At 39.7% G+C, this 288,358-nt stretch overlaps 6 protein-coding genes and 3 long non-coding RNA genes across 21 annotated transcripts in view; 5 read left to right on the forward strand and 4 right to left on the reverse strand.

The window, feature by feature from the left end:
- Positions 1 to 5,161, forward strand: part of lurap1 (leucine rich adaptor protein 1) — a 6,795-nt gene extending 1,634 nt beyond the window's left edge. The window contains exon 2 of the mRNA XM_048975948.1: positions 3,631 to 5,161. Within this exon, the coding sequence (XP_048831905.1) occupies positions 3,631 to 4,335 (705 nt within the window). The 3' untranslated portion in view covers positions 4,336 to 5,161. The remainder of the gene's footprint in view (positions 1 to 3,630) is intronic.
- A 27,517-nt stretch (positions 5,162 to 32,678) lies between these two features.
- On the forward strand, positions 32,679 to 120,510 carry LOC125708409 (collagen alpha-1(XXIV) chain-like). 6 transcript variants are annotated; one of them, XM_048975897.1, is made up of 60 exons: positions 32,679 to 33,321; positions 39,052 to 39,125; positions 43,203 to 44,497; positions 52,180 to 52,233; positions 56,194 to 56,247; positions 61,423 to 61,476; positions 61,650 to 61,703; positions 62,926 to 62,970; positions 64,107 to 64,160; positions 64,623 to 64,667; positions 67,680 to 67,733; positions 68,653 to 68,697; positions 70,266 to 70,319; positions 70,689 to 70,733; positions 74,358 to 74,411; positions 74,509 to 74,553; positions 75,871 to 75,924; positions 76,291 to 76,344; positions 77,408 to 77,461; positions 80,714 to 80,767; positions 80,859 to 80,912; positions 81,751 to 81,795; positions 82,165 to 82,218; positions 83,818 to 83,862; positions 87,084 to 87,137; positions 88,817 to 88,870; positions 91,747 to 91,800; positions 92,132 to 92,185; positions 94,032 to 94,085; positions 94,373 to 94,417; positions 96,134 to 96,178; positions 97,861 to 97,914; positions 99,353 to 99,406; positions 99,493 to 99,546; positions 100,163 to 100,216; positions 100,562 to 100,615; positions 100,738 to 100,845; positions 101,159 to 101,212; positions 101,537 to 101,644; positions 102,061 to 102,114; positions 102,665 to 102,718; positions 103,347 to 103,403; positions 103,922 to 103,975; positions 104,490 to 104,543; positions 104,736 to 104,789; positions 111,185 to 111,238; positions 111,589 to 111,696; positions 113,448 to 113,555; positions 113,705 to 113,812; positions 114,382 to 114,435; positions 114,532 to 114,594; positions 114,679 to 114,732; positions 115,148 to 115,183; positions 115,868 to 115,903; positions 116,080 to 116,106; positions 116,566 to 116,631; positions 117,227 to 117,416; positions 117,547 to 117,656; positions 118,945 to 119,160; positions 119,307 to 120,510. In XM_048975897.1, the coding sequence occupies exons 1-60, from the start codon at positions 33,266 to 33,268 to the stop codon at positions 119,457 to 119,459; spliced, it is 5,106 nt and encodes a 1,701-aa protein (XP_048831854.1). In that variant the 5' UTR covers positions 32,679 to 33,265; the 3' UTR covers positions 119,460 to 120,510. The 6 variants fall into 6 exon arrangements, with proteins under 6 accessions (XP_048831854.1, XP_048831856.1, XP_048831857.1 ...); XM_048975899.1 differs by lacking the exons at positions 111,185 to 111,238; positions 111,589 to 111,696; positions 113,448 to 113,555; ... (10 more) ...; positions 118,945 to 119,160; positions 119,307 to 120,510 and adding exons at positions 105,330 to 105,545; positions 105,600 to 111,173 and having other exon boundaries at positions 104,736 to 104,843; XM_048975900.1 differs by lacking the exons at positions 111,185 to 111,238; positions 111,589 to 111,696; positions 113,448 to 113,555; ... (10 more) ...; positions 118,945 to 119,160; positions 119,307 to 120,510 and adding exons at positions 105,330 to 105,545; positions 105,654 to 111,173 and having other exon boundaries at positions 104,736 to 104,843.
- On the reverse strand, positions 120,485 to 126,915 carry LOC125708443 (uncharacterized). Its single transcript, XR_007382477.1, has 2 exons — positions 126,689 to 126,915; positions 120,485 to 121,256 (listed from the first exon to the last, which is right to left on the reverse strand). It is a non-coding gene; the product is annotated as an uncharacterized LOC125708443 (long non-coding RNA).
- Positions 126,916 to 135,934: 9,019 nt separating this feature from the next.
- Positions 135,935 to 165,781, forward strand: LOC125708431 (N(G),N(G)-dimethylarginine dimethylaminohydrolase 1-like). 8 transcript variants are annotated; one of them, XM_048975953.1, is made up of 7 exons: positions 135,937 to 136,120; positions 144,405 to 144,473; positions 159,912 to 160,011; positions 160,449 to 160,522; positions 161,873 to 161,992; positions 163,475 to 163,618; positions 165,326 to 165,781. In XM_048975953.1, exons 3-7 carry the CDS (start codon positions 159,921 to 159,923, stop codon positions 165,437 to 165,439), a joined length of 543 nt encoding a protein of 180 aa, XP_048831910.1. In that variant the 5' UTR covers positions 135,937 to 136,120; positions 144,405 to 144,473; positions 159,912 to 159,920; the 3' UTR covers positions 165,440 to 165,781. The 8 variants fall into 8 exon arrangements, with proteins under 8 accessions (XP_048831913.1, XP_048831910.1, XP_048831909.1 ...); XM_048975952.1 differs by lacking the exon at positions 135,937 to 136,120 and adding an exon at positions 141,891 to 142,095; XM_048975951.1 differs by lacking the exon at positions 135,937 to 136,120 and adding an exon at positions 142,128 to 142,547.
- LOC125708427 (CCN family member 1-like) lies at positions 138,565 to 141,330 on the reverse strand. The gene is made up of 5 exons (XM_048975945.1): positions 141,063 to 141,330; positions 140,575 to 140,788; positions 140,003 to 140,344; positions 139,689 to 139,891; positions 138,565 to 139,566 (listed from the first exon to the last, which is right to left on the reverse strand). The coding sequence occupies exons 1-5, from the start codon at positions 141,108 to 141,110 to the stop codon at positions 139,264 to 139,266; spliced, it is 1,110 nt and encodes a 369-aa protein (XP_048831902.1). The 5' UTR covers positions 141,111 to 141,330; the 3' UTR covers positions 138,565 to 139,263.
- LOC125708442 (uncharacterized) lies at positions 147,584 to 148,327 on the reverse strand. Its single transcript, XR_007382476.1, has 2 exons — positions 148,197 to 148,327; positions 147,584 to 148,013 (listed from the first exon to the last, which is right to left on the reverse strand). It is a non-coding gene; the product is annotated as an uncharacterized LOC125708442 (long non-coding RNA).
- Positions 165,782 to 169,374: 3,593 nt separating the features above from the next.
- c15h1orf52 (chromosome 15 C1orf52 homolog) lies at positions 169,375 to 172,460 on the forward strand. The gene is made up of 3 exons (XM_048975958.1): positions 169,375 to 169,848; positions 170,337 to 170,550; positions 171,104 to 172,460. Exons 1-3 carry the CDS (start codon positions 169,546 to 169,548, stop codon positions 171,259 to 171,261), a joined length of 675 nt encoding a protein of 224 aa, XP_048831915.1. The 5' UTR covers positions 169,375 to 169,545; the 3' UTR covers positions 171,262 to 172,460.
- A 10,612-nt stretch (positions 172,461 to 183,072) lies between these two features.
- On the forward strand, positions 183,073 to 187,872 carry hykk.2 (hydroxylysine kinase, tandem duplicate 2). Its single transcript, XM_048975946.1, has 5 exons — positions 183,073 to 183,227; positions 184,362 to 184,672; positions 185,496 to 185,638; positions 186,539 to 186,719; positions 186,852 to 187,872. The coding sequence occupies exons 2-5, from the start codon at positions 184,369 to 184,371 to the stop codon at positions 187,307 to 187,309; spliced, it is 1,086 nt and encodes a 361-aa protein (XP_048831903.1). The 5' UTR covers positions 183,073 to 183,227; positions 184,362 to 184,368; the 3' UTR covers positions 187,310 to 187,872.
- Positions 187,873 to 261,468: 73,596 nt separating this feature from the next.
- On the reverse strand, positions 261,469 to 264,500 carry LOC125708445 (uncharacterized). The gene is made up of 3 exons (XR_007382479.1): positions 264,425 to 264,500; positions 262,170 to 262,252; positions 261,469 to 261,578 (listed from the first exon to the last, which is right to left on the reverse strand). It is a non-coding gene; the product is annotated as an uncharacterized LOC125708445 (long non-coding RNA).
- Between the last annotated feature and the right edge of the window lie 23,858 nt (positions 264,501 to 288,358).

Raw genomic sequence — 288,358 nt, forward strand, 5'->3', positions numbered from 1 at the left:
CGGTGATATATCAGTGGGCGAATGTTTGACAGGCTGGCAGGGGTGTGGATTTAAGCTATGGATGATGCTGCTGATAAATATGTTAAAGACTGAGCCCTATGTGGTCTCTTGCCTTTCAGGAGCCTTGACAGAAACGGCATCTTCACGCTGCTACGTGCCCGTAGCTTTCGATTGTCTCGCTGACGAAAAATGTGTGAAAACTCTTCTATTAATGCATGATGGGTAGAGCCTCTTGTCTTTATGCAGAATAGCATACGAGAGAGAGACGTGATGCTCCCCCCCCATGTCTCCGGTAGCTGAAAGGCAGAGAGTATGCTGTGAATAAGACTGCCAGAGAGATTTAATCAGCCATCGGAGTCAATTTGGCTCTAGTAGACACTATCGCTCTGTGTCCCGGCTGCCTATGGAAGTCTGACAGATTGTCTGCGATGCTTTTTCCTGTCTCAGTGCAAGTGCTGAGACCTTCGGAGTTGTGATCAGGATGAGCTGGAAAATGACAGATGGCTCCCACCCCCCCTCGGGCTGCTATTGCATGTTATTTGCAGTGCCCTGAAGGCTCCGCCCCAACAGAGACTACCTAGACCAGTTACTCAACACTGGAGAAACTCACCAGCATCCCAGTGTTCATCTGCCAGTTAAAACTGGGCTGCCTTGACTCTGTTATATCCGCAGCAGGCCCAAATGTCATTTTTTCTATTTCTTTATTTTTAGAATTTAGCCATAAAAAGACCCAATTTTGATGTGTTTTCATGTCATTTGGTACTAGGAGACCTAGACTTCTGGTTTTTGAATTTGTCTGCTGAGCTAATCAAGTGTGGAATATGATACCATCCACAGATTGATTCAGGTCCTTGTCCTGCAGTTGGGTTCCTTGCAGTCGGCTTGAAGTTCAGCTGAAATGCAGTCATTTGGATGGAGTCGTGGAAAATGTTTCGCAGTTTAATGGAGAATTAAGCAAGTGTTTGCTTGGATGGCTGGTCACCAATTCATTTCGACTTCACTGGTTCACCTAAAAAGCAGCCACATAATGTCATGTGCCATACCTCACTCTAGACTGTATATACTCAGTGGTCAGTTTATTGGGTACACCTGCTTTTTAAATGAACACAGCGTGCTCCTCCAAATAGTGAATCATCCAGCTGCAACTCAATACATACAGCACCCAGACAGGGTCAAGAGGTTGGGCTCAGTACTATGCTGCGTTCCATTTACCTCGGAGGTCAGAAGTCAGGGAATGATGTCACATCCGAATTAACTGCGTTCCAGTACAAGTCGGAAATGCCAGTTCTAGCCAAGTTCATTGTTAGCCATCGTTAGCAATACCAGTTGATAACGCATTATGTGGAATTTTGTGTATCCAAAAATGGTAGCAACATGTCCACAGGTGGAGGTTGGACAGTGCTGTGCGTACAACCGATTTAATGAAACACAAATAAATCACAAGTACTAATAAACAGTATATAACTACAGCTTGCACTTCTGTTGATGAAGAGCGCAGACATCTTGAATTCTGAGGTCAGGGTTTGGAGGTTCCTTTGACTTTCCGGGTTAGAACACCGACCCCAGGGGGCAATTCCAGTAGAAATTTCCAACTAGGAACTCGGAAATTCCGACTTCCCAGTTCAAATGGAACGCAGCATTTGGACAGCTGAGGTGCGTGAGCTGAGGGATTTTGAAAAGGTGATTGTTAGTGCTGTAAATGGTGGTTCTAGAATCTCAGAAAATAGCCACCTTTCTGGGATATTCATGTACTACACTGTTTAGAGTTTATAGAGGATGTTGTAATAAACAAAAAAACCTCCCACTTAGCAACAGTTTTATTGACCTTTGTCGATGAGAAAAGTCGGAGGAAAATGCTAAAGCTTATGGGAAGGATACAGGTGCAAAAATAACAGGACAGTACAACAGTGGTGTGCAGAAAGGCCATTCTGGATGCACAGATTATGTACCTTTGAACTGGTTCTGGAGTCAAAATTGGGTCCTATCCAGTAGCCACAGATCAATGATAGAAAAATAACTTCGGTAAAAATGGTATTATTTCAAAGCCTAAATGTATTTTCTCTTGCCGTACAGATTCTCCCCCACAACCAAGGAAATTTGCATTTAACTTATTGGGGCCACAGATAATCAATTGGGCTCCATTTGGTTAAATTATTGACTGACCTGCAGGGTCAGTAGGGTGCTGGCTGAGAAAAGAGGGGGTGCATATCTCTCTGCAAAGATCTTTCTGTTTGGATGCGATTGCAGTGTTTTTGTAGCACTAAGGACGTTCCTGGAACTCTTTAGTATGATTAGCTTGCCTTGTTAGCCTGCCGCATAATGACCTGATGTATTTCGGAGATTTATTTACCAGCCAGCTGGCAGTAGTACAAGCTTGAGGTTCTGATTCCCTTTTATGAGCTGTAGCTCTTGAACAAACCCCAGTTATAATAAGAAAAGTATCAAATAAGCAATCAGCATTAAACCGTCTAAGTGATTGTAGCTAATAAAAGTGTTCTGCTGTTTATTAAAATAGGCATTAAAGTCAGGTTTTAGTTAAATACTTGCGTTTTAGTATTTTAGTGTCTTGGGCACACTTCCTCTCTCAGTTCCTAGTGCTAATGTCTAACTAGCTTTAAATTATTTCTGGTTTATGCTCTTAAAAGTGACTTTGTACTTAAATGTGAAGCTTGATAAAATGGCTCCGAAAAACCTCAATGACTCTGTCCTCTGATTTTGTACATCTTTTTGACAGTAGGTCCAGTAGCCTTACATCCCAAGGGCGTGCGTGTGACGGGATTGATGCAGAATGGGAACAGGGCATCTCCATGGTGATAGATCCCAGGCAGTAAGCGCCCTGCTTGTGTTCCGGACTGGCACTGTCGCTTGTGCAGTTGGCCCTGACGAGGCACGTCGCTGCTAGCGAAATGCTATTCAGAATCCCATCACGTCCAGCTGGCGGAGTCGCCCTGGCGTGCTGGGACACAACCAGGGGTGCGGCCATCCGTCGTGGCTGCCTGAGGCCTGCTCTTTGAAAAAGGCCTTGTGAAGCTACATCCGGCCTTTGCTCCTCACGCCCTGTTCTCTTTCACAAATCTACGTGACTTACAGTCCCAGCCAGTACAACCACTAATGGAAACTTTGTCCTCAGCCATTCATCAGCCAGTTTCTGTTTCACCTGTATGCTTAAAGGTTCTGGTAAATTTCATTTACAGTCCATCGTTTTGATTTTTATTAATAATCAATCAGTCAAACCCAGAGAAACTGGAACAGGAAGACAAAGGACGCCCATTGAGCAACCGTTTCGCCATCAATCAAGTAATAAAAGTCAACTTAATGGCTATTTTAGAAATAGCAGTCATAAAGTATGGAAAAGGAAATTTGATGCTGGCTTTTAAACCACAATAAAGTAGAATTGCTCCCGTTGGTTTCATCGTGTAATTTATTACCTGAAAAATCTCAACCTAGCCGCGGGATCACGAACAAATGTGTTTTGTGGTCTTAACTGTTTTCAGTAATTCTATTTATTTCAATATCTTTAGTAAATATATAAATAAATAAACAACACGACCCGCAGTCCATGCCATTTATAAAATATGTCTGGTTTCGTTTAGGAGCTCATGTTTTGTCTTGTCTCCCTCCGGCCCGCAGGGTTTGTTGCGCTCGGCGGACGTGAAGATCCTGCGGCAGCTCCTGACGCTGCACGAGGGCATCGAGTCGCTCAAGTGGCTTGTAGAGGAACGTGGCACGCTGACCAGCCACTGCAGCAGCCTGACCGGCAGCCAGTATAGCCTGGCCGAGGGGCCCGACGCCTCGCTGCGAGATAGCTGGAGCAGCCTGCACGACCCCAACGACCGGCTGGACAACATCTCCATTGGCAGCTACCTCGACACACTGGCTGACGACCTCGACGAGTACTGCCCGTCTGGCTCTGAATCGACACACTGTCCCGCTCCCCTGGGCACAGAACTGTGTGGCCAGACTGGTGCCGGGTCGGGCAAGGTCGAGCGAGCCAAAGTCGAGGCTTCGGTCTGGACCAGGCCACCATCTGAGATTTCCAAAGCTACAGAGCCAGGAAGAGTGACCCCAGGTGCCAAGGAAGCTGGGCAGGCGCAGGTGGGCGAGAATCACGGACTCCCTGAGAAGAATGTCCAGCACGGGGCCAACCAGGAGTCTGCATGCGCCAGCCTAGCTGAGAAACGTACTCAAAGCCAGAGCCCCAAAGTCAAGCCCTACAAGAACGGGAAGGTTGACCTGGAGGCAAAAATGCTAAACGGACTGAACGGCAGAATGAACCTGGAGTACGATGCCCACTGGCACTGGGTACAGTCACAGGATGATGTGACTTTTCTGTGAAGAGCTTCTGGGGTTCAGGGGCCAGAAGAGGTGAGGAGCCCTTATAGAATGTCCTCTGTTACTCTCAACCTCAACCTCTCAGTCCTTAACACAGCTGAAGCGGCTCGTGGGCTTCGATCAAAAACACATCAACAAGAGGTGCACAGTTACTTTACGTTGCAGATCTGTTTCATTGGGAGTTTTTTATTAGCTTATAAGAAACTGTGGTCCACCTTTTGTGTGAAAACCCAATTATGCAACTATAAATCTTAATATCACTAGAAACTCCTAAATATACTGTAGTGATTTTAAGAAGAAGCAGAAACTGATAATTCTTCTTTGCAATGCAGTCTTTATTATTGAAAGGTTTTTATTTAAGTCATATTTAACCAACTAGTTCACCCAGCCAGTAAAGATCTGGATGCCTTAAGATTAACAGTCTAAAACCATTCGGATGTAATTGTAATTGGCTGTGTTGGAATGTGTTTTTTTCCGGAATGCCAAATTTTTGACACAGTCATGCTAATGCAGTAGGTGATAATAGCATAGGTGAAAATGCTTTTATTATTACATGTATGCAGGTACATGAGTGAAATTGTGGAGTTTTATATGATGCACAAGTTTTAATATAACTGAATATTGTAGTATAATGCAATTTCATAGTGATTATATTTAACAAATCTGAATGTGACTTATTGTAATCTTGTTAATTTCAGCGCAGTTGTAATCAACACATTCTTCTCATGTGATTATAATTCCAGATACGCGCACTGTTGTGTTGTAATCTGAAGTGTCCTTTGATTAAATTATGCCACTATTAAATAAACCTTTTTTCATGAGTACTAAAGCTCATAAGTGACTTGGGAGTCGTCTGAATGGCAGAATTAATCTGTATCCAGTTAGACATGGGAAACTCTTTAAATGCTAGTAAGTTTCTGATTAGGGATGTATTATAACTCGAAAAGATAATGGTCTTTAAGAAGAGCCAGTCATTTACATTCACATTTTTAAGTGTGGGTTGCAACATAGCCACATTATACCACAGAATACCACTATTTTGACACTAAGTACTAATAAATTAACACATAATTGAATCCTAATTCTCCTCCAGAGATCAATAAAGTATCATTTGATTTTATTTTTGTAGCACTGCTAGTAATGGGTGGTCCACAAATGGGTAATATTATGTCACAATATGGCCCAAGACTGAAAGGGGAGTGCAGCTCAGGTGTCTTGTATAATCTCCAGGTATGTCAGTGCCACTTTGGCACAAGCTGGCCAGAGAGCAGACCTAGTCTTTGCAAAAATAAATCTTATTGGATGATGGGAAATTCAATCCACTTATCTAGGACAGATTTGGGGTGACAGCTAGAAAGCTAGATCTACCAGCAGGGTACAAAGCAAGGAGCATCTTGGGTGGCATGACAGTCCATCACTGGACAGGCACACACACACACACACACACACAGGTTTTAAATTATATCTTTTTGGGGACTCTCTATGGGGAAAACTCTAATCCCGACATGACAACCTTAACCCTTACCCAGCCCTAACCTTAACCATAAGGAACTTTTTACAAGGCATTTTTAGTTTTTTTGATTACATTCACAGATCTTTGTGGGGAAAATGGTCCCCACAAGGTCAGAATAATAGGTTTTTATTACATTGTGGGGGACATTTGGCCCCCACAATGTAATATAACCATAATCCAAACACACACACACACACACACACACTATAGCCAGTTTAGATAAACCACAGACACAAATTAAGGGTGGAAACTGCAGCCCCAGTCCTGCAGGTGCACCACCCGACTAAGCCCCGGTGTCACTCTGACAGCAAAATCTTTAGAATCATTAAGTAAAAAGGTCAAAATTGATTGTCAGCCCTGCTGCCCTCCCCTAGTTGCCATGACGCTCCAATGTACAGCTTCATCAGCAAGGTCTGATTCTTTCCAGGGAATTTTCACCCCAGGCGTGGCTCCCCACGTTTGCGCTGCACGCTGCTGCATTTCAACACTGGCAGCCTTCCACCATCACTGCGACGTGCAGGAAAAGTACAGGCAGAGCTAGCACTCCACTTTGCCTCCATTCAGGCAAAGCTGTCACATGACAGCAACGAGGCTTGTTTATTGGTCAAAAAAAAAAATCCAGGTTTTAAAACCCAACTGGCTTCCAAGTTTAGAACCTGACAAACAACACTGAATTATTCAGCCATAACTGGCTGCCATCGATTATAATCTGTGAACTATTTAGTCTAAAAATGAATTAAGACATATAAATGCAACGTCTGCGATGGGCTGGCCCCCTATCCAGGGTTGTTCCCTGCCTCGTGCCCATTGCTTCCGGGATAGGCTCTGGACCCCCCACGACCCAGTAGGATAAGCGGTTTGGAAAATGGATGGATGGATGGATGGATGGATGGATGGATGGATAAATGTAACGTCTGCATATGCTAATGTTGCGCACTTGATGTGTGTTTATGTAATCTATCACCAATTTAAGTTTGCCTTAAATGCATGTAATGCACCATTTACTTCTTGTTGTTTATTATCATTGCATTGTTAAAAGATTGTTGTTCACGGATACAGGTTTTGGCCGTGTTTTCATTTTTACGAGAACAAAATAGATTTATCGTGCAGGATCTACAAAACATGCCATAGTTGTATTTATGTTGGGTAAAAACGTAGTTAATACACCTGCATTGTTTGTGTATTTCAAACAGCCGCAATACACTGAACATCCCCATAAATTAAATGTTCAGATTTTTTATTTTCTATTGGGCACATTTCAGTGTCTACCTGCACATCCTCAACATTCAGAAATTGGTTATATAAATATTATATAACGCAAAAACCAGTATGGCGTTAAGTAATTACTAAACTTAGTAAAAACTAAATATTTCTGTAGCTTTTGGTTAATGCAATGCTTCATGACTTTATGAGGTTCCCAGGGATGTCAACTTTGGTCAGCTGGCTGGCATAAGATTTTCCAATTTGAGAAAAGTCTGCACTTTCATTTACATGTATGTAACGGTTTTATTACCTTGTAAATAGTCTGTAGGGTTTGCAAACTACCCCAAAGCTTTTGATGTAGCTAATTCTAGGTTTATAATGGAAAAATATAGATTTACTGTAAGATTTGTTGCATGAGCGTGAGAGTCTGAAAGCGTGAGCGTCAGGCCAGAGCTGGTAGCTCTGGTTTCGTAGCTTGTATTGAGCTGAAAAGGAAACCTTTCCTCACTAAATACCACCTGCATATCACCCCAGCCCAGCTCTGGTGTGTGTAGGAAGCAGCTAACCACTCCCCAAGGGAAAAAAGATGAAGGTGTGTTGTTTTATCTCCTCTGTCTTAATATCCTCTCTTTAGTTACTGGGTGCAGTGTACCATGTCTCATTTCAGGTGTACCTTAAGAGTGTGCGGGTGGCTGAAGGTATGGTCATGAAGCACTGAACGTCACAGAAATGACACCGTAGAAAATTTTCACTTATTTTTCAAATATAAAATATTTTGGTTTTACAGTGTTTTTTTTCATTTATAACATAAATCTGTTTTGTAAAATGTGTATCTGAATCAAGGGCATAGATTTGGGTATTTACTGTAGGGGCACCTCCTTACAAAATATTGTGGGAGTACCGTGTGTGTTTAGGGGGGGTGGGGGGGTCAGGGCTGATGTGGTCCCTACCAATGTTGAAACCAAACTTACACCCTTGATCTGTATATGAAATGTGAACTGAAGTTTAAATAACACACCATGCAGTATGTAGGCTGGTTCGAAGCACGGTTATTAATGTTGAATCTTAGTTATGTACGGCTTTGAAAGTTTATTTTATTTCTGCAGTATGTGCAGCTTTAGGGCTTAAAGGAAACTTGCAGCTTAAGTCTTGGAAGTATAGTAGGAAATTGCCAAATTAAGAGAGAATTTCGGACGGCTTTACTCTTTACTTCACATTCTTCTGGGGTGCAACTGGAATGTCGTGGCTCCGTGTCAAATATTTCACGGCAGAGAAGAAAGACACACAGTCCAGAAAGACATTTCAAATCCTTACAGGCGTTAATATATAATTACAGATCACTGTCAACCCATTTTCCTCCTGACAATTTTACTGTCACTCAGTATCAGAAGTACTGATATAAAATGGTTTGTTCCCCCTGTGTGGATCTACCTCAGAAGTTGTGTTTCCGAATAAAGCTTTATTGCCCGATCAGCTTAACAGAGTCTGTAAGATGGGGTAGGCCAGGTCTAGAGAGCTACTATCCAGTAGGTTTTCTATCCTACCTGGCTTCTGATGAGCCAGATCTGTTCCTGGTATTTACCAGAAGAAGAGGTGTGACTCATAAAAAGCCATGTAGCTTAGAAAACCTGCTGGACAGTAGTTCTCAGAAAGTTCTAAGACTTTCTCCAGGACTGGAGTTGGAGACACCTGGGGTAGGACCATCCCCTAGTTGGCAGAATCAGCTGACAAACACTTGCTTTATTACCAATCGTATATCATCCTGTTTTATCTCTTACCATTAGAATATGCGGGAAAACACTGAAGGCCGAACTACATCATGCATTGCAGCCATTCTCAAGACCAAATGACACTCTTACCTACTAGTATTCCCCTCTTGTTGAAGCCAAAATAGATCTATTTCAGTTTTATCCAGGTTTATCACCATCTGGTTGAACATAAATATCTCATTCTTAATACTGTTGTTGTTCCCCATCCTGCCGTATGTTATTTTAATGAGGCTGCTTGATCCACAAGGCAGCCATTTTGACCTCTTTGACGAATGATATCAGCCCAATGTGCTGAGATCCTATCAGGGACTTTATTTATGAATCGCCTTTTCAGCGAAGAGCACAGAAGATCACTCGGCCTTTGTGTGTCTTGGCACAAGACAACATTGCTGAATTGTGTTGGAAGCGATCCCTGCAAACGGATGTATGGAAGTGTTCAAAATGAGTGCGGGGAAAGGCCTGCAGGGCAGAATTAAACTGAGCTGCATTTTTATCAAAGCAGTGATGCTCCGCTGAGGTCACAAAGCCCATCGTGTCTAAGGATTCTCTCCAATAACAATCCCTGTAACTGCATTCAAAGATGTTTGACTCCATCTGTATTCCAAACAAAACACAATTAAGTTATCGGCATATTCAATGAACAGCTATCAGTGGGAGATGTAACTGCTGCATTACAGTGGCTTGAGACTCTTTCAGCGGAACAGTGTGGGAAGAGAAAAGACGAAATCTCCTCCACCGTGGAGGGTGATAGAGGTCTCATAAAAAATTTGGTTACAACAAATGATCTCCAGATGGTCCTTCTGGTCTACACAGGGATAACCCTTATAAAGACACTGTCGGGGGAGGAAATTCTTGCACATTCCAACGGAGCTAATCCCTGGTGGAAAATCACTGCCTTGCAAAAAAAGATTACACTAAAAGAAAACAACACGGCCCCCCATGCATGCATGGCTGTGACACTAACTGTCAAAAACAAAATATATCATTCACTTTTTTTGTAAATTTTCACAAAAAAAAAAAATGTTTTTCCAGTGCAGAGCACTACAAATATGTTACACCCCTGGAAATATTAACGGTAAGTGGAGGCTAATCCTTGACAGAATGGCAACAGTGCTGCTGTTTGAATTAGGAAACTCTGGTCATACTTTAACCCCACTGCCTTGCAGTTTGAAGTTATTTCTAACCACAGTATTCCATTTTCAGACTCGGTTCCAGATTCAGCCCACAAAGGGGATAATGTGAAGGCTTTTTTATTTTGGATAACCACTAATATTTTTAAAATCATCTTTCGGGAATGCAATGACTTGGAAAAACCTTTTCATTTATTTTGCAGTAACTTTTTTACAGAAGTTTGCCAATAATCAGCTGCTTGTTGGTTTCCTTCAGGGAACGTTTGCATATTTGTGACATGCACGGAAATTAACAAAAGGGCTGGCACAGGCCACAGTGTTCTCACATAGTGATGTCATTGGAACAGTTTTTCTTTTGGGGGGGGGGGGGTTGGTCCTGGGGGGCTGGCTGCTGAGCCACCACTGGCCATGGCGCACTCGAGGAAACCACACATGCTTTCTTTCCCATGTGTTTCAGATTCGCGGGGTTGAGTATATATGTGTGTGCTTGTGTATCGCCATGGAAAATGGTCTCCTACTGTAGTCAAAATTTTGACGTGAAGCATATTTTTTGGTAGTAAATATTTCAATTTTTTTTTAACCTGAAAGTGAGATTTATAATTCAGCCATGGCCATAATATATATAATAAAGAAAAATTACAGCTGAAATTCGAAACAGAAAGATTCAGACTAATCTTAAGCCAAAACCCAGAGGTGATTCGTAGAAGCTTCAAACAGCTAAAGGGCCACATACGCGACCCCCAGCTCTTCTTTTTGCCTGATTATGGTGCCCAGATGTGGGATCTACAACCTGCTGCAATGTAGAGGCTGAACCCTCCCAAACAGAGAAGAGCATGCCCTGGCCGTGCTCTACTTTAGTGTTTCCCAACCCGTTCCTTGGGGACCCCCAGAAATTCTCCCACCTCCCAATACACTTGTATCAGGTGTTCCGTGTTCCTAATTGGGAGGTAGCTGAGTGGGAGCAAAAATGTGTCTCTCTGAGGGTCTCTAAAGACTGGTTTGGGTAAAACTGCTCTACTCAAACATGCACCACATGGTCTAAATACAACTTATGAATGAATTTGTAATTCTGTGCCTTCACCGAGTAATTGTTAGAATGAGCACAGCTGAGCTACCTGTGACACACTTTGTACTTATTACCCTAAACTAAATGGGTCTAATTCTTTCTACGATGTCCAGTCAGAGTTGAGAATCATAGTTAGCTGGTATACAGGGACTTATAGCATAAAGAGTGTATCAGTGCATGATTAAAATGACATTTCTCCACATATTCATGCAGAAATATTCCCAGGTGTCAAATTTAAGAGATTTACGGTGTCTTGCTGTCCCCCTGTGTACTACTCTTGCAGCATGCAGTATGTAGGTATAATCCTATTTGAAAGAATTCCACCCCCAAATGACCTGGTTTGTTTAGCAACAAAAACGTACCACAACAAGATCTATAAGAAGATTCACAACTTCAGCGCTTGCATTACAGTTGACCGTGCATATATCAAACATTTTATTCCTTGTACATGATACTGCAAGGTAAGCATGAGGAGTTACAATTCCTGAAAGAATAACTATTCACATCCTGGTCCTGGCAAGGAAATTTGGCTGGAACGGAGGGAAATAATTTCATGAACTGCAGATTCTGACACATGTAAATCAGAAATATACTTCGCAGGAGCAATGAATTAATAAACCAATGAATTATGGCTGATGACAGATCTGTAATGACAAGTGGCAATATTGTTTACTTATTTTGCTTATTGTAAATCCACTTGCTACCCAGAAAAATGGCTTTTTAACATTCCTTTGGATGCCTAAGATTTTGCACAGTACTTTATATGTATCTTTCCTTGTCTGATTCCAGCTCGGTCATTAGTGTGGTTGTAGAAGTTTTCTGTGTTAGTGTGCAAGTTCATTGTTGCTGTTTATCCTAGTTCTTCCCCTTGTTGGGCCTAGTCCCTTCCCTTTCGGTGTTCTGACCACTTGCCACCCTTTTGCTTGTAATTTTGTGTGCTTACATATATGATAAAGTCCCATTCAGTGCCTACCATGCTTTTGCATAGATTGTCCCTGTTTCATACATAACAGTATGGATGGATGGATGATTTGTGAAATTTGGATGCAATTTCTGCACAGCAAAACAAACAATATGTTCATAAAAATCTGCATTAGAAATTCACATGAACCATCCTAGCCATCTATTCAAACTCATGTCACACAAGGAGAACCCTATTAGTGCAATGAGAGCACTTGGTGCCCGAACGTAACACACAGCCAGAGCTGAGGAAGTTCTCCTCCTCTCAAGATTCTATTGAAAATTTCAGAGGAAGTGAGAAGCTTTCTGCAGTGTTTATTCAAAACAAAGACAAGAATGCATGGGAGCGACTGACTTGCGTAAGACCTTGATTTTTTTTTTTTGCCTTTTTATTTTATTTTCCCACTGCAGACCAGTAGGCCATAATGTTAGCCTCAGAACAACGGGGGTACTGGAATTTTATTTGATTACTAACATTTGGATAACCTCAATCAGCAGTACTTTCCTGATGAGGCGTTCTGTTTTCCCTGTGTTTGGGGTTAATGCAGCACTTTAACAATGTTATGCAGTACTTTATGGCCACGCGGATGATAAATTGGAACGTGTTTTCTTGATCCTTCGCGCCATATCTGTAGAATAAGTTACTCACATGTAATGTAATTACATGTGAATGCCTTAAGTTCTCCAATAACTTGATTTAGCATCTACTGAAGTGGAGAAATGGTTCATTGTCTTCTGTGCTGTTCTGTGCTGTGCCTAAACTCTGTAAACAGCTGTGAAATGATTATTATTATTTTTTATCCATGAAGACAGTGGTCTGGAGAAAAATATGGAGCGATGGAGGCCGAGCTAGTGCCCGCGCACAGTATATTTATAAAATTCTCAGAACTGCAAGAGAGGAATTTCACCATGAGAGGAAATAAATCATTTGCAGTGTATTGTATACTAGTCATTTATAATAATAAAAATTCAAAAAATATCCTTAATTGTTTATTCTCTCGTGAACTGCCTGGCTAACAATATACCTCATAAGGCTTAATATGTAATGCAGTGCCTTCTAGGGCTGCAGATGTTTTTTCTCAAGACACTGCAATGAGAAAATAGCTGTGGGTTTTCCTTTTTTTATGGATACATTGAACAGGTCAAGCGCTCATTATTTGAAACTGTAGCTGAGAATTTGAAGCTGAGGCAAACAAATACGATTTTTTCAGACTTGGCAAGTTGATGTCAGGTTCTAAATAGATAGAAAGCCCTTTGATTGTCTCTGTAAACAATGGCTTTTGAAGAGCGTAACTATGTAAAAAAATTATATAAAGTAACTAATATAGCCGCTGATCCTATGAATATCTGTGATGGGTGTTTGTGTATAATGTCAGGGTGTGTAACGGACACTTTTGTGTTTAATACTCATAACCAAAAAGTGCATAGCATCAGGTATAGAATTTCAGTGCCTAATGTCAAAAGTCCACATAGCAATAAGTCTGTGCCTGTAGTATTCTGTGGAGGATGTATACCAGTGATCTGTCTGTATACCAGTATTTCCTCTCATGTAGGGCTTCCATAGTATCGGGTGCTTTCGATGAACTTCAATAAACTGAGGTAGAAAAGCTACCCTGTCTTAAAAACCAGGCAGTGTTGAGTTTAACACAGTGTGTAAACTAATTTCTGCTGAACAAAAGGATAAGGATATTCTTGCAACAGACGCTTGATGCAGCAGAAATGATCAAGAAATTTTATCTCAATACTTTTTAAAATGTGAAATTAAAAACATAGTTTCCATGAAACATCGGACATAGTGCTGCATGCAGTAAGTAAATCTGCGTGACTGTATGAGTGATAACTTTCCCTTAAGTGTGTGTTTCTGCTCCTCTGAGTGAGTGGATTGACCATCGCAGGCTTTTACCGCCATCTGATTCGTCTCTAATGATACCCTGGTGTGTTGAGAAGCTTTAAACCAGAAGAGTTTCCATAGGATGCTTTTGGTTCATCCAATATTTATGTCTGGCTAAACACTTTATGCTTCAGTTATATGTGTTTGTCAAAAATCTTCTCGCAATACACTTATTTGACCTCCTTCTGCTTAATGAAAATAAAATCTCAGTAATGGGGTTCTTTTCATTGTTTCTCTACTATAATTCGCCCATTGAGTTAATTAAGTTAGTATAACTCAAGAGACTTTTTCTATACATTGAGCTTTAGCAGAATTGTTGGTCTGGTCATACGTAGCATGTATTTAGTTCTTAATATTCAAGTCTCAAGCTTGCAGTTTCAAGTTTCATTGTCACATGTGTTTAGAGGAATACAGTGAAATTTGTGAGCTACAGTTGACGGGTAGTAGGGTAATTAGAGACAATAGACAATAGAGAGTGGAAGACAAAACTGTCCAACACAAGAATGAGTACAAAAGTAATAATTAAATATCTGCAATGGAACTCCTGATTTAAATGGCAAATCGAGCACAGTATAGAAAAATAATTAAGGATATGGTGCAGATAAAGTGCAGATGGAATGTTCATTAACATTAACATATGGCAATTGGCAGGTTCTTCCAGTCATTTGGTCATTGTGTACTTAATGGAAATAGATTCTAAACAAATTCTATAAACAATTACTGACAATAGTAAATTATAGTGAATATTTGTCCTTACACTGAATTTTGCCTAACTTGTGCCTCTTGAAACCATGATGTCTTGTGTCATAGGGAACATTAAAACAGATATATTAAACAGTTTCTGTTGAGGTATTCTGCTACCACCAAGTGGCAAAATTTGTAATAGCATTTAAATGTTAAATGTCACGTATACACCGCAGGATAGGTGGGTGGAAGATGAATGGATGGATGAAGACTTCTAAAAGATATGTAAAACTCGTAATCATTTATAAATCATTTAGAGACATTTATAGCTTAATGTTTCATTGAGGTTTATGAGACATTATATGGACAAAAAATAGATTCATTTTTTTCACAGGGGTACAACAGCAAGGTCCATCCAAAGCAGTGTTTCCCCTACCATTATATTAGGGGGGCGCCTCGCCAGCCCCCAACGGCACCTCCCGCCGCCCCAATTAAAGTCAAGTTAATTGTATTTAATTTTATCTTCTATATAGCGCCAGATCACAACAGGAGTCATTTAATGTTACGTTGCCTATAGAACAGGTATATACATTATCCTTTTATTAAACAAACTAATTAGCCTTATGTTATTTCTCCTCTGCTCTCTGTATCGCGCCGATGCGCGCGCACAGATACGTACGCGCACACACAGGTGAGCACACTCCCACCTGCGGACAGAGAGCGCGCATCGGAAAATATGTCGCGTCAATCACCTGAAAAGCAGACAAAAATTAACAGGGTAATAAATACATTTCACAATGGGATTTTCTGCTTTAAACTATCACTATTTTAAGCTATCAGCTATCACTTTTAAAGCTAATGTATTTGCACAGTTAATGTATTTGAAGGTCAAGAAAAACATCCGCAATAGGCTGCAAGGAGACCATCTTGCAGTCTGCATGCCGATCTCAGTAAATGGGCCAGACGCTTCTGACTTCCCATATCAAGAGACTATAGAAATGTTCTTCCAGAAAGAACCAGAAAGATGTATGTCTGAAGAATTATATTTTGACATAGTATTGTGGAATATTCATACTTGTGATTCTCTCATTTAACTACTAATGATCCCGTACAGGATCTGCCATAGAATTAGCACCTAAAAGAAGTATAGAAATAAACCAAATTACCTGCAGTGTTATATGACATCAATATAACAAACAGATCTGGGTTTTTTGTATACACTTGCTGCACTGATAAATAGCTTTAAAAATAAGAAAATACAATAAAAAAATATATAATAGTACATATATTTTCAATACTTACTCACCTTATGCAGTTCAAATTAAAGTAAAATTTAGACACAGTATATCATTTATGAAGAGAGATTTGTAGAAGCTTCTAAGTATACTTCTGTGTATTTATGAGCAGTGTTGCAGTCTTTTTATGTACTTTTATGTGAAAGGATCGTGTTTTCAGGTGAACATGTGGAAAAGTTATCGACAGGAAGAAAAAAAAATAAAGCAAAAACAACACTGTCTAGACACAGAATGGATAGTTTGACTTCTCAGGTAAATGATTTTACCCAGGGTATCTGTTTCGGAAGGGAGGCTCTGGTCTAACAGCATGTAAGTTCATTGACACACATGAAGTGCAGCTTCCTTCCACGCTGATCTATATTGCACATGAATCCTGTGTGATTTGTGTTTCTCAAAACCCAACAAGACATCTAGCAGGCAAAATTTACTGTCCTTTGAATGTTATACTATTGCCATTACGTCTTATTACTAATAAAAAAAAGTTACCGCCATTAACGATAAACAACTGATGTAATGTTATAAAAACAGGAACAAGTACGCTAGCATGCTTGAGTGAATGATAGAGTACTATAGTCAAGCTCGGTGCCTCACCATCCCTGTCCTATGTGTTTGCCCCCGTTTGGCTAACAGGTGCTGCTGGCCATCCTGTTCCCTCTGTCATATTGCCCTAGTTCCTCCTCTCTTCCTGCTCTCTGGCTTATCATGTGGCTTGATTGTCTGAGTGAGCGTTGTAGAAAGCGACTCTCCTCTAGTTGTGGTTTCAAGGCTGGCCTGAGGTCTTCCTCAGCTTCTCTTTATTTTTCAGTTTTACTTTATCCTTAGCTTTTGGTTTTTCCTTGTATCTGTTATGTTTTATCTTTGCGTCTCTGTTTTGGTTCACTCTGCTTATACCCTGTGTTATTTTCCTCTGCTTGTGCTTATGTTCCCAGGTTTTCCTAGCGTTAGCCTCTGTGTTTTTCTTGTTTCTTGTTGTGCCTGTTTCTTGCTGTGCCTGTACTGATTGGTTAATTGACTTTTCCCCTGTCCTGTGTCCTGGTCTTCAGTGCTGTTAGTGCCTGCTTTGTTTCGCTCTTTGTTGGGTCATTGTGGCTGTTTTCCTGTTTGGCTCTGCGTTTGTTGTTGTGTGTTTGACAGTTTTTCCTCTGTATAGTTCTGTTTTTTCTCGGCATTGCTTCCTGCCTATGTTTCTCATCAGTTTTCTTTGCCTCCTCGTGAGCCCTTTTGTTTTCCCTTTCTCCCTTTCTGTTTGTCTCTGCTAAATAATGCCCTTTTCGCGGAGCCACCACGTGACTCATGCCTCTTTTGCTATGCCACGCCATAACAAGCGCACTTAAGTGCACAAAGACTAGGCAGTCGATGTACAAGTAGACAGAACGTTTGAATTAGTTCACATCATCCTACAATATACGTTTCTTTTTACAAACGTTTACATTGAACTACTATGGTTTATCAGAAGGAAACAGTGATTTCTCACCCTCTGTTTATGACAATATTGTATATTTCACAATCACTTAATATTCAGAAACCATGGAAAGACTACATACTTTTAAATATCAATTTTCACGTAATTCACAAATATTTATCATAACAAATGTTGCCTTTTTGCCTTACCTACGAGTTGCCCCAGGCTCGTGGGTTTCAATATTTCCAATATTTCCTTGTATTTTTTGTGTTTCACCACTAGGCGGCAGTCATATAACATTACTTAATGCACATAACACTTTTCATAGATTACTAATACACGTTTTACTATTTATGCCTACAGTGATGTGAAGATGATTTTTCCTTTGTTCTACCACTGCAAAACAGGGCTAAAAATGTGGTTTTGTATCTATACGAAAAGCTGCTGCATTCTGGGAAAGTCTGGATGATTGTTGGGTTTCATTTTATAGAATATTATGTTAAGGCAAGATATTATTTGATCAGATTTTTCCTAAATTTGCTTTGCACCATAAGAAAAAGGAAAAGAAACAAGAACAACATGCATGCCATATATTCATCACTCTACACAAATTGTACACTCCCAAATAGTGCACTTCCATTATGAAAGTCAGCTTTGAAACACCACAGTATTGTCATTATTGTTTTGACCATAAGTCATTAAAATTGCTGAGCCACACTGGTAAAGTAAGATATGAATAAATCACATTCAAAACTTAAATGCATTTGCCAACATTTTAACTTCAGGGCAGTTTTAACTACTACAAGTAAGGAAGCTACCATTCAAAAATGTATTTATGTATATTCATGTTCTCGCCGCTTTTCCTGGTTAGGAGATCCTAGTCGGCATAGTGCACACCCTGGAGGAGATTCCACTCCAGGACAGAGCAGCTACACAAACACACTGCAGACAACTTAGAGATGCCACTTCGGCTCACTGCGTGTCTTTGGTCTGCGGAGGAGTAATGCAAATAGAACTAAACATACCTATAAACAAATTGTAACTATTCTTTATTAACTTCCCCTTTGCGCAGGCTGCTTAGAGAGAGGTGTCTACATACATGAACGTGGCCAGAAGATAGAGTGATGGTTGGATGGATGATATATAAAAGCAAAATTTAATTAATAGAAACTTGGTCATCTTCTTTTAATGCATGCATGACAGAGTTAAACATCAGATAGGGTAACCACAGGCCCTGATTTCCAGCCTCACGTCCTTCTGAATATATTTCAGCATGAGCTGTCACGTTTCCATTAGCTGGAAACTTCAAAGAAACGTTTGGCAGACACGGTAAAGATTTACTGGTTGTTTAACAGTCGGCGCTCTGGGCCCCCCCTGTTTTCATGGCAACACATGATCACATGAGGAGGCGTAGTTCCATTGCAGCACTTGACGGTAGAATTGTCCTGGGAGGCCGGTGAAACACAAATTAGAAGTGACCATGACTAGCTAAAATACTAAATCTGCATTCATAAGCTTATAATCACAAGCAAAGTAATATCTGAAGATGCTGCTTGCAGAAGTTCATGTGTCACTTGTGCAGAGAGGTTAGGTTCTTTGTAAGCTGAACTCATCTTGAACTGGTGGTTTTGAACCACGAGTGTAATAAGTGTATAATAGGTATCCTTAAGCCTATTGCCTTTCTTGTTCTTCCTTCAGCGGATTCATTTCCTACTCTGATTTGCCCTAATTTTTGCTTTTAAATTGTTAACACCATTTTATTTACTCTAAGCGTACGAGTGAATATGACTGATGAAAAAATGCTCAGGAGCACGTTAACATTAACGTTTCTCTCAAATAACTCAGATAAAATGGCTCTACGTTTATTTGGTTGGTTTGAGTCTCTGATGTGAGAAATTCCTCATGTTACCGATAAACCAGGCCTTGGCATGTTACTGATTAATGTCAGCTAGCGTAATCATCTACACGCTTTTAAATCTACAGCACAGTGCCACCATTGTCAGCTCTTTCTAGAAAAGCCAGTATTTGAAATTCATGTTGTCATAGTAGATTAAAGCTTACCATAAAGAGGACAGTGTCCATCTGTAAGACATTGTATTATTTGCGTGTGACTTTCATTGCAAACAGTTCTTGAAGCTGAACTGGCAAATCCAACGGAAAACAAAAGCGACACTGCAGGCCTACCGATTTAACCACTTACCGACTTTCACTTTGACATGGACCCGCCGTGCCATTTTGTCACGTACATCATGCCATTTATTCATTTATTTTTTGGCTTTTCATTTGAGAATGAGGTAAAACTGTTTGCTTTGTATTTTTTTTCCACTGATAACCAAAGAACGCAATTTTTGGAAACAGGCATATCGTTTGAGACCTCTGAGAGTCGTTACGGACTCAGGATTCTTACAGACATTTATTGTCCCAGAGGACATAAACTGCACCACAGCCCTGCCATTGGCTTTTGTTCTTTCCTTTTTTTTGCTCCTTTTCTCAGTACCTTAAACAGGAAGAGGGACTTTTGCCAATCCTGGGCCCCAAAAGGCACCAATCCAGGGGTATGAACAGACATTAAGCACAACTGAAGCTATCAAAGCAATCAGTGAGAATTTTCAGCTTGAGTTTGCTAGTAATTAGTCCATCAGTTTAATTTTATAGTGTTAAGCTATTTTTTGTCACCTTAGTTGAGTCACTTAATGCCTTTAAGGATGTAATTGCCCTACGTGTGTCATTTAGAAATAGTAAACATCTTTTGTTCATGTTTTTTTTCATCGTCAGCTAAATTTCCTCCTCGGCTGTTAAGCTCGCATTCCTGTGTCTCCATCTGTCAAATGCCTTTTGATCCCAGCTCACTCCTCTCTCCCTGTTTACCCGTCAACGGCATTGGCAAAGACATACTGAGAAATGATAAAAGTGGAAGTAATGAGTCAGTGTCCCAGTAAGCAACCCTAAGATGGGGCAGATGAGGCCTGAGTTTTCTGCAGATCCCAATCAGCACCAGCTGAAGGTGAGGCAAACTATTTTTAATCAGTATCTTTTATGTTTTACCTGGTTACCCTTTGCTGAACGGAGATTGTGACTCCGATGAGGACCTACAGCATACAACATTTAGGTAAAACAAAAAAAATGTATTTGGGGGGGGGGGGATTGCGTAGATAATTGTCAGTCATGTCTGGGTTAAAGGCTAAGGGCCATGGAAGTTCCAGGCCTCCCCATGTGTAACGCTCCCCAGTGTCTCGCTCAGCAGATGTTCTGTCAGCCTTCCTGCTGTCTCCAATCCCCTCCTCTTCCAGCTGTTACGTGTTACTTCCTGCTCTGTATGATTTACACTGCCCACATAGTTCTTGCATGGTTACTAATCATGTTAATTTAACCAAAACTGTTGAGCTCTTCTGTACACATTAATTATTCATAACTGGCATTAATTAACAAGCAAAACAATCATTTTGGCCATTTTATACATATATCGATGTCATGACCGTGGTGTTGAATTCAGTCTTTAACATTGTTGCAGAATGTTGCATTTATTCCATTAACCAAAGGGTAGCTTATACCTACATTTTTGTCAATCAAAATCTGTGTTTTTCTTCAGAAGGTTTTAATTTTTACCAAAACAAGGATGACTCCACATCATACCCTTGTAAATTTAAGGGCTTCTTTTGTAAGGACTTTTCCTCTTGGCATTTCATTTGTCATAGGTCATGTGACAAATCGTGTTAAAGTGTTTCTGTTATTAATAACAGTGAAGCATTCTGATTGTTACCACATGTTTATTTCAGCATCATCATGGTAATTTAAAAGCACCTGGGTACCTTTCAGTATGTCTTCATGTGGATACCCATTTGCCTTTGTCGAGTAACATTACAATCCGTAGTTTATAATTTATTGCAATACATTTAACATTTTTATGCTGATGCATTTAACGGTGAAGTATTTCTTTGCCATTTACTGAAAACGCAGGGCAGCATGAAGGATGAAATGAACATAATGCTTTAATCACCAGTTCATGGCTGGCAAAGTACGGTACACTATCTAAGTGATGCCATATGGGGTGATTTCTTCAGGAATTAGATGTTACCTTCTGTCACATGTTAGTAAGTAGTAATGCTAGAGTTCAAAGTCTTACTCACTGCTTGTGCGAAACTGTATTGATAAAATACAAATAAACAGAGAATATTTGTATTTTTAAATCGTCATGGTTGGGCTGAAGTGCTAGTTTTGGAAGTGTGTTGACCTTGAATCCTGTCTTCTGTTTTTTTCTACGTTTTTTTCTTGTTCAGTTTGGAGGATCCCACATGTGGCCCAGCTCCACGGGCAACCTCCACGCTGTTGTGAAATGAAATCATCTATCAAAATCACCTTGTAAACGGGGCACCACTGATGCTACGGGAACCTCATTGCCAATGGTGGCGTGAAACTCTCAGTACACCTACATCTGTTGATGTCAAGCATCATGAAATAAGATTCCATGGCTTTCGTTTGCAAAGTCCATCCATCCGTTATCCATATTTTTTTGGAGGACAGGAACACAGGGCATAAGGCTGGGGTAGATGTTCTCAGGAGCACACATATAGACAACAATTTTTCATTGGAACATTTCTTATAAAAGCGCTGTGTCTGACGTGTTCATTTTTCTCAGGGTACCCTGGAGGAAACAGAATCCAACACAATTTGCAGATTTCCCTGCTGAAACGCATCTTAATCAATTAATCGGCAGGTTTAGTAGGTGTGATTAATCAGGGAAATCTGCAAACGGTCTTGTAAACTGGCCCTCCTGGTCCAGAACTAAGGATCCCTGCTATACAGTAAGAATCCATTACACTATAAAATTGGAGTATAACAGTAAATTATGGTTTTTATTCATTTCAGCCGTTTAAGACAGAAGAAAATTTTGCTGCTACCAAACTTATCTGCCAACATTCCTATATGTTTTGCATATTCTGTAAAAAAACACACACACGCACATTGTGAGTATCCTGCAACTGTAGCACCCTAGTGAATATGCGATTTCAGAGACATCTATCCTTCATTCCTGAAAATCTGAAGATGTTTGGTATGAGACAAAAGTGGGCTTCTAAATATAACTCGACTCAGCTTGACAGGAAGAGCGAGAGAGAGAGAATCGACAGACACAGCAGTAGCCTTGGAGACTGTACTTCTTGGCTCCAGGTTTAAACACCGTCTGAGATTTGGTTTATTCACTTCAGTTCAGGCCTAATAGTTTGTCCTCCAACCTTATGCGAAAGCATGAGTGTGCAAAATGATCTCAGACTCTGGCTTGTTGCTACTCAAACAATAAGCCTAATAAATTTACCCCCAAAGCGTACTTTTCACAGAAATCAATTTGCTGCTGCGAAAGGTCCAGCTTAGCTTTGCCGAATCTCTTTCCACTCCTTTCTGAAGTTCTCCACAAAATACGGCAGTTACCTTTTGCCCCGATTTGAGAACTATTCTCAAATTTCAGTTACATCTGCTAATGTCAGTGCTGAATGTATAGTTAGTTTGCTTTTTACTAGATACTTTATGTAACACGTCAGAGACACCAAGGAAAAGAGAAGAATTTGATAACATTTTACTAGGTACTTAAGAGTGCACACTTTTACTTGAAGTACTAATGAATTAACCAGAAACTAAGTTTGTTATGTACTGATCCCAAACTCGTTCATCATTAATCAGTCATAACAGATCACGTATTTCATGCAGTTACCATAATTGTTTTTAATTTATACTTACATAGTAACTGAGTTACTAAGTTACTTGTGCCATCTCAAGTAAAGTACACATATATTATAGCAGTAGAAGTGTAAATTTAACTTTACTGAAGGTTCAGAAGTATGAATTTGTAAATATCATGGATGGATAGAGTCTAAGGATCAAAAAGTAATCCCCTCTCCTACAGTCATCTCTTTCCTAACTATCTCCAACATCAACTCCAAAGCAAAAATAAATTCTTATTAACCCTGAAATCTAATGTTATGCTCCATTACATACGGCTGCTGATGTGAAACACCTGAAGATTCTTTTCAACTACGTTAACATTTGCCAACTGTGCTATATAAATAGAGCCATGAACACTGTAATATCAGAACTTAATCACAATTCTTTCACCACAGTAATGACTGGCAACTCCTTACATTTCTTTGTGAGTACATTGACTGTATTAAATTTGTATAAAATGGAAACTTGGTAGAGTCAGAACGATTTGAATCTCAAATATGTTAATCATTAGCACAGTGTATAAGGCTGGGATCAATATAAATACCATGTGAGTCTTTGGTAAGGATCACACAAACACTCACTCATTATGATAAATTTAATCACCTATTTTCCTGCAGGGCACATTTCTTAAATACAACTCAGCAGATTTCCACAGGCCCAACAGTAGGACGCCATAACTGTCACATACAGCATATGTTACCGTGAAGAAACGGTGAAGTACCTTTACGAGAAGATTACATCTGCAGGTGCTCCTGTCACAGTGAAATGGACCTGCCAGTGGATTTAGTGCTGATGCATGACATTCCATGTAAGCGTGCAATACAGACATTCTGTATACAACAACTCAGGTCTGTATCGCTCTGTTTGGCCTGGGGACTCAATAATCCCATGTCCTGCAGGAGGAAACGCACAAGTGTTTTAAATGATAAATCGACTATTTAAATAATAACAAAAAAGTGGAAGTGAAAGGGTGGGCATTTCGCTGAAAGTATTTTTAACAGGCAGCCTATATCTCTTATAGTTCTGGCTTCAGCTCACTACTCACGTGCACTACTCTAAAGTGTGGTATGTCAGTGACAGCTGTTTCATTCTTTGCCAGGCACTTTGGGATTATGAGGTTTGAGGTACAGTAGGTTCCATCTATATAAAGTTGAATTAAACTGAGTTTGATTGACCCGAGAGTTAAAACAGACCAAACTGTAGAAACTATTTAATCCTTTGAGAATTCTCTGTACCATGTAGGAGGATTTTCCATGTCATTCTGCTAGTGTGTGGAGGATGAACAAGATTTCCAAATCTGCATCCTTAAAATGGTTCAACTCTTAAATAACCACATAATTATGTTGAGGGGAGTTGCATCTCACCTATTTACATACATCATGTATAAAGAAGAGGATCAATGTGTTTAATGCATCATTTCTTGGAAGTGTTATACCAGATGTGTTATCCTGTAGATGTGCTAGAAATTGCATAGAGACCATACCGTGTCACGGTACGCATTTCCCTGCATTTTCCATCCTAAGGCGTGCTTTAATTGAAAACCAGCGCAAGTCTTCTCTGCTCAGATTACTTTCATGTGTCAGCAATAAAACTTCTCACAATGAGCTGTTTGCTCTCGCCAGTGCAACATTACTAGGGTGAATAAAAGCATTCCTATTATAACGGTTTTTCTGCGGACTGGAGAGCGGTCACCCACAGTGCCGTGAGCTCATCCAGTCCTTACCAGCTCCCTGTACCGACGACAGAAGGCTGGCATCGGTTGTGTGCGCTGGGGGGCAAAGATTAAGCTAGCTACAGACTCACAGAGTGGAAATACATTACGTAATGGCTGCCATGTGGTTCTTTGTGTACACCAGGGACTGATATGTAACCCCTTTTGCACTCATCCCAAAAGAGAACACAAAATCAAGCCAGAGAAAATGGGCAGTGTAATTCCAGCACAGCAACCTCAGGTCAAGCAGCAGCTGACTGGTTCAGGGACGAGGCCAGGCATGAGCTGAAAGATAAGCAGCCGAATTGGTCCTCGACATTTAACGTTTGCCATTTAGCAAGGTCAAAGCAATAATTTTACTTTGAGCTGTTGAAGTTTAGACCCTCTCTGTTTTATTTTTTCTTTTTGCAGAATGTATAGATAATTTACGATGAAATGTGTCAGACCGTACAATCAATGATGTATGAGAAAGTTTGATATTGAGGGTCAGGTCAGGTCAGGGAGCATGCACTGGTACAGCGCATTGCCACACCCACCACAACGAAACACCTCGGGGTACCAGTTAGCGACCCCACCAGGCTGACACGCTGTCCAGTCCCACCCTCCAGAAATGCTGCAGCCAGGTGTTATGTGGGCGTCCCCTTGGCCTGCTCCGGCCGCTTGGGTCCTCTGTGCCACATAGCCAGAGTGCCAGCATATTTGGGGGGGGGGACACAAAGGGTTATTTTTTAGGGGGGTGGGATGAATGAATCTAAATTAAATATAGCATGTATACACCCCCCCTTAGACTCTGCTTCCTTTGCCCCTGCATGGAACCACAGCAGATAGTTTTAAAGAATTTTGTTTTGAAGGTGACAGCAATGGAAATGGAAACTGCTTCTATCTGCAAGTTGGCACTTTAACTTTAGCTGGACAAATTAACTGAATGTAGAAAAAATAGCAGCTTGATTAAGTCCCTTATACATAAGTCCACATATGTAAGAACCTGGGTATGTTTTTAACAGCTTTCTTGTTAACCAGCACATTTCTGATGCATAATATACTTTTACCTTTAAGATTCTTGTTTTTAACTCTAAACTTACATATTCCACACGACAAGTAGAACCGTTGCCATTTCACAGCCTCCTGATTGGCTCTCGGCTATTTTCTCGGCAGGTGTTTTTAATCTGCAGCAGTACACAGTGTTTCACTCTCCAAAAATGCTCCTAGAACGAACATGCGATCTGCCCTTCATTGGATATACGATCAGCATGCATGCAAAGTGTCGCTGCAGCTGACCTAAACACCAGTTTACTTTAGAACATACTGAAAGAAAATTTGCCTAAAGCAAAATGATTTCCTGGAAAGTGTATCATACCGGCATTTTATTGTTTTATTTCTGTATGTCATGGCGGTACTTCTGTCTTCCACATGCATTCAGATTTTTTTTAAAACAAAAAACTTGTGATTTGACTCACTTTCCATTGCAAAGTTACACAGCACAGCTAAATTATTTATTATCTGGAGATTTTTAATTTACTCATAATTTATTGATATATGCTTTGCCAATCCGGGGTTTAAAGGGTTATTTAATGGAAATAGTGCCGACTGTCAGTGGTTCCACACAGACTCATTGATAATCTGGGCTTCATCCGCTAATAATGTGCGAAATGTGGCTTTAATCTGTACCATGTGACACTGGGGAAAGTCCAACATGGGAAACAGTGGAGTCTTGGTGCCAAGACAGACATGTGAAATACTTCTAGTGCTCTAAGTGCTGAAGAGGCTCTGGCAGCCTGGCGTTAACTCTCCCCTGGTGCTTTCATTCCATTCATGAAAGAACGGCTTGAAGCAGAGTAGCCACTAGGGGCCTGCCCTGTCTCGCATTGACATCTCTGGTTTGCTGCTAACACACCAAGTTCATTTGGACCTTACATTTATATTTATTCTAGACCTTTCTTCCTTAGGCATATAAGGATGATAATGGTCCAACAATGATATTTTAATAATATTACCTATACTCAATACATGTAGTACTTCATTCTTTATGCCAGAAAAAGAAATCTTTTTTAAAAAATCCTGCATTTAATTGCATTTAATGTGCTATATACCTTGCTTGTACATTGCTCTGTACAATGTATTCAAATGAATATTTCATGCAAATGGTCCAGCGATGTACAATCATCAAGCAGTATCTACATCAGCTGTGACACATAAAAATATGCCTAGTTTGCTTCCATAATATGTATCACTGATAGATATAGATACTTCCTATTTAATTAAAGCACTTATATACTAATATACCAATATATGATATGTTATAATATGATATACCAATGCGATATTTTTCAAGACGTCTTCTTACTCAAAGGCTGAAAACATGAGTGCAGTAACTGTCAAGCTGATTATGCACAATAGCATTACATTGAGAACTGGTTTAAAATGAAAGCAATTGGAAGAATATATATATACACACCCCAAAAATGCAAAATAAAGGGCTGGTGCACTGGTTAACACTGTTGCCTGACACCAGTCTCCTCCATGGATCTGTGTGCTGAGATTGCATGTTCTCCCCAAGTTGTAATGGGGTTCCCTCTGGGTTCTCCAGTTTCCATTACCTAGAAACCACTAAGATGAATTGGAGACTGGAAACTGTGACCCTAAACTGGACAAGAGGATGTAGAAGACTGATGGGCGTGGGGTAAATTTTGGGTGTGCATTCTTTTTTATGTTATGGAACACTGTAAAAAAAGAACTGGGTGATTAGGTACAGTAACAGTATATGCAATCTGCTTATATGGATTCCAGGAGCAGACCAAACTAATGCATCAACTTATTAACATTATATATTCTGTACCAGCATAGTTCAGAGCAAGGCATAGCAAAGACCAGGGTATTTCATAAACAGCACCATTCAAAACATTAAAAAGTATGGTTTTATAGTACGAGATATCAATGAAAACTTGGATCATTCAATATTCCATACAATTTCCTAGGCCTACTGATATTACAATAGTATAATATCACTCACTATTACTCACAATTATGCAAAGGGACTGTGCTTTATTTTAATGTTGTCTGAACATTACAACGGACATTAAATTTTATTTAGTGAATACTAAAAATGTCAAATAATATTTAAGGCTAATTGGCTTTTTCTTTCAAGGTAATCGTCAAGAAGATATCAGAGGGATGATTTAAGAATCTAAAACCATTGGGGAACAGAACTGGAAGTAAATCCTATGGAAAATGCATTTGTTGGAATGTGTAAGAGGTGTACTGGGATTCCATTTACTCTTTGAGCAAACATCCATTAACTGTCACGCTATAAAATACATTTTGGAGGGGGGGAGGAGTACCCCTCAGTAGATTTTGCTCACCCGGGGAGGGGTCCCCCTCGATACATTTCAATCAATCAGAGGCCTTAAGAAAATTTTGAGGGGGGTTCAAATTTGAATTTTTTGTTACTGACTGCATGTCTGATTGGCAGCTAAGTTTTTTTTTATTTGTGGGGGGGGGGGGGGGGGGGGTTCATACCTGTGATTTTACTCCACGGCTACATGCCTGATTTTGTGTTCTGTTCTCTCATAATGTGTGTCGGGTATATGTTCAATACAGATCTCGTTATTAAATAATGAATCTCTTTTGGTGATGGAGATTTCATCAGAAAATAACAGATATTTACAGGTGTCCTGACTTCCAGACCTGCTCACTCAGTTTTTGAAATATTTCGACCTTTCGTTGAGATGATCTGTTGTATCACATCGCAGCACAGAACACTGTATTGCGTACTTCTCTGTAATGGAAGTCATTTCCCCTGGTCCCATTATAAGAAAACGCATGCCAGCCCCTGCCAGGGGAAGAACAGGACAGCCTTTAGCCTCACTGCAACAGCTGGCTTTACTATTCTGGGATAGGCAGGGGTCTCAAATGCAGCCAGGTTGCTTGTCCTTTGACTCAGAATGGAAACTATTTTATTTGCATATTAAAATAGTTGAAAACATATAAATTGCACGCTAATTGTCCACAGTTGTTTGTTGATATACGTAACTTCAAAATTGTTATTCTGATCCCAGGAAGTTCACGGGGGGGGGGGGGGGGGGGGGGTTTCCACCACAGAAGGCAGCCAGATACCCAGCACCGCCTGTTAGTGTCATCTGGGGCAGTCTGTGTATTGTGACATGCCTGGACTTTTGACTGCTGGCCCGTTCCTTTTCCACTTGGGAGCACTAGCCAGTTACCCTCTTTTCTCCTCTCCACTTACCTTCCACTGAATTCTACTTGTTCTTCCTTCCAAAAATATCGTTTGGAGGCCATGTTCTTCATATTTCTGAAATATTCCCTTTTAACGATTTCCCCCCTGTTTTTCTGTAACTCACGTAGATTATTTTCAGCTAAAACACTTTAAGTCATTCCTGAAACGTTAAGGAAGACTCCTTCGTGAAATATTTATGCGTGCGGGATTTTAGTTTTTAGTATTTTTTTTTTTTGGTGGACTGTAAATAACAGAAATCCTTCTTGAATTATAGACATGTGCTTGAAAAGCAGGACTCTCTACATTTTCAGTGAAAACCACCAGTTTGACATGTGCTACAACGGTAAAGGCACCTAGAAGGTTTAGATTGCATATCGTCATGCTATTTGGTATAAAGGAATCTGTGAAAATCAATAGGATGTGAACCAGACTGAATATGCAATTAAATGTGATGAGTTCCTGTTTTGTTTTTATAGCATTCATACATCACAAACGGAAAAATGTTCACTGTAGGGTCCGTGGCCCTTTGTTGTGTCATTTCGTTTAACTGGAAACTTATTTAACGGAACATATTTAATCCTATATTCCCTGAGTTCAGTAAGTTCAGTTTATATAGCACTTCTCTCAGTACAGTTCTCCTGTTCAGCCTTGACTTCAACTTGACCCACAGAGACTGAGAATTTCCATAGGCCGACATTTACAAGCTATTACTATGAACTATGTGGCTGGAAGACAATTTGATGTTGAGCTACACAGTGTTTGGATTCAGCTTGGATAGAAAACCCCCTGTTTTGGTGCACAGATAACCCTGGACTGTACAGGAGAAGATGCATCAGCTATTTGAAGCTAAAAGCCAGATCTTCCCCCGTTTCAACCATTCATTGTACAGTTATGAAATAATTTCTCTTTTAATTACAGTACATTTTGTTGACTAGATTTTGAGCCTTTGTGTAGCTAACAGTCAGTGACAATTTGAATTTATGTTACTTTGTGGATTCAATCAGTTCATCACCTTGTTTAGTATGGTGTATGTTACAGTACAATGTAACGAAGCAATCAGAGATATAAGAACAATGTATGTGACAATACTACTGAATAGAATGTTTATAAAATGTAATCATCTCAGTTTCTTGAAAAGGGCATGTTAACGGTTCTTATTCACGTTACATATTTTACTGGAAGTTACTTTCTATCTTTAAACTGAGTCATGATTCGCGTACTAATTGCAATCATTGAGGTTCATTTCTTATGCAATATATCAGCCTGATAACAGATGCTCTATGTTTCACTATGACGTCTAGAACAAATGCATCTTATTTCTTGAACTTTGTAAATCAAAATATATTTTAAATGAATAAATATTGTATATAGGCTCAGCAGAACTTAGAACAGTAGGGTTTCTCTTGAAATATGACACATGAAGAAGTGTCATTGAACGTTGTTCATTGAACATTGTTGGTGATCAATGCAGTAAATAAATACAGTATAAAATTTTGATATACTCCTGGAAGCCAGACAGTACCCTACAATAATATATATTTTTTTCAAAAGGTTGAGGTGATGTTACTGCAACAGGGTAGGTTTTGATTGGTCATCTGTGTGTCTTGCTATACTGTACTGTGAATGCTTCCTCTCCAAAGCTGTTGTATGATACATATTCGGCCCTCTCCCACAAGGCAGCACCTTAAAGACATTGTAAGCCCCACACATGTTCACAGTATGAAATCTATAGGTGGATTACAGGAAACTCCTACTGTTCACTTGAGCACCAAAGATATGTGACCTGCTGTGTCAATGGATACTAAAGGCCATTTATATTTCACTATTGGACATTTTTTTATCACTTATATATATGACTCAATAAGCTATTGGTAGCAGTTGATTATAGTAAATCTTTGGTATGAAACCTAAGAACTTGGGAGAGTTCTGGTCACACAGCAAAGGTGGTAAAGTTTGGGTCGTATTGATGTTCAGTGGAGAATGATTCATACCTCAGTTACAGTCAAGAAAATGTGATATTTGACTTTTGTTCTTTTGATTACTAAGGATGAATCTAGATAAAAGTTTTTTTCCTAAACCACTGTCACTGTATGAAAGCGCATTTTGTAAATGATAATAAATTTTAATAAATTTCTTAAATTTCTCCCTGCGAACATTTTAAGAGCAAAAATGGAAACACATGCATGCTGTAATGACACGTCTTGTGTTTGACTTGGAGAGCAGTAGTTGTAGTTATCTCGCCAAGCTGAAGAAGCATTTTTGGCAGAAATATTTGTCATTTTTCTTCAAGTGAAATTAGGCTTTGTGGTACCCAAACTAATATACCATACATCTGCTCAGGGAATAACTCTATACTAGTGTTTACCAATCCAGTCATGGGGGGGGGGGGGGGGGGGGGCACAGACCGTCCACGTTTTTTGCTCCCTCCCAGCACCCTGCCAGACTGTGTACATTTTTGCTTCTGGTAGGGAGCTGGGAGGGAGCAAAAACATGGACTGTCTTAGGGTGCCTGAGGACTGGGTTGTGTAGTAACCAGTTTATAGTAAGTGTATAGTCATACTGCCAGTGACTATTAACACCCCCAAACCACCCAATTACTATTTATTTATTTATCAGATGATTTCATCTTAAGCAACATTTCATTTAAAGCAGGGTCAGACAGTCCCTTGCTCAGGGACCCAACGATGACATCAACATTCTTTAAAGACTTCGGGATGTGAACCAGCAACCTTCTGGTGACAGGCACACACTAAGCCACACATCACCCCAAGTATCCCCTGGAATAATATAAGCATAATATCACACCTCTATAACATGTATATAACATCATCATAGTGCAGCTACGCTGTGAAAACAATGGGACTGCATCACTCTTACTGCATATTAGAGTGGGTCTAACAAACAAATTATTGTTTTTTTTTTTTATTGTTATAATTTGTAGAATTTTGGCTGCCCATCATTGGGGAGCAGTGTATTTATTTTGCTTAAACAGACTAAGAATTTGCATTTGTTTTCCCCCGTGCCTGGAATGGAAAAGTATGACCTAGTCACTTAAATTTACAGCTCGGAATTGAACCCATTGTAGTTTTACCACAGCAAAGAAATAAGATTGGTACAGCACACCTACATTTCACAGCTATCTCCATGAAGTTGCACCAGATATCCAGATATGTGACGTGTCATACAAAGAAATGATCCTATATTTACCATTCACACAAAGGTAAGTACATAGGAATTGTTCTTTTCACATATCCCACGTTACTCTCTATCTGAGCTCAGAGGTTAAGGGCCGTGCTCAAGGGCCCAACAGAGATCTGACCAGAGTCATAAGTTGGGTCTGGGAGTAGAAGAGCTGTTTTTGGAATTTTATATACCAGTTTTATTCCATACTGAATATGTATTAAACAGTTAATTAACATTCTTAAGTTCTTGAGTATATGTTAATAACAGTGGTGTGACGACACAACTTCATTTCCCATGCTTGGTTGTAGGGCAAGCTATCAAATAAGTTACAACATAAAAACATTAAGTTTATGCTATATTTTTAATGTCTGATCACGTTGGTCACTTAGTTATGCTCCAGGGGTGCCTGGTAAAACATTTTTTTTCCAAAGAAGACCATGATGGGAGACGTGAATTTGAAATAAATCCGAGAAAAATACAGACTGAACCGGATAAAGAGTGAAAACTGACTCATTTGGCTGTCGCGTTTACGGTACATGGAGGAAATGTCCTGTATAGCCTGTCGATATCTTGGTAGATACCTGGTAAAATGTAATATGCGCGTCAAACCGGCGTATGGGCTCATTACCATGCAGCGCGCGTTGAATGAATGGTTGCATTAATGGTTGGACAGCAAAGATCGGATCTGATCTGTGATGTCACACGTCAGTAATGGGAGAAACTCAACACCAACTGGAGCCGGAGATGAACACGGCTCCCCTCGCACCACTGCAAGTTACGGCATCGGCAGAGACTTTACTGCCTGGAGGTAGAGCGCGGATCTGGGGCTGTCCGCTTTGCATGAAGTGTCTCAGTATCAATAAACCAATGAAGCCAACACGGGATTTCTGAAATGCATGCAGCACACAAACCTCACATATAGCGACCAGTTTGCGGCGTATGTGACTATTTCGCTGTCTTTTTTTTGAATCGCAAAGGAGTTTGGTAAAAAAGCTCAGTGAGTGGGAATCGTGCATTCTGGATACCCCCCTGCCATGAGGAAATTTTGAGTTTTTTTTTTTTATTATTCACTTAAATCCTGTTTAGTGTTTACCAAGGGATAGCTAATGAACCGGCGTCCTTTAGCTTGGAATACTTCTTTCACCTAGATCTCAGCTGCTTGGACAAATGCATACAAATGCATTTAGGAGCCCAACGGACAAGGAGTGGAAATATTTCTGCCACAGAAAAAACGTAAGTACTGCGTGTATATTGCATGTACATGACAAGCGAAGCGATTCACCTAAAGATGTCTGGTTCATATATAGATCATTATACCGAATATGAATAATCCCTCCAGTATAGCCATATCATGCAATTTAGATGGGACATCCTTATGAGCTGCAATATTTCCAGCACCGAAGTGTCATTTCTAGTTGCTGATACACTCGTTTGTCAGGGTCAACTTGTTAGCACTTGTTGGCCGCAGTTACTTAATCGGTAACCTTGTGCTTGCGATCGGTTGAGTATTTATAAGGAAACAGACGCTCCTCCGATCATTCACTGATCTCACGAAACGTCAAACTGCGAATGGTGTCCCTATTAAATCGGTCGTGACATTGACCTGTCACTCGAGCTTGAAGGGAAATGAGAAATGCAAAGTAGTGCCCCAAGTGCCTAGTAGCCTGCTTTGGCTACAAATATCAGACTTTAAATCAGATGTAATGAAAAGGGGGGGACTTCACGTGAAAAAATTAACCCCTATCGCTCTTGCATCTTAATAAAATCTATTAATTTGCAAGCACTGACACACATACATGTTAATAATTTATGCGATGCCAGTTCTTCTTTAACTTGTCATCTAAATTTGTAACAGCTGCTCTGAATGACTTTTTTTTAAGTTGAAATCGCTGAGACTTTGTTAGTCGTATAAATTAAGTAATTTATCTTTAAACAGTTTATCCGACTTTGTTAAATCACTTAGCCTCCACTTGCCCATGTACGAAAATGCGATAACTAAAAACCACCATTTGCAGAAAGAGACGTATTTTAACTGGGATTTTAACTTTACTATATCCTGGCCCAAAGCCCAGCCCCGACCCCCGCACACATGAAGGCAAGATCGCGTTTCATGAAAGAAACGAAGACGATGTGCGTGTCTCACTGACTCTGAGTCATATCAGCAAAATTCAGCAACAATATTGCATCTGCCAGCAAGAGCGTGAATGCAGATTTGAACTCGTTTCTCCTCGAAACGAAATGAAGGCAGATGATTACCTATAAGATCCTCATTCATAGGGATATTTTAAAAACTCATTTATTATAGCGTGCGACGTCCAAGTGGGGTAAAATGGTAGATCTATTTACCTTTATAGATGATTTAATAATAGTTTCTAATCCAATAGGGAACTGTTACGGACAATTTAAAGAAGCGCAGATTCTCCATATCTAAGCGCTCTTTGGCGTTTGGTGTCTGCAATACAGCAGTGACGTAGCCAACTTAATCAAAAACGAGTTAAAATTCATACGTACCGAAAACATTCAATTGATTATCATTAACACAAATTAAGGAATATGTCAGGATTTCAGTTCAAGAGACTGAAACAGTTAAGGTTTAATTGTGTTGCATAAGATTTGGAACAGTACCGCGATTCTTGGGGACTGATTCAGGGTACACTTGGATATTTAAGCAGACAAGCTCACTAATGAGTTGCATAAACGTGCAGTCAGAAAAGTATACTTATAGGTCTTAAAATATAAAGCAACAAAACCATGCCCTTTTAATTTAAATTTTTTTACAGGAAATCGTCATACATTTGGCAAGTCATAACTCCAAGGTTGCTAGAGGTCACTAAATGAAATTTGTCTCAATAATCGTGGGTTAGTCATAAGTCTATCTTTGTGTGTCTCGACTAAACATCTGCTGGTCTTCCTAAGGACTGGAAAGAATGAACCAATAAAACTCAGTAGAAGTTTACTCATAGTTCTTTGTCTGCTTAAGGTCTTGTGGACTAAGCAAATCTTTACTTTAGGCTATGATGACCTCTTGACTCCAAACCATTTTGAAAGCTTCTTCAGAGAAAGCTATAGTGGTACTAGGCTGTGTTTTATGCTCTAGCTAGGAATCAGGTCCGTAATATGGGTTGAAGGTTTGAACTGTAGTGTGCTGAAGTCCAGTAATCCTATCAGGAATACATCTGTTTCTTGATTGTATACTGACAGTCATTTTTTGATACATGTAAGGAGATAAAACTGCTAAGATCAATTGTGTTATATTCTGTACGTCATATAACTACCAATAGAAAAAAAAATATTACAGCCCCAGTAAGAATTATAGTATTAGACTATAATATGAAGAAATTATGTCAGCCAAGACCTTCTAAGCTATATGGACAGTTGACGATGATCACACGCCAATCTGTTATGACATGGTTTTAAATGCTTTGACCTACATGCCTGATGTTATTTTAGATAAACACTATTTAAAATTAGAAAGTTTTGCAGAGAAAAAAATACTGTAAATTTAGCTGTTGTACCTGCTAAGCAGAGGCTACACTTGGGAAATAGCTGCTACTACTGTATTTGTCATACTGCATTGTTAATTGGCTATTGCAAACCACATATAATCATTGCTTCTTTTTACTGTCACATTGTGACTATTTTGCATTGACTATTGTTCTTTGACTATTATATGTGGAAGTCACTTCTTTCCCGTGAGGAAAATTCTAAATGCCAATTCTCTAGATGCTGCTCTGTGGATTTTTTGGATCTATGGTGCTTAACAGCTTTTCCTATGTATTTGCATCTTGCTAAAAAAATAGACTTTTCTAAATATTTTCTAGTTAAATTTTCTTTTTCCAAACCTTCACAAAAATGTTTAAATGAGGTACAGTGATTATTTATGGCCCTCCCATAAATCTGATTATCGCCACAACATTGTGTGGTTTTGACAGATTTGTTGCCTTTTAAGATACTCCTCCAAGCCCAATGCCTAGCTAGTGTCTTTGGGCCTTGTGGAGTGTGTAAGAGTTTCATTGTAGGAGATTCATAGTTTATCAATAGCATGTTAACGGCTTACAGCAGATTATCCACCTCCAAATTTTTAATAAAAATGTCTTATTTATGTATAGTTGCACATTTTTATTTTATATATATTACACTTTGGGGAAAACATCTTTATTTATCTTTAGTGTCTTAATGTAATGTGGTACCATATGTGTTTGCATTTTCGTATTTGGCATATGCTTTCTTTTAATTGTATGGTGGTATCTGTCCTGCCTGCTAGTGTAATGTGGAGAATGCCTCACCTGTTTGTCACCCGAACACATGTGATGCAGTTCATTCATTCCCTCGTTTGGATTGCAGTTGGTCCCATTGAACAAAAAGTTTGGTCTTATTCAGTTGAGTTCATACGTATATTCTTATATAATTGAGGTGCATAGAATACTTCTCTTATTCTAACCCTGATGATATTTAGTTTTTCCCCCCTTTCTTGGGTTCTGAGTTGATTTTGACAGAGATTACGAAGGTGTTTTAATGCTTGTTTGTAAAAAAAAAACTGACCTGTTCCATTGCATTATGTAACTCAGAGAAATGGTCATAACCTACATATACATTGCAGAATAATGGTATTGGTACTGCATGTTACATATTTATATGTACTTCTGCTGTGATTAAGCATTTGATTCTTTGCAGCGGTAGAAATCAAGAAGTATTGTGTGGCTCTACAGTTTGCGCATCTGCAAGATATTCATCTGTCTGTCGCTTTTCGGCAACTGTTCAGTGACGGTCGTGGTGGTGTGGAGCCCATCCTTGTAATCAGTTTTTCATAGGGCTATAATATAGAAATCAGGAGAAGGAGCCAGTGTACCTAGAGAAAACTTAGCCGAATACACAGAGAACTGGAACAGGGCCAGAATAAGAACTTGTGAGCTGAAGCTGTGAGGAAACAACTGTACCAGCTTAGCCAGCACTGTTTCTCTGGAGATACATCTGTGAAAATTGCCCATTAGAACAAATTCCGTTTGAGCCAATTCTGTGTGGTTCTGTCAGCTGGAAGCTGTAAGGTTCGATGTGGTGATTCAATGGATTGAGAATCCCACTTCTGTGGCTGTGTAGAGCTTGCTTGTTCCACCGATGTTCCATGGACTTCTTCCTGCAGTTCGATGACATTTATGAAAATGAGTGTTTTTTATTTACCTTTGTGCGTCTGTACCCTGCTAAGAACTGACATCCCGACCTGGGTGTCCCCTGCATTGTGTCTTTTGCAGTTGGGATGGGTTTAAGGCTTATGACCCTGACTAGGATAAGTGATTAGATGATGGATGGATGGTTAATTCTTTTTGCTAAAGAGTTCTATTGTGAATACTTATATTTTTACCTTTTAAGAAACCTGTCCAGGACAAGTGATCTGGAAGATGGATGAAAGCCTTACATTTTTTTGGGGAAGAGTCATTTTAAGTGGCAGTGGACAGATGCTGATTGGATTTAAATTACTTCTGTTGATGGCAGCAAGTATTCTGGTTTAAATGCATATAATCCGTCTGCAATTCTTTCAAAGCAGAAGGTACGCCTAAGGTTAGGACAGAGATGTGAACTGCCTCTTCTGGTCGGTTGATAAAGGTGTGTTTCCCCTCAGAGGCCACGAGGGGAGGCTGACACCCTCCGCCGCTAATGGCGTTAGCATGATATTTTGCTGACGTTTAGCTCACAGGCCTTTCATCAGAGTCTGTGTTTTGGGGTGAGGAAATAGACATTATCGGCACATGCATGGCGCCACTACTGCTATAAATCAGCATTTTTCACATGAGCTTGTGGCACTATGGCAATCGTTTCTGGTTTTTGCTTGGAAAAAGATCAATCACTGACACAATTATCACTGTAATCATGCAATTTGTTAGCATTTCAGATTTATGTTTGCAGATGACCTTTGTTTATTTTTGGGTATGTTTGATACACGTTTTTTTTGTTCCAAAGCAATTTGCACTGTTTACGTCTAGTTCCTCTCCACTGTCTCAGCAAGGGACACTGATTGCCAGTGTTTAAAAATGTATGCTGCATGAAGTTTAACATACATGTAGTTTTTACCCAAAATAACAGGAACCATATGGCTTCATGATTAAAAACAAAGGCTGTATCTTAAGTACGAGGCCAAACGTTTGTACAGTGGCTCATTGAAGAATGTCTGCCTTGGAGGCATGGTCTGTTAGTGGGTTTTCCAAAGCTACTGAGGCATAATTACTGGTTGCCCAGTGGTTGGGGCTGCCTGATGTGTGGCGTAAATAAATACCAAAACATAAGCATGCACAATAAATCAGAGCCAATGTTGGGAAGGGTTCCAGACCTGCAGTGTTCCCCGTGTGTCACATTCAAAGCTAGCCCAGCATGTCTTGTCTTTTGTGCAGTGATCACATGCTTAAGCGGAAACTAATAAATCTGCGATGTTTCTTTTGGACAATGCATTTGGAAATCTTAAATCTCATTCTTCTCAAATTAAACTGTTGTTTGTATATCTGAATAAGGCAGAAACCCAACAAGAATTGCACTTAATTGTGATTTGGAAAATTTGGTTTAAGTCGTTTGGAACCAGTTTTTATGCAAGATTTTAGGACCTTCTGAAATCGCCTCTCATATTTGAATTCATTGAACATGTCTTTTCATAATGCAATATTTAGACATATTAGGCATTTGGTTAATTAATCCAATTTTCAATGCATGCTTAGGGTCAGAGGAGGGATGTTTTCTCTTAGTCACCTTCGGTTTACCTGTACAACAGGTCAACATGTAGCAGGAAATTCACAGAAACACAGGGGGAACATGTGAGAACTTTCATGAAGAAAGTTATGTTATGTATCTGTATGTGAAAATAATGGTTAATTTATGACCATTATTCTTTATCGCCTGTCCTTCTCCGACTCACATTGACTCGTACTGAATGAGGTATTTGCCCAGCCGCTAACTTTTGTGCTTCTCCTCCTTTTGCAGGAGAACTGTCCTCCTCTTGCTATTTACAATATGCACATCAGCCCTGTTTGCCAAAGGACACTCTCCGGTGCAAGGTGAGCACGTGAGCCCTCCTCCTACCTGCCAACGCTCGTCCCATGTTCACAGAACCCCAGCTAAGAGGGAACATTCCCAGAACTTAAGCTTATGTGAAGGTCTTCTCAAAGTTGGCAGAGAACATCCTTACAGTAATGTTAATGGAATGCTATTACCATACTATACGTTTTAACGAAGGTTCTGTCAATATTAGCATAATAACATTATTACCTGAAGATTATTTTAAAGCAATTAATGCTGAAAGATATTGTTTTATAATAAAATATTTCATAAAAGTGCCATATCTATACAGTGAACGTGCCATCCAGCCTTGAACCCATGACCTTTTAGAAAGGTAAAGTCACAGTTTTACCTACTGCCGTACCATGCCATTGTACTTTTAGTTTTACTTATAGTAGTAGTTATAGTAGTGGGATGTTCTGGGAACATCAGGAAAACTGGGCACTTTGAACGTTTCCTTATCTTAATTGTGACTCATTCATGAAACGTCTGTAGAACAAAAAATTGTTAGTGGGGATTGGGGGCGTACTTTCCAGGCTGCTACTTTGCATTCAGTAGCCGACATTTGTGGCAAGACAAGAAATCAACATTCCACGAAAAATCCATAATGATGAGGGTGACCTTTCCTTGCGTGGATGCAGACTAGTGATGGGTTGATACAAGGCATTTTTTCCAGTGGAGGGAGGCTGTTTCTTATGAAACACGTTGATTGTTGAAGAGCTTGGGTGGGCCTGGGCAATGACCTTTGAATGCCAGACACCTGACTTTGTAATTGAGGAACACATCATACAGTGCATTGTGTCCTTTGCTGAACTTTGTATTATTTTTCCCATTTAATTACTGCATTTTGGAAGGTGACCAGTACATAGTCTACATGTGTAACACCTGAATGAAAAGCGAGCATTGGTATAAAACCGGTCAGGCTTAACGTTATGGCCCTTTAGCTGTAAGATTATCACCTTCACTCGACTGAAAGATGTGAGCCTCTGTTGTATAGGTGTGTGAATGCTTTTGCGGCAAAACAAAGAGGTAAACTTTAGGATTTGTGAGGGTGGGGTGATCTTAAATCATGCATATATTGAATTCAGTCATGCTACCTAAATCCATCCATCCATCTTCCAACTGCTTACCCCGAGCAGGGTTGTGGAAGTTACAAAAATGATCAAATTACTTTAAAATACCAGGCAAGAGAGGAAAATACTGGAAACATAATGAAAACGGTATGTACTGCCCAGTGATTACACATAACCAATAAGTGTTTATAGTTTTAATACTGCTTATTGTCTAGTCTCCGCAGCCATATCTTTCCAGTGCAACGGTGTGTCAGTAATTACACGGTAAGTCATAGCTGAATGGAGAGGAGCAGAGTTATGGTGAGACGAAGACCAGGAGGCCTCCCAGTGGGACAGCTGCAAACGGGAGCTGCTCATCTTCTTTGCCTTTTTTAAGCACCTCTGCATGCCCACTCTTGTTCTCTGGATCCCAAAATGCACTTAGAGGCCGTCAAAGTAAAACCAGATTTTTTTTTTTCCTTCCGAGCCGTTAACAGATACTGACTCTTTGCTAAATCATTTCTTAAAGTTTAATCATTCAGATTGAGAGCGCAGATACATATGACGTACCGTATTTTTTGGCATTGCTTTTATATACTCAGGTGGTATAAATTACAATGGAGGCGTTCGGACTGTTTTTAGCACACAAAGAAAAGTGCATGTAGAGTGCCTGTCTGCTCATTCAAAGGCAGTAGCTCCTGGCTATGGAACTGCGATTAAACACACCTTTGTCTGGTCAAATCACCAGTCTTTTATTGTACACGGAATGTATTGTGATGATTTCTGTAATTAATTGTGTTTTCCATATTTTGTATTCATTATTTTAAAACGCTGGTTACATTGAATGGGCTTCCATAAGACCTTGGATTATTGATTTATTATTTCGACACCTGCAATTCTAGTAAACATAACCTTCCTGTTACCACTCTTCACGTTTGTCATATTGTACTTCCCATTTACTTGCTATTTTTGGGGAAAAACACTATTTAAAACCAGCCACTATAAAACTTGCAAAAGCCACTCTGATTGAAGTATCTAAATCATGAATATTTATACCTGTGTTGTTAATTAGCAAAAGGTATATTTCAGAATATGTTAAATTTATAATTTAACATTTTTTCATGCAGGTGCATGCACTGTTGCACGTTTGTACGTGAATCGAGATTTTTATTGATTCACTGTGATCAGGCGGAGTCCGTCCGTCACGACCGGCGAGGAATGTGGGTTGAAAGTTAAAAAGCTTTACCTCACATTGGAAACAGGCTACCTGGAATCCAGGCTGACAGTACCCCAGGCTAAAAATAGTTACGGACATTTCTGCATGTAGATCCACTGCAGATACTCTACTCCCCCGCAACACAGATGCTATTTAATCACAGCAGGTATAATATCAGCATCCGTAAAGATGCCTATAGACGTGGGGTGCCTGAACTCCATCCCAAAAACTTCCAGCTAGCTTCCCTTACATTCCACCAGTTTAAGGTGGAATGTCCATGAGTCAGTGTCTTTAATTATAGCATACTACAGTAATCCACCTTAAATTTTGGAAATTTATAGAAGGGTTAACTTCCCTGTCAGAAAAAAACTTGGGGACCAAGGATCAACTTTGGGTGACCCAGCAGGAGGCGCCTTATTCTTCCATGCTGGGTACGTTCTAATAGTAAAAGAAAAAATATTTTTGAGTATATATCGAAAAACAGTCAACATCGTACGTTTGTGTGGTGGTGACGTATGAGCTAACGTTTCATATTTGAATGAGATGTCAAGGAGGTATAAGTCAGATGGAATTAGGTTGGCTTATTTGCTACATGTAATCACACGTACTGCTCTGTGCTTCACGCTTAATGCATCCTTTTTATCCAAGTAGGGAAAACAATGTAATGTTGTAACATGATCGCTACAAATACATAGTTTTTTTTGGAACTTGGAACAGTGGATCTTATTTGTACAAAGTAGCAAATTGCTGTGTAATTTTAAAGTAACTTTAAATTAAGCTCTGGAGTTAAAACAGCAGGGCATAAATGTATAAACGGAATCAGTGAAAAGTATTACCCTGGCTTAGGTTACAGTATATAAATGTGTGGAACTTGCAGTCGAGCATTTTTCTCCAAGGTTGACCGGTTGCTTCCTCACTGCTCTCTCCTCGACAACAGCATGGCTGCTCCAGTGACAGTCTGAAGTAGATTAATCTGTGTACTCCTCTCAGAGAGAGCATTTACTGTCCCTTTATAAGGGGTGTTTAAGCATATAGCCTTTTGAGCACACGGTCTATACAACATTAACTTGGTTGATTTCTTAATATCTCCATCAATCATGACCAAATCTTTAGATTCCACAGAAATAAGTGAAAATGCACATTATTGGCTAAACAAAAAAGCAAACTAAATATGCATGATTCCACGAAAGTGTGTTGCTTTGCTTTCTTGTCGTTGAGTTTCACTTGACAGATCTGACTGGTAAAATGCACGGACTGCAACATTTAAGTTAGGGGTGGGCAATCTTATCCGCAAAGGGCCGGTGTGTGTGCAGGTTTTTGGGATAACCTTTGGGTCATCTGTTCAGACCCAGGTGTGAGGACTCTTCAGCCAATCAGTCTTCTAATTAGCAATCTAATTAGAGAGCTGCAGCGAAAATCCACATACACAGCAGCCCTTTGAACACCTGCGTAAAAAGCATCTGACGATATGATTCCTATAATAAAGCTGTTTAATAATGGTGTCAGATATTAATAAGACTGTATATACCTGTAACTCTATAGCCTGACGGTCTTCATCATGCCAGTGGTAAAACCCATATCTCCTAGGGATTATTTTTATGCTTTATGTTCTTTTATTAGCATTTAACCATGCCAAGAATGTCATTCTTGACATGGGATTCCACTTTAAATTCCTCCAAATCACGACATACCCGTAGTATGCTTGTATCACGCTTTCAGACTGAAACAGGTGAAATACGCCTTGGACTAGCTGAGCCATGAAGGGGTTAAATGGAGAAAGTCTGATGTAATTTTTTCCATTTCCGCAGGTGTAGATCTCCTTTATCCGCTGAGCCTTACAGGCAGCAAAGAGAGACACTCCAAGGAGGTGACTCCTCACCCATCATCCACTTCTTCACCTTCTCCTCAGGGCCTCCTCCTCTCAGGAGCTGGTGTGGTGCTCAGAAGCGGTGCTCACATTGATGGTCCCATCACTGGGCTCTTCCCCACTGGGATCGGGGATGACTTCTCCTTTGTTGTGTGTTTAAGTGCTTGGCGAGCGAACAATGCTTTCCTTGTCAGCATCACAAACAGCAAGAACAGACTACAATTTGGCATTCAGCTCCTCCCCAAGAAGGTGGTGGTGTATATCACAGAGAAGACGTCGGTCTACTTTAAATATGATGTACTTAACGGGCCATGGCATTCGTTTGCCATCGGCGTGCGCCCGCGCTCTGTGTCCTTCTATGCGGAATGTGGAGGCGTGCGTTACAGTGAACAAACGATCGCCAGACCTCAAGAGCTAGGCCCCGATAGCCAGCTCACCGTCGGAAGGATGAACCTCAAAGCTGTCCAGTTCGAAGGTGTCATATGCCAGCTGGATGTGTACCCCACAGCGCAGGCTGCTGCACACTATTGCGACTACATAAAAAAACAGTGCCGATTGGCCGATACATATCGATCACCCCCTCCATCCCTTGAGCAAGGATCAAATGACCCTCCCAAATCAGACCTCCCTCTTCTGGATGCCCAGGTTAGATCAACAGTGTCTACAGGTTCCTGGAAGCACAGAAATGTTTCCCAGTATGGAACAGCCTCCACCTCTGAGAGCTATCCAACAAAAAGTAAGCCCACAGAATCCAGAACTTCTGTAATTCCCGATGTAAGGAGTGCTAAAGAAAAAGCTATGCTGCTAAGCACCGTGGCAGACCGCTCACCCCCTACAAATGTGGGTGTTCAGGCTACGCTGGATGACACTGTAAGGAGAACCGCTTCATTAGTGGAAGAGGTCCATTTGTCTGATAAAAGCAAAGATGCCAAGGAGGTCTCCACCGCAGTCTCTCCTACGACGCCGGAGAGCTGGATCAAGGAGGGACTCATGTTGGCCAACACCAGCCAGCATCAACGACTGGCTGACAAGCTGACTCAGGTATTGTCGAAAACCAACAGCACGCTCTACAGGAACCCTGATGAGAACCAGATCCAGGTGGAGAATTCAGAGGAACGCAGTTATGAAGCGGAATATGACGCCTATACTGGGAATTATGACTATGGCTATGAAGAAGCTGACTTTTCCTTTGACTATGATGGCCTCTGGGGACCAAAAGGGGAACCGGGCCCTCCGGTAAGTGATGGGATGGGATTTTTTTGTTCTTGTGCCTTACAGAAATAATGCATTTTGAATAATGTGTGAGCTTTAAAACTAAATTGCACTTAATTAGCGTTAATTTTCTTTCTTGCGAATTGACCTATAACCCGTAATCCTTTTGTCATGTGTATACAGTGAACGTGCCAACCCATAACCCATTCACCTCATAGGTTTTATTATGCTCCAAAAATGAAATGAAAAAACTGGACAGAATCACTCGTTGATGTAGAAGCAAGGTGACAGCTAGTCCATGTGCTTTTATTTTTTCCATGTATCAACAGATGGTTAAAATATCACACGCTGTTTCACTTTTAAAAATACTGCTGGTCGCTCATTCTGTTGCATAAGCCCGGATTTATAACTGAACCTGTGCTGTACTGATGGTTTACACGTGGTGGTACTATTGAACAAGGTAACATTGTATGAAAAATTTAGTAGAATTAAAAAAAAATTATTTTGTCTTATACATTGTGCAATTTTGAACTGTGTACTTTTAAATGCAGTTCTGTTGCTGACCTCAAAAGCTTAAGAAGAGCATCCGCTCAATCTCAAAAAAAAAAAAAAAAATCTCAAAAATATCCAAATGAATCTTATGTTTTGCTTAGTTTGAGTTACAGTGTTATATATCAGGTGTTTAGCCGATTTGTATTAAAATAGGGATTCTACAATGTTAAGAATCGAAAATGAAAGTAACTTTTAGTTTAACTAGTTTGGTATGTTAGCATTGTGTTTTATGTGTTGCTAGCTTGGGTGTTAATTTCATGCTTTATTCATTTGTGCTTTGATTTAGAAATAAGTTTGGCCATTTAAGTTATAGTTGGCATGTATGATACATGGGACAAAAACACCATGAGCTGATCAAAGAATGTATTTTAAGGACTTATTCTACTTTTCGAAACACTTTAACATTTCATTTGGCCTTTTTCAGAGCCGACAGTGAACTGTTTTCACATAGCTAGCTATGATTATCGCAAGAAATTTTATCGTAAGAGTATATTTGAATACTAATGGTCTTTGTTGTGAGTAATTTCAGGGTGCCCACGCAGTGAACAAAACATGGATAGAGATAGTTTTACCAAACGGACAGACAGAGAACAGTAATAATTCTCTGTTGGCAGATTCCCAGCACATTGAAGCATTGTTGTGAGACAAGTCTTGATCTCGTACATGCAGGCGACTCAGGGTTTCCATCCATCCGCCCCCTCAACAGCGTGACTCATGTGCCGACAGCTGTTTGGGAAACTTTCTGTCTTTGTTCTGTCCAAGAGGAGAAAAGCAGAGGCGATGCAGCGGTCCCTCACCAGATGGGACAGCTCAGGAGTGGGTGTCCTTGAGGTGAAGTTGACACCGTGAGATAGAGACGGAGAGAGAGACATAGTACCCGTTCTCCCTCTGCTAGAGTGACCTGAAAAAGATATTAGCTGTTATTGTGTGCAATTGTGAATAGTGTGTATTTCCATGGATGGATGTTATGCGATAATTACTTGGCATTTATCATCCCGCGATATGTCTTGTTCTTCAGTGTGGTGTTGGCTTTGCACAAGTTAGCTAGCAGAACTTAGTAAATGACAGGAGATTAGTAGATACTAATTCTGTAATTCTGTTTCTGTTGCAATTTTTTTTAAAGTACTTTTATGCCACTTTTCAACTTAATTTTACTTTTTAAATTTAATTTAAACAAAAAAAATTGTGTGGAAAAAACATGGGATATTTTAGATGTAATATATATGGAAGGAGATTAGGGCCACCATGAAAATATTATTTGAATTCTGACTTTAATCTCAGAATTCTGACTTCATTAAAAAGTATATCTGTATTTTAATTGATTTTTTATCTTCAAAAAACTTGATATTATGTGGCTTAATTTACCTGAAGTAAAGTAACTGCAGACAGAACTTGTGTTGTTTGTCAGTGTTTAGGGCTTTGTAGTGCTTTGTAGAAACTTCATGTAGCTGGATTTTGTTTTTGATCGGCAAGTGGCAAGTGAGATACGGTGTAATGTGATGTGAAAGCACTGCAGTCTTAAGCTCTCTTCAGTGCTTCTTCTCTAAAAGCCACAGAAAATCTGCTTTTTATTCACCGGTGCACTCTCAGGTATAATGACCAGCAAGGCCTTACTTTAAATCCCCTGGCAGTGGCATTAATTTTAAGGATTCTTGCATATGCTTATAAATATCTACCAGTCTTTAATGTTTTTCTGGGATACTACAAACAGAATAAGAAGGTCTATTTAAAAATCTTTTAGGGGCAAACACTGTTCATGGTTTTGGAAAGAATTTTCTACACAAGGTTGAAAGGTATGGAAAGGCTTTCTGATGGATTGTAGCGTTTCAGTCTGGAAAAAGCTTAAGGCTGAGATGAGCGGTTACCATTATTCACCGTCACTGCAGACCAGCAATATCCATCTTCTGGAAACCCAGTAGGAATTTACTTGAGAGTATTATGCTCTTATTTATGTATTAATTAACCACAAACAGAGTCTTACTTGCATACTGATTTCACGTTTGTTCAACATTAAAGAATTGTGATGCATATTTCATCTCAAGGAGCTACCTTATTTAATTTTGTAATCCTTTGTGAACTACTTGAGCGTTTACTGAAGGAACAAGTAATGAATAACACAAGTAAATTACTGATCTCATGTTTGTTCATCATGAACGAATCGTGACACATCTTTTACCTCAAGTAGCTGCTATATTTCTTCATAATTTGTACTTTAGTAGTAATTGAGTTACTGCTAAGTGTTTGTCGTCCCTCAAGTAAAGTGAACAGAAACTTCTCATTATAATTATGCCCTTATTCAATAACCATGCATGATAACAGCTCCAATAAAGCAAAGTAAGATCCTGTGGTTTATATACAGTATACCAGTGGTGAAACAGGTTCTACTTTGTAGGCTAATTCCACAAAAGCCCAGACCAATGATTGAATGCATCCATACATTATTTGGCAGTAAAGAGACTGTTACTAATGTCTGTGACTGTCTGTGACGCATGCTAATAGAGATGTATCTATGTAAGAATGGCCGTCCCTGGACACACTGGTGAGATTATACCCTCCAGCAAACATTGAAAGATCTCGGGATTACCCAGAAGGAGCTGGAGTCTGTGCTTTCAGTCTAGTCTGACCTGCTTGGCATGCTGTCATTGTGACCTTCACCAGGAAAGCTAGATGTTGGATGGATGGATATATGGAAAAGGAGTTATTTAAGTTTAATTGGTAACACTTTACATAATACTTAGTAGTTACTTTCTTCATGATCTGTAATTCACTAGCTGCCGCTACAGTTAATGAATCAAGCAATGAATAATACAAACGAAATACTGATCTTATGTTTGTTCATCATTAGTGAAACGTAATTGAACTGAGCTGGTTGCATCACCAGCATCTGATTGGTCGAAATGCACTGAGATACCAGTGATCTGCGTTGATATGCGTGGATTATCTGAAAGAAAAAAGGGCACATTCTATATATATATTATACTAATTATTAGTAGCATCGCACATCGTGAAGTAAAAAAAAAAGTACTACGAACCGGCTGAATGCAATGGACTTGTAATGCAAATTTAGAGAAACGTTGATGCATCATCTGTGAGGCTACATCTGCTGTGACACCTGGTTGAGGAGCCAGGGAAGAGGTGGCACTGTAAGCATTATAAGCTTTTACTGTTCTCGGGTTGTATTACAGAAAAAAAAATCCTACGTGCATCAAGAAATTGAAACTACAATGTCCAGTGTGATCAAGAGTTTTTGTGAACCATGTGACCATGGAATAATTGAAATTTGAATGTTAATAAAGAGAATAACATAAGAATAAATTGTTGTTATTATTATTATTATTATTAATAATATTAATAATAGGGGCGGCATGGTGGTGCAGTGGTTAGCACTGTTGCCTCACACCTCTGGGACCTGGGTTCGAGTCTCCGCCTGGGTCACATGTGTGTGGAGTTTGCATGTTCTCCCCATGTCGTCGTGGGGTTTCCTCCGGGTACTCCGGTTTCCCCCCACAGTCCAAAAACATGCTGAGGCTAATTGGAGTCGCTAAATTGCCCATAGGTGTGCATGTGTGTGTGCCTGGTGTGTGAGTGTGCCCTGCGATGGGCTGGCCCCCCATCCTGGGTTGTTCCCTGCCTCGTGCCCATTGCTTCCGGGATAGGCTCCGGACCCCCCGCGACCCAATAGGATAAGCGGTTTGGAAAATGGATGGATGGATGGATATTAATAATAATAATAATAATAATAATAATAATAATCATAGTAATAACAACAATAACAACAACGATAATAATAATGATGATGATGATGATTGATGATGATAATAATAATAATCCCAGATATGAGGGTGCTGGTGAAGTAGTGGTTTAAACAAATACTTTAAATGGCGTACTAACCACATCATTGACTTAAACTCATTACTTAAAAACTTTACCTATGTACATGTGCCACTTTAAAACCATGGGTATGCATGTGTGTCATATCTAGGGCTAAGTCGTCATTTAGCATACTACAGCTTTTTAAACACAGCTTATGAAGAAACATGATTTGAATATATTTGCTAATTGTATTCTTCACATATGAAAATACGGAACAAACAGCGCTCAACATATGAGAAAACAGAACACACGATGCTCCCAAGTACTCTGTATCGATTTTAGTGATGTCTGATTCGTAAACGAGTAAGTCTTTTGAACCGGTTCTTCTCATGAATCCTTTGTGTTAGTACTGTGCCCACGCCCGGTCTGGTGGCCCTCCGTGTACCGTAATCCTTTGTGTTCGTACTGTGCCCACGCCCGGTCTGGTGGCCCTCCGTGTACCGTAATCCTTTGTGTTAGTACTGTGCCCACGCCCGGTCTGGTGGCCCTCCGTGTACCGTAATCCTTTGTGTTCGTACTGTGCCCACGCCCGGTCTGGTGGCCCTCCGTGTACCGTAATCCTTTGTGTTTTACTGTGTTCATTCCCAGTGGCTGTGGCTTGCTAACTCCCAACTCTGGCAATCGACACGTTTGTGAGTTTGGTACGTTTGGTTGAAGCAGTTCACTGTGACTTTGAGTAGCTCAACACTTTGCCGAGTTTGATCCAAGTGGTTTCTCGGTTAATCTTGTGAGATCCAAGTGACTGGTTCTGATTTTACCGGAGTCTGCTTGTTAAGAGACCTGGTTAGTGAATATGTTGATCCCAATAGCCTTTGCAAAGTGGTTGTTATATTCTGTATGTTGTGTCTTTGGTGTTGGTTTCTATCCTGTAATGAAAGCAATTTAGTTCACTGCAACAGATTACTAATTTGTCCCCATTCAGAGTCAAACATGTCATTTCCGTCCAGTATGATGTAGTTTCCCGGACTCGCGAAGGAGGTGGGTTTCTGGTTGGGCGATGGACTAAGAGGTCAGGCATATGGCTAGACCGTTACAGATTTATGCAAGCTAAAGCTAATTCTGCTAGTGTTTGATGCTAACATAACACATCGATTCTCACAGGTGTGCTCATGTTGTACATCATATAAACACTGCACAATTGTCTATTCTGTTTTACATCACTGTCGCCCTTCAGACTTGGCAACACCTTTACCGAGTCAGCCCTCCTGCAGTGTAAAATCGAAGTGAGCTGGAACTGCGCCGTAATTATAGGCGCTTTCTGGAACCTGGTGCCTAGGCTGTCTCTCTCTGGAACTTGTGTAGCTCTTGGCCACTTTCGTGTGTCACTTTCACACCACACAACAGGAACTGAAACCTTTATACAGGCATGGAAAAAATTGAGACCACAACACAATTTTTTGTTTCATTTCTCAATTCATGGGTGTGTGGATGTGAATAAGATATACTTTGTTTGCAAACTGAAGCCTGGTTCTTCCTTGTTTATCATTAATAAAGGGCTTCTTCCTCGCTTTATGGGATTTCAGTCCTGCTCCTAAGAACCTGATGCAAACTATCCTAGCAGTGCCTTTCACACCTGCACTTAATGTTTCCCATTCCTTTTGAAAGTCACTTAATGTCATCCTCCGATTCATGAGAAACTGTTGCACAAGTTAATGGTCATCTCAGGTATCAGAAAATTGCTTCTGCCCTCTACCTCTCTGGTTTTTGGTCATTTCCCATCTTTACCTCATTCTTGTGTACTGCTGTCTCAGAAATTTTGGACCTGGAAGCAACCTGCTGGTCAGTGTAGCCTTCTGCCAGCAGAACCAGGATTAAGCCAGGATTTAAAAATGCAGATTTATTTAAAAATATAGAGTGCTCTCTTATTTTTTTCAGTGACTGTATGCTAAATAATCACGGAAGGCGCCAAACGTTAAAAGGTTAAATAGCATACATAATTTGATATGAAACTACACTGCCACACCAATCAATGTAGGACAAATAAGTGGTTTTGTTACTAATTGGGGGAATCGATTGTGATCAAAATGTATTTATTCATATTTTACATATATGACCCACAAAATGTTTGTGATAAATCTGGCCAGCAGATCAATCTTATGTTTCTCACAAAATAAAAAATGGTAACGTAACGTTATCCCGCTAATAAGCAGTGGCAAGTTTCACTTCCAGTACTGGCAATACTAGACAAAAGTACATCGGTTATGAATCAATTTTTCAGACATATGGAGACACAAGCAAAAAATGTACTAATTGATGGATTAAATGTAATTGAGTGCAGAAATTATTTCATCTGCTCAATTATTGTTCCACTTCATCTTTTCTGCACTTCCTCATAACTTCTGTGTAAGTGCCGGTGCTTGTGGTCAGCAAGTTTATCTCTTGGCAAGACCGGTCTTGCTAACTTGCCTTCCAAGAATGAACGTGGGATGCAATGAGTCATGACATTGTTGGCACTTGGTGAGGATGCAGCCAATGTAATCTTGATATTTAAGCCAGAGCAAGACTAGATATTTTTCCCGTCCTTTGTATTTGTGTTTTTAGAATTGGAACTGGTCTTCAGCAATGAAAGATGATTTTAAATGGGTACATGAGAACGCAAGTACTGTCAAGTATGCATATTGAGATTCACCCCTAGTCTGAAGTAGGTACTAAGAAAGGGTTCCAGAACTTGCACTGAGGAACTACAATCTGTCTTACTGCTGTATGAACACGACAAAGGATCCTGTTTCTAGAAAAGGTTCTGGTCCCTATATGCCAGTGGAAAAATGTCAAACACGGTTGTATTTTTTAGAGGTTGTATATACAAAGAGGAATATTGCTGTCATACCTACCAATTAATATAAAACATTTTTAAAAAATATAGACTTGTGTTTGTTAAATCGATAAGTATAAGTAAAGTAATATTGCAAAGATTTGGACCATATTTGATAGGTTGAAGCGGACACTGGATGATATTTAGGATCAATATTACTATCCCCAGTACACTGCTGCTTGTTCCCTATGGCTGGAGTAGGCAATGGGCACAGTTGCAATGTGTAAATTTGAAAATGGAAATTTTATGAATACCTAGTTTTTTCCCATTAATACTTGACATGCATAAAAATATGTATCTATGAATTTCACATCCTGCTAGAATTGAAAGTACTGTACTTAAAAAGGCAGCGATGGCCAGTTAATTGCACTTCATATCATTTAGAATTTCACTGGCATTTTAAGTATGCTAGAGCCTAATGTAGAGTTTTGCTGTGTGATTGAGAAACCTCTGTTCTCCTTTCTTTAAGGGTCCTCCCGGTCCTCCTGGCTTGCCCGGGCCTTTCGGAAAACGCGGACCTCGAGTAAGTACCAAAAGATGTTTTCTCATCGCTTCATTCAGGGTCTTGAAAGGTTTTTTTTCCCTACTTGTGTTTCCCGTTACTGCCATTCCATATATTACGCATAAGTCACTCATAGGGCACGAGGAAAATTGTCAGTAACAGATGAGTGTGTTCATTACATTCTGCAGTTCATCTTCCACACCATTGCTATTGGATACCAGTAATTCTCTGGCTTATGTCCTGTAACTGATCAGGTGAAAATATAGTGTAAGCTATTCATTTGACCAGAGAAGATTGCTCTAAAGTTTCTTTAATAGCTTGGATTAGGACAAGAAAAAAACACAAAATAAGTTTTTGATTACATCTCCACGTGCACTCAAATGGTAGTAAACTTCATTCTTTTATTGATCTTTCCACTTAGAAGTTCTCAGTTTTCAACTCAAAGAAACAAAGCAGTTTATACATCAGTACACATTTTATGTTTGTTTCAGAAAGTGGATCAAGATAAAGTATCACCGACACATGGAAAATGTTGGTTATACATTTCACTGATGTTTGACTCAAACCACCCAATATTGTGACATAAACTATATCAAAAGACTTAATGACTAAAACGAAAGGAATGCTTTTCATCAGTTCTGGGGTACAACATTATCATCTTGCATGGTAGAGGGCCATCTTTTAATCAGAGTAGCATTTTAATGTCTCACCAGTAGAATTTAATATACAGTGTATGTACCTGTAACAACCTCCTTGATTGAGCATTCAATTTACTGCATGTAGTCAGGGGCAGACTTACAATAAGACAAGGGTAAGCAGCCGCCTCAGAATTTCCAGAAGTTACATTTAAGGGTACAACATAATACATCTGTTATTTGCATTTTTAGCTACAGTTTTCAGGCAAGACAATGTTGCCCCCCTTCCCAGCTGTAATTCACTATTGTACTTTGAGACTTTGTGCTGGTAACTTTCCCTTAACACTGACATACCAGTGAACTGGTATAAAGTACAGTTGTACCTGGTTATGTCGCCGGCCTAGGGGTTTGCCAAAAAGTGCTGAGATAACTGATGATCGAGATAACCGAAAACCAATATGGATGCAATGATGTGCATGATGTGCGTTAATTAATGAGAATGTACATGCACGGGTTTTTGGTGTTTTTTTACACAACAGCGTTGCTGCGATTTGTTTGATGACGCGATCGGCATGCTATAAAAATGTACACACTTGTTGGCTAACAATAACAACTAACTAACTAACACCAACTAACAGCAGAGATTTCCCAGTATACAATAAAAACCACCGTCAATTCTCGATATAAACCTTTCATTTTATTCTCCAACATTGCAAATACAAAGATCACTCACAAAATCGCAAAAAACCTGCGGGGTATAGTTCGTTTTCCCAAAAAGCTAACCAGTGTCAAAATTAAATTCACGAGTCATTTCGCTCTGACAGCTCTGAAAAGTATCGTACACGCGGTTACTATGGTTTCTTTACAAAGTCTAAAATGCTTTGTTGCATTTGCCTTTAACAGTCTGCTTGAAAACAAATGCTTCAGTATTATTTATTCTGTCTAAAACAGTTTCATCTCCTACAAAAGAACCACACTGTCGAATGTTTTGTAGCATTTCTACAACCTCACCAGCAGAGGGAATTGGTTCCAAATCTTCTTCATCTTCGTTGTCATTGCTGCATGCAGATATGCTTGCCTGTGCTGACTGCACACTTGATACACTGTCTTCATTGGTAATCACGCCATCAGTACATGTACTGTAACAACATCTTTGTCGATGTCTATGTAATCTCGGAATTCCAGGTCAGTGATGGCTAACTCCCGTGCCTCCTCTTCCAAGACAGCTGTAAGGCTTGATTTTTCCGCCACTTCCGCGAGTTCTTCTTCGGCTGCACGGCCTTGTGCCTGAAACTCATCATCGGAAATATCCTGAATGACGCAGTGCATCCAGCAGTTCGAGATTGTTTAGTTCTTCACATCATTCCAGGCTGATCTCAGGAAATTCATTGCATCTAGTAGGGAAAGGGTGTACTGCGCCTTATTTTCATCATGGAGCAGGTATTGGCGCATCAACATTTTCCTGTAGTACACCTTAAGCACTTGGATTATCCCCTGGTCCATTGGTTGGACCTTACTCGTTGTGTTAGGTGGGAGGTAAAAGATTGTAATGGCCTTGAGACCAGGAACATCCGGATGAGCTCTACAGTTCTCCATCAGTGCCACCTTCCTTTTTTCTGCTTGGAACTTTTTCACCCATGCACTGAATAGATCTCTTGTGGTCCAGGCTCTTGGCTGGCCATCATAATCACATGGGAGAGCTTTGGTCTCCTTAAAGCATTTGGGAATCTTGGACTTTCCTGTAATGTAGAGCGGGAGTTTTTGGCTTCCATCCATGTTAGCGGCAACTAGCACTGTAAGTCGCTCCTTCGACTTTTTTCCACCATGACAATCCTCCCCACGAAATGCCATACTCTTGTCTAGAAGGCATTTCCAAAACACTCCAGTTCCATCAGCATTAAAAATGTTCTGAGTCTCATAGGTATCCAAAAGTGTGCGCATTTGAGTCATGAATCCACCTGCTTCTGTTGAACCGCAGCGCTCTCTCCACTAATTGCTTTGAAGACAATGTTGTGCCTCTTTTTGAAACGATCCAGTCACCCCTGACTTACTTTAAAGTTAGGGTGTCCTAGCTTTGCAGCAAGGATGTCCGCCTTCTCCATCAGCAAGGGACCATTGACGGGAAAGTTTGTTGCATTGTCGACATCTGTTTTTAAGTTTTTTTCTTCCTGAATCAAAGACAGACTTTTTGTATATTTGCTTTATCACGTCGGCCTTCCTTTTCCATCCTGAAATGGTGTTTGCTAGAATGCCATGCTGACGACGAAGGTCTGCCGGTTTTGTTCCTTTTTCTAGCTGCAGTATGATTTCATACTTTTTCTCTATTGACTGATTGCCTAGTTTTCTCTTAACACCTCCAGACATTTTTAGAAGGAAAAAAATAAACAGAATAACTACAGCGTGTTATCCCTCAGACAAGATCAACAAGAGTGAGTGAACCGTCATTAGAGTGAACGATCATGTTATTGGTTAGTTCAAAGCTAGCATAAACGTAAGCATGAGCCATTTACACCTGGCCACATCCCCCCCACATTTTGATAGGGATTTACCTGGATCGCGTTTCTCCGCTGCGTTGTTCATCAAATTACCATGCAAATGCAATTTGAATACATGCTTTTAATTCCGTCGTTTCTCTTTCGGCTCCAAAAAAAATTACTCAAATAATTCAAGTCATACTGGGACCCCCAGAGAAGTTAGTCCGCCTCTGTATGTAGCACTAAAAATCCATCAAGTGGGAAGTTTTATGTGATTCAGTCTAAATGGTCTGTTGGAATCTACTGTTTCTCAGTTATTTGGTTCTTTAATACTGGTTCATTTGAAGTAGCAGTGATGAGTCACAATATTTAAGGCGTAAACGCTGTAAACAACCCAAGATGTCACTCAGTCATCTGAGCTTTTATCTCTTCCTTCTCCCCCAAAGCTGCCTCATGACTCGCACATATTACCTCAGAAGTGGCAAAGGGACTCTGGTCTTCCCTGGGTTTTTCTAGTGATAGGCTGTAGAAGAGGAGTCATGTCTGGCGTACAACAGACTAGACTAGACTGCACCAAAATATGTATATGAGGGTTTGTGAACAATGGATGTTGTAAATTAGATTAGATTAGATAAACTTTTTCTGATCTCAGGGGAACATTCTTGAAATAATCTACATATCTTTTTTCTGTGGATGTATGCTTTGTATACAGCAAAAACATACCTTTATTTCAGAATCATTATTTGTCCTTTTTATGTGGGATACCTTGTCTGCCTAAGTTAGTTCTCTTTAGTTTTGTTTTATATTGTTTTATGTTAGTTTTTCTGTAATTTTTTTTTTGTGCATGATCACATGATTGCTTCATCCTGCAGGGCCCACCTGGTCTGCACGGAAACCCTGGATTACCTGGTCTACCTGGTCCCAAGGTAGGTCTTAACAGTCTTACCTTTTAAAATGCTCAATATTTCCTTTGACTCTCACCAGGAGAAGCACTTACATGATGGATGGATGTATCACAAATATGCCTCTAGTAAAGTAAAAGAAATCCTGCATCTTTTCACATCCCCCTGCTCTACATTAATGACCCTTGTACATTCCATTAATGTAGTCGTGAAAAAAGAAATTAAGTATCATTCCAACAAGGAGTGTTAATGTTGTATTACATGAATGTTTATTGAGCTTTGGAGCAGAACAGTGCCTTGGGGGTTGGATATTAGACAATGTGTTATAGCGTGCTGATGAATGAGAAGAAAATGTCTTTTGTATACCTTTTCATGAAGTGCTGTCAGCTTTTGGGAGAGCGGACGTGAGATGGAAAGACACCTGGCCAGACATTGTGCTTGTTGGAAGACAGTGTGCGTCATTGTGATTTAAGCAAGTCGGCAAACTGATGTAACTGTTATCATCTGAATGGCTAAAGATGATTGAACATGCCATTTCTGATCTGCTCTTCCTTTCCAAATTTACAGTGGTTGTGTCCTAATATTTACTGCGACATCTGAATCCATATAACTAATGAGTTGACGCTTCAGTGTCATAAGTGACGTTTTTTTGGACAAGTGGTTTTAAATATTCCAACATTGTTGCTTGTTTTAATACATTTTATATTTTCATCACGTTTAACTAGTCACTGAGAGGATTTTGGCATAAATGTTTCAATTTCCACTGGTCAAAGAGCTTTTGTGTCTTCAGGCTGGTCAATCGAGTAGAACCCGCTGCACAGATGCAGGGCTGGCCCAGCTGTCTTGGGGAAAGTTTTGCATGTTCCTTTTGACTCTTGATGAATGGACCTTTTACGCATTCCAGCTAAGGAAAGCATCATGTCAGAGATCTGGCATCTGTCAAATTCTTGGAAAGTCGGGAGTTGTTCAATGTTCTCAGTGGGTTTCTAAGACATGCTTATGACACTCTCTATGTACAGCGAATGCTGAACGAATCGTGAGAGAGACACGTGGACATGGAGATCGATAGTGACATACACCCATGTACACGTGTGTGCACACGCACGCCCACAGCCGAGGGCTTAGAATCAGCGCATGGGAAAATCCCTGCAGGCCCTGTGGTTCACTGACATCACCAAGCAGTATGTCATAGTCAGCTATCATTACCAGGTGAAAAATGCCTTGCAGCTAGAAAATTTGTAATTTTGGCACAAGTGTGGAGGCCATCTTTACGTTGTTTATTCACAGTGTGGAATTCATAATTATGATTGAATTATTTATAAATTCCATGTAGCTATATGGTATGCATGTGACAAAAATCTTCAATCATGTAACAAGCGTATTGAATGTGGATGGTGAAGTTGCTGATAAAGAAAGAAAATTATCGATTGTTTTTCTTTCTGTAAAGATCAGTTCATAACCTTCCATAAACCTTTAAAAAAAGTAATTTTAATATATGAAGTAATCTAGATATTATTGTGTTAATTATACATACGTACTATGAATATAGCAAATTCATTATTTTTTCCCACAGTGCAAAAATTTATGTAAACAGCAGGCGTTTAATTGAAGCAATTTAGGTGCCCAGCCCAGGGGTAGATGAATTGAGTCCCACCTGGAAATTGAACCCTTGACCTTCTGAGTCTCTGTAAATTAGTGTGACCACTGCATCACATTTCGCTTTGCGTATATCATTTAGCACCTGAGTAAGGTCACAGTTCAGTGGAGATTACACATTGTGCACGTCACCTTCTGAAGAGCCTCCTGGTCCAGCCATTACACTTTGAAAATCGGTTACTTCAGGATTGAAGGTTCCCACATAGCTCTTCATGGCTGTGTCTTACACAGATATGATTTCCTGGCCCTGAAAGCAGTAAATGTCTCATTGATGACAATTATGGAGGGCTGTGTGTGAGTGGAATGCTTCCATTTACTCATTGTTGCACATTGCGTTTTTGCGTATTATAGTTTTATATTTAAAGATAAGTAGGATTGCCAGCAGAAATACCAGCCACAATCAAGTCCATTTTGAGAAGCTTTCCGAGGCAGACCCCCAACACACCTTGAAGATTAGTACAGTGAGTCCCCGGGTTCAGAATGTCTGACTTACGGACAACTCGTACTTACGAATGGACTGCCATTAAGCCTATTACCCTGCATAAAAAAATCCATTTAAATACATCCATCCATCCATCCATTTTCCAAACCGCTTATCCTACTGGGTCGCGGGGGGTCCGGAGCCTATCCCGGAAGCAATGGGCACGAGGCAGGGAACAACCCAGGATGGGGGGCCAGCCCATCGCAGGGCACACTCACACACCATTCACTCACACATGCACACCTATGGGCAATTTAGCAAGTCCAAATAGCATCAGCATGTTTTTGGACTGTGGGGGGAAACTGGAGGAAACCCCACGACGACATGGGGAGAACATGCAAACTCCACACACATGTGACCCAGGCGGAGACTCGAACCCGGGTCCCAGAGGTGTGAGGCAACAGTGCTAACCACTGCACCACCATGCCACCCCCCATTTAAATACAATGGTTCATAATAATGAACACATGCACTACATATGAAAACAATACATGGCTGAACAATTTGTTGGCTCAAGATATGGTATAGTACTACAGTATATGTAGTTACTTTTATTATTACTGTATAATTATTATTATTTACTGCAATATTATTGTTCTGACTTGCCTATAAATCTGACTCATGACTGCTATGTGAAGAAGGAGAGGATGGATGTCTGCTTCTGTCATTGACTTTCACGCCTTAACGCAATACTGCTGTCTGCTGTGGAAGTGTTCATTTAAAACTATTTCTTGTCATTCATTAATATTGTAAATACCAATGTTATTCATAGTTACAGTGAATCAAACTATCTCATGTGAAAAAATGGTGCAATAAAATTGGTGCCATGATACACATTTTCACGTTATACTGTATACATGCAGGGGGCGTAACCGCAACCGGACCATTTCTAAACTTTTCCTTCTAGAATGACAAAAGCCTATTAGATCAGACGTATAGAAGTATAGACTCTCATTTGTTTACTGATATTGTCTCTATGCTTTCGCAGAAGTACTTAATCTTGAATTGTTATTTATTTATAAATAGACAATTGTCTGATGAGCCAGGTTAAATAATTGGCAACTCTTTACTTGAGGGCGCACAAGTAACTCCCTAACTACTCAAGTACAAATCATGAACAAATATAATAACTGCATGAGATACATAAACTCTTATGTTTGATTAATGATGAACAAATATGGGATCAGTACGCAACAAATACTTATTTTTTGGTTAATTAATAAAAAGTAAGAGTGTACTACTATATTATTTGTTTCCCGTCAAGTAAAGTTTTACTGGACAATTAGATAAACCCGTTCTCTGTGGGTGCCTCAGTTTAGCTGGACTCTGCCAGTACCAGAGTAGAGAACAGAGAACTCGTCTCCAGGGTTTGGGGTTTGGATCCCATCTTGTTCTGTGTGTGTATAGCATTTGTAGGTTGTCATGTGGGTTTCTTCTGGGTGCTGCAGTTTCCACCCTATATCCAAAGACATAGTGTATGTTTGTGAGTGCATCTACCCTGCATTTGACTGGCATCTTGTCCAGAGTGTATCCCTGCCATGTGTTTTATGCTGCCTGAGATTGGATGCAGGCCCTCTCTTGATAAGTGATTGGATGATGGATGGGTGGTTGGTTTTTGTACAGGCTTGGGGTGTTAGAATCTTGGCCTCGTTACCTTATATCTGCTCTACAGCGGAGCCTTACCAACCCAGAGGAATAAATTCTGCATCTCTGCAAGTCCTGATTTTCGACCTCTCAGAAAAAGCTAATGAATCGTTTCCATAGGCTACCTTACTCTTGTCCTATCAAATCACCCATCATATCAGCTACAACTGAACCAGTCAAATTTAATCCACCTCCCTGCCAGTATTGCTCTGCACTTGTGTGTAAAGTTAGATCCTGTAATCCAGAAATTGAGCAGTGTCGTGCAGGAAAGAATGCATCGCATTTTTAACCATTGCATGGAAAGGTAGAGTTAAAAATGCAGAAATAATAACTGTAATCTCAAACAGTAATGTTGTTGAAGAACACAGGATAAGATGACTGTTAATTAGTGTTGCTTATCTAATACTTGGAATGTTGAATTGTGAAATTAGCTTATTTATCTTGAAGGGGGCAGAGGAAGTAGACGTTAAGTTACACAGCTGGTGTCCTATAAAAAGAACATTCCAGTGAGCCAACTGAGTCATCGTCTGTCATCTGATAATCCTGTGTGAAAAAAAAATTCAGCATTTCCTGTGCTTCTCTGGAGACTCTTTAGATTTGGCAAATCAAGGTGCAAAGATTAGTCTGTGCCGTGTAATGGGATTTACATCACAAATGTTACGTTAAAGCATGTTAGACTGATGAAAAGTCCAGACAGAGGGTGTGGTTTAAAGCAGATGAATCCCACTTTTAATCTAGTGAATGACTCATCAATTCAGCTGCCCGAATACAAATACTGTATCATCAGTATCAGTACTCAAATACAATATAATAAAAATTTCAGGCTACAGGCCCACGCACTGATTCTAAGCATGATATCTGTTTAAACTCTTTGGTGCAAAAACCTGTCATACGTGGTTGCTACATTTTCCTAATTATAGATTTATTTGTATAATTTTGTTTGTATTGTACGAATCATGCGTTACATTCAGTACATTTTATGTGACTTTAGTTATCGAATGATTAGCTATAGAATAGTCTGATTTGTTAATGTGAAATATTTATAAATGTTACGACTTGCTAGTATCTATGGAATTTCTACACTGTTTAACCCCTGACCAGCATTTGGATAATTAATTTGTGCAGCACACAGTGAATGTATAGTAAAGTCACTGGCTTTATACAGTGCAGTATATATGCTTTACTGGATCCGGAACACAATCCTTAAAGGCTCAAGGTACAAATAAGACCTTTACATGAAAATCCTAATGTAAGTGAACTGTTTCATTTGGAAGGAGACATTTTCTAATCCAATTATGCAACTGCTGTAGTCTCTTGTGACATTTACAGCATCGACTTTGCCATATTGTGAGTGGCTGTAGGGGAAATTGTGCAAGTCTCCACAATTACTGATTATTTCTTGAATCTGTGTGAAACAGGGTTCCAAGGGTGATCCAGGAATGTCCCCAGGTCAGGCACCGAAAGGAGAAAAGGTAAAGAACCCGAACCAGCAGTCAGTTACCCAGCATGCCGTGCTCTCTCGTGGTATCCTGTTGCATAGTGATATTTTTACATTGCATGTTTGTCGTCACCATTTCTATCGCAAGTGACATTCTTCACCGCTATTTTCAATATTTATTCTTATTATTTTGGCTTTTCTTTTCAGGGCGATAGGGGCCCCTCAGGTCTACCAGGTCCGCCTGGTTTACCAGGTCAAATGGTAAGTTTTTTTTCTGCAATCTCTTGAGTTAAATCATTTGTAAAATGCAAGATAAGATATTGCTTATATAGAAAAGATGAGAAAAGACATTGAACTTTCCAGTGAAAAACTAATACAGAACTTTCCAGACTCTGCCCCCCCCCCCCCCCCCAGTTTGGACGCTGAACACTACCTTTCATCCCCCAGGAGCAAAGTCTGCATTTGTTGTGGCTGAAGTGAATAACCAGCTAATGATGCCTAAGATTCTAGCTGTCAGTCTCCTTTGTAAATGTTTTGATCCTCCTCCAGAATCAGCAAAATTTAACTTTGTGATGTTTCCCAGACGTGTACGTCAGAGTTTACAGCTGTGAAGTTCGTTATCCTTTCAGGATAGGTAATAATGTCAAATAATTTATCTCTGTGATTTAGCAGAACACCCTTGTAGGATTAGATTGGAGCCAAGACCTAAGACTGAAGTACATAAAAGCAGAGAGATCCATGCATTTAAATATATGCTAATTATGCGTCATTCTAAAATAAGACTTTCTCTGTTATAAAGCTTAGCGTTACATTAAAAAATAGGCAGAAAACCAACTGCATTCATGCCAATTTTCTCTTGATTTAATAAGTGGCGCTAAACCATTGGCTGTGATGAGGAAGGCTTAACATTCCGTGTTTTTTCCCCAGTAATGGTTCCTGTTCACTGCACTATGAACTGCTATCTGGGGAACAGCACCCCTTTAAGAGACAGGCCACCCTTTAGTGGGTTACTATAGAAAACAATATTTAATGTTTCCATATTTGACAGACTGTAATTTAATTTTGTGTTATCTTTTTCCTCTTTCAATGGCATTTATTAAAAGGTATTGTTAGTTTTGTAGAAACCCCCCTGTGTAGATATCTGAAGCATCTTAGGGTAGAGAGGTTCAGTCTGACTGGTCCAGTAGTTCTGGCCCCTAATTTGATTGGATGACCATGATGCATTTTATTGCTATTTGTACAAGTATGACTACAGATATATAAGAATTCCCTGGTTCTTGCATGTCCCGTCATTCCCTCCTTTGAGACATGCACACACATACAGGTGAGAGCGAAGCTCGGGTCCGAGTGCAGGGTCCGGTACCCCCGAAACGTTTTTCAAGGCTCCCGTGAGAATCCCGGCCGCACTCTCCTGCAATCAGAGTCATAAAGGGAGGAGATCAGCTTTGTTCTTTGCATAAGTCGCGGTTTCTCTGACCTCCAGGGTCCAAAGGGATACCCCGGGTTGCCAGGACTGCCGGGCGAACAGGTAAGCAGCGCACGTTCAGACGAGGAACTGCCGAGAGACATGTTCAACCTGATATCATTTCATCGCATGTACGTTTAAAGAATAAGCTATAAGATATTACACCTCCTTTTTTAAAATTCCTTTTGACACCATTCTGAAGAAACACACGATATTGCAAGTATTTTCATTTAAACTATTCAAAAAACTTAATGGTGACAACTAAAAACCTACATTCTCTGTCAACCAACTCTACGAAATAGAAAATACTCGTCAGAGATTCCGCCTCAATATTATATCTTTAAAATGAACAGCAGGTCACCACCAGCATTGTATTCCTTTTTGGGCACCTGGAATTTTTTTTTCTAATTTCTTTCAGGCCTTTTTTAAGTAACTTATCTGTTCCAGGTAGTGTGGTTGTATTGTTATTGAAACGTGATAAAATGCGGAGTACACCTCTGACCTCATTGTTGACAAATTATTACTCACTTAGTCTCCTGTTCATTTAAACTACAAGTTCCTGGAAGGAAATCAGAGCAGCAGAAGAGTGAGTTACATCACAGGAGCTCTGATGGGCAGGAGGACGCATTGCTAAATAAAACAATGCACATAATAAAGTAAAGAGTCATATTTGGCCAAAATTACAATTTAAAATGTCTAGCTGGCACAAAATGCTTTTTTTTATTGGTTTTCTATTTTGGTTTTTCTTTGGTAGACTCATGATTTGCCTGCACCAGGGCTACTCAAATCACGGTCCTTAAGGTCCGAACACTGCTGGTTTTCCAGCCTTCCTTTCCCAGTGAGCCAGGTGTGAAGCCTCTGTGGCCAATCAGAATCAGTGATTATTAAACTAACCACTTGGGAGAACTGAAAACACAGCTAGGATTTGGAAACGGGGTCCAGATTTGAAGAGCTCTGGTCTATGCAATATAAAAATTAATTGTTCTGTTTCAAAGTATTATTTACAGTCAATTGAATAATTATTCTCCAAAGGGGAAACAACACAAAGCGTTCTAAGCAGGTTGTTGGACAGAAATGTATAACTGAGTCTGTGATTTCGAAACGAATGACCCCTGTTACCTTGCAAATTGCTAAGGCAGCCTCTTCCAGCCTTTGACTGGGAAAACGGACAAGAACATTCTTATTTTTTTCCTGCACAGGGTTTGCCAGGATTGCCTGGTTTGCCTGGGGAAGCAGGTTACCCTGGCAGGCAGGTGCAGTAACTAACTTCCAGTTTTTATTCATGTTTTTATTCAGCAATTTCAAGTTGATCCCGAGTAAATGGTTGTTTACTATCGTACTTTTGTCTGTGCTTAACTTCTCTTATTTATTCTTTGCTGATTTTTTTTTGTTATTCTTCAAATTACTTTAAGCTTAGCAAAAGAATATGTTTATAAATCTGTTAAACTATTATGACGTTTTCTAATATTAACAATACAATAACATCTTAAGTCATGTAACACCTTTGATAGTGAAAAAGACATTTAGAGAGTATTGTTTGTGATTTGTAATTGAATAAGTATTGCATGATCAGTAAGAAGTATTAGCCAGTATTAATTTGATTTGTTTTATGCTGATTAAAGATTTATTTGTATACACAATGTGATGTTTGTGATAATTCTTTTTACAGAATATATATATATATTGCAAAATTAATCCCCTACTTTCTGTTGCAGGGATTGGCTGGGCCAGAGGGCAACCCAGGTCCCAAAGGTGTTAGAGTGAGTATGCCCTAAATGCTGCAAGCGTTCTCCCTCCTTTGTGGCAAATGTGAATATTTAACTTCCTGAAAGCATTAGACAGCGACGGGCCCCAGGCGGTCTGAAGGCCTGTTTAGGCTGCGTGTCCCTCATCGAGCATTAGCTACACGCTGAACAGAGATTCCTCTGGGAAGCACAGCCAGGTCCCGCTCTTGTTCAGGCATGAGCCTTTGCTAGGGTTCAGGTTTGTGCCCATGGGGAGGCCTGGCAGACAGCGAGTGAGCTCGCCGCACTCAGCGCCGCTCTGATTTCTCACAATACATGATCTACGGATGAGTGCCAGGATACAGCGTGTTGTTACCAAAGGTTTAGCAGCGGGACAGGCAAGGCAGGCAGGCGATTGCCGGGGGCCCGGAGCTGGAAGGGGCCCCCCAAGGGCAGCTGATTACATTGTACATGGCAACAACAAATCTGCTTTGTTTGTGTATCAAACAAATCTGCTTTATTCTTGTTTTACATAAAAGTGAAAATAAAGGAGTTGTTTATTATTGTCTTTCTTGATAGTAAATTAGCCGTTGCGCTAAAATAGCGGTAAGGAATTTTTCCGTGTCGAGGGAGGATGAGGTGGGGGGGCCCGTACAGTTGTTTTTTGCATTGGGCCCCCAGAGTCCCTGGGATCGGCTCTGGTAGCTACTTGGCTACTTTCCGCACAAGACAGCTCAGAGCTATAGGATCCGCACTGGCAGACTCCCAGACACAGGAATGGGGAGTGATCGCTGTTGGCAAATAGAAGACAGCAGAGGACCAGGTGAAAAGTACAGAGGAAGGCCATGTTTCCTACGCACTCAGCAGGCGCCCATGCTGTGAACCGAGTGCAGGCCGCAACTCAGATGCATTTCATTGTTCTGCACTGTGGCTGGGTCTGAAAGATGCTGTTTGTCCTCAGGACACAGAATATGTGGCAGGACTTTGTGTGGAAAATTGGATCCAAATGAGACCAGTAGACTGGGATCATTTTATCTTCCAGTCACTGTTCATGTTGTATTTTTTTATGCTAGTGCATTTGAACCCTGCACCCTCCACCACCATATGTGGCCTCCCTGACCAATAATGATGTCCCATTCTGTGCTAGGACTGTTGGGCCTGATTTAAAATCATAAATAGCTGGAACATTGAACACGGCCTTTTTTATTCTTATTGTGATGCCTGGAACACAGTGTAGGAACCGCAATAGTGAAAACATACTTTTTCAGTATTATGTTAAAGGACAAGGCATGTGATTTCATTCATACATCATGCAGTCCATTAATAAAAATATGTACTCTATGATATTAACATTTTGTCATAGAACACAATAGATGAAGAGGTATGGAAATTAATATCACATACCAGAGCAGGTATATCTTGCATGATGAAGTAATAACTCAGAGGAAACAACAGAACAATTTACTGGAAATTAAATCAGCAATATGCCCAAATGCCTTGATCACAGATGTTTTTCCAATCTATGTATTTGTTTTCAAATAATTACACGTAATTATATTTTTCTGAGTGTTTGGAAATAAGTTTAGCAAAATTACATAGCCCCTGGCAAACCATTTGTTCACGTAGGCCAGTATATAATTTAATGGAAAATTTTATAGAGAGTGAAAAGTTACACCTTACCATGCGTAATAACGGAAAATGTTTTGTTCTACTGTTAAATATACCAGCTTCTATGGAACTCCGATGCTGTGACACACTGTATTGCCTAACTATGGTCAGCTCCAGGAGCCTGTATAACTTAACTTGTTTTAAAAGGTTCTCTCTGGATGAGGATCAGTCAACAGGTTGCATTTTAAACTACATCTAAATTTTATTGAAGACGCTGGCCCTTGTGTTATCGGTGCCTGGCCGCTACTGGAGACGGGTAATGGGAACACAGTAAAAGAGAGGAGTGTAGATATCAGAGAGTCATGATGTCATGGCATCTCACTCCTGACCCCCAAGCTTTGGTTTATGTGTCTCCTTACTCATAGCGTATACTGATTACAGGGGACCTTTAAAACGTGGGATGCCAGGCTCATTAGGTAGAATTTGATGGCATGAGTGAGGGGCTACTTACAGATGACATCCAATATAGCACAATGCTTTGGATTTTGACGGCCCTGATGGGTTTCTTATTAATAGCAAGATCAGTTCCGAATAAGGCAAAGTTTTCAGCCCTGAGAGTTCCATGGAATGACATGTATATTCACAAATGCAACAATAAACTGCCCTCTATGAAGTTTAAGGAAAAATATTAGTTAACTGACTGTTATTAAAAAGGTAATTGAGAAAGACATTTATACAATGAAACAGAATATATAAAACTTATAGAAACATTGGCACAAACTGCATGAATCACTTCCAACTAACTCACTCATTCTTTTTATTTTAAACAAGGAGCTGGGGGGGGGTTAGTAAGGAATAAATATGGAAAATGTCACTGAAGCCATGATTGCTGATGAATCTGTTGAAAGTTAATTTTGATTTTTATGCTTTTGTGGAATAGAGCAGGGGTGTCAAACTCCAGTCCTGGGGGGCCGGAGCCCTGCAAATTTTTGGGTTTCCCTTCATTTAACACACCTGATTCAACACTTCACACCTCCTTCTGCTTATTACCACACAGCTCTTGAGCGAAATCATTTGTGGTGGAACTGGGAAAGAACTAAGCTACACAGGACTCTGCCCCCCAGGACTGCAGTTTGATATCCCTGGAATAGAGGGTGTCCTGAGATGTTCTGGGATAGTATATCCTGAACTCACTTGTTTATACTGTACTTATAGAACTGCCTATGTTCAGCTGGGTATTACTAGAATATTATTAATAGATTGTTTTCCTGCTGTTATAATACTCTCACAGATTTCATACCTAATGTTTATGAATCATGTAAAAAAATGTCAATTGGATATGATAAATAAGGAATACTCTATTGATCCCAGGGGGCAATTCTTTACTATGTGTAATATGTACCCTGATTAAATATGGTGTGATGTGTGTATCTGTTTTAGGGCTTCATTGGACCTCCTGGTGTTGCAGGACCTCCTGGACTGGAGGGAGAAAGAGTAAGTTCTTTAGGTCACATGACAGAGATAATGTTACATGCGGTATTAGTTGGAAAGACCCTGTGGATGGCATGTCTGTCAATGCATTGTGAGGGTACAGAGGTGTATAGTGTTAATAGCATCTGACTGGAAAGCCCTGCTCATTTACAGACAAGCAGACCAGGCAGAAGTTCAGTTAATTTTTCTTTGTCACTTGATGCAATGCTATACCAACCACTGCTCCTCTGGGGGGGGGGGGGGGGCGCAGATACAAAACATCAGCTGCTGATGATTAACAAGCTTTCTATTCCACAATGGTACCTCAGATGCCTTAAGCTACTGTAGGATTCATTGTTTCCATGGCAGGAATTCTCCATGCTTTGAAATGTCAACGGTCTATCGGTTAGGGAATATTTAGATAGTACTTTATTCAGTAAACTGTAATATTTAAATCCCAACTATTTCCTAGCTTAATGTGGAACAGATTTTTTTTTGTTTTAACATTTTTTAAGATAAATTTTTTATTATGATATTGGCTTAGAATTTTAATATCTGCTTTACCCAATGCAATTGCCTGAGCATGTATGTTTATAATGCCCAGAGTGATTCTACTCCGTTGGGCCTTTCAGCAAAGGCCCTTAACTTGCAATTGCTTTGTCCTGGGTATGAGGTTAACCTACATCCAGCCCTGTAAGGAGGTCCTCCAACTTACAGGGAAAAACCTGGCAGGATTGGCTCTCCAGCCACCGGAAAAAACCTCACTCAGGTTCTCATCCCTGAGGTGGTTTGTCATGTGGTGGGTGCGATAACACACTGTAATCAGTGCATACTCCTTACCTTACCTTATCTCAGGTAAGGTAAGGTACCTGAGATAAGGTACCTTATCTAAAAAAAAACTGCATTTTTTTTACGATTCTGACTTTGATATCTTGCTTCCCAGGGGATTCCTGGTCCAGTTAGCAAGGAAGGACCCAAAGGAAGACAGGTAGGCTGTTTTCACCCTATAATTCAAGATGGATTATACAAATATATAATTAGCTATGAGTGCCTGAGATTCAGTTTTTTTTTATTTATTTTTTATAAATTTCCTTCATTGCCACTGAGACATGAAAAGAAAAATAAAATCCTTAGGGCACATAGAATGTTTTTGTATTTTTACTGTTTGTAAAATGTCAGTGTAAAGTGTCTGTTCTGTAGACATTCCTGTCTTTACAGAAAGAACTATATGAAGTTTATGTAGGAACCAGCCCACAGGATAAACTGATTTTTTTATTTATTTTTTTTATTTAGACAAAGCCTTAGTGTGGGAGGTTGTTTTGTTTTGTTTTTGTTTCGGTGGTTTGAGGTTAATTCTGTGTTTTTTGTTAATCTATCCATAAAATAACTAAATAGAAGGCATAATAGATATAAACTGGTATCGTGGAATTTGCCTCCAAGTTTGTTAAGCAACAAACTGTTGCCTAAATCTGAGATGGGCTCATTGCCTAGCCATCTGGATCTGTGTTGCATTACCAAAGCTTTGGGATTTCGAAAATGTACATAAATCACAGCCAGATACACAATATGGCCAAAAGTATGTGGGCAGCCCTATTAATTAGAGGAATTGCCTAGTTAAGCCACACCCATTGCTGACACAGGTACATAATTAAACACACAGTCACGCAATGTTCTGCACAAAACATTAGTAACAGAATGGATAGTCGTACAGAAGAGGTTAGTGATTTTCCACTTGGCAACATTACAAGATGCTGTCTTTCCAACCAGGGGCTACCCTGGTCAACTGCAAGTGAAGTGACTGTGAAGGTCAAAATGTCTGGGAGCAAGTTCAGTTGCGAAATAGTAGGCCACACAAACTCAGAAAGAGACTTGATAGGCCAAAAATACCCAAACTGAATGGCATAAAATCCCACCAGCAATGTTCCAACATCTAATGCAGTGGTTCTCAAACTCGGTCCTCGGGCCCCCACTGCCCTGCTTGTTTTCCAGCTATCCCTGCCCTACACGCTGCTGATTACCTGGATCAGGTGTGTTCAGTAAATCAGAAGCTGAAAGACAGCTGGGACTTGTGTGTAGGGCAGGGATAGCTGGAAAACAAGCAGGGCAGTGAGTCCCGAGGACCGAGTTTGAGAACCACTGATCTAATGGAAAGCCTTCCCAGAAAAGAAGAGGAAATTATAGCAGCAAAGCGTGTCAAACATGATATTGGTGCCTTCGCTTTTGGAATGAGATGTTGGACATGCTCAGTTGAGCTGGGAACAGATTGGAACTTAACTGTGAGACTGCTATGACAAAATAGATACATTCGCTTTATATTAACATGCAGTGGTTATAGACTTGATATCAGTGAGGCAAACAGTGTAAAGTTGCACTTAATGCAAGTAGAAGTTATCGAGGTCAATCATTGTGATTCATTAATTTATTTTTTCATATATACTGAATGTTTGTTTATCTGTAGTACTGCCTTAATGGCCATGTGAAGTAAATGAATCATCAGCTGAATGAATAAAATAGGATATATTGTGATCTGTAATCCACATCATTATTTCCGCTAAGGGTGTAGCTGGAGATGTGGGTGAGAGGGGTCCTCCAGGTCCGGACGGAGAAAAAGTAAGCTGCTCTTATCACAATGCATGCAATCCGTGCTCTTAAAAGCTCTGACCTACCTCGTCTCACCTTGTCGAACTTTTGTTATCATGCATTATTGTATTGCTTTATCTAGATTATTTGTGCACCTATTATTCTCACTGTGTAGTTGAATTACAAAATATAAGATATTTGTAGTCACCATGATTGTTAAATGCTATGGTGGCTACGGTTTGTATGTCATGACTTTATCATCAGCTAACGAAGCGGGCTTTGTAGTAGAATTCTGTGATAATAAATTCATGACAATGAGGGTTGAGTAGATCCACGGAGCCCATTTGTCACAGTGCTTGTCTATTACCAAGTCATACCGTGCTGCTTGCTGCCCCGTAGGGCCCTGTCGGTGTTCCTGGAATCGGAGGTTTCCCGGGTCTCAGGGTGAGTTTAATCACATTTAATCATTTCCTAATTTCCTAAGCTGTCACCAGTAGCCCGCATTTTTCTCCCTGTCTTTGTATGCAGTAGTGAGCCGTGCAGCATGTGATTTGATTAGAATTGGCAGCAACAGATGTAAACTCTTCTCCTTCTTTATTTTCCGTGTGGGCGATGTTGATTTTTGACTTTGTTATGCATTTGAAGCCAATTGATTTTTTTTTTCCTATTAAACGTTTCCTCTCAGCTCAGTGGCAAGCACTGTTGCCTTACACCTACAGGGTTGCGGTTCAAATCCTGTTTCTGCTCTCGGTGTTCGTGTGTATGTGTGTGTCTGTGTTTGTAGTCATTTCGCAAGGTGATAAAACCTGGTTATTTTGACCTTTTTGGGGCATTTTTTTGGTCCCCACTGGGGGAAAATCAGTTTGATTAAAATCTGTGACTACAATAAAAAAACTCTTGTATTTTGTTTGATAACTCATGGTTAAGGTTAGGGCTGGGTTAGGGTTAAGGTTGTCATTGTTTGGATTAGGGTTTTTCCTATAGAAATGAGTAGATGATCACCACACATACTGTATATGAACATACTGTGTGTGTGTGTGTGTGTCTGTGTGTGTGTGGATTAGGTTTATATTACATTTTGGGGACTGAATGTTTGTATGTTTTTAATTTACATAAAGGGACAGGACATGCTGCTCCTCCCAAAACATGTAACAAAGTAATACCGTGATATAACACCGTCACCATCCAAAAAGTGAAAAATACCGTGATAAATGTTTTAGGTCATAGCGCCCTCCCATAGTACCCTCCCCCCCCCCCCCCCCCCACTCTTTAGGAAGATGCCCAAAGATCGTTTATGACCTTTGAAGGACAGTCATTTTTTTTTATACAAAGCATTACCAAATAATCTTCTGAAACAAGAAAAGAAGTGTTTTCTTTTGTCGAAAAACTCATATAGTGGAAAAAAAGTGTAATCAGTGAAACAGGTGTCAACAAGATAATCAGCGAAATACCACGCAACCGTGAATAGTATGTATTTGCCAAGAAAAAACACATTTGCGTTTAACATTTTGCAATAAACTGGACTTAATGTTGTTCTCCTGTATTGCCTTTCAATGGCTTGTTTTTGTATTGACCAGTCTGATCATAAGCCAGCCATCACAGAAGAGAACCGGCTCATACGGTCTCCATACGGAAATATCTCTGGCTTACTTCCTCACCATGCTATATTTACTACAGTTATTTTCAGCCATATCCTCTTGGCCTGCGTGACATCCTTCTGGAGATGACTGTAATAAATCATAACATAACAGAATTTAAAATATGCTTTGATATTTTTTTAAAGAATGTGCACTGCATTAATATCTCTCAAGGCCATTTAAGTAGTGGTATGGCTTACATCATATTACTGCTGAGAGTGTTCATTTGGTAGGCTTTTGTCTCTAGGATACCGGCTGTGAGATGTGGCTTCCTGTTCTGACAGGACAGCAGACTGTGTACCTGTATAGCCCTCATTTGTATACCAGCTATTTTCTTGCTGTAGTTTGAGACAAACATCTTTGGAATTCTTCTCAGAATTGCCAGGAAATAAAACTGAAAAAAACAGTTACATTAAATGTGCCATAATACATTAGTACAGTGCAAAACAAATATTTTAATATAGATGCTTCCCTTATTTTATCTTTAAGATAAAATACACACTGAAGTCTAGCTTCCCTAGCATTCTTTAGCATGTGCGCTACAATGTTAAACATAATTTGGTTCTTAGCCTCTCTTGGCTGAATCTCCCATCATATTTTGGTACTTAGAGAAAGATAAATCGTTATTATAATTTGCCTTAATTTTTTTCTAGCTCAGTGGTACCAAGCAAAGCATATTAACAAGTGTCAGACGTATCAGGTCTCACCGTTTTACTTGTTTTTTTTCGCCCATGTACGCTTCTCATGACTCTGCAGTTAATATCTCACGGATGGTCATGTGCCCAAACCTGACAAAGATAAAATGACGACATGCATGCAGAGTGGATGTGAAAGGAGAATCTATCCAGTTAGCAAGTCTCACTGTTGTCCCCCTCCTACCACCTTTTTTGGCCACTTTTGTCTAAATTTTGCATGTTTTTATGACCCATCTCACCATTTTCACTGCAGCTATGTCAGTGGTTCTCAAACTCGGTCCTTGGGCCCCACTGCCCTGCTTGTTTTCCAGCTATCCCTGCCCTACACACTGCGGATTACCTGGATCAGGTGTGTTCAGTCAATCAGAAGCTGAAAGACAGCTGGGACTTGTGCATGGGGCAGGGATAGCAGGAAAACAAGCAGGGCAGTGGGGCCCGAGGACCAACTTTGAGAACCACTGAGCTAGGTTGACATGTATGCAGTGTACATTATGAAAATGTGCTAAAGGAACAAGATTTTTTTCTTTCCATGACAGCACTGGTCTGGCTTTGTTTAGATGAGATTTGTACATCCATGGAGATTACCAATGAAAATGGTGATTGGTCCATTATGTGGAATTTGTATTTTGGTCAAAACAGTCATTAGAACTGGAGAAATTACCCCTAAATCACTATAATGTGAAACAGACCATCAGGTTCTCTAGGCCACTTGGAACCTATCTGAATCAGCCTTTCCTGTGAGCAGCAGCTCTAGAAGATCATAAATGATGTCATTTCCTGTTTCGCTTTGTGTCAGGATATGAGCACTGACCTGTAGAGACGTGTGTCTTTCCTGTGTGCCACCTGTTCACGCCGCTCTGTCTGGCTAGCAACCCATTGTGTCAGGGCTGAGACTTGTCCCAAAATACCTGCGGGCAAGCAAAGTCACCGTGTACTGGCCGAGCGGAGATGTCGACACGATGAGGTAATGGTGTGGTGACATGAAAGAGCAGGCAGCAAGGCTTTAATTATGTCTCTGCCTTTTCACGTACACCAAGGCACCAGTACCTGCTGAAAGCATGAAAGGTATCATCCTGTCTCGCTGTCGTTAATTAGTCTATAGAGTTTTTGGGTAGGAGAACAGTGAGCATTTTTGCTAGTTTTATTCAGTTGTACTCTGTCTTCATATCGTTGCTGTCTGATGGAAAAACATGCATCTACAAAAATCCATCATTTCAAGAGCATGAAAAAATGCATTTTCTCAGAAACCACTATACAAAACAAATCTAAACGAAAGTAATGAGACACCATTAGCACCTCAAATATAAATAATTCTTTACAAGAACAGTTTATTGTTTTAAATGGACTTGCGTGGATTATTATCAGTGAGGCAAATATGGCAGTGTCAAGAATCAAACTAATTTCACCGTATATTTACAACTAACAATAATATTAGTTAGCTTGATATCTAGCTATCAACATTAAGCTATTAAAATTAGTGATATAAATGAATCCACTCAAATGACCATCATGAATATGAATGTTAACTAGTACAAATATAAATACTAGTTAAGTAGACGACTTCATAAAACATCTTTTCATTGGCCACTTAGTTGTCAAACACAGAAGGAAGAGAATGGGCATATTCCATCTATGATAAAAATGTCCCAGCTGTTAAAAAGTGAACATGCATGGTTTTCTTTGGATACCGATGATATAACCTTCCATAACTTAGCTCTTTCTCGTTCTCCACAAAGGGCGAGCTGGGGCCTGAAGGACCCCGGGGACCACCAGGAATAGTAGGACCTCAGGTACGGCAAACTTCAACTCTTAACCCACATGGGTGTCCACTGTCTTTACCACTGTGCTAACTTGTAGCCTAAAGACAGGCCGATTTCTCCCTCCTAGGGCCTGAGTGGACGTGCTGGACCACCTGGATTGAAAGGTGATAAGGTGATCTAAATATTTCTGTTATTGTTGTAAATGCCATAGTTAATACGGGGTAGAAAAGTGGACGGGTTTATATACAGCCGAGATTAATAGTGTGAGGTCTCACAGGTGTTATTTGGTCCTTTCCAGCATGCTTTTCTCAAATATATATTTTTTTTACCAAATATTTAAAATTGTGAATATGATTATTTGCCCTTCTTTGTGAAATACTTAGATGCAAATTAATTAAATGAATGGAACCACTGTTAGTTTTTTGTTCAGTGGGAATTCTACAAAAATATGACCATTTGATTGGTTGTTCCTTGTCACAAGTGGTAGGACCTACAACATACGTAAATATAATGGTAACACTTGAGACGGCACAACTAATATAATATTATGTTCTTATGTATTAATGAACTACAAACTAAGTCTTAGTTACATTCTGATTTCATGTCCATTCATCATTCATGAATTATGATGCATCTTTTATCTCAAACGGTCACTATATTTCTTACTACAGACACTTCCCGGGTTAAAATGGTTCATGTTAATAGCTAGGCTGGGATGATTGTTACACTGCGTGTATTAAAATGCATTTTTGCCTTACAATAGGTTTGTCGGAACGTTAACCCCCTCATAACGTGGGGAGAGGCTGTGCATTTAATAATTCTGCGATCCTTTGTGAACTACTGAAGCCTCAAATAATGAATAACACAATTTACTGATATTGATCTTGTGTTTGTTCATCATTATTGAATGCATCTTCTCTCGTGGTCACTATATTTGTTCCTGTTATTGCTAAGTTTTTGTGCTCCCTAAATGAACTTATTACCAATTTAATTTAAGAGAGAGAGAGATAGGTAGCTTTTTCAGTTTCATTGTATTCTATGGAGCATTTCATGTTTTTCTGTGACCTCATGTGCAGTTGTTCTGATTGCTGTAGGATGTCATTTACCAAACCACATACGGTATAATAAGATATATTAAAATATTAAGTAATATGGAACTGTGTGTGGCACTGGTGTGTCCTTGCATGGATTCCCATTTGATATTGCACGCTGTGTGCATTGCTTATGGGTTTCAATTCAATTCAGTTCAATTCCATTCAATAAAAAAAACTTTATTTGTCCCCGAGGGCCAATTTGAAAGGCATAGAGGAGCAGCGCACACACATAACAGTTGTAACATTTGACACAGCAGATGACACACAATAGACACACAATGAACTATGAACAATAATAAATTACTTTAAATACAGAGGCAATAAGGTGCATGATGTTGAAAGTGAGAGATGTCAGTAAGTGGTTTCCTCTGTTCGTCAAATGCTCTGTGATACAGGGGGATCCTGGATTTACAGGCGAGCCCGGAGACGGCGGATACCCAGGTGACAAGGTGAGGCAAGACAAATTTTGACCTTTCCTGAAAATGAAGAACAAGCTGGGAAAATAACAGGTTATCAATTCATGCTTTAAAAAGAGCCTCGTCTTCAGTAGTCAGTCAAACGGTTTCAAATTTTTCAGCATTTAAGCAAAAAGATAAACAGTTCATAATTTTTTTGCTAATGAAAATATAAAAGAAGATAGTGTGTGGAGTGAATTTTGTGAAAAATTACACTGGAAATAGACACTGAGCAAGAGATGCAACGGTCAAGAGTATAGTAACCAGACTAAAACAAAAATGAAAACGCCGCACATTGTCAACACATGTGGACAGTGATGTGGGGGCGTATGAGTTAATGATGTCTTGTCTCCTGTCTAGGGTGCAGTAGGCTTACCAGGACCACCAGGCATCCGAGGGAGACCTGGACCATCCGTATGTATCACCGTGTCTTAGTCTAAGTGTAGCCATGCCCCTCTTTTGAATGATCTTCTGTTTCAATACTAAGAATAGTTTTTGCTGTATAAATCATCCAGACACACTCCTGGGCAGACAAAAGTGGGCCAAATCAAAAGCTTCATTGGTCTCAACAGCACTTAGCCAGAAGATTTTCCTAGACGTGTTACTTTGCAATTTTTATCAAACATTTAAATATTTTCCTTATTTAATCTTTTACATGTCAGTAGGCTATGTAAGTGAATTTTCTTGTTTCCAACTGTTTGCCCCAATTGTAGCAACGAGCAGAGATGAGCCAATGGCAGCACAGGACTCAGAAATGCCTTGACCAATGATTTCTTGTTAAGATATTCAGTGTAATATTTTGCAGTTTTGGGTTTGGCCTATGTTCTTTGCTCAGGAGTATATATATCCATCCATCCATCCATCCATCCATCCAATCATATTCTACAAAGCAGTGTTTCCCAATCCAGTCCTTGGGGACCCACTGTCGGTTGCTCCCTCTGAGCTCCCTGCCAGTCACATTTTTGCTACTGGGAGCTGGGAGGGAGCAAAAATGTGGACTGTCTGTGGGTCCCCGAGGACTTGATTGGGAAACATCACTAAAAAGGCTTATTTACCTTTTCATTTACTCATTTTCCCATACTGGGTGGCTGTGACCTTGGAACTTGTCCACCGGACACAGGTCAAGAAACACCCTGAATGGGATTCCAGTCAGATATATTTGTTTAAGGAACTGTAATCAGTAAACAGTTTAGAGAATGGATAGATGGATGGTATAAAATATATATAAAAGCAGAATTACCTGCATTGTATAAGCATTATAGAAAGAGGATACAGTGGTATATAGAATGTACACATGGCCTTCAAATCACCCACTAGATGTATTCATGGAAATTTTGGCACCGTTACACTCTTATGAAAACTTGGCTCGACATCCACTGAAATGCTTTGATCTTTCAGTAGACAAGCCTCAAGTTGCATCATGCTGCCTGCTCCTAGTCATGATTGTCTATGTTGTCTCTATGTTCCCGTCGGAAAGGGGAAAATCGGCGAGCCAGGACCACCTGGGCCTCCAGGCCCACCCGGCCCAGAGGTGAGAACGTCGCCCTCCTGTCTTTTGGCCCGGTCCTGATAACTCGCGACCCACCCCTGATGTTCTGATGTTCACAGGAGGAAAACTCCTGAGACTCTTGCTTATCTGAACAGGAATAGATATGTTGATTAAACTTGACAATCAGTTAATAAGTATCACTAGCATGACACCTTGCATGAACATGAAATTGTCTTACAATTTCCATACGTCCATCTTCTGGCCCCTTGTTTTAGTCAGGGTCATGTACTGTGAAGCACAATGCAGGACTACACCCTGAATGGAAAGCCAGTACATCACAGGACAAATACACATGCAGACTCCACACATGCACCCCCCCCTCCCAATTCACACATAGTCCATGTATTTATACCATTGTGGGGACTCTCCATTCATTTCTATGTGCATAACCCTAATCCCAACAATAAGACCCTAACCCCTACCCAGTCCTAACATTAGCTATAAGTAAGTAAACAAAATACAAGACATTTTGCATTTTTGTTTTTTGATTGTAGTCATTGATTTTTACCGAGAAATGGTCCCCAAAGCGTCAAAATAACAGGTTTTTAGTATAAATGTCCCCACAATGTAATGTATACACGACCCACACACGCAAACACACACCCACAATCCCAACAATGACAACCTTAACCCCTACCTAGCCCTAACTTTAACCATAAGTGAGAAAAAAAATGTATTTTGGCATTTTCATTTTTTTGATTGCATTTACAGATTTTTATTAAATCTGTAAAATCTAATCCAAAAGGTCAGAATAACAGGTTTTTATCATATTACAGGGGCATTTGGTCCCCAGAATGTGATATATACATGTTCCATACACATACACACACCCAGACCCAACAGGGGTGATTCTTGAACCCCCCAACCCAGGAGGTGTGAGGCTACAGTGTTACCCATTGAGCTAAGGTGTCATCCTGGCCAGTGGTTTACTTTGAAGATATTGGGTGATATTTGTGTAAAGTAAGTGCCCATATTTACCACTGCTAACCTAAACAAATAAGCTACAATTTTCCATGTTGATTTGCTAAATGCTCAATGGGACAAGAGGTTACTGAAAATAGATGGATGGATGAAATATGCTTCTGTTTCCGTCATCAGTGGTTGTGTCAGTGGTTGTACAGTTGTGCATTGACTTTTGGCATTTGGCATTGTGTTCCATTTTTAACATTGTTCTCTTGGCTTAAAAACAGTATGTGTCTTAGGGTCTTTCTGAAACGTTAGGTTAGAAGTGGCTGACAGGACACTCAAATCATTTTTTTTTTTTAAATATTAAAAGCAATATTCACGAATTTATTTACAAATGCTGCTCCTGTATGTTGCCACGTGTTTTTTTTCCCCTAATGACACAAAGATCTGATATGCGCCTTAAGGCTGAAGTTTTGTGCTGTTATCTGAAATGGAGAACATAGAGTATAAATTCAATATGCAAGTTGTACATGATTTGATTTTTTTTTTTTGTAACTATAGCGATGATGTAACTTTAATTCTATATCCTGTAATATGTTTTATATACCTTCTGGGTGGCCCAGTGGCTCAGCACTGTGACCTTGCAGCTCCAGGATTGTGGGACTGTTCTTCATCTGCGGTTCTTAGCGTGAAAACTTGCACTTCTCCTCTCATGTTGAAAAACACATGATTAGTACATGATTGTGTGTGTGAGTTTGTACCTTACAATTTACTGGCATCCCGTCCAGCATGTCCCCTCTTTCGTACCCTGTGCTTCTTGAGGCTTGCACTGTCTCCTCGTATGGAAGTCAGATGGCTGAACTTAGTGTATCTTAGTGTACTTTCAGAAGATCAGAAGGTTCTTCTCATATATGTACACGGGTTAAACAAAAAACAGCACTTAGAATACACGTCTCTTATGAGCTTCTTTTCCATCAGATACGATGAATTATATCAAGTTCCCTAGATTGCTTTGAGGATCCAGAGAGCTGATGATGTGCTTGGAGCATCGGTCCAGTTCCTTAAATTGACTGTTTATAGTCTGCATTCTTTGGTTCTTGAGTGGGATTTGATTGTGCCTTTCGGTCTAATTCTAGCAGAAAGATGCACATGTGGATTTCAGATGCTGTGCGGGCAGGCTGTGCGATGGCTAGAGTGTGAAGCAGCTGAGTGACTATCTCAGTGCATCGACAGGGTGCATAAAACATAGCTGCTATCACAAAGAACATCTGAGGGAGCCATAAAAAACGAGATGGGTGTCTGCTTTTTGGAAAGGGTGATGGGACAAACCATTTGGTCTTTGTGTTAGATTTCCTTTATTCGGCACCATGTAGCCTGATCACCTTGACAAGTGGTACGCTCCGGACTCTAAAACTTGTTAGTGTTGGGATGGACTGGTATGTTTGTCCATCTTCCTAACTGCTTTTCCAGCCCAGGTTCACAATGAGCTTGAAAGTTATCCCACGATGTATAGGGCTTGACTCGGGGAACTTCCTGGATGGGATGTTCATTACAGAGCACAAAGCCACAATCACACACTATGGGCAGTTTATACACCTGACCAGATGTTTTTGGGATCCATGAACCGGGGGGTGCATGAAAACGCCAGAGCTGCAGAGGTGAGGGGGAAACCAAACTCCCGTCCGAGAAACAATAGTGTGACTCAGTGCTGGATCTCTTTATGAAGTGATCTTCTCCCATTCTCCAGCCTCAGCTCTCACGTCAAGGGCTGTTCTACCGCCTGACATCAATGACTTTAATCAGAATTTAGAATCAGAATTCGCTTTATTGGCAGGGCACACATACATGTACTAGGAATTTGTCTTGGCAGGATCGGTGCATTCCTTCAAAGACAACACAGAACATAAACTGAAAAATAAATCAATCAAAAGAAGAATTAAATAGATTTTTTTTAAATAGCCAAAGGCTGCACATGTGTACAAGTCACAGTCAATAAATTGATATGTAAATAAATAATTTTAGTTATGAAAAATGTATTAATTAAGGCTAATACCCAGACTGCAGTGAAAATCTGGACACTCGAAGGCAGCAGCTGTGCTGTATCTAGTTTTGGCTTTGATATGTCATGTGTTGTAATGGGATGGTGTTTTTTTTTTTATTTTGCTGTTTTTATGATGGTTAGTTAACAGCAATAATAATAATATTTATTTTATCCAGCATGATTTATCAAACTTGTACCGTCAGAATATAAGTTCTTCGGGATGCTGCATTCACTGCAGACACATCAAAAGGAAGACATTCTGTTTTTAAATGCTTTGTCATACTCAGGGTTTTCCTGGAGATATTGGAACCCCGGGTCCCAATGGCCCACTTGGAGTAAAGGTACAAAATATCACATTTTAATACATGAGGCTCTTTTTAGTACATGAGGAGGAGATATTGCTAGGTTCAAATGCTAATTTGTCTTTTTCAGGGTGTTCAAGGTGCTAGAGGCCCAGTGGGGCCACCTGGACCTATAGGACTCGAGGTAAACCTTAACTGGTAATATTTATGTGAACATTGCAATGGCTTTAAGCCCATGGGTTCAAAATGGGCCAAACAGCTCACATCTAAGGGGCTTCCCAATGAATGCTGCCCGTATGGTCACCAGGACTTGACATTCAGTTTATTTCATCTAAGAATAAAGAGACCAAATTGAGTGCAGAACAGAGTCTTCAGATGTTCAGCATTCATGACGGAAATGCAGACCCCTGCATGAGTACCGTTCGCGTCCAGTTGCTAAAGATAGCATCGTTAATCTATCCACAGGGTGTATTTTAGTCCTTATAGTCAGTTGTGTGGGTGTAACTGGAAATGTGAGTGAATGAATTGAGTCTGCCAGGATTGGAAATAAAGGAAGTCTGGGCATTCACACTTGCATCTACTTGTTTTACTAGTGCTATATGGTGCTGGCACCTCTCAGCACCACCCGAGGAGGAGAATTGCCATGGGTCTATGGCAGGAAGAGAAATAGTTTTACTAAAGAGTTGTGTCAAAAGGTGTTGAGGCAGCAGCCTTTTTTGTAATCAATTTTCCTGTCAGAAGAGACCACTCATCTGGGCAAGCAGAATCGTTTGATGCAGAAATAGGGACGGGTTGCTGTCAAAAACAGTAAAACTCAGCTGAGAACGTCGATGTCACCTTTATACATCAGTGATGATTTCCATGGTTACACTATTTGCATTAGGGATTTAGGCTATATATGATAAACACAGCTGTTCAGTTGATCCCTCCTACCATTAGCTCTTAAAGCTTGGTACCGTGAAGGGTGTCAATCATCAGATTAGTGTCTGTCCGAGTTGCTGATACTCTCTGTTGATTTTTAGGGAGACGAGGGACCCATTGGCCCACCGGGAATCCCTGGCCCAGTGGTGAGTCCCGTCGATCAAAAATCTGCGCTACTTTATTAAGCATATAAGCAACAGAAATGTGTATTGCATGTCAGCGGTGCTCGTGCAGGTGTGCCAGTGTTTCCGGAAAAGATGAGCAGCTGTTTAGAAATGGGACATGCAAGTAGGTTTTAAGATCGTACGAGTTTTTTTTTTTTTTATTCCGTTATAACTCAAAGAAGAATATAACTATTAGCATTTTGAATGATTTATTTGCTATATAAAGACACTGTTTGTGAAGAAATGTGATTAGAGATTTTTTAATTGTCTTTTTGCAAATCTGATTGTCACTTGTCTTACGTTTATCATGTAAAATTAAATCTTTAAGTATGTGTGTCCTTCCTGTTTTAGGGAAGGCCAGGCAGGAAGGGATACATAGGCGAACCTGGACCAGGGGGGCCAATGGTATGTTGTCTTGTTGAAGGTTCATAAACTTTGAAGGTATAAATAAGAGGTGTATTTTAAATGCTCCAGGAATGACTGTTATGAATGTGTGTCCCCATAAACCTCATAGAAGGTAAGTCGTAGTTTCAGAAGCAGTCTCCTGATATAAGATGACCTGAGGTGGATAGATCAGGCCGACTGGTCAACTACTTGGTAGAAACAAAATCTTGGTCTGGATTTTTACTTTCTGGACCTGAGTTATCCTCCATTGCTGTTAACATACCTCCATAATCACCTTGTTCTTTGGAATAGGTATAAACTTTGTTATGTATCATATTAAATATTTATATAATGTGAACCGTATGCAGTACTTGTTAATTTCAGGACGGAATAATTATGCTGGACGTGCGACATTTCATGAGCACTAAGTTAAGTTGCTCACTAAAAAGTCAGCATAGCCCTCGGGCAATTTTATGTGAAAATTTGACATGGGGGGAATAGTAAATTAACAACAGATCTGCGCTTTTGGTGCCAGTCCTTCTGGGAACCAGTGACAGGTACGGCCAGGCTGTAATGGTTTCTGCTCAGTGGAGGAACCAAGCCGGGTCTCGCATCTTCTTTACTGATGGAAGGTTTCCTCTTAATTAATGGCGCCTGTCTCTTGAGCATCGTTTCACCTCAGAGCTACAGTATGTATGGAAAGGAGATGGGACTGTTCTCTTAATATGGTTGCAGTTCGTGTACCAGTGTGGCACATTTGTCATTTTTCATTGATTTATTTAGAACGCTGGTTTTAAGGCAGTACAGTGTCCCTATTGCCTTGCACCTCCTGGGTTGGGGGTTTGATTATATGAGTGTGGGATCTTCATGTTTTCCCTGGATTGTTTGGCTGGAAAAAGACCATTTTTATTAAGGAAAATAATTTCTTGAACTGTGGATTATTATACAGCCTTACTCTCACCTATCTTCATTTTGCATTATCCATGATACATTCATCATTAAACAGCATTGTGTTCCTCCATCTTCCTACCAGCTGTCTTGATAAGTGTCACTGCAGTGTATCACAGGCAGCATAGGGCACCTGATCGGGTACATCCTGGATAGGATGCCGCTCCATTGCAACATGCACACACACACATTTAATCCTCTCACTCCAAGGTGTGATGCAACAGTACTGCACACGGATCCCAAGCAGCTGTCCAGTTGTCTAAAATGACTTAATACCCCATCAACCGATCAAGTGTTTAACAAAGTCACTTTTACGGTACTCCTAATGATTTAATTTTTTTTAAAGTACAGTGGCACAGAATGAATGCCCTCAACTTTCTGATGCTTTGATGCCGTTTAATTCCAATGACGATCCTCAGCACATTTTAAAGATAAGACGTCTACTTGATGAGTGGTTGGTAAGATCATGTGTATGCGGAATGGCTCATTAAGACATAGAAATTCTCCTGGAGCTTTCATTACACATAATTGCTTTAGCAACATCCAGTGAAAATAAAAACACTACCACATGTCCAGGTTTTGATTTTGAAGCTCGTGAAACATGGGAGTTGTGTGCCTTCAAGGGCTAAGTGCAGAGTGAAGTAACATATTTTTTTGATGTTTTAATTACAGGGTGAAACTGGAGACCCAGGAAATGCAGGGAAAATTGGACCACAAGTGAGAATCAATTTTTTTTTTACAGCATGGAAAATGTGGAAAATTTTCGCATCCTCTGTCCTCGTACCAGGTTTAGGTTCTTTCCTGTTCAGTAGCTGGTGTCTTTAATTAGTCGTGGAAATTATCTCATTTTGCAGTTGTGCTTCTAAATAGAATCATGATGTACAGTTCAGGGGCTGCAGCAATCTTAACCTGTGCATTAGGGTAATATGCTTGGAAACAAAAGTTACAAAAGTTTTTTATATTGTAATAATTCGCATAACACATTTGATTTTTGCTGGTTTCTTTACCACCTGCCATGCAAGTAGTAGAAAATAGACCCTGTGAGGTATGCAGTTGCCCCTTGGATATTTTGTTAGCTCATCCCACCCAAACCTGATATTACTGTACTATGTTGTGCAAATTAATGTTGCTTCATTTTCCCGTTCACCTTTTTTTGTGCTTTAGACGTTTTTGGACTGTCTTTATATTTAATACTTGAATGGGACACATTGGGAACCAGCAACAATTTCTGTCGATGTTTCACTCTCACAGGCTTTCACACATGAGAAAGATTAGCTAGTTAACAATCTGCATTGGCCTTTGAAGCTAAAGGAGGAAAACCACAGGACCTAAAGACAACCCATGTAATGTGTAAAAGGGGCACCGCACCTTACAGAAAGCCGGGTGAATTCCATTACGTCACCTTCCAAATAAATACGATAAAGTTTGTCTGAAAGTCTGTGTCTAACAATCAAGGTCACAGAGGGGTCAGAGCAGAACATCTGTTTAACTCACCGGTCTAGTCCAAAACTGACTTAATCCCACTTGTCTTTTATCAAAATGCTATTTCTGTAGTATGTTCTTTGAAGTATATGACCAATGAGTGAGTCACTTTGCACGTTAAGCTGCGATGGAACTTATTACTGAAGAAACCTCTATGATTTCTTCTGAAAAGCAATTGATTAATCTGTTTTTCTATGTATCGGCCTATAGAGTTGTTAAGGATGATATATGGACACAGTACTGTTACTGTCTAGTCCAAGGAGGCAACAGGATTGCTGTTAGACACTGAAAAATGTGCTTAGCTCGAAATTCTCCAGTAAAGTATGCGGATGCATGTATGTACAAAATGATGAATCATATAAATGATAGCTTAACAATGAAATAACAGCAACAATCATCTGCTGAGCTTTTAGAAATAGAGTGAAACACTTTCAAACCGGATGTGTTGACTTTCATTATTTAATTCTGTCCCAGAGCATGACTTCATCAAGTCTTTATGTGACTTGGACTTCTATCATAGTTATGTTTCTTCTCATACAAATAATTGTACTTCAACAAAGTGAATGAGAAACAGCTGTCATTTTGCATGGGAATTGGGGAAAGTTCTGTATATGCATTAGCACACATGTCGAACACATTCAGTGACGCTTTAGTTTCGGAAAATAAAAGGCCGTCTGCCATCCTTTGTTGTGAAAATTGTGACTTAATAGGACAGATGGATTATCCCTTTTGCAGTATAGATGTGCAGCCTGTGTTATTTTACTGAACACAAATCATTATGGATGTATGGGTACCTCTGTTACATGTTATTAACTGCAGCGTCCAAACAGGTAAAACCCACACATCATGCAAGCTGACCAATTTCTTTTTTTCGAATGTTGACTAATGTTCCTAACAGGATATCAAAAGATAACGGCATTTAAAGCACTTGTAAAGAAAGTTTCAACGATTATTGCTAGAAACTTCCCAAACTGTTTTGCCGAACAACAAAAAAAGTAATAGGTTGTGGAGTAAATTCTAAATCTGTTTTTTCCATTTTGAATTTTTATTTTTTTTTGAACACATCAGGTTTTCTCAAATACTGCTTATGTTCCAAACCTGTGCCTTGGCATCGAGTCAAACCCAAGTAGTCTTCCAGACATCCTCTCTGGAAACAATTATCCTCTTTAGATTTATTGATATGTTTACACTCTCAAGGTTTGTATCGTTCTTAGAAGTTGCATTTTGAAGGTCAGAAAACGTCACAGCAGCTTTTACTAAGTTAGCCCAGCACCCCTACCTGTTGAGCTGGCCTGTTTAATAAAAAGCCCAGATTGTGTGCCGTTTTCGGGGTGCTGCTTATAACTCGAGGAGCGTGGTGGGAAACCACCAGTTGGTATCTCGATACAGGGTAGATGTTATTTCTGAGATGATTGCTGTTGGTCGAAGGGTTATGTTGTTGTCAGTTATTTTGCTGACCAGATGCAGATGTGTTTTTTTTCCTTTAACACATACTGTAGGTATCTGCATGGATGATCATCTTCACGGCTGTGATGTTTTCACCTTGGAAACTTTGACCTTTCACATGAGTCAGAATGTGCTTGTAGTGTCCTTCATTTCTTTTTATTGTGTCATATTTTTTCATTGTTCATTTTTATTATTACAAAAATTGGAGAATGAAAGGGCTCAATAAAATGCCTTTCCTGTTGATTGACTCATTTCATAAGTCGCTGTAACTGTATTGAATAATTCTGTGTAGATCCAGCGATGGACAATATGTACATAAAGTGTCTGGTTTCAGTGAAAACATTTTTGTTGGACTATACTTCCATCTAATGATATATATCATGTCAGAATCTCCATATGGAGTTCTCTATATGTTTCATCATTGCATGCTATAATATAATTTTCTCTCCAAAATGTAAGCCTAAGTGTTAAATGGTTATTTTCCACCACGGATTTTATACAACACACATTTTATTGATGGTAGAGGGAGAGTGCACTGATTACAGTGCATTGCTACACCCACCACACAACAAACCACTTCAGCAATGTGAGCCTGAGTGTAACCATGTGGTGTGTGATACCTCAGCACCACACTAATCCAATAGGACAGTGTGATTTTTTTTTCCGGCAGCTGGAGTGCCAATCCTGCCACCAACCCCCAAATTTTCCCTGTACTTTGGAGGACCTCCTTGTAGGGCTGGATGTAGGTTAGCATCAAAGACGGGATAAAGCAGTTGCAGGTTAAGGGCCTTGGTCAAGGGCCCAACAGAGTAAGATCACAGGATTTAAACCTGCAACCTACCAATGATGGGTACAGATCTCTAGCGTCAGAGACACCTCTCCACCCTTCGCAAGCATGTTTTTATTTTATCCTTTGACTAATGACAAACTAAAACAGGAATATTGAACAATTTCTCCATTTTCATAATTTGTGAACTGAATGTTTTTTGTGTGCGTGTTTTGTTTTTCAGGGACCAGTGGGATTAATTGGAACTCCTGGTGTAATCGGAGTTCATGGTGAAAAGGTAGGTTTTTCTTCTCTGCCATTATCCTGTCATGACTGATCACCTCAGGCTGACAACTCATAAATACTGGCATAGATGGACCCCCCGTAATTACTTCTCTGTAAAACAGTGCAGTACCTGTGTTCTCCATTGAACACCTTCTTGAGCAAATGACCAGTGGAGTTTAAAACACTGCAACACATCATATGTCTGCTGTACAAATAACATTTTGGAACTACAAGTGTGAATTACAGAAGTAAATAATATTGTGAAGTTAAATCTTGAGTACTCTTGGGATCTCTTCAAGTCTAACTGCTGGTTTTGGCACAGTGTGAAAATGTTTTTAAATGAGATTGTTAAGTGAGTCTACACTGGATCTGATTACATTTTATTAGAATACATCACATTTATGTTTGCGTCAGGGTCTTTGATATAGTTGTACCAGGTGCACACTAGCACTAACAGAGATAACAGAAGGTAAATGTAAATGTTGCTTGCACAGGCAGAACATTGCAAGGTTGGGGCCATTCCGGAATGCATTCATCAATTTCAATCCAAATCAGGAAACGGAAAAGGAATTGGAATTTCAATCTCCCAGAAATCCGAATTCAATTCCAATTCTGTTCCCCGTAGTTTTCTTCCTTTCCCAACTCCAGTTCCATTTCCTGATTTGGATTGGAATTGATGAATACATTCCGGAATGGCCTGACCCTGGAACATTGGCTTTGTTGCGTGTACTTGAATGTCTGTCCGTCATGCTCTTGAATGTATCTGTATGTGAGCTTGAGTTCAAAGTGAAGAACCTAGAAGTATCCTCAGTTTGTGTGTATAAGTGGGCAGCACACATATTAAAGTCATATGGCTTATGGTGACGATACACAGGGCAACTTTTCGAGCAAAGTTGTCGGGCAATTGCCAATCAAGGGAAACAATGGGTGACTCATACGGATCTTGATAATTGTGAAAAGTTGCCCACTGTTGATCAGAGGTTTTCAAACAGAAATTATCTAATATCAATGGGAAAGTGTCCAAGCAACACTGGTCAGCAACATTGCCCTGCAACATTGCTGAAAAAGTTGCCCTTTGCATCATCATCCTTATTCTCAAGGTAATGATCTATGAAAGAAGAAATCAAATATCAGTGTCTTTGTTCTGTATTGAGCTTAACCTGTTTAGACACAAAGAACGTTCCTGAATAGGGCACCTAAAGGAGCCCCACCTTCGCAATTCGTCAGCGGCACTTATAGCTTGTCAAACACTGAATTCCTTTCACCTAATATATCTTATATATTCAGTCAAATTATGCAATACGATTTAAATGTCTTTCCAATACAGAGCTCTGAAAGTGTTTGATAGAGGCATCTGGCTGTTTGATCCCCAAAGCTGACTATGGAAGAAACTTGTACAATCTTGAAAACATAAAAAGGATTAAAGCTTTAGAGATGACTCAGTTTGGGTCTGTTAGATGCATCACTGTAATAAGTATTTTGGAACATCGTTAAATTCCTTTATTAAATGTCTTTATTGATATAAAGATATAGATATTTAATCTGTATCTTATTGGCTAGTAAAATTATTATTATTATTATTTTCAAACAAGATTCTGGGATCATATCATAAACTAACTATAATTTTGTGGTGGGTTTACTTTTTCTTATTGTCCTGCCCCCCCCCCCCCCCCCCCCCCCCCCCCCCCATAGGGTGACCGTGGTCCTTCTGGTCCATTGGGTCCTCCTGGAGAAAAGGGGTCCATGGTGAGTGCCAGTTGCGGAAGGTGATTTTTAAAATGAGGGAAGCACACTGGTGGCAGCTGGCAGTATATTCTTATTTTAGTAGGTCACCTACTTGTATGTAAATTCTTCTATGTATGTAAACTTCAGAATGAATTCAGCATTAGCTGCAGTGTCTGCCATGTTGGTCAAAGCCTCTAGCTCAGCTTTAACACACACACACACACACACACACACACACACACACTAGTCTACTTAAAATCAGTGAATTTGAAAATTTAAACAAATGGTCAGAATCACAATTCAATAATAACTGCTTTATTTACAATATTTACAAATGCCAATGGCTAAAGATGACAGGCGAAAGGATAAACTGCCATTTCTGTTCACCTGCATGCAACAGAATGAATGAAAACTGCGAGTCAATGCCACTGACATCATGTGGAAGTCGTACATCAATTTTGCCTTAACACCCTCAGTACAATGGTGTTAAGGCTTTTTGGCTGAAGTCACCTCAGTCAACAGGAAATATTTACTTAATATATATTTACATATATATTTATATGTAAACAGTTGCGGAGATTAAGAAGCTCAGAATGATGCAGACTCAGTGATCCAAAGGAGCATTGAGTTTTCCTCCTAAATATGACACGTATTTTTTGTGTACTTGATTTCAGTAAGTTCTGAATCTTGTCATTGAAAATCTTGTTAATGCCAAAATATTGTGTTTCAATCTGGTTATTCACCCGCCACACACGTCTTGCCCCAATGTCCACCAGCTTCTTTTCCTGGTATTTTTCTTTTACATTATATCATTCTCTAAATGAAGCCTGCAACCGCAAAGATGGGTGAAGTGGCACATTGTTGTGTAGATTCCAGAATGACTGAATGTAGTTATATGAAGAAGTATAGGAAACTTCAACCAGACAGCAGATATCTCTGCCTGAGAAGATGCGCTAAAACTCTAGCAAATTATTAGTGCTTTTTGTTTAACAAAAAATCTGTTGAAGGCTTGTAATACTGCAATATTCGGAAAAAAAACAGGTACAGATGTAATGGTTCAGATTGTGCCACTGGATGGCAGTGACAATGCCTAGTAACTGTAACAAGGGTACAATTGTACAGCGTATAAAAGCATCAGTTACTTTTACCCACAACCATTTAAAAGCTACTGGCAGAAATTGTCAGTTCAGCAGATAACAGTCCAAAGCCTGGAAATCAGCACGCAGCTGTAAGCATTTATTAGCGTGACTGCAGGACATTAAATCTTACTTAGGTTCTTAGTTTGTGGAGCACAGCTGTTTAGCATTTAGCTGCTAAATAAGAATTGTTATTAAACCGAGGTCTTCTTTCCCATACAAGCAATGCATTACGAATCAATAAACTATTTTACTTTGAATTTCTTTATTTATGGTTTCATCATGTCATGACTGTTTGTTTTTTACTTTCACTCACTAGTTTGCTTCACCACAGTGGACTTTTCCCCATGGCTCTGCCTTGAATTTTGTTCTCTTAACTATTAAACTGATGTTAGATGTCTATAGCATATAAACCCTGGTAAACAATGTATAAATAACATCACCTACTTGTAAGACATCCGGTCGCTTGTCTTTAAATTGTTCAGCCTTGAGTGCTACCATCGTTAAATTAACTAATATCTCACAAATATGTGATCACTAAATTATACCGTTGCACGTCAGTGTTGCCTCTTTTTACTTAAGTCCCCTGTCACCACTGTCTTGGAGTTAAAACAAGCATTTCACTAGACATCGTACTAAGTATAACCGTGTATGTCCATCCATCCATTTTTTATACCCCCTTGTCCTGTCTATGTGACACATACAACTTTGATTTGATGTCCTCAAACTACGTAAGCTTCATAGATATTTCTGGACATCATGGCAAATTGAGGAATGCATATGTGCGGACATGAACAGGACCTCAAAACTAGAGAAGCACAGAAATGTCGGAGGTAGAGACACTGATTTATTGGAGATCGTCCAAAATGAAAAAATGAAATGAGTGCTTCTGACCAAACTGAATGTTATATTCGGCGAGGCTGTTTGGAAACCAAAAACATAGGTATTGTTTTTGTGTAAATCTGTGACCTCCAGAGTATTTGTTCTCATGGAGGAGTGCAATTGATAATATATGTTTTACAAGCTGTTGTTTGGGTGCTTGTAAAACTCTTGGCAAATGTTACTTATTTTAAAACTTTGATATTAAGAGTAAAACATTTGTCATAAGACATTTGATATTGGCGAGCAGTTCCTTGCATGACAACCGTTTGAACCTAAAGGGTCTCCCAAAAACCTGCAGAGACACTGACCCCTGACCGATGGTAATGATAAAATTCTGTTTCATAACGCTACGATCTGTCTGTTTTCCATAACGACTTATCCTGAACGCGTTGAGAACATGGAGGAAAGTGGGGTACCTGTCACAACATGGGGAGAACATGCAAATTGCACGCATGGAGAGCCAGTGGCTGGGAGTGCTGCTCCACTGTGGGAGGGCTGAAGCTGCAGTGCCACCTGCACTGGTGTGCCCCCCCCCCCCCTTTTACCATAGTATTTTATTGGTGCATACTATACTATATATAGGGTACCATGGTGACTCAGTGGGGAGCAATGCAGGTTCCCACTTCCACTGCTGAATGTCCTTCAACTTCTCCAACTAGTCGAAAGACTCATCCAAAATTAATTTAGGTGAACTGCTGTCTCTAAATCCCCTATTGTGTGTGGTTCCATGTTTGTGTGTATACTCTCTGCATCTTGTCCAGGGTGCACCACTGCCTGAGTTAGGCTCCAGGCCCCCAGTCCTTGATACAGGCATGGTGGACTGATGGATGTATATCTATGTCTGTGTACCTGTGGCATTTATGGGTTTGCTTTACTCAGGGGTATCCCGGATTACCAGGGACACCCGGTGATGCTGGTCCACAAGGCCCACCCGTAAGTTCTCACTTGCTGAATATTAATAATAATTTCTTTTTGCAATCAGTCATGTCATGTCAATGTGCAAGGCAGGGGTCTCCAACTCCGGTCCTGGAGAGCTACTATCCAGTAGGTTTGCTATCCTACCTGGCTTCTAATGAGATTAGACAGTAGATCTTCCAGACCGGAGTTGGAGACCGCTGGTGAAGGGCATTTTAAGAATTATCCGTTGACTTGGTTTTGGAAAATTACATAATTTGGGTGTCTTTCCCCAAAAATGAAAAAGTTTTATTCATTCGTTTCCAGTGGCTGAAATAACGTGAAGCTTTCCCTTTCCTATTCCCGACAGGGACCATCGGGACAGAGAGGGTCGCTTGGAACACCGGGCCTCAAAGGCAGGAGGGTATGAATTATGTATTTTAATCTTTGTGTTCAGGGATCTCTACTACTGTAACAGCTAAATATAATATCATAAATATTAACAAATAATCTCAGTTTTACATTTAATTAAAACTAAGATGATCTGTAGAACAAGTTACTTGTGTGCTGTGCACTTTTCAGACTCTTGGTCAAAATGAGAGTTCAGTTTTCTGAATCTCATTCTGGCAGGACACCTAGTGGCAGAACAGTATATGACACCCTATCCATCTCGACCCTTTTAGGTTTGCGACAATTTTAATTTTTTTAATTTAATATTTAAGATTCTCTTTAGTTTGCTAGAGGTGCTGTGGTGGACACTAGAGGAAGTGTTTTTCTTTTTAAAGGCAGTAAATATGCCAGTGCACTACATAAGGCACATCTGGCTCCTTTGTGGTTTTAAAAAGCTTAATGATTTTTTACTGTACAGAGGTTATACATTCTTTCCACCACACACATTGTCGTAAACATAAATATGTTTGCCTTGCTGTAAAACTGTGGCTTAACCTCAGAACTTAATAGCTACTTCAGTTGTACAGTATGTCGTAACCTACATATATCAGAATCGTAAGTCTGTCATCTCATATATTCATTCGGTTAGAAATGAATAGACAAATGCTGTATATGATTATATGACTAACACTGAGCTAATTCTGTAGTTGCTCTTTATTTGTTGTAATGAGCAGTACTTCATTCAGTACCATGAGGAAATTGGTTTGTTTAAAGATACAGATAGATGTATGTACTGATGAAAGTAAAACCTAACAGAAAAAATGACTTAAATTTTAATATAATAATAATAATAATAATAATAATAATAATAATCATCATCATCATCATTGATACTTTTATTGACCTCCAAGGGGAAATTGTCTTTTTTACGCCTCCCTCAACTGTCCGCGAAGGGCAGCCACCTGTTGGAGCACCCAGGGAGCCGGGGGTTAAGGGCCTTGCTCATATTATTATAATGTATAATATATAATATTATAATATAAAATAATAATAATATACAAAATCATTGTAGTTAAGGGCATGGGGGAGAGGTTGATATTCAGAAGGACACAACTTAATTTAAATTCAAATGTATATATTTTTGGGGGCGCAAATTAAGCCAAATTAATTATTGAGGGGACACATTCCCCCATCCCCCAGTACCTATACACCTGGCTGTAGCTTTGTTGGGCATAAAGCACAGTGGTCATTTGCCCATTATTTGATTAGGAAAACAACTTGATGAACAAATTCCTGTAGCGTCTGAAGGTAGCGTGAAGCTTCCTGGTCTCGCTGCCTTGTTCCAGCTGGATTGCTTCCCTGCAGCAGCGGTAGCGAGGAGCCCTGCTACATTCTGTGCTGCAGCAGAGAAAACGGTTAGGGCTGTGGGAAGGAACGAGACCCTGGGGCTGCGAACAGGAGGCGGCGTGCGTGGAAGGGGCCCCGTGTAGGATATCTGAGTAGGAGAAAAGGAATGTCAGGGTAGATGTAGTTATGGTGACATTTTGGAGGCTAGACAAAGTCGGCAGGCAGGAAAGCAGAGGGATTAAAGAATGCATGTCTGTCCTTACATTTCTGTCTAAATGTAACGGAAAATGACTGCTGTTGAAATGTTTATGGAGACCTGAAGGCAATAGAAAAAATGATTGGGCGTTATGTAAGGTGCGTAAGCACACCCCCATGTTTTCGCGCATTTTGACGATGTTTTTCTGCCATGAGAGTCCCATAACATTTTGATCGTACTCTTTCCCCTGTGTGTCTAGTAATAGGTCAATTAGCACCGTGAACCATCTGTTAAATGTAATTTAATGGCTGAATTAAATGCTTTGCTTTCGTCTAAGGGGCCACGAGGTCTAGACGGTCTTCCAGGAGAGCCCGGACCTGAAGGTGTCAAGGTAATCAGGGAAACGGAACCTGAAATGCTGCTGTTCAGTCTTTTGTTTCTTTTATTAGTTGAGGTGGATATGCTTCATTGCTATGCAATGTTGCAGAACATGACTATTGGGAATAATTTTCTGTTCCTTCTGTTCTGAAGGCAATTAAATACAGAACACGACACACTTGTACCACAGCACTATAAGATTGCAATCCAGAATGAAATCCTATTGAAATGTTCAGTCGAGTACTGACTCTTGCGTAGAGAATTGAAGGCTGATGTTTTTAGTGTACGTGCTTCTCATAGGGAGAACGTGGAGTAGCAGGAAGGAAGGGAAACCCTGGCTTCATCGTAAGTGCACTCTCCGGCTCCCTGTATTTATATACATCCATATATACAGAGAATTCTGTGACAAAATATCATGCTATAATGTTTTATTCATGACTATAGCAGCTGTTTAACATCATGAGGAGCACTACCACTGAATTTTGGATGTCCAGTGCGTAAACTCAGTCTCAGTATGTGAAATAGCTCTGAGATTTCTTTATGCTGCCATCAGAAGACATCTTTTGTCTGCATGGTTATGTTCGCATATTAGAATACATGCACAAAGCCTACATATTTTCATGTTTAGAGGAGATTAAATGGCCAGCCTCTGAAGACAAGCGGGTTCTGTATATGGCAGAACATTTCGGTGTTACCCTCTTGTGATGCAAATTCACAAGAATTGTGATTTATCTTGGGTGAAAAATGAGACACACCCTGTCGTGAACAGATCCTGTAAATCTGGCTTACAGTACAGTAACCACTCTTTGGTTTGATTACCACCCCCTCCTTAATTGTTACATTTTAGTTTCCATTAAAATGTAGCGATGATGAAAAAGGCCCTGGGTGGGTAATTACAGAACCCACATCATTTTGAATTAATTAAGTAGGTTTCATTAAAAACAGTAAGAGGCTGCATATGCCTGGCCGGAGACTTTGATGTTTTCGATGGGTGTTTCCAGTGGTTTTGAGCACCATTCCATCAAAGATAATCAGGGATGTGAAGCAATATATTTAACGGGAGTCTTGGATGACTGGATGTGGGCTGCCAGTCTACCCTCTTTCTTTGAAGATGTGTAAGGTTGAGTGGCCAACCTGAACTGTCCCCTTCTGGGTAATAGATTTGATTTCTTCTGATGTCTTTAATGAATGTAATAGTGGGGGTGGTGGGGTATATATTACTCTTCAGTAGAAACAGCTTGTATACCAATGGCTTGTCTTGTATTGCAATTAGTTACATTTCATATTACACTTGCACTTATACTTGGTCACTCTGATAATAATTAATATGTTAGAGTAGATAGAACTTATATTTAGAAATGTGTATTTATTGTAATTGTGAACTGTTTGTAAGTGCCTAGCCTGCTAAGAGGACATTCAAGTAAGAATTTACATTGCACTCTGTACACTGTATTTGTACACATAACAATAAACTTTGAACTAAAGATTAAAACTGCTCGCCTCATTTGAAACATCACTGCTCCCCCCTATTCCTCAGGTCATGACATTAGTACTATAAAAAAAGCTAGCTATATATCAATATAATACAATATAATAATATAATTATTCAGTATAATACTCTTGTATCTTGACAGGTATAGTATAAAAAGAACTTGAAATGATCCCATATGTGTCTGAGGATTAATTAAAACAAATTTCTCAGTAGGGTTTCTTTTTTTTATGAAAGAAGAACATTCTTGTTTTGAAGAACATTCTTTGAACATCTTATATGCTTTCGCAAGGAGCAAAAACTGTTCACATTCTTCACGTAATACCAAGTTACTTGGGTATGTTATGACTGAAAAAAAAAAAAAGTAAATCACTCCAGGATGTAAAACCCCACAGCCTTACTGTTTCAATAATACCTGATTGAGGAGAGTAACTTTTGATATATGTTACATTGTGGTACATCTGTACCCTTAGGCAGTACCCCAAAGTGCTCTAGTTCAACACTGTGATAGTTTATGTGGAGTGCCACTCCTGTCAGAACAGTAATGACAATAAAATGGTCGTCTTTTTCAGGGAAAGGCGGGGAGTCCTGGAGAAAGAGGCCTGTCGGGCATCTCTGTAAGTATAAACCTTCATTTTCTTCTTTGTAGCATGACTCTGTCTGGCACGCAATGGAACGCCCATTCAGAAGGCAATAAATCCATGTACATCGCACTCTCAGTGATCATACTTATGCAAGTATAAATGATCCAAAGCCTTGTTGCCGGAGAACCGTTTCATTGAAATTGCTGACAGACAATTTGTATTGTTTGTTAGGGAACCTCTCTGACACCTCATTAGCTGTTGACTAGATTAGAGCGTGTGTAATATTTTCAATGGCTCATACCAGGTAATAGGGTATCATTAATCATTTCTCTTAGTAAAATGTGGATTCGCTTCTAATGCATTCTGGAACGACCTATAATGCCGCTCGACTTTGTGCCGGCTTTTGGGGTTTTTCCATTTTTGCCTTAGGTAATTCGATTTTGGCGTGCAACCCAACAGTGCCGTTGAAGAGGGGCATTGTGCTCTTATTTCCGATTTCCATTACACACGCATACTTACTGGCAGTAGCCTGTCTTGCACGGTGTCTAATTCTGATATTTTCATGGGGAGGCATTTCGTTGAGGCAAGTTTGTTCGTGACTGGCAGATCACTGATTTCTTCCATACGATTTGGGCATCGACACCTGCTGTCGTATACGAGAGGGCTCAGGCGTGTTTGGGAGCTGTCTGTAAGGTCTTTCCTGGCTAGAAGCGCTTTTATAGTTATCAGCTTGGAAGAAGCTGTTGCTACATTCAAGATGCTTACCTCTCTGGAACGACACTTCTGAACTTTTACTGATGCCAGAGCAGGAGAAAGTTGCTAATCCTATGTTAACCAGCACAATGACATCAAGTAGGCGCAGTATTACAGATATCCTCTAAAAAAAAAAAGAGCCGTTATCCCGGCAATATTCACATTCACAGTGCCATCTAGTGAACTGTGCCTTTAATGACACAGATGGTTAACCAAAAATACTTCTCAATAAAAAATTTGATGCAACTGTGTTTAAGTTTCGGCACCACAGATGCACAGCAGGAATTCATTTTTAAGCATTGTGGACAACTCTTGTGATCACATATAATGCACTTTTAATTTGTTAGCTTAAAAAATGGCTTAATTTAAAAACTATTAAAAGTTAGTCAAACCTGATGGAACTGAAAATGGGTGTAACATAACATGTAATTAATAATTAGTAGTTTTAAAAATTGTGGCATATGCTTTCAGATTCTTTTATTAAGAAGTGCCAAAGGGCATTTTCCATTACACTTGACGGATCTGACCAGCTTATTATTTCGCGTCATTATTCCTTCCACCTTATAAATTATATAGGCATTAATTAGGAGATGGGACAATTTTGACGTAAATAACATTTCCATTACTAAACCATGTTTGTTTATATATGTACTACCTTGCATATCTGTTCATTGGGGATTTTATTCAACTAATTTCTTACTCCATGTAACATATAAAAATATCCAAATCAAGAATCCAAGAATTGAAATTCTAGAATGTTTATGATTATGAAAATGCAGCGTATGATCAGTCCAGTGTGTAAAATAAAATGGAGATAAAAAACGTTGAAACATGAAAACATATATTTTATGCAACTGTTTAGTTGTTTAGTAGTTAACGGAATTTGTATTCCAGATGTGAGATGACGCTGGTAACATTAGCTGCACTGATGTTTTTATTTTATTTTATTTTTTGTTTTGCAGGGCACCCCAGGGTTTCCTGGAAGTACAGGGGAGAGGGGACCTCCGGGGGAATCTGTACGTGCCATTCTCTACCTCATACTCTGATTTGTTGTTTGAAATGTAGTAACTATTAAACTATTTCTCAGTTATGTCACTCATTTGGGGGCAACAGTTTCTCTGTTGTGCTTGGTTGCACTTTCGTTGTTTGCGAAGGGTTTTCTCCCAAGGCATGCTGTTCAGTTGGGTTGGTGGCTAACAGTTGTTCTCAATGTGTTTATATGCTTGTGTGCATGTGCCTCTCCATGGACAGAGGGTTTTGATTGGAAATTCCTCATTCCCAACAAACATCATTTTGTGTTTCAAGTTCTCAAATTATCTTTGTGGTAATCCCCACTTTACATGCTGTACTTTCTTGGATAAGCTGTGGATTACCATGAATATACCTTGCTAACTTGAAACAAAAAGTATGTTGGTTGGGAAATGGGAATTTGCTTTTGTGATAGCTATTAGTAAATATTATTATTTTACATTTAGTGCAGATGTTCTGCCTATGGCTCTGTGTCTGCAGTTTGCATAATCTCCCTTTGTGTAGGTTTCCTTCTGCTGACCGAAAAATTGGTCCCCACAATGTCAAAATAACAAGTTTTTATCACATTATGGGTACAATATATATCTGCCCCGCACAAATGCACACATTGGGCACCAAATGTCCCCATAATGTGATAAAACCTGTCAAATTGTTTTGAAATTTTTGTTGGTCTGTACAAGGGGAAAATCAGTTTTATAAAATTATGCAAATAGAATCAAAAAACTAAAAATGGCAAAAGTCTTCTGTTTTGTTTGCTTTTTTATGGCTAACATCCCCGCCATGCTACCTGGGATAGGGATCATGTACTCCATAAGTAATCAGAGAAAACGGACGGCAGTTTTTATTAGAACTTTCTAGAAATATATTGCAAGCATGCTTGAAAGTTGTGCACCTGAAATTGAAATGTTTATGTATTTCTTTTAATCATTTCCTGCTATTTCGTGATTGCATGATTCAGTATTCATTAAGATTACGTTTATTTTTAGTTACTTAGCACTTAGTTACTTAGTGATGTACGATTAAATAGAGCATTACAAACATAGTACTCTCTAGGAGTCAGCTAGGCACAAGTGTAGCTAGGCTGAGTTCTTGTTTCCATTAACAAAAAGCAGTCCTGGGGTGGACCTGCACTGGGTACTGCATTAGCCTTGGGTTCAGACAGGGTCTCTCCAGCACAATGTACCGTAATGCAGGTGACGTTATGTAACCCTCATCCTGCCATTTGGGCATTGTGCTCACACCTGACAAACTGAACAGGACTCGGTTCTGAGGAAATCTTGCCTCACCAAGATGAGGTGATGCTTATATATGTTTAAGAAAGGTGAAAAGCTTTTTTACATAGTGAAAGCTGGGTAAGTTACTTTTTGATAAAAGGGGGGGGGTCTCTTTGTGAGGTTTCCTTTTCTGATTTAATTGATTTTCTAGGGACCCAGAGGACCAGCAGGGGACCGAGGACCGGAGGGCGAAATCGGCCTTGAGGTACCTGGTCTGTCACCCCGGAATCCCTCCTGACATTCCCTTCTTTCTCCGAAGCACTGAAAGCTGTCCCTCATCCTTTCCTACAGGGACCTATTGGGCCAGAGGGAGAGCCTGGTCCAGTGGGTGAACCCGGGCCCAAGGTTAGTCTTAGTTAGCCCAAAGCATGTTCTTATAGCAATTAACACATTGAAAGTAGGTCACAGTAGTTCATTGGTTAACCTTTTCATTATGAATGATTTTGATTATGCCGTGCGATGGACTGGCATCCAATGCATGGGGTTCCTTTGCCATGCGCCCTGTATTTTCTGGGAAAATTTCCAAGCTCAGTTTATAAGCATGTATGGAAGATGGATGGGATGATATTGGCTTCAAATTGGCTATTATCATTATTGAATATGTTCATGTAAATTATACACATATAATATAATAAAAGTCTGCATCAGACATCATGTTCAAATTTTGTAAATTCCATGTCGTGATTTATTTCAGATTTTAAATTCAAAATGCATTTCTTTGGTCTGTCTGCATCTCTTCTTTTTAAGTAATAGAATTTTATACTTGACATTGAGAAATTGTTTGTTCGTTTAAAATGGTTGCCTGGGGATGTGGCACCACTGAAAGCTCTGTTTGAGATTCTCATGAAAGTGAAAGAAATTTCAGAACGCTGAACCACAAACAAAAAACAGATGAAAGTCCTTTGTTCTTCTTTGTACTAAATGTCCTAATATTGTCTGCTCCCCATCTTTTGTTCCTCAGGGAGAAATTGGGCTTCCTGGAGATGAAGGGGAGCAGGGGCAGGAAGGAATCAGAGTGAGTGCTAAAGAAATGCTGCCGCATCTGTTTACAGACGCCAGTTTGTTCGCAATGAACAGGCTGAATGTAGTAGTCAGGTGGTTTAACCTCAGCTGGATAAATATTTTTCCTCATTTTTTTGAAGTACAAGATTTCCCATAAGACCATCTGCAGAGAATTTGTTTGCAAAAACCTAGCAGTCGTATTTTTTCCTTAGTTGTCTTTGTATTTCTTTCTGATTATCCATATTTGTAGCTTGCAGATTTAGGTGTATTTTGTACATATTCAAGGAAAGATTTTAAAATAATGAACCAAGTGAAAAGGATTTAAAGTCACATAGCATCAATCGGCTGTATTTTGTAGGGTCTGCCCGGTCTCATTGGTGAAGATGGAGTTCAAGGAAAGGACGGGCCCAAGGTGGATATGCTAACGTCAGAGGAATGAGTTTCCCATTCCTGTCTTTGGGTCACCTGGGATGGTGGCGAAATGGAGGGATGTTTTCAGCGTAAGAAAGCTCTGTTTCTGTTTGTGGACCGAAGGGGAGGCTGGGAGACCATGGGCGTGTTGGGGAGCTGGGGGACAAAGGTGAAGAGGGAATCGCGGGGCCTCCAGGCCTTCCCGGGGAAACGGGAAAGCGTGGTTTTCCGGTAAGCATCTTGGGGAGCGATAGTCGTCTGACAAAATGCCGTCGTTCCTTTTGGTCTGCTTGTACAGTCACCCCAGTCATTTTATAGTAGGCTTCATATCTTCCTCTCACATCCCTCCACCTCAGCCAGTTCCTTCTCCTGACTGTGTTTCTGTGTTTAAGAAAATTAAGAAGTTCTGTGATGTTCCTGCACTGATCTGGTGCTGTTATTATATGCATTTATCGCAGCTCAGTTCTGCTATAGCTACATTCTCATGCCTGTGCATGTATTAAGTGTTGCCTGATATATCTTACATAAGTATGTCATAAATTAGGGTCCTGAAGGCAAACAAGGACCTCCAGGCAATCGTGGCCGCCATGGGAAAAAGGTAAATATTGTTTTATAGTTTCTCTCATGCCTTTGTTAAACTGTCAATGTGCGTTATAGATACTCACCACCTCAGAGCTAGAGCATTCATAATGCATAATAAGCATGGCTATAATGTGTTATGCCTTTTTATAAATGCTTATAATATTTTATGAATTTTATAAATGGTGTTTATAATATTTTATGAATGCATTATAATGCATTATGAAGGTATCTATAATGCATTATACATGAGTGCTTTAAATAAAGTGTTACCAGAGTAATTTAAATGTGTAATATATGACTGGGGTGATATAAGTTCATTGAGTGTATGCTGCTCATCCAGGGTGAGAAAGGTCTGCCAGGACCGGCTGGTGAAACCGGGCCGCGTGGCGATACTGGAATGATGGGAGAAAAGGGGCCGAAAGGGGCCCGAGGCACCAGAGGCCCTCCGGTGAGTTTGCACATGCAGCAGCTATTCTGACATTTCTGCTCTTTTGTTTTTTTAACCAATTGTAACATTGTGGTTATTGGCTTTAATGCATCAACAAATGGCAGACCTCTCCTGGCCAAATGAAATTAGTTGGCTCCTAGTATTTTTATAACTGATTGGATTATTAGAAAATGCTTATTGCTCTTGATAGCCAGTGAAGAATTACAAAGGTATTGGAAAAAATGAAAGCAATATCCAATGTAAACGTTAACGTTAACTTTTAGATCCACAAAGGAGCTTTCTTTTCAGATTTTTCAAAAGGAAGGCATATGCAGATGGCAGATCTTGTTTTTCTGTATGAGCTCAAACCACGATATTTAGAATGTACTTCTGTCTCAAAACGTGTTGTTAAAGTCTGTTTCCTATGTTATCATCAGGGCCCACTGGGACCAATGGGTCCTGAGGGGCTGCCAGGAATTATGGGATATTCTGTAAGTTCATTCTCTTTATTCTTTTAAAACTGTGGAGTGCTTAGCAACTACTGTGCTCTTCTGTGATTGGTAGACAACACTCAGGTGACCACAAGTGTCTGCTGTGGATGTGCTTGACATTTTCTCTTTATGGTAAAATAGCAGTTCGTAAATTATATTCATTCAACATTTGTATCTTTCAAATTCTCACCACTTGGTTTTATTATATTCAAGATTAACTCAGCTTGTTGGGACATCCTTGAATTAGTGATGCACTAGAATTGGTGTATTACCTTTCCATAGGCTAGCAAACCTTGTTCCTTCCTTCAGTGCAAAATAGCATGGCTGTGTTAGTTCGAGTGATGCATACGAAACAAGAAAAAGCAAGTAGGCAGAATATGGAAAATGTCAACGCTAAAGTATGCACTTATTCACATGCAGCATGCTGGGTCAGTAGTGGATTCCTCTGCCATGTTCGTAAACAATGTCTGTCTGAGTTTCTCTTCTGCTCAACGAATAAGGAATGTGCCTGCAACTGTGATGTGTTGATAATCACGCCTCTTCTTCCCAGGGTCACCCGGGCAAGCCTGGACCTATCGGACCACCTGGCCCAAAAGGGGAAAAGGTAATCTGATTCATCAATGATTCACATACGTGCATTTGAGCCGGCAGTCTGACTATTAATGTTACAGACTTCCCAACATATACTGGCCATATGCTGTGTGCGTTTCATTTCAAATGTTACCGTATTTAGCAGACAGACGAGTAACGCAAATAGCACATACATACATGGGTGCTGTAAAGGAGTCGATTAGGCATAAGTGCAATTAGATAGAGCTTCCAGTGAATGTCCAGGTACAAGTGTAAGCAGGATTGGAGCAGAAGCTACACAACAACATCTAACAAAGCAAGAATCTAATAAGACTATTCATGGACCAGCAGTGCAATATATGAACACTCATGGAATGTAAAGCGGCATGAGGGTAGTAGAGAAATTCTTGGAAGAGATGGATATTGAGGCGTTTCTTGAAGGTGGAGAGGGAATGTGATAACCGGATGTGGTTCAGCAGCTCATTCCACCATCAGGGAACCACACAAGGAAACCATCTGTAGTTACTTCATTCTTGTGTTTTTCAGGAGAATGAAGTAATGTTTGGGTGTGATTCCGGCCGAGAGCAGTAGCAACTCTGCCGCATCTCATGTAACAGTCCTGAATGAAATGTGAAATGTAACAAACTTTGGTATGTTTTCAGGGCTACCCAGGAGAGGATAACAAATCTCCGGGACCACCGGGACCCATAGGTGAACCAGTAGGTTATGTTTTCTTTTGACTTCCCATCCACATCCCAGAGAGACTGTGTTTCAGTAACGCTGCATTCATAAACGGCATGTCTGTGTTAGTGATTTACATACTTCAATATGCTGGAGGCCTTTTCTTGAGCTGTTATTGCTGAGGTCGAGCAAGTTAGCTATAACGATAAGTGCAGTTCAAACCTTCTGGAGCCTTTATTTTAGTTTATAGGCATATATAATAAGCTGTTGACTAGTTTAAAAGGTTCTAACATAATGTTTAAATCATCGATAAAGGGTACTAATGCTAAGAGTTGTTTTGTCTGTCTTTGCTGTGAAGCACACTGTCACTTCCTCTCTCGCCCCAGGCATGCCTCGCTGTGGCTTTTTTCTCGTGACTACACGGTAGATTGAGCAAGATGAAATGAAATGCTTGCAGGAGAACACTGATTGGCAAGCGGGATTTTTCCACCAGTGTATTGCTTAGGCTGGCAGAGGCAGCTGTTTATATATCACACTGTCGTTGGTGTTTGGGCAGGGTCCTGCCGGCAAGCGAGGGGAGCGGGGGGAGCCGGGGGAAGATGGATATCAGGTAAGATTACCTATCTTTCACGCTCTGTTCCCCATCTGCCCGCGAATAGGGACCACACATGGACTCTGGCTTCTAAAACTCGAAATGCGTGGGAAGAGGAACATTGTCGGCTACTGCTACACTTGAGTAAAGGCCATGAATTTGTTTTTATTTTTGGCATATCAGTATTGCATGGTTTGCCAGTTTGAGTCATACATACCACCTGAGACACAGATCAGAACTCTAGCAGCAGAAGGTAAAATGTTCATGTTATGGAACTGAAGTACTGTAAATCAAGGACCATAAGCACATATTGTAATGCAAAATATTTCAGCTAATCAGAGACTGAATAGAAACAGAACATCTTCAAGGACAAGTTTTATATACAAGTACTGAGTCTGGGGAAAGTTGGAACAATACTGATTTTATTTAAATGTCATTGATATTGTTTGTTCAAATACACATCTGTTTGGATCATTAGTCACTATTCTATCTGTCATCACCCATTGAATTGTTTCACGCATGTTTATTTCAGGGTCACATTGGCATTACTGGACCTAGAGGTGCCATTGGACAGCAAGGGCCACCAGTAAGTTTCAGAGATTCCTGATACTTAAACTGATGTTTTGGTATATGACAATATTGCCTTTTACACATGTTTTCCCAGTTAACCACTTGGTCTGCATTGATATATTGCGAAACATGCTGCAAAGCTAGGAGTTTCTGGCCAAGATTCTGCAGCAGCCGTTCAGCTGTGTTGTGATTGTCACCTGTTGTGCAGGGTAAGCCTGGGGAACCTGGAGAGCAAGGACCCAATGGAGAGAAGGGCAAACAGGTGTGCAAACTTATACCCGTATATAATGTATACAGTGCCAGTCAGGGCAGACAGGTGTGCAAACTTATACCCGTATATAATGTATACAGTGCCAGTCAGGGCAAACAGGTGTGCAAACTTATACCCGTATATAATGTGTACAGTGCCAGTCAGGGCAAACAGGTGTGCAAACTTATACCCGTATATAATGTGTACAGTGCCAGTCAGGGCAAACAGGTGTGCAAACTTATACCCGTATATAATGTGTACAGTGCCAGTCAGGGCAAACAGGTGTGCAAACTAATACCCGTATATAATGTGTACAGTGCCAGTCAGGGCAGACAGGTGTGCAAACTTATACCCGTATATAATGTGTACAGTGCCAGTCAGGGCAAACAGGTGTGCAAACTTATACCCGTATATAATGTGTACAGTGCCAGTCAGGGCAAACAGGTGTGCAAACTTATACCCGTATATAATGTATACAGTGACAGCCATGGCAAACAGGTGTGCAAACTTATACCCGTATATAATGTGTACAGTGCCAGTCAGGGCAAACAGGTGTGCAAACTTATACCCATATATAATGTGTACAGTGCCAGTCACGACAGACAGGTGTGCAAACTTATACCCGTATATAATGTGTACAGTGCCAGTCAGGGCAAACAGGTGTGCAAACTTATACCCGTATATAATGTGTACAGTGCCAGTCAGGGCAAACAGGTGTGCAAACTTATAGCCGTATATAATGTTTACAGTGCCAGTCAGGGCAAACAGGTGTGCAAACTTATACCCATATATAATGTGTACAGTGCCAGTCACGACAGACAGGTGTGCAAACTTATACCCGTATATAATGTGTACAGTGCCAGTCAGGGCAAACAGGTGTGCAAACTTATACCCGTATATAATGTGTACAGTGCCAGTCAGGGCAAACAGGTGTGCAAACTTATACCCGTATATAATGTGTACAGTGCCAGTCAGGGCAAACAGGTGTGCAAACATATACCCATATATATGGGACTCAGAAGGTTGCTGGTTCAAATTCCATGGTTGGCAGAATGATCCCACCATTGGGCCCTTGAACAAGGCCCTTAACCCCATTTGCTCCACGGTCTGGTGTCTCCTCTACACCAGTTTCATGAGGTGGTCTCCTGGGATGCTTTTCCAGCTGTCCTGAAGGAGGTCCCATATATATGCTGAGCACTCATTGGCCGCTTTTCCTTCACTCTCTGGTCAAACTCCTCCAAAACCATGTCTACTGGGTTTAGGTCAGGTAGCCAGGTCATACGATGTGACATTATCACTGTCCTCTGCAGGCGACTTGATGTGTCCAAACCTATCAGAATCAGCTTTATTCGCCAAGTGTGCTGGGGCACAACAAGGAATTTGCTTCCGGCTGCTTGAGACTCCCTAGGACACAGACAATAAATGACACTATACAAACAATAAATTGCACTATACAAGAAATAAAATTTGAAATATACACACATGGGTAACCCACTGTATAGGTGTGAGGTTGAGTGCAAACAGAGTTTAAGGGTGGAAAATTGACAGAAGGCAGGTGACACAGCTTAGCTGTTTAAGAGGGTAATGGCCTGAGGGAAGAAGCTGCTCCTATGTCAGGTGGTTTTTGTGTACAGAGTTCTGTAGCGCCTGCCAGAGGGGAAGAGCTGGAAAAGATTGTGTTCAGGGCGAGTACAGTGGTTGGACGGAATGGATGGAAGGTAGGGGGACACCGATGATTTATTCCGCTGCCCCCACTGTTCGCTGCAGTCTTCTTTGGTCCTGCTTAGTGGTTGCTCCAAACCACAATGCGATTGATGAGCAAAGGACAGACTCAATAACTGCAGTGTAGAACTGGCTCAGCAGCTCCCGTGGCAGACCGTACCCGTGGCTGCAGGAAGTACATCCTTTGCTGGGCCTTTTTGAGTGTGGAGTTGATGTTGGGAAATGGTTGTTCCCAGAAACTTAAAGGTCTGCATCATTGCCACAGGGTTGTTGGATATAGTGAAAGGAGGAAGTGCCTGACAGTGCCTCCTAAAGTCCACTGTCATCTCCACAGTCTTGAGCGTGTTAAGCTCCAGGTTGTTCTGACTGCACCAGAACACCAGCCGGTCAACCTCCCGCCGATTTGCAGATTCGTCACCATCTTGGATAAGTCCGATGACTGTAGTGTCATCTGCAAACTTCACGAATTTGACCGCTGGGTCATTGGAGGTGCAGTCATTTGTGTAGAAGGAGAAGAGCAGTTGAAGAGAACACAACCCTGGAGAGCACCAGTGCTGACTGTCTGTGTACCAGAAGACACGTCCCCCAGCCTCACATGCTGCTTCCTGTCTGTTAGAAAGCTGGTGATCCACTTCCAGAGTTTGGAGGAAAGGATTTCGGGAATGATTGTGTTAAAAGCTGAGCTGAAGTCCACAAACAGGATCCATGCATAAGCCCCGGGTAGTCCAGGTATTTCAGGATCAAGTGCAGACCCATGTTGATTGAGTTGTCTACTGACCTGTTTGTCCGGTAGGCAAACTGTAGGGAATCAAGCAGGTGGTCAGTGGTGTTCTTCAGATGGGCTAGCACCGGTTGTTCAAACAACTTCATGATTACAGACGTCAGAGCGACAGGCCTATAGTCATTCAGTCCTGTGATGGAGGGTTTCTTGGGGACTGGGATGATGGTGGAGCTTTTGAACCAGGAGGGGACTTCACACAGCTCCAGGGATCTGTTGAAGATCTGGATATCTGTTGGTCAGCACAGACTTTGAGACAGGAGGGGGAGACACCGTCTGGGCCAGATACTTTCCTGGTTTTCTGTTTCTGGAAGAGCTGGATTACATCCTTTTTGCATATCCTGTGTAGCCTGTGTATCCGAGGGGGGAGGGGGGACTGCCAGAGGTGTGATGGAGGCTCTTGTTGTTGGCCTGGAGTGGGGTGTGAATTTGTTTCTCTCAAACCTACAATAGAAATCATTCAGGTGATCAGCCAGGTCTTTGTTTGTCTCAGCAGGGAGGGATGGTCTCCTGTGGTTAGTAATCTCATGCAGGCCTCCCCATACTGCTGCAGGGTCATTGGCTGAAAACCTGTTCTTCAGCTTTTCTGCATAGCTTCTTTTAGCCACTTTGACCTCCTTAGCCTGTAGGTTTCTGGTCTGCTTGTACAGGGCTCTGTCCCCACTTCTGTAGGCATCCTCCTTGGTCTGACGAAGTAAACGTAGACTTGCCGTGAACCATGGCTTGTTATTGTTAAATGTGCAGGAGGTCTTGGATGGGACACGTGTCTTCACAGAAACTGATATATGATGTCACAGTGTCAGACCATTCATTCAGGTTGTTGGTTGCAGCTCTAAAAATGCTCCAGTCAGTACAGTCAAAGCAGTCCTGTAGTTCCTGCTTCGCCTCATTAGTCCATTTCTTTACTGTCTTGACCACAGGCTTAGCCGATTTCAGTTTCTGCCTGTATGTAGGGATGAGATGGACCAGACAGTGATCAGAGTGCCCCAGAGCTGCCCGGGGAACAGAGCGATTTGCATCTTTAAGGACTGTGTAGCAGTGGCCCAATGTTTTATTGTCCCTGGTGATATAGTTAATATGCATTTTGGTAGTTCGTGGTTTAATTTAGCTCTGTTGAGGTCCCCAAGGATTATGAAGAGGGAGTCTGAGTGCTTCTGTTCCAGGCTGGATATCTGCTCAGCCAGGATTTGCAGTGTATCCTTCACACTGGCCTGAGGTGGAATGTACACACCAACCAGGATGAAGGAGGAGAACTCCCGTTGATGAACAGTGTCTCCTAGTCTTTGTTGCAGTGTTTGGTTAGTACAGTGAAATCTGTACACCAACCTTCGTTTATGTAGAAACAGATGCTGCCGCCCCTCGTCTTTCCTAATAGCTCCGATACACGATCCGCTCGGAGCAGATGAAAGCCCGGCAGACGCAATCCGTTGTTGAGGATCGTTTCACTGAGCCAGGTTTCAGTGAAAGGAACGTCAGCAGAGCGCGCAAAGTCCTTATTAGTTCTGTTTTGGAGAAGCAGCTCGTCCATCTTGTTGGGCAGAGAGCGGAGATTTGCCAGGCGAATTGGCGGGAGTGCGGTTCGGAATGCCCGCTGTCGCAGCTTCACTAGTGCGCCGCCGCGCTTTCAAAGTCAGAGTGAAAGTAAACTTTATTGTCATCTCTGCTATATACTGTACAGATACATAGAGAGAGAAGATGACGTGGCTCCAGTTTTTTTTCAGTGCAGACGACTTAAAGACACGTAAGAAATAGGCACGTGGTAAACAAAGTAAATAAATATAAGGTATACACTATACTTGGAGATAGAGGTAGATTGGGAGACAGTTAGGGTGCAGTATCATCCACAAAGGTGGAAATTAACTTTTACACTGGATGTGCAAGAGGTTACAATAGTTATATAGGACAATGTGCGATAAGTGGCAAAGAGGTTACAATAGTTATTACAACAGTTAGCATCTCCTCCATGTCCCACAGGCTGCGGCTGCTCCTCTGACTAAGATCTCCAGAAAAGCTTCCGGGTTTGTCAAAAATGATGGGAAACTGTCTGGAGTGCTGCCTAAAATTCAGCAGTTCTTCTTTAGAAAAAGTAACATCCATCCATCCATTTTCCAAACCGCTCATCCTATTGGGTCGCGGGGGGTCCGGAGCCTATCCCGGAATCAATGGGCACGAGGCAGGGAACAACCCAGGATGGGGGGCCAGCCCATCGCAGGGCACACTCACACACCATTCACTCACACATGCACACCTACGGGCAATTCAGCAACTCCAATTAGCCTCAGCATGTTTTTGGACTGTGGGGGGAAACCGGAGTACCCGGAGGAAACCCCACGACGACACGGGGAGAACATGCAAACTCCGCACACATGTGACCCAGGCGGAGACTCGAACCCGGGTCCCAGAGGTGTGAGGCGACAGTGCTAACCACTGCACCACCATGCCGCCCCAAAAATTAACATTAAAAGTACAAAAGAGCTCAATACCGAGGCGACCATCCGCGGCGCCATTACATATGACCGGTAATGTGTGTGTGTGTGTGTGTGTGTGTGTGTGTGTGTGTGTGTGTGTGTGTGTGTGTGTGTGTGTGTGTGTGTGTGTGTGTGTGTGTGCACATGTCTATGTGCATGCGTGTGTGCGTGTCTGTGTGTATGTGTATCAGTCTTGGCACCAAATCTTGCTAAATTCCTCAACAGACATCTGTCTTTTTCTAGCAGATAATACCAGATATTTCTTATTGAATTCAGTTACCTGCTTGTCTGTATTATATGTGTTGCCAAGTGTTTTAAGATAGTAGAAGCCTTCGTTAAAACGGAACATATTGAATTCGTATATTAATCTGTCAAACTATGCGCGTCTGTTTATTCAGCTGAACTACACTAAAGGTCTGCATATTAGGCACGGCTTTTAATGCTTTTTGATATATGTGTTTTGAGGCCCTGTGTATAAATGTTGCAAAAATAGTATTGAAATTACCCAATAATCAGTTAGTTAGAGTAAATTTGTTTCTCCTGTATATAAAAAAGAACGCAGCCGTCTTGGCCACCCACACTGAATAACTGCATGATTTTATGGGGATATTTATTTTTACTATTTGCCCAATGAACACTCGAGCATAACTGATCCTTATTAAACTTTTAGTAAACATGGTTGAATCGATTAATCCCACCTCGGAAAAGATTGTTACCAACATTAATTGTACTGAGTGCATTTCTACTTTTAATTGATGAGTAAATACTACATTGCCATTGAATTTTTGATATTTAAACAATTGAACCATACATCTTTTGGGTAAATATTATATCGCAATTAATGTGATGTGTGTACTTGTGCAGTACCGATAACATTTTACTAGGTACATTTTGTCTTCAAAAAGAAGAGCAGCATGTCCTATTCTGATGGCCAGGTTCATTGCATTTACCTGCTTTTTTTCTGAACATTCTCTGCAAAACATCATGACAATTAAGAAGGTATTAAACTGCAGAAATTCGCAGTAAACCTCGGCACCAACTAGCCGCCATACAATACAAATACCGCAGGAATTCAGTGTACTGAAAGCGCATATGGCAGGAAAAACTGAAGAGTAGAAGCTCAGATCAGAATGCCAAACCAAGCTACAGAGCTTAGCCTGCGGTTACAGTATCTGAGAGCTTAGATGGATGTATGGGGTCAATTTTGGCCAAATCAACCTGTCATGCTACAGAAATGTCCTTCCCCTGAGCACTGGAAAAGAAAAGAAAAGAAAAGAAAAGAAAGGAGTGCATGGCCAATAAAAACGCGTGTTAGGTTAGCATTAAGGCCATAATCACAGGACATTGTACAACCTGGTACCAGTACTGTGACTCTTTATTGTTCAGTTTTGCTAGTCCATTTGTAACTTGTGTATTATGTTCATGCCTGTGTTTTTCAGGGACTGACTGGGAAGAGAGGAGTGAAGGGTCCAGCAGGTAAACTTGGAGATGAAGTGAGTATCACTAAGGCCTCCTTGAGTTATTTGTTTGTACTGTTAAGTTCTGGAATGGCAATAAGGGTGATGTCAGTAGCGAACCAATGGCCTTTTAGTTTAAGCGGTCATGTGATGCATAATGGGAAGAGCAGTTACAGTAATGCCTGGCTGCTTTGCTGCATAATGTATGCTATCTGTAAATGCTCTTGCTTTTATATTGTACTTCATTTCAAAATGTAGTTTATCAATGACAACGTGGAATTTCTTCATTTTTCCAGATGTTTTGCATGGAATAGAATTCCAAGGGAAAAAATAATGTTAGTCAAATGACAATAGCAGCGCAACTGTATGGCTATGTTGATTTCTAGGGGCCCCTGGGTTTACCTGGATCGAGAGGGATGGAGGGCTATCCCGGGATGGATGGCCCTCCTGGACTTCCTGGTCATCCTGGAATACCTGGAAAACCCGGACGTAAGGTACATATCAATCTGGGGAATCAGTCCTGTCCTGTGCTTTTAGTCGAGCAAATCACCAGCCACCTAAGTGACTAATTAAAAATGTGTTAAACGACTGGTCTCAAGCACTATGCCAAACAGCTGTGGTCATAGCAGTATTTCATTGTGAAATAAATAAATGAAAATGATTTAGAATCTAGGCCTTTGTAAACTAATGTGTGTGATTGTTTATGGATGGTGCAATGATGCAGAGTACTTCATATGTCATTTGGTTGTGACAGGAATAAGGCTTCGTCCTATGGGCATACTATTACGCTGCTGATTACCCAGGCGTAATGGGATACCTGCAGGTTAACCATACTCTGTTTACCGCGCTGTTACTGCAGATAGAAAGACCTCTCTGAATAAATTGCCCAGCAGGGGAGATGAAGGATGAGCTGGGCCAGGGCCTGTTCTTCCAGACAGAATATAATTCTTCTGGCTGAATTTCCACCGGAGAGTCACTTATGAATGTGCTTAGTTCAAAACAGGCTTTAAATGGGGCATTTATAAGAAGTATAAAAAGTGAAGTTCTATAGCAAAGGTATATTAACGTATTTAGGTATATTTACACTTATGTTTGGTTGTGCTATATCGTTTTCGTTTTTATTGTGCTGTAGATTTGGTTTAAGCTGTTATCTTATTGTTGAATTTCGTGCTCCGTTGCCATGTTTGTTTAGCATTGTTAGTTTCAAATTCTTACGGCTGCACTTGCATTCCAAGCCAAATTCCTCATACACTCAAATTATAAAACTGTTTCTGATTCTGATTCATAGAAGAGCCTGCTTAGGTAGTATGTACAGTGACTACTCTTTCCCTGTCTACATTAGCCTTGCCATTGTTTTCACTCTTGTCAGTTCAGTAGCCTTTAAATCATTCTCCAAAACAGATTTCCCCCAGGCTGCCCCTAATTTCCTCTGTTCGATCACAATGTCTGTTTACACCGTTAGCGACAGGAAGGTGTGGTCTTCTCATTAGCTACTGCCAAATCCCTGCGCTATAGTTGCTTCTGCAAACTAATTTTGGTTCTTTCTTATGCTTTTCTGGAATTTCACTGGTGTCTTCAGCTCTACTTCCTGCAGCTTTGTTTGTTAGAACCCAGCAAAAAAGATCCTTAGATCTATGTAGCCTGTTTTTTGCAGTTAAATTGTCTGAATTTTAATGACTGAAAAAGTCTCCCACCAGCTTTCAAATCAGCTGAAAACAAACCTGAAATGTAAAGAGGCATCACCAAGTTCCATACTAGTTAACCATGCTTTATAGTGAAGAATAAATAAAATGCTGCAATAAAATGCTTACCATTGTAGAAGCTTATCATTAACCTCATGAATATTCCTATCATGTCTGATATGGAAAGCTGAGATTCAGTTGTAAAGTTTAGTTTTTTTCTTAGTTTAGCCATATTTATTACATAAATGCATATATTAAACATATTTTTGATTTCCTTTTAGTTATATTTTTTTCACCACTCAAACAATGATACTAACTTTTCATGCATTGTTAAACACGATCTGTGCCATATAACTGGAATTACAATATTTGGCATTTTTTGTGATATAATAGCATTAAGATGAATGGCAGGAATTTTAAGCGAATGTCTGTCTGTCCCATCTTGCCAAAAAATGAAATGTGTTGCTTATCTGTTGCTTCTCTAAACAGGATCTGGGTTTATCGGACTCTACAGGCTTAGTAACCAGCCTGCACTTCTCCTCCTGCATTCTGGTCCTTTATAGGGTCATCATGGTGCTGCAGGCATGGAAGGGAAAGCAGGGCTTCCGGGTCCTCGAGGTGAACTCGGACTTCCTGGCATGCCTGGAGAGAAGGGTCCCCCAGGGCAGAAGGTACACGTGACCACTAGGCGTATTGCTGCTAATATTTACTCAACTCATGATCATGAGCATAACCCAGGAATTTGCAGGAAAGAGAAGCTCACTTATTCCTCTGCATATTGTGTGTCAGGGTACTTGATGTCTGCTGTGCATTTTGCCAGGGGGAACCTGGGCTGGTAGGGGAGACGGGACCCCCAGGGGGTAAAGGACTGGAGGGCATGCAGCCAGACCAGGGCAAGAAAGGAGAAGCTGGCATGAAAGGACAGCCGGTAGGTACTGCTGGGAAACATCCTCTCCACAAATACAGCTGACTGTCTAACCTTACTGTCCTCCTGTTTTATCGATATAAGTACACAAATTCACGTTATCAACTGAAAATGTGTCCCCGCGCTTTGGCATCCTGTACCCTGTTGTCTCATTTCTGTGAAAGATCTAACAGGAGATGAAGAGCTGGTGGGGCAGCTGGCCTGGTCACATCTGTGTGTCTTTTCAGTTTCCCACAGAGAATTAGTTTCAACTTATCTGGGTCGAGTGGAAGGAATTCTGTTTGGCAAGGACACCGTGTCATAATGTTATTTGTGTTGTGATTAAGTGTTTTATACTTTCGATAAAAAACAAACTCCCAAATTTAGCCTAGGCTTTAAGTTCCTTAGAAAGATGGAAAAAGGTCATTTTGATGACTATAACTATACCAACTTAATCAGGAAGGGGTTTTTTATAATGCTCTCTACTCCTTCGTAAAATTGGTTGCTGAAGCTATTCAAGAAATTGTATTAAATAGTAAAAGTGTTGCCCTGATCATTTAGTGTTGTCTTAATTTCATTTAATTCTTCTCCAGGGGGGACCAGGGGACCAAGGAATGCGAGGGTTTCAAGGATTTCCTGGCCCAAAGGTTTGTACAAGTTTATTCAGGTGGCATGTTTTGGAGAGCTGATAGTAAATGCTTTTGTGTGGAAGAAAGGTTAAGATTTCTCTTTTTTTAATGCAGGGTCCCAATGGAGATCTGGGTTTCAAAGGCATTCCAGGACCCAAAGGTCCTGCTGGAATTGTGGTAAACCCATTGAAATAAAGGCTCTTCATGTTGGTTTTTCCGGATGTCTCTGCACGTTCTGTGTAAATTCCCATTTCTCTGCAGGGAATCACTGGACCAGCTGGCCCAATTGGCATGATTGGACCTGTGGGAAAGCCTGTATGTTTTCCTCTTCTCTAATTATAAACATAAAAACCACATGCTATATTAAAAATGCAGACCTTTCGTCACCTACTGCATGTTGCTACACTCAATGCACAGATTTTCAAAAGCATTTTTAATGATATTCATTCTTTCTTGAAAGAATGCATCTTGTTACGCCGAATATTTTCATTTGATCATCTTGCAGTATTTACATTCTCATTTAAGCACAAGATGGCAATAGGAAATAATGTATGCATAAATTCAGTAATAAAATGTTTTAATGCTACTGTATCGCCTTAAGTGTATTTATCCATGCAGAAAAGGGGATGAGGCCAAGTCTGCTTTCAATGTGCTGCTGGTACTGAAGGAACTATGCATAGTAGAAACAGTTGAGGAACTCTACAGATAAATGATCTGTGTTCATTTACAGGGGCACAGAGGACCCAAAGGAAACCCTGGGGATATGGTATGAATCTGTGCATTTTTACACCTATTAGCGATTTTAGTCTGTGCAGTATAACATATTGGGTGTTTCTCAATACCAAGAATGCAAAGATTGTACTTGTTTTCTGCGAGAGCCGTCATTCTAACTTGCCTCCCAAGAACACACCTGGGATGCAATGAATCATGGGATTGTTTTCTTTACCAAGGATGCAACCTTGATATGCATCCTTGATATTTGGGGCTGGGCAGGAACAGCATCCAAGGATTTTACCATCTTCCATACTTGCGTTCTTGACTCTTGGAACTCTATTTCAACAATGGGAGATGAAGTCAAACAAGTATGCAAGAACACAAGAACGATCAAGTACACATATTAATAAACACCCGTCATGTGATTTCTATCACAAGTAACTTTCAATAGATGCTAAAAGCAATTGTTATGGTGGATAAGTGTTTTACTCATATAGGCGACTCTGATGTTTGAAATGTCTTTATAGTCTACAGTTGTGCAGTTGCATGTTTCATGAACCAGTGTGTGTTCATCACACTCCTCTGTATCCGATGCTTCAAATATCCCGATCAATCCAGATTAAACTGTGGCTTTAGATTTCATCGTTATCCATAGAGCAATAGATCTACCATCCTTCATTTGGTGGATTCATTGTAACAGACCACTGTCAGTATAATTTGTTTGTATGTCCTTCAGGGGCCCCAGGGGCCACAGGGTAGCCCAGGCCCACAGGTGAGTGTTCATCCAATCCCATCTCAGCTTTTTTAGGTAGCTTGTTCTCCAGCAGTTGTTTCTAAAGCAAAGTAACCGTACTGTAATAGATTTCCTTGCTGCGCAACACTGTGTTATAGGCAAAGAATGGCTCTGATTCTTGTTACCTGCCTTAGTGCTTCACCTTATTTTTTCAGGGTCCTCCTGGCGCTCCAGGTCGGACGGTAAGAACTGACAATGAAATGTTTATTATGAGCTGAGCGAAGTTGATGCCCAGTTGTGGCATTTTTGTGTGAGATTTCCCAGAGGCCACTGGACTGATGTTTACTAAATGCTCCAAGTTCATCATGAGGGCAAGATGCGACTGATTCTAGGAATAACGCTTTGGGGGTGGCAAGTGTGAGCACGCTGGTCTTATCTGACGTTCTGGCTGAGTTGGAAAGTGGAAAGCTTTGCGGAATGTTTTGCCTATTAGGGGTTAGTGTCCCATTAAGCCCAGAATCAGATTTCATATTTCTGTGAAGGAAAAGGGGAAATTTTTTTTTAGCCTAGAGGCAATTCATATTAGTTTGTTGTTGCTGCACAGTCATCCAAACTGTGAACTAGGACACAGCAAAAGTAACTATGTTCTGAGATTATCGCTGATAATTCATTTACACTTGGTGTTGTGTACCTCCTTCCAGACACACCTAAGTCTTAATGCAGCTGTACAAGCCTTGATTGAAACCACTTCTGCTCTGCGTATCGAGGTAAATAGTTCCGTTCTCAGGCCAAATTATTCTAACTGTAACTATGATAGCAAAATTCTAGGAATGTTCTGTTAATTCCCATATATTCCCATGGAAAGTTTCCAGAATTCCCGTTTAACTTCCCATTGAATGGAAAGTTTCCCGAGATTTACTGGCCCTTTGCAACCGTAATTGTATCATTCGCTTGAATTTTACGGTATTGAATTGTGGATTTCTGCAAGGAAAATTGCAGGAAAAAAACTGTCATTACCAAAATGCATTAATAAATGTGTTTTTTTTTTCTTTCTTTACTGTGGAATGGATGCCAATTTCACAATTATTTGGGTACATATACAACATCGACACTAACTCCTGCTTTTGGCTGTTCATGACCATTATTTCCTGAAATAAAAACGTAACCATATAAACTTGCCTCCTGTTTCTTCATGGATTCTCTGCTTTACTGCCCTGGCTTACGTGTTCTTTTGATGCATTTCATGCTTTAATAACCGGCATGCCTGGTTTTGCATTGGTGGCATGGGGCAACATCTTCTGTGCACATGGTCACTTTTTTACCCCTTTCTATGCATGCTCCTGTCCTTTGTGGGCTGCACAGACCTTTAATGCATTGAGCCAGAGCTACCAGAACACAGAGGTTTCTGTATCCGACCTCACTGCTGAGATCCTTAAGACGCTGCAGTACCTGAGTGGTGTGATCGAGAGCATTAAGAGACCCCTGGGTACCCATTCCAACCCCGCGAGGCTCTGCAAGGACCTGCTAGACTGCCACCAGCGGCTGTCGGATGGTGAGGACGCCGATTTCCTCCTCACTTTTCTCCTTTTGCGTTGATGTTCCTTGACATTGTCACTTCATTGAAACACAGAATGACCTGAAAGGAGCCTGAGTTTGTCATGTGCGTATTTGTATATTTTTAGGGTGGTTCTGGATAGATCCCAACCTTGGATGTCCATCAGATGCCATTAAGGTCTTCTGCAATTTTACTGCAGGTGGCCAAACATGCATCCACCCACTTGCTGTGCATAAGGTATGGTGACCCCACCACAAAACGTGGGAATGCATTCAGACAGGAATTCTCAGCCTACAGCTTCACATGCAGTGAATGTAACTCTCTCGGGGAGGGTTTGGAATATTGCTTTTATTGTGCCAAGCAATAAAATTTGCAAAATGTCTTAGCTAAACTTTATGCACCCTAATATTAAAATACTATTAAGAAAAATTTAAATATCACTTATCATAGTTTTTGGAACTGTCCAATGTATTACTAAAGTAAACACTATCTATCAATACATTTTAAGGTAGATATGTGTTCTATAATGAAGCAATATTGTTCTTTATCCTATTATTATTTGTTTTATAGGTTACTAATGTATTTCAGGCACTTCAGTTGTTGTGTGCGTTATTTTAAGTAAAAAATAAATCAGTTTTTTTCCTTTGAGATATTTTGACAGGGCAGCATGGTGGTACAGTGCTTAGCATTGTTGCCTCCCACCTCTGGGACCCGAGTATGAGTCTCCAGTTACATATGTGTGGAGTTTGCATGTTCTCCCCATGTCATCGTGGGGTTTCCTCCGGGTACTCCGGTTTCCCCCCGCAGTCCAAAAACATGCTGAGGCTAATTGCCCATAGAAGTGCATGTGTGAGCGAATGGTGTGTGAATGTGCCCTGCGATGGGCTGGCCCCCATCCTGGGTTGTTCCCTGCCTCGTGCCCATAGCTTCCGGGATAGGCTCCGGAACCCCCGCAACCCAGAAGGATGAGCGGTTTGAAAAATGGATAGATGAATATTTTGACAATATATAAGATATTTAATTGGTGATGATTGGTTGGGTTTCATTGATATTTACTGAGATTATGATCAAATTAGTATGTATTAATATTATGTACAAATGGATTAGAGTGTTTTGTTCCACATTTTATGTTCTTATGCTACTGCAGCTTTTAAACCTTCTAATCTTTTTACAATGGTCTTGGTGCTGTGAGGTCTCAAGCATTTTTACCCAATATGTGTGCACTTTTGTTCATGTAGCCACATGTTATATAAAATATTTCAGGTCAGGCTCCTTATTACATAAAGAGGGTATTCAAGATGGAAACTTTTCTAAGTGCAGATTAATCACCAAGTACCCTCCCTCCCCACAAAAAAATACTAATTCCAAAAGTTCTTGCACTAAAACAGTCTGAATTCTTCACTCACAAGTGTTGCCTGACAGAAACAAAAGATGGTCCCTGTGGGTCACCTGGAAATATCTGCAGATGTTTGTGCGAAAAATGCTTCTCTAACTCCTTATCCTCCTATTGCCCCCTCAACCACAGATGGAGTTTGGCATTAAAACAGTCCAGATGAAATTTCTTCACTTGTTGAGCACGGAGGCTACGCAGACCATTGCTGTCCGCTGTCTTACCACAGTAGCGTCGAAAACCACAAATTCAAACTGGCTGAAGAAGTCTGTGCGCTTTGTGGGGTGGAACGGACAAATGCTTGAGGATTACACATTACTTGAACCACATGTGCTTCTAGATGGGTGCAAGGTAGTAATCATGTCTGCTTGGACCTTATTTGGAATTTTTTAAGAGCCACTGACATCCAAGACCCCTTTGATGGGTGACTTCTTCCCACTATAATGTTTCAAATTTCACCCCTCAGACTTTCTTACCATAGTGTCCTCTTTTCCCAGATTCAAGATGGCAGCTGGCACCAGTCACGCTTCTTCTTCCGAACTCAGGACAGCCAGCAGCTCCCTGTTGTGAACTTCCAAGTGTTTCCCGCCGCCCAGCAGGGCTACCACCAGCGGCAGGACCTTGAGGTGGGACCTGTCTGCTTTCTGTGAACCTCTCTCCATACCTGCTAGAAACCATCAATACGTCAGTCCTTGAAGAGGTCCAAAGAGGTATTTGGACCCTCATGGAATGGATTTCCATGAGAAGCACCCCAGCAGGACAGTAACGGACTACTGTCTTTAGGAGCATAAGGCCAGATCAAGGAAGTACAGGACAACATTGTGTACCAGTATGTATAAAAAATGTATAGTTTTGAAAGACAAACAGATCACTATTCAATAAATAACACCCTTAACACATGGAGAAGCTTGTATTCTACTACCTAGCTGCTCTTAACATCCCAGAGAGGATTAATCTCTCTAGCTAGTACTCTCTAAACAAAAACTCCTCTAAGTGCAATAGCTTATGGATTCATTGTCAATATTGTATTGCATTCTCAAAGTTTTTGATATGTAATTATTTTTTTACGTTGTCCATTCTGGACATGTACATCGTATCAGATGGTGCTCTACCTCCTTGATGTTTTGCCTTCAGCTATACGAAAGGTACTTGTATTTAAGGTTTTCCTTCTCGTTGAATGTACTGGTTACATCAAGAAACGTTCTGTTGTAAGAGTACTTCTGTGAATTTGGTCATATGGTTCCGTGCTTACTTTATTTATATGTTAATAAATCACATGTTCTTCTGCTTTGTTTTCGAGGTGCCGACCGGTTGCCGCTGTTGTCATGGTGCTGCAGTAGTCACTATTTCAAAAGCTAGAAGTCAATGTTCCTATGTATATTTTGATACATACGGTTGAATATTTATATTATTTTCACTTACATGACTGTACCTTCAATAAATTATACAATCTCTTTGAGATCGAATTTGCCCAAGTACCAATTAGTCACGACAGTTCCTCCATACATACATACGTATATGTGACTGAGTATGTAAAATGACACTTGTAATTCAAATGCCAGAACTAGAAAATGCAATAATCGGTTTTAAAATTCTTAATGGATTTCATTGGAGTCTAACTATATAAATGTGATGGAAGTAAAATATAGATACTGTAAATATGAAATGTATTGAATTTAAATAAACATTTTTTATTCTTAAGAGGTGTTTCTTTTTAATCAAATTTAGCATTACTATAAAGATTTAAAGGGCTTTACTGTAGCTGCTCTATTATAAAATCGGGCAAATTTTTCTCTGAATTTATTCTGGAATATAGATATGGAGACAATTATAGTGTGATGGTCATCAAAGGGGAACGGCACTGAGTAACATATGAAACTATGAAACTTCCTACCATCTTGCTCTAATTCTCCTCAGTAATGAAGAATACAGAGAATCGGGTGACTCGGGTTTATTGACACTCCTCAGAAGGGGGCGCTGTCTGTACAGGAGGTCATTTTATAAGAAGCACTTTAAATTTTTGTTATTTTAAGTATTATATGATGTGACACATAATAATAATTTAGGTATAAAATTTTTGCAAAGCGCTTCTCCACTGATTTTTGCGGGAATAATTAAAAAGTGTATTTCTCTTGTAAGGTGAAAATTCATTATAAATAACTGAATAACTCAGTAAGGTTCTCAGAAAGTAACATTCCTCCAAATGTACACTTTACAGATTGGTCTTTTCCCTGTACATATGCAAACCTTCTGTTCACTATAGATGGGTGCAGGAGGTTGTTGATTGATGTCATGTGATCCGGTCGCTGAAGGCAGGACACCTGGAGGGGGTTCAGTGAGGATGGCTAGATCAGGATAAGGTCAGACTAAACATGTTGGACTTTCTCCCTGGGTACCTTCACAGACCAGATGTCTGAGTTCAGGACCAGACACTCCTGAGTGTGAGTCTGAAAAGAAAGATCAACAGACGACTGGGTAATTTCATGCTTAAGAGGTCTGGCTTCTACCTAATCAGATATAATGAAGTACAATGCTAAGTGATCCAAAGGAGTCAGACTATGCCAGAGGAATAACACAAGGGTAATGTGGTGCAGTAAATGCCAGACCGTGTCTGGTACAGCTAATAGTGACAATTAAATGCAAGGATGCGTGCAGTGGTTGCTTAGCTCACAGAATATATCCTCTTTTATTTAGCTGTCGGGAATGATGAAATTCTGAGTTAAATGTGTTTGTAAACATGACTCCCTACATTTCCACTGAACAGGACTGTTATTATCACCTCCTACAGTTGTGTTTCTGCTATTCTCTTTCTTCTTAATCTGTTCCTCTATTCCGAAAGACATGATCTTAGGTACTGAGTCAAGGACCAGTCCTTACCCCCAGACTGACAGAGCTTTGGTTACCTGTCCACAGTCTTTACCAGCACTCCACATCCAATCTATTCAAAATCCATTGGTAGCTTGTTGGTGTGTTTACAGTTACTGAAGCACATTACGCATCCAATTCAAGTATGAATAGCATGTTTTAAAACTTTTTCGGTCACAACTTCAGTCCTGTTCCTCTCCTATAGGAACGGAATGAGTATATATCATTTATAATTGTATTTATTTGGTGGACTTTTTGTCCAAAGCAATATACATGCAATATAGAGAGTACATCACCAGCACACTAGGCATAATTGCGCATAGACTGCATTTCCAATTAATTGTTGGCAACAAGTGCAAGAGACAATCTAAGCAGAAATCTGCAGGACAGTGATTTGATGAGCTAGTTGTGGTCTTTGCAGAAAAAATAGGTACCTGGACATTATTGAACTGCTGACAGATAAAGTACATTAAGTCTTCTTAAGACATGAACATTGACAACATACAATGTAAAGTTACAGGGCATTTTTATGCAGATGTGTTTCATCACACATCTTGATGTTCATTGAGCCTCACATACGCACATATGTATATAGTGTGTGTGTGCTTTAATATACTATGCATACTGCCATCCATCCATCCATTTTCCAAACCGCTTATCCTACTGGGTCGCGGGGGGGTCCAGAGCCTATCCCGGAAGCAATGGGCACTAGGCATGAGGGGCCAGCCCATCGCAGGGCACACTCACACACCAGTCACTCACACATGCACACCTACGGGCAATTTAGCAAGTCCAAGTAGCCTCAGCATGTTTTTGGACTGTGGGGGGAAACCGGAGTACCCGGAGGAAACCCCACGACGACATGGGGAGAACATGCAAACTCTGCACACATGTGACCCAGGCGGAGACTCGAACCCAGGTCCCAGAGGTGTGAGGCAACAGTGCTAGCCACTGCACCACCATGACGCCCCCTACTATGTAAATTACTATAATAATATAATAATAATAAATTAGGGTTATTTCGAAGCTTACTCAAAGTTTTATTATACATGCATAGCATGTAGGTCAAATACATGATAAAATGCTTACATGTTTACCATGATATGAAATGTCTCTAATATTTAAAGCAGTCACTGTAAGCTTAGGAAATAAGGCAGGGTGCAGCCCTAATTGGAAGCCCATCCACTCTGCAGGTCAATTCAGGGTTACCTTCTATGACATGCAAATGTGGCATGAAAACAGTCAAAATTTGAGTTTGAGAAATGATACTTTGAGCAAATAATACTACTGTTTTGTCAGTAAAACAATTGGCTATAAAATAGATTTTATATGGAAAAAAATTTTATTTCTGTCTGACCTTTTCTCCCACTGCAGAGAAAGTGAATGCTCTCTTTGTAGGAAACCTGTAGGACACGTTTTTCCTATTATGAAAGAATCAGCACTGGATAAATTCTACGTTCTGTTATCAAAAATGTTGTCCCACTGTGTATGGAAAGACAGAGGGACTTTGTCCTCAGTCCTGAGTGACGTCAGTGATTCCAACAAACATACACAAGCATTTAGGTATTTATAGCTCCTGCCAGTGTTTGTCAGGTAGTTCATTTTTCATGTGAAATTTCTTCATACTCCCTGAAATGTCATCTAGTAGCACAAGATCTTTTTGACAGTGTGATTAAATTCCTAAAACTAGGAAGTTGATACTGACCTTCTTTTTGCACTTTCCAATAATGCAGTAGATGTGCTACATATTGAAACACAGCTGTTTTTTCTCTAACCCTTCTCCATTTCTGGCCATCATCTTACATGTGCTTATTATGGTGGTGGTGGTGTCACAGGACTCCACCCATAGTGCCGAGCAGTACTGAATACATAATGAAGGAGAAGCTGCAGGGGTCTCTGCTCATGTGTATTCATGCTATTATGATCACTATCTCAATCACCCCTTTGTATTATTATGCATCAACCCATTGTTATCTTCGCATTCTATAAACACATATTGATTTTGTTTCTTCCTGTTTTTCTTTTTGTCAGTCTCGAACAATGAAAAATATCTTTCATTGATATGCAGTCTTAGCGTGCATAATACTGTATAACACTGTTAGGGAGCGTGGCCACATGCACATTTACAAGGTAATAAATGGGAACGTGTTTTGTGACTGCATAAAGATTAGATGAAGAGTCGTAGCTTTGCCACATGGTGTCACTCTTGCTAAATTAACCTTGAATCCCCTTTTTAAAATACCATTTGAACACGGAACACATGATGATATGTGGAAACTGTTGAATCTTTATTTATTGATTCAACCCATTTTCATAGTTTTTGCCATGTTTAGAGATTTTTAAAAAGTTTTAATTCAAGATTCAATGATGTAACGATTTATTTCCATATTATATTCATCCTATTAAGGCTCTAGCATCCTGCCATTCTGTAATGGATGGTTACATACTGAATCTGTGGTTTATGAAGTACTGTAAAGTTACTAGATTTGCTGGATTTTAATTCAGATATGGATTGGGCATTATCTTCCAGTCTTGGTTATTACACCTATTTTTTTACACAGTGTAGAATACGAGCTACAACAGAAAATATTCATTGCAGTAATACCATAATGATTGAAACCCATGTTGAATAATCCTGCACAGTAACAAAATAGGAGAATCTTTGCATTTTGTTTTACCTCACTGAGGTCAGGCTTAGTTCGTGTATTGCTGTGCTACCATAGAAACGCTGTTGACAGATGACTGTTCAAGGTTCATGTGCCAGATGGCCTGGAGTGCTGCTATTTTCTTAGATTTTTTAAAATGCTGTCAGGCTGAAATATGCTTAAAAATTTCACACGAGATGCAGTCCAACGATTCTGCCTCTCAGAAAATGGCTCTGTATATTTTAGGGGATATCACTATGCAAACCTACTACTGTTTCCACTGAAGGCTTGCATCTTTTCCAGGGAAAGACACAATGTGAACTGAAACATGGAAAGAGTTTGTAATGTCTAGGAATTATGTAAAATATCAGTGAAAGCACAGACTGAAGATGTCGTCCAATGAAGCTGCAGTTGCTTATCCAAAAAGGCCCATTGCTTTCACATGCACTGCAATTTAGACCAGAAATTGTTAATAAGATCTATGTGTCCACAGGTTAGATACTATTACAACAGTTAGATAGTATTATAACAATACTGCTTATGTTACCTTTTCTGAAGCTGTTAATGTGACCTTATTTTGGATTATGGAAAATGTAAAGACTAGTGAATCAGAATTACCAGCAGAATTAAAATAGTACCATAGTCATTCTTAAAATCGTTATATACTTTGAGCAGACTTGGTGTGTGTATAATATCCCATTGGTGCAGTACAGAAAATGTTGCAGTCAAAATATTAAAAAAATATTAGAATTTAGTGATGACGCACCACACAACGTGTCCTCTGCATTTAATCCATATGTGATATCAAAACATAGCCGGGGGAACCCAATTCAGTGCCTGGGCAGCAATACTTGGGAGCAGAACCTTGCTGGTCAGGGATTCGAACCAGCAACCTTTCAATTGTAGATGCGCTTCCTTAACCATTAGGCCGCTACTGCCCACTTTTTTATGTACAAATGTACAAAATATATCACATAAAATTAAGAGGTTCACACCCAAAAGACTAACAATATGTTTATGGGAAACAGCTCATTATTGGCTGCTAGCGTTAGACAAGATCACTGTCAGATTTGGGTTTGCTGTCTTCTAGAAGAATTAAAGTGTTTCTTTTCATCCCCTGGTTATCAATGATAAGAACAGGGCATGCAGAAGATGTCAGATAACGGTAAAATCACAACACTGCAGAATAATGTTAAGAACAGGCTGTTGTTGCAACAAGAGATAACATTTTTCATTCAATATGTGGTCAGTAAGATAACATATCACATTGCGTTTATTATGTAGCACTTTCTTACAGCACATTCTGTTCCATTTTGATTACTGGCCTGTTCTCATGCTTTCTATTCATAAAATATTTTATGCAGTTTTAACCATGCTTGTAAAAAAATGGACACCAGCAACAGATCGGCACCATCTGTACCTTCCAGACGATGCTGACTTTGAATAAATGCAGATTATTGGTCTTTAAACTGTCACCCACGATGACTAAATATTAGCCTAAGCATTGTTACATTTTTTCTTTGTTCATAATACTTCCCACGTTGCCCACCGTATTAAGTTGCAAATAGAGAATTTCATTAAGAAGTCGACTTAAAATGTTACCAAGTAACATATTGCTTAACATCACAGGATTAAACATTGCCAGTCAGACACTCCTTCTAACTGGCTAATTTTTCAGATGATTTGAATAAGCGAGGCCAGTTAAGGATTGAAAATAATGAAATTCATTTTTAATTTCTTTATATAAGCAAGTAACTATGAATCTACCTCCAGAAGTCTGGGGTCCACCACTTAGTGAATGTATAGGCCTATTAAAACAATGAATACTCAATGTATGTGTTTTTTTATCAAATATCAGACCATTTCTTTACATGAACTCCTGATTTTTTGACTTGGGAAATATGAATAGGGAAGAGAAAGTGGAACATTTCACTGCAAACTTATCGCAATCTGGGGGGAGTTTCCCGAAGCCTCTTCAACGCTACAGTATGTTGTTCGTAAGTTCTATGCCTAGATAGACAACGTAACATTAAGAAGGCTACAGGAAACTCACCCCTGGTTTTTATCTAGGACAAATACAAGGCAAAAACCTGACCCTAGGTCATCAGCTTGTTTCTGAGTGATGGAACCTACTACTATCTAGCCACCTGGTCTTCTTTGCGATGTTTCAGCTATACTTTTTTTGCCCCAAAAATGTTTCCATTTGCTATCAGTCAGAAAATCAGAACAATACTTGCACACCTGGCGTAATTCCTCCGCTCCTACAGGGTTCTCCGCACATCAGCTACTCTCCTCCCATACACAGATGCATTGGCAAGCTTAAGCAAACAATCATAAATTCCTCTACCAGGAGAAAAAATGGAATATACCTCCACACCTGCACAGGGATTCCCCTCAGACTTCCAGCTTGAGCACCTTCAAGTGGAAACGTATGACCTCGTGACTCTCTTACTGAGCCAGCTATGCACTTTTCTGCGTTTTTTTTCTCTTGGTGTGTTGTGTTACATAACGCTGCCATCTGGCTGGGAACAGTGGCTCCGATCCTTTCTAAGCGGAAGGCAGCAAGGCATTCTTACAAAGCATCCAGCCCATGTGTTCATCTCCATCTGCGCTGCAGCACTCGGTCGTCTTTAGGATGTCCTAACTGAAGATCACTGGAGTTTTGGGAAGTGATTCTTTGCCGCCCCTTTTAACTTTAATTTGTAAACTAAAGATAAAATATTTTGGAATAGAAGTCATTTGCTTTTCCTATGAAGAAAACATCTGAAAACCCTTAAAGGGATAGTAACACACCACTCTTTTTGTTTTTGTTTTTACCCCTGGCTACAGGGTCTGCTTAAGACACTTTTAGGATGTAAGTTGAATACATTATATATATATATATATATATATATATATATATATATATATATATATATATATATATATATATATATATATATATAATGTTATAATAGTGACTAAAGTAATGATAGGACAGAGCCAGTACTCTAAGCAGAAACAGCTTTTCTTATTCAATCAGGTATAGGTGCTTATAATCTGGAATCCAAATCCTTATAAAATTAAAGAATATTTTAATTGGTATTATAATATTTTTCCCGTGAATGGCATTATTTTTGTATTTTTGCAAGTACATTCTGTAGTTCTTAGAGCCGGTGAGGGGAGTTTTAAGCAGAAGTCTATCGGTAGAAGTCTATACGAGATTTAATAAGCCACAGTATTGGCAACTTTGCCATAAAATCGAGAAGTTCTCCCTTTCATTTTGGTATGATTTATTTATTAGCTGAAGGAATGATTAGTAGACTCCACATGCAGCTTGTTAGCACTGGTGTTCGAGTTGCCCAGCACCATTAATCAAAAATATGAGCCGGGCTTCTTCATAATCCTCTTGATGGCTCTTCGTCTGGGTGCTAAAAATCATGTGCAAAAGCATATCCAAGAAAAGTCAAGCCAAGAGAATGGCAGGATAGTAATTCCAGAAGCATGAACCTTTAGCTAACAGCTTAGCATTTTGCTTTTACAACTGTCCATTAATTTTATAATAATATGTGGACCCAAATTGCTGTTTTATGGGGTTTAGCTGGCTTTGGTTTTTCCCATAAAAAGTTGTCATTGGTTTATTTGTGTCTCTGATACACACCAGCTTTGTTCAGGTCAATCACAAAGGAGAAGATCTTATTATTCATTTCTCTATTTATGAGTGTATACCTCTCAATTTTATGTATGTTTTCAAAGGTGTTGAAACAGGAGGCCTTTTGTGATTTACCTTAGCATTTCTGCACAGAGAAGCAGAAGCACGTATCATAAGCGTAGTATGTTAATGCCAACTCAAAGATGATTAAAACTGCTTTTGGCATTCTGGGGCACCTTTAGGTGATGATTACAAAGTTTATAATTAATCAGCAAGACCTTGAGCAAATTCGTGGTAATTTATGTACTGCAAATTTATCGAGATCTTGGTGTCTCTTACATCGGTGCTTAGTGGACCAACAAATGGGTGTGGTTCTGAGAAACACTGGCTATTTATAGCACACTGGTTGCTAATCGGCTCCATCACCGCTAGCTACATTTAACAGCATTGCCGCAATGCCTTAGGTCTCACCTTGCGACTGTGATAGTTCTCATTAATGTCGTAAGTCTAGAGCAGCATCTCACCTCTTGCATGCAGTGACACCAGGTTGCTTGAGAGGACAGTGAAAGCAAGATAGTGTGCATAATTAATTAGTCCAACAACTCTCTTTTCATTCAAGAAATGTTATATTAATGCACTGACAGCTTTGTGAGAGCCATTACATTTTTTCGTACCTAGGTTATGGCATTTTATGACTTCAGATTCTGTCTTTCTTAAATTATTTTTCCTTATTTGCATAAATCGTAATCTTTGTCTCCGACCCTCTTAATGTTTCAGTAATAACACTGATTGATTTTGCTAACTGTACATTGCAATTGTAAATTTTCTCAAGGAGAGACTTTAGTATGTTACCATCAAGTCTCACCAAGACTGAAATCAACCAGAAAATATTATCAAAACTTGTGTCCAGAAATAAACTTTTCTGGTTCTACTTTCTCCTCTACTTTGCAGTTCTCCAAGGGCAATATTGATCTTTTTTATTCCATTATTACCGTTAGGTTTTTTAACACGTACAAAATTGATTTTAGATTGACACTGAGCTCACTGAACCCAAGAAATGCAGGTAATCTCTTACTGAGTCTTCACTTGATTGTCTCCTAGTTAAAGTCCAGCAGGGATTTCACGGCAAGGTTTATTGTCATGGCTCATAGGGAGCATGAAGATAAGGAACCTGCAATGCCCTCTTAGTCCTTCTTTGACATTATAAAATGATGCTCCTCTCTCAATAACACACCTTCTGAAAAACCTTTAATGTCTCTGGCAATTGGTGTAGCAGTATGAGCGTGCAACATCTGCTGACATAGCCAAGTGTGTCCCAGGCGTAATAACTGGACATGGAGAAGATCTAGACAGAAGCAAATAAAGTTAAATAAATACAAATCACAATCTCAATCCATAGTCCAAACACAAGCAGAAGTCAATATGGGGAATACAGGTCAAATAACCAAAGATGAAGACAAAAAAAATTATAAAAGCAAGTGGACGACATACACAGGAAGCAGGTCATGAAACAAAAGCTCAGTATGATGGGATACTCAGTACTTCACAGAGTGTTAATTGAATTCCCAGTGCTTTATGCCATACCACTTAAATGATGATGATAAGCTACAGGTGTGCTTTAGTGTTTAGTTTAAGGAGGTTGCGTGACAGCTGACTGGGTGTGACTGGATGAACGTTTGGCTTGATGTGGGGATGAGACCAGGGTCCAGAGTGGCCGACATCAAAGCAAATCTTGATGGTGCTGTCTGAAATTTCCTAAAACTGTAAGCCACATTGACACGAATGACTATCAATGAGAAACTGCCAAAGCTAATTTTGCATTTGCTTTATTTGTATTTGCTTTTAAAATATCTCAAAGGATATCTTACAGATTATCTCTAGCACCATTCCCTGATTAATAGCTATACAAGGCCATTGAATTATAGGTGTTCTGACAGGAGCACATGAAATAATCAGTTTTATACATACCTGGGATAGCTTGAGTGAAAAGAAGCGATATCTGTCCTTCATTGTGAGGAGCCGGTATTTTATCTCAGAATTTGATCAGTAGTTTAAGCAGTTCTATAGCAAACGGGACAAAAGCCATGCAGCTGGTTTTTCTTGAGCAAGGTGATATCTTTGAGCACTGCTCCCCGGGTGCTGAATTAGCTGCCCCTGCTATGTCATATATGGCTTAATCCCAGAGGATACCTTTCATTGTTATGTGCTGTGGTTTGTCAACAACAACAATTGATCGCTTTGAGTTATGAATTGCTTTTTCCCTTTGACTGTGATAATGTCTCTTTTCCTGTGTTTATACCCATTGTCTCATTGCTTTTTTTTATGATCATTCTTTCAGAATTCGTTTCTTCCACATAATGGTGAATTTTCGCAGCACTCAGTAGTAAACGTGGGAGATTCCAAGAGCCCAGTCAAGGGCAGACTTACTACAAGGGAAGAGTAGGCAGCCCCCCGGGGCCCTAAAAACCAGGGACCCCATGAAGACAGAATTTCCCAAAGTTTTAAGGATATAACATAATATGGTTATTTAAATGATAGCAACATGTATGTGATTTGCATTTTTGGGACAGTTTTCAGGATAGACAAAGTTGCCCTCGTCGCAGCTGTAATGGACTATTCTTCTTTGAGACATCACGCTACCCAGCTTTCTTTTACTACTGGAGTCGACCGGTTGTTCACTGCCAAAGGAACTGGCACAGAGTAAGAATAAGAAGATGGCATAAAGATGCAAGAGTGACATTAGATCTCATTTGTCTCGCTAGAGTAGTAGGCAACTTCTGGACAAACGTGGAGAGAAGACAAAGAAATGTCTGCGAATTTCAACACTAACCTTAGCAAACGAGGGAATGATTTTACTTCTTAAATTTGACCGATTGATCCTCTGGCGCCATACCCCCCTACCCCCATCAGCAAATTTTACCGACAGCATTCCTGCCCCCCACCCTGATCAGTAAGTTGTACTGCTGGCACCCCACACAATGATTAGAATATTATTGATGTCCCATTGTTTCATAGTATGTTTTATATCTCGAGTGGCCCCCTTAGGGGGGCTCCTACCCATGTCAGCCTAGGACCCCCAGAGAAGTTAGTCCACCCCTCAGCCCACTGTAGCTGAGGCCACTATTGTTCCTCTGATACATGCAATCATTTTGTGATGACGTTCACATACATGGTATTAATTATCATCACTGTCCTGATGACACACGGCTTTAGGCATTTGTCAAATCCACTGAAGTAGTACAGCTCTCTAAGCTCGAACCCTGTCTGTGACACAGTAGATGACAATGGACTGCCTCTTGCAACATTCCCATAAAACAGAAGTGTTGTGACAAGACACCAAACGGCATTGTCAGAAGGTCAGTGCAGATGTCTCCCCAAGAGATGCCTTTTTGTCTTTTATGTTAAACATTTTTTTCTCTTATAAACATAATACAGCCAAAACCATAAAAATGGTATCTATAAATGAAGCAGCTATCCTGTAGTAATGTTTAAAGAACGATTCCGCATTCTGGCGTAATTCAATGTACAGACATTGTCTGCATCGCTCTGTTCTCAGTCCATAAGAGCTGGGTAGGTAGAACATCACTCGCTCCCAATCACTGTGTTCCATTGTCAAGACATTTATATATACTATATACCAGTGTTTCCCAATCAGATCCTCGGCGACCCACCGACGGTCCACATTTTTGCTCCCACTGAACTGGGAGGGAGCAAATATGTGGACTGTCTAGCAGGAAGCTCGATGGGAGCAAAAATGTGGACCGTCTGTGGGTCCCCAAGGACCGGATTAGGAAACACTGCTATATACAATTGTGCTTCCTGTTTCTGCTTTTTGGAGATGCTGTTTTCCATAAATAGTACTTGATTACCTTCTATAAAGAGTTCAGGGAATAGTTTCCCCAAATTTGGCCTTGTTTTTTTTTCCTGTTTTATGATCACCGCTGAGAAAAGTTACTTCAATTTACTTTTAAGCACTTTATGGTAAACTTGTAAAATTACTGAGTACTCACCATAGCACTACTGATTCTCCCAGAAAAATTTGTATTCTACTGGCAAGCAAGACCATTTCATTTCAAATTAAAATTGATGAAACCTTAATTAGACTCCGTTTGATTTGGATATACTACACCGAATTGCTAGCAGATTCTGGTCGGCAGGCTCACTCCCCTGTATCCCATATGACAATCAAACCTTTTCATTAAATGGCAGAGTACATTGCGTACATTCACCCTCTGTGATCCCACAACTCATTGCGTTAGTAATGTGTAAGCAGCTCTGCTTAGTCACATTTACAGCAGTGGTTTTTCTTGGCCTGCAATCACTGGTAGTTCATGTCAGTCTAGTGCATTCACCGCAAAAATATTCAATCATTCTGGAAAATTTGGGACATCAGTAAGCTGTCTCCTTTGGATGAAAATATAAGCAGCTAGCTAATAACTTTTATAATATTGGTGTATTAACCATTAGTATAAGTATTTGTTGTGTCAGATTTTGGGAGAAAATGATTCTGATTGCTAAAATTCAGGGCACCTGGTCAGATGACTCCAGGTATATTTTAACGGTATAATGTGTGTTTCTAATCTGTCTAACCAAAATATTTTGTCAGTTGCATCCTGGACATGTATTGTTGATAAAATAGATTTTGCTTTCTTTTGGTTGTAGCTATGTTGAGGAAATTTTCATCACAGCCGTAAAAGGAATGAACTCTGCAAAGTAAGATTGATTTTACTATCCTCCCTAGCCCATTCGTTACATGATCAAAGATCCGTAGTTTTGTCAGGACCCCAGACGTGTGCTGTTCTCATCGCGACAGTGTAACATTAACCTCTGAGAAGTAGTTTCTTAAGAGACTGGGGGTCCTGTACTGACTGCGGCCCCCACCTAGCTGTCACCTGGGAGGAATGGGAACAGGGGCTTCCTCTGCCATTGGTGATCTATGTTCAATTTGAGAAATGAGGTTCTCCTAGTGTTGGCGCACCATGTGAGTTCCCAGTGGAAGAGCAAGGTGTGCGACTGCATGTCTGATGAACTGTGTAAACCACTTTAACCTTTCATTGGAGGAAAGTATTTTTTTTCTTCTGGGGATTGGGGGTAGGGGGGCATGAATCATTTATTAAATAGAATCAGCAGCACTTAATTTATTGCTATTCCCCAAATTGCACAGCACATATTTCTTCCATTCAGTCTAAAAGAAAATGTTATGCAAAGTGGAAAATCACTTTCATTTTTAATATCTGATTCTACGATTTTTTTAAGGTGGGGGGAGGCCATAAGAAGGGCCATAATTCATACAGGAGAAGCTTATCATCAGCCAATGATATGTATTGAATTGTTCAGTGACAGCAAAGGGGTCACACTGCAGCCCAATTTACTTTCAACTGGGCCCAGTGTCCTTGGGGCAGTCAAATGTAGTCTGTCTGGCAAGGAGCTGGGAGGAAGCAAAAGCATTGACTGTCTGCGGGTGGGGGGGGGGGGGGGGGGGTCCCCAAGAACTAGGTTGGGAATCACTGCCTTAAGTTCTCATCTGTGCTGTGTGGGAGACTGGCGTCCAGCCCTGGGTGTACTCCAGCCCAGTGCCTTGTGCTGCTCTAGGTTTCTCCTTGACCTTGACCAAAATAATCAGTTTCAGTTGTCAGTACTTTTCTGTGTGCTAAAAAATAAGGAGTTTGGGGACAACTATGGAGTCAGTCGAATCAGTCACCTACCTTAGCACATGTCCAGCCATTTTAATGTCTTATGGAAGCTTAATCTACTACAGAACTTTGAAATAAGTCTTCGGCTAATCAACAAACTACAATTAATAAACGCAGTACCTGAAGATCTTATGTAATCCCCCAGCAGATCTTATGCCAACCGCACAAGAAATGCATCAAATTTGCATTTATAACAAAAAAGTTATTACTAAATGTTTGCACATGGAATTATAATCCTTACTGTAATGCTTTGCATCTGGACTTGTTGTTTTCCATTATGTTTAAAATGCTTTTGATAAAATTGATGCGATGACCACAGACACCAAAAATCTGCAGTATTACTGCAAACGGTCAAGATTAATATTTACTATTTTAATATGTAAGGAACAACAAATGCATCTTTGACATTTTATTGCTATTCAGAAATCTAAATGGCCTTATGTCGTTGAGTAATGATACGGTGTCCTAATTCCTGTAATGGAGCAGAGTCAACGAATAATGGCTGTTTCAGAATAGCCTGTAACTATTTTAACGAAATGGTTGGTTAAACCAGGAAACAAATTCTGAACTGGCTGCTCTTTCAAAGAGCGTATTAATCTGTCGGCACATCATGCTTTATAAAACCACACTATTTTAGCTTGAACCGCTGCAGTGTTTCTTAGTAGATGCAGGGGCACGTTAGTGTGGTCAGAGGCCTCTGGGCTATTTAAGTTGTCAGATCCCCCCCCTGCAGTTTTCCACGATGCTACAGTTGTCGTTCTGGGGGTGGGGTTCGCAGTGTTGTTGGGGGGGGGGGGGGCAGTGAGAGGTGAAAGTTGTTGGGGGCTGAGGGGGTGTGTCGGTGATGATAAATGTTGTCAACAGGGCTGAGGGGTGGAGTTAAACGTTTTATTAAATAAGTTTACTTGTGGCCCCCATTTTAGTGAAGATCCCCGGACTACAGCTCTGGTAAGCCCTTGCATTAGTATATATGGTATTAAAAGCTACCATAGTTTCTTTCCAAGCAGCTGCATTTATATATTAACGCATAAAAAGCTGAACCAGTATGAAATGAAACATAACACTTTTTTTATATTTGCCTGGTACCCAATCTCTTTTCGAACTTTGTTTGAGGAACAGTAGAAAGGTAATCATTGTAAAACTTCTCAGCATCCCACATTTTCACCAAATGACTTGTAAACAAGTTTTGCTTCAGTTTTTAGCCTAGAATGGATTGTGGCTGGGGAAAGCAAGACTTGTGCATGCTCCTGCACTGATATCCTCCACAAACCAGCTTGCTGGAGAAAACCTCAACAAATGAATTTAATTACTATCAGACTTCCCTCAGACTAATGTTAAACGCCACATGCTCTTGGACTGTAGGCTTCATATATGTGGCCATTTCTGTTATTCCTTCCTGATTAGATTCCATCCATCCATCCATTCATCCATCCATCCATCCATTCATCCATCCATTTTCTATAGACATTTATCCAGTACCAATTAACAGTGGGCTTTATATCCCAGGAAATATTGTGTGCAAAGCAGGGAATATAATTCAAATTATTTGTCCAAATAAATATAGATTAACAGGAATGACAGGAATGCATAAAATGCTCAGATTATTTGCTAGTATAGCTGTATTTATTTGTGAAAGGTTTATACATGCCTATGAAGCCTTGTTTTCTCACAGTATGAGAGGCTGTCCAACCATGCACGAGCCTAAGCAGACCCACCAAGGTGGTTGTGGAGCTATGATGTTTTGACAAAGCACAGATGTTCCTTAAAAGCACAGAAAAGAATGTCCAAAGACATCCTAATTAAACATCCTTGTTTTAATCTTTATAGTCTAATCCATAATGTCTACTGTTTAAAAGGGGGCAGTTTTTTCAAACAAACATCTCAGTGGCTTTAGGGAAAACAAATGTCTTTTTTAGCATTTTATAGCATTTATAAAACATGTATATTTGAAAGTGTTCAGCATTCACTTGGTGATTAAAAACAAATGATTGTAGTTGAGTTATTGGTGGTAAATTATTACATAAACTATTATTGTCATTAAGTGCTTTCCCTGATTAAAGTTAGTGTATATTCTTGTTACGTTTTTTTTGTCTAGATTAATATCCTATTGCACAATTTATGCTTAATACAATGCAACAGTTGTGCTGAACATGGTGAAAGTTTATTTGCCTGTCACTGTTTATTAACAAAAAAGTTCCACAGCACTCCAGTCATAAATGACCTATTACCATGGATCCCAGCCATAAACAGCTTCGGTCGCACTCTGCCATCGCTCAGCAACTTGTTGAGCGAATAAACAAAAGCTATTGTTCAGCATGGTTTTGGGCGAGGCTCCAGCAAATTGTACATCATTGGAGGGTAATTTTTCCTAAGTCCACCTCGTCATTATTCATATGTAAGCGCGGGGGATCTGAGGGCATTTACAGGGGAATTGCGTCATTGCTTACATCTTCAGCCTGCTGAGGATGATGTGATGTGTAAGTATTCATCTTTTATAATTCACTTACTTTACCCAGACTGTGACTTCAGGGCCCACACCCTGGCCAGCTTTTGGCAAGAAACGCTTTTTACGTCATACACTGTGCCAGTACTTTGTTTTTTTTGGGAGGCTAGCATAGTATGGAAACAACTAACAAATCACATTGCAGTTTTTACAAGATGGTCTGTTCTACCTAATGGCAATAAACGTACGCAGATCATCCACATTCAGCATGAAGACTGAAACAGACTACAGAAATCATAAATCTTCCAAAGTCTGCCAGTACAATACAATTATCAGAATAAATGATCAGACCTTGATCAATGTATAATATCCATTGTTTGTTATATCTTCCCTTATATAGTCCATATTTAGCTGCTGCATGTATTTTCACTCACCACCTCTCCATATATTTAAATAATGAGCAGTTTTCAAGAATTCTGTCAGAAATTTCATATGGCAGTTTTGGATTTCAGGGTAGTTTGTCGTGTACATATATATACTTTATATATAGATTTTGGGAGTCGCAGAAAGTCTTGCAGTGTCTTCTTTTTTTTTACTGACAGTCATAAAAGTTACAAAAGTGTAAATTACACTTTAGGTTTGTTATACTGATTGTTAACTTTGCAATATATTATGTAACACTAAATGCTTTTAATGTGAGATCAGATTTGGATTTGCTCTGTGACTGTGCAAGTTTTTCCCCTTATGACCACAAGATGGCACTTTGAAGGCGAAGATACGGTTTTATGAGAAGGATGTCTATAAAAATGCCTGCTTATTTGGGCCCAGTATACAGAAAATTGACCCGGAGTTATAAACATGAGGCCTGTAAAAGAGGTGACATAAACATGTGGTGGTCTCCAACCGTTTCTGCCATTTTGGCTGTTAGGCCCCCTGCATTACGTACGTTTAATCAAGCTGAATTGTTAATGCCTTTGTCTTATAAACACTCTTTGTTTCAGGGAATGATGTCATCCGTTAAGTCTTAAAATTGAAGGTGTATATGTGTGTCAGAGACTCTTAGTGCTTCTGTGTGCCATTGCTGAGAACAACACTTATGCAATGTTTTCCAAAGGTGTTTTGAAAAAGTGTGCCTGCAAATGTTTTCTCTGGAATTAATTTGTACGTGTTGCTGAAGTTTTATTCATCTCTAGGATGCTTGTTTTGTAAATGACAAGCCTGAAATATTTCAGCACTGTATGGTTTTAAATTTACTCTCAAATACAAAGAAATCAGCACATTCCCTTAATATATATTTCAAAATTCTATGCTCTGATAATGTAAACATAAACGGAAACATGTTAACTTCTAAATAAGTACATATGTTCACAGTAATTGTATTTTGCAGCTATTTTGAACATGAACCTAAAGGATATGTTCTTCAGAATGCTTTTGATGAACCTTCCACAGATATGCTACTTATCCGATTATAAGATTTGTAGACACTTACTGTAATTCACCTTTTACAGGTAAATCACAGGTCTCCGTAGATATTTTGAAGTTGACATCCATATTTCACGTCCTGTTCTGGATCACAGGAGAGGGCAGAGTCTAACCCAGGCAGCATAATGAACAAGGCTAACATACACCCTGGATGGGATGCCAGTCCATTAAACAGCTCATAACATGCATGCACTCACACAATGCTACACTATGGGCAATTTAGAGACACCAGTTTGCCTAACTACATGTATTTCAACTGTGGAAGGAAAATCTCCATCACCAGGGTGGAGATGCGAGACAACGCTGCCAACTACTGTGCCACCCTACGAAGTTGACATGATGCCTAGAAATAGTTTGCAGCATCTGCAGCCTATCAGAGTGTCTTCTAATCCAGTAGAACATTCCAGAGCTGCTTCTTTACCTGGATGAAAGATTCCGCAACATAAATTTATATAAAGATTTACCCAGTTTGGCGCTTAAGATAATTTCCACCATATCTTCACCTGCTGTTTCTTTGCATACTTGGATTTATGACGGTTTATATTTGGTCAAAATAAATGGGCAATAAGTCCTTTGAAAAATAACTGTTTCATTAGGTCCTTCCATAATATATGTGCATTTGATCCTAAATTTTACCTTGAATTTGTTGATGAGTCTGGGCACCCTGAAATCATAAGATGGCACACTATCTGCAATGTGTAGTTTTGTTTTGTAATAAAAGTATCCTTTACACAGCCCCCAGGTCTGGCTGTGTAAGTACTTGAAATTCCTGGCATACCATTCACCTTATTACCATGTTTCTTTTGAATCATGCCCTTACTAGAACTAGTGAAAAGGACAAAGCTGAATTAAAAATGTTAACTTAAAATAAATGTAGATTTGAATTTATTAGTATGGCTAGATGTGGAAATGTCCATAAACTAGCAGTAAAGCAATTCCCTTTTTCTGGAACTTACAAAGTAATATAACTTTGAATCAGATTTCCACAGCCGTAAGTCTTTATTTTCAGCTTTATTTTTCTTTTAATAAAACATAGAGGAAATACAATGTTTCATAAATAAATCTATATTTTTGTCTATAACATATAAAATTATTATTTAACAATTTACTTCAGTATAACACTTAATGTTCAAATAAAGTAGCTACATTTTGATAAATAATGATAAATCATTCATTCTTTTTAACACACTTTCTCTTTCAATGCTGAAATGGAGACGTTATTTAATAGCTGCCGCAAAAAGTGAATCATTTTGTCCACATTGGGACGGAATGTGACCACAGAGTAGTTGAACAAGCCTAATGTCTGTCTTACTTTACAAGTCATAAAACAAAGAGTTAAATTACTTGTGTATGTACATATACATGAATCTATACAGTTTAAGTCATGTCTGGCGTTCATAATTCAAAATATACAAAACTAATCAGTATTAGCAACTTCACGCTACAAATTTTATTACAAATTGCTCCATTATGAAGCTAACAATATTGCTCCAATATTATGAAGCAAGGATAACAAAAAAGAAACAACTATGCTGGCATAGTTTTTGGCTACATAGTGCATTTCCTTTAGTCTTCGAGATACGTCCATAATTCCTTGGGAATTTAAAGGGATGGTGTTCAGTTAGATGTAATGTGAGCCCCTCAGTTTCAATTAGCCCTAATGCTTTGTTGATGGTTGCGATAACTGAATAGGGCTTAGTCTCGAAACTTGTGGATGTCATTGAAGAGTCTGTAGAAGGGGTGAGAACCTTCGGTGCCCCGGGGACAGTTGAAGGTGCACCTGCAGGACTCAATCATCATGACGTTCTTATTGAAAGATTCGCCGTCTTCGCAGCGGAACTTGACCGCTACCGTTCGGGTCTGCTGTGGGCTGCAGCAGCGGCCATCCACACAGGTACCACAGTACTTGGGCTTGTACTTCTTGAGGCTCCTACAACCTGCATAGGTGAACTTCACTGGCTGACTGGATCTTCTGGTCCGGCTGCACTTCTTTCCCTTCTGTTACAAAAGACAAAGCCAAGAGCATTTTGCTAAGCGGTTTCTCTATGGCTGATGCTTTTACAGTTTTCATGAAAGCTAATTCTATTGCAGATATAATTACTCTGGAGACGTGATTATACCTTTAGAGCAGAGTAGGAGGACTGGGCACATGGCCGTACTTCACAGAGGCGTGACTCCTTCACTAGTTTGCATTCTTCGTTATTGTTGGTGACCCTGGTGGAAATGCCTTTCCCACAGGACTTGGAGCATTGGGACCAAGCTGTAGTTTGGGTGATGCATTTCTGTTCATCGAACATGTGGCTCTCAGGTTGGATTCTAAAGGCTGCAAAACAGTGAAAAAAACAGGATGAGCAATTTGTACCCAATGTTAGCTTATAATACACAAAGATGACCAATGTCAGTCAACAATAAGCACACAGAATTCGATTCTCACCAGGTAGAGACTTGAGACCTCCTTTAACCAGGGAGATAAGTTCATTTCTGTTGGTGAGGTCGTTCTCTGACTCATCTGTCAAGCCTTCCTTGAAGATTATGTTAATGGAGTCAGTCTGCTTGCTTTCCTCGCAGATCCACTGCTCGCAACACTGGCCCGGCACCTTCACAAGCCTGGGGTTTGTGCATCCCAGATTGGGTAAGGAGAGCTCCTGAGGGCAGAGTGGAATGCATCCCACGGCTCCATCGATGCAGGTGCACTGATGCTTGCAGTTTGGCTGGAAGCTTTCACCATTCTGATAGATCTTGCTGTTGTATTCACAGGGTCTCCCCTCTGACTTAGCTGTTTGAAAAGACAGTATCTCGTTTATAACAGAACTATAATTTTCTACAAAGAACAGTAGTAAAACAAAGTGTCGGCTTTCAGTTCGTTAACAGAATCTGTTATCATGACTAATACTCCACACAGCGGAATTTACTGAAACGAAACGGAATCGTGCACCAACTAAAGCAGGTTCACGCTAGAAAGTTATATTGTTTTAAAGTAAAATGGTTCGCCTGGTATATGCATACCTCGACATATGCCTCGCGTCTCACCCAGGCTGGCCCCGAAGTTGCACTCCAGTCCTTTCGTGTGGTCGCATGTTTCCAGTTTGCTGCAATCCTCGTTAAGCTGTCTGGCGCAGACCTTGCAACACCCACATCCATCAAAAACAAGACTCACTCCCGGTGCACAGACGGGAACCTCACGAGGACACACGCATTTCGCCGAGCAGGAACAATGCACCTGTGAATAAATGAAAGCTTTAAGAGACCTTTAACAGCTATCGAAAAAGTCCGATCCCGTCTTCATTTCGTCTGTTAGACCCTAGGTGCTTTGCAGTTTTCAGCACTACAGCTGATTTGGTAACGTAAGATCACCAGAAGCAATTCGCAAAACGGTATTTTCATATATATATATATACATAACTTAAAATTAAACACATTCTGCAAAATATCGGCACGCGTTCACAATAGGAAAAAAAACTATAACAATAAATAAACATTTACACTGAACTTACCATACTGAAGCTTCCAAGGAGAAGACAAAGTATGAATAAGAGAAACATTCTCCACCTTTCCCGCGATTTTCAGGCAGAAAAATATATTTGCGACTCGATCGTTGACTTTATCGGGTGTATAATTGTAGTCTTCGTTAATTTTTGCCCTTCCCTATTTCTTATGCTGCGATTGTGAGATCTGTGCAGAGATCAGCTTGGAGTTGCAGTCTGCCTAAACGCAGCACAGCAACTCTTTTATACCGTAGTGAAAGCTGACGTACCGGTGGCTGACTGCTGAACTGTTCCCAAACTATGCCAGGAATGTTTCTTGGCGTTTTCGCTTTCCAAGCCAAGCACCACCCCGTCTCATCCCCCCCCCCCTTTCTTTTTGAATTATGAATTTACCCTTACTCGGAACGCCTCGGGCGTCTGCTTTTTTTGCGATTATTTGCGATTTTTACCGCTACCGGGGAATTACACGTTGTAAGAACATATTCGTAAAGACATCCATGAAAACACAACGTATAATGCAATCAACATTTCGGTTGGTTTCATTGACGTGTTTTCGCGAACCATGACAAGCTTTCTAAAACGCAATTATTTTGAAACGAGATCAATGATACCCATCAACATAATCTATTAATGATAATCCATTGTAATGACAATGAAATATTCCAAGTAATCAATGCACCAGCGGTGAATAATAACAGTAATCGAATACTTCGTGCTTTGCCTTTGGTTGTGACTAACTACAGCTCCACAGAGGAAATAACTCCAGATACAGATACCAGTCCTACATGTAAACCAATAATTACCTACACCTAGTAGGAAATCAAGCTGTGATGGGTTTACTATGTTATTAGCCTATATAAATCCTTTAGAATTTTAACGTTTAGCAGAAATACGCAAGCTAGATAACACTTGAAGGAAATTGAGTAGTCATGTAGTTCTCTGCCTACAATCCTTTTTATTCTGTAGCACTAAACAGCTCCAGATGGCGAATACTCGAAGACTAGCGGACCCAACACGTAACAATATTACCATATTTGGTATGGTAAGTATCTACGCTATTAACATATTTCTGGTTCAGTTAGCCAACCGCAAAGCATTCTTGACAGCCTAAAGGTAGTTAAATATGTTCTCTGCACAGGAAATTCTTGTGCTTTTTTCCTCGGGTTAATTTGGTTTTCATACAATCTATCCATCAACATAAAACAGTGAAGTGGTCCAATGTTCCATATAAGATGTTGGGTCTGTGGAGGACAGTGACTCGCCAAAGCAGTCTAAGGCTCTTTTCAGTTGGGATCTAAATATGTGACCACGCAAGAAAAATAGTCTAAGTAAAAAAAAACAGAATTGGACCAAGAACACAACCTTTCAAGACTTCGGTAGCGTTCAAGAAGCGCACCTGGTGAACGCAGTTCATGCAAAGTAACTTTCACTGGCTGCAGCGTGAGCGTCACAGTTCAAAAAGAGGACAATGACAAGAACGACACGGTTAATCGAGTGAGTAGATCTTTTCACTGGATCTGTGTATGCAAAAATAGGAGTATTTAAATAATTTTATGTTTATTCCTCTTGTGATAATGGTTAACTTAACTGTAAACTGGTAGACTACTCGGTACTCCCTGACTCCTAGATTAAATATGTGCCTGGTTGTCCTACAGGACAAAGTGCATCGCTAGATATTATCGGTTTAAAATTTGACGTCTATCGTAGTTATGTTACACTTTCGCATTAAGACACCAGGTGGTTATGTGAAATATTTTGATTTTTTTTTCATGTTTTATACTACATATACTTACATATATTATGATGTTGATATTCATTAAATCACTGGAGTGAACACGGATAAGCACAAATGGGAGGGACTGGAAACCATGCTAAGCTTTTTAAAATTTGACGTTACGCTCCGCATCATCAGCTCTGTGACTGTGACTCATTATACTTAACTGATTGATTGAAACAACATTAATTTGTGGACCTAAAATGTCCAGCTCTACTATCACGTCTACACGTCATCATGCATATCTAAAATTATGCAAATCTTCAAATGGGTCACAAGATCTGAATCCCAGGAGAGGTTTTTAATTATATCTTGAGTCAATATTTGAATTGTCTCAGCAATATGTAAAATATGTATAACTGTAGGCTATGGAATAATATTGGTTATTGTGAGGTTAATTTGATATATTAACTATATAACTGTGAAAGTGTTTATGGAGTAAGGTAATACCAATAGACCTTTCAGTGGACTTGAACTGCTACTTATTTACACTGTTTATATGAGGAATTTACAAAAATGTGTTTCTTAATTGTTTAGGACTCTTTTCAGGATAATTAATATCACTAATTCTGATTCACCTGCAATCTTTTTTAGTTATTTCAAAAGCCTATTGGGCAACACTCAAGTATATACAACCTCTTAAGAAGGTTATTTTGAAAAAGGCAGAAGGTGGTACTCTTGGAATGTTAAACCAGTCAGGATAAATGAGAAGATGTGGACCAAGTAACGACTAACGGCTGTCCTGGGGTATGGAGGAATGTGCTTATGGATGTCTGAGGGAACATTCCATCTAGGACTATCTAGATGGCATCATAGAAATACTCTCCCTAGACAAATGTTTTTCACATTACCTTTCTCAATCTTTTAGTTATAGGAAAGACCATGATTCATTCAAAAAAGCTATTCTACTGCTCAGCAAAGCATCTGGACTTCTGACGGTGCTGTCTAGTGCCCTGCTGTTAAACTGTGGAAAGAGTGACATATAGCACATTAGCTTATGAATGTGAATGCTACATTTATATAACACGTTTCAAGACACCCAAAGCGCTTTACAGAACCAAATGGGAACCACTTCTTCCACCACCACTGTGTAACACCCACCTGGATGATGCGACGACTATGCCAGTACACTCATGACACAATAGCTATGGTGATAAAGGGGCAGGAGAGAATTCACCAAGTAGATATAGGGGATGATAAGGAGGCCATATTTAAAAGGGTTACAGTGGGCAATTTTTGCCAGGGCTTTGGGGAACCACCAATGGGACCATGGATCTTTTATGACCTCAGGGAGTCAGGACCTCAGTTTTACGTCTCATCTGAAAGATGGCACCATATTTACAGCACAGTGTCTCTGTCATTGCGCTGGGCATTGGGATCCACACAGACCACGGGATTGGCTCCGCTATGAAGTTCTTGTTTTTCTGTGTGAAATTTGTGTTGACGTCTACAAATATATGATAGATTTTCCCGCTAAAATATTGCTGGACCAATAGGATCTGTTATCCTCAATATCCTTTTTCTTTGAAAGTGGCAATAAATTTCAACCAATCGATCAACTTTTATCCAATTGTCAGGTGTTTAATTCCAGAGCCAGTTGGGATCTTCCATACAACCTTCTACTCTGCCCTGATCACCTTCCATGAGTAAGTAATATCAACTGCTTACTGTTTTCTGTGTAACTTGTTAAATGCCAGTTGTTTCCAGCAGCTCATTCTGATGTATCATGAAATGTACTCCCTGCTGCGCATTTTCCTAGACCAATATTTCTCAACCCAATCCTCGAGGACCCCCTGACAGTCCAGAGCAAAAATGTGGACTGTGTAGAGGTCCTCGAAAACCAGGGTGGGAAACACTGCCCTAAAGTATTAGTATAACTTGGGTTGTTTGACCCTTTGATTGTTTGCCTGACCCTGATTCTTTAGAGAGCTATTGATTGAGATTCTTTTCCTGGGTCTATCTTGGCTTGGTTGACTGACCTTTCTGCCCGCTTTACGACTATGGGTTCTGGACATTGTTTTGGTTTTGGGTGAAGTCAAAGCCATTATGGATTGCTCCGCAATTGGACATCTGGTTTGTCACATAATTTCATTTGTAGAGGAAAAACATTGCCTTAAATCTAGGTAAATATGTGGCATTAATTGTGTTTTTAATGGAATTACATAAAAGCAAATTGGACGTAAGTGAAAACTGCACATTATGGGTTTATTGATTGCATAAAGTTCCACTGAAGGTGAACTTGGACAGATAGGGTGGAGGACTACTAATACTAATTAATTTCCCATCTCAGCCGAGTGATGCACTCTGACATAGAGTACAATGCATAAGAATTACATAGAACAGCTGTAGGTATTAGAAACAATAGCCTGTAAGAGAAATCACAGTTATATTTTGGGTTATATGTCCAACTGTTGCCAAAACTGACAACAGGAAGAAATTTAAAAGGCCCTCCAGCTGTGCAGACAACAAAACACAGAGGAAACAGAAATTCAGTGAGATTGAGAAAAAGCAAGACAGACAACCTTCCAGCACTGTTAGGGTTAGACCTGCTTCCTGCAGTTGCTGTACCAGATAACAGCATTTCAGCTCTATACTGTCAACTCCACGCTAGTGACTAAAATATAAAACTGCAATATACCTCAATTTTTCTTATATTTATGATGGACAATGTAACTTAAACAATGAGTCACTGACATATACTTTATTTTGGCTACTTGTTTTAAACCGGAATTAAGAAAATGGTGAAATACAGGCTACCTCATAAAATGAGGTGCAAGGTCTATAAATATAAAAAAATATATAACAAAAAAAAATATGTATTTTTTTGTTTTATTTGTGCTAGTATTGGGCCGTCTAGTACAGTTTTTGGGACGTACTTGGGCTGGGTGTTTTGCCAGAACCTGGAAATCCTATTAGGAAACCACATTACATTTTGACTTGATTCATTTTGTCTTTCATATAAGGGCTTTCATCCAGTATGACATATACAGCCAGAATGGAGAACAAGTAATTCATTCAGTGTTTTTACAATTTAGGTAAATACAGCAACACTATTCTTCATCAGAAAAGTGAATCTGTGAGGTCAAAGGTGCAGCGGTAATGCCGTACCTGGCAGAATGATCTTGTAACTGCGGGGCCCTCAAATAAGACCCCTAACCCCAAACTGCTCTGGAAAAATAGCTGACCCTGTGCTCAGGCCCCAGGCTTCACTATCACCTCTATATATGTGTCTCACGGCAGAGCAAGTTGGGATATATGAATAATGGAAACTGAATAATTCCTATGTTCTTGCACTCTGTCCTGTACAAATAGCAAATGAATGTATTGTTAGTATCAGTGTCATATAGATTGTAAAATCGTGGGTGCTATGTGCTGGGTTAAGGAAACATGTGACGTTTGACTGAGGGGCAGTGTGTAGCTCACTGGGTTAGGATGCTGTGCCTGTGATTGAAAAGTCACTGGTTTAATCCCAGGCAGAGTGATTTGACCGCTGGGCCCTTGATCAAGGCCTTTAACCCCCAACTGCTCCAGAGATGGCTAACCTGCTTTCTCAATTGTACAATAACTTTAAAGGCATCTCCTAAATGAATAAAATGTAAATTATGTTGGGAGCTCACTCAACCAGTGGGGGGGGTGATGCTGAAGATTTGTGGAAGATTTTATGGGCAGGAGCTATTCCAGTACTGTGATCTCACAAGGTGTGATACCATATTATCCTGCAAATAAATAAGATCTTAACATTTTCCCATTTGGCAAGTCAGAAGGGCAGTGTCAACTGACAGCCAGCATAGAGCAACCAGGAGTCAAGTACAAAGCGTGTGTCAAGTAATATTACAATATTACAACAACAATAGGAGGTATGATTTTGAGCCATTAATCATATTTTTATTAACTGCCAATCTAGGTGCAGATTTAACTTAGTGGTTTTAAAAACTAAGCCCACTAACCCCGTAAAAGAAAAGCGAAAGAAATTCAAGTTTTGGTATTTTATACGTTGCGCAAAGGTTGTTTTTTACATTTGTTCACGTTACTGATGTGAAATGGCTGGTCTAACAGCAAAGAATTCAAATCTAAATAAATAATACTGCAACCAAATAAAAGTTGGAAAATGTAATTAAAATATATTTAATGTCATGTATTCAATGTTGCAAGACAAGACATGTTTACATCATGGGTTCTCAAAATGAAAGGGAATTACTTGCGCACAGGCCTGGACTGGCTGTTTAGCTCGCTGGGCATTTTCATCGTGGGAAACCCCACAGCCACTATGCAAAAGTCATCATGAGGACTCCAGGGCTAATTTTAAATCCTCCCATTGAACCCGAAGTGTAGCTGGCACATAAAATATTTTGGTAACAAGTTAGAGCAAATAGGGAAATGATTTCATTAACTATTATTGTAGACACTGATACTAGCCTTATAAAATACTCAGTTACCCGCAGCCTCCTCAGAAGTGCCCTTGTTAGTGTTTATCAGGGGTGAGCAGGTCAGTGGCCTGTACTACAAAGTGGGGTTACTGGCTTATCGGGGTAACTTGTCGGATTTAAGGTACCACAGTTTAAGTGGACTTAATATTCGTTCACTTACATTTTGCCCAGGCTACCTTAAATCCGATAAGTTACCCCGATAAGCCAGTAACCCCAGTTCGTAGTACAGGCCACCGGTGTGTCTGCAGGTTTTTGGGGTAACCTTTAGGTCAGCTGTTCAAACCCCAGTCAGTCCTCTGATTAGATAATTAAGAAGTTGCAGTGAAAACTTATGCTTATATTTTATTAGATTTAGAGCTAGATTCTTTTTTTCCAAGACAAACAAGAAACACGAACTAGTCAAACCACATTAAAAGCTTTGTAACATTTTAGTAGATCCATAGCAATATTATTTTTTCTTGAGGCAAACAAACCACAAACCACAAACAAACAAAAAACACTAACAAGTCTTGTAAAAGTCTGATATTGCATGCTAGAATACTATTTACATCATGATATATTGCTGGTATTGTTTACATCGACCACGTGCAATTATATGTATAACTATTAATACATTTATCAAAATAGGCATTTTTAAATATTTATAAAATATAATTAATCTCGTACAACAAAGTTCTAAACATCAACATCGGAAAGGAGGCGTGTTTCCGACAGGAGGTGACGTATTTCATGACGTTGTTATCCGAATTAAGTAATATCCTGAAATAAAAAGTTTAAAAATAAAATTAAAATACAGACAGAATAATTAAATTTAATATTACATATAGTACAAGTAGAACAATTAATAAAGTGATCTTTTTAACTTGACGATGAGATGGATAAATATTGGATATTAATTAATATTTAAATATCGAAACTGGGTTTTTTTCTAAATATGCGTACTTGACCATACTTGAACTCTCGTGTACCCGTCTATGTCATCTTTCACTGCCGAAGACCAGTTCCAATACTCAAGAACAGAAGTACAGAGGACAGTAAAAATCCCCAGATGTCGTTCTTGTCCCATTCCAAATACCAATGATAAATCCTCTCCGAACGAGAACGATCCCACGATTCATTGCGCCTCGAGTTCGTGGAAGCCAAAGGTTGCAAGACCGATCTTTGAGTTTTTGATATTGAGAAACGCCCCTGGATTCTCGTCCCACCAATAACTATAATTATATATAATATAACGTTCTGAGAGCAGCTGAGTAATAAGGCAGGAGCGATGGCAAGCTTTGGTAACTTCACGCACGCGATTGTCCGGGGTATTCCTGCATCACTGGTCCGCGAAGCGCTGAGAAGCAGTTTTTGTGAGGTGGATTTGGCCGCCGCGCAGCACCAGCTGCAGTTACACATTGGCACCCTAAAGGACGAACTGGGACTCCAGGTAGTTGAACTACTCGCTGATGAAAGCCTTCCAGACTGCGTGTTCGTGGAGGATTGCGCGGTTGTGTGCGGAGACACCGCGCTGATCACCAGACCTGGGGCGCCCAGCAGAAGGAAGGAGGTACTATGTTAAAATACCTCACTTACCATCAAGCAAAGTAAAACTAATGTGTACTGCCGAACCTCCGCCCACTTTCGCGTGCACGCGCATTGTCAGTTTCACGGTGTTTTAACCGCATTTAATTCACAAGGTTTTGAAACGAGTGGCTTAAAGGTTTCTAAAGTACATACCTAAGTATAACGCGAATTTGTGGTTGTCTGCCGCTATTTTATCATCTCTATGTAAACTTCCGTGTTATGGCATTTAAGCCTTAAACAAAATTTGAGTTAACACGACACACCTAAGAATAGAATTAATAAAGAATGTCTTTTTTGAACAAAACGTGTAAAACGCGCAGTTAGACAAGTGCAACATGGCAATGAAATGTAATATCCCCCTCCTCATCTCTGGATCGAAAGGTCAGATTTCATAATTATTCTGCTGAAATCCCTTGAACTGGTCACTCCTAATAGGCTGCGGAAGCGTTTGACTGAGTTCAGCAGGCAAAACAGAGTTATTGAGGTGGGATGGGTTTTTGGAGATTTTGGTCTTACAGCGGCTGTTGTAGATGTCTTGTAGGGAGGGTAAGGCAGATCTGGTGCAGTGCTCAGCTGCTCTAACCACCTCTGCAGGGCTTTCCGGTCCTGGGCAGAGCAGTTCGCGAACCATGATGTGATGCTTATGGTCAGGATGCTCTCTATGGCAGCCGAGTAGAAGGCCTTAAGGACAGCAGGAGAGACCTTAAACCTCCACAGCCGCCTTAGATGGTAGAGCCACTGCCTCACCTTGCTGCGCAGAGTGCGTGCATGTGTGGACCAGGTGAGGTCCTCCTGTAGGTGGACGCTGAGGTATTTGAAGGTGCTCACCTTCTCCACTGTAGGACCATTGATGTGGACAGGTGTGTAAGAGCCCCACTGTCTCCTGTAGTCCACAGTCAGCTCCTTTGTTTTGCTGACGTTCAGCTGGAGACTGTTATGCTGGCACCACCTTTCCAGGTTGTCCACATCCTTCAAGGAGGCTGACTCATCATTGTTGAAGATGAGGCCGAGCACTACTGTTTCATCAGCAAATTTCATATAGGAATTTGAGCTGAGTGTGGCCTTGCGGAGCTCCCGTGTTGAGGGTGATTGCGCTGGATACACAGCCTGTTACTGCGTTTGCACTGGATACACAGCCTGTTACTGCGTTTGCACTGGATACACAGCCTGTTACTGCGTTTGCACTGGATACACAGTCTGTTACTGTCAGGAGGACACTACGTTACTGTAGGAGTAAAAGAAAATTCAGTCATTGACTCAAAATCCTCATGAATTGGAATAACTAAAATTTTAACCTCTTTATTTTACCAGCATGGAAAGTAGTGAGCATATACAAGCTCTTATATGTAGAAATGTTATATAGGCACCCCCTCTCTTCCATCCTCCATCCTTCAGAACCATGGAGAACACCTAAACTCAACCAATGGTCGGCCAGCCATAATTCTCATCAACGACATATTCACAAACAGAGAACCCCTTCCAAGAATTCGGTCAGCTGGATCTATATGAACTTATTGTTCTGTTGGCCTCATCAGACCGTGCCCTTCGGCTCTCACTGGAGCAGTTCGCAGCCGAGTGTGAAGTAGCTGGGATGAAAATCAGCACCTCCAAATCCGAGACCATGGTCCTCAGCCGGAAATGGGTGGAGTGCTCTCTCCGGGTCGGGGAGGAGGTCCTTCCCCAAGTGGAAGAGTTTAAGTATCTCGGGGTCTTGTTCAAGAGGGAGGGAAGGATGCAGCGGGAGATCGACAGGCGGATCGGTGCAGCGTCAGCAGTGATGCAGGCGCTGCATCGGTCTGTCATGGTGAAGGAGGGAGAGAGTTTTTCGTTGGTTTATCCAAGAGGACCAACCAACGTGGGGCAGAAATCCTTGCATGGGCATTCAAGGTCAGATGGTTTTGCTGGATTTAATTTATTCAGTTCAAAGTCATTCCCTGACCTCGACCTTCAACATGCGTATAAGTACAGTTCTGGTGCGTATTTCTCAACACTGTTCATGAGACTTTTGGCTAAAACAGTTATATCAAATTTAATTTCTTACTCCTTATTCCCAGTATATATCAAATGGCTGTTTTAAGCTTCTATTTTTTTTTACTTTTGGCCCAAGCTGGAATGAAGCTGAATAAGCAACACTATAGTCATTTTTAAACCTGAAACCTGAAAACGGCCATGATCGGTTTATTTTTTTTTTTTAATAAGAAACGTATAATTTAGCCTAATCGTAGGTATCTCAGGATGTTGTTCGCGAGTGGGGGAACGATGGAACGGGAGATCGACAGGCAGATCGGGCGCTGCATCGGTCTGTCATGGTGAAGAGAGAGCTGAGCCAAAAGGCAAAGCTCTCGATTTACCAGTCGATCTACGTTCCTATCCTCACCTATGGTTATGAGCTATGGCTAGTGACCGAAAGAACGAGATCGTGAGTACAAGCGGTCAAAATGAGTTTCCTCCGCAGGGTGGCTGCGCTCTCCCTTAGAGATCGGGTGAAAAATTAGGAGCTTAATTCCAATTAAGGGCTTTCTTGAAGTCAGCAATCATCTCTTTCTTTTGGTCCACATTAAGGGACAGATTGTTGCACTTGCGCCAGTCCACCAGTCATTGTGAATCTCCATTGTGTATGCCGACTCATTGCATCAGTCATGAGACCAACAACCGTTGTATCATCAGCATGCTTGATGATGGTGTTGTTGCTGCATGTGGCAATACAGTCGTGTATCATCAAAGTCAACAGAAGTGGACTGCGCACAGTCCTGTGGAGCACCAGTGCTCAGTGTGGTGGTGTTGGAGACCCTGTTGCTGACACGGACTGCCTTGGGTTTCTCTGTTGGGAAAACCAGGATCCAATTGCATGGGAAAATGTTAAAGCCTAGCAGGCTTAACTTTCCCTATGAGCTTCTGGGGGTAATGGTGTTAAATGCTGAGCTGAAGTCTATGAACAGCATTCTTGCATAGGTGATCATTTCCAGACGGGATAAGGTAAGGTAGATAACCATAAGATTTTTTTTTCCATTTTGTTGTGATATCGGATAAGTCTGGGTATCGCCACTGATTTCCCAGAAGAATTCTATTCTGATTCACATGGTTCCAATTCAATTAGATCTCTGATTCGGTTTCTTTACATTCAGTTCAGTATTGATTCGATTAGGGATATTTCCTTTACAATACCAGTTTTGCTTGGATAGGAAAGAGATTCTCAGAGAACTAATGCTGTAAATTGTACAAGGAATCCTATACCCTAGGAATCTATTAATATGTACAGTAAAAATTTAATGCAGCTTCATTATCAAACTTTTTATTTAACGTATCCAATGCATTTTGGATTGGGCAGTTTTGCAGATTGCACATCTGGATAATGTCTTGTTAAATGGTTTCAGAGATTAGTAGTATATAGGCTCTGGACCCATGGTGACCCTGAATAGGATAAGCGTTTACAGAAGATGGATGGATTGATTTGTGGTATTTCCACAGTATTTCAACTCCATTTTGCACATCTTATGACTGCTTTGGTCCAGCTCTTCACATTTCTGAAATCCGAAATACATTCAGACATCTGCCTTTTGGCTTGATGGTACCATCCATGTAACAGTTCTCACCATGTTTTTTTTTATTTTATCTGTTTTTGTCTGCCAGATCTTTTTGCGTGAGGCTGCCCATGCAGGATTAACAGGGGTTAAAGCTGCACACATCTGCAGGAAAATGCCATAGACGCTAAAAGGTGTATAAAACGTCGATCTTGGGATTTTGTGAATTGATATTGTATTTTGCAAATGAAGATGGATTTGAATCATCCATCCATTTTCCAAACCGCTTATCCTACTAGGTCGTGGGGGGTCCGGAGCCTATCCTGGAAGCAATGGGCACGAGGCAGGGAACAACCCTGGATGGGGGGCTAGCCCATCGCAGGGCACACTTACACACCATGCACTCTCACATGCACACCTACAGGCAATTTAGTAACTCCAATTAGCCTCGGCATGTCTTTGGACTGTGGGGGGAAACCGGAGTACCCGGAGGAAACCCCACGACGACATGGGGAGAACATGCAAACTCCACACACATGTGACCCAGGCGGAGACTCGAACCCGGGTCCCAGAGGTGTGAGGCAACAGTGCTAACCACTGTACCACCCTGCCGCCCCTCTGGTAATAACTCATTAATAAAAATAAAACTGTTATAACTTATTTTAAATGGTCTGTTAATAATTTACAGTGTTACAACCTAATTAATAACCAGGTTATAAGCTATTCATAAACTCTTTATATGGGTAGCCTTATTGTAAAGTGGCACTGAATTTTCTATGTTTCTGTACAGATATAGTAAGTGTGTGTGTGTTAATATCATACTAATCACTATGAAATCTGACGAGTTGTTTCCTGTAAAGGGAGCAGGGCTCTTGTGTGTAGTTTGGAAGTCTTTTTGAGTAGAGATGCCTGCTATTCCCAGAAGTGTCTGGAAAGTGTATGTTTCCATTTCGGTCTGTCTAGTTTCTGAGCTGGTTCATTATTTTAGTCCGAGGCCCTGACTGCTATAGGTAGGTGAGTGCCTGAACGATTAGCCTTCTGGAAACAGCTCTGAAAGCATTTCATATGAGCTTACTAGCTTGTCTGCTTGGATCGCATGCAAATGACTCTTGGTTCTGACAAAAACAATTTTTAGACTTCAGTTGACTTTGAATGCATGTGTTTCATTTGGAATTCCGGTGGCATGGTTTCTCTGAGTAGTTTTATGGTAGAAAATGACTTGAAGGGGTTCTTTTTCCAAGTGTATGGGGGTGCGCGAACAAATTTTGGGTCGTACATTTATTCAGTGTCATGTAGCAAATCAATGCCAGTCAGTCAATGTCAGTAAGAACAAAACAAACACTCGAAGAGCTGACATCTTGCAAATTGATTTTCTTGCCAATAGAATACAATTAAACCACAATCATGGCCAAGAAGGGAAAAAAAACTTTTTATAAGTAATCCTGTTGATGTTCTGAACACACTGTCTATGCCCTATCTGGGAGAGAAACTCATTGGAACTCATTGTTGGCCTGGATGTGTCCATCAAAGAACTCACTGAGGAATTGCTTAAAGTAAACAGGTTTGCTGAGAGACGTGATTATTTGGATGGAAAGGTTACTATACAAATGAAATGGTTCAGCTCGTCTCTGACACTGCCTCTATATTCTTGATGATGGATGATGAATATTGCTGTAACTGTCATATTTCCAGTACCTCGTTTGAAATGGCACTGCCTTGCTCCAGCACAGAGGATGGCCTGAAATGGATACACTCTTATTATAGTTAATAAGAAAGAAAGAAAATTAATTTCAGCTTTATTTTGGTGGTCACGGTGTTGTTTTGAATTACTACTTTTAGTACAGTTATGTAGGTTTCTTTGTCGTTTTTCTTCACAGTGCTGTGTAAAGCCTTGTGGGAGGAAACTCTAGGGGGAACTGTCTTCCAGTAACCTGATCAGAGATCTTACTGTGTTAGGTTTGTGTGCTCAGGAGGAGGATTGGACTGTAGCAGAATACTCTGAGGGAAACCTTTTTAAAACCTTTTAGGCCTTTACAAGCTGGAACAGTCATTTTAGTACCTTCTTTTCTAAACCAGGAATATATAGGGTGAAGATGAAAAGCAGTCGACTGAGTCAGCCAGGGTATGGGGAGTGGGGGGGGTGAGGTTGGGGGGGGGGGGGGGGGTGCTGGGGAGTTTGATGCAAGGGGCCAAAGCAGTGGAACGGAATGTGACATTGAAAAAGCTGCCCTGCGCTGCCAGCCGCTTTTTTGTTACTTTCTTTCTTTCTTTCTTCTTTCTTCCTTTCTTTCTCAGCCTAATTGTGGGACCTTCGCATTTCGGTGTCTGTTCAGAGAGGGCTTTAGCCAGCCTCCCAAGCGCAGTTAGCATTCAGGTGAAAATGTTCCCGGGTTGTGGTTTGCGCACTTTCCCCATGGCTGATAATTGTTTGATTTGGTGGGGGGTGTTGGGATTGTTGTCCCTTGGCACTCCGTTTCCTGGAATTTTATTAAATTTGTCTGGCAGTGCGCCTAATTGTTTAATTCCTACAACAATGAGCAGCTCCGGAGATGAGCTGCTGTGAAGCATATGAAGAGGTGGCACTTTAGTATAAATGTACATTGTGCTCATGGAAAAATTGGAGGGATATTATCCATTTTATTTCCGGTATTTATTTTGAGCTGTATTTGTTAAACATCTACCAAATGGCAGTGCATGCCAAAACACAGTGTAACAGTACTGTTTGACTATTTTATTTGTATCTGTAATGCATAGATTAGATATTGGAGAAAGTAAAATTTATTTTTCCCATAATAGTTTCTGGTATATTTGCGATTGATTTTTTTTTTATGGCAAAATGTGGGTTATACACCTAAATACATTTATACATTATACTCAAGTAATAAGTTTGACGAAGCTTGGTCTAAAGTATGCAATTTTCTTTGTTCACAAGTTAATTTTTTTAACCATGTCCTTACATAGACAGACATTAAGATCTGATGACATTGTGAATTGTTAAACATGCTTTTTAAACTGTGTATTTACTGATCTTGTTTTTCCGTTGCTTCTAAGGCCGGAAGGTTGTTAATACCTCTGGGTAGACCTGCTACAGGTCACTGTTCATTGCTTTGCCACCAAATGTAGCTAATTATGCAAGTAAATTGATGTTATCCAGTCTGCACTTCAGCTAAATGGACCTGCCACACATTGCTTCTGCATTTAGAAGCGCTAACTTTCAGTAAAACTAATTTATTTTCCCACTAATCAACCTCATGTAACATTAGATATATATCTATATTTTATAAGCGTTCAGAATTGGCCTGTTTTAGTATGCATGATGTATTATCACATATAACAATGTGCATGATAAGCCTTTCATTTTCCCAGGGGCTGTAATTAAATTACTGAGACAGGTTCTCCATTATCGCATGATTTAATTTAAGTTAACTTATCTGGACTCAAGGAGCAGCCTGAATTACATGTTACAAAAGAGTCGCTACGCTGCTGTGCAAATTGCCATTGAGAAAGCGTAAGTCTTTGTCATAGGCTTTAGAATGCTATTTTGTGACTCAATTTGGAGAGCTCTTTTCCCTCAGATATGGGCCTTTAGCAACTCGATGCAATATCATTCACCCTGGTTAAATAAAAGCCACAGTGGCCCTGTGCTCTTAGCGGGTTTTTTTTTCTCCATCTGCCGAGGAATGCCTGGAATGTGACAGCCTGGCTTCCATGGCCCTCATGAATTTTAAATGCTTTTCAAATTCAAAACAGGACACCCAGCGTGTGGTCAGCGGTGTAGGTATTATGGGATATTAGGTATCCCACAGATAATGACTGATCCGCCTGCCCAGGTGCATTTTTGGCCGCCTTTGCTTCTTGAGAGAAAATGGAGTGTTCTTCCATCCAAAAGATAACAACCGATCATTTTGTTACCCTGCATTAGAAAGAAATACCTTCTCAGTCCTTGTGCAGGACCCACATTTAATGTTAAGAACTTTTAACTATATAAATGAGCCATTGTTTACCATTTTCTGTAGCAGCATAAAACATGTTTCCTTTAGATTGTTGTATTCCTTCCATTAATGTCTTTTTAACAATTTTACACCCGGAAAGTCACTTTTTTACATGCTGACAGTCTTTTGTGTGTCATGAAGTAAATTTAAACACTTTTAAAAAGTGTTTCTCATCATCTCATCCAGGGAACCACAAGACAACAGGAATATATCACTTGAGTGTACCAGTAACATCAGTATTAAACCAAAAGCTTTCAAACTTATCAAATCCCCTGAAGTGTTGTTTGAAATTATATCATTGGTATGCAGAATCTCAATTCATTTTTTCAATAATAGCATACAGGAATTATGGATTTCTGTGGATTTTCTGACGGTTGTGTTTTGCATGCCCGTGCCGTGATTTTGCCGTAAGCCTAAGCAGAGAGGAAAATATGGAGGTATAGATCTAAAGGGGAGTAATCTGGAAACAGACTTTCTCTGTCATTAATGTCTTGGTGTCACAGTGAAATCCAGGGAGACACTGAGCTGGCACAGTGGGATATGTGGCTGCAGCTAAGGTGATGAGCATCTGCATTCATTTATTATAATTGAGGCAGCATCTTGTAAAAGTTCCAGCTTAGGTAAAGTAGGGTCATTTTTTTCATTGCTCTATAATAGAAAGCCAGGCCAGTTATGATTCCAACAGCACAATGCATGGCATTTATTGGGATTTTTATTGTCCAGAAAGGCTATTAATTTGATTGACTGTGGAGCAATTATCTAGAATATGCATTGTTTTTCTTATAAGGAATAGGGTCCATGTTATTATGAAATATGGTGCAGCACAGTCGTGCTACAGTACTTCTAATTTGACATGGACACATAATGTTCATGTTGAAGGATGCTGGAATGACATATGATGTGAATGTTAACTGATAAAGATAAGCATAACCGTAATTAGAAAGAAGCTATATTGTTTAATTCCAAGATGGTGAAGATTATTAAATAATATATGCTTGGGAGTAACAATTATTTCCTTAAAATAAATCAATATTGATAACACTGTTGATGGAGAGGAGCTGATAGATGAGATGCTGATTTCCACCTCTGACAAAATAGCTACCATTTGCCCAAAGTGCCATTTGATGCCATTATTGTGTCCCATTCATATAAGTCAAAGTGTCCAGCAAACTTAAATGACAGCAGTTATTAGAATGCACTGAAATATGTTTTAGAGTATAATGTTTTATAAATGAGGTCTCCCCTATCCCCATCTAATTTGAGATAAATTACACTAAACAATGTCCCTGTTCACCACGCAGGTTTGATTTGGAATGTGGACGTTGAGTAACTTGCAGGACTCCTGAGCTAAAAGGTTGACTTGGCTTTTGTTCAGGATTGTTTCAGGGGGGAAATTCATTCCACAGCTTAGCCTCAAAGCCAGGCTTTCGGGCCAGTGGAGAGAGAAGCCTAGAGGAAAGAGTCAGACATATGGGAGGCTGAAATAACAGCTCCAAGCTGCCACATAGCAATACCTAACATTACTACAGGATTATTATGTTCACTGTACTGCAGTGAGCTGCACAGTAAACTACTCTATTAGAAATGAATAGGGCGTGTTAGGTGCGCTGCCAACACTACCTTCTTTGGCGGAACAAGAATTTCATGTAGTTCTATTTGGACAACAAAATGTTCTGTCAGTGGTTTAATTTATTTATGCTGAATACTTAGATGAACCTTTGTCCACAGCTAGTTGACTCCATTATGTGGATGGGTATTTAACAAAGCAAATCTAGACGTTTGTCTTTTATGGTGGCGGAACTCTACCAAACTACTCATAGGTGAGTGATTGGTGTGTGATCTGCAAAGGGCTGGGACCCCATCCTGGGTAATTCTCTGCCTAACGCCTGTAGCTTCCAGGATAGATTCCAGACCACCAATGACCTTGAATAGGACAAGCGGGTTATACTATGGTGGCAGAATTCATTTAGGGGCATCTAACAAACAACTTGAGGTCCTAATTTTTGCGGCTTAGTTTTATATTTTAATCGTCAGTAATGTACAGCAGATCAGTATAGCAGAAGGACAACAAGCAAACCACTTGATTACATAACCTATGATGGGGCTGATTCTGATGAAGTTTGGTGTATATCTGTTGAATTGAATGTTTGTAAAATTATAGCTTATTTGTTGTTTCCCTCGATACTTTGCCTTTTTTTAAGTTGTTGGTTAGGGTTAGCTGCAGTTCTTCTGACTTCAGCATCATAAGTGCAGCTTGTGCATTATTAGTTTCTTTGATGGATACATATTTATACCCTGTTGCATCTTGAACACTGAGAAAATTACACATACAAACATAGAGGCATCTCTTGAACATGCAGGAAAGAAATGAAAGACCCTAGCCCTACAACTCTTCTCAGTTCATCATTGCCTGTTTTTAGGTATTTGTGTGGTTAACTCCTGAACTCTGGGGGTATGGACAAGTTGTGTCCCATAATGCTGTAGGAAATGCCTTTAGGGTGATGCAATTGCTATTCCACAAAATCTGGAATGTTCCTGTGGAGCTTGCAGCTGTGATAGCAGCAGCTCCTGTGTGCCACATGGGGTGACATGAGCAGTGTTTGTGCCTGGTGACTGAAGAGAAGGTCCCGATAGAGGAACAGAACCCTGTATTTTATCAGCTAGTACAGAGTGATATTGAAACTTAAAATAGCCATATTCTGTCTTATTTCTTGCAAACCCTAAAATCTGAAGCTGGATTCATTATTTACTGCAGTTATGCAACAACGATGATGGTATTAATTAGGAGATGTGTGCATGAGAAAGGTATAGGATGGTAATATACTTTTCTAGATCATAAAGCATGGCAAATGATTTGTCTAAGGAATGGGCAAGCAAAATTTTTACTTATCTGATTTGTCATGTTCCTTATGTATGGAAGATATTGTATATGTGTGCTCAGGAAAACATTAGTGTCCTAAATGGAGGAGAAGGAACTTTGATTGCCCTTAAAATTTCTTTAAAGACTTATTTTTCTTCACCCCAGAGTGTTGTTTACACAGGTGCTGTCTTATCTGTGCCAGGAAGTCAAATGTTTGTCCAAATCACTTAAAGGTCTTCCAAAAAGGCTACCTCATCATTGTATAAATGTGAGGAGCAGTGCTAAATGAGTCCGGCTATACCGCTGCCCACCTTGGTGACTTAATACCTTGGCTTAGCCCTTTGACTATATCCAGAGACAGACTGACCTTACTGCATGAAGTGTGTGTGGGGGAAAAAAATCTTACTTTACAATTTACCTACTTTTCTGACCCCTAAAGTGGAAGTATTAAATAAACGGCAACCTCGTAGTACAAGTCATACAGCTGTTTTAAGAAAAGATAGAATGCAACAAGTAGCACAAAGCTACTTATATTTATTCATATTTATTATTTCAGAATTTCTTGCCAGGAAAAAGTCTTGGTTCTGTTTATTAGATTTATTGACAGATAAACTCTATTCTCACACTTGCTTAGTGTTTTCTTCCACGGAAGCAGATTTTGCCAGAGAGAAATGTGTATCTACAATGGTGCTAATCCAGAAATGTACCTTTATTGCAGACCGAAGCCATGAAGAGTGCCCTGCAAGAGCTGAACTTAAATATTGTAGAAATGGAGGATGATACTGCCACCTTGGACGGAGGAGATGTACTGTTCACAGGTGCAGGACTATATTACTTGGCAACATGGAGTACTGTACCATAATTTGCTCATATGAATAGTAAATGCTGAATACGAAGTGTTCCACCTTAACATCTTGCAGTAGAAGAAGGGCTACAAAATATTGCAAGCATCAAAATATCTGGACATTTTGTAACAGTTCCGCTGCAAATTAAATGTGGCTCATTCAGCCTCAAAAGGTTGGAACACTCACAAGTACACCTAATTGGGTTTCTAGACATTGTTTCCTTTTGTCTTCCTCTTATTGGTAAAATTAGTTTCACATGACAAGGCAAAAATGCAAAACGTTTTGTCTCAGCCTGAACTCATGAACTGTAATAGCTTAGCAGCTACGCCTTTTGGCTTTTGAGCATCAAGCATGCTGTTTGTGTTGTGCTGATGGAAGGCATCCTGGTCTTTGCTCTTTCAACTGTGTAGGGAGAGAGTTTTTCGTTGGTTTATCCAAGAGGACCAACCAACGTGGGGCAGAAATCCTTGCATGGGCATTCAAGGTCAGATGGTTTTGCTGGATTTAATTTATTCAGTTCAAAGTCATTCCCTGACCTCGATCTTCAACATGCGTATAAGTACAGTTCTGGTGCGTATTTCTCAACATTGTTCATGAGACTTTTGGCTAAAACAGTTATATCAAATTTAATTTCTTACTCCTTATTCCCAGTATATATCAAATGGCTGTTTTAAGCTTCTATTTTTTTTACTTTTGGCCCAAGCTGGAATGAAGCTGAATAAGCAACACTATAGTCATTTTTAAACCTGAAACCTGAAAACGGCCATGATCGTTTTTTTTTTTTTTTTTTTTAAAGTATAATTATATAACGTATAATTTAGCCTAATCGTAGGTATCTCAGGATGTTGTTTGCGAGTGGGGGAACGATGGAACGGGAGATCGCCAGGCAGATCGGTGCGGCATCAGCAGTCATGCGGGCGCTGCATCGGTCTGTCATGGTGAAGAGAGAGCTGAGCCAAAAGGCAAAGCTCTCGATTTACCAGTCGATCTACGTTCCTACGTTCACCTATGGTCATGAGCTATGGGTAGTGACCGAAAGAACAAGATCGCGGGTGCAAGCGGCCGAAATGAGTTTCCTCCGCAGGGTGGCTGGGCTCTCCCTTAGAGATAGGGTGAGGAGCTCGGTCATTCGGGAGGGACTCAGAGTAGAGCCGCTGCTCCTCTGCATCGAGAGGAGCCAGATGAGGTGGCTCGGGCATCTGATTAGGATGCCTCCGGGACGCCTCCTTAGGGAGGTGTTCCGGGCATGTCCCACTGGGAGGAGACCCCGGGGAAGACCCAGGACACGCTGGAGAGACTATGTCTCTCGGCTGGCCTGGGAACGCCTCGGGATCCCCCCAGAGGAGCTGGATGAAGTGGCCGGGAGAGGGAAGTCTGGGCCTCCCTGCTGAGACTGCTGCCCCTGCGACCCAACCCCGGATTAAGCGGAAGATGATGGATGGATGGATGGATGGATGGATATAAATTTTTCTTCTTTTATTACAGAGGTTTATTTAAAGATGTATCATTTATTATAAAGTATTTCACCAAATTTAAAGCAAATTTGCAGGAGTCCTCCAGAATACCCTTCTATTCTTGCACATATTTTTTGTTTGATTTCTGATTTATTTAAAGGTCAAGTATTATATTATATATTAAATCAGATTCATTGCATAAGGTACAGAAATACTATATAACATTAAAGCATTCCTCTAACATCACTAGACAAGTGGACGTCATTTTGAGACACATTGAGCCATGCCTGAGATTATAGGTCTTATGAATGAGGTTTCTAAATCTGCAGTTTGAACAGACCATTCTTGTGTGCCTCACTCAGTAAGATCTTGTGTTGCAGGACTTCCCAGTGTCCACATTACCTGTTTTTGAAGGCCTGCACCTGAAGAGTTTCTGCAGCATGGCAGGTCCAGATCTAATTGCATTTGGCTCCAGTGAACCTGCTCAGAAGACCCTGAAGGTATAGGGAGAAATTTCCAGCGCTTGGCTGATGCTAGCATATGCAATGCTCCCAGACGGGTATCAGAACACGATTTCTCTTTTTGTATTGCATCTAACAGTTGATGTCTGTGTAACATTTAAAATATTTTGCAGGCATGGTGATGTCTATATATAAAAAAAGAACAGACTGCAAAGGACACAAGGCTTGAGGACACTCTAGACAGGATTGCAAATCTGCACATATGCTACTGGCAATCTAGAGATACCGGTTAGGCTAATTGCAGGACTACCGGGGAAAACTAGAGTACCTGCAGGAAAACCACAGCTGCCGTGACTGCCCCCCCCCCCCCATATTACAGTCAGCCATTAATAACTCTTTATTGCATTTTTATTATAGAGTATATATCCCTTAATTGATACTCCCTTATGTCATTGTTTCACAACCCAGTCCTCAGGGGCTCTGGGAACTGGGATGGAACAAAAACGTGGACTGTCTGGTGGGCCCTGAGGAGCGGGATGGGAAACACTGCCTCCCATGATGTGCTCATGGAAGATGTTACTGCACTGAATATCTATAGATACCTAATTCTGATATTCAAACCAGAAAGAATTTATGGTCAAAAGTGGTATTGTACAGACAAATTCAAGGTAGTACGCAAAATGGTAAGTTAGGTTAAATGCATTAGAATCTGTAGACAGATTCACCACAGCATTTTTCAAAGAAGGAATGACAAGCCAGAGATATAGGATTCATCTGTGTCCTGATTTTATAGTGACTATGAGAGCTTTGTCAGTGCTGCACAGATGGGCAAGACTGGGGACATACTGTATCCATTTCAAAGGCCATATCAATAACAGGCGAACAATGATGTGTCCGCTATTATGTCATTCCCTGCTAATACACTTACGTCTGACTGAGTTTATCTGGCCTCTGGCTGTCCTTCTTTGATCTTCACTGATAACTGTAGTGTATTGAATATGATCTGAAAGGACAGACATACATTCCCCTGCAAACTTATTAAATACCAGTTATATATACCTTCATAAAATGGAAGCCATGAAATTTAAATTACTCCCCAACCTCATTAGGTTTTTTGTTAGAAATATTTGAAGTTTTACCTTTAAAACTGCAGTCAAAAGATTATGAATTCCGTATTTATGTTAGGATTTCATCTGAGTACTACTCATTTCTATAGAACTCTAATTAATGTAGCAGTATAGTCTTCCATTGTTCACATGTAGTATAGTAGTATAGTCTTGAATTCTTCAGATGCAGTATAGTCTTCCATTCCTAGCAGAGCATTAGTAGCAAAGAGCACTGCTTTTAAAAATATAGTACATACTACAGTGGAAGGACAATACATTTTTACCTTTCTACTTTTATGAATGAAAGAATAAACAAAACTTTGAGGTAAAATGGATGATTGTCTTTAACTGTTTTTACGTCTCCACGTGCCAGTCAGTTCCTAAAATCCAGTTACTTTCTCATTTTTTTATGTAGATCTTGCAGCAGTCAGGTAATCATCATTATAACACGCTGATATTGCCCGATGATGCAGCTGCTAACTGTGTGTTCATGAATCTATCTGGAAAAGGACAAGTGTTGCTACACTGTACACCGGAGGAGTACCCAAACAGTGCCAAGGTAAGGTTTATCACATTTAAACCTTTTAACCGATAATTCACTTGAAGCAAATGCTAAAAGCATCTTGCAGTTGGGGTTGTACTTCACAGATTGAGCCCTGTGACCCAGGTAACAGCTTGAACTTCGTTGCCAATGGCAGGAGAAATTTCAGCAAGTAAAATTAGCTTTGTTCTGCTGATGAAGAGTAAAGCACCTTGGATTTATTTGGCTGTTTCTTGGAGTGTTTCATATGTCCGAGTTATTTTTTACTAGTGATGTAAAGATTGTGTTGCTTCTCAAAGATAAGCCCTTGAACATAGAATCTGCTCGTTCATAACATGAAAAGACGGAAGATCAGACAGAAACGTGAGTCGGAGCAGCTGTAGGTGCTCTGTCCCTTTTTTTATAAAAACAAAAATCTGTCCGTCCATTCATCAATATTCCATATTGTTGGGAGACTGGATCCTGTTCTTGGGCACAGGGCATGAGGTAGGGAAAAGAGTAAGCAGTGGTAATTTCATAAGTGATAAGTTTGTTTATTCAGAAATAGCCAGAATATGTGATGAAATGAGCTTCACAGTTTCTGACCATTTGAGGACTCGAGAACAGATGCTGTCCACATGCAGCAGAATTACTCTAGTTTTACTCCGTAAAATGGTAAGAAGAAATAGGCAACTTAGTTTTGTTTAGGCCTGTGAAATGTTTGCTATAATGGTTCTTTCCCAACAGAAAAAAAAATTCACCTAAAAACATTGATGGTGGGGTTAGGGTTACCTGTGTATGTCCAGGTAAAATACGCAAAAGCTTTAAAGTACACCTTACTAGTTTTAGAAAAATATAAATATTCATTTGTACTTGAGCTATGGGTCAGTTAAGTTAGCTTGACAGAAAATAACAAGCCAAAAAGATGTAATAGTGTAATGTTTTATCTAGAAAGCTTCATGGCTTCATTTTCCATGGCATGGGGCCAGTTTGAAGGTTCAAGCATGTCTGGTGGCTTCTGTTAATGCAAAGCATTTTTACTAATAACCCTCTGGCTGTTTCAAGTTCAGCTATTATATAAGTGCCCTACATTTAACAAATTCAGGTATTGGTTCATAGTGAATTACTTTCAGTCTGCTGGGGGTCGACAAGATTTAGCAAGCATGTAACAATGAATTATATCACTGCAGAAGGGTTTTTTTTTGCTACCCCTGACCAACGTAAAGTTCATATTGCTGAAATAAGACTCCAGCTGGAAAGCAGAGTAACCCTTTTGGAAGCTGTTAGAGGACATCAGTTTAGTAATGTAATGTTGAGGTCTGATAAAGAGTTTCCTCTTGCCAGTGTCCAAAGTGCTTTATTTTAAGTGCAATAATAGCGACACTGGGACTCCTTACATCATGGGTTTGGAATTTGATTATAGTTATAACTTGTGGACTTACTGCTGTGCAGACCCAGAAATGTGAGGAACTATTCCTTCTTGGAAGAGTGCAAGGAAAACACTACTTCTCATCTGGAGGACCTCCAGACAATGACACATTGGTTTATAAGGATTTTTTTGAGGTGTTGTAACATCTTTCACTTTTGTTAGAGATTAAGGCCGATAGAATACCGAGGTTTCTAGATAGACTTTTGCTACTGCTGTCAAATATTACAATTCTTATTAAGTCATTTTGACTGTGATTCACGGTGTTTTTGACTGTTTAATGTTATTACACAGACAGACCACTGACCTTTTTTTCCCAGGTTTTTGAGACGCTTAAGGACCACCTACTCTTTCCGGTCTCAAACAGTGAGATGTCCAAAGTGGATGGTGGTTTGTCTTGCTGCTCTGTACTCATCAGCAAGACGGGAAGCTGAATGCGCTCATAGAGAGAAACTCCTGGTTACCGTGTCATAATAACAAAAACCATATTACGTACTGAATTCACTGATTAATAGTCCTTGACAGCTGTATGTGCTATTTGCCTTAGTTGTCTGGCACTAAGTCAATGTAATAAACACAATGTTTCTAAATCTAACATTTTAATCAGGCAGTACCAGAAATTATGAAATTATCTAACCTGCTTAAGGACCTGAAAGCCCATTACATGTTCTGTCGTATACATTGTCCGTTTTTGTTTAATTTACCCCATCTTGTATTTTTAATGACACTTTTCAGTTATCTTGTGCTGCTCTGTGTAATAAACTGTGCATAACTGACGCAAGCCTGATTTATAATTTGTTCTTGAAAGATTTCGGACTTCTTTTGGAATATTAGAACAATATTACAGGAAGAAACACATAGACTTTATGATGCTTGCACATTATACCTTTTGAATCAGCCACAAGTTATGTGATAAAGTATTCGTGTGAAAATGAAATTCAGTTTGGGGTGTTTAGTCCTTTTTTATTTCTTGAGTGTTACAAATATCAAGTAAAGTTTTTATTCTGTTGCATCCATATCCTTGAACCATAACCCATTTAATCAGCTATGAAAATTAACATCCACGCATATATATGAGAATGTATATTAATGAGTGAATGTTCCATCGTTTTTTAAGGTCACTTGATGTCATCCATCCATTTCATGAGGCACTGCTGGATAAGTTGACCATCATCACTGGCATTAGAAAGTCACTTTTGCCCTTTAACTGGCTGGTTTTTCTTTGGTCGCAGTGTCTCCTGCTTCACATTGTTCTTGCATACTACTGTTTTAGAAGTTTTGAGCCTGGAAGCAACCTACCGCTCAGTGTAGCCTTCTGCCAGCAGAACCAGGATTAAACCAAGATTTAACAATGCAGATTCTTATAAATTAAGGAGTAGTCTCAATTTTTTCCAGAAGTGTGTGTGTGTGTGTGTATGTTTTCGCATATCTTAACATATTTTCATTTAAGAGCAGCTTTTTAGCTTATAAACACTTTTTGTCCTTGTCTGGTAGTTTATGAGAATGACATCATACAATCTGGCAAAGATACAAAATGACCAGCAGTAAAAAAAAAAAGAGGGGGAAAATCATTTTAGACTCGAGAAATAGATATTACGTGAGGTGTTTGGCAGAGGAAATGACGATGACATAATTGCCTTTTATTCGACGGCGAGGTCATGCAGTAAACTGTGCCTCAGATGCTGGCTCAGTGCTTTCAGTCACAGGGCTGAAAATCATACTGGCTAACCACAGTGATTTGTTGCGCTTGTGCACTGTAATCTTGTGCCATTGCGAATAATTAACAGGAAGGGATAATTATCCACTGGAAATCGTTAAAATGTAAAAGGTTTAATCCTAAAATTAGTGCAAATGTTATGTTAGTGTACAACAGTGTCTGTCCTGAGTGGCTGCTATATATTGCAACATTGGCATTCAGTATGCAGGTAGCTTTCGCTGTACAAGTTTATATCTTCACGATAAGTTTATGAGGCAAAAATAAACACTTCATTTTAGACACACACATATATATATATATATATATATATATATATATATATATATATATATATAGCTATGTTTAAAGCCATTTATCTGGGTAGTAAGTGCACATTTTCTTAGAACAAACAAATATAATTTAACATAAGAACATGAAAATTATGAGTAACGCAATAAAAACTAGTCAAAATGTCTTTTCTAGTTTAATAAGTGAACGAGATATTGAATAGATATATGAGCTGGACTATAGCGGCCAGGTCAAAAGATACACGGGTGTATTGTATGGTTGCTGGAAATAATAGGGTTACATTAGCAGAGGTTATTAAATGGCTAAGCTGACACACTTTGCTAGGCATAACAGCATAGTTTTACATCAACATGACACTTATTTAAACATAATTTTTGTTTTGGCTGCCTAAGACTTTTGCACAGTACTGTGTTTGTGTGTGTATACATGTGCAATGCCCAAAAACAACGCCTGTGGCCCGACAGACAACTTTGCTTTGTGAGATATCTGTGCATGCCTGATTTGTACATCTGCGCATGCACAGCATTACACTTTATGGTATATTTTATGACAGTGCCTGATTTGAGACACCTCCTTTGACGACCCAACCTGATCCTGTCCATTTTAGGTCATGTTCTCTACCAGCTCAGAATGGGATACATTAAGAAGAAGACCACTCCATCTGATGAAAATCAGCGTTACAATTTTAGTAAAGATGTGTTTTTTGTTTTTCTCCAAGGATTTTTTTATGTATATTTTTTTATAAAATTTTAGACTAATTCTACTAATATGTTTATGTTTCCTTTGTTTACTTGCCAAACAATTTTGAAAAGAAAAAAAAAAAAGTTATCATTTGTTTAACATTTATATGGGAAAATACCTCCCGCTTTACGAGTTTTCCTTAAGTCGAGAACTACCTATATACAGTAGTATGGATTTCAAACTTTCTAATCACATGGCCCAGCTATTCATCACTTATCATGTCCGAACTGAGGAATATTTTATCAAAACACATTTTTGTCGATATCAGTCCATATCAACAATTACTGCGATATAATTCATTATATCTATTTACGTTGCTGCAGACGGGGCTAAGTCGCTGTATTATGTATAGCTCAGCCTTCCGTAAACGGAAATTTTACCTGGCGATGATCGGGCTAGAGTCCATGGACAGTATTTATCACTGGAACTGAAAAGCCACCGTGCATTGCCTTAATTCTTATTTTGTCAATATTCGCCATACTTCTTTTTCCTATTTATTTATCTGGTCTGACTGAGTGAACAATTTATGATTACAATATTAAAATTATTATATGGGGCTGCCCCCCCCCCGTCCTGGGTTGTTCCCTGCCTCGTGCCCATAGCTTGCGGGATAGGCTCCGGACCCCCCGCGACCCAGTAGGATAAGCGGTTTGGAAAATGGATGGATTATATGGATTTGTATTTATATTTTGTTTTGAAATTATTCAAATTCATATAACTTTAATCCACTTTAACTGGCATGTTTTGTAAAGTTTAATCGGATTAAAGATATCTTGTGGCATTTAACTGGTCAATACATTAAAAGTACTATAATCAACCCTAAATCCACTCAATCCACTCGCTAGTGAGTACATGAGTATATGGTGTTAGCGCTCCCCCTAACGATATTAGTTGGTAAGATTGGGAGATGATCACGCCTGACCAACTCATTTTTTACTAATGAAACCCTCCACCGGATTATGTAAATTATTCAAATAAAACTTCTGAAAATTTGACTTCTAAGTATAGTTCCATAAGCGAGACCATGCTCGTTTCCACAAAGTTTTTTTTTTAACTATATAAGACCATTGCGAGCATTCAAAGGTATTTGATTTAATTTTTCCCGCATGATGTACTAAAGTCGGTGTTCTTTACCATTAATGTATTTAAGCCTTCCATTTACGACTTAATTAAAACTGTACATGGTACTTTCCCAGTTGCAGATTATTGTAGCTGCAATTAGACGTTGGTCAATATACATTTTACAAGGGGCGAATTCTTTAAGAAGATTGTGTTGTTACGTTTAAGATTAGATTCTTTTTATGTCTACATTATTGCCTTCTGAATAAGCATTACATAATCCTGCAAGAAATCTAAGCCTTCACATACTCAAACCATCTATTTTGCAATTATATGTTGGCGCATTCGCAATACTTTCGCAATACTTTTTTTGCTTTTAATTTTCAATTCATTGGTTGTCTATAGAAGAGGGAGACATGTGCAATTCAATATAAGTGTTAATATTATCATTATTATTGTTTTCTACCGTTTAGGATATAATAAACTCATTGATTAGTACAAAACCTCAGCGAAACATCGCTACAAAAAGAAAAACATTTTTTTACCCAATACGCTTACCGTCCTTACGTCATTACGTAAAAGGTATTATTTGAACGTCATCACGTTCTTTAGCTTAGCTAGGTGGGCCGAGTAATGCTGCAAATTATTCAGTTTTTATTATATACATAACCGGTAGTAAACTGTTACCGGGGACTAAATACTAAGAATTAACGAATAAGTCTGATTGTCGCCAGTATGAGTGAAAAGAAGAAAACAGAAAAGGACCCGCTTCATTACTTTATGAGTAATGACGATCTTAGCGGCAGTAGCAGCGACAGTGAGTCCGAAACAGACCGAGAGACGCGCAAGAGAAAAGGGACCGGGTCCGATCTGCGTGGCGGCGGGGAGGAAGGCCACGGCACGAAACGAACGGCAGGCGGAGCGCCTTTACCAAAGCCGGACGTCCTCTTTAAGTCCGTGTCCAAGCCTGCGTTTTTATACAACCCCCTGAATAAACACATAGACTGGGAAAGCCGCATTGTGAAGGCGCCCGAGGAGGTATGCTGAAGGGGAATCGGCAGTCGCCAGGTTTATGAGGGTGTGCTGGTAGTGAATCGGTCAGTTTGAACATCAAGTGGCATTAACTGGTGGCATTAATAGGTATATCACCTATTGTCATTTTGCCAGCAGGCTATAGCTGAGGCATGTAGCTGTAATAGTAAAATATTTACAGCTCTGAACTGGCGTTATATCTCAAACGGGAAGGGAGATATTTCTGAGCTATGTGTAAAATGATCATCAAATTTCATCCAAACCAAAAGTCGTGACGAAAATAAAATATAAAGTTGTGTGGTTGAAGTAAAACGGAATGACGTAGTAGTAATAGTAGTAACGATAATAATAATAGTTATGATTATAGTAATATCTAGCAGATGCTTCACCATAATTAAATGTGGGATATTTCATGACAGCTGTTGCCTTCCATAATTTTACCGTTTCTAACTCAGTTTGTAATAACTTTTCTACTCTCCCTGGTTGCCGCGCAGCCAGCAAAGGAGTTCAAGGTCTGGAAAACGAACGCAGTGCCGCCCCCACAGTCTTACACTCCAGAAGTAAAGAAGACTGCACCGCCTGGCATGGACATGGCTATAAAATGGTCCAACGTCTATGAAGATAACGGCGATGATGCCCCACAGCCTGCTGCTGGGAAAGCTATCTTCCTGCCAGAGGAGGAGGCGGTGGATGATCCATGTGATTCAGGTTGTATTTGTTCACTATTCCTACATTTTAGGCACCAGTACATGGACAGTTAGCTCTGATTTATCCAGTACAGGGTTGTGGTGAGCCTGAAGCCTATCCCAGAAATGCAGGGGATGAGAGGGACGAGGTTGAGGACATCTAGGGCTGGATACCAGGCCATCACAGGGCAAACACTCATATAAGGGCAATTTGGACATTCTAGTTGAGCTAAACCGTTTTTTGGACTCTGTAGGTGACCTGTGCAAACTCCACACACAGAGCCTGGGCCGGGAACCTGACACTTAAGTCCTTGTCACGTTTCCTTAGAAAAGACTGTGTAATGTAGTTATGGCCCACTTCTGAAGGGGGTGTGGCAGCGTGAACAATGTGGTATTACTATATATGGTAAATTTTATTTATGGTTGAAATAAAAGGAATATGTTCTCTGTCCACCAAGAAGATGCACAATTCACGTTGCAGTTTTGAGCAATAATGAGTTCATAAAGTCAGCAGCGCTGTTCTACATATACATTTAATGATCGTTTGCAAAGCATTAATGTCTCTGTGTCCATAGATGAGGATAAGACGATGGATCCAAGCAAGTCCGGAAAGAAGAGGAAAGTCGAAAGCTTCCAACAGAAGGAGAAGAGGAAGCGAGATCTTGGGCAGGCCACGTCGGACAAAAGCTTTGTGGAGGAGGAGAAGAGGATCCTCAGGCAGAACTTCTGTTAGGTGTTATGCTGGTTTAAACAGTGACTGTGACGTGTCTCTCAATCCTGCCTCCAACATCCACTCTTGCATCTCTACGTGGGGGTTGGGGGTGTTTGTGTCTGTATATGTATTTTCAATAGTGGAGTGTCAGGTCTTACACTGATTAAGCAGTGACTAGCGTCTTTTCCTAACAGTTAGTCTGTCACTTGCATCTATGGGTTCCTGTGCTTGCATGTATATGCAAGAACATATGTGACAGACATAAAAAATCAGGGGCTACTATTTAAGTGATGGCATTTCATGCATTCTGAAAAATTTTGTTTGTTGTTTAAAAAATATCGTTTTTTTGAGAGACTTAAACTGATCAGAAGCATTGTCTAATGCAGGCCCCTGGCAAATCAAGCATTTAAATATCCACATAATGGCCTGTGGTTTTTTATGTGGGGTTTTGAAAGTGTTGTCCTCATTTTTATGATACCTGCATAATTTCAGTGTAATTGTTTGCTGGATATTTGTTACGTCATTGCATTTTCTCTTCATTGGAATGGAATAATCTTACTCGTGATACTGAGCAAGCACACCATGTGGTGCTGTAGGACCAGTGCGTCTATCGGTTCTTTTAAACTGATTCGGGATCCACACCATGCTTGAATTAATTCTTGTTAACGTACCGTAGTCACATTGTCTAAAAGAAGTTATTGTTTGGAATGTTTTACTGATGTTAAGTGTTTTCTTATTATTAGATATTCAATATATTCTGTTTTTAATACCTTGAATTGAATTGAGCTGTGGTCTACAAGAGTTCCTATCCAGTTTGTTTCATGTTGTACAGCCAATGACACTTTTTTTAGTATTCGCTCCTATTGTAACCATAAACAATGGAGAAGCACAGTGATTTGTATTGCCCCATTGTACTACCTGAATTTCAGGCATCAGTCACCCAGGAAACACACCTTGCATAAAGCTTTGCTTCATTAAATGTTAGGATGTTTCTCCTTAGAAGTAAGCAACAAAATATTAAGTTTCACATGTTTTTTTTTGTTGCTCTGTTTGAGCTGAACCCTGGGGTCTTTGGATTAATATATAATATGGTGAAAATGGAAATAATGCAATAATGTGTGTGAAAAAATATTACTGTCATGTAGCAAAGTTTAATTATGTAAAAGTAAAAAGTATTTTTTCCCTGTAATGCTTTCATGATTAAAGGAATTCCTCCCTTATCTGTCATCTTCCATTCTATGAGAGAGACATAAATATGCATTTGATAAAATTCCAGCGGTGGTATCTGTCTGGCCATGTCTGGTGTTATGGTGGGTCCAACATAAAGGAAACAGCTGGTATTTCTCGCAATGTACAGGTTGTTTTCTGTTTGATTGATTTTTTTGGGTTCTGTTTTCCGAAATCTTCCTGGCCCCCGGGTATTTCTGAGGCGATGGTTAAGGCAGCAGTCCAGAGGGATGTCGGCTGTCCCCCGTCACACTTGAGCTGCTCTCTCAGTCGTCTTTGAAGTGCAAAAGACTCATAGTGTCAGCCAGACGCTGCACTGAAATCTCTCTCTGTGCATCTTATGTGTTCCTGAAATCCTTAAAATCAATACATGCAAATATATTGTTAATTAGAAGCATTTTCTAGTCTTTCTAATGATCAATTTTGTCATTTAAAGTGCCGAAAGTAATTTCAGTTGATGCTAATTAAGAGATAGTTGTTTTTTTGAGTCTTGTGGATGTGAATGGCTGTAATGAACATGGCGAGTAATGTATATTATGATGCATTAGACCACAGGCAGGGTGAACTACATTTTAAGGCTTAATAAAATAGGTGTGTATCTTGAAAAATCAAAGTGAAGTGAAAGTGCATAAGCAAAATAATTCCTTTCGACCACATGCTGTCGCTAATGACTATAAAAAGCATTGTGTTATTTACAATGTTTACTTGTTCATAATTGCTAGATTATTGGTATTTATTGGCTTTCTTGTAAAAACTAGTGAAAGTGATTGGTCTTCCTTAGGGTTTCTCTCTATATTCTTGCGCCATGACTAGGTCTACCCAAAACATGCTATTTTGCTATTAGGTCATGAAGTCCATCCCATGCATTTTGCAGACCTCTTATGAAATGCAGGGTTGCTGTACGTCTGCAGTCTAACACAGGATGCACAGGTTGGGGAAAATGCCTGCAAAGTCATTATTACAAAGGCTGAAGAAAATTAAGATAAAAGACCACAAACATGCAAGCATGGCCTTCTAATCACTACTGGGTTTTTCTACTGGGTCGATTGTGCTATGGTGTTGAAAGGAGTTTGGGACACCAAATGAGAATAAGGTCAGTGGCTGTCATAGTCAAATCTGATCTATCCATCTTCAGACCCCTTTCCTCTTCACAGTATAAACACCCCTTATAACCAATACTGAAAATTCAACTATTATGATCGTTCTGACTGCGACGTTAAATCTACAGTTGGCCCTTCCACAATGTCTGGGTTAGGGGGCAGACCGTCCACAATCTGGAGAAACCTCACATAATATCTTGGTCCCCTTGGTGTCCTTGGTGAGGGAAGTAAAGCAAAAACATATGAGAAACATGAGATATAAGGATCTCTGTGAGATCACTGCAAGATGTGTGTGAGACTGCTGTAAATATGCTTGCTGTGCTCCAAACCCAACATCGTACGTACATTTTATGTATTTATGAGTTACCAAAATGTTGGTGTGTCAGCTGCTGGTTTTCACTTGTCGTCTCCGGCTTTCGAAAGACGCCCAAAAAAATCCCATTTAATGTCTTATGCCGACCCCACAGTTTATTGAAACTGCGATGGGGAAAGTTGTGCTGCAGTATACAAATGAGGTATATAATGACTGTCTCAATAAAACGAAATATAAAATAAAATATAAATTATTTTGGCATGTCCCATGGCACACATTTCCTAGGAACATTTTAGCATAGTATATGTAGAATTTGTGGTAAACCATATGGGTTTTCACAAAAATGTAGTGACCATATTCAGGTATTTTGTGTTCAGGTGCAGACATACCTGCTCTGAAATTCCAGCATACAAACTGAACTACTGAACTACATTATAATGGAGGGAACAAAGGCTATGATCACAGACCAAATACTCTGCGTAAGACTGTTGCTCACTTCTCACCACCCCTATTTTGCTCAAGGTCTGCTGGCTTTTACCTGTAAATAGATGTTCAGGGGGGCGGCATGGTGGTGCAGTGGTTAGCACTGTCGCCTCACACCTCTGGGACCCGGGTTCAAGTCTCCGCCTGGGTCACATGTGTGTGGAGTTTGCATGTTCTCCCCGTGTCGTCGTGGGGTTTCCTCCGGGTACTCCGGTTTCCCACCACAGTCCAAAAACATGCTGAGGCTAATTGGAGTTGCTGAATTGCCCATAGGTGTGCATGTGTGAGTGAATGGTGTGTGAGTGTGCCCTGCGATGGGCTGGCCCCCCATCCTGGGTTGTTCCCTGCCTCGTGCCCATTGATTCCGGGATAGGCTCCGGACCCCCCGCGACCCAATAGGATAAGCGGTTTGGAAAATGGATGGATGGATGGATGGATGGATGGATGGATGGATGGATGGATGGATGTTGCTTTTGTAAAGTGTTAAACAAAACAAATCTCAAAAAAAATAATTTTTACATTTTCTTACTGCCATCTCGTGGCCAAAAGTAGGTATTGCAGTTTCGGCAAGAAATCATTTGTTTTCAAACTGCAGTACCTACTTTTGGCCACGAGATGGAGGCAAGAAAATGTAAAAATTATTTTCCCACGGTCCACTAGCAGCTTTTTGATGTTAATTCTTCATTAAAATAATTTGACTTGGTCCAATGTATTTTTAATACGAACAATTACCACACAAAGCTGCTAGTAGACCGTGGGAAAATAATTTTTCTATTTTCTTACTGCCATCTCGTGGCCAAAAGTAGGTATTGCAGTTTCGGCAAGAAATCATTTATTTTCAAACTGCAGTACCCACTTTTGGCCACGAGATGGAGGCAAGAAAATGTAAAAAATATTTTCCCACGGTCTACTAGCAGCTTTTTGATGTTAATTCTTCATTTAAATAATTTGACTTGGTCCAATGTATTTTTAATACAAACAATTACCACACAAAGCTGCTAGTAGACCGTGGGAAAATAATTTTTCTATTTTCTTACTGCCATCTCGTGGCCAAAAGTAGATATTGCAGTTTCGGCAAGAAATCATTTGTTTTCAAACTGCAGTACCTACTTTTGGCCACGAGATGGAGGCAAGAAAATGTAAAAATTATTTTCCCACGGTCTACTAGCAACTTTTTGATGTTAATTCTTCATTAAAATAATTTGACTTGGTCCAATGTATTTTTAATACGAACAATTACCACACAAAGCTGCTAGTAGACCGTGGGAAAATAATTTTTCTATTTTCTTACTGCCATCTCGTGGCCAAAAGTAGGTATTGCAGTTTCGACAAGAAATCATTTGTTTTGAAACTGCAGTACCTACTTTTGGCCACGAGATGGAGGCAAGAAAATGTAAAAAATATTTTCCCACGGTCTACTAGCAGCTTTTTGATGTTAATTCTTCATTAAAATAATTTGACTTGGTCCAATGTATTTTTAATACGAACAATTACCACACAAAGCTGCTAGTAGACCGTGGGAAAATAATTTTTCTATTTTCTTACTGCCATCTCGTGGCCAAAAGTAGGTATTGCAGTTTCGGCAAGAAATCATTTGTTTTCAAACTGCAGTACCTACTTTTGGCCACGAGATGGAGGCAAGAAAATGTAAAAAATATTTTCCCACGGTCTACTAGCAGCTTTTTGATGTTAATTCTTCATTAAAATAATTTGACTTGGTCCAATGTATTTTTAATATAAACAATTATCACACAAAGCTGCTAGTAGACCGTGGGAAAATAATTTTTCTATTTTCTTACTGCCATCTCGTGGCCACAAGTAGGTATTGCAGTTTCGGCAAGAAATCATTTGTTTTCAAACTGCAGTACCTACTTTTGGCCACGAGATGGAGGCAAGAAAATGTAAAAAATATTTTCCCACGGTCTACTAGCAGCTTTTTGATGTTAATTCTTCCTTTAAATAATTTGACTTGGTCCAATGTATTTTTAATATGAACAATTACCACACAAAGCTGCTAGTAGACCGTGGGAAAATAATTTTTCTATTTTCTTACTGCCATCTCGTGGCCAAAAGTAGGTATTGCAGTTTCGGCAAGAAATCATTTGTTTTCAAACTGCAGTACCTACTTTTGGCCACGAGATGGAGGCAAGAAAATGTAAAAATTATTTTCCCACGGTCTACTAGCAGCTTTTTGATGTTAATTCTTCATTAAAATAATTTGACTTGGTCCAATGTATTTTTAATACAAACAATTACCACACAAAGCTGCTAGTAGACCGTGGGAAAATAATTTTTCTATTTTCTTACTGCCATCTCGTGGCCAAAAGTAGGTATTGCAGTTTCGGCAAGAAATCATTTGTTTTCAAACTGCAGTACCTACTTTTGGCCACGAGATGGAGGCAAGAAAAGTTAAAAATTATTTTCCCACGGTCTACTAGCAGGTTTTTGATGTTAATTCTTCATAAAAATAGTTTGACTTGGTCCAATGTATTTTTAATACAAACAATTACCACACAAAGCTGCTAATAGACCGTGGGAAAATAATTTTTAACTTTTCTTGCTGCCATCTCGTGGCGAAAGGTAGGTATTGCAATTTCGGGAAGAAATCATTTAATTATTTTCAAACTGCAGTACTTAAATTTGCCACAAGACGGCAGTATAAAAAGCGAAAAAACATTATTTTACTAAACAAAAACAGTTTTTTTTTACGCAATAAAGCAATTTTAATATTGTTTCACTTTCCAAAAAAGTTTTCATCAATAATTACCATATAAAGCGGCCACAGGACCATGGGAAAAATCATAAATTTAATGTTAAAATTGCAATTATGGGGAAAAATGATAAACTGAATGTTCTCATAAGGCCAGCAGAAGGTAGTATGTAAAATTAACAACTATTTTCCTTGTACTGGTTTGTAATTCTGCTGAGGCCCCATGGGATTAATAATTTGTCCCATCTTGCTCTCCATAAAGGCAAGAACAAGCTTGGGGGTCACAGTGAAGAGACTGCTACCTTGAGGCCCCCAGGGTTTTCAGGTCTTGTTCAAAAGCCTGTGGACATGTGGCTATCCTGCCAATTCCGAGCACGAACCGTCGACCTTCTGATCACAGCCACAGAGTCTTAGTCTGCTGAGCTACACACTCATTATATGTATTTCACTCTTCTGACCCTTATTCTTAAGTTGTAGCGTTTCCATCATATGTAAGAGGGCCTGCCCATCTGAGTAATGTACATCCTGTGACATGTATTGACTATCAAGAGAAACTGAAACACGGTGTATTAGGCTGTCAATGAGTACTGGACTAGGGTGAAAATCTGTCTGATAATCTACCTATTAACTAGAAGAGTACAAACTGGAGACGGATCCCCTAATACAGAGGGATTAACGTCTGTGCCACATCCAGAACCATTCAGTGTAGGAGTCTGGTGGTTCTACTGGATACTGACAAGTACCCAGCCCCTTTGTTCCCTCTGATAATCATCAGTCCTCCTCTGAATGCCTTCACCACTCTATTCCTGAATAGGTACACATTTAAATATGCTAGCAAGATCAAGGTATTGGGATAACCGTTAGGTTCGCTGTTCAGAGAGTTGCAGTGAAAACCATCATACACAGCGGTCCTTTCTGGATAAGATTACCTCCCTCTGATCTAACGGGTCAAAATCAAAGCAAGGTGCATTGCAATGTCTGACACCCAGCACCCTACAGCATGTAAAGTACAGGTATCCATCGACTTCCGCATTTGGAACCAGGACCACTTGTTGCATGTCAATTTTGGCGTATCTCAAGTTATACTGTACGAGAGGCAAGACATTAAGGACAGTATACACAGTACTGAAATAATAATGTACATATTAAACCACAGCACTTAATAAACAGATACTGCACTTACATTTCACGAAAAAAATAAAGCACAGATTGCACTAAGAAATCCAAAGATGCATGTGATAGCAAACAGTGGGAGCTGAGGGAGAAGCAGTGGTGAAATACTTTATTGTACAGTACAGTAAGTTTCTTTTTATACAATGAAACAGCATACAGGGGGCGGCATGGTGGTGCAGTGGTTAGCACTGTTGCCTCACACCTCTGGGACCCGGGATCGAGTCTCTGCTTGGGTCACATGGGTGTGGAGTTTGCATGTTCTCCCCATGTCGTCGTGGGGTTTCCTCCGGTTACTCCGGTTTCCCCCCACAGTCCAAAAACATGCTGAGGCTAATTGGAGTTGCTAAATTGCCCGTAGGTGTGCATGTGTGAGTGAATGGTGTGTGAGTGTGAGCTATGATGGGCCATCCTGGGTTGTTCCCTGCCTCGTGCCCATTGATTCCAGGATAGGCTCCGAACCCCCCGTGACCCAGTAGGATAAGCGGTTTGGAAAATGGATGGATGGAAATAGCATACAGATTAAGCACCTGTACTGTGCTATCTGCTTATAGTAGCTGTCCATTGTAGATACATCACTGTATGCTTGCTGTATTAAGAGCTAGATAAGGACAGTGGGTCATTATATGGCTTGCAGTCCTGCTCATTTTCCTGCACCCGTTACACTAAGTGATACCCCCACTAATGTCCTCTTTCATCCACTTTCGGGCATCTCTTGATCAGTGTATATTACTTACTATGGACGTTGGACATACATACGATTGGACCCACACACACACACACACACACACATACTTACACTAATTCCCTAATCAACCATCTGTGCAAGCAAGTAAAAATGTACCATCTATATAAGTATTGCACATTGCATAGAGAGTGTCCAATCTATATTGAAGGTGACTCGAAAGAAGTCAGACTTCAGTAAAGACTGTAAATTTCTCAGTCATAACATAAGCCGCAAATAATTACCAAATGAGTCATCCCCTTTCGGAAACATTTATTGATATTCTTTCATAACACACAGACATGAGTTTTTTTTCAACTGTCAGCATCCGATCCAAATGGGATTCCCATTTCCTTTCTGTGGGATCCAACAGAACACGGGCTGACCATCAGTCAACATGCCTTCAACCGTGCAGGACAGGACCCAGTCCAGGCCAAACCTCACGGTGCTGGTGTTAATAAAAAAATGTAAGGAACATGCAGCTGCAGCTCACACACAAACACAGTCCACAGCATCCAGAAAAAGGTCAGGCCTTTTTCTTCTTCAGCTGACTCCGCCCAGACCGCGCCCCCTTCTGGGCACCTCGCACTATGCCTTTGAACTGGCCCTGCAGCTTGGCCCGTTTCCGGTTTCCCAATGCAAGTCATAAGATTCACCCGTAAATGATATTTTGAATCGGAACGATATTTATTACTATTGTTTAGATTAAATATATAACTGTTTAATGGTTGAATATAACTTGATATTGTTGTTTGTGTTGTTTAGTTTGAGGTTCTAGTTTCTGTCTTTATCCGCTTTCGTTTCAGTAGGCAGCTGGTTCATCCCAGGCTCAGGGTCTCTCTGCTCTTCATCAAACCCACACCCCCAGTTTGGGAGCACCCTCTCCCTCCCCACGGCTGTGACCGTTACTCCTCCTTGAGGAGTAACCGCTCCGCACCCTATCCCAGCCCCTATACCCACAGGAGTGCATCACCCAGTGAGCAGCCGCCCTGCCTGTCCCCTCACACAAGCGCACACTGAAATCATGGTCCTAAGCTCTCTGTGTGGGCCACCACGATAGTAGATCACACCGACGATTACCCTCTGACTGAATCAGAATCAGCTTTATTTGGCCAAGTATGTTCACACATATTGGGAATAGTCAGACATTTAATCAAAATAATTAAGACAAGACATAAACATACAGTTCTGTTGATATGCGACGCATATAACCTCTGCATTCACAGCACTGCTTCAGTTATCGACTGAAGAGCAAATTTCCAAAACTCACTCAGTGCGATAACCTAAAATAATAAGTCATAATCCTCTTCATACGTTGCAGTAATGGGAATGAAATCTCACTCAGTGTTTATGTAATCGAGCGATGGAATTTTGTGAAATTTCCAAAAGCCCACAGAAATCTACTGAAAAACATTCCTGCAGACTGAGTTTTTGATATTTGCTTTTCAATTAACACAATTTTCTTCAATCTGAGGTTTAACAGAATTCAGCCATATGCTGTTCAAAAAAAACTCCACAGAACAAAAACAGAAAGACTTTACATCTGTCTGAAACGAAAGTTGACACAGGCTGCAGCAGTGAACAAACCAATCAATGTATTAAAGTTAGGCATTAAGTAACTGGAGGCAGTATATACATAACATGATGACGTGCCTTTTCTGTATTGACCATATTAAGGACGCTGTAACACCGCCCACCACATACCTGCTTCATTTATTGTTTTATACTTGCAGCTGCTTATTCAGACAGCTCGTCTACCTGTCTGTCCATGTTGCCGTCCCAAGACAACTGGTCCAGCCTACAGGTGCCGTCCCATTCCGGCATGTTACCCATGAGTCATAGCGGCACCTCCGGGAGCAGCTCCAGGTGAGCCCGTGCCTCCCCTCCCCCACCTGCCCCCATGCTGAGTCTCGGGCCCCCGTCTTCCCTCTTGTTCTCGCCTATACCCACATCCTGGCCTGTGTCTGCATCGTCTCGCCTCGTTAACAGGTCTTTCACCTTCTTCTGTCCTGATCCATTCAGGCCCATCACTGCATTCTGGGACATGCTTTGATTTATTTCGCCATAGTTACTCTTTGTTTTCCTTTGTACTTTGCACTCTACAAGTAAAATGAATAAAAAATAGGCATTATTTTGATATTGTTTTAGTACAGTGACACTGTAGTATATTTGTTGTTGTTTCCAGGCAACACTGCATGCTGATTTAACGTCTTTCCTTAATCTCCACCCCATTGCTCACACACAGCCAGTATCCCAGTTTGTGGTCAATGAGCTCCTCCTCGCTCACCCCAGTCTCCTAGTCCAGTGGAATGTCCAACAGCTTGGGTTCTCAGTTCCTGCGCAGCTCTACAACTCATTACCCAGGGCTCTCGCACCCGGCCACAGTGCCCCTCTCAGGCTCCCCGCTGTATGACAGCACTGCTCCATCGGAAGTTCATGAAGCCTCACAGTACGACGCCTCTCCCCACGCGCGCTTAGCCACCACCTGGACTCCCATCACTCCTCCTTCCCTGTAGGGCGGCGCACTTCCATTATTATTGCAGTTTCTATTGTCGCTCTGTTGCTTTTCCTGGTGCTGGACTTTTGACAGATAAATACAACATTATTTGTTGCATTCAGTGACAAAAGTAAGATTGGTCTGTTTAACACCCTCAGTCTCCACCCTATGAGCCCCTTGTTGGCGGCAGAATCAGGAAGATGTCGGAGAAAGCAGAGGTAAAGTGAATAGTCACCTCGACAAAAATGTGGAAACCGCTTATGGTGATCATGCCTGTGTGGGTGAAATGGATCACTACAGTATAAGCGGATGATGATTATAGCCGATTTTTCCCTTTTTCTTTATGTCTGGCAGTTTACCATCTAATAGGTATTTTTTTTCTTTGTATGCACTTTGAGATGTGTCTAGGTCAGATACGACCAAAATATTTTTCTTATTTCAGAAGTGAAAAAAAAATATTGCTCTCAGATTCTGTTCAGTTGTAGCTTTTTAAAATAATGTACCTTGATTTGTGTTTGTTTAAAATGCCATTACCTGCTGCTTACTGGGCCGCTGAAAATGTCTGGCCCAGCTAAATTTCTTGGTTTGAAAATCTGGCCCAACTACTTTCCAGACCTGGACTAGCCCTACTGAATCATACACTAATGTTATTCTGTTATGTGAGCTGTTGTGATAGGGAGATTTGCAGGGTGCTGCAGGACGGGTGGTGTCCCTGCTGCAGAATGCCCTGTCTGAAGCAGCACCTAGAGACAGTGAGGGTTGTTGTTATCACCTTAATATTGTATATACGCAATCTGTTATTTCTTAACTAATTTAATTGTAATGTATTCTTCGGATATGTTGTGCACAGCTAACAAAAAAGAGAAAAATGCAAAACCAAAGGAAGGCTTTCTTTTCTCTTAAAAGTCTTTTTTCTAAACCAACTGAGAGTCAGTTAGAGGGGTGTTCATTATCAGTATTGTTGCTGGCATTTCTGAAAATGTGCCAATTTTAGTCAAGTGGCTACTTTTCAAATGCAGTCCTTGGCCAAGATGAAGAAAGCCATTAAGTCGGGTTAAAACAAAGTTCATGAAGACTACATGATAATATTAAGCACTGACATAACAAACAACATTTTTACATGCAAAATATACAGGAAATATACACTGCAACAGGCTAGGATAGACAAATAACCAAATACACTTGCTAGCCTGACCACTTTAGACCCCAGATTAGAAAATTGGTGAATGAGCATATATTTTGTATTATATTGTAACTGTTTGATATATCTTAGGTTTTAATTACATACACGTTTGTATTTATACCATTGTGGTGACTTGCAATTCATTTTTATGAAGAAAACTTTCATCCAGGCCCTAACCTTGACAATAAGTAACCAAACAAAATATGAGACTTTTGGTATTTTTACTTTCTTGATTGCTTTCACAGATCTTTGTTATGACCTGCAAAAAATGGTGCAGAAGGTATAATCGCCGGAATAAAATATACAGGAATCCATTGTATTTACAGGGAATCATGAGTGTCTTTTTAATAATTGAAAAAGGTGGCGATGTCATCTCCCGACTGCGCCCAGCTACACACGATGCGTCAGCACTGAGCGCAGAATAAACATCTCCGAGTCGAAACCGGTCATTCCAAGCCGAAGCCGGTCATTCCGAGCCGAACGCTGTCACTCCGAGCCGAAGCCGGTTATTCCGAGCGACCCGCATTTCACGTGACTCACCGAATAGCAGCAGAGTGGACTCTGACGGAGAAGCAATACGGTGAGGAATCCGCTTATTTTTCGGTGTTTAGTTATTATTATTATCGTTTTAAATCGTGCATATTTTATGTATTGATCTTGATTGTATGGCTTGATCTTGTTATCTACGATAACTTACGTAAATCAACTATTTTCTGCTAAATGCAACAGTCGGACAGACCGAATACAGACATTAACGGTACTGAAAATGTCCGATCAGCATAGCTACAGGAAATGCGCATACATTTTATGTTCGCATACATATTATGTTATGTTTACTGTACTGATTTATTATTATTATTTAATAATAAAAAAAAAATCAAAATTATTCACGGGGGCGATTAATATTATACTCCTTTTCGTATATTGACCTTCTAGCAGGAGAACAAGGAGCTTTTTTCTTACATTCAATCGTTAAACATGTGGATTTCCGTCCATCCATCCATCCATCCATCCATCCATCCATCCATGCATCAGTTTTCCAAATCGCTTATCCTATTGGGTCGCAGGGGTCCGGAGCCTATCTCGGAAGCAATGGGCCCGAGGCAGGGAACAACCCAGGATGGGGGGGCCAGCCCATCGCAGGGCACACTCACACACCATTCACTCACACATACACACCTATGGGCAATTTAGCGACTCCAATTAGCCTCAGCATGTTTTTGGACTGTCGGGGGAAACCGGAGTACCCGGAGGAAACCCCACGACGACATGGGGAGAAAAATGCAAACTACTGTGTGGCTCTACGCGCAAGAAAATTCTGCCCGACATCACCGTCATAAAAGGAGCGTTTCCGATGGGCAGTGACGTTTTCGTCCGAGTTCCGAGTTGGAGAGAAATAATCTAACGCAACATTATAAGCATGTATGGTATATGGTGATAACCCCTTGACCAATCAGAATAAGGGACATAACCCCTCTGGGTTATGATGTCATAGAAGGGGGGTGCATTAAGATCCGTCCAAGGTACCATGTAATATTTTTCATAATGTGTAATAAACATAGCTGTAAGGTGTTATGCCTTTTTATACATATTTATAGCCATTTTTATAATGCATTATGAATACATTATAATGTGTTATGAATGTGTCCATCGATTGTTATACACATAGTATTCATAGAAAGTTGTGCCCTGTTTTCCATCTTTCCTCCTGTAGATTTTAAATGTCTGTAAAGGACTCAAAGCCGAATCTCACCCAATGCCAAGCTGCGGAGCTGCTTGATCGTGTCTTTGGACTAACTGTGACACAGATGAAACTCTTGCCCAGCTACGATGACCAAAACTTCCACATACGTGTGAGTGAAGGGAGTGAGTATGTTCTGAAGATCATGAACTCAGTGGACAGCAAGAATTCCACTCTGTTGGAGCTCCAGATTCACGCCATGAGCTTCTTACGACAGCACGGCCTTCCTGTCCCAACTGCCCTTCCCACTGTGGACGGGCAGCTATTGAGCCTTGAGGATATTGGTATGCGTTCCAAGGTCTAAATATATTCCCAGTGTTATTAATGAACTGCACAAGTTAATGGATAGATAGGCCTACTGTATTGCGCATTACATATCTGAACTTTGTACTTGCCTCTGTACTTTCATGTCAAGCCTTTTCTCTTTATTATCATTAACCTTTATACCATGAGAGAAGTGCAGGTCAGATGGTTTCATTTTATCTATTTTCAGTGTTTCGCCTTTAGTGTTTTACTTGAGGTTCTATCCATAGACCTGCCTTAGGATAAATATGCTTAGTGGCTCACTTACTAGCTACACCAATGCTAACAGCCTGTTCCTCCAGCATGTGTACAGGGATCAGAGGCTCACTTACTGTGTGACTAAGGATTAAAGCAGCTAAGAACCTTGAAGTGATTTTGCACATAACGTGACTGTTGGTGCCACACATGGTGGTCCCATCATAAAAAGAATCATCCTCTTAGAATTTCATCCAGTCAGTGTCAGTCGAACAACTTTACATTAATAATGGTCTGAGGAGAATAACCATACTGAGTCAAACTTATAGAGAAGCCACAAGTGCAAAAATAACAGCTGAGTACATCAGTGGTTTGCAGAATGGCTTCTCTGACCTGGTTTGGCCTCAGTAGGTCTGGAAAGATAGTGTTATGGTTCGGGTTAGGGTACCTAATAAAGGTATGATAAAGGGACCATTCCACATATATGTATATGTATTTTTTCAGATGATGACTTTCGTTTTGTATTGTAGTATGCTTCTTTCGGTTAACCAAGACCAGAAGAACCATGTGAAAGTACATCCTATTTAAGAAAAGGTATTTTTTTGACAGACACTGGATCAGGCAGTGAAACATACTTGGTGCGATTGCTGACCTACCTGTCAGGCACCACTCTTGCCAGAGTTCCCTCCTCCCCTCAGATTCTGTATCAAGTTGGGAAAATGGCTGCAGTGATGGATGAAATACTGCAGAAGGTAAGACATTCAAATTGTAAATGACTTTATAATATTCTATTTAAAAAATTGAGAATGCAATAGGGGTGTCGATTGTTGGCCCCAAGGCGATTGGATTCAGTTAACGACTGCTGAGGGAACAGTTCAGTGCATTGAAAATTTCTGTCGTGATTCGATTTGATTAATTGATTATTTGATCATTTTTATGACCTAAATTCAAACCTTTTTTAGATTCACTGAAAAAATGTCACAAATATAGGTAGGATAAGCATATATAAAAAATTAATGGGTAGATTATCTTAGGAACTATATTGCACAATATAAATGGTATACAAAGAAATCAGAATCTTAGAACATTAATTTTTATTGTTATTATTAAACAGGGAGAATACATCAGGCTAAAATTGTCAATCTGCTGAACTGTACAGAAAAAAACTCTTTAGCTCTGCCGCTGATAACTTTGAATATTGGAAGAGCCTCCTTAAGAAATGTCAATGACCCCCCCCTCCCCCCGCAATCCAATGTTTCCTAAATTCACGTGCTGTCAGTGCTTTGTGTGTCTACCTGCAGAACGTGTGCAGAGTGCACCACCCAAAAGTATATTTCATTTCTCCCCCAAATTGTATTCTGACTCTACAGATTGATGCTTTGAATTGCAACCTTAATAATCGATTCATCATGAAGGATCGATGTATTTTAACACCCCCAAAATGTAAATCACAACAAATTGTCATTGCATAAGCAATTACTGTGTGTCATTATCGTGATTATCAAAGCTAAATATTCCAGTGTTTTGACGTTCAGTGTGTGTGTGTGTGGGTGACTGAGTGAGTTTACATCAGCTTGAACAGATGAACGGTCAGTGACCTATTTTAGGTAATGCCTTTTATATGAAATAGCTTCTAAACTTGTTTTTATCAGATGGAGCATCCAAAAATAGAGGTGCTACAGAGGGAGAACTTCATTTGGAATCTGTCCAATGTTCCTCTGCTAGAGAAGTATGTCCCCGTAATGGATGGCGATCCTGTTCAGCAGATAGTAAAGGATGTCATTCAGCTGTACAAGAGTCAAGTTTTGCCAAAACTGAGTTCATTCCGCAAGTGTGAGTTCTGTTACACCTACCATTTACTTCAAAGCTTTCTTCTAGGCGCTGCGTAGACAAACGACTGACTGCCTGACTGTAGTGATTTATCGTCATTTCTTCCTTGGAATCTGAATCACTGTCTCTTTTCAGGTATAAACCATGGAGACTTTAATGACCACAACATATTGGTGAAACCCGATGGGCCAACTGGCTACAAGATCTCCGGCATTATAGACTTTGGAGACATGAGCAGAGGCTACTATGTCTTTGAACTGTCCATCGCTATAATGTACATGATGATTGAGAACCCTAATCCAGTTGATGTGGGTGGACCAGTGCTGGCAGGCTGGGAGACCGTCTTCCCTTTGAATGACGCCGAACGGGATTCCCTTTACCTCCTGGTCCTGTGCCGCTTTTGCCAGTCTCTTGTGTTGGCACGTCATGCGTGTGCTCTTTATCCTGAGAACAAAGAGTACCTGATGATCACCGCAAAGACAGGCATTAAAATCATAAGTAAACTCTGGGAGTTGGGCAAGGAACAGGTAGAAAGTCACTGGTTTGAAGGAGCCCGGAAGTATTTAACGCAGCAGATTGACGTATCACCTTAATCAAGGAGCTACTGAGAGCACATATGATACATAAGAACATAAGAAATTTACAAACGAGAGGAGGCCATTTGGCCCATCAAGCTTGTTTGGGGTGAACTTAACCAATAGCTCAGAGTTGTTAAACTCTTATCTAGCTCATATTTAAAGGAACCCAGGGTTTTAGCTTGCACTACACTAGCAGGAAGACTAGTGTAACAGCACCCCCCCTACACATATGTGTAGTTTTAATATCTTACGCTATGCAAAATGTATTGCACAAATCGTAAAAATGTCAAGGCATGTCAGACTACCTAAACAGTGGCTGGCTGGCCACAGACTGCAGAGGAGTATGAGAAAGCCTGAAAAAGAATAGTAATCGATCGTTATACATCAGGTTTCAATGTGTCAGTGTTTCGTAACGCTAACACTTGTATTTTTTTTTCCATAATTCCCATAACCTAGACAGAGAGACTGTCCTAGGTTAGGAAAGCGGTGCTTGATTTTAATGAAGGAAATTTTTACCTCCTCTATTTTGTTATATTCAGACATTTTTATGAAGCAATTAAAGTGTACTTGGAATAAAACTGCTTTCAGAGTTGTTTTTGTGTTGATCTTTGATCCTTGTAGATCTGAAGTGGGAAGCCTTAGGTAACCCAGGCTTATCAGCATGGGCTGCAGCACACAGACCGGCGCTGCAACACAGCAACTCTGAATATTTTTCCCTCATAAATGAGCGTGGAATGGAAAATTCCCAATACCAGACAGACTCTCACTTGGCAATTCAACAGTTTGATGTCAGGTTTGGAATCGTGCAATGATGTAGACGTTACATGTAGAGGCTCCGAAATAATCACATCTGACGGAATAAGTGGATTGTTTTCCACTGGTATCAGAAATAATGTATAAGTGTGCGTATCTTGCTTGGGTATATGGTGTCAAGATAAGCTTTGTATGCCTCATGCACATTGTATAACACTGGTATAGTTTCTGGTGCACGAGTTAACAAGTATCTGCGAGAAAATTTTGCAGTCCACACATGGTGTCATGATTGCAGACATACAGAATTTGAGTCTGGAATCTGCATATTTGCCCTGTGTTATGTGTGAGCTAATTGGGATCTTTGAATTACCCGTAGTCTGTGTATGTGTCTGCCCTGTGATGCCCCGGTATCTTATCCACACCTGGGACATGCTCCAGGTGCCCCCTCAACCCCAAATACACCAAATAATTGTTTTTACATGTCCTACTTAAATGCAATTACTCCAGCACCGGTTTTTCATCCCATATTCAAGGGCATAGAACCTAGGATGGGGGGAATGATGTACCCTCCCAATATTTAGTTTAGCTTTATTCACCCCCCCCAAATACACCTTTTTAGTTATATAATTAAGTTGTGTCCCCCCCACCAATATCAAACTCTCCAATCCCGTTGCAGATATTCCCATTTTGATCATTATTATTTATTTGCGGATGTGGAGTAGACTATGATAATGTAATGATTCTTGACTTGAGGTGAGGAAAATGTTTTACATTCTGCTTTTTAAGGGACTAATATGGCGTCACTATACTAATCAACAACATCTACTTTCTGCAATAGCTGGAAAAAAAAACTCAACGAGATTTACAGAGAGACACAGAGGCAACTTAAACGACGTACATTTCTCTCAAAATTACGAATGTATGATAGGGTTAGGTTTCCTATTTCAATAGGCGTGTGTGACACAATAATTGAATGGTGGTTAAAACTAAGTCAATTTCATTGTATTACAATAATTTCATAGATTTTGTAGTATTAAATTAGTGCAGAACAATATGTGAAATATTGACTTAGCTTGACGCTTTCTGTTTGATTAAGGTACAGTTGAAACAAACATGAATATACATCAGTCCCAATCAATTTCCATTATTACTTGTAAGCTTGCAGCAATGAAACTTGAAAACAACTATTTACAAAGTGGCAAAATGTGTTGTAAAGTATGTATTATGTACCACAAATGTACCAAGAAAAAAAAAGATCTCCGACTTTCCATGTATAATTTTCATTAGGGGTTCAAGTTGGACTTGTGGATTTAGGTTGGCTTTTAGCGTCTGTTCTCACTGACAGTCAAATACCAGATGACAGACGTAAACGTTTAGTCTCAAAGCCAAATTTGAACGCCTCATGAGAACTGACACAGTTGTCACACAGTTATGTGGTTTATGCTGAACTTCCTGCATTTCAGTCAATGCCAGCCCCACAGACTTCATACTGGCACACCAGTGGGAAAAGGCAGAAAAAAAACCCTGTCACGTGGAAGTAAATTCTCTTGCATTCCACTAGGTGTCTCTCTTCACACAAATCTGACAGATTCAAAACTGATTTTGAACTATTGTTAAAATTATGTTCTGTTGTATTGCTTTACGTTGTTGTGTTATGTTACAGATTTAAGACAAATGTACATTTCACACCAGAAAAATGTCTTATTTTTGATTCACTTCAACATATATAACAACTTGTAATGTAAAATATGCTTTTGAGTGGCCTTCTAATTCACATTCTCACACACTGTCCCGGTTCAGTAAGACATGATATTTTTCTGGACTGTGCAGTCAATAATGCTGCTGCTTGCCTTTCTGTGTCTTGCTACACTGACTTTCCTGACAGTTTTTGAGTACACTAAACATCCAAACACTGACAGTTTTTCACTGTCAAATCACTGTGTCTGAAGTCCGAGCTGAGGCTTCTCAACACTACAAAGTGAATATCTTCTAATTTCACAGTTACACCATTAAATAAATGTCAGTCCTAGAGGTCTCATCAATTTAATGAGTTATAGAACAGATACACATTTTCTGTGGACAATTAAGTTAATTATGTAACTAAGTCCTACTTACCTAAGACGCACTACAGTTATAAAACATTATAACGTTCAAGTCACTAGATGGAGACGTTAACCATAAAATAAAATAAATTTCCAGTAAGAAAAAGGGAACGGTAAAGTCATTTCAGTGAAGATTTTCATAATTTGCTGGTTTTTGAAACCAAAAGGGTACATTAAACATGCATGGCGATCCAAAATTTTTTACAAAACATTTTCTGATAGTATAGTTTTCAAGCTAAATATATATTTCAGGTAGCTTGTTTTCAATCAGTGTATTCTGCAGCAAAAATAACACATGAAACACCCTCAGTACTCTCTCTGACACTAACGAATGCAGACCTGCTTGCTTTCTCTCTTGACCTTGTTTCTTGTTTTATAACCTGCACTGAGCATTTTATCTGGCACCCAGTCTTAAACCGAAAGGAACCTGTACCGTTCTGCCTCTGAAGCTCCGTATCCAAAAACATTTCCAGGTTTATTTTCAGAAGGACACCTAAGCAGCCCCCCCCCCCCCCCCTCCTAACCACACATTCCATCTATGTACAGATTTTTCCCTTCTCTCTCTTTTCCTCACATAGAAATCTCTTGTGTGGCATGAGCAGTTCAGCTCTTACTCCTGTACTATCTGCCCCCTGCCCTTGACACTTCAACCCTGTAAAAAGCTCTCGAGATCCTGCACGTATGGGAATGTTTATGTGTGTTTCTATACATGTGCAGGCCGACGTCTCATAAAAAAGCTTGGGTTGATGTATTACTAAACCACCTATGAAGATATTTTCATTGCATATTATGAAGTTTAATTATTAAACACAGCAACCAAGTTTTCTTTATACCTATGCTGTAAAACACATTAAAAAGTAGATCTATGATGGATTCTTCAGTTAACATTTCATAGTATAATCTTTCCAAATCTCACATAGGAAAAATATTAAAAATAGAAATTAGATATAACAGAATCTGTTGTTTCATCTGTGTCGTCTGAGATGGCAAATACAATAATAACTGTAAACTAAAAAATAACTGCAAATTTATCATCCACACATCCAGTCCATCCATCCATGCAACCATTTCAATTTTAGCAATCTTACGTGCATTATTTACGTGGGTATTTATAAATACATAAATATACTGATTCCCTGTAAGAAATAAATCAGCACTGGCACAAATTGGACGTAGAAAACAAACTTATGAAGAAAATTGGGCCCCCAAATGAAAAGAGAGAGTTCTGTTTGTCCAATGAGATGAGAACAGTCCTGGATGCTTTTGAAAGCCCCCAAATTTGGAGCAAACATGAAACAATTCTGGTAGCCAAATGGCAGTGCTCAAGAAACAGCACATAAAAGAAACAAAGAAAATGTACTTTCAATATTGTCATGAGCCAACTATTTTAATAATTTCACCAAAAGTTATGTGAATCTCAAATAGTATTTTGTGTTTCCGAGTAAACTAAAAATACACATTTCTGTAGGTATGCATTTGGTAAATGCATTATAATATTATTGCTTAAGTAAGCAGTGTGTGTGGTTTAAATATAAATGGCAACGGAGAAAGTGTAAGTAGCAAAGCCTGGGCAGCTGACTGGCTAACAAAGCTGCAGTTATTTTTTTTTTGCGCCATGGCGTGCAAATCATCCCGTGACTTTCCATCGCTCTGAGTCATCTACACGGAGGACAGGCAGCACGTGCTTCGATTCTGAAATAGCTTCTGGCCAGGGATGGAAACCACAACCTTCTGAAGGGACCTACAAGACAGCTGGACTTGTGGACTGACAACTAGCGTGTTTTCATTGGAGTGCTACTTCTTTTTGAAGACATTTATCACAAGTATATACCGCAGTTTAGACCTTTTTGGTCACTTTATTTATTTACATACTATTTAGTCAATAACATTAAATAAAAGACAATCAGTTATAATTAGGCTAAACACACTAAGTGAATGTTTTCCCCTTATTTATTAATGCCAAGGGGCGGCTGGGGGATCAAGGCTACATTATAATATGTATTGGGGGGACATTGTGAGCCCATCTGAATATTGGGGGGGGACGTGTATATTACTGTATATTATAATTCCGTATATATTTTAGTTACAGCCTAGACTGATACACTTTTATTGTGTAACACATGGATTATGAATGACTCTTTTCATGACATATAACATAATGCCTTTTCTGATACTACACTACTGGACTAATGTTGGATTTTGTTGTCCCTATTTCTATTTATTGATCTCTAAAAATCTTAGCACTGCCAGTGTTAAACTGGATGCTTTTGTTCTCTGTATTGTAAAAGGTAGGCTTTGATAGAAAGGGGGTTCTTTAATTGGAACCTGGGCCCCATAAGAGAGACTGACAAAGATTTCGATGTATCCAAATCCAATCTGCCCACTTCTAACGATCGTAATGCTTACATGTTCCATGTTGTAACAAAGCTGGATATCTTAAACAGCCTTTATTGGCCCTTTAAAAGTATAATACTGGATAATAATGAACTTTAGATTCAAGGCACACAATCCAATTTTATGGGAGATTAACTCATCTCCTTACAATTGAAAAGAGAATCTGTTTTCACAGACATCCTGCAGTGCAATTAGATTTTTTACATGAATATAAAGCCCGTACACTTATAATCTCTGTGCTGTTGGTTTTATCCAGCGATGCCCTTCAGAAGTACTTGCCATATTAACTGTGTCATTGTCCATGAATGAGGTACAATCAATCAGGAAGACTTATGAATTACCGTTAAATTTTTTTTTGTAGCACTTTAGCTGTAATATTTATGCAAAAATGTCTACATCGAGTCTTAGTTGGTCTTCTCTGAGTAACCCGTCTGCAAGGAGTTCGTGTCGTCTTCATTGTTTCAGAGTCTTATCTGTTGTTTGTCCTCAAAGTTTCTGGACTTTGTCCATTAGGGCTTTACCTGTTTTCCGATGTCAGTGTTGAGATTCTCCTCCCATCAGACCGCCGCTGTTTACGCAGGTCAGCACTCTAAAGCGCAAGTTAATCAATGTCACACGCTGATATAGAAAAGGACATGATTATTATTATTATTGGCTGCCCCTCTATTATATACAAAGATCCTCTTCTGCATTATCTCTCCAGAACCGTTTGAGCAAGCAGTCAAGTCTATCGACCATTAACATATGGTTAAATGAAAGTCACGACACCGGCAACAAAGAGGCAGCAACATAATCATTCCCATGATTCCACAGGAAATGACATCATTGTATTCTCAGTATTCCACCTCTAATCTCATTCAGATTCTGACAGTTTTGATCAAGCGTTGAAACAAGCTGGTTTTCAATTGGTGTGAGCGATTCGCCTTCAGTGTACCGCTGCCTGTCCACGGGAACAGTCACCCAGTGCTTCCATAAAAGCCGCATTCTTAAAATTCTCCACACCCTGCCAATGGAATCTTCCCATAAATTAGACATTTGAAATGGTCTATAATACGAATTCAACATGGTCATGCCATGCTAAAATACAGTTGAATTTGTGTTATCTAAACAGTGACATGATACATTTCTGCATAATACATTTTAAAAGAAACTACTATTTGGAACATATTGGTGTCCTTGACATGACGCTCTTTTTACTTTTTCTTTCTGTTTCACTACTTTTTCCTGTGAACAGATGCATTAATGAATTATTGCCGAAATATCAGCTACATTTACTTGCCAGAGAGGCTGCTTTGGCTACACCTCTTGAATCAGCTTTCACAATAATTGCAGGTCTTGAACTGGCTTTGTGAGAGAAGCCAAGAACTGTCAGAACTGACAGATTGCTACGTGAACTCAGATCCCCCAGATCAACTACACAATTGTATCCAAACTATAGTATGAATGAAAATGAGGATATTTAAACAGATGAAGAATTGTCAATAAAAGACGTTCGATAATTATAAATAAGATGCTTGTTGTGCTCTTTCTGAATGTGAAATATATGCTATTCACTAAAATGTTATGTACATTTATACAATTCTAAATTGTGTAATATGATAATATACTGGGGGGCGGCATGGTGGTGTAGTGGTTAGCACTGTTGCCTTACATGTCTGGGAACCAGGTTCAAGTCTCTGCCTGGGTCACATGTGTGTGGAGTTTGCATGTTCTCCCCATGTCGTCGTGGGGTTTCCTCCGGGTACTCCGGTTTCCCCCCACAGTCCAAAGACATGCTGAGGCTAATTGGACTTGCTAAATTGCCCGTAGGTGTGCATGTGAGAGTGAATGGTGTGTGAGTGTGCCCTGCGATGGGCTGGCCCCCCATCCTGGGTTGTTCCCTGCCTCGTGCCCATTGCTTCCGGGATAGGCTCCGGACCCCCCGCGACCCAGTAGGATAAGCGGTTTGGAAAATTGATGGATGGATGGATGGATAATATACCATATGTTGCTTAGAATGCTACACAAACTCTGACATTTATGATATGTTATGCTATTATATATAACTACAATAGTCAGGCAACATGTTTAGTTAGTTGCTGAACAGGGCAGCATAATTATTTTAATTCAACATATTTCTGTTAAATGTATTTGTTAGATATTTCACAAATGTAGAAAAAGGTACAAAAGCACAATAGTATGAAATGCTGAATTTCACATTTAAGTTTTTCTAAAGAATTGTATCAATAAAGAAAAAATATGCACTTTAGAGTGAAAGATAAAATCTGATGATTTGTTGCAAGCCAGGTCAAATTGCCAGGACAAGTATTGTGCATTTGTTCTGTTTGGAACACGCAGGCGTGGGTGGGGGGGTAGGCCCTAGTTGCAGAGGTGTGGGGTTATAGCAGTGGCTACTGAGCCAGAATGCCCCTATACATGAAACCAGCTCATATTTTCATCTTCTCTCCAGCAAGAAATAACACTGCTTTGGGAGAGTAATATTTACCGCTGTATAGCTGATAGAGATCAAATGTGATAAGATTTTTCTTCGTCTCTGTCTTCACTGTAAGATACATAACCGATGGAATTTAATTTATTGGAGCTATTATTAATCACTGGATTTGATACCGAAATGAATCAATGGCTGAATAAAGAAGCAAATCCCAACCAAGATCTCTGGCTTTAAGTGCACTGTGGATGGAATAGAGAATCTGATGAGGTAACATGATGAGAAAAAAATGAAGAACTGGATATTTCGGGGTTATTCACATGTGAAAGGAAGAAAATTATGAATAAACCAATAAGAACTGCAAAGCACAATGAAGTTATGTATCCACAATCCTCTTTGCTGAAAGTACAATTATTATTAGCCTGTATTTAAACAAAAAAAAATAGACAGAAGAGGGTCTGATTATCTGTGATGGGTTGGCCCCCCATCCTGTGTTGTTCCCTGCCTCGTGCCCATAGCTTCTGGGATAGGCTCCGGACCCCCCGCGACCCGGAAGCGGTTTGGAAACTGGATGGATGGGTCTGATTATATGACTATCGTCAACATTCTGCTTTTAAATAGTCCTTTGTGATACAACAACAACAACAACAAGATCTAATAATAATAATAATAATAATAATAATAATAATAATAATTGTTTGTTGGATCTTCTTTTTGGGGAATCGGAGTTTAACTCTGTCTTATTATGTAAAAATGCAAATTATATCTTTCAAGAGGATGGCATGCAGAATTCTCTGCTCATATTGAAATGATAAATACAAATTATATTAAATGTAAAAAGTGGGTGGTTTTTCCAGTGAGACTTGCACTGTTTTATCACGTATGTATATGTGCTTGTCTGCATGTTTATATACCAGTCCGATGGTTCATGTGATTGAAAAATAAAGGTTTAAAGATGACACACTAAGAAGAAATCACTGAAGGAAGCGCTCTTACGTGGCTCCCCCATATCACACGCCTTTCCCGAAAAGGTTCCTAGCACCACTTCTATTCTTCTGCGAGCCTCGGCTGTAATCAGCACCCAGAGAAACCTTGAGAACTGATGCCAAGAGAGCCTTTGTCACGGCTCCTAATGGCCTCCTGTCCGGGCGTGACATAAATCACGCTGACTTTCACCGGCAAGCTGACAACAGATCCTTGAAGTATTCTGCAGGCACCTGCACCCTACACTCTCTCCTGGGCTTTTGACAGTGATCCCTCAGCTTCAGTTGCAAAGCATCCCTTGAGCCCTGTTCTTAACATTAGGGGGTAAGCGCACACAACCAAAGAGAATCGGTAGTATTATTCAATAAGGCAATATTATATTGTGCATGGTGGCCCCGTAAATCATCTCCATCAAAGCCGACCAATGGGCAAGGAGCATTCAGCAGGATGATGAGTGTCTGCCAAATTATAGAATCTACGGAATGTCTGATGGATATAAAGCGCTTTTCACTCGACACACAAACACAATTTTCTTATTGTAATAAATACAATTACATTAACATCACTGTCATACAGGTTGCCCTGCAGGTTGATTAACCCTGATGTATATACTGTATATATGTGTACATTTGAAACAACAGCCCATATTCAAAAACATGCATATTATTTTTATGTTGAGATGTGTACAGACTGTATATTGGACCATGCAAACTGTACATCAAAGAATAAATTCCATCTTGTACATCTCCTATTAAAAACCAGTATTATTTAAGTTCTAATGTTGTTGTAATTTGTTGTCTCTTTAGAAACAAATGTGCAAATACATGTTCTGGGGTTTAAAAATGTGACAAATGAAGTTCAACCCCTCTATATTTATCAAGACTACTAGCTTTGTCTACATGATACAGCAATTTGAAGCATGTGTTTTCTGTAGATATACGAGCACATGTTCGGCAAACATTTACTATTTAAATTTGTAACTATATTTTATAACTGCTGTAAAAATGTATAATGTGTGTATATAGTAAAAACAAGAAAATAAACAATCTGACACAACTACAGATATATGTAGTAATACAATGCAACAACGTAAAAAGTCAGTGAATTGCCTACAGTACTAATCATGCCTCATGACAGAGGGGAAAAACTCCTCTTATCCACAGAGAAAAATTGCTGAATGCTGAATGTATAAATGACTGTTTTTTCAAAGGACTTTTTTTGCCTTTTGTTTTTAAACTGATTGCACTAGGAAATACAAGATGACCCCTGACACGAGTAAAGACTCGCTTTCTCTTCTCATGCGGGTCATATTTCCGAAGCCGTGTTAAGGGGATATATGTATGTAATGTTCTTCTTACAAAACGAGAGGGCCTCTACCTTTCCCTGAATTACTGCCATTTCCTTAGCTTTGAAAAAAAAACCGATATTCTTCACCTTAGTTCAAGGAGTCTCATACAAAATGTTTTTTTAACGTTGAATTCTTACAATGTTGCATAGCCCTTAAACATATATTCCATCCGTAGCTCTCAACCCTCTGCATTTCTTCCACAATGGTTTCATCTAAAAGGAAATTTTCCCTGAGTAATTACACTGACATTTTCGTATATTTTTCACTCACTTCACTCTTCCCTTCCAACACAGAGATTCCCTTTTACCAGCACTCGAAGATGCCCTTTCATTTCCAGCTGTGTCTTGGCGGGTATTAAAGAATACAAAATAACTTGGAATGACCCCAACAATAGCTGGGATCTAATTAAAACAACTCCTCAATATGCTATTTTTTAGAGGATACAGAATGCTTCTGAACATAATTATATTGTTTTACAAACAGTAATAGTTGTTTGTATTCCTTACCTAAGGTTACTTGGACAGATTATGAAGAAAAGAAAACAATACGCAATGACCTAAAATCTTGGGGTTTGTTATTGTTTTGGAGTAGTTTTTTTGCAGTGAATTACGTACATTGATTTGACAGAATCATTCGTTGAGGAATTAAAAAACAAATATCTACCTGGTCATACCCGCAAATGAGGTAAGGAATCATAACCTTTACTTTTTATTTGCTACTATTGTTGCCAGTGTCTTGAAATAAACTGAGACCCAGTCTTATTTAAACGAAGTTGAGTTTATAATGAAACAAAAATAAGTGACATTCTCTTGTCATCATCACAGCACTTAACATACACCTAGTGTTAAAAGCAGTACTAATGGGTATTGAATAATTTTGGCATTTAGTATTTTTAGATGCTGAGATCTGTAATTATTTTATCTTTGTTTTAACATGCTTGTGTTAAAATTTAAAGATAATTATGGCCAAACAAAATGCTGAATTCAATTAATTTTTATTTGGCTCAAAGTGCTAAACAATAGCTAAACATTGTAGACAGCCAAAACAACACTTACTTCCTGTACAAAAAAAATCTTGTAAAAACAAACAAAAAAAACTCCTACCCATCCCCCAGAAGTCTGACTTTGGGGGAGTCAGAGGTATCGGTATTAGTTGTAGCTAGAAGCTAAAGCTAACGATGGTAGCTAGTGATGTACAGCAGGTCAGCCAGTGGCACTACATAGACGGCGTATGCCAAGATCCCAGATCTTCCGACTTATTCTCAACTGACGCTAGCCTTAGTTACAGACAGCATCATGATTTGTATTTTATTTATTTAGCAAACACCTTTGTTCTTTGAGCAGGGTCAGCCAGTGGCGCTATTGGGATTAAGGGCCTTGCTCAAGGGCCCAACAGTGAAATCACTCTGCCAGCCATGGGATCTGAATCTTATGATCACAGAAATCCTAACCTGGAGCTCCACACTGCCCCCTAGCTTATGGCATAGATAATTATATTAGGAATATTGGGTCATTAATAATAATGATTAAAAAAACGTACCCGTGAAGACAGTGTATATGCCAGCACACGCTCTGAGCTGGCATGGTAAATATAAGAGCATGTCAAATTTTTGTATATATTTAGTATATATTTAGTATAGCATTACTCTGATAGTTTAGCATACTTTCATATTCATAGATGCTTGCCCTCACAATACTCAGAGTATATTTAACTGCTCAAACTGGGCCTCTAATAAGCCAAATAATAGATTCACATGGATCGAAACCATAATGAATAACTCGAGAGCTCTGAGAGAGATTTCCTGCTGTTTGCAAAATGCATCTCTAGCTCTTTGAATGACTTTACTCTCTTTATATGCAGGGTACACTGTGCACATCTCCACATTTTTTTGTTTGTTTTCTGTGTGCACAGGCTTTTAAAGAGGATTAAATGTAATAGAGATCAGGAGAGGGGAAAAAAATGTTTTGACTACCACAAATAAATGTCTTTAGAATTTTATTACTTTTTATCGATTAAAAAGTTCTATTTCATGCGCTTAAGCCCCATCAGTGGTGATATGGTGGCCCAGGGGTCAGCCTCAGATCTCAGTGGCTTTGAGCTCAGGTCTTCCCCTTAGGTCTCTGTGTGTAGTTTTCACATACTCACTGTGCTTGTCTGGGTTTATGCAATGTTTTGCTGTATCTGTACGTATGGCGAAAGAGGCTGAGCTGGAAGTAAGCCCAAAACTATTCTTTACTGTGCAAAACTGCTGACTCACCATGTCCAGTGTATTTGACTGTATAATTTTAGACCTACTAATATTCTCTGACATAAAATATATTGCAATATGCAAGTAATAGGTTTCTCTGAATTGCTTATGGTGAGGGTGCCCTGTGATCGATTGACATTCTGTCCAGCTTGCTCTGTGCTTCCTTAGGTAGGTTGGGTCATCATTGCCCTCTACTATTGAAGTGGATATGGAGGATAGATGTAGATCTAGTATGATAAGTGTGTGTGTGTTTGTATAAATATGAAAGGGAATGTTAATTTTCATTTCTCGATATTTCTTCACCATCTCATTCACCTCATTCACCATCTCTTCTCATCTTCAGTATATTTGGACAAACAATGAGACAGATAAGGGGGGGGGGCTGATTCGGATGGCCACACTGTACAGTGATGCTGGCGCCTCAGATCCAGCCGGCGACAGTACTTCAGTCGACCCGTGTGTGTGCATTCTGCTCCACTCTGCGGGGAATCGAAAGAACACCTTACTGAGAGCGAGACCCGCAAGCTCACGCATCTTCTCCACATGCGGTGTCTGATGTCCCAGCGGGGCTGTGATGGCGGACGTCTCGGCTAAGTGGTACAGTGGACATGGAACAGCGATGCTCCGCTGATCGTACTGTGGCTGCCACCCTCTATCAGCGCTCCTCTAAAAAATGCCTTCTGTCAACGCTGTTCTTAGTTTTGCAACCGTGGGTTGCAGTTGGCATGGATTTCGGCAAACCCTGGAAGGAAAAAGAGCTTCTGTTGCACTATTTCAGCTGGTTAAATTTGCTGTAGACTTGAGATGGATCATATACCTGATTATACCATTTAATGACAATGCAATACAAAGTCATAATAATATGATAACGGAAAATGTTTCCATCTCATGAAAAAATATATTAGCACAGGTTATAATTAAGAAGATCTACTCCTAATATACAGAATACATCTAAGCATAGAAAGGAAGTTACCGTTTCATCTATACTATCTTTTAATCTAAGGATATTTTTCATTTCCTGTATTGGCTTAAAGCAGACTCCTTAATAGCTTCTTTACTTCGTTTGAAATAGGGGAAAACATCAAACGTGCAACCCACCTATCTAATGGAAACAGCCAGAGGCAAAGTAATTGACGGTTCCTGGATTATTGTTTGGCAATCAGGATTTTATTTTTCTGTCGTTTGGTGGGTGTGTGGCTGTTTTTGTTGTTTGTGTTGCAGCGTAGCGATGTGTAGGAAGAAAGAGACGGTATCCAGGGAGAACACTGGTTAACTTCTGTGCAACTTTTTGACTGTGTTTCATGCTGAAACTAACGTCAAATCATCTTTTCCCACTCAGTCGTGTGACGAGTCTTGTGAGGATTGCGTGATGTTTGCTCACTTTGACCCCCTTTAATTCCTCTCCGTTTTGGTTCAGGCTGTTTCTCCTGTTGAAGGATTTTTCCTGTATGGTTTGGTTAGTTACACTGCAGGTGTTAGAGTGTGTAGGATGTTCACAATGTGTGCTATAACCTCTGCAGTGCTAGTGTTGAGTATTCAAAAGGGAATTGCCTTTCTCCGTGTGGGCTTGCTCCGCATAATATTTATGCCTAAATTTACTTAACTTTACTGCTGCAGCTTAGGCGATGGAGAAAAACAAACATGTTATGATTGTAGAGCAAATTAGGAATTATATATTCCTGCCAATGAAAACATTTGTGCAGTTAATTTATAGCACTACTTTTTAGGCCATTTGTAGTAATAATTCTTGAATTTAAGAATATAACCATAATACAGTTTATCTGACAACGCTAAACTTTTCATCTAACACGCACACACACACACATACAGGCAGTAATTGTGAGAAACATTTTTAACTTTTATTTTTTTTATAATATGGCAATTTATCAAAATTACTAGATGATGAAATAATTAAATTAAATAAAAAATTAATCAATCCATAGCATCTCAGTACATATACATTATTATAATTATAGAGTACTTTTCAAAGTGTACAGTACTGAGGTATGAACTTTTTCATTAAAAAAATTACCATAAGAATGTTTTCATATTTATTTTACCCAAAATGAAAAAGTCCAGGCAGAAAATAATGTTTATTAATGTTATAAGTGAAATGTATTTATAAATGTTGTCTTATGAAGTGAAATGTGAAGTCGTGCTAGGAATGAAATTATTCTGAATATGTTCAGCTGACATGCAATAACTTTTTATTAAGTTCAGGTTTTACATATTCATGTTTGAGGGAGTTCCAACCATAACCTGTCAGTCACTTCCCTCACCTATGAAAGACCAATAAGGGGGTTCAGGTATTTAACTGGCATTGTTTGCTGTTACAGCAATATGCAACTGCCTGTTGCCATGGATATTGAATAATGTTGCAATGGCAAACATTGTCAAGGTATAAAATAATCCGTTTCTCCAACTGGATGAGCAGTGAGTTTAATTATATATGCTATCTAGGTATTTTACCCAGAATCAAGACACTTCCTGTATTTTTATATACAATAAAATGATTTACAAGCAGATGCCAGAGAAATATACCTAGTGTCCATTGTTTACAGGACAGGCCCCAGACCCCCAGGACCCTGTACAGGACAAGCGGTATAGAAAATCAGTCTGTGAAGTTAAGGAAATGAAGGCAGGTCTTGTTCTAAGACAGGGGTGGGGAACCTGTTACATAGAGGGCCGCTGTGGGTGCGGGTTTTTGGGATGGCCTCTCAATCAGCCAATAGCAGTGCATCTCCAGGACTGGCGTTGAGAACCACTATTTTATTATTGGCTGGTAGAGAGGTCATCTCAAAAACCCGCACCGACACTGGCCCTCTATGGAACCGGTTCCCCACCAATGTTCTAAGATAAAAAATAAATGAATTAATAGTGCATATGAAGGTATCAGGTATTATTCCAGCCCAATGTACCACCCTTACCTTCTGCTCGACACTTATGGCTTTCTTTCTAACTTGCACACAGTTAGCTTTCGGTTACATACTGAATCAATTTATTTATTTTGTTCCTCCAGTTGCTAAAAAACCCAACCTATTTGATCTTATGTTTCAAATATAAACTATTAACGGTTCCCCTGTGGTTTGAAGCACACAGTGTTTTATGGGCAATTAAATTTTCGGTATATTTATTTATAAATAAAATAAATTTACGACAGATAAAAATGGCTTTGATTTAACTAGAGTTTAGAGAAATTTAGAGTGTAGAAATGAATTAGCCTAGTTTTAAAATTAATTTGTCTGTATCATAAAAGTGTGATTTTTCTGCTATATAAAAATTATGCCCTGTTGATTTGATTAGGAGTAAAGTGTTCTTTATAAAACACACTGAAAGACAAACGTGTGAATGTTTCTAGGTTTCAAAAGAAATGTATATTTTCTTATTATGTTTTATTTCCGGTGGTGGTGTGGGGGTTAGATGTATCACCCCATACCTTTAGGACCCGGGTTCCATGTGTGTAGAGTTTGATGTTCTCACCATGCTATTGTGGGGTTTCCTCAGGGCTCTCTGATTTCCCCCAACAGTCCAAAAACATGTTGCGGCTAGTTGGAGTAACCAAATTGTCCATAGATGTGCATGTGTGAGTGTGCCCTGGGATGGGTAGGTGACCTGTCCTGGGTTGTTCCCTGCCTTGTGCCTGTAGTTTTTTTGCATAGGATCCAGACCCCCTGTGACCCTGTATAGGACAAGAGGTTACAGAAAATGGATGGATGGATGGATGGATGTTTTATTCCCTTCCTTATATAGGCTTTGGATACCCATGACCCTGCATAGGACAAGTAGGTATAGAAAATGGGTGGATGGATAGATGGATGGATGAATGGATGGATGTTTTGTTCTACAATAAAAAAAACAAACCTCTATCAATTTGCTTCCTAGAACAAATATTTAAGGAAAGTTAAACATGTTGCAACAAACATACAGACCTTCTGAGAAATACACGGTATAGTGCTGTCACTCATTGCGGAAGAGCAAAAGTAAAAGAGTGAAAAGAAAATTTGATTTGATGTGTATATAAAGGAGATGAAGTTGGCATCCAACTCAGGAATCAGACAATGGTCCTGGTTCACAACGATTCTCAGCACCACTTCCTTGCTGGTGTTTGTATTAGCTGTTTATTTCTGGCCGAAACCCTGAACCACTTACTCAGAGGCGCATCTCTGCACAATGACATCCTGTGTGCTTCTATTTGTTTACTTTCCCCTGTCCCACCCCCCGAAACATCAGTGGTCCTTTGGCAAAGCTGCTGACCTTTTCTTCAGGACAGCCTAGTTTCTCGTATGCCTCTGGGAAGGGAAAGCTCTAAGTAAACCCTGACCTATGCTATCTCTCTCTCCAATCTAATATCCTCCCAGCTCCCATTCTTTCCTGGAATTACATAATTTTTCATCGTTAATGAAAATAAATAAATCACTCATGCATGTAAGTCACACCTGTTCAGTATCTGGGTATATATGTGCTTTTGTTTTTCACTTCCATTGTTAACAGAAGAAATATGCATGCAGAGTCATCCTACAGTACTAAAATGATGGACTTCACAGCAGACGTCCCATCTGTCCGGAAAGTTCCAGGAGTCTCCTGCAAATTGACAGCAGCTCCCTGACACCTGGCAGATGATGCACAATGTCCCAGAAATCTGTCGTTCCGCTATTCAGCGCTGGTAAAATTAGCCGGCAAGAAGTTTTAGCGCTGCAACCTCGCCCCAAATTTTACCACCACCCTCTGGTGCCAGTCAGCAAATTTTGCCCCCTTCCACCTGCCCCCACCCCAGTCAGCAATATATATATATGATATTTCTGTAATACCAGCGAAGCACCCCGACCTCCTGGATGCTCCTCATCTGACTCCCTGAAATCAATATCCCTAAGGTGGGATGTCTGTTACAGTGCAATTATTTTAATAATTATATCCGTTATTTGAAATTAAATGATGCTTTATTTGGTTGGTATATAAGTTCAAGAACACAGGACTTCTTCAGCCTTCGCATATCCTGTTTTTCTCCCGACAAAAACACACATACAGGTGAGAGAAAAGCCTGAGTCAGAGCACAGCATCGGCCATTTGGAATCTCGTCTTTTATACGAATTCTAACCAAATTGTTACATTTTAAATTCTCTGCTTTTTATTTTCTACGGTTAGGCGCTTAAGCATTTTTTTTCCCACTTAATAAATAAATTACAAAGTTTGTGGATAACACCTCCACTCTATGGAGCAAGCTGGGAAATGATATCTAAACAAAGAAAGTCAAGTCACACATTGTCTGGCTGTATCTCCACAAATTTTGCTTTGAATTAAAGTTGGACAATTAGCCTTAGAAAAGTAAAACACTGAGATGTGGGAGAGAAGATTATTTTCTCAGTTTAATGCTACATAACATAAACCATTTAAGCTATTAAACTGTTATACAACAGCAACGGTTCTGACACTGATTAAATGTCAGCTATATTTCAGCTCAATCTAAAACAGAGTAATGGAAGTTTCAAATTTCTCTAAATATTGGGGCTTTTGGTTGTTCCGGAATTTCTTTTCTTGTTCTGCCTTGGTCTTCTTACCCTTAAGTTAATCGGGACACATTACGAACCACTACCCCATCTGCCTACATTTTATGGGAAGCTTTTTCTCATTTACTTGACTAAACTTTGTTATGGTTAGTTTGTGTTTCAGCAGACAGGCGTTCTCAGTGACATTCCAGCTATTATGTCCAAGCCACATGTCAAAACAGTGTGCAAACAAGCCCCGGTGGCTGAGAGAGCAGCGGAGAACCTTGGGTGGGCAAATAGATTCCCATTTAGCTCCCTGCGATCTGCAAATACACCGGCTAATTACAGCCAGAGTTAGCAGGTCCATACTAATGCATAAAGTCTAATGCTTAAAACTATGCTGTTTAAATATTCCTTCATTTAATTTTCTAATCTCAGGGGGATCTGACTTTTACACTGGATTTAAATTACTTTATATTCATAAACTCCACAAAATATCATAGCATCCAGGTTCCTGCTTTGATTTTAACTGGTTATCTACAGATTTTGAGGAAGGTAATTCACTTTATTAGTATTCTTGGAAGTAAAGTAAAGCACTCGAGCTGAAAAAGAAAAACCCACGGAAATCACACTTCCGATGGAATCTATATAAAGAACAATTGATCAAACTAGTGCCAACAAAGTTGTTTTCATGTACCAACTGTATAATGTATTCTAATGTATTATAATGTAAGTAATTTCCCTGCAGGGGCCTAATAAAGTACACCGTACCATAACGTTGTTTTGGTGCCTAAAATGTTCCTAGTACTACAGAGGGAAAAATATATTTTGCCAATGTCTGCTTCTGCTATAATACTAAAAGCTGTATTATGTATACTTGACACATCTGCGATGGGGGTGTACATTACTGATGGGCTTAGAGCAAAGTGAAACTCGCTTCCTGCTGAGTTATACGGGCCCAAATCTGAATCTTCACCGTCTCATTTGTGATTGGAAGGGCCTGGTAATGGGAGCCAATCGCGACTCAGGTGAGAGAGCGCTCCGCTGCCCGCTACGTGCTGCTCCTCCACATCTGTCAGGTGTCTGGTGAGCTAAGGCTCTACAGGGATGCAAACTGCGTAGCTCTTCCTATTTCGGCACAGCCCTCCTACTAAGTGCCAGTTAAGTCACTGGGACGTAAAACATAGACCAGTTAAATCAGACCTCCTTTTCCTTCTGGCAAACACTGAACCACCAGACATCTATAATATATAGAAATTAAAAAGAAAAGTCAAGCATATGATGTTTTTCGATTATAATTCCTAAAAATAATCTTTGCCTCCCCTTTTTTGCTCGTTTTTTCCCTACATTACAAGAAATACAACTTTTTAAAATCAATAGTTTATAAGAAACAAACACGAAATACTTGATAAGTTTTACTTGTTTTTTTAATAAATTTGGATGTTGAATGTTAATTTAACTTTAATGAGCAGACATATAAATACTAGCAATATTAACATATATCAACATATATTCATATATTAACATGTGTAACTAATTAAATGGCTATTCAACAAGTTGAGAGATAGCCATCATTGATTGGATATGACCCAGTAGTATTTACACAGCTAGTTACATAAATACATGCACTGATTATCTAGCTATGGATATTTGTATCTATCTAAATAATATATTTTTACAAATAGGTAATCCAACTGAAGGTACATTCTTTATTTTACTCATTCTGTAAAGGTGAGAATAAACTGAGCAGCATAACGTACAAGATGCACAGTTTTTTTTTTTTAAAAAAAGATTGTAGCAGTTTCCAAATACTCAGAGAAATGTTAAGTTGTTACCTGCTCCTGGGTAAGTTAATGTAACAGTTACAGACTCCAGTATAGATGCCAGAGGTGAGGTGATGACAGCCAGTTATTCCTTAAACAAAGGAGATAAATATCTTATAAACCTAAAAATCCAGTTCATGTAAGACTCTAGCCTTAGTGAATTTCTTCAAAATGTGTTCAGACATCTGCCATTTACATTTCTATGCATTATGCAGTTAGGTCACCCTCATCTTGGTGATACTGTAAAGTAAACGCATTTCACATGGCCACATTTCTGAAATATCTACCAAACGGTGGGCTCTGTAGTTAATGAGACATCCGTGAAAACAGGAACATTCTTACTACACCCCCCTAATTCCCCCCCCCGCCCCACCAAAAAAAAAATCATCTCAATGAAGCACAATTATGTTTCATGATCAAGCCCTCTCTGTTCAGTGTGTTTAAGGCTTGTAATTAGAGTCAAGATTTATGAGATCATCGCTGCAGAAATTGTGAGGTGCGTTTTAAGGTCCTGGGACGGGAGTGTATCTGTGACTTTATTCTTACAGAATGTAATGGCAGAGATTCACTTTCATTAGCATTTTATAACATAACATGTAAATTATACAATTCATCTGCTGATGCAAGAAGGGCTCCATCGTATTGTTTTATTTGCTGTTCAGAGGCCAGGCGCATCAATTTTAATTAGGGTGCTTGAAAAGTGAATAAAACAAACATTAAAGTTTAATTATCATTTGATTATATAGCAATATTCTACGTAGGACATATTGTCGGCTTTTAGTCAATAATCACTCAAGGGCAAGACGCAGCAAGCTTTCACAGAAATATATTCGTGTTACAGATGTTGTAATGATTCTACCAAGCAGAACGTTTGACTATATAATCCTAAATGCAATTGTTTACTGCAGGGGGGGGAGGAGTTATAAATAATGATTAAAATAAAAACTGCATCCTGCCAGAAGCTGCCACTGTAGCTGCTCAGACCAGCTAATCGTGTAAAAGCCAGGCCGTTTCTCCTCCCAAGAGCCTTGCTGCCGAGCGAATGTTGTTTTGCTATTGTTTCAGTTTAAGAAAGACATGCAAACCTGTGTTTTATCTGTCTTTCTTGACCTTTATTTAGCATAGCCCTCTTATCATCCGAGTTTGGACTCTTCCTGTAGCCCTATGCACCACTGTAGTGCCCTTGCTTGCTTGTTCTTTTCATAATTTACTTGGCATGTCACTACCTTATTCACAGTACTACCGAATTCTACAAAAGGGCGGAGAAATTCTAAGGTCATCCGTAGCCTTTCACCTTTAATCCTTACTTGATATTCTGTATGCACTCATAGCGGTGCAGAAGCCCCATGTCATGGGCAAAAATGCATGTAATGATGTCACTCTTTTGGATTACCGAATATTTATATGCAGGGACAGATCTTGCTCGTACCTGAGGACAAGATGATCTTCAACCCCTTCACCACACACACACAGACACGCACACACGCACACACATGCACACACATACTCATTTCCTGACTGTGCGTAAGCCACTGACCTGCTGTAATGCACACAACGCATATTCCATTTGCACTCTCACTGAAAGAGCAGACCAAACCCTATTTTGCATTATAAAGACGAAAAGTAAAGTTGTTTCCAACTAATATGTCAAGTAAGATGATGAAGATAAAAAAAATAACAAGCTTTTATGCGATTCACAAACACTATATACGGCTTTCATAAATATGTATTAATATGTAACGCTGAAAACAAAGAGTGAGCCACAATTTTGCAATTTCAAGTTCTTACTACTTGAAATAATTTCAGCCAGAAATGGTCTGTAAGTTATAGTTCCATGTAAGCAGTATCATGTATACAGTATCCATCCTCCAACTACTTGTCCAGTAGAGTGTCTGAGGGAGCCTGCAGGGTACTTCAGTCGGCACAGGCGGAGGTGCCAGTCCATCGCGCACCACACACAGATCCATGCACTCACACACTGCATTGGCAATTTTGACACCACAATTCTCCTAACTGCTTGTTGTTGGATTTTGGCGCAGCAGCCTACCCAGGAGGAAGCTTCCCAATAAGGGAGAACATGCAAACTCCACATACAAAAATGCACAAAATATTAATAACTATCAAATCATACATTAAATACAGTTTTAGTTGGATGGCATTTTATATTCTCAAGTATTCTTGCCAAGACCAGCTCTTAGTTGTAATTGGCATGACAATGTTACACAACAGAGTTTATTCACAGATAATTATGCTTCTGAAAGGACGATTCAACGGGATCTACCATATAATCACATGTATGCAAGCTGTTTATTCAAGTCCTGAATTTTGCTGCTGAGGTACAGCTGCTTGGTATGTAAGACTATATACTAAATATACTAAGGCTTGTAAACTGGGCAAAGTTAGTTTAGCTAGAAGGCAAAAAATTTCTTGAATATATGAACGTCTATAAAGGTTTTTCTCCTCTGCTTTATGGTGGTGTCACCACTCTTCATTTTTAAACCATTCAAGCATAATAAGAAAACACACACAGTGCAGGGGACGATTAGCACCCCTGACCCTGATATGTGGAGAGGTGTCATCTGTTTCACTTTTATTACTATTCAGGCATCTGTTGAGGTCAGACAATGTCCAGACAGAATACTGCCAACCAATGAACTCTTTCAGCAATGTTATCACAGAAGGATTGAAGGATTACTGTATAAACTTTTCTGAGGTTGTCTGCCATTACGTTTCATGCCTGATGCATTTCAGCACTTATTTGCTTGAGAAGGTAAATAATCTTCATTGCTTCCGGATCATTTACACCAAAAGCAGATACAGTACTATAATATAATAGCAATCCTAACCTTGTCTTGCTACGAAAACAATCTGTTATGAGAATTGTCTTGACCTCAGAGAGTCAGACTGAGCCCAACGGAACATAGGATTCTTTTTCACAGGAAAAGTTTGGGGAACAGGCGGGCAGTTGTGATGAAAAGAGAGAGGAACTATAGGAACAAGGAGCAGAGGAATTAAAACAGGCATGGGGATATGCAGCTGGCGCATGGACACGAGAGGGGAGAACCTCCAGATGTGGAACGGGCAACATGCCTGTAAGGAGCGAAGCACAGGAACTTCTCCTGACAGCAGAGATTAATCACAGCCTATGGAATCTTTCCATGCTACACAAAAGCTCCTGCTCCACCCCTTTCAAACTGCTGCAACTCTGCTTCAACCTGTTTTTTTATATATATAATTTGATTTGTAATTTCCTGTGTTGAGTACAAATTTTAGTATGTGTTTTGGATTTTGCATGTTAATCAAAATGTCAGAGAATTCGCCAAAAGGAAATTATACCTTAGAAATACAACAGGTAATAACTGATTTTATTCACTTTATTCAAAGCAACTAAATGTCACTAAATATGTGATTGGATTAAAATTACAAAAGCAGAAAATACAAATGAATTCGGCACACACCACCCTATTCTAGTACCTAATGAAAAAATAAATAAGTGACATATTTGCCTTATAAAAGGCTATTCAGATTTCATCAGAGTTATTTAATTCATTACTGTAGAATTTCTCTCCATAGAAACTTTCATTAATGTAATTTTAAAATAGCCAAAGGATCAATAAATCAAAATGAAGAAGAGGAACCAGGGCATTTCTGGGATTGGGAATGATCCTACGTTCTGGCGTGGCGATAACCTGGCCATACATGCACGTTTCAGCAAGACCTTGAGCGTTACTTTTCCTAGGGACAGGTTACAGGGATTTGGGGGGTTTGGGGTTCTATCTGCAAGGTTCCTGTCCCTTGGCGGGGCCCCATTTCTGCGGAGTGCAGTTCTCACAGCCTGTTTTGATCACTGCAGCTTTGCTGGCTCCTTTGTGCAAGCTTGCGTTACCGAAGCGCAGTTGTCCATTTCCCTCTAGAGGACTCCGAACGCCCGCTATGGTTTCCATCAGGCTTCTGTTGAATGGATGGGAAAGGAGACCGACTCCTTCAACCTTCATGCTCTGTCTTTCTCTATTGTCCACTTCTCACATCTTCCTTTTTACCCCCATTACAGTAGATCACCTTCCCTTTCAGCTCAATGTCTTTGTCGTCGACCATTATATTCTCCTCCTTCCCTTGTTCCAATTATACCTCTCTTTTTCCTTTTCCTTCCTTCCCTCATTTTCTTCCTTTAAGCTGATCCATTCCCTTCTTCATCAAATCACCGTTTATGTTTCATCTTATATTCTCTATTATCTCTCATTTTGTCCAGGCTATTAATTGCAGCCCAATCAGCTCCGATCAAGCTGCTACTTTATTCAAATAACTTTAGCTCTACATATTTGAGGGATTAGCTGTCCATTTTAATATTTTTATATTTCATACTTTTTCACACATTTCTTTTAAAATGCATAATAATTGTTGTTAGCTGGCTTCCCCAGGGGGGTGTGGTGGCTCAGTGGATAACGCTGCTTCCTCACACCTCCAGGGCTGGGGGGTGAATCCCGCCTCTGTCTTTGTGGAGTTTGAATGTGTTGTGTAGCTTTCTACATTATGGTGACTGGCTATGTCTCCAGTTCCTGTAACACGTGTGGATTTAGGCGCTTATATCTCTAACACATGACAATGACTTGATAATTTGGAGAATTGGATGGATGTTTATCATTATAACTATGAACATCAAAACATAAAAGCATTATTAGCAGCTCAACTGCTGAGCTGAAGTTAATAAACCACAGAGGCACAAAGATACTGAGTATCAAACATATGAGTGTCCCAGTCTGAAGCAAGCAAACTCTATAAGCGGAATCGGTTATGTTGCGCCTTGACACCTTGTTTTGAGTGTCATGCATGACAGAAACATATACAAGGGGTTAGTCTTTCAGGCAGAAGTCCCTTTACCTAAGTCTGCGTAGCCTTCCTTTTCACTCTACAAGTCCAATCTTTCTGACTGCATGTGGAGAAAGTGGTTCTGTGCAGCTATATCTCATTTGGGTAACCTACTGAATCACAGCAGCAGGTCTTCAGGCAGGTGTCTAAAGATAGAATCTGGTCAAAGAATGGCAGTAGAAATGAATATGTGATAATATGCAGCTTCTGAACACGTCTTCTGAGCATTAGACTGAAATACACGAGACGTCATGAAGTCTAAGAGATCGACCTAAAGATCGAGTGAATGCCCCCTGTAGATTCCTGACAAAATCCAGTGAGGGTCTCACTGAAGACCACCAAGACCACCGCCACATGCTCCCTGCTTCCCCTCCTCTGCACATCGTCCTGCATGCGTGGATGTGGTTACGGAAAGGCAAATCTTAGACAGTTAACGTTCTTTTAGTTTTTTTGTTTTCTATCATGGCCTTGATTTCTTCCTGCAAGTGTGACTGCAATTTGTGCACTGTCTTTAGTTTCAAATATGCAACCCCCACCCTTTCCCCCCCAACTACAGGGGAACAAAAGAAGCAATTGAATATACAGGAAGTCATTTGGTCCATCAAGACTTGCTCTCCTGCACACAACTGAATTGATGCCAGATCTGCTTACAGGCAACTTTGGCAGTGAATCACTGTAACAAATCACTCCATACAACTGTATTATTGTTCAACCATTTTTTTCCCCTTTACTGATATTATCCAGTACAAAAAACTTAATTATTGACCACCCTAGAAAATGTGTTTTTTCAGTTTTTTTCCATTTGTTTAATGAACAAATAAAGGCAGTAAACCAGTTGGATAAAAGTCTGCTTAACGTAAAAGAGACCAGAACAGATATATAATACCAATCTTGGTATTATCCGAAAGTCCGTATTACAGTATTTTGACTTTACGATAGGTAAACTTTCTCCACTTTCATTACATTATTCAGTACAAATTACATGAGATATTCAGCATTTTATTACAAAATAGGCTTTATGTTAATGATTTTGCCCAACTGTAGGCTAATGTAAGTGTTCTAATCACGCTTAAGTTAGGCTAGGCTAGGCTAGGATGTTTGTTAGGTTATATGTACAGTACTGTATGAAAATGGAGTTTATCGGAAAGTAACCCCATCGTAACCTGGAGAGTGGCTATATAATCCGTAGTTATCAGGTTTTGATCTATCAGACTTTCAGTTTAATTGACTGTCTTGATTTTGCACTTTCTTCAGATCAGTGAAATGTTTTAAAAACAGCTATTTGCCTTCAGCTGCTCCAGCTGTACAGCCCTTGACACACATAAGAACTGCATTCCTCATGTGCAATCAGCAGCCACTGCTCTCAATCTAAACAGTTGTTGATATATTGCTATAAACTTCAAAAAAATGTTGAAAGTCAAATTAATGCATTGCTCAGTATGCATGCTGCCAGTGAAATGCTTCCTTATCATAATTCTCTTAGAAACTGGAATATATTACTTATTGCAATTGCTAGGTTTTTAAGCAGAGATAGACACCCACACATAGCATCTTATTCTGTGATGTGAAAAATCCGTGGCTGGATAATCTGTCTTGTACATTTGGCTTGGTTACTGGCCATGTTTAGAAAAAATAAATGAACAATGTTTAAGGCATTCATTCTGGTCCATTAATGTAACATTACTCACTTATTAAAAGCCAGATACCCAATGCTCTCAAAATTTCACCAGTATAAGTTACAATCTGTGAAGTCAACTGGCTACTTTTAATATTCAGCTGACATAAAACAATAAATTATATAAGAAATGTTTCTCTTTTAACAAGATTATAAGACTTAAACATTCAAAGTGAGTGGGATTACACTGTATTGTCCATCATGATTTTCCAGAACCACAGCCCATCCTTATGCAAAACTCGGGCCAATCACTACATGCTACAAATGTTCAGTGAATTTTGAGGCTTTTGAGTAGATGCATATATTAAATCTCAGATTCAGCATGTATTTTCATACAATCAAATCAAAGGGATGGCAGCTTGAATCCCAAACCTGCTATATGTTTGTAGAGTCTACATGTTGAGTAGATTCCTCCTTCAGTCCAAATATGTGCAGTTAGGTGAATTGGCATCTAAACAGCCTGGATGGACTGGCAAACCATTCAAGGTTCAAGATTACTTTATTGTCGTCAGCAACTTTATACATGTACAAAGAGTGATGAGTGTTTCTCCATGGCCCCCATGCAACATATAATACACTCAACATAGTACACTTAATACAAACATAGTACACTTAATATAGTACACTTAATATAGTACACTTAATATAGTACACTTAATATAGTACACTTTCACGGTGTTTCCCTGCTTTTTGGCCTGTGGGTGGATGACAGATGCAAAATAAATTAATACCATTTTCTCATAACTATTATTCACAAGTTTAGGACTTTGGCATCTTATCATTTCCTTCAAGATATCTGACTGCCTGTCTAATATTAATTACTGAAAAACAAGACGTTACAAAGTTTAAAATATCACCAATTTCCAACCAACACATTATTTCCCGTATGCTTTATATACGTGTACTTACTGTATAATCCCCAAACCAAGCATGTTTCTGCAGCTTCTCAGAGAAGCAGCAGTGTGGTCCCTGTAATACCAGCCACCCGAGTGTAAACTTCGGTAAACTTTGCAGCTCTATAGCTTTACATATGTTTAGCAGAAACCCGTTAAAAATAGGATGAGTAACACAAGGCAGAACATTGGGTCTCACACAAAGAATAATGCTGCTCTGAGGCGACGTGGAACACCTGAGTCTGTTGATAAGATTTTTCACTTCCTTGAAATGCATGAAACATTTTTTTCTCAATTTCTCTTCTACAGTGATTCGTTGCCAGTGCTTAGAGCAGTTTTCCATTCAAGTAAATGAAAAATAAGCTCAATTTCCTGACGGAGTTTAAGTCCCTCGCATTAAACAGAAACACAGCAGACAGCAAATAAAACGTCAAAGGTTGCTTTAGCAGCTAATTTATACATTTATACATTATTCATGCGAGGCCTATCTGAGCACTTATCTTAACCCAGATTCACAGATAACTAGCTGGGTTCAAATGTACATGTCTATCACCCAAAACTAGTGCCAGTTGTATTTCTATAGCTCAGATCAACCTCTTAGTTAAATCTGTACTTAGCCTGTCCGCTGTTATCTCCTCAGCGTTGGTCTCTGCATGCTGTTACAGCTTGTCCTGTGCCTGAACTTCAGTATTCCGATCCCCAATTACTAAAACATGCATGTGAAACATCTTTAAATTTTCATTATTTTCATAGTGCGTAACCAGCTTCACTCATACGCTAATGTATAATTCAAACAAAATTCAACACAAACCTCCGTGTCACAGAGTTTCATAGAAGTGTTTTTAGAATCGGACTGATGAGCTGGTCAGTATTGCCCCAGTTATCTACATCAATAATTAATATTGCATTGAAACCTTGAATTCACTAATGTAGGTTAGGAATAGGAAATCCAAAGCTTTGGGCTTAAATAAGATAATAGCATTGGCTTTAAATATTTTTGTTATTAAAGACTATAATGGAAATATTTCTGGAAACTTTGATACAAATTTTTAACTTTACAATTTTTTACCTTGCTTTTTTTTTCAAATACCCTTCCTGGATATAGGTATATATAGTAAGTTGGTTGGTGTATAAAATAATGATGCCACCTCTGAAGATTCTTAATGCTGTTGACTGGTGACGGTCTGAACAAGGCCCCCCATCACAATTCTAAAGGGTTTGGGGGAGGGAGTCAGATGGGAAAGTTTCCGGTGTGTGATGGGACAGTGGAAACGTCTTGAATTTTGATTATAAATCCAGCCATTCACTTCCTCGCCCTCTATTTAGTTCTCGGCCTGAGTAGGACCTGCCTCACTTAATATCCATTGTACTCAGGTACAGAGGACTGAGCTTGACGACCCCATTGCCTGTCATGTCACATGGTTTCCATTCAGGGCCCTTTAAAGCCATCAAGCAGTATTTCTGTAAACCCCTGATTCATTCCAGAGGCCGAAAAAGGTTGCATACTTAATTTTTTTTCTTACTTCCTGGAATAATCTTTCATTGCGCACATGTACATCAAAAAGGCATATTAAAGGTCATCTTTCTAACCATTACTCCTAATTGAGCATGAAAGAATGAAAAAGAGGACTGAAATAAAACCCAGTATGAAAGAGCGATGATAATGAGTAGTGCTACTTTTGCTCACCAAGTCCACTAAATACAGTAAGAATATATGGCTTTAGGAAGCAAGAGAAAAAATGGCTTCCTCTCATAATGTGCATTTTTCATACAAGAAAACAATAAATAGCATGACTGATCAATCCTTAAAATCAATATCTGATTGTAAATGTAATATGTAATCGATATGGATCGTGGAGTTATTGTGAAACTTTCATGATAGTGATTAAATGTTCATTAACTATTAAAAAGAAAATGCAGTGGTCTGTATGTATGATCTGAAACATCGCTGCCACACAAAAATCAGTCATATATCCCTGCAATGTGATAAATACCTTTGTTTGACGTAGTGGGGACTATGTTTTTGGTCCCCGCAAGGAGAAACTCAATTTTATAAAAATGAATGACAATCAAAAAACAAAAATTGCCGAAAGTCTCGTATTTTGTTTGGTTACTTATGGTTAAGGTTAGGGCTGAGTGGGGGTTGAGGTCATCATGTTGGGATTAGAGTTTTCCTCATAGAAATGAATGGGGAGTCCCCACAAATATGAGAGAGTGTGTGTGTGTGAAAAGTTTGTCTGTTCTCCTTGTACTGTGCAGGTTTCCTTCTGCAGTCCAAAGATATGCAGATAGGCTGACTGGCATCTCAGTATTATTGTGCCCATAATATATGTGCCAGGTGTTGTACTGGCATCCGATCCAGGGTGCTCCACTGCCTTTTGCCCTATTCTGCCTGGCAGTGAAATAATCCCATGATTCTGACCAGAATAAACAGTTGGAAGCTGAACTGCTTTAAAAACCAGCCAACATAAATTATTGCCAAATAGAAAAATCTAATTCAGCCACTTAAAGTCATCTGGTTCTTAAAAGCAGGTGAGCAATCTCCAGCATGCCGACATTCTCCTACACCGTCAGGTTCTGTAAGCACACTGTCTGTGTCTCTTTTGATCAGTGTATCTCAACCCGGTCCTTGAGGACCCACAGATGGTCCGCGTTTTCGCTTCCTCCCATTTTCCTGCCTGACAGTAGCCATAAATGCTCCAGGGAGCAGGGAGGGAGCAAAAACATGGACCGTCTGTGGGTCCCCAAGGACTGGATTGAGAAATTTGTATATAATATCTGCAACAAAGAAATCACATTTTCACAGCTGTGCCAGTATCTAACAATTCATCCGTCCGGCATCCAACCATTCACACAGTAGCGATTCACTGGATGGGGGGCTGGGGGGGGGGGGGGGGGGGGGGGGGTGAATGCTTTTCCAGCCAGCATAAGGCACAAGGCAGGAAAACACCCACACAGCACAAGGGGCTACGCCACAGCTAACGAACTCCATCAATTACAAGAAATGCATTTTCTCCTACAATCATTCTACAGCAAAGCAAATTGGCTCAGTATCCATCCCGGCATCTTGTTCTTCTATGGCTTTTCGGCTGTGGGCTTTAAATTGGAATTCAGAACCTCGGCTTGTACTGCCACTGCTTGAGGACAGTCTGAAAAAAGCAGCAGGATGATTGGTACAGAATAATTACCGTGAGCCCCTGTGAAAATCACACACATGGGCAATTCTAAGGGGAATAAAATAACTGACACAATTTTTAGACTTTAATAAAAGACTTCCAATTTTAAACAACATAAGTGATACAAACTAGACACTCTTGCAGCATCTTTTAAGCCAAGGGGGCAAAGAAACATTATTATGAGGTTATTTGTATATAATTATTATAAGGTAGCATAGCTTGCAGCTTTACCCATTTATTTTCATAGATTTTAATTAAATTGAGCAAAACAAAAAGCTGAGAAGCTTCGCTCCTGCCAAAGCTTTGCTCAGAGTTTTCAGTTCCTCAATCACTTTATCCTTGTTCACTAAGTTGCTACACAGGGTTTCAATAGCAGGCTCATACTTCAATAGGTTCAAGTATAGGATGTTTGCATAAGGATCATATGAATAGGGTCTAGCATTTATGCTTCTAGTTTAATTTATATTTCAGATTTCTAAATCACTGTCATTGTGGGAATATGGAATTTAACATGACCATTGTTTCATTCTTTGAGAAACACAAATCGGAAAATAATTCAACTGTAAACATTTGTTTGAACTAGATTTTATAATGCAAATACAGGGAAGAATCACACGTTCCTCCCTAAGTTGAATCAGAAACTTTGTCATCTATAACAATAAATTTCCATGTCTGTTACTACTAAACATTAGCGAAATGGCAGTGGGGCATAGCGTTAGTAAATCATTATCCATCCATCCATCCATCCATCCATCCATCCATCCTCCAGCTGCTTACCCCGGAAAGGATCACACAAGGATCTGGAGCTTATTGCAGGCGTCGTTAAGCACAAGGCAGCGTGTTACACCATTGTTGGGATTCCAGTTATACCAGGTTTATCGCCGATATAACTGTGAAATTTTGCTGTGATTATCAAAAACACAAACTTATTTTGTAACAAAATACCAACAAAAAAAGAACTGCTGATTTATCATGCTGTCTGCACAATAGCATTTATTTTCACATTTTATTTGATTTTTTTTGTAAATAGTGTGATGTAGTATGTACTGTAGATGAGAACAGCTCAATAAAATCAGTGAATTCTACCTGAGTAAAGATATAATGAAAACATAATGCAGACTCTGGACCCCACATGGCCTTGCTCTGGATTAGTGCTTAGAAGATGGATAGATGGATGGATGGATGGATGGGTATTACCCCCTAATATTGACAAGGCATGGATATATTTTTATTTTAGCAATGTTATAGTTGTGATGGACATAGCCTTTAGAGAATATCAAAGCTACGTAGGTATCTCTCCCGAATTCACTTTGTCCCACAAATCACTTTGAACTAGAGTTACCCTCAGTTCCACATAAATACCGGCATTTTTATGTTTCTATTGAAAGGACTGCTACAGTGAAAGGAATGAGATTATTCTCAATTATCCTTTCGAGAAACAAGCAAAGGAAATACCAGCCTTCAGTAAGTCACATTCAGTGCTTAGACCAATTTTTATTTCCCCATTTCTGCTGATGTCCTGGGGCAATACGACTTCTCTTTTTGGCTAAACACGTTCAGATGCACAGATAAATAACAACATGCCGCTTGGTTTGCAAGAACGTTGCCTTACTTATCTTATTATTTCAATATGTTTTATTCCTTTGGGCGATAATTGCAAATTGTACTCCTGGCAGTCCCTAAACGATTTTTCTGTTTTTCTTCTGCATGTTTTATGGTGAAAATGAGTTATCCAGCTGTTTGGGGTCTTACTAAACATTACATACAGTGACAATCCTTTGCCACGTTTATTTCGGATGCATTTGTATCAGGATTTACACACAGTATATCTTAGCTATACTGAAGGCAGACTGCTAAAGTCACTTATACTTTATGAGTATGGAGCAGTGCATTGATTAAGTTCATTGAGTTAAAGTAAAAACAACACAATTATTAAGACTTAAGTGTAAAGAATAAACACTATATGGACAATGTAAAAAATGAGTCATATGAAGAATATTAACAGTAATAGGGTTATTGGTAACAATATAGATTAATGTAACTTTCCTTGCAGTTCCGCCTGATTCCCCCGTTTATATATAATAATGTTATATATAGTGGTGACTGCACAGACATATACAGCAGGAGTGGGAAGATTTATTCAGGGAATTTTTGTACATAAATATGGGTTGTGGTGACAAAGGGTCTGTAGGCGCCAATTCTGAGGGAAGTGCCTGGTTCCCCCCAAAAACAGGTGGGCTTGTTTCCGGGAGCATGGCTGGGATGATCGGGGGCCTGTGGACCTCTGGGGGCCTCGTCCTCCAGCCTGTCTAGTTTTGCCAACGGAGGAAGCATAAGCAACTTGCTAATCCTTTTCAGTCCTCTGAAGTTTCTCCCCAGTGCAGTGTTTAAGCTGCGCTAGAGAAAGCAGTCCTGCCCTGTGGTTGGGGCAATTAGCAGCTGCCAGCAACGTCCTGTTGGCACTGCTCGTAGCCAGCTGTGGGAAACCACCGCTCCGGTCGGCTTGCGTGGTGCTGATCGCCCCCTGCTGGTGTGCGGCGGATCTTCACCGGACAGTTGCATCGCAACAGATATATTTGTAAGGTCCGAAAGACACTAAGTCCTTCCCATCCTCACAGAAAGTATATCTTTGATTTGTTTAGGCAATTATTTCACCATCCATCGTGTAGTCTAATGCCCCATTCTTTTCTGTCTGAAAAGCACAAAAGCTTATTTTCCAAATTCTTCTCGTCACATGGTTCTGTCCTTAAGCTGCACTTGCTCTCCCACTTACTTATTTCTTACTCGTAAATATACCGATTACAAGGATACATGGCTTAATAAGAGTGAGGGACAAGATATTTTTATAAGCAACAATTCATTATGCTTTTATCACTTCTATTAAACAAAACATAAAAGATAGCGACCTTTAAGAATGAACTGATCCTTCATTAGCCAAAGCACATCGGAATGCTTCTTTGTGCACGTCCCATCCTGATCTCTATTTGAGACACACACAGACCTATGAAAGCAAAGCTGAGTACAAGGTCAGGCCATTTATCCAGCACCCCTGGGGGATGTTGAGGGTGGAGGGCCTTTGCGCATGGACTTAACAAACATGTGACTATTTTTGACACGGGTGGGGCTTAAACCAACAACCGTCCGATCAAATGCATAGAGGATTAGCCTGCTATGCCACACATAAAGCACGACATTGTGACTTTTATTGGAAATGCATTCACGTGGGCAGTGGTGGATTCATGGTTAGGGAAGTGCACTTGTAGGTTGCAGGTTCGAATCCCTGACCAACAAGGGTCGAGCATTACTCCTCGGGTGCTGAATTAGCTGCCCCCTGCTATGTCACATATGGGTTAAACGCAAAGGACGCAATTCATTGTTGGCACTGGTGTGTCGACAATTATTTACTAAGTTCTAGATTTTCAGCAAGACCACTTTGTATGTCTTTTAGATTGTAAATGTACTTATTGAAAGCTGGTGCATGTTCCACATTGAGTTATTTAACCTCAAAAGACACATTACCAAATAGATTATCTAGATGTAACTTACACAAATAGACAGTGTTTCCTACTCTTTTGGTCAAGCAGATTGCCGGACATAAGTAGCTAATAGAAACATGAGACAGCCATGTTTCTCGGGGTCCTGGGCCACAGGGACACAAAGTCAACAAACAGGAATGGCGCAAAGTAAGAAGGTCTAAGGTGAGTGCGAAGTGGAAAGGCCGCGGCTCGCTGAACATGTGGGAGCTAAGCCAAACAGCATACAAGAGAAGAAGGAAAATGTTTTTGCAAATTGTTTGTTTAAATGTGAACTGTAAGTGCAAAAGGCGGCAGACCTGCAAACTGAATTCCAAAGGATAACTGAAAATATTTCCTTTCTAAGGAAAGTATGCTGCTTACCAGGTTTCAAAGGTCTCCCATATTATCACCTTTGCATCTATTGACCAGTGCCAGTTAACACTGAATGCACACATTTGATGATATGCAGTGAAATACCTGGAACTGCAGGTAATATACCACAACTACTAGTTCCTTATTCATATCAGCAGAGGTGGCAAGTTCAGGCCCAGAATGTATAAATCCAGACCAAGTATTTGTTTCAACCAACCCACTGAGTACTCTGTGAATGTGACTCATTATGCTCAACTGTTTGGTTGAAACAAAATCCTGGTTTGGATTTTTTTTACTTTGTGGACCTGAACTTTCCACCTCTGCATATGAGCAAGACCATATCGCACTGCCAAAACAGTGCACACACAAAACAAAAAACATCAATTTATACTGTGTATTAGCAAAAGCTATATGGTCAATTGAGCATATTATGTTGAAGCTCATTGCAGGTTTGTAGCTGCAGATACTTCCATCAGAATGGAGGTGCGGTGCTGAAAGGTTGACCTTAAAGCCAGTTGGAGGTTGAAACATTTCTTCTGTTTGAAATGCCATGTTGCAGTATAATAAGGCACTTAACCTCAATTGCTTCTGTAACAGTTAAAATGGGCTAGGTTTTTGAACATAGATAATATGCTATGCCGTGAATACTTTTGATTAATTTAAAGAGACTGCACTGGAAAAAAAAGACCCTCGAACAACAAAGGACTGAAATGAGGCTGGGGTCCTATTTTGGGGGCCGCACAGCGAGTCGGCCTCACAGCGAGTCGGCCTCATGTGACTGTTCGTTATCACTCTGCCGTCTGTCTGATGTGGTACCAGGAGACCATGTATTTCTAGCTTGAGCAGCCTATCCATCACAACCACTGTAATCCAACATAAAACTACCACCTGCTTCACCGAGCAGCTGCCCATTGGCACAGCTGTCGAGTGCTAAAGAGAAAGCCTCCATAGAAAGGTCAGAAAGCTTATGGAGACAATTACCTTACTGGTTATGATAAATATATTTTAAAAGGGGCCTCTACATAACTGATCTTATAAGAGCACAGCCTAAGGCTACTGTACTTAAATAAATGAACAGCTCTACCAGAAATTATTAAAGCCAACCAACTCAGTGGGAAGCAGTAATACCAATATAGAAGTTACGAGCAAGGTCCCAACTGTCAGGCATTCATATAAAAAATCTTGGCTAAATATTTCTTAAACAGGTGATACCAACTGTGTGTCTTTGAACGCAACGCAGGCTGGGATTCAAACCCCCCCAAAGCAGCCACCATCAATAGAGGACACTGTTTGGAAGATGAGCAATAATAGGGTACATTTAAGAAGCTTTGAAAAACTTCACAGCAGCTTATTACATTATTTTATGATGAACAGAATTGGCAAGTACCGCTATCGAGGGGGTTGCTGGTTCAAGCCTTAGGCAGGGCAGTGTCCGTTATTGTGTCACGTCACCCAGCAGATCATTATCTTGAACCCTTATGGGTGGTTGGTCGGAGGATGCATGGTGGCGCGACACACTGAGTGACCTTTTCTGCGATCGGGAGGTCCCTGGTTCGAACCTAACGCAGGGCAGTGTCTGTTGCGTCGCGTTCACCCGGCAGATCATTATAATGAAGCCTTAAGGGTTGGTGGGTTGGAGGATGGAGGGTAGAGGGACCGTGCCAGCGATCAGAAGGTCCCTGGTTCGAACATAACGCAGGTCAGTATCTGTTATTGTGTCGCGTTCACCCAGCGGATCATTATAATGAAGCCTTAAGGGGCAGTTGGTCAGAGAATGGATGGGTGGCGTGACACACAGAGCGACTGTTCCTTAATCATTGCGATCAGGAGATCGCAGCTTCGAACCTCACTCAGTTTCAGTCAGCGCTGTCGCGTCGACCGGCAGGGCTTTATAATGTTGCCTTAAAAGACAGTTGGCTGGTGGATGGACGGGTGGCGCGACACACAGAGTGTCTATCCCTGTAACTGTTCTTGCGATCGGGAGATCACAGCTTCGAACCTCACTCAGGAGCAGTTTCTTTCTTTGCTATCGCTTCGACTGGCAGAGCTTTATAATGTGGCTTTAAGAAACAGAGGATGGATGGGTGGCGCGACACACAGAGTTTCCGTCCCATCATCATCGTGATCGGGAGATCGCAGCTTCGAACCTCACTGTTTCTTTTACCATTTAAAACTGCCACACCCTCTTTCCTCTCTACTAGTCTCTAGCTAGAAAAGCTCGACACGTCCGGTGACCCCTGTTAAAAGTGTTAAGTTTTAGTATGCCTTAAAATATACTTTAAAATCGCATTAATAAATGAATGTAAAGTATTTTCTTCTTTTAAAGACTACTGATTCCAATTTAGTGCCATATGCTTTTATCTTGTAGGCCCCAGGATAGTGCCATTTCTACCAGCTATAGGCCGGGTTGCGTGTGGGATATTATGCTTAAATTCTTTATTAATTAATGTTGGCTATATGCTTTATAACACATTTTATACTTATTTTACACATGTTTACTTATTTTATACACACTTTAAAAATCAGAAAACTACTTGCCTCGGCTATTTTCAATAAAAGATAGTGTGTGGGGATCGTGGCTCTACGCACAAGCACGACATGGAGAGAGAGAGAGAGTCATTTTAACAAGGATTGCCGGCGTTATTCCTTGATTCCTTGATATTGTCGAAAGGCTTAGGATGTTTTATCTTAAATAACACATTGGCCGAAAAAGAGTTTCATTACTTACGTTATGGTTAAAGGGTCTTATTTGAAATAAAAGGGCAACGTGCTCCGATGGTATCACCATTTTGAAACGGGATGTCTGCGTGAGTGCACATGCGCAAGATCGGGCCAGTCTCAGACAATCATTTCAGCCGCGGTGTTGAAATAGGTCGGTTATACGTACCAGAGCTGCGGGACTCGCTCATTTCGCCTTTTAGCTACCGTCGGGTTTAAAGGTTATTCCTACTAAAAGCTTGCTGGTTAAATGCTTTCTTCAACCTAACAATGAAATAAAACACTGGCAAATACCGCTAAAGGCTTTCTTCTTTTAAAACGACATGCTGTATGTTAAACTCAGCATTTGCTTCTGACAGTGTTTCGTTCGGGCATGTTTGTACTTCTTTAAATTCCGCCTGCTTTTCTTTCTTTTTTTTTTTTTTTAAAAATAACGCTAAAGTTTTTCTTTAAAACATTTTGGTGCCTTCTTCTTTTAAAATACGCCGTGGCGCTTGTGCCTACTCCTAACAACGGCTATTGCTACGGACGGCTACGGCCGGACGGACCCCCGCTGGACGTTTATGCGCTAGCTTGCATTCATCCCGCTATATGTTTCATTATTCCTTAACGTGATAAAAGTAACACATAAATAAATACATGTAATGTGTTTTTATTCTATTAAAGTTTAACGGCAACCCTTATCTCCCAAGCCATATGCCCCCTATCGGCAACATGTGGCATAAGCTTGTATGATACCATATATGGGCATAACCCCTTGACCAATCAGAATAAGGGATACCCCCCCCCCCCCCCCCCACACACACACACACACACACACACACACACTTATGACATCAGAAGCGGAGCCAAATTAAGCTCCACCCAAGGTACCCGGTAACATCTCTCATGCGACTGGAATCTAACCATCCCATTTGTTTCTCCTGATTTGTTGTAGTCACCGTCTCTACCACCTTAGAGGTTTGGTTCTGCTTTTTTTTCAAAGCCTCACAATGATGGATTGAATTGACCATCGAAATCACAAGTAAATGTAAAGACAAAGGCATTTGTGAGTAACTAAACAAAGCAAAGAAAAACTGAGCATTTCTTCATTTGATTCACCCCAGGTACTCTGGTTTATATATCTATCTATCCATCCCTCTGTCTGTCCGTCCATCCTCTTACAATTCTCAATTCCTAAACCAAATCTCTTTCAACCTATTCAGCAGCAGTAAAGTGCATGGTAGATTAAGTACAGTTTACTTGTTATTTTGTTAGTAATACAGGTATGCGTAAAATGGTTTATTTTAACAGTATCACAAATACATACAAATGACAATCAGATAATAACATGTAACATGTCATTTATGCCCAGCCTCTTTGTCACTTTCGCATCACTCCTTAGGTGTGCTCACTTTTTCAGAACTGTAACTGCACTGTTTATTTGAAGGAGCTCACTAATGACATTAGAGGACACCAAGGCTGTAAGATGGAGGGACAGGAAGAGAAAGAGAGATGACTGCTCTGATTTTTAGTAATTGTCTCCACTTGAGCAAACATCTTATCCAGCTGAGTGGTCTCAACGGTCAACCTTCATGCCAATAAATAAAGGGGAAGCATCCATTACAAACTTGAGTAGAAAACCTGGATCGAGACAATTATGGTTATCAGAATATACAGGCAACTTGGAAAATTAACCTTTGAATAGCTGGATATAACCTTTCTGCATCCTTGGAGCCCAGGCAGGGATGGGATGCCCAGTGCACGCACACACAGACACACACACAGGTACTCTGTGGGGACCAACCATTCATTTATATAGAAAACACCCTAATCTCAACAATGATGACCTTAACCCCTACCCAGCCCTAACCTTAACCAAAAGTACAGTAACCAAACAAAACAGACTTTTCATTTTTAGTGTTTTTATTGTAGTCAGATTTCACACACATAATTGTCTAAAAATTGTCTGCTGTACAACTAAACCACACCAAATTACTTTTTATTACATAAAACCTTATTTATAAATAACAGAGAAAATAATAAATAAGCGGAGTGATGCAGCTGATGTGGAATGTCCGAGCGCTGTTATACTCTGGTAACCGCACTCATAGAATGCCTCTCGTCCAATCAGATTTCTTGGTCGGAATTAACTGTTGTATAATATTATATGTAAAGCAATTTTATGCTTATATTCTAATATATGAATCAGAATCTAAAAAAATAAATCCAGAGTGATCCAGCCATGACTGCAGTTTGGATCTGTGCTGTTTATGTTTCATATGACATCATGGAGGACAAAATGTAGTGAATCCCTGGTATTTTCATAACCTGCCCTTACACTTCACAACGGGACACTATTTTCATCGTCTAATCAGCCCTGGAACTCCTCTTGTAAGAAGGGCCACTCCGGAAAGAGGACCCCCCCCCAGAACAATGGACCAGCTGGCATACCGGAAACTGGACTGATGACTGCGGCATCTCTGAAACTTTGATGGATCACGGTGGCCTATCTACAGATGAAAGGTCTGTCGTGAAGAGATAGGGGAAAGTCAGGGGCTCCCTTATGGGGTGTCAGGTACCGGTCAACGGGAAAAAGCAGGAAAGGCTGCCTTGTTATGTAGCATTGTCTGAGAGATGAGGGGAATCGAGGGGTGACAAGGCCAGAGAGGGGAGACAGCAGCGCTTGTGGATCTGCGATGTCTTACGCTGCTTCACTGTCACTGAACAATCTCCACGCGGTTTCTTCAGAGTTAACCATGTCGTGAGTAATCCTACTGGCCAGGTTTAAGAAAAAAAAAAATCCTTTTACGAACACTTTAGATCTCCGTCTTTTCAGCAGAACCGTCAGTGTTTTATATATAATGCATAATGTCATCCTGTGGCGTCCTGTGCTGGAAATCAGCTCATCCCATTACAGCAGCAATAAAAGAGGAGCAGAAAAAAAAGATGATTTTCTGGCATAATAAATGAAAGTCTGAGGTCAAACAATGATCCCTAAGGTGTATTGTCAAATGATGACAAACACTGGGTGTTGGCCTAGAAACATTACAGTAAAACTTACAGTAACTACAATCAAAAGTGAAACATCTTTAGATTCTACAATTAATATAATGGACATTCATGTCAGACTAATTCAGGCCCTGAGACCAGCCCATTTTGCTTTTGTTCCGGGGGAACTCATAAAGTTTTATCACAAAAAACATGTATTCCTGACATTTAAAGAATTAAAGTAATAAATAGCATACTGAACTGTTAAGTCTGAGTATTTCAGCCCTGCCTGGTCTCTTTCTAACGCCCATCGTTTGAGAAACTTCCACAGATTACCATTAACAACTGATTTGTGGTGGCACCTCTGCACTGCGCTCTCTCAGCTCTAAATGACAAGCGATCACACTGACGCGTATGTCACGTATTTGCGAGTTTCTCTATGCAGAGCAATCATGGTCTTAAACTTGCTGATTAACATTCTGAAGCATTGTTGTAGAATTTTTAATTTGTAAAAATTGTAAAACGTTTGATTCCGACTGGTTCAATTTTAAACTTGTCAAATTATTTTGTTTCTCACCGGCACAACAACTAAGCAGACCACTGGAAATTCTCCCAAGTGTCCTGATTGGCCACTCCAGGAATTCTCCCTAGTCTCCTCATTGGCTACTCCGGGCCTGGCTGTTCCCATGATTTAAGTAGGATATCAACTCTAACCATGGAATGTATATCATCAGTGGCTCATCTATGGAGCCAGTCAGAAAAATAAAGTCTCTTGGTGCACACATCATACATAACCTCACGTCTCTCCCTCTCAAAAGCCTCTCTAGCCAAGGAAGGACAGGGGCGCCTCCATTCCCTCTCATGACAGAGGAGAGTAAGCCTTGCTCACCCCATCCTCACCACCTTCTACAGGGTTACAATAGGGGAGTCCTGACCTGCATTACCACTGACTGTTTGGGAGCTTCAGTCTTTCAGACTGCCAGGCCCTACAAAGGATTGCGCAAAAAACTCCTCCACAACACCCTACTGCCCCCACCCTCCCAACATAGCTTGAACCCCCCCCCACCCCCTTAGCCATTTTACATGATACTTGTTTCTTTTATGTATTGATACACTGCTACACCCTTTATTACCTTTCATATTACACTACCTGTGATGGCCTATGACGGAATTTTCCTGCATTTATTTATATTGATGTAGGGTGTATTCATTTCCTTCCATCCATCCATCCATCCATCCATCCATCCAAAAGGCCATTTATACAGCGTAGGCTTACAGAAAGCCTGGGTTCTGTCTTATGCAACAAAGCACATGAACACCTTGGGGTGCAATGAATACACACACACACACATGTAGGGTGTACCTATCCTTTTGGGGCCCGCTCATTCACTTCTATGGGAAAAATTCTAACACTAACTATAACAGCCTTAACCCCCACCCTGCCCTAACCATAACCATAAGTAACCAAGCAAAACACAAGAGTTTTTGCATTTTTAGTTTTTTCATAGCAGTCACTGATTTTTATAAAATAGAGAAAAACGGATATTTATCACATTATGGGGACATTGTGTCCCCATAAGGATAGGTATACCCGCTTGCACATACACACACATGCACACACACGCACACACACACACACACACACACACACTCAATCACACACTATGGGCAACTTAGAGGTGCCAGGTTGTCTAACTACAGTTCTTTGGGTTGCGAGACGAACCGAATAATTTCTAATTCTGTGCAAATAATTACATAGTGTTGGCAAGATTCGGTTAAAGGTCGGGCTGATATTGAAGATTGCACCCATATTTTATCCCTGAAAACATAACGGTATATAGAAATGGATCTTCTTTGTTAATAGAGGCTATTGAACATTTTTTGCATCTACTCTGTACATGTTCGGGGCAAGACACAAAAACCACACTGTCAGCCCTCCGCTTCTGACTACATGAATAAACCCCTGTAATTATGACATGGACACTCAGTTTCACTAAATCTGATTATATTCTCAGCTTTTGGTGATCAGATATCACGAATTAGGAATGCAGTCAGCTGAAGGGAGCACTTTGAAAATAATCTTTTGCGTTGTTGAAGTGACCCTGTATAATTTGAGAGGATTCATTTACATCCCTCCAGCAAAGGGAGCTGGAATGTGGGTCATTTGGAAACATATATTTTATATATGACCTTAAAAATTGATTATTCAAATTATCACAGAATATTCCCTCAAAGCCAAAAGAATTGTGTTTTAAGAAATGTAATTCTAATACAGTATAATAAAACAGTTTTTCTGGTATACTGCTTATTACTGAACATGCCAGAGGAAGAAGAGTCATTAAAATAATCTGCCTTTGAAAGACTCTCCGTATTTGAAACATATGGTCATGATCATTATGTCTGGAAAAAGACCACCTTGTTAGGTGTAATGTGTAATTAGCTTGTCTCAATTCAGATACTTTCTGAAGGAAAACAAATTGCAGATGGTACCTTATTAAAAAACAAAACAAAATAAGCCAAAAAATGGGGGCTTGTGCCATCCATTTCAAGTAAACCAAGAAGACGTATTTATGTTTCATTATATTTATATATGTCAGTAAATTATTTTGAAAGTTGAATGTGGGATGTGTGGAGGTAAAATGAAACTCCTGCATTTCCTTCAGCTTGAAGTGAGCCTCCTGTGAGTGTGATAATTTACTGAAAGAAAAGAAAAATCTCAGAAATGTGATGTTTCATCTGAATAGATGTCATTTTCTTTTTATTAAAGCAAATGCAACAAATATGTTAAACCCATTCTGCCTTCCTATAGGTAGCTAAAGGTTACAAATACTGACGAAAAGATATTTTCAGACTAGTTCAACAAAGAAACAACCATTTCTATTTGTATTATAATAAAATACAATATAATCAATACAATCAAACTTTACTGAACTTCCAGTATGTGTAAGCGGTGGGAAATAAAGCTGAAACATATAAATAATTATTTTTATTTATTACTTAATAATCTGTGTTATTTATTAATTTCCAAATATTTTAGCAATGCTGTTCACACACAGTGTGAGTGTGCCCTGCGATGGGCTGGCCCCCCATCCTGAGTTGTTCCCTGCCTCGTGCCCATTGCTTCCGGGATGGGCTCCGGACCCCCCGCGACCCAGTAGGCTAAGCGGTTTGGAAAATGGATGGATGGATGGATGGATGTTCACACACATGAATTTTGAAATGTATAAATATTTGAACATGCATAATACCAAAGAAGGCATTTAGCGGCAAAGGCTTCCAAATCACACTTCCGACATGCATGGAGCAGCTGTTATTCAACTTTAGTGAGAAATGACATTATCATTATTTCTCTTTGGTAGTTGCAAGCAACTTAACTTGCAATCGTATGGTTCCTGTAAAAGTTAGGAATCCACAGGCTTTTCTCTCTCCATGGTAAAATCTTATGAAGTTCTGTCATAATGGACTGTGATGTCCTGTGCACTTGATGTCTCACATTCTGATTGGGTTCCCATTGAGATGCTAACTCTAGAGTCTTTTTTATCTAGTGTGATCTCCATGCCTTTGGCAAGGAACTGAACGATAGTAACAGAACAGGACAGCAGCGAACACATTGGGCAGCTGGCTTTAGAATAGAATACTGATACCTTGTTTGTCCCCATGGGGAAACTTTTTACCTGCTTCAAGTGCCTTTATTATTCGGTGCCAGGTGCAGGTACTCCGCTTGTTATTCTGTACCAAGTGCCGGTACTCCCCTTGTTATTCTGTACCAGAAGCCAGTACTCCCCTTGTTATTCTGTACCAGAAGCCGATACGCCCCTTGTTATTCTGTACCAGATGCCGGTACTCCCCTTGTTATTCGGTGCCAGGTGCAGGTACTCCCCTTGTTATTCTGTACCAGATGCCTGTACTCCCCTTGTTATTCTGTACCAGATGCCTGTACTCCCCTTGTTATTCTGTACCAGATGTCGGTACTCCCCTTGTTATTCTGTACCAGAAGCCAGTACTCCCCTTGTTATTCGATGCCAGGTGCAGGTACTCCCCTTGTTATTCTGTACCAGAAGCCGGTACTCCCCTTGTTATTCGGTGCCAGGTGCAGGTACTCCCCTTGTTATTCTGTACCAGATGTCGGTACTCCCCTTGTTATTCTGTACCAGAAGCCGGTACTCCCCTTGTTATTCTGTACCAGATGTTGGTACTCCCCTTGTTATTCTGTACCAGGTGCCAGTACTTCCCTTGTTATTCTGTACCAGATGTTGGTACTCCCTTTGTTATTCTGTACCAGGTGCCAGTACTCCCCTTGTTATTCTGTACCAGATGTCGGTACTCCCCTTGTTATTCTGTACCAGAAGCCGGTACTCCCCTTGTTATTCTGTACCAGAAGCCGGTACTCCCCTTTGTTATTCGGTCAAAAGTACAATTACATTCTGCTGCCTCAAAATGCCAATATGCCAGCAGTGCACGTGCCTCCTTTTCAGACCAACACACCCGTAGGCACTCACATGGGCACGAGTACATTTGCTATGTAAATGACGTGGGCTGTGGATGGGAAAATGACCACTGTATTAGGCTCATACTAGCAAAGATACTTGCGTCGTGTCTGGCTCCAGTTTGCGCCAGGTGTAAAACCGGGCACTATATGTTTTATTGTTGAAAATACTTTTGCTTGTAAATATTTATCCTTGTCTCATCAATATCTGCCAGCATTTTGCTTTGACATTTAGGCTTTAAACTTTATCCCGTCTGTATCTCCCCTGTTAATCTGATATTTACAAAGGCCATTGAATTCATAAACTGTACAGCATACAGCTACGTAGTGTTTAAATTCGTCCGAAATTTTCCTAAATATGTCTCATCTATCCCAGGAATCAGTACCTAATACTCTCTACATGCGATTCAGCTTCAGAATTTGTGCCATTCCATGATATATATCCAAGCTTGCCTATTGCAATCACATAAATTCACGGATTTACTTGCCCAATGAACTTTTCACCCCATGTGCACATGGAAAACCCACATTAAAATGTCTGCAGAGGTTAGAGAAAGACAGAGCATTTTCTTTCCTTGTGTCCAATGGTGACAAGCTATACTTTTCACTGTTTCCCTACATCGGTGCAGCTTATATTCTGTTCTTGATGGCAGATCAAAGCCTGACAATACCCTTACCCTCTTCCCCAGATCCAGACTTAACTAATCTGTAAGACAGTGGTCTCTGATTTTGTTGCATTATTATCTACTTTTCATACCGCTTGCTGCGCCCAGACAGTTGTGACTCACAGCAGATCTAAACCAGATTTCTGCTGCCCATAAAAGTCAACCCACTCGGCCCGTTTTAACCGGGCTTCTTGCTGCTGCTACTTTTAATAGGCGCGACAGAACTTCGCAAGGTATTTCAAAGGACAGTTACCATCATTAAGACACAATGACAGAGTACCGAAGAGGCGTGCCGCGTGTGGAAGGGGAAAGGGGGGGGCAGGAGGGAGAGTGCGACCCATCTCTGCCGCAGACCGCGCCACCGCAACCTGAAAGCTACAATCTTGGCCTTCGTTGATGAAAGGACAGCGGAAAGTCAGTGGGATTTTCTGCATTCACGCTGCTTTAAAAGACACGGGCATGAGTCAGCTAGAAATCTATGGGTTCCTGGGGTTGCCTCCAGTAATGCATTTTAATTGAAAGCCATGCATGCACATCTCAGCTGCCGGCTGCACGCAAGCAATATTTAAACACAGCCTAAACAAGGTATGTCCTGTCATTATAATGGCAGGAGCCCCCCCCCCCCCACCCCGCTTTGCTACCCCATGCACCTCTGCTCCTCTGTTCTTTGAGGGGATCTGGGGTAGCTTCAACTCACGGTATCCCCATGAAGAAAAAAAAAAACTCATTTAATTAACAAAGTAAGCCATCTCCACACATCCCTGCTATTTGTTGGGGAATCAAAGAGTCGGAATCTGGGACAAGCAAGGTAATGTCAGGTCTGTTTCGATGACAAGAGACATAGATGGACCCAGAAAGAACGAGGAGGCCCTGGGTTACTTCACTTTGAAAACTCGTAAAATAATGACATGGTTGCTGACATCTGTTTTCAGTTGTCATTGTTTGCTGAAGTTGCAGGTGTGGAGCATTAAGGTCCCCCCCCCCCTGCTATTTTGGCTCGTTGCGTGTCTCTTCGAAATTTTGTGACCACTTAGTGCCTCTCGTAATACAAGGTTTGAAAATGTCACAGGCTGAACAAACCAACGTCAAAGCATTTCTCCTGTGTTCGGTTTTGAATTCCTTCCACTGTTTTGCATCGATTTTTGCATCCTCTTATGCATAATATGATGTGCAATATCATAGTGGTGCTGTGGTTGGCATAGTCACTTCACCCCACTGTAGACCAGGGTTCGAGTGACCGCTACATGTGTGCTGTTTACTTGTTCACCCTGTGTCATTGTGAGGTTTCTTCTGGGTTCTCCAGTTTCCCCCCACAGTCCAAAAACCATGCTAAGATGAATTGGAAATGCCCTGCAAAGGACAAGTGAGTATGGAAAATGGATGGTAGCTTTGAGTGCCCTGCGATGACTTATTCCCAGTGCGTCCTTTGCCTCTGAGACCCTACATAAGACAACTCTATGAATGGATGGGTTTCAATATTTCCTTGCTATTTTGAAGCTCTTGCTAAAATTTTTGATTATTGCAGTGAACATATATCTGCCCAAATCCAAGAAGTAATATGCGAAACTAGTTTAAACACTTATTTATTGGTGACACAGAATGTCTTGGGGGTCATTTCAGTGTGCCTGTAAATGAGACTCAAATGCCCTTTGCTAGTCAACCTCAAACATTTTCCACTTTAAGTCATGCAGCTAGACATGATATGTGATGACAGTTTCATTACTGATGAGACCAGCAACTGGTTTACAGTCATAATCAGGCTTAGATTTCTGTATTTTAAAGGGTGATGAAGCCATCTACAATCCTACCACTATGTTCAAGAAAAAAAAAATTCCACCAATGAGACAAACAGAAGCAACCCACCTCCCTATTTTGGATTCCAGTTAAATTGTCTTTCATTCATCCTTAAAGTTGTTAGTGTCATTGCACTCCTGTTTCACTGCAGGAATGGCTGTTTTGTTGCAGTTATATTTTGCTTATTTTATATGTTTTGACTTGTTTCATACTAGCTAAGCTTTCATGTTAGTTGAGGAACTTCTCTGCATAGTTTCTGTGAAGCTCTCATCTATAATGCATTATTGACACATTCATAATGCATTACAAATCATCCATAATGTATGATAATGCTCAATATAGGAATTAATAAAGCATTATAGCATCTTCTGTTAACAGTCATAAGGCATTATAGTGTTGATTATAATACAATATCCTCCATCATCATAAATGCTAATTACCATTTTACCAATTATTCATAAAACATTATAAAACTTTATAAATACCTTATTTGTTTTTGTTATCAAAAAGGTTATACTGAGACAAAATGCATAACAGTTCATTGTCTGTTTCAAGTGAAGTAAGGATGCATTCATATCTATAATGATGACGTCTATAATGCATCAGAGATGACAGCTTCATAGAAAGTAACTTTTTTTTCATATACAGTGTATGATTGGACGTATTGGGACGCACCTCTTAATCATTGAATTCCAGTGTTTCATTCAGACCCATTGACACAGGTATTAAATCAAGCCTCTAGCCATACAGTCAGGTTTACAAACATTTGTGACTGAATGGGTCGTTCTGAAGAGCTCAGTGAATTCAAACGTAGTATAGTCATAGGATGCCACCTTTGCCAGTTTGTGAAATTTCTTCCCTGCTAGATATTCCACAGTCAACTGTAAGTGGCATTACTGCAAAGTGGAAACATTTAGGAACAACAGAAACTCAGCCATGAAGTGGCAGACCATGTAAAGTAATGGAGCGGGGTCACCAAACACCGTGGTGCACAGCGTGCAAAAGTCACCAGTGTTCTGTTGACTCCATAACTGCAGTTCCAAACTTCCTCTGGCATTAGCCCCAGCACACAAACTGTATGCCAGTACGTATGGAATGGGCTTCCATGGCCGAGCAGCTGCAGCACGCAAGCCTCACTTCACCAAGCGAAATGCCAAGCGTCAGATAGAATGGTGTAAAGAATGCCACCACTGGACACTGGAGCAGTGGAAACATGTTCTTTGGAGTGCCGAATCACGCTTTTCTGCTTGGCAGTCTGATGGACGAGTCTAGGTTTGTCAGATGCCAGGAGAACATTACCTGCCTGACTGCACTGTGCAAACTGTAAAGTTTGATGGAGGAGGGATAATGCTATGGGGTTGTTTTCAGGGGCTTTTCTAGACCCCTTAGTTCCAGTGAAGGGAACTCTACTTCAGCATACCAAGACATTATGCCCAATGCTATGCTTCCGACTTTGTAGGGACAGTTTGGGGAAGGTCCTTTTCTGTTCCAGCATGAATGTGCGCCAGCACACAAAGCAAGGTCCATAAAGACATGTTTGGGTGAGTTTGCTGTAGAAGAAATTCACAGAGTCCTGACCTCAACCCCACCCAACACCTTTTCGATGAACTAGAATGGAGATTGCGAGCCCGGTCTTCACATCCAACATCAGTTCCTGACCTCGCAAATGCGCTTCTGGATGAATGGGCAAAAATTCCCACAGACACACTGCAAAATCTGGTGGAAAGCCTTCCCAGAAGAGTGACAGCTGTTATATTTGCAAAGGGAGGGACCAACTTTGTCATAAAAGTTCCTGTAAGTGTATTGGCCAGGTGTCCCGGTTCTTTTGCCCATATAGTGTATATTCACTTCATAATCTTGGAAAAAACAAAGAAGAAATTCTGTATTTCTAGAAGAATTTTAGAAGATTGTAGAGAATAAAGCAGGGTGTCATTCCTACTTGTAGAAAGAGTATTTATAAAATTTGTATAATTTATCCCAATGACCCTGACCAAGGTAAGCAACTACATGAAAGAAGGTTAGATATACTCTGGAATTGTGGGGGTGTGTGCAGCAATACCTTATATGGTGTTTATGGTATTTTAAAAATCATATTGTTTCCCTGACCTTTTATCACAATTTTTTTTTATTTTCCTAGTCACTTCCCACCCGAGTGACCAGTGTAAACAGTGCTGGTATCCAATGCACTCCCATCTCACAGCAGGGGGACAGATCCGTTTAGCTGCCTGGCTCTTGAACATGATTGGTTCGAGTATTAAAATCTTGCTCCAACATCTACAATGCGTTCAAAATACTGGTGGCTGGCTTCCCTTTGTGTTGATTCATGCTGTGCCCCTTCAGAAGAAATGAGAAAAAAATTGTATGGTATAATAGTAAATGTCAGCTTCTCTCCATGTGTACAGATGGCAAGTTGTAGCCTTCTGCTATTGGAAACAGCTTAATATTCTTAATTGTTGTGGAATGATACTACACTGAAAGCTACATTTATCCACAGCAGAAAACATTTAAGAGACACTTTTTGAAACATGCCATACTGTTTAAATTTACTGCTTCGGTCACTTTATAAATGTCATTTTCAATGTCTACTGAAAATCTGATATGATAAATGAAAAATGAAATAAATCTGCTTTATTTCGACATTACTTCGTAAATTTAAAGCAGATACCCTGATTGACTTCATACAGGAAATCTGCGTTCACTTGACAAGTGAGGAGCTGTGAACATTGAGTTTGAATCCTTAGCTTTGATGCATGTAAATTTTTGGCCTCAGTTGTAACACATTGTGTTATTGCCTCCAGTGTTCCTGCAGTGTCTAATATGGGCGCAGTATATGTGGTACCGGAAGATGTAGAAAATCCAACTTTGTTCTTAGAGACTGACTACGCCACCTCCCGCTATGGGTCAGAGACCCCAAGCACACTCCCTCAACCAGAGTTGTCAACTTGGTCGACCCTAAGCAGTGACAATCCAGGAATTATGACGTGAGCAGAATTTATTTTTGCTGTACAAAATACATAATGATGCACCACATGATGACATTTCAGTCAATGGCGGACCGCATATATAACGGTGGTCCTATAAGATTATGACAGCGCTGAAAAATTCCTGTTGTCAAGTGACATCATTGTGATGTCATAGGCCTAAGAATTAGTTATGTGTTTGTGATGATGCTGGTATAAACAAAGCAGAGGAAAGCAATATTTCACACATACAAGTTGATCAAACATTTCCAAACTATTTAAAATACAAATCACCAATTCCAGCAGGAAAGAACAAAGTGCGCCCGCAACTTAACAATGAAAATGCGTTATAGTCAAATAAACCATAAGAAGCAGTGGCTGGCCTGGTTCGTTACGAGGGTGCAATTCCCAGATTGCAGGGATACAGCTCAGAGAGTTTCTCAGTGCATTGATGTAGCAACACTGCAGCACACCGGTTGTTGTAGAGGACCAATGGAAAGCTTGCTTTGTTTCTCCCTGCAGAGGGTGGAAATTACAATCCAAATCACCCTGTGTGAAAGCGGAGAACGGGGACACACAGCAAAGCATGCGACCGCCTCTGAAGCAATCACTGATTGCCAACTTCAGTGACCTCCGTATGACCTCCTGCTGATGTCTCTGCCTCAACATGCTTCATCTCATCTACCCCTCTTCACCAATCACCTTCCTGTACCAAGATCCCCACATATCTATGGCCAAAACAATGGCATGGTAACATGACTACGACTCAGAGCTGGTAGCTGCATATTCGGGTCACAAATCCTGTGTTTTAATGCTCATGCTGTAAGTCCCAGATAGCACGACCTGTTGTCCACAAAACGGCTGGTCCGACTCCTCACTTCAGGCCATTCCAATCTTTTCTAATACCCACAAAGTGAACAGTATCCAGTGCAACAGGCTCCCAGGCAAGTTTCCATGAATAATATGTTTTATTCAGTCACATTCACAGTAAGATTTATGTTTAAATTTCAACACAATTTTAATGCGTGCCCTAATCTGCTGGGCAAAGAATCCAAAATACCGCAAATCAATTTAATTGTTTTAGGATGAGGATTTTACGTTTTCAGCTGAAGCTTTTTTCCTGGTCCATTAGTGTAATGCAGTCAAACTGTCTAGATTTTGTTATGACAGTGACTGATCTTGTGGAAAGTCTGCTGCGACTGGATGCACACATTCCACATTTTTTACTTTCAGCCACTTTTCACGATTGTTTACTTTCAGTTACCACCAGAACCGTTTAAAACATTGTTATCTCAATTTTACACTCAATTAAGGCTATAGTGCATGTTGAAGACTCGAAGCCATTATTTATTATACATATGTATAAGACTATAATTTATGAATTATGATCATCATAATATACAAGAATAAAGCAGTTATTATAAAATAGACATGTTTCCATGGGGTATTAATTCTTTGATTTATTTTTTGTTGGTTTTGTGGGAAAATATCAGATTCCATGGATTACTTTTCCGTCCTATATAGTATTATAATTGTTTTTGTGAAAAACTGTTATATACATATCTCCCTTCTTCAACTGAATATGGTGCTTGTCTTATGAAAAAGTTTTTTTTTTCTGAAAATGTGATTTTTCTACAATTACGACAAAAAAAAAACACACACACACACACAGAGTACTTTACAAAAATGCCACAAATGGTTATTTACTTGTTTGTTTGGTCTCGGAATATCAAACTGCCTTCTCCGTTCTCAAGCATTTCAGTACCTTTGCCAGGTTTATGGCCAAGCAAGGAAGTGCAGTGAGTGTTGAATTAAATATGCAGCAGCCCTCAGTCAGAATGAAAGCGCGTGTAACTGTACGTATTCCTCCAGCTCAGGGCATCATTCAGGCGCTTTGCCTTCAACCAGTTTAATGGGATAAATGATTTAAAATGCACCCAAAGCTCTTCCTTGGAACATAGCTATAAATCTGCTTGCTTATTTTAATCAGGAATGTGAACAGTGATGGACCATCAATTTTCTTACATCTATACATCCATTGATTCTGGTTCAATAACTTAACTGCTTAGGAAATTAGGGTTACGATGTCCAGGGATCCAACTTAGGAAGCACAGGGCAGAGTTTGAATATATATACAGCCGCGGAAAAAATTAAGAGACCACTCTATATTTTTAAACAAATCTGCATTTTTAAATCCTGGTTTAATCATGGTTCTGCTGGCAGGAGGCTACGCTGAGAAGCAGGCTGCTTCCAGGTTCTAAGTTTCTAAGACAGCAGTACACAAGAATAAGGTGAAGCAGGAGACACTGGGAACAAGCAGTAACCAGCCAGGTAAAGACACATTCTAATGCCAGAGATGACCGTCAGCTTATGCGACAGTTTCTCATGAATCGTAAGATGACATCAAGTGACCTTCCAAAGGAATGGGAAACATTCAGTGCCGGTGTGAAGTGCACTGCTAGGTCAAAGAAGAGCCAGACTGGAATTTGCAAGAAATATATATTATTGACAGACGCACACCTATAAATTGAGAAATGAGTGAAACAAAAAATTGTGTCTTAATTTTCTCTGCGGCTGTGTGTGTGTGTATGTGTTTATATATACACACACACACACACACACACACACATATATATATATATATATATATATATATATAATTTCCTTATTTTATGTAACATGTACAGCAAATGTGAAGACAGCCAGCTGTTTATTTGTCATCTTGCAATGAATCCCTGTTGCATTTTGCACTACAAAATGAAAGGATCCTGTTTGGATCCAACATTTTTATTTCTGTGTCATTTTGCCCATTTTCCAATCTGGAATGGGTGATTTTATTTTATTTTTTTTAATTCTCGTGGCAGCTGGGGGTGGGGGGCTTGAACACGCTCCCTCCGATGTGACCGCTGCCAGCCAGCCAGCCTCCCGCTTATCAGTCCATAAGCTACAGGCCTCACAGGACAGTGTAAGAGATTGCAATTCACTCAGTTCCACCTACAGCTCTGTATGTACCCAGCGGCAGACATCACTGCCAAGCAATGATAGGAACCCAGCTGTCTAACCCACTCAACAGAACGCGGGCCAGTTTTCCGTTCACTGGGTCTCTTCACCGCTGACAGCTAACACGGTACAACGAACCTGTAAATGCAATAAAGAACATACATCTATTCACTGCTGTCTTACTGTAGAGGAAACATACCTCTATTTTATTTAGTTTTATTTTCTAACCAGCTTAATGCACATTTCAAGACGAAAAATCGGGTCTCCACAAACGCTGTGGTAAGGCAGGGATGGTTTTCTCTTAGACGAGAAGGTATGTTGTTTACACATTTGCAATGCAAGTCAACACAGTGTAACTCAAAGCATGCTAAAAGGAAACAGAGTCTCTCTTATGGAATATCATTGGCTTGTACTGTTAAACAAAATAATGAAATTCACATTATTACCTTATATAAGATATGAAGTTTGTTTTGTAGGCATTATTTAAAATGTGCCTTATTTGGACTACTGGTATTCTAGTAATTAACTCTTTTCCGGAAAAATGCACCAAACCATGATCAATGGTGATTTTTGTTTATTATCATTCCATTGCTGCCATAGTATTTAATTTTTCATGCAATTCATTTTTCTTCCAAAGAACCACTTAAAAAAACAGAGTAAGTTTTGTAAATATTTAGGTGCCACTAACACAGGAAACATGGACATTTATTTGCTGGCGGAGTGATGAGAATGATATTTCAGCACCGCTGATCACTTCGTCCCCGCTTCACTGCCCTGAAGCGCTCTTGGTGAAGGAACACTAACACAGAAGGGGGAAATTAGACATAATAGATTATCAATTGCCCTCTGCTGTGGTTTTGTCGTTTATTTTCAAAGAAGGTCAGCAATGACCTCACTCGTCTGCTTTTTTCCCCCATTTCCTTCTGGTCTTTAGACTTTATTAAGCTCTTCCATCCGCATGCACTTCTGTAGGTTAACTTTGGAGATTTCTGACCCACGAATCCGCTGCAGGGATTTGATGTGACTAATTAGTATTGGCACGCCTCTTTTCCTTTGTTAAAAGGAAATGATGAGTGGAAACTAAAGTGGGGGTTATGGAAGGGGGTTTTGAAAAGACCCTCATTTTTCCTTCCCACACTGAACTAAGTTAGGCAACATGCCATTGGCTTAATCTCCAGTTCCCTAAGCCCCCACACAAGGGGGAGGACAGAGGAAATGGGCGGCTGCACATCCACACTGAACTGCATCGCCACGGTGTGTTTGTTGCGCTCAATGGTAATGCTAATAATAACAAGATTATAACAAGAAAATGGAAAGGAAACACCAAGAACGCTTTGGGGAGGTCAAGAAACAGGAAACGGTGCAGAAACTCATTGGAGTGAGAATCCCATCCATCCATCCATCCATCCATCCATCAATTTTGTAGCCTATCCTGGAGGCTACAGACACAAGGCAGGGAACAACCCAGGGTGGGGCTCCAACCCATCGCCGGGCACACTCACACATGAGTAGTGACAATACCGAATGATACTTGATAAAGGGACTGTATGGGGAGGTATAGAATTATTAAAATGAATATAAATGCTGTTATCTGAAAAACCAGTCTGGCTGTATGACTCATCACCTTGCAGTATTCAGCATATTTATTTTGCATATTTAGCTTCACTCAATGTATACAGTTTTCAAACCAATAAAAACATTGCTTTAGATTTTGACAAGCGTCACATTATTTACTGTACTTGTTTGAAATCTTTGACCACAAGAAGTCTACTGTGCGGCGGAAATTGAATTTATTACCACTTCTGCGAGGTTGGAAAGGAAAAATAAAACAAATTCAAAGGAAAGGAACCTGCCACCCTTGAACCTGAATGCAAATGAAAGTTTGAAACAGAAGACAGCACAGGCCGTGAAAGGAGGAAGTGCGGAGAATGCAAAAAAAATTCGCCTGCCCTTTGAAATCTGGAGTATATTTTGTGATATGCATGAAATGTTTTGTTGGTATTCCCTGCAGACATGCTGTCAGAGAAGAAGTGATTCATTCTGGTTGCACTTACTTAAATCAAAGAGAAAGTAAATAATATCACCAACAATATTAAAAGTAATAACAATAATAATTATCAGAATTTTACATTTTTCTCGTCTAATCTAGCTATCTATCTTTCTATCTATCTGTCTATCTATGTATAGGGTTGCCAGCCTAGGTCAGCTGGCTGGAGAGAGATTTTCAATTCCAGACAATCTATCTATCTACCCATTGCTTTATCATTTTGCAATTTTGCAAGAGGGGTGTCAGTGTAAACAAAAATATTCTGATATGTTGTAGCTGCAAACATTTATTTAAAAGTCTTCATTTATATTGTTATTTTGCTTGGTATAAAAATAGACTATTTCCTGGAAAAAATATCAGTGGATAACATGGTGTGTGGGGGAATAAAAGCTGAAATTTGTCATTCAGGTTCCTGCACAGACTTTGCGAGCTGTGCTGTGGTATTTTGAGCCTTAGGAATTAGGAACACCTGCATTAAATCAGGCCATATAGGATTCCACTAACTTCAGCATCCAAATACCTAAATTTCATAGTATAAACTAACCCAAATTAATTACTGGCCCTATGATGGATGCCAAAAGTGAGTCAATGACGTTGTTCTTGCATTTCACAGTAGTTACAAAACCTGTACTGGCCAGAACATCCAAAGACAAACAACATCCATGCAAATGTATCTATTTGAGTTTGCCAAAATATTGTAATCCCCCCCCCCCATAAAATTCACTGAAGTGCTTCCCTTGTTTCTTAGGCCATGGGTGGGAGAGGCGGAGAAGACATCTCACACCTCCAGGTATGGAAGTTCAAATATCACCCCCTGTTTTGTGTGTGTAGAGTTTGCATCTTCTCCCAAAATCAAGGTTCAAATCATGAGGAATAATCACTGCTGTGCCCTAAGAATTCTTTACCCCAAAAACTGTGCCAGGGCTGCAGGATAAATGGCCGACTCTTCACTCACATCAAGCTTTGCTCTCACTTGTGTTTCATGGAGAGCAAGAAGGGACACATGAAAACCAACACAGAAGCATAATTAGTCAGACTGTGCAGGCAATTCAGAGGCACCAAGTGGCCTTTGGGAGGAGAACCGTGTGATGTGGGCCGAACATGCAAACTCCACAGACATTGAGCAGATACGGCACTCAAACCCCGAAAGCGGGAGATGTGAGGCAACATTGCTCACCACTGAGCCATCTCACTGCCTGAAAAATATGCCATATTTATTAAAAATTGATTCATTGAGTGTTCATGTTGCAGGAATGTCAAGGCTTCTGGCAGTAACATTCAAGATATCATAGCTCACTTTTAAGGAACTGGAACATTACGTATTGTTTTTTTAATCTACTTTACCAGTTATACTAACTTGATATTCAGATAAAATATGTAAATTCAAGAAGTTCGCTGGTAAATGGGGTGCTTCATTTCTTGATTATACATAGGCAGCCTAAAACCAAATGCCAACACTGTAAAACACTTTTGTTGATGGGTAAGATAATAAAACAAGCACCTTTCTGGGATTTTTAAAAACTAGAGAGAGTTTATAAAGGATAGTGCAATGAATAAAACACATATGGTCAGCTGTATTTCTCTTGCTGACAAGACCTTGTTAATGAGAGAATAGCTGTACTTGTTAAAGCTAACAGGAAGACCACATGTGCAAAAATTAGCTCAGTAGAACCGTGGTGAATGGCTTCTCTGAATGTGCAGCTTGTCTACCCTTGAGCTGGCTGCTACCTGGTACTGGCTGGGTGTAACTAATAAATTGGCTACTGAGGTGATGCATTCCAGTAAATTTTCTTCTAAAACGGCTGTATTCATAAATATTTTGCATGTTAGCATAGCATAGATATACCGACAGATAAAACATGTTTTCAGAGATAGCAAGTCTTAAGGTGATGATACATTTTGAGCAATGTTGCCGGACAACCACCAAGGGGGGTGTGCCCATATAGCAAGATTTCTCAGTTAGCTGAGTTATCTTAAGCTAAAAATCATGATTGTCCAATAGGAGTTTAAGTTAGCCCAGGTAACTGAGAAATCTTGCTTTGTGGGATTTCCTTCTAGTGAGGCAAAGGGCAATTCAGCAACACTGCCCGGCAGCACTGCGAAAAACAGCCGCCCTGTGTATCATCAGCCTTAGTGGACAGATACTGAATTTTATCGTTTAGATTTGTGAAAAGTGATGACATATTAAGTTAACAGATACAATAAATTAAAGGTAGTTGTTATACATGAATAGAGTTATACTTCCTGAAAGGAAAAATAAATTAAGGTGAATTACTTACAAGAGTTACCATCACATATCAGTAAATTATGTTACTGAAAGAGAATCACACACATTTGAATATTTCTTTCCTTTGTATGTAAATAAGAGTTGGACAGTATTAATCATGGTCTCTAATACTTCACCTATATTCATTTACTCCTATCTAGAAGGGCTGTTTTGTATTTATGAAACAAGGTTGTGCAAACGTTTTTCCTGTTTATAATAGTATGTTAACTATTATAAATGAAGTGCTACTTATACTATGGATCTGTCAACATATAAATAATAGATTTTTTTCTTTGTGTGAATGTGTAACTACTTTATTGTTTCATTATTAACAGAGATAAACTTACATTTGAATAATTTCTTTCTTTCGTTTTGCATGTGTAACATTTGCAGTTGCTTACAGTTTATGCGTACAAGGACAGATTTAGTTTCAGATAGGGAATGAAATGCTGAAAGTAATAAGAAAAAAACTTTCTAGAGTAAGATCCTATTTATTTATTTCAGTCGGACAAAGTGTGATTTTCTATGTGTTCCTTGTTTTGGGTCTTCCTCCAGAAATTCACCAAGATGAAAATCAGACATGGCAGGTAATTTTTTTTCTTCTGAAAAATAAAGGTGAGCATTAATTGGGTTTTATTTGCTTAGCTGGAAGCATTTATTCCAAGAGAACAAAAAAGAAAACTGACACGGATACCCAGCTCTCATCTTTCTGCGAAGCAGAGCCCCACTTGTCCTGGCCCAGTGATAGAGTGTCGGTATTGCAGAGGTTAGGGATCTGGTTTATTTTAGCGTATTTTTTCGACATGAAACGACGAAACAAAGGAAGCAAAAAGCTGAAAGACAAACTATGAGGCAGACCCAGAGGAAGAGATTAGTACCAATAATGCTTAATTTCCCTGCTTTGTCCTTGTGGCATAAGCCAGGCTGAAGACAGAAACCATCGGATTACTTAAGGGGGTGTTGACGTGCGAGAAGGACACCAAGCAAAATGAGGTCTCCAGTGCTCCATCATACTCGCGCTTCGGAGGAGGTCCAAGAGGAGAAGTTGCTAGTGTTAAATGCTTCACACAAGATCCCAATAGCAGACACACAAACACACACTCATGTTCCCAGTAAAGCTGCTTTGTAAATGCGTTGACTTTTTAACGCAAATGTACGTGTAAGATTGATACACTATCAAGACTTAATTTATTAATTTGTTTTTGCATTTATATATATATAATTAAAAAGTAAATAGGGTAAAGTTTGCATAACCAGGGGTTCTACTTAATACTTAAGCTCACATTACAAACTGAGACATGTCCAGCGTCAAAGTCAGCCAGCTTAAGAAACATGAGTGGCCATTACTTCAGTACTTTTACACTCACTGTATACACACACACACGTCGGGTATACCTATCCTTATGAGGACCGCTCATTCACTTCTATGGGAAAAATGCTAACGCTATAACAACCTTAACCCCTCCCCATCCCTAACCTTAACCAGAAGTAACCAAACAAAATACGAGACTTTTGGCATTTGTAGTTTTTTCATTGTAGTCACAGATCTTTGTGGGGACCTGGAGAGAGTATCCCGAGTGTCCTGGAGAGAGGACATTATCATTATTTTTTCTTCCTGTTATCTTGGGATTTTAAGAAATTTAACATCATCACGGGATAACAAAAGTTGGTATCTTGAGATTACGACTTACGACTTAATCTCGCAACAGTTTTAATAGCTTAGTTGGTTAAACATTATCATGGACCAACGCATTACATTTCACTTTGATCAGGGACTGTCACAAACAGAAATAGCAGTGTGTCTGTCAGTGCTAGACAATTATCATGTTAGTGTTTTTCACTTGCCAAAAACAGAACAACTAAAATACAGATTAGAAATTATTTTCCAATAAAAGGGACCATTACAATGAGAGAACGTTGAGCTGTTAAAGCATAACTTTTGAGATGACATAATCGAGATGACATAATTACAGACTGCTAGGTAATGATCACTACTCACTAGACAGTTAATGGGAGTAATGGACAGAAATAATATATTTTGAGCAACACTGATTATTAACCTTCTTTATAGGGTTCAAATAGGCAGTTAATTTGACAGCATTGTACTGTATGCTGATGCTGTGGCGTGCACAGTGAAGCAGGCAATTACGGCAGTCATCTACGAGACATAATCACATGGGAAAAGAAAAAGATCAAGATCACGAGCGAAATAAGTCATGATATTGAAACAATGGGAAGAAAAAAAACGAGGAGATTTTGATTTTATTTATTAAATAAATTCATTATTATTATTATTATTATTAGTAGTAGTAGTAATAGTAGTAGTAGTAGTAGTAGTAATATTGTTATTGCTATTATTAATAATGATAATAATAATAATGATAACAATAATAATGATGATAACAACAATAATAGTAACAATAGTAATTGTGATCATGATCAAGGCTCTATGTAAATCCTGTCTGATAACCCATTACTTTAACCCAGCCAACCATAAACAGAGTTGTTATGGTGCGACTCTACAGTATATCCTGCTGTTTGCTCTTAGGTTCATTCGCTCACCTATCAGCATCAATAGTGCCCCAATGTGTCACTGTTCCCTTCACACTCTGGCCAGATGTGCGGTTCCCACGGTGACCGCTAACGGGTTCCATGTCAGGGAAACGGCAGCCCGCAGGCAAAGCAAATGGTCAGCAGCCGACTGAAGAATAGATTTCTGAAAGGAGTGCTGACCTATTGGCTTTCAAATTATGAAGTTTTGTTTCCCCTCCTTTGTTGTCTTCAGGCTTTTAAAAAACTATTTATTTACACCGTCGTTACGCTAAATTGTGGTATGTCAGCAAACGGCACATTTCTTTGATTTTTTTTTTTCACTCTGAAGTCATGCTGGGAAATTCACCATATAAGTGTCGAGTAAACTGAATGGGCAGTCTCTGATGACAGGAAACGGGGAGATTTGTACATATTATATAATATTACGACACTGAATATTCTATGAATAAAAGTTGGATGGCACCATATGGCACCCAGTCACACACACATCCATCCATCCATCAATTATAAACTACAGGGTGATATTTTTATTCCCAAAATGAGGCGTGAGAAATTAATCGAACTTCAATATCAGTTACGATTTTGGCTTCCAACAATTATTAAAATAATTGAAATAGAACGATTCTTCTGCCACATTTCATTTTGCAAAGATGCTCCCGTTTGGTCTTGTGTTGTACACCCCTTTCCGCCCCTTTTCTTTGTTTTTCAGCTGAATTATATTCAGAGTTCAAGGAAATCCAGTGTTTTAAGTTGATGAATAATCGCATTAAATAATCGTGATGTCGATAATCGCGATTATGATTTTACCATAGGGGGCGGCATGGTGGTGCAGTGGTTAGCACTGTCGCCTCACACCTCTGGGACCCGGGTTCGAGTCTCCGCCTGGGTCACATGTGTGTGGAGTTTGCATGTTCTCCCCATGTCGTCGTGGGGTTTCCTCCGGGTACTCCGGTTTCCCCCCACAGTCCAAAAACATGCTAAGGCTAATTGGAGTTGCTGAATTGCCCGTAGGTGTGCATGTGTGAGTGAAAGGTGTGTGAGTGTGCCCTGCGATGGGCTGGCCCCCCATCCTGGGTTGTTCCCTGCCTCGTGCCCATTGCTTCCGGGATAGGCTCCGGACCCCCCGCGACCCAGTAGGATAAGCGGTTTGGAAAATGGATGGATGGATGGATTTTACCATAATTGAGCATCCGTGCTCCAAATTGGTCATGTTTTCTGATTATTGTATGAATTGTATGAGTGTGAATGGCATCCTGTTGTGACCCCTTTATCATTACACAAGGCCTAGGCTCACCACGACTTTACTATATACTTTGCATAAAGATAATATAACCTCAATGTAACCTATAAAACAAAGCTGGATAAGTGGATACAGGACGTCTACATCCTGGCTCCAGAATTCTTACACTTAATATTGGTTTATTTTGGACTTACGTGACATGACAAAAAGTCATTTTAAAAACTATATAGGGAGAAAGCACCTGGGGCGCATTTAAAACAGACATTATTATGTTTGCGTAATCCTTGAAAAAGTAGTGATAGTTGTCCAGATTTAAGGGTCAGAGACAAGACTTTATATATCCCGGGCCAAGAGTCAAGCCTGACATAGACCAGATGTACAATGAAGTAAGGTGAAATTATAAACTGATTAAAGAAAAAAAAATCAAGAAATGTAGGACCCAAAAAAACTGACATGAAAGTTTAATAAAGACTTTGCTGACTGATGAAGGAAGAAAATGTAAAAAAAATCTTATGATTAGTGTTAGTAGTGGTTTTCCAGTAAGAGTGTTTTAACGCTTATAATATCAAACTCATCAGCGAGATGAGGGGGTCAACAACGAAGGGAAGCTAACAGATTAATCCAGCAAGGAAGGGCCATCTTTCGCTAGATAAGCTCCTCACAGTCTGCTGTCCTACAAGGCGAAGACACACTGACCTTTATCTCACTTCTTTTTTTTGTTAATATCTCAGGCATATCCTAAGCAGGGCTTTTAAACTATGAATGTCTCTGTTGGAAAACTTATCTGGTGGAAACTTCCTGAGGTCTCCTTTTTGCCAATAAACAGTTATGTAGTTCGACCAGAATTTTGACCTAGTGACTCATTTACAGAACTATTCCGGCCCTCGCTTTACCTTTTTTTGTGTTTCATTTACTCATTCACTGATATGTTCTGTAATAATGCATGTCTGTGTGGTTAATACATTACAGCACAATCAACTTGCTTTCCAAAGAAAGCAACGCTGCATTTGAGACAGAGACCCCTTACACCATGTTGGATACAGTATAAGAACATCCATTCATTTTACATCATAGAAAAAAACTGACTGCATTAAAAATGAAATAGACTATCAAGCATATATTGTATTGTGTATTTTGACTTTTATGATCTATGTGTGTCGATCCGAATGCAATAAAATTACTTACAGTAAAAGCAAGAAATAAAAAAACAGCTAAAATGGTCTCTGCTTATCCAGTGTTGGGTTCTGGTGAATAATTCATATATCTATTGATTTTGATCATGTACAGATCTGACATGGGATCGCATTGTTCAATGGTGAATTGTTGTTATTATTGTCATTATTATTATTATTATTATTGCTGACTGGCAGTCACACCTGAGTACTTTCGGGAGATGTAAATCCCTCCAGTTTGAGCACGTTAACAGCATAGCCAATCAGCAGCCTCGTACTGACCCCGCTGCTACCAGGTGATCACGGCATATCGGTGTCATTGCAGCAGTGTTCCGTGTCTGCACTCACGGATTACTGGTCACACCTCGTAAGCCTTTTGCAAACTAATCCCAGGTTTTTTTTTCCACGCACTAACTGGGAATCGATTAGCTGTGAGGGGTGTTAGGGAGACATAAACGCGACCCCCCCCCCCCCGACTCTGCAGCCGTATCACTGCAGGTAAAAGAATGGTTTGCCGATGTGCGTTCTGCGAAGCAATGAGATTTACACAGGAGTCTTTCATCTTAATGCAGCATTTGGGAATATGTATATAGACCCCATTGTTCTAATGTCAACCAAAATTACACGTCTCAAAGAGTTTTGAAATCAAGAAAAATCATATATTCACAAATGTGTCACTCTAATATTGCTTGAAATAGATACTTGCAGTAACAAGTTGATTTGTTTGAGGGTTTCAGGTTCTTTAGCGTTATCTAAACTTCATTTGTTCCCAGTTCTTTGGTTCTATTGTAAGTTTCGGTTGTAAGTTGCCAAGAAATACTCTATTATGTAGATACAATCAAAAAATTAAAGGAACTCCATTTGCTGACATGCAGTATGATGGAAGCATCTATCAATGTCTCTCGCTCATTTCTCCAACAGTAGATCCTGCTACTAGATTAATAACATATTTAATAGTACAACATTGTCATGCAACAACCTGAATTCTGTGACTAAAATGTTCAAAATCAGGACAAATTGGTAAATTCTGCACGTCCAAGCCCTCCAGGCTCTCTTGGACTGTATCGATTTATTCAATTTTCTTCTCTACTCAGACATGACACAGTGGCATTTGGTTTAACACTGTAGCCACCAGGGCTCCGGGTTCGAATGCTGCCGCTGACTCTGCGTATTCATGCTTTGTTTGTGGGGGATTCCTCCAGCAGGCCAGGAAGATGTGGTTGACTGAATGTGTGCCTGGCCATAGTGTGTGTGCCCTGTGATTGGCTGGAATCCGGTTTAGGTTGTCCTGTGCTTCCTGTATACCAGATAAGCAGTTACACAAAGCTGATACAGTAATGACACTGGTCTCTTTCGCCTGTACAAACAAACCAAATGATAGGGGTGCAGGCAATTCCTTGAGAAGCATCCAGTCAAATTCAGTTATTGTTTTGCCGATATCCAGAGAGTGAAGTTTGAAATATGAAGGCTTAGGAAAGACGGGATCAAAGTTCTTTTGTCCACCACATGAAAAAAAGGCCCTTATCATTATGCCTTTCAGCTTATGATAAGAGTAGTTATGACTTCCAGATGCTCCCGGTCTCCCTGCCCCCCACCCCGAGCCGGATGATTTCCGAGAAGGGAGTGAATCTAATAAATGGAGTCAGCACGAGTGAGCCCGAAGATGCGGAATAATATTAGCACGTCTTCCTAATTCTGGGGCTCAGCAGGATCCAAGTAGCCCTGTTGTAATCCACCCCAGGCTTCTCTGTCAAATAGAATTACTGGGGGCAAAAAGCACCGACTGCAGACCACCCTCCCAGACCCCGTGAGCTTATTTTACTTTTCTTTTGAGGGAAAGGTGACACCATACTTGTGTGTCCATTTTATAGGTACAGATTCAAGATAAAAAAGTAATAACTACACTTTCATTTAGGTATAAACTTTTTTTTAAAAAAAGCTTACAATGTCTTTTTGATGGCTTTTCAATATGTTAAAAAAAAACTCAGCAATTATATTAGCAGTCAGCAGCTAATAAACAAGAGCTTCTAATCTATTCGATTCTGAGACTAGATCTTAACTGCTGTTATTGTTATTATTACATTTGTTTCCCTGAGTAATTTTCTTGGCAGTTGCGCTTGAGTACGGCGGTCTGTGCTCGACATCGAGGCATCTACTGCGAGAAAGGACATAAGGAGGCGAGTTCAAAGGCAGTTCCTGACTGAGCTCTGGAAACAAAGGCAGCAGGGAAACATCTGTTTCACATGGTTTTTGCATTATCTACTTAACATTAGGTGTTTGCATTAAGGGTACGTTACCTGTATAGTACATATGTAAGTGGGTAATACTCTCACTTACACATCAAAGGTTACATATGGAATCTATTAGTTGCAGTTTTCATTTGTTCAGGGTGCTTGTATGTAACTTACACTGGTATTCAGCTGTGGGGGTCTTGGATGTTCTTACATATTGACTCTGAATATATGTGTGCTGGAATTATCAATGTGATATCTGAATAGGGGCGGCGTGGTGGATCAGCGGTTAGCACTTAGCAGTTTTTCACCTTGCGCTTTCAGGTTTGCAGCATGAAATCCAGTCGAGAATGTATATTCAGTGCCGGTGTGGGTTTCCTTTACGTGCCTCGGTGGCCCCCTCACAATTCGCCGGTATGGTTTTCTGGAGAATTGATGCCTCTAAAACCATTTGCATGTGTTGGTGAATAAGCGTGTATGTGAAGCACATGCTATGGCTTAGGTTAGCATGTATTTGCGGTCTCCTTTCCCCCCAGACAGGCTTTGGAGTATAGTGAATTTAATGGGATAAACAGTTACTAAAAATAGATGCGTACACACTGGAGCAATACAATATTCCCCCAAAATGTTTCTTTTTAAAAAGTCGGGTCAAAATGCCATCAAGCTGTCAAGTGATCTCTTGAACCTTATTTCTCATTTTAAAGAACTGGGCACGGTTTCAGACCAGAAACTCGCACAAAAAAAAGCTCTGATGTGAAGGAGTCTTAGTACAAAAGGTAGTTAGACGCATTTTCTGTGAGCGACTTAAATATTTCAATGCTGTGTTTAACCCATTTTCCACATCCATTCCAGATTTAGTTTCGTGCATTAATTTCTCCGCTGCTGTGAGTGTTGTCGGGCATGGTTAGGGGGCGCCGTTCTGTTGGAGGTGATAATGAACCTTCAGTGCCATTTGTTGGAGGGTGGTATGAAGACTTGCATGTGAATATATATATATATATATACACACACACACAAAATCTCACACATACACATGGACTCAAAACATTAAAATCTCATACATATTTATATTCTATTTGCCCAATTAATTTTATGACCAATGAGGAACGATATTTTATCTCAGTGACTGACTCTTCTACCACAGAGCTGACATGACAATAAAGTTACTTTGACTTTTGACATACAGTCGCAGTCAAAGGTTTGGACACACCTACCCATATAAACAGTTATTTGTACTATTCTCTACATATAAGAACAAACACATCAAAACTATGAAATAACATATTTGTGTTTTGTACTGACCAAAAACTGTTTAAAAAATTGTTTGGGTGGGTGAGGCAGCTCTGTGGGTTGGGACCCAGAAGGTTGCTGGTTCAAATCCCTGGGTTGGCGTGTAATACCAGCATTGGGGCCATGAGCAAGGCCCTTAACCCCAATTACTCCAGGGACTAACTGACCCTACTGTCTCCTCTAGACCAGTTTCAGGAGGTGGCTTCCTGGCACGCTTTTCCAGCTGTGATATATATATGCTGAACCTTCATTGGCCACTTTTCCTTCACTCTCTGGTCAATCTCTTCCCAACCCAAACCCTACTGTGTTTAGGTCAGACGGCCAGGTCATTTTTGCTCTCCTTTGTAGGAGGCTTGATGTGTCCAAACTTTTACCTGGTACTGTCCACATTTGCAGAAACAAAAAACCTGTAAAAATGCACTTCTGCAGTTCTCTCTCTCCTTCTCCCTCTCCTTCTCTGTCTGTCTCTCTCTCTCTCTCCCTCTTTCCAATTTCCGCCTTCAGAGATGTTCTCAACTCCCACAGCCACTGTCCGCTTTCTGCCATAGTTTCTATGCCTCCAATAACCCATCCACACTCCCTCACCTTCTCCGGATGAAAAAGAGCTTCTGTGCTAACACTTTTATTGGCTGTCTGAAGGGGAAAAACACAGACCTGCACATAAGGGGTCATATTAACAGGAGAAATATATATACTGTCAATACTGTTTATGTAATCTATTTTCTCTTTTTATTACACAGATTTATCAAGAGGAAAAGATGCCGAATGGGCAAGGATTGTAAAATGAAACCTGGATTTTGTTTTTTAAAAAGCCTAGGCAGAATCATGAGCAGATAAGAAAGCCAAATAACCGCTGAAGTGATTCATCATTTATAGTAACCTGCTGCGATTTGGGTTGAGTCGCATTCCGCCTGGGGTTGATTGGGTTTTATAGTGGTTCTCTGAAATGTATGGCTAGCCTGTAATTTATTGCCAATATGTGGATTCCACTGGGGTGATGAACATCACTACATCAGCAGTGCAATCCAAGATTGTATATGTAAAAAGTCTTAGGCGTGTGTGTGTGTGTGTGTGTGTGTGTACTGTAAATGGCTGCATGCTGCTTCACCAGAATAAACATTTTCTACATTTTAGAGTCAACTGAAAGATAGATAGATAGATAGATAGATAGATACATATACCACTCTATCTATCTATCTATCTATCTATCTATCTATCTATCTATCTATCTATCTATCTATCTATCTTCATACTTGTTTTGCTTGACTTATGCAGTAATTGTTCATACTCTGAAAGAAAAATGCACATCAAAAAGCACATTGAGGTCATACTTAATGAGTAATGAGTTGTAATATTTCTATGCCCCAATAAAACATAATGAATTTTATTATTCCCATTTCAAAAATGAAGTGTCACGTCACATGCTTAGGTGTGTGTGTGTGTGGTCCAGATATATTTTACTTTGTGGGGACCAAATGTCTACATAATGTGATGAATGCCTGTTTTTTTCAACTTAAAAATCCACAAAAACGTGTTATTGTTTGGTTAATAATAGTTTAGTTAGGGCTGGGTAGGGGTTAAGGTTGTCATAGTTAGCATTAGCATTTTTCCCATAGAAATGAATGGGCGATCCCCTCAAAGATATGATTATAGGTCTGTCTGTGTGTATATGTATGTATGTAAATTATATACTATTAAACTTTGGTCCTTTTTGACTTGATAACATCACTCTGTTGCTGCAGATTTGTCTGCCACACCTTCATGATGCTAATCTCCTGTTCCACCACATAAAGCGTGCCAAGAAAATATCCCCTACACCTTTACACCCCCACCAGTAGCTTGACTTGTTGACAGATCCATGCCTTCACATGGTTTACGCCAAATTTTGACCCTACCATCCTAATGTCAGAGCAGAAACAGAGACTCATCTGACCAGACAATATTTCCACAATCTTCCATTGTCCACATCAGGTTCCTGTTCTTAGCCGACACGAGTAGCACCCGGTGTGGTCTTCTGCTGCTGTAGTCCATCTGCTTCAGTGTTTAATGTGTTTTGCCTTCAGAGATGCTCTTCTGCGTGGCTGTAGCAAGTCATTATTTTAGTTACTGTTGCCTTTGTATCAGCTTCAACCAGTCTGGCCAGTCTTCTCTAACCTCTGCCATCAACGAGGCATTTTCATCCAGAGAACCTCCACTCGCTGGGTCTTTCTCTTTACTTTTTTTGAAAAAAACCCTATAAATCCTAGAGGTAGCTGTGCGTGAAAACCCCAGTAGATCAAAAGTTTTTGAAATACTCATACCAACCTGTCTGTCACCAACAGCCATGCCACAGTCAAAGTCACTTAAATCACCTTTCATCCCTCTTCCGACGTGTTTGACGCCAACACTTGCTGAACCCCTTGGCCTACAGCGGCATGTTTTCATACATCATGCTGCTGACATGTGTGTAGCTGATCAGATACTCGCTTCAACAAGCGATTGAACCGTTGTACCTAACAAAGTGGCCATTGGGTACATATACACACATGCACACGTGTGCAAGCGCACTTCACATGTTGTAAATTAGTGGAAACACGGAGCAGTACCATCATGCAATCATCATGATTGGAACCACTAATTAAACCTGGACTCTGGATTACATACATGCACCCCATTTTGTACAATAGCGAGGTCTATCTTCAGTTATAAACTATTGGGCTGAATGGCAATAACAACACATTCTTCAAAAAGCATAGAATTCAGGTTATGACATTTTTCCGATATCCCTAGTCACCAAATCTTTAGACTAAAGTCACTGTGACCAGGTTGATAATTACAAGTGGATCACAGCAGCGTCCTTGTATTAACAAACAAACTCATTTTCTACAGAGGTGAAAGTGAACTCTAAGAGACAGCCAGCGTTTTAAAATCAGAGCACATTTTACCTCCCGGAGTATGTGTTTGGAAGTTTCATGGCTGAGCACAGAATTAAACATGAGCTTTGGGCTTGCAGGAATGCTGGCTGTCACTCTCCCAGAGAATACCTGCGTAAATTGGATTGGCCTGTCATGTAAGGAAATGAATGCTTGACTGGACCATGAGAGAATGTGAAATGCAGAAGGGAGAAAGCCCTGTGTCCTGCAAACTAAATCAGAGGAATTTTCCTTCCAGACATTATCCACTTGACTCTGAAGAAAACTAGTCAATCAGTGCTGGTAGCTTTTTATTACTGTGTCAATTGGATCACTACTCTTCCTTTATCGTGGACACAACTCACGTCCCCGCATGTTGGTTGGGGGGATAGAGGTGGGGAATCGTGAGGACTGTTAGAAATTAAATATATATGTATGTATAGTACATACATGTGTGTGTGTGTGTGTAATAATCTTATCGGCATCACATTACATGCCAGTAATATAGCAGTACTGTTTTGTTCATGTGCAAACAGTGTGGACAATGGGCTTTGTTATTTTTCCAATTACTGTTTAACACAGTCTCTAAAAATAGTAAGCATCCCCATCTATCTGCGCTCCTATCTCTGCAGAAGGGCTTTGCCCTATTTCATCCAGAAAAGCAATACACCGCCAGGGCAGAGTGCGTTCAGCTCCAGCCGCAGTGTGCGGTTTAACAAATGAAGTTTGGTGGTATGAAGAAGGATCGTTTCTAAATCTATTATAACAGACGTGAGCTATTTCTCTCAGGGGTGCAGAAAATGTTAAAAAAAAAAACTGGTCACAATGAAAGCAATATCTTGCCGACGTTTTAAAAAATTACTGTTTTACATGAAATCCATTTAATGTTATAAAATGGGGGGTGGAGGTGCAGTGGGGATTTGAAGTGTCTCCTTATATAACACTCGGTTTCTTTTCTCTCGCCCAGATACCAAACCCTTTCTTTGAACCAACAACCTTTTCTTTCTGAAATGCCACAAAAGTATTCGGCAGTCCTCAGCTTAATCAAAGCAGAATTGCATTCAGAAATGTATGTACTGTAAGCAATTGTGTACATAGATGTGCCTATATTGTTCATTGTTCCACAATTTACTTAATAATCAATACCACAAGTTATCCCAATAATTGCCAGTTTCACCCCAAATAAAAACCTCAACAGATTTAATTGTAACTCTTTTAAGATAAATATTTTATTGACCATTTACAAACTGATCATTATCCATCCATCTATTTTCCAAACCGCTTATCCTTCTGGGTCGCGGGGCGTCCGGAGCCTATCCCGGAAGCAATGGGCACGAGGCAGGGAACAACCCAGGATGGGGGGGGGGGCAACCCATCACAGACTGATCATTATCTGTAACTTTTTCTTTAATTCTAATCACTAACACCAACAATTGCATAAATGTTTATAGTTTGTAGTACTATAATTATAGTGAAAATGCTTCATAGTGAATAACGACTGATGAATTTTACATCTGGTATGAGAAAATAGCAACGATAAAAAGAGATTAACAGCAAAGAAATGGAATTTTATCAAACTAATAATAGTTGCATAAAAAAGTGATATAAACTTTGTTTTTCATTTCTGAGGAATGGGGAATTATGGGCCGACAGACGACAGAAAGCCGACCCTGAGCATTCATCTGGGTTAGACTGAAAGAGCCGAACCAGACTTGGCAAACACGCTTAAACAGCACAACACAAAAGTGTACAGCGAGTTACACACGGCGATAACAGGGATAAAGGGAAAGCTAATACTGCAGTTTAATTCCATGGCTGGCGCTATCTAATTTGTGGCTCCTTTTTGTCTCCTCTGTTCCGAATGGAAAAGGATTTTATCCCCGTTCTGGTCCTTGTTTTCCCAGTCTGCTCCGTTTGATCGTACATAGCATCTCTAAGTCTCAATGCAACACTGAGTTTCTAATTACATTTTCATTCTGGTTTTTCTAATGCATCTACTTGTAAACCAATTTAGCTCGTGGCGCCTCCAGTCAGCTCTGGCAAGAAACACAGATTGTCGTGCTTCAGACATGATTTTGCAGTAAACGTTTATTTTTGTTGTAGTTTGCTTCCTAGAGCATTTCATTGCACTCGAATGACATTACTAGCGATAATAGATGAAGTTACCTTGCATTGCTTTTCCAGGAAAACAGTTTAGTTCACTAAATGACTTATAAGGTACCTGTCAGGTACTTTGGCATAAAATGAAAGTTACCATCAAGTCTCATTTACAACATTGCCAGAGAAATTCAGCTGAACGTCTGCGTGCTCAAATAACAAAATATAACTATGCAATTTTTAAAGTTTTATACGCATTGCAATGTCTTGTTTCCAAAATGATTACACTCATTCCCGGTATTAATGTGTCCCGTTAAATCAAAACTTGCTGTGAGAAAATAACTGTTGAGGTAGTTCAAATATCAAACTTTGTATCGAAAACCAATTTGCAAATCAGAAATTGCATGGATATACAGAACACCAGATTCTTCATACTGTAAATGCTACCCCTTTTTTTTTTTACAGCTTACCGAATATGTTTTTATTCCAAAACTTACATGAATCTATATGTGTAGCATATTGTGAAAATATTTCTTTTCTGCATATGCATTTTCAACATAGCAACTAAAGAGCTATATATATACACACCATATACATGCACAATTAAGTAATAGTATTCTTCCGGAATTCTATTTGCAGCAGCGTTCATGGCATCCATTGAATATCTCACTGCCAATCGAGTCCTTCATGTCTGTCAGGCCACACGATCATCCCATTTCACGCTGAATACTTATCATGCAGTACAACAATGGGGTGGGGGTGCATTCTGCATGCTTTACACGACATCAACCTGCGGGCATTACAACCACCTTAAGCATCTGAATTTGGAACGTTGAAACCCTTTGACTCTATGCAAGAAAAACTCTCCCCAGTGGAACCTGAGAACAGGGAATTTGATAGGAGTTCCACTGAAACTGGTCACTATTTCTCACCTCGAACAGAAGCATGAATGCCAGAGGGGGTGTTTCAGGTCCAGAGAGTAAAAGTCCAGACCAGGATTTTGTTTCAACCAACCAGTTGAGTATAAAGAGTCACAGTCACAGAATACTGGTTGGTTGAAACAAAATCCTGGTCTGGATTTTTACTCTCTGGACATGAACTGCTCACCTCTGATGAATGCTGATACTGTCAAAACAAATTCTACGTAATTTAACATTCAGCCCTCCATGAGATTTACACTGAGTGTAAATGTGGGTGTAAAGATGGTAAATGATCAGCAGTGCTTTAGGAATGTGGTGTCATCATCTGACACCGCAGAACGCCTGACTGCATTACTCTCATGGAGTCTGTCAATGTGGTGGCGGACGTGTCTGTGATCAGACTTGGGTATTATCTGAAAACAGTCGGAGAGGAGACGGATCTTCTCTGTTAGTTAAATAACAAGGTTGCAAGTGCCAGTTGCCAGCCTGTGTCTTAAAAGTTGACCGAATGTAAAACAGATTTTCAATCAGGCTCTGCTTTCAGGGTGGGTCAGTGTATAGCGATGGTTGTTAAAAAAAATCCATACTGTATCAAGATCTGAATTTAAACAGTTCAAAGTATCATGTCAGTAAATTACTGTATGTTCAGTACTAGCCTACTGCATACAAAGCAAAGCCTGGGAAGAAAATCAATGTCAAACTGATCAATGTCAAAACATATGGTCAACATTATACTATAAATTAGACATTGTCACAGACAGCAAAATATGTTGCTTGCTGCAGTGATATTGGCTCACTGGATATATATGAAAATACATCATACAATAAATGTATAAAAATATAAACTAATTTTAGTCGTTCACAATTTATATTTCAAGTAATCCGAATTACATTTCTCATTGCATGTTAGAGAGTATGCTATAGCACTACACTGGCAAATTACTTGTTCTCATTTAGAAATATAAAAAGTTTTAGGATACAGGAAATTGGTGGATGTCTACAGTATCTGCTTCTGCAGCCTATGTCAGACACTTCACCAGCCTGGGACATTTGAGGATGAAGGCCTGATTGATTCAGAACAAGCCCCAAATGATTTGTGTAACGCAGATATATTAACGGCCATGCTCTCAGGTGGAGAATTATGTACTTGATAACAGTCCTAGTCCAGGTCTAGGTTTCCCAAAACCTTCGTAGTGCGACCATCATAGTGGGTGGGGGGGGGGGGGGGGGGGGGCGGATGCACGGAGGGATTGGGTCTGTGGTCTAAGCCCCCGGTGTCTTAAGACCCTAGCAACGCCCCTGGCCCAAATTCCATCGTACTTATTCCACAATTTATTTCGAATTTATCACCAACTGTACACCACCACTCTAAACCTTTCATCCTAATTTGCTGATCTGTTTCTTTTCCCATTCGGCCCACCGGCTATGCACCTTTCACTTCCATCTCCTTAAACACCGGAGATTTCACCTGTGAGAGAAGTTTTTCCTCAATTGCCTCTTTCAGCTGTATTCACACATTAAAGAAGTGCTCAAAGACAGGTAAGAATAGGCCAATATAGGAGAAATAATTCCATCACCTAATAGTTTGCAATAAATAAAAAAAAAACTACGTTATATTGTACATGCTTTTGCAGTATTGGCCTGATGCAAAAATGAAATTAGTTATGTATAGTATGGCAAGATATTGCGATAGTGATCAGATGCGTTGCTGTTATTTTGAAGGATGGCCCAACACAATGAATATGCCTGTAAGCCAACAGTAGAAAGCATTTAATTCTTTCCCAGCAGTCCAACACGAAATGACTGTAATATGTCAATGCAAGCAGGGGCTCACTGGCGTCTTTAGGTCTGGTTGCTTGAGAAAAAATTGCAGTAGTACGTGCTTATCTCCATCTTCCCAGGTAACACGTCTTTCTGTCACATACTCCGCCCCGTTTGTGCTGTTTGTTTAGTTTTTGATTTTCCGGAGATGCTGAAGTTACCAGAAGATTTATCATATAAACCATATGTGATGTTTGTAGGACGTTTCCCAAAATTTGTTATTTAAAGACACAAAACGTGTAATGCTTTTCTTCTGAATGTGGTTCTGATAAATCTATGAAACCATCTGTTATTTGGCTTTTCACATTCAGTGCACATCAAAGGTGCATTTAAAATCCAGCCCATTTGTTAAATTCTGTGAGCTCATTTGTGCAAAACTATTCAGATGCTCGGATGCTCGGCAATAGCCAGAGCACCTTCTACTTAACGCCATGCGCACAAAAGCAAACAGCCCCGCATTACTGGCTAGTACCAAGTCCCTAGCTGATCCGATTCAGGCTTTTTATGGCCGCTGACATATAGCTGCAAGCAAAGCTGCTCCCCGTCATTCAACATCATTCCCAGATTCACGGGACATAGTCAAACAGAAAGAAAGATGTCAGCCAACACACCTTAAGCCATTATTGACTTCTTACATTTCATACAACTTTATTATAAAAAAAAAACTTACATCTTCATCTCCAAAGTGATACTATGAGGTAAACGAGAGTATTTTTCGCAAACTTTAACATCAGTTTTCACGCATAAAGATTACAATTAAAGGCAAAATAAAATTTATATATAAACTACTTTTCAATAACATATGTTTTAACGTACTATATGGCTTGAAGTGGGCCAGTACTTACTGGTGCATATTACTGGTAACTTCTTGCTGTTCTGTTCAGAGCACGCAGAACATTTCTTACATGCTGTCAGCAGCCGTACCACCTGAAGTTCAGACTACATAATCTGCCTGAAACTAAGCAGGTTTGGGCCTGGCCAGTACTTGGATGGGAGGAAAGCTGGGTTGCTCCTGGGAGAGGTGTTGGTGTGGCCAGTAGGGGGAGCCCATCCTGTGGTCTGTGGAGATCCCAATGCCCCAGGGCAGTGACGGGGACACTGCGCTGTAAAAATGGTGCCGTCCTATGGATGAGGTAATATGGCCCACTGTGGCCTTTGCCAATCTGGCCTCCGAATCATGCACTATAATTGGTGAATTCCCTTCTATCCCTTCACCACCTTAGCTACTACGCGGTGAGTGTGCAAAATGGCTGCTGTTGCATCATCCAGGTGGTGGTGGTTTAAGTGGCTCTCCATTGGTCCTCTAAGGTGCTCTGGGTGTCTTGAAAAGTTCCACATAAATATACCACTCATAACAAGGCAAGTATGGGCACTCACTTGTTTTATACACTTCAAGCATTGGTTTTACGTAGGTTTTACTAGAGTATTCAATGTATCTATTACAGATTTTTATGTTCCCAGATGATTGAAATACAAGGAAATACCTGAACATCATATGTGACAATTACATTGCTGTATTGCGTCTACTGATTCCAAACCTTCAACCCATCCATCGTACACAGAAGAGGGCCAAGGTACATGCCAGGTAGGATGCTGAGGCCTGTCCATAGCAGGGCACAGCAACATACACATAACCATTGGGAAATTCAGTGGCACTGACTCACTGCACAGTCTGTGGGCTGCAGGATACTTACACAACGAGGGGAGAACATGCAAAGCCAAACACAAAGATAGATGACCTTCGAAGCCCTGACTTTACCAACATGCTGTCCTGTATCTTTTTATAGAAAAAAATGAAAAAGACAGAAAATATATAACTATCATATATGCATACATAGTGCTATTTTAACGAGACATCACGGTAGCGCAGTAGTTAGCCCTCTTGGAGCCAGGGCTCCTGTCCTCATCTCATCTTCTGTGTGTATGGAGCTTGCATGTTCTTTTCAGTGGTGGATGGTACAGGTCCAGAAGGTAAAAAAAAAAATCCAGACCAAGATTTTGTTTCAACCAGCCAGCTGAGTTCTCTGTGAATGTGACTCTTTCTACTGAACCATTTGGTGGAATCTGGATTGATCTGGATTTTTATGTTTTGGACCTGAACTATCCACTGCTGTTACCTAGATACCTAGTCTGTATGTGTGTGTGTACAATGGGTTGGTGCCCCATCCTGGGCTGTTCCTTGCCTTTTGACTGTAGCTTCCAGCATAGGCTCCAGACCCCCCCCCCCCCCCCAACCCTGAATATGACAAGCGGGTTGGATGCATATTCACATACATTAGTTATAGCAGGAAGGGGTTTTAGGATTTTACAGTCGTATGTTTCCTAGCCAACCCTGTAGCTATTCTTTCAAGTTGGTACAACAGTGTAACACAGGGGTTACTCAGATAAATATGCTTCTGAAAGAGAAATTCAGACGTGCATGTGGTGCACGTGTTTGTATGAGCGTGTGGGTATGTGCAGGCGAATATATAACAGCATGTAATTAGATTACCCTGAATCCATATATTGTATGTCGAAAAGCTGTTTATTCAAGTCAAGGATTTTACTGCAACTTCCAGTGTGGCACGGAAGCCTGGTATGTTACCTAAATACAGCCGCTTCTAAAGTTCATTAGTTTAACATTCACTACTTGAAAGAAAGTGAAAATTTTCCTTGATCTAGGTTTTTTTTTCTACTTTCTAGTGGTATCATCTGGGTTAGGTTTTTCCTTTTTTCGTTTAACTGTTTAGGTATAATAAAGAAAAAACACACAGGGCAGGGGGTAGAATTGCAACCCCAAACCAAAAACAGAATACACTGTAATTCAGGAAAATTTGTCAAGTTTTATTAACTATAAAATGCTAATCATCCTCTTGGTTAGAAAAAGAATCATTCTTTGTTCATTTTAAAAGCAAATCTTTTTTATTATGAAAATGTGTAATCAGTAAAGATTCTTTGCATTTTTTATTCACGTGAAGAGCTACCGAAAAAGTCACCCGACAAATTCTGGAAACAAATTAATTCTTCATGTTAAACTGCGGTTTTGACTTTTCATATTAGAAAAAAAAAAAAAAAGTTCTTTCCATCTTATTTCATGTTCATTTTTGATATATAATACATTTGGGAAAGAGGGAAACAATTTGATTTGTTCCTTGAACTTGTTTGGGCTAAAGCTCACGCAGAACACAATTGTAAAAGGTATATTTGAATGTAAATTTGAGGGAGTCAGGTTGTTCTTTAGGGACTGGAGATGTCCTTTGGTGAGGTATAAATAATTTGTTAATTAGGAAGGTTATCTGTGTCAGCACTATATTTTATGGGATTTTTTAAATTAATGTTTTGAGGAGAATTGTTCCATGAAACTTTATATGATTAAAGCACCTAGATTTTGGGAAGTAAATCAGGTTAAATATCACACTCAGGAGAGGTTCATGCAGAATTACTTTGAATTTCAGAGATAATCTATACTTCACTAATAGATTATATAATACAGGGAAAATTTTAAAAACACAGTTTGACTGGTGGGACAAATGCAGTGTGACGCAGCTGTCACTTTAGTGCAGTGATACTAGTTTTAAAGCAGCACTTTTGTAAATTAATGGACAGAGTTTCTTATGGAAAAGATTTTTAAACATCTTAATTGATAAGCTACTACAATCATTGATTGTACTAACAAGCCATTTCACATTAGCAAGGTTTTCAGTCTCGTTTCTAGCAAGTCACTCATAGGTTCCATTCCAGTTTAATTCTTAAGAAATTAGCCTTGAACAGAAGAGGCACAGAAAAGTATATTTTTATCACTGCTTGTGGACCAGCAGTGTGTACACATTTGAAAACACATTGCTAGTAACAGAAGAGCATTATGTAATATTAAGAAAAACTTGCAATATACAAGCACCAGCTGCTTTTGACGATACAATGTATTTGTGCATCACAATGTGATAAACATTTAAAATGATGAAAGACTTACACACATTTCTGTAAATATTTTTCTTGCTATAAATCCTCTTCTTTGTGCAGAGCATCGTCTGTCCATGACCTTTAATTAATCCCCTAAGGCAGTATTCCCAAACCTCTCCTCTATTACCACCAGCCGATTCATTTCCATTCCACCATCAGCACACCTGGCTCAACTAATTAAAGGCTTGATGATTAGTTGATTAGTTGCGCCCAATGGTCCAGTGGTAGGCTCAACCAAACATACACTCTAATTAATTATGCAAAGAAATAAAGGATTATCAGATTCTTACCAGGTTTCTAATTGCTAGGCAACTATATATCTCTTGTGTTAGCTAGTTTGTTATAAACGACTGTAAATCAAATGTATTCATATCTAATGCATTGTATAGATGGAACATCAACAACTAATTCCAAAACCTGTGACATGGTGAATAAGCTAATGAGACAGCATAACTTGATAAACAATAGATAATAGATTATCAGGTTTTCATTTCAAACAGACCATGAATTCAGAATAAATTATTTACATGTATTTAGGCTATCAAACAGATGGAATGTAGGGTAATGCATGTGAATCTGCTATTTTTAATGTGTAGGTATAACTAAGAATTTCGTCTACCCTACAAAGGGGGCATGCCGACCTGAATTCAGCCTCTATTCTCTAATTTAGAAAACACATTTTAGTTAGGTAGCATCAGCCTTGGTGGTATGATATGGACTACAAATGTTTATCTTACCTGGCAATACAATTGAATGCATGTTATTTTTGGTATGTCAACATCCAATAAATATGCAAATAACTTTTCCCCAGTTAGCTGTGTGATTGGAAAAAGACCCAAAAATTTTCCAAACAGCAAAACTAAGTACATACAGTATATACTGTTCGAATATGCAGAAAGTAGTTCAACTTCAACTTAAATTATATGCAGAGATGAAGAATCTTCTGACCACAAAAGTTACCTGTCATGTGTGAATGGATTTGCTCATAAATATCCACCTGTGATTACAGGATCTTTGGTATTTTAAAGATATATTGTATCACACTATTCAAAATATTACAATAGTATGCTAGAAAACATACACACAACAGATATGAATATTTGTGTAATATATCTGGAAAGATATCTTAAACATATCCAAACTGTAAGAAATATCAATAATTAGTTGATCTGTAATATGTGCTTTTAATCACATTTTTTTTTTATCACTATCACATTCAAAGGAGGGAAACATGTACAGAACAGTAAATTAATATAGTAAATCCTGAACTGTTCACAGACAAACAGGCAATGAAAAACCTGAAAATCATTTTAGTATGTTATCATTATCATAACATAATGTAAAGCCCATTATGTGTATAATGATGTGTAATATCGCGGTAATGTTACAATGTGAATGCTTAGGATATACCTCTTGGGGAATATCGGCGCTGTTGGCATTTGGTGATCTTGGTTTATATCAAGCTATGTCTCAAACTTCTGTTTAAGAAAATATAGAAATCATAACATGAACAAACAAGTATTACCCTGTATAATCTACTTAAAAATAAAATTGTTTTGCTGTTTTACTGAGAATAATTGGGAAGAATGCTTGTGAAATTTTCACTTGATGTGTTTTCCATAAAAAAGAGGTTGCACTGATGCACTTTGGAGAGGATGCCAGTCCATCATATGGTATGAAGGGGAGACATCATTCCACCTTATCTCGCAAAAGTAATCCAATACAGACAGAGCTGGAAAGTTCAGATCCGGAAAGTACAAATCCAGACCAAGGTTTTGTTTCAGCCAAGCAGTTTGTTCCTCTGTGATTGAGGCTCTTTATACTCAACTGGTTGATTGAGACCCCTTAGTCTGGATTTGTACTTTCTGGACCTGAACTTTCCAGTTCTGTCTGTATTGGATTACTTTTGTGATTAACTTCCCCATCACTGCCGGTTTGTATAGAGCAATGTTTTCCAACTCAGTCCTTGGGGGCCCCCAGATGGTCCATGTGTTTTGTCCCCTCCCAGCTCCCTGCCAGACAGTCCACATTTTTACTCCCTGGAAAGGAGCAAAAACACGGAATGTCCGCGGGTCCCAGAGGATCGCATTGGGAAACACTGCCATAGAGAATAGATTATCCTTTTTGTACAGTTGAGGATTGAACAAATGGGGGAGGGGGGGGGGGGAATTTTCATGGAAGGTACATTGAGTGGTGATTTTACTCATTGTCGTGTTCCAGTTTTTGGTGATTAAACTGACCTCTGAAGCCCCCAGTTTGTACAGGATTATGGGAAAAAAAATCCGCATACAACTTGTGTATTAATTGTGGTCCGTCTGATTCATTCCAATTTATTTGATTAACTACAATTGGCCTGTTCATAACAGGTTAGACATCTGGATTTTTTCTTAGCCATTGTAATTCAAGCAGTTGGGAAACACTGTTTTCACTGAGGAAACTTAAGGCAATTGTCCTTGAGTCCTTTTTCTGCACCAGGCACAGACAGCCTTTCATGTTCGCCACCACAGGCCAGGTCCCCACAGATGCAATTTACAGAACCTGAGTATTTCCAACCATGAACAGTAAAAAGCAAACACCAAAGTGCTTCACTTTTGTCTAATTATCTCACTTTCTTTAAAAGCCAGAGGCAGTTATCAAAAGTACTTCAAGGAATGTTCAGATAACTATATTTATTGTATTCATTATTTATGGGCTGGTCCAACAGAATTAAAAAATTAACAGCAGTGAAAATTTTACTCGGCATTCACACATAACTTAAACTGTGAGAAAAATCAATGAAAGAAATTTTTATTTTTATGTAAAAATAAAAGGGAACATAGTCATTAAGTACTGATAGGTACAGGAATTTGAGTCCATCAACTAGTTTCAAACACATTTCCAAAATGTGCATTTCTTAAATGTAAGAAATCTAAACCACAGCGTATGTTCCACAGACCATACACCCAAAGTCACATTCCACGTTCCGCAATCCCCGCCCACGTATGTTCCATGTGCGTTAGTTTAAAAAGACTGAAAATTTCTGACACACAATAGAAGCTTAACTCATACTGTAATATACATCTCACAATTTACATAATATTTGTAATCTTTTGGTTCAAACTTTTTTTGTGATTAGTTGCACCACTGCTACTGCATATAACATGAAATTTATATTTCAGCTACACGTGTTTCTATAATATTCAGTAGTTTATAACAATAGTTTGTCCTTGGGGAGTTTAACCTGCAACCGTTTGTTCGTGAATTTAGTTCATCATCCAGAGCAACACCTTCTACAGGCACCTACCGATCTACTATAAGCTCGGCCTTTTTATACAGTATATTTTTAAATGTGATGACTTACATGCACAACTGTCCATACTGAATTGGACATGCATACCACACAATCTAGGTTACAATTAAGAAAACAGTGGATCATATGTTCTCTCCTCTCCAAACCCAACTAGCTATACAACAGTATAAATTACTATGAACACTATAAAAGGAAAACAATAAAATTGATAAAACTCAATTTATTCAACTAAATTCCTAAAACCGATGAACTGCCGTTAAAAGTGTCAGTAAAGGGTTTATTCACTAAAATGGCATTAACCAAAGAATAACAATAATAATTTGAATTTCAAGTCATGTGAAGGCAGGGTGCCTAAATGTATATAAAAATATATATTTACAGTCAGAATATGAATATATTAATTTTCATGTGTCAAAATGGGTGATTTGTTTACTTACACAGAAAACTAACATCATCATAAATGCAAAAATGCAGAATTTAATCTGTGCATAGATATTATGCAATACTGTACATGCATAATATTTCAAACTGAAATTAGACTGTTCTTGAAATTAGAGTTTTAAGGAATCTTTTTGCTTTGTGTCTAGCACACGTCATTTATGCTCTGCGGAGGAGGTGGAAGATGATGAAAAAGCTTGTTCAGAAACCTTTATCCAACTTACTGGACTGTAAACTCAGTATGAAGCTTTATAATTGGCTCAAATCAGAGGGATTATATTGTTTGATTTAATGTTACAAACAAATAAACAGAACAATTTTCCGCTTTGCCAGTGCTGGAACTATTTACGCAATGTCACCGGACTAGGGGAAAGAAGTAATGAGTAACGAGACAACAAGAGAAAATGATAAAGCATTGACACTAATTAATGCCTTTGTACAGATACAAGATTATGGAAAAGACAGGAACATGAACAATGGGGGGAGCCAGGAAACACTGACAAACACTACGGCTTTCAGGTAATAAGTTTGCTGTTGTCGTAAATTTATCATAAATCAACATCATTTTTATATCATCACACTCTTGGTGTGATATAATTTAATGTTTAGTTTGAACTTGCTATAACTAATACATTTCCACCTTCAATTATTTAACAAATACAATATACACAATATATTATTTACTAGCAAATAAAAATGACAGAATAGGGCTCAGTGATCTGCCCCTTTGTCAACCATAATAATTATGATTCTTTGCTGAATTTATTCATTGACTACTTTTTGATGGAAAGTGTACCCAGACAATGTAAGCCTTCAGTCTTGGATTTAAACAGGGTTTGGAACAAAATGTAGTCATATTACAGACATTTAGGATCAAATGTTTGCTACCTGGAATGCACTGAGCACTTTTAATGGTCAGCCACAGTTCAGTGTTGCAGACAGCGATAAAAAAGGAAGGATGACAGGATATCAAAATGACCTTTATTTTAATCAGCACGTGATTAACCTGATCTCAGTCTCCAAAATGAAGTCTAGTCTAATCTCCATTCCAGAAAAATGTTCAAACTGGGCAGTATTTGCATTGCTATGTGTGGCTGATCAATAATTAAGTTTCTAATAATTTCAAACTCTCCCTCAAGCACTTCCTTTAACAGCTCTGCGTGTCTGTCCCAAGCGTAATATGACCATTTTCAATAGCGCTATAAATTTTTCGTAATTCCTGTAAGGATTGAGTCGGGACACGATCTGCATGCATTTCCCCGATCCTTATGCAAACCCAGAGCACGCGCTCGTCAGACTGGGAGTGGGAGGTTCATTAAACTCTGATTGAAACATCAGAACTCTTCTGTGTCTGGAGAAACACGATCCTCCGCAGGCCGTGTGGAGGTTGCCTCAGAAGTGAAGAAGGGAAACAGGGTAACTATTCATCCCTCAGTCATTCCCGGGAAAGCAAAGCCCATGGAAGCAGAAGGTTTTTCGAGGGAGAAGCGATGGCAGTCTGCTATTTAACCCATTGTTTCACTGCGGTCGCTGCTCTCAATTAGCTTATTTGTTTCTTCATGGAACTCACTACTAAACCATGCTATGCTATTATCATTCCCCCTACAAGTAAAGCATCAATATAAAAAGACAGCAATGATTCTAAGCTTTTGGGTCTGTAGTTTTAGTACGATGCCGCTCATGATTGTGCATGTCAGCACTTAGGTTTCATTTAAGATGTTTTATGTTTTAATTAGCAGTGGATTTCAGTCATCATGAGAGCAGTTCTTCAGTAAGGGGCTCTTGATCCAGCTTGCTGGCTTCCGTTTGCTCCTTCTGTTCCAGCTTTTCCATTTGATCTCGGTGGACTGCCACCCAGCATATCCTGAAGGGGGGGGGGGGGGGGGCTCTAAATATCCCTTCTGCTCCAAGGCCCCTCGAATGTTTCCCCCCCATCACCTGTTCTGCTGCAGACTAGCTGGCTGGCTGTGGTCCAACTGACCTCTTAATCAGAAGTGATAAATTTGGCAAATATGTACTCCTGAGTTACTCACAGCTAATTGTTTAGAGGGATTTCCTTCCTTGCTTTATTTACTTCCCAGGACTTGACCAGACATAGCCAAATTTACATGATAAATGTGTGCTGAACATTCAATTTTGCTATATAAATCTTTGGGAGGTCACAACTACAAGAAAACATACAGCAATTACAGGGAACAACAAATGTGTTGCTTTGTGAACACTTTATGGTGACTCATAGATTTTGGGCTGCTGATCACAAAAATCACCATAAAATCAACATATCATGTATTATTTGTAAAATGTTTTTTTTTGGTCAAGCCATCGATACCACAATACATTCAATAGGTCGACAACCTTCTTGCCAGATAGACAAACATGAAGTGCAACACGTCAGCCCCCCCCCCCCCCCCAAATCTGGGTGTCATCATTGATGAACATGGTTTCTCCAGCACATTGCCAAAATGGACAAATACTATGCTGGTTGACCTTTGTTGGACACTGAAACAAGATACACCAGACACTCACAACACAAACAAACAAAACAAACAAAAATCAAAAGCATGAAACAAATGAAAATTAAAAGGCAAAACCCTTTCAGCCATGTCATTATTCTGTCCTGTGTTTTTATTATGTCATTATTAGTCATGTCCTGTGTTTTAAAACACATTCTTCAGCTGTGCAGTTGTTGCTTACATGGAAAGATGCTTTTTGGGGAGAAATCAATCTAAAAAAGTGCTAGATTAGATAACTCCCACAGACCACCCACCAGGATATAATCCCGATATACACTCACCGGCCACTTTATTAGGCACACCTTGCTAGTACCGGGTTGGACCCCCTTTTGCCTTCAGAACTGCCTTAATCCTTCATGGCATAGATTCAACAAGGTACTGGAAACGTTCCTCAGAGATATTGGTTCATATTGACATGATACCATCACGCAGTTGCTGCAGATTTGTCGGCTGCACATCCATGATGCGAATCTTTATTCGTGCTTTATGATATGGTGCATTATCCTGCTGGAAGTAGCCATCAGAAGATTGGTACACTGTGGTCATAAAGGGATGGACACGGTCAGCAACAATACTCAGGTAGGCTGTGGCGTTGATGATCAATTAGTACTAAGGGGCCCAAAGTGTGCCAAGAAAATGTCCCCCACACCATTATACCACCACCACCAACCTGAACCGTTGATACAAGGCAGGATGGATCCATGCTTTCATGTTGTTGACGCCAAATTCTGACCCTACCATCCGAATTTCGCAGCAGAAATCGAGACTCATCAGACCAGGCAACATTTTTCCAATCTTCTATTGTCCAATTTCAGTGAGGCTGTGCGAATTGTAGCCTCAGTTTCCTGTTCTTTGCTGACAGGAGTGGCATCCGGTGTGGTCTTCTGCTGCTGTAGCCCATCTGCCTCAAGGTTCGACATGTTGTGCGTTCGGAGATGCCCTTCTGCATACCTTGGTTGTAACGAGTGGTTATTTGAGTTACTGTTGCCTTTCTATCAGCTCGAACCACTCTGGCCATTCTCGTCTGACCTCTGGCATCAACAAGGCATTTTCGCCCACAGAACTGCCGCTCACTGGATGTTTTCTCTTTTTCGGACCATTCTCTGTAAACCCTAGAGATGGTTGTGCGTGACAATCCCAGAAGATCAGCAGTTTCTGCAATACCAGCTCGTCTAGCACCAACAACCATGCCACGTTCAAAGTCACTTAAATCACCTTTCCTCCCCATTCTGAAGCTCGGTTTGAACTGCAGCTGTTCGTCTTGACCATGTCAACATGCTAAATACATTGAGTTGCCACCATGTGATTGGCTGATCAGTAATTTGCGTCAACGAGCAGTTGGACAGGTATGTCTAATAAAGTGGCCGGTGAGTGTATATTAGCAGTATACTTGTTGTGGGTATATGTACTCTTATAAATCTCTTAGTTGTTCAAGATCAGAAAACATTTAGCCTCAAGTAAAATAATTAGCTTAAGAGTTACCGTGTGCTCTGGCCTGTGTGCTTTCAAATGCAGATATATATTGGTTGCTGTTATTTTATGCTGTTAAAATGTATTTTATGCTGATGTAAAATGTACAGACACAAGGTGATCCACACGTGTTCCCGTTTTTTTGTTGCATGTCACTTTGCGAAAATATATTCTCCATTATGTCTCAGGCAGAGAGTTATCAGTGACGTCCCCATTACCCCCCGCTGCTGCTCGTCTCTGTGATTATCGATCCCCCAGTGATGACATTTTTCACAAATCTATTAAAAGAGTAGAGTCACCCACTCTGGATAGGTCTTAATTAGCTCCCACTGCAGTTTGAAGCTCATTAATGCCTCATCCGTGTCTGGGAGAAGTGTGAACTATTGATTCTCAGAGAGGGATGGTGATGGAACCGTGGGTCCTGCATTTTCCATTGTTTTGCTCATTTAATGAGAATTTAGCAGTGGCTGTTCTGCTGACTCTGTGGCCCTTGAGATGAGAAGCGATATCATTTGCCAATTTCCCATTTCATTGCCCAGTACACTTCAAATACTTTGTCAAAGACTTTTTTTTATAACACCATACAGTCATCGACAAAGTGAGTAAAGTGCTATTTAATTAGTGAAATGAATTCTCCGTATACATACATCTTTTACAGGCACTAAACCAAATAGACTACATTAACATTAAGCAAGTACAGGGTGTTCTTTAAATATAATTTAAAACTGATTTCTGTTAGCAACAGATTTTGTAAATTATGACAAGAGCATGTTGTCTACTTTAATGGATGTGAGGAGATTTCAGAAGAAGAACTGTCTTTTAATCTGGGCACGGTTCTCTTTGAGGGAAATCTTCTCCTCACTGAGCACGTTTCAACCCAAGCTTCAGGGAAAGTGATCAGCATCTTTTTTAGCACTTCTCTGCCTTATTTATTGATTCCTCCAAGATAAGGTCTCCTGAGATGTGAGACATCTGCTGCCTGCACTTTGAAGATGTACTTCTAAGCTCAATTATTAACGAGGTAGAGATCTCATTTGCATTTGGTGGCGTGGAAAGCGCGTCACTCACAGGTGGCGGAAAATACATGCACGCGGGCTGTGTGATAAATGATATATTTTAAGACAATCCTGCACAAAAAAGAGCAATTTAACGTTTGGTAAATTAACAGGGAGTGGGATTCACACACATACCGTTACCTCCACATAGGCGGATTCTTTCAACAAAAATCAGCAGATATAGAACTGAACAGTGAGACCGAGGTTATGATTACCTTTAGCAGGGTCTCTGTATATACAATCAGGCAGGGCAGGGGTCTAAAAATCAAGCAGGAAAGGGGTTAACAACTGTGATTATGCATTTACAGGTTCACATCCCCAGAGCCAAGGCACTTAACCTAACATGCACTGCTGTAAGTTACCCTGCGCAAGTTGCTCCTTGTACCATTTGACTAAATTCATCATTTTTAAATGGATTTATTAATCAGCATCAGCAAACCACATAAGTCTACACGTTAAACATCAGGTTTACGGTAATTGTGCTACTTTGAGTGTATTAAGATTTAGCACAAATGAACAATGCTAACAGATGTAGAGTCGGGATTAATACATAATGGGCTTTGTGACAAACTGGAATTTCAGTTTAATACTGAATCAGTGACAGATCTTTCACTCCCATTTCATTAGTGTTTTTTGTTATTGTTTTTTTTCTTTCTTTCTCTTATTTTTTTTACTTTGGTCCCAAAGTAGTACATGCCCTTTTACTTCCCTTGGCATCCAAGCCATGGGGCTGAAACTTGACCCTTTTTCTAGATTCGTGGCCAAGGCCCGGTAACACAGTTTCACTCACTACCATATGTTTTTTTTTTTGTTTTTTCTTTTCCCAACAGCCGGAGAAGACTTCCCCCCAATTTTTAAAGACTTACAAAGTAGCAGGACCCTTTATGTTTGTGATAAATACTCGTATATATGGCAAAATGGGTGTTGAACGGCTTCTTTCATATGAATAATTCATCCTGTATCAAGTTTAATTCTGTTAATATCTGCAGTTTAAAGTACTCTATGTATAAGCTCTGTGCAGTGAATGAACGGGATTTAAGTTGCCAGGAATGATGGATGAGCACTTGTGTGTCACTGAAGTGAGATGTGACATTCCTCAGTTCTGTTTTCTTTCGCTTTGAATCGAGACGAAGATGAAGGAGGTTTCCAGCCTTCCATCTCTTTCATCCTCTATAACACCATACATTTTCACTTGTCAAGGACCAATCTATTAGCTCTGTTTTGTCACAGTTAAAGGACAAAAGCCCTTGTCATTTGTTCTTCTAGCCTCTGTGGCTCCACATTTGCTTTCAAAATAGATTAAGACTTCAAGACACAACCAAGACAAAGATAAGAAGAGACGGTAACATTCTTTTTTATTGTCTGTATATTTATTTCTATTAAATAAATATAATAATATAATAGAATCCTGACCACTTTCCAGGTGAATTAGGTCTATTATTTTACAGTATTAAGGAAGGCTGAAGAACAGCTCAACACTGAAGTTACATTTTCATCACTTAACTTTTTTGTACATACATTTCATTTTGAATTGCAGAGACAGTCACAGTACATAAAGTAGGGCCGGGCAATTAATTGAATTTAAATTTCAGTTACGATTTTCGCTTCCAGTGATTATCAAAACAAAATAACTGAGATGAAATTATTCTGCCACATTTCGTTTTGCAGTTATGCCCCTGCTTGGTCCTGTGTTATAAACGCCCCCCTTTCCAGTCCCATTTTATTTCTCAGTTGAATTATATTCAAGTAAAGTAATTTCAAGTAAATCCACTGATTAAAAGTCACGTTTTTTAAAAAGTTCAATCAATGCGTGATTTCCAAAGTCAATAAGTAATCGTGCTGAATTATCGCGATCCCAATATTGACAAAAGTAATTATGATTTTTGCTCTAATCGAACAGCTGTATCATCAAGTGAATATTTGGATGGGTCAAAATTCGAACCTTTTTTAGTTATGTTTCGGTTATTTCGTATGCTCACATATGATTTAGCTACAAAATGAGAAACATCGGGGAACCGCTGATTTTTGAGGGAAAAGTCACTGCTCAGTGCGGACAGATATAGCCAGTGCCATCTGTGATACTCGCACCCTTCCATTGAATGTCTAGTAGCAGATCTCATTGTTCTTTAAGAAGAACAATGATAACCTGATTGTGTACTTGTCAAGACATGCAAAGGAGAGCAATTTCAAAATTTATCAGCCTTTACGCTTGCCACATTACCCTGAAATGGTCCTTAAGGGTCAATGTTATTATAGCAAATTATGTTAAATCGTAATTTTTAAATAGCTCAATCATACACAATACGACGTAATGTCGTGAGGAATAGTGCCTTAGTGAATGATAAAATGCTGATTGTAAAAACTACCTCATTGGCCAAGAATTCAAGCATGAAAAGAAGAGGATAAAATTCCATTCCTGTTTTTATTCATTGAGAGACAAGCACAAATGGTATTATTTTCACAGCATTATTTCCAGTGTATTTTCATCATTTTCCCACAGCTACTGGAGGATATCAACCTCCTTTTACTATGAATATAATTGCTAAAGGGTATACAGTCTGTGCGAGAAAATATGAATGTTACAGAGGCCTGAAACGGATAACAATACACATTTTTTGCGTGCTGGGAATAATTTCAAGCTAGTTAGTCACAATAGTTATTAAGATAACTGAAACAACAAAAATGCTTGGGAAAAAAAGTCAGGTTGAGGACTGGAATTAACAACAGCATCCTGAGTATTTGCAATCGTATATACACACGCACACACACAGACATTTTTTGTGTGTGCCTTTTATGTTAGCACTTAATTTCTTTGCAGAAATTGTAATTAAAGTTTGCCGAAAAATATTCATGATTCCAAGTTATTTTCTATATTTCAGGTGAACGACGATTGTATGTTAATTGGACAGGAAAATGTGACCCGCTGCCTTTTCCTTATAGTCGATTTGAGATGCCTGCAAGTCAGCTGTGAGACTTTGAACAGGGTGACTTAATAATTTCAAATTCTATACTCAAAGAAACAGCTTTATTTAATTTTCACAAGGGCCTGGGCTAATTTATGAAATTTAAATTGAGGTCTGTCCACATGGCCTCCTGGCTTGTTCACTATGAACTACTTCTAATCAATTCTAATAAAAGTATCACCATAGGAAACTGCAAATGATTCAACATGGAATAAATCAACAGAACATCACTGTGGTCTCATTAATCTAGTCAGTAAATGATGTTGGATGAAGGGCTAGTATTTTATTAATGTGTACATCTCCTCTCTGTTGAATAAGAACTGTTTTCATAATTGGAAAAGGGAAAGGTGATACAGTAATTTATTACGGCAGGAGGTAATATGGTGGATAACGGCCTAGACTTGCAAATGATGGAGTGACGTATAAAACTAAGCTATGTTCCAGCTATGTTCTGGATAAATGAATATCTGGGGTAAACTTAGATGTAGGACAACAAATCACTGAGACATAAATTCAAGATAATCTATAAATAATGTATAGACACACAAACAGTACATTAAAGATAAAAGCCAAAAACTGGAAATAACTGAAGTTTTGAACTTTTCAGATAGGTATTTTTTTCCAGTTTTGCAGCTGTAGTACTATCCAACATTAGATCTGGTACTTATTGCCTTTAACGACACCTAGTTGGTGCAATGCCTGCTTTAACCTTGTGAACCAATAGCACAAGGCATGCAATTAATTCTGATAAAGAAAGAATGCTGATGGGGTGTAGATTGTTCTGCTATTTTCACATCAGTCTCCCCGGTGCTCTAAGAACATGCTAGAGTTAATGAGGAGTGTCGGCTAAATATGGAGCCCATTTTCCCATATAGTTAGACTTTACTCACTAGATAAGACACTTAAAAACTAGGTTCCTTCAGCAATGCTATTTTTTTTACCAATTCCCTAAATAAATGTGGACATTTTCACAATGTGGAAAAATCACGTCTATCTAATGGAGATGGAGAAATTTAGGTTAATGATTTAAGAAATAGCAGAATGCATGTTGGAATTCCCAACAACCGTTACATGTACTGGTAACAGTTTTGGTGGCAGAAGTGCTTGCCATAATCCTGGTATGTTTTGCTGTTTGAACACCGTACACTGGCGTTTTCTCCCAGGCACTGTTGTTTTACTGAGGAATGCGTCCACTGAACCTCCTTGTTGAACTCTTGAACTTTTCTCGTAGAAGGCCTTGCACAAAAGATTCATCTGCAAACGTGCTTGAAATAGAGGTCAGTGAGCAGGTGCTGACTGCTATTTCAGACTGTGACAGAATTCCGATAAAAATTTTATTGAAAAAATACAATTTTTACCACTTGCAACCAAGGTGCAAATTTAGCAATTTTTCCAGAATAAATGAAACATATAAAATGTATCCTTTTAAAAAAAAATTAACTCTGCCGTGCATCTCACGCTAAATGCTGCCTATTCAGTGATGGCAATGTATGTGTGGTATGGAGTGACTGGCTACCCGTTTTATACCCAGTAAAATTACTTTGAAGTCTCACTTTACACACCATGTTGCAGGAGGTACTGTGGTGAAACTTTAAAAAAAAATTATAAAAAAACAATCCTCCCATCTGTAATTTCTTTTGTACAAATTAAAAAAGGATGATGTGATAATATATTTATGAAATAAAATAACCATCCAGTTCTCGACTTTCACATCTATTTGCAATGAACTAAAAACTTGCCTGGGGTTTTCTCTGCCTGTTCTTAACAATAAAACAAAACAGACTATCTCAGAATATCTTTGACTGTCAACATACAGACTTGTGTCAGAAAAGATGGGACAAATGCACAAGCAGAGCGTTTGATGTATTTTTACAGAGTATCCAGGGGGCATGACATCAGCGCGTGATTGAAGCGGTGTGGGCCATGCTCGTATAGGTCTGTGAGCCTCCGATGACGGACTTGGGAGAATGATGAATAAAGATATATGGCTGCAGATAGACCATCAGATTAGTGGTAAGACTATCTGATGCAACTGTGTAATCAATCCCATCTTCGTCCCCCCAGGCAGACCCACGCTCGTTACTGAGGCTTTCAACGAAGGGCTTCTACTAGGACAGAAAGCTGGGTTTTAATAATTTTCTTTTTTTCTGCTTGATAAAGCAGTGAACCCATAATGGTAATGCAATACAGCATAAAATTGCAGGCAGGACCACTGGGCATCTTTTGTGGATTAGTATACTTCATCTCCAGGCTCTGACAGAAATCAACAAGATGGGAAAGTTCTCTGAAGTTTTTCCAACAGCGTATAATTCCATGTTTGAGGGGACGGCCGCACCACGGAGGAAGCGAGGGAGTTAAGTGAAAAAGGCGCGTCTCGATTGAACTCAGTCCCACACGAGACACATGATCTGATATCAGAAAAAACAGCACTACAGGTAGCAAGTGGAGTAATCCAAGATAACCACAAGCACTTTTCACAGCGATTTAACGTTAAATTGATGCCCAGAAGTCACTGTGAAGAAAAAAAATGCTTTGATTCTGTGAGTGTGAAGACTATTTAACAAAAGTAACGCTCAGACGGTATGATGTACTTTTAATACTAGAATGGAGTGTATAAGTTTGGTAACATCACTTCAGATTGGATGAATCTGCAGCTTTTACCACTGATGTTGGGCAATCAGTTTTTAGTTTAAAGCATTGCAAGATAAGAGCTGGTTAGATATAATACGTATTTAGACAAGAATGCAAAACCTTTGGGGAACAGTCAAATCCAGGCTCAGTATTTATATATGCTAGATGACCTGAAATCTTCCCTTTACTAATACATTTTTTTAAATATTCAAAAAAGAAAGCTTCTTTTGTAATGTCTCATAGAGACAAAATTCAGTTTCATTGAAATGTATTTGTAAGTTCTATTCATAATAAAATACATTTTATAAATTTACATTTAAAAACAGCAGCCAAAAATTATTTATGATATGATATATTAGTGACTAGATTAGAGTCTCATTTCAGCTAATAACTTGGTGAGTTGTTCAGCTACTACTATGGTTATCTGCTTCAAAACATGATGTGTTTTGTACTCGGGATGAGAAGTCAGAGACTGAGTGAGAACAAACAGACAAACAAACATACAAACAAACAAGTGAATGCACCTCAAACAACACCTTGCCTAAACAGCATTGCTATATCTCATCAGACTGCATCTAATAGCTGCCATCCCATAGCGTTTAGTGATAGAATTCAGCTATTAGGTAGAAAGACTAGATTGCTTTGCCCCACAGTGCTGGAAAACTGCATTGCTGATATGCAAGAAAACCCCACCTGGAAGCAGTCCGGCTTACATTTCACTGGTGTGGCAAGTGAGGGAGGAGAATCTATTCCTTAATCAATGCTAATGGAAAAAACTGCCGTCCAAATATGTTCTGCCAAGCTTTTGCCTTGTTTAAATAAGTCTCTAAAAAATGACAGCAGTGTGCATGGATGTGTGTATATAATACAATATATGCAGACAACAATATGGATATATAAATGGCTGTTCAGCTGGAAGCAATACCATGAGAAACATGGTGAAGTATTAAGGTAAACAACCACAAATCTATTGTGGCGGGATTGGGGATTAATTACTTCACCCAAATCCAAAGGGACCCAGTCCTATCAAACCACTGGACGCTGATGAAGAAATAGAAGCCGATAATGAGAAAAAATACTCGGAAACCTGTGGAAATATATGAAGTAAGCACTTTTTGTTTATTGATTACACATGGGGCTGATATTTTTTTAAGGTGATTTTAGGGAAATTTTCGCCAATGATTCTTGCATTAATTTTAAGTGCACAGTGTCTCCAACAGAAATGTTGTGTATTCTCAAAAGGACCAACAGTACTAAGCACTGTTACCGATGATAAAAATAAATCTGAAATTATCTCGTATTTGAATTCCCTGCCTTTGGCTTATTTCTGCTGCACTATTTTAATTGCGAGAGATGAACGGCTCCTGAATTTCCTAAACTGACACATTTTGTTTGTAGGACATTCTACATTTGTTAGATTTCTAAATATCCTTTCAATGAGCAAAATAGCACAGGAACTTATTAATAAAACAAATAACGTTGTTGTTGCGTCTCAAGCATACGAGCACTTTATTTAAGGTGAAATAACAATTAATACATGGCTTAACTAATATCTCAAGGAACAGATGAATGATACTGTAGCCCTTGGAAAACAAGGAACTGTTTCACTGTAAAGCAGCCTATTTTAATATTTAATATAACTAAGAAAGTTCAGCTAATCGAATGGCTGTTAAATATATATTTTTTTGTGTATTCTCTTACGGATAAAAAGTGTGTTATTTCATTGTTTGAGCCTTGTACACCAAGAATGATGTTTTCAGATAATACCAATTTTATCCAATTTCTCAAAGTTGCTTTACGACAGGGTACTTTTCCAAACTCTCCAAACTGCATTAAGAAATAACAGATGCTGTTTCAAGTATACCATGGTTCGGAAAGTAGTAAGCATGAGGATTACAATTTTCAATGAAAACACAATCAAATGTTAAATAAGATAATACTGACCTCGATGCCAGTATTATGAAGTTATACATTTTTTAAAACATTTGTATGCTCATCTCACAATGTTTTCTGAAACAGATTTTTTTTCTAAGAAATACTCTTGGAAAATACAACTACTAAACAAAGAAAATACAGAACTACATTTGTTAAAAACATTCTGAAATCTCCAAGAATTTTCAGCTAGGCTGATTGTGGTTTTACAGTCCAGCTCATGCTTCAGAAATTTTAATTGTTGACCCCCATGGCACCAAGGAAAACACAATTAAATCGGTTCTTAAACTCCAGCCAGAGATGAAAACAGAAATTTTTAGCCTGGCAGCATACAGACATGGTATGTTCCGGCAATACACAAGCACTGTCATTAATTGGCTGCACAAGTGAAGCTTGAAAGGAGAGAAGAAGGCCTCGATGTCTGCACAAGGAGCAAGCTAATATGGCCTGTGAGACCGAATTGCGATCAGGGTACTTGATAGGGTGAAAGACATGTAATTCTGGGATGGAAATGCACTGTAATAAGGAAAAAGATACCAATGACGTTGATGGAGAGAACCTTCCCAACTTTGCCACCCTTTAACCTTTCATTTAGTCGTGTAGTAAACCATTAGCTCACCTATGATAGTCTTTTAACGTGACATGTGGAAGATGATAACTGTTTAAATACACGATAGAGAGAGATATTGAGGACCTGTGTACCAAGATGGCCGAATCTTTTCTAAAGGGCTTGGCAATAGGATTCTGAGAACAGAAATCATCAAGGAAACATTAAGCATTTTAGAAATAATTCCAAACACGGTGAATAAAGCAAAAACACATGTGGATACAATCTATATTTTTTTCCCAATTTTCACCCTAATTTGGTTATTTCCAGTTCTATATCAGACTCAGCTGTTTGCAGTACCTCCCACGTAAATACACTGCTTCATTGCTTCAGGACATTCCCTGTTAAGGTCCCTGTCCTTCCTAACTTCATGTGTCACACAGCACTCTGAAGATGGTAGAGGGTACTCTCAGGGGAACGGAATTCCACTGCCAGCAGGAGGTACTTCTGCGACAGCCAAACTAGATGTCCTGGTGAACATCAGTCATCTCTCTCTAAACAGGTGTTGAACTTCTGGTCCAAACTGAACACTTTGCTTGCTGAATATTAGCTTTACCAGGAAGTTTCACCGCAGTACATGGAAATCGGAGCTCAGCAGGACCACATTTGAAAATATAATATCGCGAAAAGATGTGCCACACTTTGAATGAATAAACTGATTTGAAGTATCTTCTATTATGTTTATTGCTACAAAATAAATAAAAATAAGCAGCCAATCACGTCTCTTTATTTCAGTATATGTATGCCACATCAATCCCACATCCCACATCAATGCCACATCTTCTGACTACTTTTTTTTTTTATATATCTTTCATGGGGAGAAATTGGAGAAAATGTAGCATTTTTCTGTTAATAAGGGATTTATCTGAAGAAATGTAGCAAAAAATTGCATGGAGAATACATGTAAAGGGTAACTTTGAAATTCCCTATTGCATGATGTCTGCTAATAGCAGTACACTGCTTAACATAAATGAATATGGCCCTAACCCCACTGTTTTGGAGAAGACTGGGACAGGTGTCTCTTATTTAAAAACATCTGTGGCAAAATGTATCTATTGCTGGGTATCTTCCTGGTGTTGGTGTAACCCCAACAAATCTTCATCTCCATTGATTAGGGATCCCAGTGTCAACAGTCCTGGTAAGGGTTAAATGGAACCGTACACCATCTCTGATGAATCCCAGGACATAAATAAACTTCACCTAGAGTTATAAACACAGACCTTTGGGAATTTCTATAAAAGGTTCAAACAGCTTCCGGCCTAAAGTGATGTTGTATTTCATGAAAGACTTTACAATAAAGGACCATACAAGAATCCCTTTTGGATTGCTCAATTTAAGCGGAAAGATACAAGTTTGGAAACTGTGGAGCATAATGCAAGTTTGCCAAATGGAAAAACACCGGATATGAATGTCTGACCCAAAATTATACAATGCAGATTAAGTAGTTTGGCAATCGTTTAGAAAGGGGCTAAATTAAAATGTCATAATGCATCGCACATCCAGATTCACATGCCCAATAACAAATTTATCTAACATAGAAAAACTGAAACAGTTAAACAGGTAAATTTTTCTAGTCATGTTTGGGTTAGACGTTTCTGATTTGCCAGTACTGTATCTTGGGCTTGTACTATACTATAAGCATATAGGCTTTCAAACATATTTACTTCATTAAATTAAATGACGCTTAAACAATACAGTAAAATTCAGGGAATGTATGGTTCATTTTAAAAGTTTACAAAACCCATGAATATTTCATTTTGTTCTTTCATAAAACTCAAATAAAACTAGAACTATTTAGCTTAGTCTTCGTCAGTCATAAAATTTTACATTATGTAAATATTATAGTAAAAAGAAGCTCACCACTAAAACAGTCAATATTTTTATATTTATATATTATTTAAGGGCAAGATAGTTTCGGTTTTCTTACCAATACAAATACTCAAATAAAGTTCTACATTTTCAGAAATGACAAAGGATATCAAATCAGAAGTAAAAATTGACCCAATATTTCAAATGAATTATTTAAGCAATCTGGAAGAATCTGGTATACATAGTGCTAAGCCAGAGATTTTAACGGAGTCAGCAAACACTTTTCAGGGCTTTCCATATGCATTTGTAACCTGCTATAAGACAATGAATGCTGGGCCTATTTCATGAAGCACAAAGCAGGATTTCTTGGTTAACCGGATAACTTGTCAGAGGTACACCAGTTTAAATGGACTTCATCTTTGTTCACTTACATTTAGCTTAGACCGCTTTAGATACGACGCGTTCTGGCTAACCAAGAAATCCTGCTTCGTGGAACAGGCTCGTCCTCACAACTGATTGACTTAAACCATTGACTTAAACTTTAATAATTCCAAACATTCAAATCCAGCCATTGTTCTTTTTAAGATCCACAATCCATATTATATGCAGATGACCAGTACAATGTAGTTATAACTAAACACAAAAATACAGCTTATCTGGTGGGCACCTTCAATGTTTTTCACTTCAGCTACTATGTTATGCTGTAAGAATAGTGATGCGCACAAAACACCAACAACAGTCAATTAAACAAATGCAAGTACACTTACCGAAGGAAAATGGCGCCAGGGCAAAACAGGGATTATGGGTAATGAAGTCCTCTATAATATCATGCATGACCTCAGACTGTGGAAATGACAATGGGGGGAGTCAAACTGCAAACCCTGGGTGAATTCAGTAGTTGGGTTATTGATGAACATTGTTGAAGTCTTAGTATGGACATTGTTTTTGGTAACACTTTCAATGAATGCCATGTCTGTAAGAATCCATGACCACATAGCTCCAAAATGTTCTGAAGGCTGCATTCCTCGGAATTATAGTAGCCATGCAGAGTATATGTATGACATATGCAGAGAGATGTAGCTTTCACTGTTGAGTATTTAATCTACTTTTTATGCAAGTCTGCTCTTTTACCTTGAACAATAGACAACAAAGACCTTCTAAATGAGCTGCTTTATCTGCCATTGAAAACAACTGCACAAAGACAAACAGCATTAATTCACAATAATACAATAAATTGTTTCCTCCTTTCATCAATCGTCTATTATAAGGTTTATTTTCTGGTGACCTGGTTATGCTCTCTCTGTACCCATAAAACTTTCTCTGCTGGCTTTTAAATGCTCACACACAAAACGAGCACCTGCTACATTCTTCTGACCGCTGTGGCTGACTTGGCTTTGCTGCATACTAAGAGACTGAATGGATGTAGTATAGAAACAGGGCTATGTAGAGAAGTTCTCATCACTCATTTGGTATTATAAACAATGCAGATGTTTGATAGCACTGACACCCCGCAGGGTGTACCCCAGCCTTGTGTCTGGAATAGGCTCATTTTTTTATTGAAAATTCTTTAAATTCGTAACATTTAGTAAACTACTCACTTAGGGAAATCAGTTATTTTTATCTGCAAAATATCAGGACAGGATTTTGTTTTGTGTATATTAAATCAGGGAGATTTATAAAACTCTCTTTTCTTACTCCAACGTCTGATATCATGCAGACAAGAAAACACCCCAAGCCAGACCATCCCGCCTGTGGCCACATGTTTCCCAGTACAGCACAGGAAACAGGCGACCACCAGGACCGCCAGGAAGATTCTGCATGGATGGGGGTACTCTGGAGTGAGGTTTGCAGAAGGGGGGGGGGGGGGGGGGGGGGGGGAGCTCAGGTGCAGGGGCCTGCTGGAGTCAGGGGATGAGAACCAGGATACAGGAACCTTGAACAAAAGTAACACAAAACCAGACATCCAGGACACAAACACAAAATCACAAACCCAACTCCAACAAACAAGAAATCATAAACCTGTAAGGGAGACTCTGGCAGGCCACGGATCTGGAGGCAGAAGTAAACAACCTCAAATGGCCAGAGACAAGCCTCATGTAACCAAAAAAAACATACAGGAAGCTTGCAGCTCAGTTTGTATTAAAAAATGCCATTCACACTTCCTGAAATAATGACAAAATGCACTTCCTTATCCTCACTGTATTAAACAAGAGGGCAACATGGATACAACAAAAGTATTAATAACTTTTTAATGACACATATATTTAAAACATTGTAAACTTAAATTGTAATTAATTGCATAACGACAGTGCAGTATATTCAACAGCAACAAAGCAGTAAACAAGTGACTGTTCATAATGAACAAGCTTAGGGTGACAGTGGCAAGGAAAACTCTCGTAAATAGTGACAGAAAGAGTAACCTAGAGTAACCTACATTATAAGACTGATACACTGAAAAACAAATCATAATAAAAATAAAAAATAATAAAATAATAAAAAATAAACATAACACATAAGAAAAAACATCCTTACTGAAAAAATAACATCTATAGTAAATGCATCTACAGGATCTGTAATTCATGTATTTCTGTGCGGGATCGGATATGTGGTTTCACAGTGCTTATCAGCCACGGTGTCTTCAGCACGTTTAAAGATTGAACAGTAAACATCTTCTCTGAAACAGCTTTGAGTGGCTAAAACCAGATCTCTAATGAAAAGGGTCTGAACTAACAAAGCCCTGTCCAATCAATGGTGTTTATATGCATTCTAATTGCGTGATTGATGCGAGCACTAATGCACGAAGCATGTGTCTGGCATGCATGGGACGTGAGGGATGGGCAATGCTTTTTGACCACGAAGGGATATCCATTCATCAAGTCGGATTTCTGTCCACCTCGGGTAAACATTCCAGTTTCACAGAAAGATCTGATAACAAGGTAGCCTGTCCCATGCATTTTGGTTTGCATAACAAAGGTTAAAAAGGGATAGACAAACATTTCTGAATGTTTAATAGTATGACCTGGCATTCTAAAGGTTGCATGTTAAGAATAGATTCTAATCAGGTAGAATTACTGTCTCTCAATGCCTGGGTGGGTGCTTAAATCCTGCCATACAGTGTGTTGTCATCGCTATATAATTACTCCTTGGTACTAAGCTCAACAATACTTGCGTTTTTTATCAGCCAACACCATCCACCCGTACTGACTTTGTCTGTGTTTTCCCTGTGTTTTACAGGTTTCCCTGCAGGTGCATTGATTTCCTTGAATAGTACACAGTTATGTCCTAACTTTAACTGGTATCTGCAAATTTCCTATAAATGTGTTTGTGGGTGTGTGTGTTAGTGTGTGCCCAGCAATGGACTGGCATCCTCATCCATGTACACTGGGGTACCCTCCAGGCCTACATAACCTCACACTTAATTTATTGTGGGGCTCTTTCTTTGAACACAACAAACATTTAATTAAACAATGCAATAATATATCGGTTTCTATTCTGCCATAATTGCAAAAGCCCTGACAAGTAGCAGCTTTAAACATTTTTTAATATATTATTGCGATTATAAATAGATCCCTGAGAATCCACTGTGAGTCCTGGAACACTTGATTGCTTGTACTGTATTAATATTGCTTTGAAAACTTCAACTTTCCAAAATCACATGCTATTTGCCATTCGCGATTACCCTTTATTCCCTCTAAACACAGCTGTCAACAGGATTTAATGAATTTAAAATTGATGAAGAGTGCACATTTACAATTATTGTTTTTTTTTTTGTTTTTTTTTTACACAAATGCTTATAAAAGTAAATAATGTAGTGGTTTATGGGAAAAGTACTCCTGGAGTTAATAAACATAATAAACATCTCCCAGTACCCCTGTAAACATTATCATGCTCTACATCAATAGTGCAGTTTGAGTATGAAGTTGACAATAAGAGAGCAATAAAATTTAATTCACAAATGAAACATTATGTGGATGTTCCAGCATCTTATCGAGTCCACGATGCAAGAAGACCATGTTAGAAAGAATATATAAATTACCTTGGCAGTGACCCATAGACAAGATTATTTATGGTCTAGTGATTAAGGGGTGGTGATGGAATTCAGATCCATACAATTGGTGAGTTAGCCCTAAGTCCCTCATTTTGGGACACTCTGATCTTCCTGACTTGCCTTGTGTTTAAGAGAGCCATAAATCCTTTATACTACATTTCTCCTTCTTCCTTCATCAGTCCACCTCTGAGATCTGTTACGTGTTACCGCATCACATTAATCAACCCGCAACCCACTAACCGCACTAACTGCTGATTGCGTGGTAGCCAAAGGTGCTCTCATCTGTCCAAACACTTATGCCTTCTAGCATATTGGAAAGAGCGGGTAGCATTTCCCTCAAACAATGACCTAAAATACCCTGTAATAAAGAAACGTTGACTATCTACAGAGATTTTGCCAAGCTCTTAAACACTCTAGAGATCATAACTGCTTAACTGCTTTCATTCACTTCAAGCTTGTGGGCTCCATTGTGGAAATTGCACAAAATGCAGTCATATTGTGTTGGTTTTAAATTGCACCATACCCATAACCAAAGTGCTGTGCAGTGGACTCCTTTCCTGGGATTAATCTACCATCAAAGAGGAGGATTTCTTATCTTTCAGAGGTTGTGCTGGAATGGTCGAGCGGCATGACAAATTTAAAACAGTGCTATTGTACCCAAGGAAAAATTCGCCACACAAAAAGTGTTAATGTGCAATATAAAAGGACGACTGGATCTGGTTATATGATTTACGGTAAGAAAGATCACAGATGAGAGGGGTGTGTGGTCTACGCCCTTCCATTTGCCCCCAGCCTCTGCAGAGTTACCATGCGAATTTCTGCTCATTGTTAACTCACATCACCCAGAACACAGGAACCACAGTGCATATTGAAACATATATGCAGCTTCAAATTAATGTCTTCACTTAGAAGGATAGGACAAAGAAACACAGATAGACAGACAGACAGAGATAGATAAAAAGCAATAGTTCATCTTTCTGTTTTATCTGACTGATTTCCAGTTTTCTTACTATGTTCAGAAACAGAAGGACTTCAAAGGTGAAACAGGAAGTTTTGAGGCTGTGACTTCGACAGCTTGCCTTTGTTATGAATATTCAAGCTGATCTCACATAAACAGTTTACTCTTCAGGAAATTACATGGTTTACTGGAACACAATCCCATAAAATGCTCCCCGTTTAAACACTGGAC

The sequence above is a fragment of the Brienomyrus brachyistius genome, chromosome 15 (assembly GCF_023856365.1).
Source record: "Brienomyrus brachyistius isolate T26 chromosome 15, BBRACH_0.4, whole genome shotgun sequence".
Taxonomy (NCBI): domain Eukaryota; kingdom Metazoa; phylum Chordata; class Actinopteri; order Osteoglossiformes; family Mormyridae; genus Brienomyrus; species Brienomyrus brachyistius.

Bases quoted from the DNA above. Each gene is read 5' to 3' on its own strand.
- c15h1orf52 (XM_048975958.1), top strand. From the start codon at position 169,546: ATGAGTGAAAAGAAGAAAACAGAAAAGGACCCGCTTCATTACTTTATG. The intron at 169,849-170,336 runs GTATGCTGAAGG...GTTGCCGCGCAG, and splicing joins TTGTGAAGGCGCCCGAGGAG to CCAGCAAAGGAGTTCAAGGT. The intron at 170,551-171,103 runs GTTGTATTTGTT...CTGTGTCCATAG, and splicing joins GGATGATCCATGTGATTCAG to ATGAGGATAAGACGATGGAT.
- LOC125708427 (XM_048975945.1), bottom strand. From the start codon at position 141,110: ATGTTTCTCTTATTCATACTTTGTCTTCTCCTTGGAAGCTTCAGTATG. The intron at 139,892-140,002 runs GTGAGAATCGAA...ACTGTTTTGCAG, and splicing joins AGGTCTCAAGTCTCTACCTG to CCTTTAGAATCCAACCTGAG. The intron at 139,567-139,688 runs GTATAATCACGT...CTTTTGTAACAG, and splicing joins CCTCCTACTCTGCTCTAAAG to AAGGGAAAGAAGTGCAGCCG.
- hykk.2 (XM_048975946.1), top strand. From the start codon at position 184,369: ATGTCTGTAAAGGACTCAAAGCCGAATCTCACCCAATGCCAAGCTGCG. The intron at 184,673-185,495 runs GTATGCGTTCCA...TTTTTTTGACAG, and splicing joins ATTGAGCCTTGAGGATATTG to ACACTGGATCAGGCAGTGAA. The intron at 186,720-186,851 runs GTGAGTTCTGTT...GTCTCTTTTCAG, and splicing joins ACTGAGTTCATTCCGCAAGT to GTATAAACCATGGAGACTTT.
- LOC125708431 (XM_048975949.1), top strand. From the start codon at position 148,522: ATGGCAAGCTTTGGTAACTTCACGCACGCGATTGTCCGGGGTATTCCT. The intron at 148,804-159,911 runs GTACTATGTTAA...CCTTTATTGCAG, and splicing joins CGCCCAGCAGAAGGAAGGAG to ACCGAAGCCATGAAGAGTGC. The intron at 160,012-160,448 runs GTGCAGGACTAT...TCAACTGTGTAG, and splicing joins AGGAGATGTACTGTTCACAG to GGAGAGAGTTTTTCGTTGGT.
- LOC125708409 (XM_048975897.1), top strand. From the start codon at position 33,266: ATGCATTTAGGAGCCCAACGGACAAGGAGTGGAAATATTTCTGCCACA. The intron at 70,734-74,357 runs GTGAGTTTAATC...TTCTCCACAAAG, and splicing joins GAGGTTTCCCGGGTCTCAGG to GGCGAGCTGGGGCCTGAAGG. The intron at 82,219-83,817 runs GTATGTTGTCTT...TTTTAATTACAG, and splicing joins CTGGACCAGGGGGGCCAATG to GGTGAAACTGGAGACCCAGG.